Raw genomic sequence first — 223,666 nt, forward strand, 5'->3', positions numbered from 1 at the left:
CCCCACGTTTTGCGTCACAGGGCATTTCCCTGAATGTTTTCATTAAAATCTTTGCATATTTGATGTCATCTTCTCAGAGGGCATAGGACTGGCATATGTAGAAAAAAGTCCCTTGGGAATCATTGCCCTAATGATAAAGTTAGCACTGTGGAGCTATCCACTAATCCTGGTTTTCTGAAAAGTCCTAGATATTAAACTTAGACTAGGCTCAGCGACAACATAATGTGAAAATAGGTAAAGTTGACTGTTGGAGTGCCTGGGTGGCTCAGTTGATTAAGCATCTACCTGTGGCTCAGGTCATGATCCCATGGTCCTGGGATCAAGTCCCAGCCTGCTGAGCAGGGAGCCTGCTCTTCCCTCTCCTTCTGCCCCTCCCCCATCTTGTTCTCTCTCTCTCTCTCTCTCTCCCCCTCTCTCTCAAAGAAGTAAATAAAAGATTTTTTTTTATTTTATTTTTTAAGATTTTATTTATTTACTTGAGAGAGAGACAGTGAGAGAGAGCATGAGCAAGGAGAAGGTCAGAGGGAGAAGCGGACTCCCCATGGAGCTGGAAGCCCGATGTGGGACTCGATCCTGTGACTCCGGGATCATGACCTGAGCCGAAGGCAGTCGTCCAACCAACTGAGCCACCCAGGCATCCCAAAATAAAAGATATTTTAAAAAATAACAAAGTCAACTGTTTACAAATGCCAGCTTTAACATTTACTACCTATATATCTTTGGGTGAGATATTTAAACTTTTCTGAGTTTCAGTTTTTCCCCTTCCCACTTAGGCTTGGTTTGAGCATTAAATTAGAACGTAAAAGCACTCAACACAGTACATGGCAGTGGTGCTTAATCAGGAATGGTAGTAATTAATAGCTTAGAGATATAATTCATTTATTTATTCATTTATTTGGCAAACATTGGAGTCCTTGATGCAGATCAGGCAGAACGTTTCCTACTGGCATTGCATTAATGAATGTGACAGTCCCTGTTCTTAAGCTTTATAGACTGATAGGAGAAGTGGACATGTGAACAGATAAATTCTATATAATGTGATAGAGAAAGTTACAGGCATTCCAGTTACCAAGAAAGTGTGTAAATAGGAATAAAGAATCATCAGTTTCCAGAGTAAAGAGATTTTATGGTTCCTTCTTTCCAGTTGTGCCAGTCACTGGGTAAGGTGCCATGGGATTAATACATCAAATGAGATAGGTCCTGTCCTCTAGAAGTTTTCTGTCAAGTGAGGAACTGCAAAGCAGTCAGGGAGGGGCTGCTTGTTGAGACAGGTAAACATTGCATTAATACCCTAGGTTTTTTTGGTTGTGGGTTTTTGTAGTATTTTTTGTTTTTTCTTTTTTTGGTTTTTTGGTTTTTAAGTAGGGTCCACACCCAACATGGGGCTTGAACTCATAACCCTGAGATCAAGAGTTGCATGCTCTCCTGAATGAGTCAGCCAGGTACCCCCTCATGCCCTAGTTTGTTGCATTTTCCATTTCTCAACTTGTAGCTTCCATATACCTACCATTCACCATGTTGTTTATAGCAAAATTGACATCTTACTCACAGTCTTGGTCTTAATTTCTGCCATTATCCTGGGTCATTTCAGCATATAGAACCTCTTTGTTCTAGCCTTACAGTATTTTACCTCCAGTCAAGAGACCTTCACCCTCACTCACTCTAGTAACCCACAAGGCCTTGCCCTAGATCATTCCATCACCCAGAATAGCTCTTCCAATGAAACCTTTACCTCTAAAGCCTTTCTGTCTTTTGCCACAGCCTTCCCTTCCTTCCTCTCTCATTCCATGACTTTCCTTGTGATCTTGTTCAGATCTCTAATCTGCCAACATGTCTTCATGCAGGCCCCTAGACTGCCCACTATCCCTTCATAGCCTGCATTCCATAGTTATAATGTTGTCCCAACCAGTGTCACCAGCACTCAAAATCTGCTCACCCTTTTGATCTTCCATCCCACTTTCTCTTCTCTGTCCACATGAGAATCAACCCAATTACTGGCCTTCTCTACTCCTACTCCCAAGCTGTTGAGTACTGATAGAGAAAATAAATTAGCTGCAAACTGGGCAAGATACTCTTGGCAAACCTTCAATGCACCTACCCTCTCTCCTTTTCCCTTTATGACAGCTCATTCCCTGCTCTCCTGGAATACTCTAATATCTTCTCTTCTGTTCTCAGCAGTTGATCCTGCCTTTTCCTCCGAAGACTTAAACATCTAAGTAGACATCTCTCTCAGCATCTTGCCCTCCTGTCCACTCTCCTTCATGATTTAGGTTTCCGTCCTCCCTCTAAACTCTGAATCCCAATTGTGCAGCATTTTAGGAACATCCCTCTACCTCCATCTCTGATTGTCAATCTCCTTCTCCTTTCTCACAGCATTTAAACATACTCCAGCCCCTCTCATCTTTAAAACCCTTTCTGCAGCTTTGAGTTCCCTTCAAACTCCACCTTATTTTTAGAAAATCTCTCCTGGGGCACCTGGGCAGCTCTGTTGGTTAAGCCTCTGACTCCTCATTTCTGCTCAGGTCTGATCTCATGGCTCATGAGACTGAGCCCCACAGCGGGCTCGAAGCTCAGCATGGAGTCAGCTCAAAGATTGTCTCCCTCTGCCCCTCCCCCCACTTGTGCTCTCTCTTTCTCTCTCTAAAATAAATAAATAATTTTTTTTAAACCTCTCCTTGGATAATGGTATTAAGGATCATTGTTATGATGAACACTGGATGTTATATGTTAGTGATGAATCACTAAATTCTTCTCCTGAAAACAGTATTACACTATATGTTAACTAACTAGAATTTAAATAAAATTCTGAAAATAAAACAACTATGCTTAATAAAAATAAAAATAATTTAAAAATAAATTAAAAATCTCTCCTTTCAGGGTGCCTGACTGGCTTGGATGGTGGAGCATGGGACTCTTGATCTCAGGGTGTGAGTTCAAGCCCCACCTTAGGCACAGAGATTACCAAAAAAAAAAAAAGAGAGAGAGAGAGAGAGAGAGAGAGAGGGAGAAATTTTAAACTTCTTTGCCCCACTTCTTACTACGCTACAATCTGGCCCACATACACCATTACAGAAATCACACTTGCCTAGAGTGCCGATTACATCTTTGTCATTAAATCCAAAACCCTTATTTTATTTAACTCCCTAAAAATTTGATGCCCTTGATTACATTTTTTTTCTATCTTGGCTGTAGTCAAATTTTCCCTTTTCTCTTTCATGTTCTCTTCCTCCACCTCTGCCCTAAATCCCCAGTCAGCAGGCTTTCTTCCTAACTTGCAGATAATTAACCTGGGTAATTTTATCCACGTATATGGCTCCGGTTATATCTACATTTAATGCCTCCTAAATATAAATATTCAGTCAATATACTTGTATCCAAATGTCTTTTTTTAATTTAATTTTTTAAAGATTTTTATTTATTTATTTGACAGAGAGAGAGATCACAAGTAGGTGGAGAGACAGGAAGAGAGAGAGGGGAAGCAAGCTCCCTGCTGAGCAGAGAGCCCGGTGTGGGACTCTATCCCAGGACCAAGATCATGACCAGAGCCGAAGGCAGAGACTTAACCCACTGAGCCACCTAGGCAGCCCATAAATTTAATATTTTTTTAAGTAAGCTCTATGCCTACTACGGGGCGTGAATTTACCACTTCAAGATCAAGAGTTGCATACTCCACCAACTACATTTACAAGGCACCCCTGCTTGTATCCAAATATCTATTAGAAATTTCTGCCTGAGTCTTTAATATGGGACTACTAGCACCTGAAACCAGAATCTCTTTCTCCAAGAATATTCACTTATCTTGTAGTCTCTCTTCTGCAACAAATAGCAAAATTGCATATCAAAGACAGAAATCTAGAAGTAATTTTTTTCTGTTATTCAATCATACATTCAAATATTTACGAGTACCTACTTTGTGCCAAGAACTCTTCCTCTTTGATATCTAAATCTACCTCTCTGTCTATCTAGCTATCTGTCCATCTGTCTATCTATCTTTCCATTGTCCCTCCCAATGTCTTAGTTCAGGCCCTCATCATTTCTCCCGTGGAAGAGGCTCCCGAATGGTTTGCCTAAGATCAAAGTTAGCATGCAACTGAAACCAAATATAGCTGAAGAAGGAAGTTACTGGAAGGCAGCAAAGTATCAGACCTGGAAAACAAGCAGAAACTGGGGCAGCTCCAAAGAGCCATGAAGAAGGACACACAACTGTGATCTTTTTTTTTTTTTTAAAGATTTTATTTATTTATTTGACAGAGAGAGATCGCAAGTAGACAGAGAGGCAGGCAGAGAGAGAGAGAGAGAGAGGAGGAAGCAGGCTCCCTGCTGAGCAGAGAGCCCGATGCGGGACTCGATCCCAGGACCCCGAGATCATGACCTGAGCCGAAGGCAGCGGCTTAACCCACTGAGCCACTCAGGCGCCCACAACTGTGATCTTTAAGCAGAAATAATCTGGAGAGAGCATCCCTGTCGATCCACCATTAACTGCTAATGAATGTATCTTTACCTCATTTACTGAAATCCCTCGGGGAAACAATCAACTGATTGACACTAGTACATATACCTAGCTGGCTGCTAAGGGCCAGGGAGAGAGATTCCACCCCTTTAGGGAGAGGAAGGCTTTGCTTCTTGCCAAAATAAATACAATATGGAATTCCCCAAATCTTGGGGTGGGTGGGGGGGGGAGGAATGCTTCAAGGGCTTACCCATCTCTGAGCTCCGGCTTTCTTCTTCTGGAATGCATGGTCTCCAGCTATCTCTCCCATTCTCTGAAAGAGCTTAGAATTCATTTCCTCAGGGGAACTCCCATGACCACTCTCTTCCCACCCCACTCTGAGTTAGATGAGCTTTGTGCATCCACTTTGCCCCCTTTATATACCTCTGTCATGGTACTTTTCTGTTTATTTGACTCTTTACCTCCCTCTCCCAAGTTATGGACTCTTTAAAATCAGCAACCATTTCTTACTTGGTGAGATCCAAGGATCTAGCCAAGAATCCAGTCCAAGAGAAAAAACCAGCTGGAGTAATAAGCCTTAGTGGATTGTATTAGAAAGCCCCAGGTCACCGAAAAGTGAAAAGAGAGAGAAGAGAAGACAGAGTGCCAGTGACAAATGACCTATTTTGAATTTGCCTAGAACTGAAAAAGCTCATCAATATATGTTAAATAATATTCCTAATGATTTCCTAGCATCTTACATAACAGTGATTTCCCCTGACCTTAACATTAGGTTTTGGGTTTCTGTCTAAATTTAGGTTTGGAGCAACCCTTTCCTTGCTTTTGGTTCCAACTCAAATGCTGCCTCTTCTATAAAGCCTTTACTGATTTTCCAAACAGATTTATTCTTCACTCCTTGAGGGCAAGGACCAAGTCTATCTTGTTAATCTAATTCTATTCCTAGGACCTGACAAAGCACCTGGCACAGAGTAGGTAATGAGTATTTATTTGACTGATAATCACTATGGGAAGTGAAACAAAGGAATAGGGAAGTTATAAACTTCAAAATTCTTTAGTGGTACCTGGTTTGGTTCATAGTTACTGCCTGTCTCTTGTTATGCTAACTGGAAGTCTTAACTGATTGCTACATACACACTCTACTATTCCTGACTTATTCTGCTACTGCTCTCCCTACCCCCTATCTATTAACCCTAACCCCACAGCTGTAATGATCCTGTTTTTATCAAAATGTTATAAATTACTCCCAGAATAGTGATGTGAAGAGTTTTGTGGACACACACCCCAGCGAAACAAACATAACTGGTAAAAAGGTTTTTTTTTTTTTTTAAAAAAAAAAAAGCATTTAAATTCTCTAGAAATTGCCCTAAGGGCATATAGTAAGTGAAGAAACATTTATTCAAGAAAATCTACTAAAATTTAGCAAGAACAGAGTCTGTAGCACTCAAGCCACTGCACATTCCTAACCTCACCCTCCCACCTAACTCAAGTGACAGAAGCTATACTCCACAAGACAGCATCACCAAGAAGGTGAGGCTCACCCCCGTTTCTATCTAGGGATATCTCCTAGGAAAGGGCAGGCCACTAACATTCCTCATCCCCGACATATCCATGTTGCCTAGGCTAATTTCCAGGTGAGTTTCATTGAGAGGTGAAGACACCCTTCTTCCAGCCCCTCCCTCTTGTATGTTAGAGGTTCCACCTAAAAAAAGACAGTCCAAGCAGACCAGAGGCTACCACCCCAATACAGCACTTTGCTTGTAAAGATGACTGGCTTTATTTTAAACCAGTGTGGGGAAGTTCAAGCTTAAGGGAGGTCTTGAAAATCATGGTGGTGGGTCATTAAGAAGATCCTGGTAGATCCAAGAGATCAATGAACAACATCAAAGGCAAGCTAGTTTATTAGTGAGAACTAGGGAAAGAAACCAGCTAAGAAGACCCTTTCTAGGATCTGAACAAACCTCAAAGGCTAGCCTCAAAAATGAACCCTGCAAGGGCACCTGGGTGGCTCAACGGGAAGAGCATGTGATTCTTGATCTTGGGATCATGAATTTGAGCCCTATGTGGCATGTAGCAATTACCTAAATAAATAAAACTTAAAAAAGAAAATTAACCCTGCAGAGGAGTAAAAATTAAATTGAACTTCATGAAAATTAAAAACTTCTGTGCTCCAAAGGTTTCCATCAAGAAACTGAAAAGACAATCCATAGAATTGGAGAATATATTTTCAAACCATATTATCTGATAAGGGACTTGGATCTAGAATATAGATAGAGTGTACTAGTTTCCTGGGTTTGCCATACCAAGTACAATGGACTGGCTTATTTCCACAACGACAACAACAAAAAATGTATCGTGTCCCAGTTCTGGAGGCTAGAAGTCTGAGATCAAAGTGTCAGCAGGATTGGTTTCTTCTGGGTGCTGTGAGGGAGAATATGTTCTGTGCCTCTCATCTAGCTTCTAGTGTTTCCTGGTGTTTCTTAGCTTCTGCTGTATCATCCTGATCTCTGCCTTCATCTTCATATGATTATCTACCTGTGTGCATATCTGTCTCCAGGCTTCCCCCATTCGTAGGATACCAGTCATATTGGATTAGGGCCCATCTGAAGACTTCATTTTAACTTGGTTAGATCTGTAAAGACCCTATCTCCATAAAGTCACATTCTGAGGCACTGGGGATTAAGACTTCATATCTTTGGAGGGAAGGGAGGACACAATTCAATTCATAATGTACAGAGAACACTTAGAGCTAAAACTAAATATAAAGTAGGGGAGGGGCACCTGGTTGGCTCAGTTGGTACAGTGTGTGATTCTTGATCTTGGGGTCGTGAGTTCAAGTCCCACTTTGGGAATAGAGTTTCCTTAAAAAAAAAATAAAATAAATAAAGAATAAAATGCAGGGGCACCTGGCTGGCTCAGTTAGTAGAGCATGCAACTCTTGATCTCATGGTCATGAATTTGAACCCCACATTGGGCATGGAGCTTACTTATACAAAATTAAATTAAATTAAAAATAAAGTAAAATAAAATAACCTAGTTCAAAAATAGGCAAAAGATTTGAGTAGACATTTCTCCAAAGAAGTTATACAAATAGCCAACAAGCACATGAAAAGATGCTCAATATCACTCATTATCAGGGAAATGAACATCAAAAGCACCATGACATAGCACTTCATGCTCACTAGAATGACTATAATCAAAAAGATAAGTTCTAGGGCACCTGGGTGGCTCAGTTGGTTAAGCAACTGCCTTAGGCTCAGGCCATGGTCCTGGAGTCCCGGGATCAAGTCCCGAATGGGGCTCCCTGCTTGGCAGGGAGTCTGCTTCTCTCCTCCTGACTTTCCCTCGCTTATGCTCTCTCTCTCTCTCTCTCTCTCTCTCTCTCTCATTCTCTTCCTCTCAAGTAAATGAATAAAATTTTTCTAAAAAACCTTAATAAAAGATAAGCTCTAAAACTTTTAGTTTAAAGAAATTGAATTTTGAAAAAAGGCAAATAATGACAAATGTTGGCGAGGATGGGGAAAAAATGAAATCTTCACATGGCAGCTGCTGAATATTTAAAAGGATTTTGCTCCTTTAGAAAATAGTCTGGCAGGTCCTCAAAAACTTAAACACAGAGTTACCATATGACCCAGCAATTCCACTCCTAGGTATATAACCAGAGAACTGAAAACTAGTATGTCCACACAAGAACTTAAATACCAATGTTGGTAACAGTGTTATTTATAACAGCCAAAAGCTAGAAACAACTCAAGAGTCTGTCAACTGATGGATGGACAAATACAAAGTAACATATCCATACTATGGAATTTTAGTCAGCAATAAAGAGAAAAGAAGCACCATGCTACAGCATAGCTGAATTTTTAAGACATTACACTAAGCAAAAGAAGCCAATCATAAAAGGCTACCTATTGTGAGATTCCATTCGTGTGAAACATCTGAAATGGACAAATCTACAGAAACAGAGGTAGGTTGGTGGTTGCCTGGAGTTGGGGTGCTGGGGGAAAATGGACAGTGCTGAAGGCCATGCAGTTTGTTTTGGGTGATATGTTTTAAAACTGCTGATGGTGATGGTTGCACAGTTCCATGGATATATTAAAGACCACTGAATTACGCACTTTAAATGGGTTAATTATGTGGTGTTTGCATTATATCTCAATAAAGCTGTTAGACTCGAAAATTCAGGTAAACTTTTTCCTTCAAGAAGTTCATCCTAGGGGCGCCTGGGTGGCTCAGTGGGTTAAGCCTCTGCCTTCAGCTCAGGTCATGATCTCAGGGTCCTGGGATCAAGCCCTGCATCCAGCTCTCTGCTCAGCAGGAAGCCTGCTTCCTCCTCTCTCTCTCTGCCTGCCTCTCTGCCTACTTGTGATCACTCTCTCTCTCTGTCAAATAAATAAATACAATTTTAAATAAATAAAAAATTAAAAATTAGAAAAATTAAAAAAAAAAATTTCATCCTACCCAAAGTTGCTATCAGAACTGGAGTTGACAGTGAGAAAGAACAAAGAATCTTCATTGTTTTTATGCTTGAAGACTAGAGACTTTGCCCAGCACGGACAGGGAGCCAGATCTATGAATAGATCATTACAATGCTATGCGTGAAGCTGTCATAGAGAAACAATAGGTATAGTTCAGCAAGCATAATTGTTGTTGTTTTTTTTAAAGCCAAATGGTCCTAGGTTTGAACCCCAGCTCTACTACTACTAAACTCTACTTCCTCTATAAATTGTGGGCAATAATGATGAGCCAAGATACTCCTGAAGGAATCAAAGGAAATATTGTCATCGAACCATCTATCACAATGTCTAGGATAAAGCCATGCCCAGCGGTGCTTCTCATACTTCTTTTTGCACAGGAATCATTTGGGGATCCTGTTAAATTATAGATCCTGATCCAAGAGATCTGGGGTGAAGCCTGAGAGTCTGCATTTCTAACAAGCTCCTAGCTGATGTCTCTAGTATTAGTGGAGGACCACATTTTAAGTAACAAGACTACAAAGTACCCTATGCATGAAGTGCCAAGGAATATAGAGGAGGAAGCAGCAAATTAATTCTTTGGAGCTGGACTTTCCTTGAAAAATTGGTAAGGGAGTTTGCCAGAAATGAGAAGGATGACATGCATTCCAGGCAGAGGGAAGAGAATGAGTCAAGACCTTGAGTTTCCATAGAAGTGGAAAGTGACTTTGACAATAACTTCAGGAATGTAGGGAGGAGTAGCGAGAAACTGGAAAGTTAGACTGTAAATGATCTTAAACCTGATGTTAATGAGTTTTAATTTTAGCCTAGGCTGGTGGTTCTCAAAGTATAGTCCCTGATCAGCATCACCCCCAAATTTGTTAGAAATGCTATTTTAGGAGTGCCTGGGTGGCTCAGTCCTTAAGTATCAGCCTTCAGCTCAGGTCATGATCTGAGGGTCCTGGGGTCAAACCCTATACTGGGCTCCCTGCACAGTGAGAAGTCTGCTTCTCCCTCTCCCACTCCCCCTGGTTGTGTTTCCTTTCTCCCTGTCTCTCTCTCTCTCTCTCTCTCTGTCAAATAAATAAATAAATAAATAAATAAATAAATAAACATCTTTTTAAAAAAGGAAAGAAAGAAACACACATTTTAGGGGGCTCCTGTCTGGCTCAGTCATTAGAACATGCTACTCTTGATTTCAAGGTTGTGAGTTCAAACCCCACGCATGGAGCTTACTTAAAAAAAAAAAATGCACATTTTAGGACCCACTAAATCAAAAACATGGGAGGAGGGCCCAGGAATCTGTTTGAACAAGTCCTTCAAGTAATGCAGATGCTAAAACTTGAGAATCTCTGGCCCTAGACAATGGGGGTGGGGCACTGGGAGGCATTGTAAAGGGCAGAGGTGGTCAAATTCCTGTTGGAGGAAGTTGGCCTGCCAGCTGAGAGGCATTAGACAGGGAGATCTGGAAGGCAACACAACCAGTTAGGAGGTGCGTGAATCCAGGTGTGAGAAAGTGGGCGCCTAGCACACGGCAATGGCTGAGGGAGGAGAGAAGAGAGGGTTGACCTAAGAATTAAGAAGGTGGACTCAGTAACACCTGGAGACCAATTAATTGGATGACACTTGTGAGGGTTAATGCAGAGTAGAAGATTCCAAAGTTTCTATCTTAGATAACTTAGTGGATGGTGAAACTACTAACCAAAATAGGTGAGAAAGGAAGAAAAGTAAATTGTGGATGGGAGAAAAATGAGTTTAACTGTGGATAGCCTGAATGTGCTTCAGGGCCATGCAAGGAAAAATGTCTTAAAGGTACTTGAAAATAATGGTCTAGGTTCAGGATAGAGGCTAAAGTCATGGTCTAGATTGGAAACTCATTGGTATGTAAGGGGCAGTTCAAGCTGTACGCATGGAGAAAATTATTCAATAAATGAAAACAGAACAATGGCAGAAAACATAGAAACCTCAGTATCTAGGCATTGGGAGAGAAAGAGGAGGCTGAGACAGAGACTGAGAAAGAACTATTAGAGAAGTTGAGGAAAATCAGGAAAGGAACATATTGAAGAAATCTCATGTGTCATACAGGAATGTCCTTGGCTAGAAATAATAGAAAACCTGGCTACAAGTTGTTCAAACAAAGGATAATTTTCTTACATAGCAAGTTGGCAGTCTAGACCTGGTACAGAGGCTCAATACCATCATTAAGGACCCAGACTGTTGCTTTCTTTCTGAGCCACTTTTAAGGTGTTGGCTTATAACCTTATAGCTGAAAGATGGCTGCTGGACCTTCAGGAATCACATCCAAATTCAAGGGGACAGGGGGGCAAAGGCAGGACTAGCTGCAACTCTCTTCCATCTTTGGGAGTTCTTTTCATTTGTTGAATTGTGGTTTCATCTTGGATACAGAGTCACATGGTTACTCCTGGCTGCAGGGGAGAGTAAGAAATTGAGTGTTCAGCTGTCCAGCTTCTATAGAAGGAGGCACAGGAGAACAGGTCGAGGATGGATATGAAGTCTGCCAAGTTGTTGTGCAAGAGAGTTCATGGTGCCTGGGTGGCTCAGTCAATTGGGTGTCTGCCTTCAGCTTGGGTCGTGATCTTAGGGTCCCGGAATTGAAACCCTGCATTGGGCTTTCTGCTCAGCAGGGAGTCTGCTTCTCCCTTCCACTCTCCCTCTGTGCTTTCCCCCCTCTCTCTCTTTGTAGCAAATAAATAAATAAAATCTTAAAAAAAAAAAAAAAAAAGGAAAGAGTTCAAGAAGGAGAGGGACAAGGTGACCCAGGAGGAGAGGCACAGCTTTTTCCACCTTTGTTGTTGCATAAATAAATATTTTATGCAAAATATTAATGTCAACACTGGGATGCCTGGGTGGCCCAGTTGATTAAGTGCCTGACTTTTGATCTCAACTCAGGTCTTGATCTCAGGGTTGTGAGTTCAACACTCCATGCTGGGTGTGGAGCATACTTAAAAAAAAAAAAAAAAGTCAACATTGTACAGCATACCGTATACAGTATACAGTTAAGAGTAACAGAAAAGTTTTCCCATCTATTATACTCAATTTTATGGGGTTTTGTTCTGTTGCTTTGTTTTTTTACTTTGAAACAGACAACCTGGGGGTGCCTGGGTGGCTCAGTCATTAAGCTTCTGCCTTTGGGTCAGGTCATCATCCCAGGATGATGGATTGAGCCCCACATCAGGCTAACTGCTCAGCAGGAAGCCAGTTTCTCTCCCTCTCCCACTCCCCCGCTTGTGTTCCCTCTCTCATTGTGTCTCTCTCTGTCACACAAATTAATAAAATCTTAAAAAAACAAAACAAAACAAAACAGACAACATGCATTTGGAGCCATGAAAACCCAAATTCATTCTGTACACAAAATCTGACGGCTCAGATTCTCCACTTGGTCTTATCTACAGTGAATACAATATAAAACAGCAAGGAAAATTCCCTGTCAGATTCTCCTCCTTTTGTTCCCTTTATAATGTGAACAGTTATTTTCTAGGCACATTTATGACTGTTCTGACATTATCTGTTTCTCAGCTGGGGAACACCAAATCTGGATGAATTTACTCTGGATATATGAACAAGGTATTTTATAAGCATGAAAGAAACATAACGGTCACACGAAGTATAAAAGTTTGGAGATGTTTGGAGAATAAATGTTATTACCCATGTGGTTCAAATCAGTGCCAAGGTCAATTTGTAGAAGACTGTTCTTACCAACTAAAATCCCCTGCTCACTTGCACTGGAGGAACTGAGATCTGATTGCAGGGGCAACATCAAAAATCTGCCATTGTGAAGGCAGATTAAGTCTTCCAACATCAGGGTCAACAGGTTAGCACTCTCCCCAGCAATTGATTTTTGAAACCTGATATATGCAATGTTCTTTGCTTTGGCTCAGTTGAGGCCACGGGAGGCCTCTTATTATATTTGGGAATGAGGGCTATTTACAGTCAGGATTATATCTCTTGACTAAGGGCATTTAGGGGCATTTCTAGAACAGATGGATCATAAAATAGGAAGCCAGGAAAACATCATGATAAAAACTATCAGAGGACCATACAAGTCAATACCATCAAGGAAATTAAAGGATATTAAAAATTCTGTCAACAAATAAGCTCAGCACTTACTTATCTTTATTCAAAACCAAAAAGTAATGAAAATATCTCAGTACTGTATTAACTGAAAACCTAAAGCTAATTAAAGATATAAGAAAATGGCATTTCTCTACACCAACAACAAGACAGAAGAAAGAGAAATTAAGGAGTCAATCCCATTTACAATTGCACCCAAAACTATAAGATACCTAGGAATAAACCTAACCAAAGAGACTAAGAATCTATACACAGAAAACTATAAAGTACTCATGAAAGAAATTGAGGAAGACACAAAGAAATGGAAAAATGTTCCATGCTCCTGGATTGGAAGAATAAATATTGTGAAAATGTCTATGCTACCTAAAGCAATCTACACATTTAATGCAATTCCTATCAAAGTACCATCCATTTTTTTCAAAGAAATGGAACAAATAATCCTAAAATTTATATGGAACCAGAAAAGACCGTGAATAGCCAAAGGAATATTGAAAAAGAAAGCCAAAGTCAGTGGCATCACAATTCCGGACTTCAAGCTCTACTACAAAGCTGTCATCATCAAGACAGCATGGTACTGGCACAAAAACAGACACATAGATCAATGGGACAGAATAGAGAGCCCAGAAATAGACCCTCAACTCTATGGTCAACTAATCTTCGACAAAGCAGGAAAGAATGTCCAATGGAAAAAAGACAGCCTCTTCAGTAAGTGGTGTTGGGAAAATTGGATAGCCACATGCAGAAAAATGAAATTGGATCATTTCCTTATACCACACATGAAAATAGACTCAAAATGGATGAAGGACCTCAATGTGAGAAAGGAATCCATCAAAATCCTTGAGGAGAACACAGGCAGCAACTTCTTCGACCTCAGCCACAGCAACATCTTCCTAGGAACATCGCCAAAGGCAAGGGAAGCAAGGGCAAAAATGAACTATTGGGATTTCATCAAGATCAAAAGCTTTTGCACAGCAAAGGAAACAGTTAACAAAACCAAAAGACAACTGATAGAATGGGAGAAGATATTTGCAAATGACATATCAGATAAAGGGCTAGTGTCCAGAATCTATAAAGAACTTAGCAAACTCAACACCCAAAGAACAAATAATCCAATCAAGAAATGGGCAGAAGACATGAACAGACATTTCTGCAAAGAAGACATCCAGATGGCCAACAGACACATGAAAAAGTGCTCCATATCACTCGGCATCAGGGAAATACAAATCAAAACCACAACGAGATACCACCTCACACCAGTCAGAATGGCTAAAATTAACAAGTCAGGAAATGACAGGTGCTGGCGAGGATGCGGAGAAAGGGGAACCCTCCTACACTGTTGGTGGGAATGAAAGCTGGTGCAACCACTCTGGAAAACAGCATGGAGGTTCCTCAAAATGTTGAAAATAGAACTACCCTATGACCCAGCAATTGCACTGCTGGGTATTTATCCTAAAGATACAAACGTAGTGATCCGAAGGGGCACATGCACCTGAATGTTTATAGCAGCAATGTCTACAATAGCCAAACTATGGAAAGAACCTAGATGTCCATCAACAGACGAATGGATAAAGAAGATGTGGTATATATACACAATGGAATACTATGCAGCCATCAAAAGAAATGAAATCTTGCCATTTGCGACGACGTGGATGGAACTAGAGGGTATGATGCTTAGCGAAATAAGTCAATCGGAGAAAGACAACTATCATATGATCTCCCTGATATGAGGGAGAGGAGATGCAACATGGGGGTTAAGGGGGTAGGAGAAGAGTAAATGAAGCAAGATGGGATTGGGAGGGAGATAAACCATAAGTGACTCTTAATCTCACAAAACAAACTGAGGGTTGCTGGGGGGAGGGGGATTGGGGGCGTGGGGTTATTATGGACATTGGGGAGGGTATGTGCTATGGTGAGTGCTATGAAGTGTGTAAACCTGGCGATTCACAGACCTGTACCCCTGGGGGAAAAATATATGTTTATAAAAAATAAAATTAAAAAAAAAGATAAGAAAATGTAACCAAATTAAAACCAGAAGTCTTCAGGCTTTAAAAATTCATGCTTTAAAAACTTGACCCGGAAGTTTAAGTAGAACTACTTTGCACATTCACCTTTTTGCATTGCCTAGGTTCCACCAGAATGAACTCATATTGGTTGGTTGGAAATTTTATACTTATTTTACCTTACTTTTACAAGTAATTTTCAGACATTTTTAGCCTATGCTCAGAGATTCCTTTCCTTTCCTTTCCTTTCCTTTCCTTTCCTTTCCTTTCCTTTCCTTTCCTTTCCTTTCCTTTCCCCTTTCCTTTCCATTTTCCTTTCCCCTTTTCCTCCCCCTCTCCCTTTCTTTTTCTTCCTCCTTCCCTCCCTCCCTCCGCCCTTCCTTCCTTCCTTCCTTCCTTCCTTCCTTCCTTCTCTCTCTCTCTCTTTCTTTTTTTCAGAGACTTATTTTCTTAAAAATCAGCTTCATTGAGGGGTGCCTGGCTGGCTCCATGAAAAGAGGATACAACTCTTAAGCTCAGGGGTTTGTGAGTTCAAGTGTCTCACTGGGTGTAGAGATTGCTAAAAAATCAAATAACCTTAAAAACAAAACAAAACACTACAACTTCATTAAGATACAAATTTTTGCAATGAACATTTGCATACAAATTTTGTGCAGACATATGCTTTCTTTTTTTTCAGGATTTGCCTAGGAGTGTAACTGCTGGGTCATAGGGTAACTCTGTGTTGAACATTTTGAGGAACTGCCAAGCTGTTTGCCAAAGTGGCTACGCCCTTTCACACTCCCATCAGCAATGTATGAGAATTCCAATTTCTCCACATCCAGAGGCTTTAGTTTTCTAAGAAGTAAACACAGAGGACCCCACCAGTTCCAGTCCCTGAAAGTTTCCTTCCAGGGCAAATAAATATTCCTTTTTTTGTTTGTTTGGTTTTTTTTTGCAAGAATGAAAACATGTCTTGCATCATCTTCCCCATTCCCAGAGCTTGGATTCTGTGGCGACTGCACAGTCCATGCAGGCTAGAAGCACTAGTAGAAGGTGCCTGGCTGGCTCAGTCAGTGGAACAACTGACACTTGATCCTGGTCTTGTGAGTTTGAGCTCCATGTTGGGTCTAGAGATTACTTAAAAATAAAATTTAAAAAAAAAAGGCACTATAGCTGGCTGCTTTTGGGTTATGATGGGATCCAGTAAGATCTACAAAGGTGGATATAGTTTTGTCAAAATCAAATAAGCCAAACAGACATTTGGTTTCTTGTTTGGACCTGGTTGGAAATAACCGTTTATTTTTTTAAATTACTTTTTAAAGTTTTTTAAACTCCTTTTTAAAAGGTTTTATTGGGGCACCTGGGTGGCTCAGTGGGTTAAAGCCTCTACCCTCGGCTCGGGTCATGATCCCAGGATCCTGGGATCGAGCCCCGCATCGGGCTCTCTGCTCAGCAGGGAGCCTGCTTCCTCCTCTCTCTCTGTCTGACTCTCTGCCTACTTGTCATCTGTCTGTCAAATAAATAAAATCTATAAAAAAAAGATTTTATTTATTTGAGAGAGATAGAGAGAGAAGAAAGAACAAGTAGAGAGGAAAGGGAGAAGTAGGCTCCTGCTCACAGGGAGCCTGGAGCTGAGAGCCTGATGTAGGACTTGAACCCAAGACCCCAGGATCACGACCTGTGCCAAAGGCAGATATTTAACCGACTGAACCACCCAGGCACCCCTAAAGGTTTTTTATTCTTGCAGTAATCTCTATACCCAGTGTGGGGCTTGAACTCACAACCCCGAGACCAAGAGTCACCCACTCCACCGACTGAGCCAGCCAGACACCCCAGTTATTTTTTATTTTTAACTGCATGAGTGTAATTCCCAGGCACTAACTACAGTTTGCTTGGGGTTGTAAATACATGAGATCTCATTTAAGAAATTGAATTAGTATTGCAACTTGATAAGGGAACGTCATTACCTTAAGGGCTCTGGGGTCCCACTCATGTTAATCTTAGGAAGTGTGGGTGGTCTTCCTAGGGAATAGGCCAGGACACCTGAATCTCTGGGTCAGAGTTTGGCAACAATTTTCCATTTAAGCCAGTTTCTGCCTCGGGCAGAACTTTGAGTTTGCCATCCTTCTCAGGCTTTTCTTGTTTGCCTGATTGCTGCTTTCAGTCTGCCAGCAGGGTCTCTCACCACTGGAGCCCTGCAAGGAGCTGTTTGGCACATCTCCCCGACTGACGCCCCTCCAACTACAGGCTGCTTTTCCTGGGTCAGTGTCACCACTCCTGGAACCTTCTTGACTAATGTTAATTACAGTTGATTTTTTTTCCTTTCATTAATATTGTACACTTAACTTTGTATCAGCCTCTTTCCTCCAGCACATTTCCTCCAGCACATTTACTAAGGAAGACACTGGCAAGCAATCTAGACCCCCATCCTGGGGGGTGCTTGGGTGGTGCAGTTGGTTGAGCATCTGACTCTTGATTTTGGCACAGGTCATGATCCCAGGGTCCTGGGATCAAGCCCCACATTAGGTTCTGCCCTCAGTGGCAGTTCAGTGCCCTGAACCTCCTTCCATGCTCTCTTTGTCTTGAAAATAAATAAATAAGTCTTTAAATAATTCATTCCCCTTTTGCACTTGAGAGGCTATAAGTGATTACGTAAACTATATTTTTTCCCCAAGAGCTGACACTAAGTTTAAGCATATTGTCAAAATCTCCCTGACCTCAGTCTATGGAGATCAACTTTATTTAAATAAAACTGTTCCAAATTTAAAAGTTACCTAACATTTTAGTTGCCTTAGCTCTATCATTTTAATATTATATACTTGGGAATAAGAGATCACCTCAGAAGTATGATTGTCTCAGAAGCATGGAAACATGGGGTGCCTGGGTGGCTCAGCAGGTTAAAGGCTCTGCCTTCAGCTCAGGTCATGATTCCAGGGTCGGGATCAAGCCCCACATCGGGATCTCTGCTTGCCGGGGAGCCTGCTTCCTCCTCTCTCTCTCTCGGCCTGCCTCTCTGCTTACTTGTGATTTCTGTCTGTCAAATAAATAAATAAAATCTTAAAAAAAAAAAAAAAAGAAGCATGGAAACATAGTTAGGAAACATAGTTAATTGTTTCTCATACATATTTAACCTAAATATTAATCTGTTTTTACTAGTTTTATCTGATCAGATAATGTACAAACAGAAATTTCCCAAATAACTTTTAAATTCTTACCCATGGAAGTTAGACGTGTCAATACAATATATATATTTTTTTTTTTTAGAGAAAGAGAGAGTGCACATGAGCGGGGTGTGGGATGCAGCAGAGAGAGAATCTTGAGAATCTTAAGCAAGCTATAGGCCCCACATGCATCCCCACACAGGGCTCAACCTCCCAACCCTGAGATCACGACTTGAGCTGAAATCAAGTGTTGGATGCTCAACCAACTGAGCCACCCAGGCACCCCTCAGTTTAATATTTTTAATTTTCTACTTGGTATAGAGTAATAATTCTCTAATGTCGAAAAACAGCATCTGGAGTAAAACAATAGATGGCAACTGCCTTCTGTATAGAATGCCCCCCATCCCATGCCGAGACACGGGGAGGGGGCAGGGCCATCCACTGCAGCCAATAGGGCTTCTCTAAATGGTATGCCTGGGGGGTGTGGTGGCTAACACCTTAATGCCACAGGGCCTGGCTGTGTGGCCACCTCCACCACTTCTTAGCGGTTGGACAAGTGACTCAAACTTTCTGTGCTTTCATTTTCTCTTCCACAAAGTAGAGAAGAAGGAAAAAGTTGTTATTTAGATTAAATTTGTGAAGTGCTTGGAACACTGCCGAATAGGTACCTGGTGTTACCCAATATCTAATTATAGCAAGGTGGGTCCAGGTTACCAGAGCTTCTGATTTTTCATAGAAGGAGAAATCCAGATTATTATGTGATATTTCTCAGTGTTTGGAGTGTTGGCTTTTTTTTAAAGATTTCATTTTATTTGAGAGAGCGAATGCATAAATTGGCAGGAGGAGGGGCAGAGGGAGTGGGAGAGAATCTCAAGCAGACTCCATGTCCAGCGTGGAGCCTGATGCAGAGCTCCATCTCATGGCCCTGAGATCCTGACCTAAGCCAAAACCAAAAGTGAATGCTTAGCCCACTGAGCCACCCAGGTGCCCCTGGGTGGAGTGTTGGCTTGTCTAAAGCAAGGTGTGATATCAGAGGCTGTGGCTATGCAACCTCTCTGAACTGTACTGTCATTCACTGCTATCTCGCCAGCTCCCACCAACTGCCTGCTCAAAGCATGTTGACAATGCCACCCACCAGGTTCCCCAGGGTCGTGTGGACAGATGCCTGTTTCAGCTCTTCTGATGGATGCCTCATACTTAAAATTGTCCCAAAGGGAATTTTCGATTCACTCAAGTCCCTACACACAAAATCTGTTCTTCCTTCAGGCTCTCCTCCCACCTTAGGAAATGGCACCACTCTTCCCCATTCACCAATGCCAGAAACCTGCAGGGGTGGGGGATGGCCTCAGTTCTTCTCCCACCCAATCTTCTCCTCCCAGGCCTACCTCCCCTGGTTGTGTGTTGTGCCGATGAATGCTGGCTGAGGAAGCCTGGGTAAGGAGGGGCCTGAAATCCAACCTCCAGTTGTGCAGGGCTGTGTCTGCTGGAAGGAAGGGGGCTTTGTCTATATGCATTTGACTTAGCAGGGTCAGGCTCCTCCCAGCTCATTACCAAGTCTCTTGTATTTTCTCCAGAATTCTTAAATCTGTCTACTTTACTCCATCTCTACTGTTCAGGGTAAGCTATCCTCATTTTTCATCCAGGAGAGTCAGATGGCTTTCCAACTGTCTAGCTGCTGCTTTGTCCACACACCCCTCCAGTCATTCCCCACCCATTCACCAAGATAAGCAATCTTTTTTAGAAGGGCAAATAATATACATGATACCCCTGCTTAAAGCCCTCTCATGACTTCCTGTTGTTCTTATGGCAAAGATCAAAGTCTTAACACCACCTCCTGTGTGATCTTGTTCCCACCCTCAGCCCCAGCCGCTCTGCTCTTTCCTTCTCGCCTTAGGTATTATCATGCCCCAATGGTTTCTATTGCCTTCAGGTTTCACTTAATGTGTTTCTTGGGAGGTCTTTTCCACCTGTATATTAAATGAGCTCCCCTGTACTGGGCTGTCTTTACTTTGCCCAGTTCCTTAATAGAGCTTATCTCTGCTATGGAAATGTGCACACTTTGTGCATATGTGTAAGAATCTGTAGCCATGTTATACTTCATTAAATGGCGCAAACTTTTTCAGAGGCTCTCACTGCTATCAGGGGCTGGGCTAAACTTAAGCTTGACAATTAAAGTTATCTGGTCTTGAAAGGTCTCATTTGGGGTAAACATTCAGTCAGTTTCAAGTTTCAGTCCTGCTAGAACTTTCCCTTCCCCACCTTGGCTTCCCAAGATGGCCTGTGGGATCAAAGGGAAACTTCCAGACAGTGGCCAGAGGGGTCCCAGACCTGTGTGCACAGCTGTGAGATGTAGTCTGGGTCCTCACTGGCTTCTGCTCCCTAGTCACTCTGGTCACCACAGCCCTGCTGGCATCAGCTGCAAAGGTTGTTGCCTGGCAAACTGATGATCTGTTCCTTTAGCACCTTGATATTCAGATGTCTGAATCTCACTCACTCCCATCCCTCTATCCCTACTACTCTCACCAGCTGACCTGGGAGCACTTTAGCTCTTGCTGGGGGCTTCTGCTCTGTTCATCCTTGGGGTCTTACTCACATTCTCCAGCCATCCCCTGCCAATCAGTCCACCACTACCCCTGGTTTAGGATCACCTGGTCTCTGGCACAATATCCATTGTCTCAATCATGGCTCTCAGCCATGCTACTTTGCCTGGCAGGGAGCATACAGAGAGGTCTGGGTTTCTGGCACACCATCTGTAAGTTGAGGACAACGAGCAGCAGCAGCCTCTCTCTCCCCAAGTCACTCTCTGCATCTGAGCCCTGCTTAATGTGACCTATCTGCCAGAATTGGGAAGCCAACCAAGCTGGACTAGAAGAAGTGGGTTTCTAGCCCCACCCCTATGCCCAGTTAGCCAGACACTTCTATGTGGTATCTACATGTGGTGTCCGATTGGATTGGGGATCACCAAATGTGGGCTGATGATCAGGTGGTATGGGCAGTGAAAGGATTCACCTGAGGCAGAACAAAGGCACTAGAAGTTTATTGAAAACACTGCAACGCAGCAGCAGGTGGGACAGCAAAGAAGAGGCTCTCTTCCATGAGGCAATGGGAGGGGGCTGTTTTTAAAGGGGGATGGTGAGGAGGTATGGCCATGTATGGAATTTTCCCTTTTTTGGTACTGTGCCTGGTTGTAAGGAGCCCACTGGTTAGTTAGGGCCTATGAATATTTTGAGCTGAGTTGCCTGATGGGTCTGTGTGTACTCAGCCAAGTGGTTGCTATGGGCCCTTCATTCCATTGCTCAAGCCTGTTTGCCTTAAAGCAATCTCTACCTCAGGGTTAGTTGTCAAAAGCAGGAGAACACTGACACACTCATGCTGATCTCTTATCCTCCCTCTTTCTCCATGAAATTTATTTTTTTACCTCTCCAGTTCCTATTCTGTCTTTGGGTCTTAGCTTCAGGATCAGGGAGGACTTTCCTGGCCTTTCAGATCACATTGTTTATAAATTTCACAAGGACAGGAACTGTTTTGTTCTTTTCTGATCCCTAGTGTGTTACACAGTGCCTGGCACACAGTGCCAGAACAAAGAATAGAAACGCAATAAAAATTTGCTGAATAAATATTATTTATCTGTCTTTACCTGTAATATACCTTAAGATCAGGGGGCCAGGGGTGATGTATTACAAACCCTTGATAATTCCCTTATCATGCAGAGCTTTGGAGTCAATTCCTGGCCCTACTCTTCATTCATTCAACAAAAACTTTTTTTTTAAAGATTATTTATTTATTATTGAGAGAGAGAGAGAGAATGCAGGTGTGTGTCTAGGGCGGGGGAGCATAGGGAGAGGGGGAGAGAGAATCTCAAGCAGATTCCTTGCTGTGCAGAGCCTGAGGACAGGTTCCATCCCACCACTGTGAGATCAAGACCCGAGTGGAAACCAAGAGTAGGAGGCTCAATCGACTGTGCCACCTAGGTGCCCCCAACAAATGCTTTTTGAGTGCACCCTGTGCAGTGTATGGGGCTTGCTGTTGGAGATAAAGGAGTAAATTCTTTAAAACATTTTTATTAGACATTGAATATATCCCAAAATTTGATAACATTTGTAAAGCATACAAAGTTATAAAGTGAACTCTCTCTAAACCTACTACTCAGCTCCAGTGGTTAATCTTTTTTTTTTTTTTAAGATTTTATTTATTTGTCATAGAGAGAGAGCATGGGATGCACAAGCAGGAGAAGCAACATGCAGAGGGGGAACCAGACTCCCCTCTGAGCCCTGTGTGGGGCTCCATGTGGGTCTTGATTGTAAGACTCTGAGATCACCAGCTGAGCCAAAGGCAGATACTTAACTGGCTGAGCCACCCAAGCATTCTGGTAAATCTTTACATAGTGAGTTGAAAAGAGTGAAGGGTGACAGAAACAGATCACTGGAGATCTACAGCAGTAGCTGTATTGTAGGAAGAAAGAAAGGAAAAGGTGGGCTCAAAAGATACTTAGGAGCAGGGCGCCTGGGTGGCTCAGTTGGTTAACCATCTGCCTTCGGCTCAGGTCATGATCCCAGGGTCTTCAGATGGAGTCCTGAGCAGGCTCCCTGCTCAGCAGGAGTCTGCTTCTCCCTCTGTCCCTCCCTGGCTCATTCATTCTCAATCTCTCTCTATCTCTCTCTCAAAAAATAAATAAAAATCTTAAATATATATATACTTAGGAGGTAAATTGGATATGATGGATTGCCATTCACTAGCTGTATAAACTAGTTAAGTCCCAACCTTTCGGAGCCTCAGTTTCTGCATCTGTATAACAGGTTAGTAATAACTATTGTTTTATGTATCCCTAGCACCTAACACAAAGCTTGGCTCACGATGATAAACACACAAATTTTAACTACTGTTATTACTGTAGAAGCTTCATATTTGCCGGCAGAAGGAATATTCTGTCAAACTTGAGGCTGGAACTCGCCATTTCTACTGAGGAAATGATAAAGAACGGTGCCTTTGCCAGAACGGACATCCATACTCCCCAGGCAGTGCGGCAGCACAGGCCGGGATCAGAGTCTGGGCCACCGCCAACCCCAGCTCCCGCCTGGCGCGCGCCCCAGCACCGCTGGAGCCCTGGCCCCGCCCACATCCCTGCAAGTCCCGCCCCTGGGGCCGCGCGCGCCACCGCGGCCGCCGCGCGCGTCCCGCCCCGCCCCTGCTGCTGACGTGCGGGGCCGAAAGGGACGGGCGGGCTTGGCAGAGTCGTGTGCTTCCGCGGGCTCCGGGGTCGCTCGGGCCTCGTGGTGGGGCGGCTCCGCGGGGCTTCGCCTGCTCCCGCACCTCCCTCGTGACCTCTCGCTGCGCCCAGCGGGTCCTGCGCTTCAGCTGGAGACCGGAGAAGGGGTGAGTGTTGGCGGGAGCGGGATCGGACGGGCCGGGCGCGCGCTCCGCTCTCCGGGGCATTGTCTGGGCGGGGGCGGCGCGGGCACGTGCGCTCCCCTCCCCCACCCAGCCGGCCGCGCGGCCCCGGCGGAGCAGAGGGAGGGAGCCGGTGAATGCAGAGAGCTGAGGACCGGGAGGGGGAGGCTGGTTCCGGGGTGAGTGTGTCTGTCGGGGGAGTCTCCGAAGCGGGAGCCTGGAATCTGGGTGTGTTGGAGGGTCCTTCTAAGGGGCGCAGCGCTCCCTGAGGGGATGGGGGGGTCCCTTGAACCCCAATGGCTGGAGCTGTCAGGATGTTAAGCTTGGTGGCCTGGGATGGGATTGGAGACGAGATTTGGCTCCAACACAGGCAAGTTGTGGGTTTACTGACAAGAACCGTGGAATCTTCCTCCAACCTGTCGCCATCCGTACTGTCTTCCTCCCTCGCGAAGGATGAGTGGGATTTAGAAAGGTTGAAGGATATTCCAGGGATATGCCGGAGTTAAAGACCCAGAGGTGTGACACGGTGCGGGGTTAGAGTAGAAAGCTTGGGAAAGTGAGTACTTGGAAGAAAGGCTGGTTTGGTGGGTTGTGGCCAGATTGCAGAAGACAGTGAATGAGGTTTATATCGTAACCTTTTTTTCTATCATGAGTGTAATTAGGTTAAAAAATAGAAAGTAGAAGAGGAAAATAACATAATCTCACAGCCCTTGACACCTCATTTTTAGATTGTTTATATGTGTTTGCTAGAATTTTCATCAACGCTTATAATAGTTACAGAGTTTACCTACAGTTTTCATTCTCTTTTTTCCTTAGGGTGTAAAAATGCGATGTAATATACAGTATTCAGCAATATCCTTTCTTCTTAATAAGCAAGTAGCATGTATTCATCATAGAAAAATTAAAAAATATAGACAAGCAAAATAAGGAGGAGTATTCATAGTTTTACTGCCTGGAGAAATTGTGTGTTTTTGGTGTGTATGTTCTTTCAAATATAGGAGCAGCTAATGCCCTGATTAGGAATTTAGTTTTCACAGGAATCCTTTGAAGGTTTTAAGAAGGCAGGTAGCATAATCTCACTGTTGTGTGGAGGAAGAGGGCAAGAGTGGGAGCTGGGAGATCAGTTAGGATGCTGTTTGCAATACCGTGGGCTAGGTCCATGGCAGCAGAGATGAAGTACAAAGATTTAAAAATACTTTGGAGGTACAATGAATAAGACTTGGGAGTGGGTTAGTGAGGGGATGGGAGAATTCTTTGCCATATATATATATATATATATATATATATATATATATATATAAATAATTTATTTATTTTAGAGAAAGAGAGACTGAGTGAGCAGAGAGGGGTGCAGAGGGGGAGAGAGAGAGAGAGAGAGAGAATCTCCAGCAGACTCCTTCCAGCAGACTCCTGCTGAGCAAAGAGCTGAAGTGGGGCTCCATCTCATGGCCCTGAGATCGTGACCTGAGCTGAAATCAAGAGTTGGGTGTTTAACCAACTCAGCCACTCAGGCACCCCTTAATATGTTTTTTTAAATTAAAGCCACTCAGGCACCCCTTAATATATTTTTTTAAATTAAGCTTTGTGCTCAACATGGGGCTCGAACTCACGACCCTGCAATCAGAAGTTTCATGTTTTATTGACTGAGCCAGCCAGATGCCTTGAGAATTCTTTGCATTTTGGTATTTGTTTTGAGCTACTATGAGTAGATTTTGACATTTACGGAGAGGAAGAAGAATGGAAGAGAAATTTGAGGTGGGAAAAATTAGTTCTTTTTGGGTATAGTAAATGTGAGATGCCTATCAGTTATGAAATTGGTATATTGAGGAGGCAGTTGGATGTACAGGTTTGGAACTCATGGAAGCGATAACCAAGATCTGTTAGATAAAAATTTGGAGTTCATTACATATTGAAAGGTATGGGACTGTATGAGTTCATCAAGGGAAAAAGTATAGATAGAGAGGTGAAAATTGGTACTTTGAGGTCAGTACTGGAGGAAGATTGAACATAGGACAGGAGAAACAGCCAGTTGAGGTAGGGAAAAAAACCAGAAGACTGGTGTCATGGAAGCCAGGAAAAATAAGTTCATAGAGGATAGAGAATTGGCCCATCCATGCTTCTGAGAAGTTTGGTGAGATATTCAATTGGATTTGGAGGTTGTTAGTTTTGTCATTGTATTACTATTATTATTATTTTTGAAGATTTTAAAATTTTTAAGTAATCTCTACTCCCAGCGTGGGGTTTGAACTCTCAACCCAGGGATCAAGAGTCACACCTGCCATCAGCTGAGCCAGCCAGGCACCCCTGGTTTTTTATAGTATCCAGAGTTCTAGAAGTGGGAGGTGGAAACCAGATTGGAATAATTGATTGGGGCTTGAGGAAGTGAAGATGATGAGTGCAGAATAGAAAAACCTAGACCTTTTTTTGAGATGCCTTATTTCCATTTGCTCTAAAACTAAATTTGGTAGGATAAAAAATGTTGTCTTGTTTAATTTTTCATTCCTGATTACTAGTGTGTTTGAACACTTTTTCCACATATATTGGCCATTGGTAAATTTCTCTTTCTCTCCTGTGTATATCTTCTTGTGTTTATCACTTCTGGGGATTGATTGTCAAGATATTGTCAAGATATTTAGATATTGGAAACATGTAGTTTGACATAGAGCTTGTAGAATTTCCCCCTTAAGTATTTTTCTGTTCTGGGAATAAATGAGGTTATTACATATGCATGGTTAATAACGGAAAAGCCATATTTAACATTTAGCTCCTACATATGCTCCCCCCCAATTATAGTAAGATACACATAAAATTTACCACCTTAACCATTTTTAAGTGTGCAGTTCAGTGGTCTTAGATACATTTGTAACAGTGTGCAACCATACCACCATCCATCTACATCACTCTTTTCATCTTATAAAACTGAAAATCTATACCCATTAAATAGTAACTCCCTATTCCCCCTTTCTCCTAGTCCTTGGCAGCCACCATTCTGTCTCTGTGACTGATTTTGACTATATTAAGTATCTCATATAAAGAGAATCACACAGTATTTGTGTTTTTCTGACAGGCTTACTTCACTTAGTATAATATTTTCAAGGTTCACCCATGTTGTAGCATGTGTCAGAATTTTCTTTAAAAAAAATTTTTTTTTTAAGTTTTTATTTTAATCCCAGTTAACATACAGTGTTTTATTAGTTTCAGGGGAATGATATAGTGATTCAACACTTCTGTATATTATTACCCTCTCATCACAAGTGTACTCACCTGTTTCACCCATCCCCCGCACCTCCCCTCTGGTAGGTATCCGTTTGTTCTCTGTAATTAAGAGTCTGTTTCTTGGTTTGTCTCTTTTCCTCTTTGCTCATTTGTTTCTTAAATTCTACGTATGAGTGAAATCATATGGTATTTGTCTTTCTCTGACTTATTTCACTTATAGCATCATACTCTTTGGCTTCATCCATGTGGTTGCAAATGGCAAGATTTCATTCTTGTAAATGGATGAATAATATTCCATTGTGTATATATTCCACATCTTCTTTATCCATTCATTAATCAGTGGACACTTGGGCTGCTTCTGTATCTTGGCAATTATAAATATTGCTGCTGTAAACATAGGGGCACATGTATCCCTTTGAATTAGTGTTTCTGTATTCTTTGAGTAAAGAACTTTCCTTTCTAAGTCTGAATAATATTCCAGTGTATGTGTACGTATCACATTTGTTTACCCATTCATCTGATGATGAACACCTGGGTTGTTTCCATCTTCTAGCTATTGTGAATAATGCTGCCAAGAACATGGGTGTACAGGGGCGCCTAGGTGGCTCAGTGGGTTAAGCCTCTGCCTTCGGCTCAGGTCATGATCTCAGGGTCCTGGGGTCGAGCCCCACATCGGGCTCTGGGCTCAGCAGAGAGTCTGCTTCCCCCTCCCTCTCTGCCTGCCTCTCTGCCTACTTGTGATCTCTCTCTCTGTCAAATAAATAAATAAAGTCTTAAAAAAAAAAAAAAAGAACATGGGTGTACAGATACCTCTTCAAGTCCCTGCTTTTAGTTCTTTCAGTATGTATGTAGCCAGAAGTAGAATTCTTAGATCATACAGCAATTCTATTTTTAGTTTTTTGAGGAACTGCCACACTGTCTTCCATAGTGGCTTGCATGTATATTCCCAACATTGTACAAGGGTTCTAGTTTCTTCACATCCTCGCCAATACTTGTTTTCTGGTTCGTTCTTTCTCTTTCTTTCTTTTGATAGTCATCCTAATGGGTGTGAGGTGATAATCTCACTGTGGTTTTGATTTGTACTTCCCTAATATTAGTGATGTTGAGCATCTTTTCAAGTGCTTATTTGGTCATTTCTGTATCATTGGAGAAATGTTTATTCCAAATCTTTTGCCTACTTTGAGTCACGTTTTTTATTGCTGTTTCAGGAGTTCTCTCTGTATATTCTGGATAGGAATCCCTTATTGGATATATGATCTGTAAACATTTTCTCCTTTGACTTGCCTTTTTACTCTGTTGATAGTGTCTTTGATGCACAAAATTGAAAAATTTTCATGAAATCCAATTTATTTTTTATGACATGTGACTTTGGGGTCATATCTAAGAAATCTTTGCAAATCCAATGTTGTGAAGCTTTTAAGAGTTTTATTATTTTAAGTTTACATTTAATTCTTCGATCGTTTTGAGTTAATTTTTGAATATGTTGTTAGGTAAGTGTCTGACTTCATTCTTTTGCATATAGATATTCAATTTTTCTAGCGCCATTTGTTGAAAAGACTGTCCTTTCTCAATTGAATGGCCTTGGCGCCCTTATAAAAAATCATTTGACCATAGATGCAAAGCCTTATTTCTGGGCTTTCTGTTCTGTTCCATTGGTCTGTATATTTCTCCTTATGGCAGTACCACACTGTTTTGATTACTGTAGCTTCTAGTACGTTGTGAGTCCTTCAGCTTTGTACTTTTTCATGATTGTTTTTGTCAGGGTCCCTTGATACTCCATATGAATTTTGGAATGGGTTTTTCTATTTTTATCAAAAAATGTCATTGAGATTGTGATAGAGATTGTATCAGATTTATGGGTGGCTTTGGGTAGTACTGACTTTTAAACAGTATTTTCCAGTCTGTAAACATGTGTTTCCATTTAGTTACGTTGATTTTAATTTCTTTCAGCAGTGTTTTGTAGTTTTTGTTGTATAACTCTTTCACCTCTTCGGCTAAGTTAATTCCTAAGTACAATTGACCCTTGAACCACATGGGTTTGAATTGTGTGTATCCATTTATATGTGGAGGTTTTTTTTGATACAGTGCTATAAATGTGTTTTTCTCTTCATGGTTTTCTTAATATTTTTCTAGCTTATTTTATTGTAAGAATACATATATAATACATATAGCATACAAAATATTTGTTAATTGTTTATGTTGTTGGTAAAGCTTCTGGTCAATAGTAGGCTATTAGTAGTTAAATTTTGGGGGAGTCAGAAGTTATACATAGATTTTTGACTGAATGGGCATTGGTGCCCCCAATCCCTGCATTGTTGGGAGGTCAACTATGTTTTATTCATTTTGGTGCTATTATAAATGGACTTAGTTTTGTAATTTCCTTTTCAGATTTTTCACTGTGTTTAGAAATGCAGCAGAATTTTGTGTGTTGACTGAGTATCCTGCTACTTGGCTGACTTCATTTATTCTAAAAGGTTTTTTTGTGGAATTTTTAGGGTTTTCCACATATAAGATCATATCCCTCCATATTAAAATGCCTTTTTTGCATTCATTGGATACACTATAATTTGCTGTAGACTGCTTCCAGTCTTGTATTAGAAAGTATAGAGGAAGAGGAGAACTGACATTTAAATTATAGATCTGTGAGTGTAGTCCACATATGACAGTAAATTAAGAGCAGTTTCTTAGGATAGAGTCTCAGAAAGAGGATTCTCATTTAACCAGACATTTTTGTGTGAATTTTTATTGCCAATCCTTAAATTCACTCCCATCTTCCTGCCTTTAATCCTGCTCCCTCTTTTATCCTGTTTCTCTGTTGCTGCCGAATAGAGGGTAAGGTCAGAGCTTTTTCCCTCATAGAAAACAAGACTTAGGAAGCAAATTGTTTCTATAACATCTGTTTTGTAAGTTAGAAAAAAAGTTTTTAAAGACTGCAGTGTACTTCATGGATGAGTTGGAATTTGATTTGATTCTTAAAAGATGAATAGCATTTCAGTAAGCAAGAGAGAAGATAGAGGTGAAATATGAATCCATTGAAAAGTAATTGTGTTCAGGCATGTGAGCTTTGATGACTGCAGACAAAGAGAGGTAGAACTTGTTGTCCAGCCAAGGATTGTTTATCCTGTTTACCTGAAGAATGAGCTATAAGAATGGTGTGTGTGGGGAGACCTGTTATGTGTTGGTAGTAAAGGCTGAAGGTAAGGAGAATGCTAAAGGGGGCTTCAGCTTGATTTATATGTTTTTTCGTTTAGTTAATGGATACATTGGTGATTGTTATCTATTTTGTTTCTTAAAAATTAGTTTCTTAAAAATTAATTTGGGTGGTGCAGTGGGTTAAGCATCTGACTCTTGGTTTTGGCTCGGGTCATGATCTCAGGGTCCTGGGATCCAGCCATGCATGGGGCTCCATGATTAGCATGGAGACTGAGATCCCTCTCCCTCTACCCCTACCACTTGTGCTGTCTCTCTCTCTAAAATAAAGAAATAAAATCTTAAAAAAATTAGTTAGAGAGCATGTGTACCTTTAAAAAAAAAGGATTTATGTATTTATTAGAGTACAAGAGCATGGGTGCATGTGTGAGCAGTGGGGAGGTGGAGGGGGAGAGAGAAACCCAAGCTGACTCCATGCTGAGTGTGGAGCCTGATGGAAGGCTGCATCCCAAGACCTGGAGATCACGATCTCAGCAGAAACCTAGAGTCAGACGCCCAACTGACTGTATCACCCAGGTGCCCCTAGTGTATGTATGCTTTATGCTTTTTTTTTTTTTTTAAAGATTTATTGGGGCACCTGGGTAGCTCAGTTGTTTAAGTGTCTGCCTTTAGCTCAGGTCATGACCCCGTAGTCCCAGGATTGAGCCCCATGTTGGGCTCCCTGCTCAGCAGAGAGCCGCTTCTACCCCTGCTCCTCACCCTGCGTGTGCTCGTGCTTTCTCTCAAATAAATAAAATCTTTTTAAAAAATTATTTTAAAGAGAGAGCATGTGATCACAAGTTTAGGGACAAGGTAGAAGGAGAGGGAGAGAGTCTCAAGCAAGACTCTGTGTTGAGTGTGGACCTGTGGTGGGGCCTCATCTCATGACCCTGCGATCACCATCCCACCTGAAACCAAGAGTGGGACCCTCAACCATCTGTGCCACCTAGGCACTCCGAGAATGTGTATACTTTTTATAATTGAGATATAATTCATGTAATATAAATTCATCATTTTAAAATGTATAATTCAATGTTTCTTAGTGTATTTACAAGATTATGCAACCATTTCTACCATCTAATTCCAAAACATTTCCATCATCTGAGAAAGAAACCCCATACCTATCAGCGGTCAGTTCTGGTTCCCCCTTCTCCCCTGGCATCCACTGTTTGTGTCTATGGTTTTGCCCATTTCTATACATTTCATGTAAACAGGATCATATAACATGTGGCCTTTAGTATCTGTCTTCTTTCACTTAGCATGCTGTATTCAGGTGTAGCATGTATCAGTACCTAATTTTTTTTTTTTAAGATTTTATTTATTTATTTGACAGACAGAGATCACAAGTAGGCAGAGAGGCAGGCAGGGAGAGAGGAGGAAGCAGGGTCCCTGCTGAGCAGCGAGCCCGATGTGGGGCTTGATCCCAGGACCCAGGAATCATGACCCCAGCCGAAGGCAGAGGCTTTAATCCACTGAGCCACCCAGGCCCCCCACAGTACCTAATTATTTTTATTGCTTAATAATATTCTGTATGGGGGCACCTGGATGGCTCAGATGGTTTGGCGTCTGCCTTCAGCTGAGGTCATGATCTCTGGTCCTGGGATTGACCCCCATATCAGGCTCCTGGCTGCTTCTCCCTCCCCCTCTGCCTCTTCCCCTTCTTATGCTCTCTCTCAAATGAATAAATAAAATCTTAAAAAAATAAATTCTGTATGAACATACCACATTTTGTCTTGTCATCAGTTGGTAGATATTTGGGGTGTTTATACTTTTTCAGTATTGTGAATAATGCTGTTATGAACATTTACATGTAAGTTTTTATGCATACATGTCTTTTCAGTTCTCTAGGATATATACCTAGGAATGAAATTGCTAGGTCATATAGTAAATCTGTTTAACTTTTTTTTTTAAAGTTTGGTTTTTTGGGTTTTTTTAGTAATCTCTACCCCCAGCATGGTGCTCAAATTCACAACCCTGATAACAAGAGTCACAAGCTCTTTCTGCTGAGCCAGGCAGGCACCCCGATTCTGCTTTACATTTTAAGGAGCCGCCAGACTTTTCCACAGCAACTGCACCATTTTTACACTTTCATGAACAATGTATGAGGTTTCCCATTGTGTAGGTTTCATATTTTTTTTGGCAGACTATTGAGTACTTGTGTGTGTCTGTGTGTATGTGTGTTGTTTTTAAAGATTTTAGTTGTTTATTAGAGAGCCCCAGTGTGCTGGGAAAAAGGGGGAGAATAGCAGAAGGGGAGGGAGAGGGAAAAGAGAGAGAAGGAGTGAGAGAATCTCTGGCAAACTCCATGGTGAGCGCAGAGCCAGCGCTGGGCTGGATCACAGGACCTTGATCTCACTACCACTACCAGAGCTGAAACCAAGAGTTGGGTGCTCAGCTGCTGAGCCACCAAGGCACCCCAGTTGTGTGTGTTTTTATAATTTTTTTAAAAGATTTTATTTGTTTGAGAGAGAGAAAGAGCAGAAGCAGGGGAAGCAGCAGGCAGAGAGAGGAAGAGAAGCAGGTTGTCCACTGAGTAGGGAGCCGGAGGCGGAACTTGATTTCAGGACTCTGGGATCATGACCTGAGCCAAGCAGACACTTAACGACTGAGCCACCCAGGCGCCCTGTGTATGTTTCTACGTATGTCATTGAGGTACAATTGGCATCCACAAACTGCACAGTGTGCGATTTGGGAAGTTTCAACAGATTTTTACACCTATGAAACCATCACCACAATCAAGATAGTAAACATATGTATCATCCCATGAATTTTTCTTAGGCCCTTTCCCCTCTTCCTGTCATTGTCCCTTCCCCTGGCAACCAGTGATGAGCTTTCTGTCACTGTAGACAAGTTTGCTTTTTTTTTTTTTTTAAAGATTTTATTTATTTATTTGACAGAGATCACAAGTAGGCAGAGAGGCAGGCAGAGAGAGAGGAGGAAGCAGGCTCCCCGCTGAGCAGAGAGCCCAATACCGGGCTTGATCCCAGGACCCTGGGATCATGACCTGAGCCGAAAGCAGAGGCTTTAACCCACTGAGCCACCCAGGTGCCCCACAAGTTTGCTTTTTATATAAGTGGAATGACTCTAGTATGTACTTTTTCTTAAACTGGCTTCTTTGACTCAGCGTCATTTTGAGATTAACTCCTGTTGCTCCATGTATTAGTTCATTCCCTTTTATTGGTGAATAATACTCTGTTGTACAGATATATCACAATTTGTTTATCCATTCACCTGTTAAAGGACATTTGGATTGTTTCCAGTTTTTGACTCCTGAAAATAAAGCTGTGAACATGTGCTTGCAAGTTTTTGTATGGTCATAGGCTTTTATTTCTCTTGGGTAAGTATCTAGGAGTGGAATGGCTGGGTCATGTGGTAGAGTATCCTTTATAAGAAACTGCCAAACTGTTTTCCAAAGTGGTACTCAAGGTGGTTGTAGCACTTCACATTTCCAACAGCAACGTATGAATGTTCCAGTTGGTCCACGCCCTCTGGCTGTGTTCTTTTGAACATTTAGTGAAGAAGAAAACAGACATAAAGACCTCTTTATAGGGACGCCTGGGTGGCTCAGTTGGTTGGACGACTGCCTTCGGCTCAGGTCATGACCCCGGAGTCCCGGGATCGAGTCCCGCATCGGGCTCCCAGCTCCACGGGGAGTCTGCTTCTCTCTGACCTTCTCCTCGCTCATGCTCTCTCTCACTGTGTCTCTCTCAAATAAATAAATAAAATATTTAAAAAAAAAAGACCTTTATAGGAATCCCCTGCTTTCTGAAAGTTTACGTTATGCTGCTTTGGTTTTACAAAGAAAGATGGTCATAGCTTTTTTCACAAAAGCAGAAATCCTCTTCTGATTTCTTCCAGTTGGGGAAAACGAGTACTGATGTAGGTTTTTGAAAAAGTGAGGTAGTATAATGTGAACTTTCATAAAGTGGGGGATACACGTTTCAGTTTAGGAAAGTTTTCATAGGAATGCTGCACTTCCATAGCAGGGTAAAACTGTAATCCATCTCCCAGATTAGTCCTTTTGGCATTTTCCTCCCTAAAGTAATGCATGAACAGGTTTGGAAAGTTCAAATGTTGTAGTTTAGGAATAACATAAGCAAAATCACTACCCTGGGCAGGGGCAACTATTGTTAATCATTTTTTTTTTTTTAAGATTTTATTTATTTATTTGACAGAGATCACAAGTAGGCAGAGAGGCAGGCAGAGAGAGAAAGGAAGGGAAGCAGGCTCTCTGCTGAGCAGAGAGCCCGATGTGGGGCTCGATCCCAGGACCCTGAGATCACGACCTGAGCCAAAGGCAGAGGCTTAACCCACTGAGCCACCCAGGCGCCCCTATTGTTAATCATTTTTTAATATTTTCTTCTGTGAAAACCTACACAGATATGTATCAACATTTTTAAAAAATCTTTTTTCTTCCCTAGTTTGCACAGAAGGGATCAAAACATACATATTATTCTGAACCTTGCTTTTTTTCATTTCACAGTCTATTTTTGGAGTTTCTTCCGTATTGGCACATTCTTTCTCATGGCTGCGTTTCAGTCTTACAGTCAATGTTGCTTTAAGAAAACATGAATTTGCTCCAATGCAATTAAAACATCAGGGAACTATTTGAGTATAATGTGAATTTCACATTTGATTGTGTGATTTCTTCTGCAAGACATGCTAGGTGAATTCAGAAAACTGTACTTTGCTGAAGGGACTCCACAGCTGTATGCAGGCACACGCCTTGCAGATATCTTCTTGTGACCTCACCTTACTTCTCTGTGTGAGCCACATCTGGTGCTGCAACTTTCTGTTGATTTCAGATTACCTCGTTCTACCACTTCACAGTAATGCACAAGCCTTTCAGTGCCCACTTCCACAAGCAAACTTGAGGCCTTTTTCAGGATGAAGTACCATATTTATTGTAGCGTTTATGTATTTTGCAACCCTTTGATGTGTAAAACTATGCTACTGGTTTTATTAGATTCCCTTTTTTATGTCGCTCATGGCATTTTGGAATGTTGTGTCCTTAACTCCATTTTCCCCTTGCTTTGTGGTTTTTATTATACAGTTTTATGGTGATTTTTAGGAATGTGTATGTCACATTGTAATGGAACTGATTTATTCCATAGTATGAATGTACATCATTTCTTTAAGTTTTTGTTTTTTTATTTTCTAGATTTTATTATTTGAGAGGAAGAACAATCATTAAGGAGGGGCAGAGAGAAGAGAAGCAGACTCCTCACTGAGCAGTTAGTCTTTTGCGGGCTGGATCCTAGGACCTGGAGGTCGTGACCTGAGCTGAAGGCAGACACTTAACTGACTGAGCCACCTGGGTGCCCCTCTTTGTTTAAGTTTTATTTTTAAAACATCATATATACTAAATAGCATATATAAGCAAGTCTTTTTTTTAAGGTTTTATTTATTTGAGAGAGAGGAAGAGCATGGAGGAGAGAGCACAGTTGGGGGGGAGGGGCAGAAGGGAGAGGAAGAAGCAGACCCCCCCTCCAACATGGGGCCTTATCATAGGATCCTGGGATCATGATCTGAGCTACCTAGACTCCCCACAAAGTAAAAGAATAATAATAATAATAAAATAGTAAAAACCTGTTTAGCTACCACTAAGTCTAAGAAATAGGAAATTGCTTATACTTTTAAGTGTCTTTAAGTACTCCCCTCACTGATCATTTTATATTTTTTGAATATCTGAAATATTTTATGATAAAATCAAATTTAAAAGTATTACTAATCTGGGGCACCTGGGTGGCTCAGTTGTTAAGCATCTGCCTTCAGCTCAGGTCATGATCCCTGGGTCCTGGGACTGAGCCCCGCATTGGGCTCCCTGCTTGGTGGGAAGCCTGCTTCTCCCTCTCCCGCTCTCCCTGCTTGTGTTCCCTCTCTCATTCTCTCTCTCTCTCTCTCTCTCTCTGTCAAATAAATAAATAAATAATTTTTTAAAGATTTTATTTATTTACTTGACAGAAAGAGATCACAAGTAGTCAAAGAGGCAGGCAGAGAGGTTGGGGGGGGGGGGGGGAAGCAGGCTCCTTGATGAGCTGAGAGCCTGTTATGGGGCGTGATCCCAGGACCTTGAGATCATGACCTGAGCCAAAAGCAGATGCTCAACTGATTGAGCGATCTAGGTGTTCCAAAGTTAATCATTTTTTCTAAAGAGTTAATTTTTTTAAGTAATTTTTACACCCAGTGTGGGACTTGAACCTACAACCCCGAGATCAAGAGTTGCACCCTGCACCCGCCTCTGAGTCTTGGTTTCATTTCAGGTCATGATCTCAAGGTTGTGAGGTTGAGTTGGGCTCTCTGCTGAGCATGGAATCTGCTTAAGGGTCTCTCCTGTCCCTAACCCCTACCCCTGCATGCTCTCGCTCTTGCTAAATAAATAAATCTTTGGGGGGAATAAAAAGAGCTCTGCACTCTACTAACTGAGCCAGCCAGACACCCCATCATTGTTATTTTTTTATAATGACTTTAAAAAAATTTATTGGATTGAAAGGGAAGGTATTATGCTAAGCAAAATAAGTCAGAGGAAGACAATTGTCATTTGATGTCACTCATACATGGAATTTAAGAAATAAAACAGAGGAGCATAGGGGAAGGGAGGAAAAAATAAAACAAGATCAAGTCAGAGAAGGGGACAAACCATAAGAGATTCTTAATCGTGGGAAACAAACAGAGTTGCTGGAGGGGAGGGGTTGTTGGGAGATGGGGTAACTGGGTGATGGACATTAAGGAGGGCATGTGATGTAATGAGCACTGGATGTTACATAAGACTGATGAATCACTGAACTCTACCTCTGAAACTAATAATACTCTATATGTTTAATTAATTGAATTTAAATTTAAAAAGGGAAAAATTTATATTAAGTAATCTCTGCACCCAGCGTGGGGCTCAAATTCATGACCCTGAGATCAGGAGTCACAGGCTCCTCTGCCTAAGCCAGCCAGGTGCCCCTATTATGACTTTGAGGTCTAATTCACATACTGTAAAAATCATTCTTTTAAAGTACAAAACTTGGTGTTTTTGTTTTTGTTTTAGTAGATTCACAAAGTTGTGCAACTATCACTATATCTAATTCTAGACAGTTTTTATTAATAGGTAGTTTTTTAGACCAGGGAGTGTTGATTTAAGGAACAGCCAATTTTCTAAAAAATGTTTCATGTTTTGGCACCTGGGTGGCTCAGTTGGTTGGGCTTTCAGCTCTTGATTTTGGCTTAGGTACTGATCTCGGGGGTTGTGGGCTTGAGGCCTGCCTGGGTCTGGCTCACAAGCTGGGTGTGGAGGCTGCTTGGGATACTCTCTTCCTCTGGCCCTCCCTCTCTTGAAAGAAAGAAAAGAAAAAGGTCTCATGTTTTAAGGTACTTATATCCTTTTTAGAATCTCAGCTTCACATTGAAAAGCATGAGATTTATCCCCATAGAAATTTGTTGTCCATTTGAAAGCTCCAGTGAAAAATCCCTACTTAGTGAAGTGTACAAGATTTGGTTCAATTTATATATTCTCTGTGACTATGTCCAAGAATTTGACACAATCTTGATCTGGTCCAGTTTCTTCCTGTCCTTTCAACCTGGATTTGTAGACAAGCTTTGTTTTCTTTTGCTTCTCTTGGAAAAAAAAACTTATATGGCTTCACAGTTGAAACAATAGGGTTGTCATATGAATCAGAACTGTCATTTCAGACAATTCCAGTCAGTGATCTTTGTCTGAAAGTGCCACCAGGGAAATTACTGGAAGCTTATATGACCTCTTTCTTTCTCTTTTTTCTTTTTTTCAAGTTTATTTATTTATTCAAGCAATCTGTATCCAGCATGGGGCTTGAACCCAAGACCCTGAGATCAAGAGTTGCATGCTCCTCCAACTGAGCCAGGCGGGTGCCTGTGTATGTTCTTCCTTCTGTCAGCTTAAGAATTTGCCTTCAATATCTCAAAACCCTTGAACATTTCAAATAGTTCATTCTGTCCAGAGAGAATATATATTAAGTGGAGAGGTGGGAGAGGGTGGTAAAGGAAGAGTAAAACGTACCTAAGGCCAGCTCTCTCCAGTTTTTGCACTAATAGATCCAAGCGGTGGCATGAATAATTCAGAATAGCTGTTTTATTCTAAACTCTTCTACGTGTTGCTTTGCAGACTGGAGACAAAGTACTGACCTGAATGGATCCTGGGGCTGACCTTATATAGCAACTTGCATGGTCTTAAGCAATTTCATGTGTAATAGGAAAGTAGGTATTTTTTACCTGGAAATATGTAATACTTAAATAAGAACACAATCTTTTTTTTTTTTTTTTTTTTTTTTTAAGAGAGAGAGAAAATGGCAGGGGGAGGAGCAGAGGGAGAGAATCCTCAAGCAGACTCCCCACTGAGCACAGAGCCCAAGGTGGGACTTGATTTTTGACCTGAGCCAAAACCAAGAGTTGGATCCTTAACTGACTAAGCCATCCAGGCACCCCCAATAACACAATTTTTTTTTTTTAGCTCAGCTGTCTAGCTTTTCTGTTGTGCTCAGTTCTTTATATGTCCATACTGGCAATAGCCTGTATCAGACGCTGACTACTGACCTCTGGTTAACTACCCACCATTCTGGTCCAGTGTAAAATTGTGACTATTTTTACTTAAAAGACTTACCTTTTTTTCTATACCAGGTGAGTTGAAGAAGTAGTGATTATGTTGACCAAGAAATGAGAGTATATTCAGGTGGCTTCATATATAAAATCTGGCTTAGAATAATTAGGATACAGAGTTTTTGTTAGTACCAACTTAAAATCAGAACAGAATCTTCTCCCTTTTAGATTTCCCTTGATATGAATCTTTCATATAATACCATACTTAAGATGCTTGTATTGTGAAAAAAAGGCTTGATTTGGGGGACAGAATTACCTGTGTATATTTTCAGTTACCTGGGTCAATGGGAGATGACAGTTCTATGACTAATCTTCAAATAGAAGAAAAAACTTAAATTGACATTTTTTTTAAAAAGTTTATTTTTTTAGTAACCTCTGCACTCAGTGTGGGGCTCAAAGTCACAACCCTGAGATCAAGATTCACATGACTCTTTCAGCTGAGCCAGCTGGCACCCCATCTTTTGATAATTTTTTTTTTTTTGAAAAGACTTCTTTATGCCAAATGATTTTTCTCAGTGTAATATTAAAATGGATATTTTTTCTTATAGTACATATTGTGCAGTCTTTGGGAAGCCTTGGCTGGTGTTGGGGTAAAAGCTGCTATTTTAAATTTCCAATATGTAGTTTATGAAATGGATGGTATATATTCGGATTACTGAAAGTTAGTTGTGTTAATATATTCCTGAAGTTTCAACATTAGACAAGTGCAGTGCAAGTCACCTTGCTTCTAGATCTCCCATTGCTGAATAAAAGCTTCTAGTTAGTTTTCTATTTTTCTAATGCCCTTCTGGATTGGGGGCACCTGGGTGGCTCAGTTGGTTGAACAAGTCTGACCTCGGCTCAGATCATGATCTCAATGTCTTGGGATCTAGCCCCATGTGGGCTCTGTACTCAATGGGGTGTCTTCTTCTCCCTTTCCTTCTCACTCTGTCCCTCCCCCTGCTCATTCTCTCTCTCACACTCAAATAAATAAATAAAATCTTAGAAAAAAATAGCCTACTGGATTGGATTTGTATCTGTATTCACAACCGGTTTGTCATTTTTCTCTTCTGATGCCTTTGACCATATCTTCATAGGTTTAGAAATACTGTTCTCTTTGTTGATAAATTTAAAATAGTCTTATTTTAATTTTCTCTTTGAGCCATGAGTTATTTAGAAAAGCATTTTGTTTTTCATATCATAGTGAGTTCTTGTTAATGATTTCTTGTTTAATTTCATTAGGATCAGAGAATATGGCTATAACATTTCTGTGTGTTTTTTTAGTAATTGTGACTTCATATTCCATCTTATGATTTAATTTTTTAAAGATTTTATTTATTTGACAGAGAGAGAGCAAGAGAGCACAAGCAGGGGAAGCAGCAGAGGGAAAGGGAAAAACAGGCTTACCACTGAGCAGGAAGCCCAATGCCAGGCTTGATTGATCCTTGGACACTGGGATCATGACCTGAGCTGAAGGCAGATGCTTAACCCTCTGAGACACCCAGGTGCCCTGATTTCATTTTAATGACTTTTTGTAGATACTTTAAACAGAGTGTTTTCTGTTGCATTCAGAGTTGTATATAGCTGTATTAAAAAAAAAAAAAAAAAATTGTTATTTTTTTTTTTAAGTAGGCTCCACACCCCATGTGGGGTATGAACTAATAACCCGGAGTTCAAGAGTTGGCCGTGCACTGCCTGAGCCAGCCAGGTGCCCCTGTATGTGCTGTTAAATCTTGGCTTATAAATTGTATTATCTATACGATCTGTATTTTTATCTGTTGTTTTCTTGATCTTTTAAATTTCTGAGAGACATATATTCAGATTCTCCTGTAATGATTGTGATTTCTGTAAATTTTCCTTGTATTTCTGGTTTGTATGTTTTTGACTTATTTGATATCTGGTTTATGGCATATCTTTGTGACTGTATCCTTTAATAGTAACATAACATTTATTAATTTTTTTTTCATTAAATTATCCTCTTTGTTATTAATTATGCCATGCCAGCTGTCTTTTCATCTGCATGTGTCTGTATGTAATAACTTCACACATCCCAGAGCACCTGGGTGGCTCATGAGGCTCCTGGCTGGCTCAGCCCTTTAAGCTTCTGGCTCTTGATTTCAGCTCTGGTCTTGGTCTCAGGGTCATGAGTTCAAGCCCTGTGTTGGACTCCACTGTGCAATCTACTTAAAAAAAAAAAAAAATTAAAAACCCACAAACTTTGACCATCCCTTTATTTTAAACATTCAGCTATAATGCCTTTGAAAATAATATCAAATAGATCTATAAGTATTAGGAGTGATAAAAGTTACCATAAGTTAGTAGTTGTGTTCCCTGTGGTTATTTATATTTTGGCATGAATTTAAGTTATCCCTTCATTTATTTATTCAACAAATAATTTACTGAGAGCTTCCAGGAACTTTGGAGGGGAAGATAGGGAATGCTATGTTGGATAATATGAATAAGGAAGGCCTTCTTTGATAAGGTAGACATTTGAGCTGGGATCTAGTAAAGCTAATCTGGGGAAAGAACATTCCAAGTAGAGGAAACCTTAAGGCCAAAAACCCTAAGCAGGGGCACCTGGCTGGCTCAGTTGATAGAGCATATGACTCTTGATCTTGGGGTTGTAAGTTCAAGCCCCATGTTGGGCGTAGAGCTTACTTAAGCAAACAAAAACCCTAAGGAAAGATTGGGGTGTATTTGAAGAATAAAAAAACCCATGTGTCTGGATCTTAATTAAGGATGCTGAAGGAGGCAGGGCCCAATTCATGGAAGATCTTGTAGGACATGTTAAGGAGTGTGGTTTTATTCTTCAGTGTTACGGGAAGCCATGGGCAGATTTTGAGCAGGGAATAACATGATTTGATAAATATCTTTGTAGTTCTTATGCAAATTGAAGTATAATTTACATTCAGTAAAATGTACAGGTTTTAGGTGTACGGTTGAATAAGTTTTCAAATAGCCTATGTGAAATGTACCTTTACAATAAAAAATTTTCTCTCACCCCAGAAAGTTCCCTTATTCTTCTTCCCAGTCTGTTCTCATCACCAGCACCTGAACTACAGTTCTTTTTCCTTTTACCATAGATTAATTTGTCTGTTCTAGAACTTCATATAAATGGAATAATTCATGTGTGTACTCTTGTGTCTGGCTTCCTTTGCTTACCAGGATGAGGTTTTGGTTTTCGTTATTTTCTTTTTAAACATTTATTTATTTTAGAGAGGGAGGGAGAAAAAGAGAGCGCTGCATGTGCACGAGTTGGGGGAGGAGTACAGGGAGAGGGCCAAGCCGACTCCATGCTGAACATAGAGCTGGACAGTTGTGGGGCTCAACGTGACCCCAAGATCACGACCTGAGCTGAAACCAAGAGTGGGGCTCTTAACTGGCTAAGCCACCCAGGTACCCTTCTAATTGTATTTTTAATTACACAATTTCCTTTTAAAATTACTTTTTTCTTGATGTTTATTTCAAAGTATAGAACATTATAAGGTTTTGTTTTGCTTTTGGACTTCAACTTTTTTCAAGAACTCTGACTTGTTTGTGTTACTTGAATGGGTATGGTAGGGTAATTTTGCTTTCTTACATTGTATATAGGGTAAAATGTACTTTTTGAGTTTAAATTGACAATATTTACTTTTTTTTTCTTCTTTCTTCTTTCTTTTCTTTTCTTTTAACGTGAGCTCTACACCCAGTATGGGGCTTGAACTGACAACCCTAGGATCATGAATCACATGCCTTACTGACTAAGCCAGCCAGGTGCTCCGACAATCAATCAATCTTTCTTTCTTTCTTTTTTGTTTTAATCCAAAATGTGTTTGTTGGCATGGTTTCCCCCTCATCTTGATTCAAGATGCTTTTAGTGCTGCTTCTGTCTGAAGGAGCATCCTTCCGTAAGCCTTGTTTTTCTCCTGTAGGCTGGCAAAGGACAGTGGAGCAGCTAACACACAAAACTACTGCTTGTGCATGGCTGAACTGATGATTTCGTAGCATTCTGGGGACGCCACACAGTTGTGAAGTAGGAGTTGGGGCTCTGCAGCGGGCGCTTCTCGTGTTTCCTCTTCTCTTCTGGAGACCAGTGGAAGAGGTCCTTCATGAGGGGATGTTTTTACACATAGAAAGGTCATCACTATCGGAAAGCTGTTTACTTTTTATATATACATACAGATATATGTGTGTGTGTATACATACATACACATACATATTTATTTTTTTATTGAATTTTAAAATTTTTTTATAAACATATAATGTATTTTTATCCCCAGGGTACAGGTCTGTGAATCGCCAGGTTTACACACTTCACAGCACTCACCATAACACATACCTTCCTCAGTGTCCATAACCCCACCCTCCTCTCCCGGCCCCCCTCCCCCCAGCAACCCTTAGTTTGTTTTGTGAGATTAAGAGTCACTTATGGTTTGTCTCCCTCCCAGTCCCATCTTGTTTCATTTATTCTTCTTCTACTCCCCAAACCCCCCACGTTGCATCTCCACTTCCTCATATCAGGGAGATCATATGATAGTTGTCTTTCTCTGATTGACTTATTTTGCTAAGCATAATACCCTCGAGTTCCATCCACGTTGTTGCAAATGGCAAAATTTGATTTCTTTTGATGGCTGCATAGTATTCCATTGTGTATATATGCCACATCTTTTTTATTCATCTGTTGATGGACATCTAGGTTCTTTCCATAGTTTGGCTGTTGTGGACATTGCTGCTATAAACATTCGGGTGCACGTGCCCCTTCTGATCACTACGTTTGTATCTTTAGGGTAAATACCCAGTAGTACAATTGCTGGGTCATAAGGTAGCTCTATTTTCAACTTTTTGAGGAACCTCCATGCTGTTTCCCAGAGTCGTTGCACCAGCTTTCATTCCCACCAACAGTGTAGGAGGGTTGCCCTTTCTCCGCATCCTCGCCAGCATCTGTCATTTCCTGACTTGTTAACTTTAGCCATTCTGACTGGTGTGAGGTGGTATCTCATTGTGGTTTTGATTTGTATTTCTCTGATGCCAAGTGATGTGGAGCACTTTTTCATGTGTCTGTTGGCCATCTGGATGTCTTCTTTGCAGAAATGTCTGTTCATGTCCTCTGCCCATTTCTCGATTGGATTATTTGTCCTTTGGGTGTTGAGTTTGCTAAGCTCTTTATAGATTTTGGATACTAGCCCTTTATCTGATATGTCATTTGCAAATATCTTCTCCCATTCTGTCAGTTGTCTTTTGGTTTTGTTAACTGTTTCCTTTGCTGTGCAAAAGCTTTTGATCTTGATGAAATCCCAATAGTTCATTTTTGCCCTTGCTTCCCTTGCCTTTGGCGATGTTCCCAGGAAGAAGTTGCTGCGGCTGAGGTCAAAGAGGTTGCTGCCTGTATTCTCCTCAAGGATTTTGATTGATTCCTTCTCACATTGAGGTCCTTCATCCATTTTGAGTCTATTTTCGTGTGTGGTGTAAGGAAATGGTCCAATTTCATTTTTCTGCATGTGGCTGTCCAATTTTCCCAACACCATTTGTTGAACAGACTGTCTTTTTTCCATTGGACATTCTTTCCTGCTTTATCAAAGATTAGTTGACCATAGAGTTGAGGGTCTATTTCTGGGCTCTCTATTCTGTCCCATTGATCTATGTGTCTGTTTTTGTGCCAGTACCATACTGTCTTGATGATGACAGCTTTGTAATAGAGCTTGAAGTCCGGAATTGTGATGCCACTGACTTTGGCTTTCTTTTTCAATATTCCTTTGGCTATTCACGGTCTTTTCTGGTTCCATATAAATTTTAGGATTATTTGTTCCATTTCTTTGAAAAAAATGGATGGGATTTTGATAGGGATTGCATTAAATGTGTAGATTGCTTTAGGTAGCATAGACATTTTCACAATATTTATTCTTCCAATCCAGGAGCATGGAACATTTTTCCATTTCCTTGTGTCTTCCTCAAATTCTTTCATGAGTACTTTATAGTTTTCTGTGTATAGATTCTTAGTCTCTTTGGTTAGGTTTATTCCTAGGTATCTTATGGTTTTGGGTGCAACTGTAAATGGGATTGACTCCTCAATTTCTCTTTCTTCTGTCTTGGTGGTGGTATAGAGAAATGCATCGGATTTCTGTGCCTTGATTTTATATCCTGACACTTTACTGAATTCCTGTATAAGTTCTAGCAGTTTTGGAGTGGAGCCTTTTGAGTTTTCCACATACAGTATCATATCTGTAAAAATTGATAGTTTGACTTCTTCTTTGCCGATTTGGATGCCTTTAATTTCTTTTTGTTGTCTGATTGCTGAGGATAGGACTTCTAGTACTATGTTGAATAGCAGTGGTGATAATGGACATCCCTGGCGTGTTCCTGACCTTAGCGGAAAAGCTTTCAGTTTTTCTCCATTGAGAATGATATTTGCGGTGGGTTTTTCATAGATGGCTTTGATGATATTGAGGTATGTACCCTCTATCCCTACACTTTGAAGAGTTTTGATCAGGAAGGGATGCTGTACTTTGTCAAATGCTTTTTCAGCATCTGTTGAGAGTATCATACGGTTCTTGTTCTTTCTTTTATTAATGTATTGTATCACATTGATTGATTTGCAGATGTTGAACCAACCTTGGAGCCCTGGAATAAATCCCACTTGGTCGTGGTGAATAATCTTTTTAATGTACTGTTGGATCATATTGGCTAGTATTTTGGTGAGAATTTTTGTATCTGTGTTGATCAAGGATATTGGTCTGTAATTCTCTTTTTTGATGGGATCCTTGTCTGGTTTGGGGATCAAGGTGATGCTGGCCTCATAAAATGAGATTGGAAGTTTTCCTTCCATTTCTATTTTTTGGAACAGTTTCAGGAGAACAGGTATTAATTCTTCTTTAAATGTTTGGTAGAATTCCCCTGGGAAGCCGTCTGGCCCTGGGCTTTTGTTTGTTTGGAGATTTTTTTTTTTTTTTTAAGATTTTATTTATTTATTTGACAGAGAGAGAGAGATCACAAGGAGGCAGAGAGGCAGGCAGAGAGAGAGAGGAGGAAGCAGGCTCCCTGCTGAGCAGAGATCCCGATGCGGGGCTCGATCCCAGGACCCTGAGATCATGACCTGAGCTGAAGGCAGAGGCTTTAACCCACTGAGCCACCCAGGCGCCCCTGTTTGGAGATTTTTGATGACTGTTTCAATCTCCTTACTGGTTATAGGTCTGTTCAGGTTTTCTGTTTCTTCCTGGTTCAGTTGTGGTAGTTTATATGTCTCCAGGAATGCATTCATTTCTTCCAGATTGTCAAATTTGTTGCCATAGAGTTATGTTCTTACAATTATTTGTATTTCATTGGTGTTGGTTGTGATCTCTCCTCTTTCATTCATGATTTTATTTATTTGGGTTCTTTCTCTTTTCTTTTTGATAAGTCTGGCCAGGGGTTTATCAATCTTATTAATTCTTTCAAAGAACCAGCTCCTAGTTTTGTTGATTTGTTCTGTTGTTTTTTTGGTTTCTATTTCATTGATTTCTGCTCTGATCTTTATGATTTCTCTTCTCCTGCTGGGCTTAGGCTTTCTTTGTTGTTCTTTCTCTAGCTCCTTTAGGTGTAGGGTTAGGTTGTGTATTTGAGACCTTTCTTGTTTCTTGAGAAAGGCTTGTACCGCTATATATTTTCCTATCAGGACCGCCTTTGCTGTGTCCCACAGATTTTGAACCGTTGTGTTTTCATTATCATTTGTTTCCATGAATTTTTTCAATTCTTCCTTAATTTCTTGGTTGACCCATTCATTCTTTAGAAGGATGCTGTTTAGTCTCCATTTATTTGGGTTCTTTCCAAATTTCCTCTTGTGATTGAGTTCTAGCTTCAGAACATTGTGGTCTGAAAATATGCAGGGAATGATCCCAATCTTTTGATACCGGTTGAGACCTGATTTGTGACCCAGGATGTGATCTATTCTGGAGAATGTTCCATGTGCACTAGAGAAGAATGTGTATTCTGTTGCTTTGGGATGAAATGTTCTGAATACATCTGTGATGTCCATCTGGTCCAGTGTGTCATTTAAGGCCTTTATTTCCTTGTTGATCTTTTGCTTGGATGATCTGTCCATTTCAGTGAGGGGAGTGTTAAAGTCCCCTACTATTATTGTATTATTGTCGATGTGTTTCTTTGATTTTGTTATTAATTGGTTTATATAGTTGGCTGCTCCCATGTTAGGGGCATAGATATTTAAAATTGTTAGATCTTCTTGTTGTACAGACCCTTTGAGTATTATATGGTGTCCTTCCTCATCTCTTGTTATAGTCTTTGGCTTAAAGTCTAATTGATCTGATATAAGGATTACCACCCCAGCCTTCTTCTGATGTCCATTAGCATGGTAAATTGTTTTCCACCCCCTCACTTTAAATCTGGGGGTGTCTTCGGGTCTAAAATGAGTTTCTTGTAGGTTGCATATTGATGGGTTTTGTTTTTTTATCCATTCTGATACCCTGTGTCTTTTGATTGGGGCATTTAGCCCATTAACATTCAGGGTAACTATTGAGAGATATGAGTTTAGAGCCATTGTATTGCCTGTAAGGTGACTGTTACTGTATATTATCTGTTCCTTTCTGATCTACTACTTTTAGGGTCTTTCTTTGCTTAGAGGACCCCTTTCAATATTTCCTGTAGAGCTGGTTTGGTGTTTGCAAATTCTTTCAGTTTTTGTTTGTCCTGGAAGCTTTTAATCTCTCCTATTTTCAATGATAGCCTAGCTGGATATAGTATTCTTGGCTGCATGTTTTTCTTGTTTAGCGCTCTGAATATATCATGCCAGCTCTTTCTGGCCTGCCAGGTCTCTGTGATAAGTCTGCTGCCAATCTAATATTTTTACCATTGTATGTTACAGACTTCTTTTCCCGGGCTGCTTTCAGGATTTTCTCTTTGTCGCTAAGACTTGTAAATTTTACTATTAGGTGACACGGTGTGGACCTATTCTTATTGATTTTGAGGGGGGTTCTTTGCACCTCCTGGATTTTGATGCTTGTTCCCTTTGCCATATTGGGGAAATTCTCTCCAATAATTCTCTCCAATATACCTTCTGCTCCCCTCTCTCTTTCTTCTTCTCCTGGAATCCCAATTATGCTAATGTTGTTTCGTCTTATGGTGTCACTTATCTCTCGAATTCTCCCCTCATGGTCCAGTATTTGTTTGTCTCTCTTTTGCTCAGCTTCTTTATTCTCTGTCATTTGGTCTTCTATATCACTAATTCTTTCTTCTGCCTCATTTATCCTAGCAGTAAGAGTCTCCTAGCAGTAACCTCATTAACAGGTTTTTTATTTCAACTTGGTTAGATTTTAGTTCTCTTATTTCTCCAGAAAGGGCTTTTATCTCTCCAGAGAGGGTTTCTCTAGTATCTTCCATGCCTTTTTCGAGCTCCGCTAGAACCTTGAGAATCGTCATTCTGAACTCTAGATCTGACATATTACCACTGTCCGTATTGATTAGGTCCCTAGGCTTTGATATTGCCTCTTGTTCTTTTTTTTTTTTGTGGTGAGTTTTTCCGCCTTGTCATTTTGTCCAGATAAGAATATATGAAGGAGCAAATAAAATACTAAAAGGGTGGCAAAGACCCCAGGAAAATGTGCTTTAGCCAAATCAGAAGAGACCCCAAATCATGGGGGGGAGAAAGGGGATAAAAAGAAGTTCAGAAAAAAAAAAATTTAAAAAAAAAAGAAAACAAATTTAAAAAAATATAAAAAAGAAAAAATATATATATTAGACTGGTGACTAGAACAGGGTCATCCACTTAATTTTGGGAGTATTTTGGTCTCTTAGAAGAAACTACCTCCCAAAATTTTAAAGAATGAAAAACACGTAATAAGGGTAAACACAATGAAGGGATGGAATATGCCTATAAAGATTAAAAACAAAAATTTTTTTTTAAAGTTTCTAAAAAAGGAGTTGATAAAGTAAGTTGGTTGGGAGAATACAGAAAAAGAAAGTGGAGAGATTTTGCTCGAACTGGAGACTAGAACAAGCCCGGAGCTAGATTTAGGGCATATTTTGATCTATTAGAAGAAGTTGTACTCCAAATTTTTTAGAAGAAAAAACACTGTGTGTATACAAAAACTAAAGTTAGATACAATGAAGGATAAAATATGACTCTAATAATGAAGGTTCAAAAAAGATTATTATTATTATTTTTTAATGAAAGGTATTGTTAAGATAAACTAGTTAAAAAACGTTAAAAGAGGAAAGGGTAAAAGTTAAAAAAATTTAGAAGAAGAAAATAAATAAAATTTTTAAAAAATTAAATTAACTGTAAGACTAAGGAATCATGGGGAGAAAGCCATGAATTCCATGCTTTGCTTTCTCCTCCTCTGGAATTCTGCTGTTCTCCTTGGTACCTGAACTTGGTCTTGGCTGAATTTCTTGTTGATCTTCTGGGGGAGGGGCCTGTTGTAATGATTCTCAAGTGTCTTTGCCCCAGGCGGAATTGCAGCGCCCTTATCAGGGGCCGGGCTAAGTAATCCGCTCACTTGGGTTCAGTTTCGGGAGCTTTTGTTCCCTGAAAGCTTTCTGTAGAGTTCCTGAGGACGGGAATGAAGAGGGCAGCCTCCCCGTCTCTGGCCCAGAGGAGCCGAGAGTTTGGGGCCCCACTCCTCAGTGCACCCTCAGAGAAAAGTGCCCAATCACTCCCGTCTCCCTGGCCTCTGGCTGCGCTCCAAGCTCACCCAGCCTGCGACCGGTTCAAGGTAACCCCGAGCTGAGAGCTCACTCCTCGGCTCTGTCTCTGTAGCCAGCTTCCCTGCTCTAATACCTGCGAGCTCTGTGACACTCAGACACCCCCGATCCTTCTGTGACCCCGCGGGACCTGGGGCCACGCTGACCCCGCGTGGGCTTCACCCCAGTTTAGCCTCTGGAGCGATGTCCCTCAATGGAGCAGAACTTTTAAACGTCCTGATTTTGTGCTCCGTTGTTCCGCCACTTGCTGGGAGCCGGCCTCTCCCACTGCGGTCTATCTGCCTGTCGCTTTGGATTCACCTGTCCGCCGGTCCTACCTTTCAGAAAGTGGTCGATTTTCTGTTTCTAGAATTGTTGCTGTTCTTCTCTTCTGTCTCCTGTTGGGTCTGTAGGTGTTCGCAATGGATTGATAATTTATCTAGCTGATCTCCTGCTACCTGATATAGTCTCAGCCTGCTACTTCTCCGCCATCTTGACTTCCCTATTTATTTATAAGTAACCTCCATGCCCAGTGTGGGGCTTGAACTCACAACTCCAAGATCAAGAGTCACACACTCCACTGACTGAACCAGCCAGGTGCCCCAAGCTGTTAATTTTTTATAATGAGCCTATTTAAATGACATAAATATTTTATTTTTTTAAATTATTGTTTTAAGATTTTATTTATTTATTTGAGAGAGAGAGAGAGAGAGCATGAGAAGGGAGGAGGTCAGAGTGAGAAGCAGACTCCGCGCTTAGCTGGGAGCCCGATCTGTCCTGGGACTCTGGGATCATGACCTGAGCTGACAGCAGTCGCTTAACCAGCTGAGCCACCCAGGTGCCCAGTGACCCAAGTATTTTAAATTAGAGGAATCAGCATTACATACATTTTTGAATGTGGAGGTGGTCCCATGATATGGAGAAAATCTTTTCTCACAAACTAATTATAAACAGTGACAGACTTTTTTCTTTAAGCAGTTCGCATTTACCATCTCTGTAATCTTTTGTTTCATTTGATTCAAAACCTAAAGAGGATTAATAGGACATTTTGTTTCAAAGTTGAATCTGACAATATCTAGCAACTGTTCCTATTTCCTTTTCATAAATCTCAAAGTCAGACAAGAATCTGAAACTTAACATGACCACGGGTCATTTGTTACACATTCCATTCTCTCACTCATTCCATCGTGATGAGAGCATGCCCCAGCAGTTGTTCCTAGCCTTAGCTGGTGGATACTTGAATGTGGCATGTGTATACTTTAGTATTGTTCTTGCTAGACAGAAGCAGACCCGAGTTATTAAAAAGTGACAGTATAGTTCTAAATCTTTTTTTTTTTTTTTAAGATTTTATTTATGTATTTGACAGAACACAAGTAGGGAGAGAGACAGGCAGAGAGAGGGGGAAGCAGGCTCCCTGCTGAGCAGAGAGCCCAATGCAGGGCTCCATCCAAGGACCCTGGGATCATGACCTGAACTGAAGGCAGAGGCTTTAACCCACTGGGCCACCCAGGCACCCCGGTCTATATCTTTCTAAACATGTTTATCAGAAGCTCAAATATATGCCCAGAGAAGACAGGAAAAGCTTTATTATAAGGGCTGCATGAATTACGAATGACCTTGGCAGTATAAATTAACTCATTGGTGGTTTCTTCCTTATCTACCCCAACCCTCCACAACCAAACTCTTCTCATTTTTCCCTTCTGTTTCCTTAGTTTTAGAGCAAAAAGAGCAAAGGAGAGTTTTTGTTCTATCTCTTAAATGAGGGTGAAATAAAATACTCTTTTCTTCAAAGATCCCCAGCCTTCCTGGAGAGGAGCTACTATTACTCTAGGGAAGTAGGAGGAGAATATTCAGATAACGAGGCCCATGGAATGGGTGAGTGAAGGTGATGCTGAACTCATTCATCTTTACAGATAATCTCATAAAACTCTGGAAAGCTATAGGAGACAGGGTGTCACCAAGAAATGGTGTTGCACAGAAACAGGTTTGAAGACCAGCTAGGATGTGTCTATATCTGTTTCTAGGTTTATCAGAGAATAGGATATATGTTTTTTTCCATCTGCATTAGAGTAGAATGAGGTTTGTTGATTTTTTTTTAAAGAATGTATTCTTTATCTAATGCCCCAAGATTTTTTCATGTTGTCTAAAACTAGTTGCAGACCAGATAGAGAAGGCAAGAACTTACTCTCACTTTTTAAAAAAAAATTATTTTTTATCTTATTTTTAGTAAGCGCTGCACCCAACGTGGGGCATAAATCATGACCCGAGGTCAAGAGTTGCATGCTCTACCAACTGAACCAGCCAGGTGTCCCATTATGCTCACTTTTTATAAGCTTTAGAAACAGCAAATAACAGTTGGATTCAGGGCCATTATAAAAGTAAAGACTCATTTATATTCTAAATTATAGCAGGTGTGTAATGATGGTGAAGAAACATTAAATGGCTTAATTCTGGATGTTTATAAGTGCTGGAGTTTTTAGAACATTTTGAGCTTATTACACAAAGTAGCAGTAACGGGAGAAAATGATCTCTTAGATCTAGGACTTAAATATATATCATTACATAATGGGTTCCTCTCCCAGCTAAATCTTGTGAGCCTCTCTCTGGGATGGGTAATAGAACTGGACTAAGCCAAGAAACTTTTCAAGTGTTAGTTCTTTTATAACTTTCAATAAAAAATATTTTTGAGTTATTTTTTAATTAATTTTATTTTAAAAATTTAATCACCTCAGTAAATACATATTGTATATTTTTGCCTTTTGATTAAGTAAATAACCATTAGTGGTAGAACAGAGGTTTGGAAATCAGGGAGCTCTTCTTGTCTTTTCTGTGTTGTAGATTAATGCTCTAAGGGACAACTCATAACTACCCTGAGGCTGTCTTCTTATCTGTAGACTGTATCAGTAGGCCCTCGATGCCCAGTAAAGGAGTCACTAGCCACAGGTGGTTATTGAGCCTTTGAAGTGTGGCTGGTCCAAATTGAGATGTGCTCTAACTGTAAAATACACACTGGATTTTAAAGACTTAGCACAGAGATAAGAATGTAAAATATTTTATTGCTAATTTGTTTATATTGACTACATTGTTGGAATGATAATATTTTGGGTACACTGGTTAAGTAAAAATACAATTAAAATTAATTTCATCCATTTCTTTTTCCTTTTTTTTTTTTTTTTTTAAAGTAATCTCTACACTCAGTGTGGAGCTCAGTCTCATGACGATCAAGAGTTGCATGCTCTACTGACTGAGCCAGCCAGGTGCCCCTTTTATTCCTTTTTTTAATGTGGCTGCTAGAGAATTTTAAATTCCATACATGGCTGGGGCGCCTGGGTGGCTCAGTGGGTTAAAGCCTCTGCCTTCGGCCCAGGTCATAATCCCGGGGTCCTGGGATCGAGCCCCACATCGGGCTCTCTGCTCAGCGGGGAGCCTATCCCCCCCCACCTACTTGTGATCTCTGTCAAATAAATAAATAAAATCTTAAAAAATATAAATTCCATACATGGCTCACATTATATGACTTTTGGGCAGTACTGGTTTGCACAGCATTTCCTAAGCTAACTCATGAAATATTACTAAGTGCTCAATGTAACACAGTTTGGAAGAGGAACAGTGTCCAGTAGAACTTTTTGCAATGATATAAGTGTTCTGTATCTGCTAGCCACTGATAGCTGTTGAGCACTTGAAATGTGTTTAGTTCTGAAATTAAAAAATTGAAATCTGGGATGCCTGGGTGGCTCAGTCGGTTAAGCTTCTGCCTTTGGCTCAGGTCATGATCCCAAGGTCCTGGAATCAAGTGCCACATTAGGCTTTCTGCTTGGTGGGGAGTCTGCTTCTCCATCTGCCCCTCCCCCTGCTTTTGTTCTCTTGTTTTAAAAGAAAAAAAGAAAAATTGAAATGTGGAAGAAAGGAACTGAATTTTGAATTAACTTTATTTTTTTATTTTTTTAATTTTTAACTAGCTTTAAATAACTACATATGAGTAGTTGCTAATGTATGGGTACTGTACTGATCTAGAAGATTTATGGGATTGTTTTATTTGAAGACCTGTACACGTAGGACTTACTATTTTGCAAACTTGCTTAATATGTCTGTGATTTGGGTTTATTATGAGTAATGAAAAGTGATCAGTAACAATAATATTTATTGAGTACCTGTTATGTAGCAGGCACTGTGTAAGGATCAGAAAGAGGACTTGTATGATAAATTATTTATTACGAGCTTAACTATATGTATTGCTCCTGTTTTGTATTATGAATTCCAAGATGCTATTTGGACTTTACCATGTTTTCATCAAAGTCTGGTTTCTTTCCTTAACTTATGAATGCCCTTCTGTGAAAGCCTGGCTCCTTTTGAAAAGTCTGAGCAATGTGCTACCTTATTATAGGATTTTCTCTTGAAAGGGAAACCTACATTTTCTGACAGATGATGATGGTTTGTTTTTGTTTTTAGTTAACTTAAAAAAATTTATGTATTTATCAGAGAGTATGTGCATGCAGTGGGTGGGGGGTGAATGATAGATGGAGAGGGAGAGAAAATCTCTAGCTGACTCTCTGTTGTGGGGGGAGCCCGACGCTTGTCTCAGTCTCACAACCCTGAGATCATAACCTGCGTCAACATCAAGTGTTGGACACTTAATCAACTGAGCCACCCAGGCGCCCCTGTTTTTAGTAAACTTTTGAAGTTAGTTATGCTTTTGACTTTAACAGGGATATATATATGTCTTAGATAGAGACTTAAGAGTTCAGTATTATGTAGTATTTATTCTCTTCATTTATATGTACACATACAGTTATAAGTACTAGCATCAAGCATGTTTGTTTATTTATTCATTTATTACTACTTCACAGTGAAGAACGAATGTCATCATGTCTGGACTCAAGCGAACGATCAAAGAAACCGATCCAGATTATGAGGACGTGTCTGTGGCCCTTCCAAATAAGCGTCATAAAGCAATTGAGAATTCAGGTACGAAGGAACCTGCTTTGAGAAATTATTTCTTTGTTGAGATGTGCTTCCTTATAAGATTTATAGGGATTAAGACAAAATGCATTTCCACTGTTTTGTATAATCTGAAGAGGGATTAGTTAAATGCTCTGTTAATAGCAATACACCGTGTGTACCAACAAAGACCAGAAGACAATCACATAGACAGTGAAAGTGTCAGTAGTGAGACTGGCTGAAAGTTTTAGCTATCATGGTATGTAGGGCATAACCATAAAGTCTTATAATATGCAGTATGGGTAGATGATAACGGGTGGCACATGAATTAAGGTTTTTTATTGCAGTAGTGCCATATTATTTTAATGTCTATTGGAAATACATGGTCTCATCAAACTCATAGTTTCATGACTACTGTTGCTTAGGATAAGGCTAAAATTATTTAAATATATTATTTAATTATGTGAATTAGATGTTTCATATGATTGTCAGATGTAGTGTAGGTAACTTAAAGGTTGTATATGAAGGACCTAAATTTGGAAGATTCTGATCTAGTTTAACCCTTGCACTTAGCTGCTAGTAGTTTAGGCTCAGAGGCGTGAAATTACTTGCCCAAGATCATATGATTAGTTGAAGAGCAAATTATCAACTATGTGTCTGTAGCTACTCAGAATATTTTAAGGTATCTCAGGAGAAGGTCCTGAATTTGGGTTTTTAAAACAAATTATTGCTGAAATTCACTGCTGTTTATTCAAATAATAAATCTATGTAAATTGACACGGCTGGGTACAGAAGGCATCCAAGTCATAGTGTTGTAGCTCCACAAAGATTAGTGCCCCTGGTGTTGAAGTAGTGAAAGAAAGTTTGTGGCTCCAAGTGCAGTCAAGTCCTATGTACCTCCCAAAAGTCTTTGTGGACCAAAAATTATCAAATTGAATTCCAAATAATGAAAACATTTCACTGCAACCTTTCTCCTCATTCAGTTATTTTATTTATAAGGAAATTATTTCCTTTCAGTAATAAGCCAAAGACTTGTGACATTTAGATCCATTACTCAAATGCATCAGATGGCATGACTTTTTTAATAAAAATAAGAAGAAAAACTGATTGTTTTAGTGAACATAATAATTTCACTTTAAAAATAAAGTATAATTTCCCAGGTACTTAGCCTAAGCAGGGATAGTTTTTCCTACTGAGGGATAATTTGCTATTCTTCCTCTTGGTGACCATTCTGTGCCTAATCCCAAACCATATTTTTATTTTTCAGAATTTTGCTTCTGAATACTTCCTTTTGCTTATATTATTTTGTTTTTATTTATTCCATGAAAGACGTAATTTAGAAGAGTTTCTCTCTAAGGAGCTTACGATAAAACAGCCTTCAGTGATCAAGGTGTCTGACTTCAGCCTCTTTTCCCTAAGAGTATCTGCTGGTTTGTACACACAAGGATATATATATATATATAAGGATGTATATAGTGATACTAGAAAATACTCTTTCACAATGACAAAAAGCAGTCATTTTCCTCCATGCAGACTATCCATAAGAATGCTCACTTATACCACTTATACCATTATTGGTTTGTAGTTGCCAGTTTAATGACATATTTTACAGGGAGAAAATTACATGGGTCATCAGAGGGTCCAAATTTTCTCTGTAATTTTTCATACACTCCAAAGCATGCATGAACATAATTTTTTTTTCATATTGTAGACATAGGCTCACTTTGTATAATTCCCAGGTTTTTTTTTTTTTCTTTTTTAAGGATTTTATTTTTAAGTAATCTCTACACCCAGTGTGGGACTTGAACTTACAACCCCAACATCAAGAGTCTCTTGCTGTACTGACTGAGCCAGCCAAATGCCCCCAAATTCCAGGGTTTTCAAGTAGTTCTTTGGCTCTTTTTTCCTCTTGTATCTGGATATTTTAAACTCTGAGTTGCATATTACTTTGAGTAATCATCATCTGAATTCTGTGACCTCTAGAGGCATTTTTTTAATCCTCCTTTTTTTAATTTCAAGTTTTTTTTTTTAAAGATTTGTTTGTTTGATAGAGCGTGCATGGGGAAGAGGCAGGGAGAGAGGGGAGAATCTCTAGCAGACACCATGACTTCAGGCTCTATCTCATGACCCTAAGATCATGATCTGAGCTAAAACTAAGAGTCACTCACCTGACTGTGCCACTCAGGTGACCCCTTGAATTTTTATTTAAATTCTAGTTATCATATAGTACGTTATTGCTTTCAAGAGTAGAGGCTTGTGGGGGTGCCTGGGTAGCTCAGTTGGTTAAGCGTCTGCCTTCGGGCTCAGATTGTGAGCCCAGGGTCCTGGGATCAAGCCCTGCATCGGGTTCCCTGCTCAGCAGGGAGCTTGCCTCTTCCTCTCCTCCCTGCCTGTGCTCTCTCTCACTATATTTTCTGTCCCTCTCTCAAATAAATAATAAATAAAATCTTAAAAAAAAAAGGGAGAGAGAGGCTTTTTTTTTTTTTTTTTTTTGAGAGAGAGATTGAGGGGCGGGGTGCAGAGAGAGTGAAAGAATCCCAAGCAGGCTCTACACCCAGGACAGAGCCTGTCGTGGAGCTTGATCTCATGACCCTGAAATCATGACTTGGGTGGAAATCAAGAGTTGGACACTTTGGCGTGCCTGGGTGGCTCGTGGGCTAAACCTCTGCCTTTGGCTCAGGTCATGATCTCAGGGTCCTTGGATCGAGCCCCGCATCAGGCTCGCTGCACAGTGGGGAGCCTGCCCCCCACCCCCGCGCCAGCCTGCCTCTTTGCCTACTTGTGATCTCTCTCTCTGTCGAATAAATAAATAAAGTCTTAAAAAGAAAAAAAAGAGCTGGACACTTAACTGACTGAGACACCAGGTGCCCCAGAGGCAGTTTTTTACTTTTGAGTTCTTTCTTTGCTCGTTCTTTTAGGTAGTTGTGATCAGGAACTTCTGAATTGCTTGCTAGATCCTTCTCTGTAGAAGGAAGTTCCCTGCCTTCTTTATGAGCTGCTCTTATGTCACAGACTATACCTCCCCTCTAGCTACCTCTTTATTTTCTTTGTCTTTGGGACTGTGGTTTTTCACAGGTCACCAAATATTTCTGTCAGAATCTTAATGGATTTCTTTTTGTTGTTCAGTAATTTTTATTTTGGTATAATTCCAAGCAGAAAAATTGCAAGGAATATTTTATGTCTTTTATCCAGATTAATTAGCCAGTTGTTTATGTTTTGCCTCATTTATCAGTCTTTTTCCCCACCCCCCCCACACACGTGCACGCACCCTCTCTCAGATACATACATCTGTGTATGAGGGGTATATGCACATCATTTTTTTAAATTGCAGGAAAATAAATTGGACACCTGTAAACACAGTGTTGTGTTTCTTAAGAAGATTTGTCTTATGTAATCGCAGCGTTATTATCAGAAGTAGGAAATGTTAACATTCGTCATTACATTATGTAGCGTTCAATCCATATTCGGGTGTTACCAGTTTTGCAGTATTGTATTTTATAACCGTTTCCCTCTTTAGGCTCCAGTCCAGGATCACATAGTGCATTTTGTTGTCGTACCTTTTAATCTCTTTTAATCTCCTCAACCTTTCTGCCTTCCTTGACTCTAATGTTTGAATCAGGTAAGCCAGTTATTTTGTAGAATGTCCTTCAGTTTGGGTTTGTTTGATGTTCCCTGTAATTAGATTTAGCATTTTTGGCCAGAATGCCTTAGAGTGATGTAGACTTCTCAATGCGTTATGTCAGTTTGCCGCCATGTTAGTGATGTTAACTTTTCATCATTGGTTAAAGTGACAGCCACTAGGTTTCTCCATGTAGGAATTACTGTTTCCTGGGTTTCTTCTTTTGCATACTGACTTAGATCATGATAGTCACTGAGTAATTAGACCTTGGATTATTTTATGTTCATTATGCAGCTCGAGATGCTGCTGTGCAGAAGATCGAGACTATTATCAAGGAACAATTTGCACTTGAAATGAAGAATAAGGAACATGAAATTGAAGTCATTGACCAGGTATAATGGTGATAAATAATTTTTTTTAAAAAAAGCTGTTGCAAAAAAATCTGTTGATAGAATCATGATTTTTCCCCTTTGCTGTTCTTTTATTTATTTAAAGATTTATTTATTAGAGAGTGCATGAGCAGTGGGGAGGGGCAGAGGAAGTGGGAGAAGCATACTCCCCACTGAGTCAGGAGCCTGATGCACATGCGGGACTCAATCCCAGGACCCTGAGCATGCTCTGAGCCATGCAGGTGCCCCCCCCCACCTTACTGTTCTTTTAAAAAGTGTTCTCATTTTGGAAAAAAAGTTCTCTATATATATTTTGCCCCTATAAATGAAATGCAGAAATACATAATGAAAAAAATTACTTGAAATTCCATCCCCCCCAAAAATTCCTTTTTGCTCTTGTACATACTATTTTTGCAGACATTTCTCAATGAGTAGGCATACATACACATAAATATACATACTAACATGTCTGCATACTCTTTTAAAATTGGCTTTTTTCGAAATTCCTTTAAAAAATCTTTTGCAGTGTGACAGGTAGAGATGGTCATTTTTATTTGCCTTTCTTCGATTATTAGAGAATTGAGCTTTTGATCATTTGTATTCTTATTTTATGAATTTTTTGTAGTATATTTCATCTGTGATTTCTGTTTTTTAAAGTAACAAGTTGACATTTGTTTTTAGCGACTGATTGAGGCAAGAAGGATGATGGATAAACTTCGTGCTTGCATTGTTGCAAACTACTATGCTTCTGCAGGACTTCTAAAAGTTTCTGAGGTAAGTCTTCCTCATCTGCAGTCATTTCTGGCTATCCATATTTGGTGTGTGAAGGGGAAATTAGTGTTGTATGAAATTCCTGCCTTTGAAATGTTTCTTATATTGACCTTTGGAACTCAAGAAGCCTATCTTACCTTCCTGGGAAAACACATAAACTGTGAATAATCCTAAGTATCATTTTTCCCTTTATTTTTATTTTTTTTATTTAGAGAGAGCATGAGCGAGGGGTGGAGGAGGGATAGAGGGAGAGAGAAAATCTCAAGCAGGCTGCACACCCAGTGCAGAGCCCGACACAGGGGTCCGTCTCATGACCCTGAGATCATGGCCTGAGCTGAAATCAGGAGTCATATACTTAACCGACAACTTAGCCACCAGGCACCCTAACATTTTTCACTTTATATTAAATCCTTCTCCAGCTAATATTTAACACTGTTCCTAGGCTTTGTTAGGTACAAAGTTGAGTGAGACTGTATTCTAACTTCCCTTATTCTTCCTTTGGTTGTGATCAGCTTTGAAGTGAGTTTTAGATAGACTGATTTTCCTAATGAATAGCAATTTGTAGTTTCAGTATTCAGGAAGCCCTGATTTTTTTCCCCTCACTTCCTATGAAAAATCTCAAATCCACAGAAGAGATTAAATAAGCACCTGTTTTTGCATCATATTCACCATCTTAACATTTTGTCATCTTTGTTTTATCTATCTTACTTTTCTGTAAAACATTTGAAAATAAGTTCCAGGCGTCACCCTTAAATCATGCATTTCCTAAAGGATATTCTTGTATGACTTCCTGATATTATTTGATAATCAGTCCATATTCAGATTTTCCCATTCATCCCCAAAATATCTTTTAAAGCTGTTTTTTGATGTAGGATCTAATCAGAGTTCAGGGGCTACATTTGGTTGTTTGGTTTCTCTAGACTTATTTTATCTAAAATAGTTAACCTTTTCTCCCCATGATATTGACTTATTTAAAGAGATCAGGACATTTATCCTACATTTTGTGTTTGTTTTTTTTCCTCTTGGGTTATTCCTTCATTCCGTTTTTCTGCAAACTGATAGTTGGGTCTAAAGATTTTATTAAAGTTAGAACTTTTTGGCAATGATACTTCATAAGTGATACTAGATACCTCATATATCACAAACTGTTTGGAATATTAAGTTTTTATCACTTTGGTAATGTGATTGCCACTGGATTACTCCATTTATTAAGGAATAGGGATAGGATTGAAACTGAAACAGAAGTGTTTCTTCTTGTTTGATATATATATTTTTAAAATATTTTATTTATTTATTTGACAGAGATCACAAGTAGGCAGAGAGGCAGGCAGAGAGAGAGGAGGAAGCAGGCTCCCCTCGGAGCAGAGAGCCTGATGTGGGGCTCGATCCCAGGACCCTGGGATCATGACCTGAGCTGAAGGCAGAGGCTTAACCCACTGAGCCACCCAGGCGCCCTTGTTTGATATTTTGATAATTTCCTATAACTTTTATTCATTTTTCATTTTCAAATTTCCTAAGTTTTCTCACTTAGAATTAGATAATTCTCTTGGATAGTACTGGCTCAATGAGAGTGGTAGCAGGCCTGGGGGAACGTACAATGCCATACTGGTTTGCATTGTCCCCCATGGTTTTTACAGGTGAAATGTACCATATTTTGGCTTTCATGTCATCCTGTGTTCCTCAAGGGTACCTGGCCTTGGTCATACTCCCGATGTTGTCTTAGAAATCTGGAGCATTATTTGAATTTCATCTCAGATGTTAGGTAGTTATTTCTTCTACCGCAGGAGTTTCCCTAATACATACTAGAGTCTGAGCTATTTTTTAGAGCTATCATAACAAATTTCCACTAGCTTCATGGCTTAAAACAAGAGGAATTTAGTATCTCATGATTCTGGAGGCTAACAGTCCAAAATCAAGGTGTTGCTAGACCGTGTTCTCTCTGAAGGCTCTAGGAAAGAATCCTTCCTCACCTTCTCCTACCTTCTGGCAGTTGCTGGCAAACCTTGGCATTCCTTAGTTTGTGGCTACATCACTCCATTTTCTGCCCCTATCTTCACATGGATGTTTTACCTGTTACGTGTCTTCACAATTTCTCTCTCCACATTTCCCTTCTATTAGGTAAGCCCTAATCCCGTATGACATTATCAACTTGATTACATTTGCAAAGACCCTGTTTCTAAATAAAGTCACATTCACAGGTTCGGAGTGGACATGAATTTTTGGGAGACACTCTTCAAAACAGGGCAGATTTTACTGTCCTCTGTTACATGGTTTGCTATTGGATCCAACAAGATGGACATTATAAGCTAGTTATCTGTGTGACATGGGACTTGTAGGTACTCTATTTGAAGAGATTGTTGTCTATTTAATGTTTTGTTGTTGTTGTTTTTAAAATTTGTTTATTATTAGAGAGAGTGTGTGAGTGAGGGAATGATGGGGATGGGGAGCAGAGGGAGAGAGAAACTTCAGCAGACTGCCTGCTGAGTGGGGAGCCTGACATGGGGCTTAATCTCCTGACCCTGAGATCACAACCTGAGCTGAAACAAAGAGTTTGTTGCTTAACCAACTGTGCCACCCAGGCAGCACCTCCCCGCCTTTTTATAAACCATTAGCAGTTCTGTGTTATTTGGTAGTCTAGAAGTGCACTGATTATTTTTTCCTGTTATATTCTGATTAGAATTAATTGAAAGATATTTAGGTGTATTTTTGTCTATTATGATCTGCCATTTGTTTTTCATTTGCTGTAACAAAATACATCACAGCTCTAAAAAATAGCCCTTATTATTTTGTTTAAGTTTATTTATTTATTTATTTATTTTAAAAGATTTTATTTACTTATTTGCCAGATAGAGATCACAAGTAGGCAGAGAGTCAGGCAGAGAGAGAGGAGGAAGCAGGCTCTCCGCTGAGCAGAGAGCCCGATGCAGGGCTCGATCCCAGGACCCTGGGATCATGACCTGAGCTGAAGGCAGAGGCTTTAATCCACTGAGCCACCCAGGTGCCCCAAAATACCCTTTATTATTGAGATGCAATAATTTTGTTGCTCTGAAATACTAGCCTCTGGCTCTTTTCTTATTGCTAAATTATGTTCCTTGCACAGCTTTTAAAAGCTGGGCTTCCTAGGAATCGTAGAGTGTATCCCATTATAACAGAATACACTGTATTTTGTATCCAAATAACAAGAAACACAGAAATACTCCAGGCCTCAGTACTGGACTTACGACAAACTTTACATGTAAGTATGAATCATTTTAAAGCATTCTATACTACATTTTACTCCTACTTGGGAGCCATTTTACATATACTTTTTTTATATCTTTTTATATTTTATAGGAACATCGTATGTAGAGCAGTTGATGTGTTTGTATTAAAGGCAGTGTGAGGCTTATTTTTTTTTTTTAAGATTTTTTTTTTTTTTTTTTTGACAGAGATCACAAGTAGGCAGAGAGGCAGGCAGAGAGGGGCGGGGAAGCAGGCTCCCTGCTGAGCAGAGAGCCTGATGTGGGGCTTGATCCCAGGACCCTGAAATTCTGACCTGAGCCGAAGGCAGAGGCTTAACCCACTGAGCCACCCAGGTGCCCCAAGGCTTGTTTTTTATTTTAAGTCAAATCTTATTTTTTTTTTAAGATTTTATTTACTTATTTGACAGAGATCACAAGTAGTCAGAGAGGCAGGAAGGGGGGGGGGACCCAATGTGGGCCTCGATCGCAGGACCCTTAGATGATGAGCTGAGCCTAAGGCAGAGGCTTAACCACTGAGCCACCCAGGCGCCCTAAAGTCAAATCTTATTTCCCATATGTTACCTTGTATTTACCTCTATTTTTCATTTAGTTTCAGAGAACTTGCATCTTTAGCTTTTAGTGTTAGGACCTTCACATAATAATCACTTTCTAGCTTTTGTTGGCTCAGACCACATTAAGGAGCTTGGACTTCATTTTATGGGTGTGGGCAGATTTTGAAGGATTTTAAGCATGTTCCCTAAATAGATGAGGATTTGGCAAGATTAAATTTACCTACTTTTGGTAGGTTTGATTAAAAGTTTGTTTTGTTTGCTTTCATTTTTGCAGGGATCAAAGACATGTGATACGATGGTTTTTAATCATCCTGCTATCAAGAAATTTTTGGAGTCACCATCTAGGTCTTCCTCTCCTGCCAATCAGAGATCAGAGACACCATCAGCCAATCATTCAGAAAGTGATTCTTTATCTCAACATAATGACTTCTTATCTGACAAAGACAATAACAGCAATATGGATATAGAAGAAAGACTCTCAAACAACATGGAACAGAGACCGAGCCGAAATACTGGAAGGGTATAATTTGATGGGTGGGAGGGAGAAGAGAAGGAAACTAGTATTTTTAAAGTATATACGTGTTATTCCATTTCACCTTCATAGAAACTCTAGGAAATAGGTTAATTATATCCCTTTTGGAGATGGGGCAACTGAGTCTCAAAGAGTTTACAGTTATATTTATCCAAAAGTATCAGAACTGAGAATTAAACTGAATTAAGCTGAGAATTAAACTGAATCAGAACTGGACATGGGGGGCACCTGGGTGGCTCAGTGGGTTAAAGCCTCTGCCTTCGGCTCAGGTCATGATCCCAGGGTCCTGGGATCGAGCCCCATATCGGGTTCCCTCCTCGTGGGGAGTCTGCTTCCTCCTCTCTCTCTGCCTGCCTCTCTGCCTATTTGTGATCTCTGTCAAATAAATAAATAAAATATTAAAAAAAAAAAAAAAAAGAACTGGATATGGCACAATCCTAGGTGCCATCCACATTGATAAGAGAGAAACCTTGAAGAATTGGCAATTCTGTGACCTTGTCCAGGGTCTTTCCAGCCTGTCATGTTTGTTCTCTCTCCATCATTTTTGTGAAACTTAAATGCTTTTATAAATTAATTTATAACTGGGGGAAACTTGACAAATAATAAATAGAATTGAAAACCATTTATTCCTCTTTGATCCTGCCAATTCCTTATTTGAGTTCCCATCTCAAGCTGCTCTGAACTTCTTGGTATATAATATTTGGCTATAGAGCCCTTATTGGATGATTTTTCTCAGTCAGGTGTTCTGTGATAGAGGAGATATCCAGGTTGCTTTTTGCATATTCAGACATCAAGAATTTGATTTATTGTTTTTTAAAGAGTTTATTTAGGGGCGCCTGGGTGGCTCAGTGGATTAAAGCCTCTGCCTTCAGCTTGGGTCATGATCCCAGAGTCCTGGGATCAAGCCCTGCATCGGGCTCTCGGCTCAGCAGGGAACCTGCTTCCCCCTCTCTCTGTCTGCCTCTCTTCCTACTTGTGACCTCTTATAAATACATAAATAAATAAAATCTTTAAAAAAATATAGTTTATTTATATATTTTACAGAGATCACAAGTAGGCAGAGAGGCAGGCAGAGAGAGAGGGGGAAGCAGATTCTCTGCTGAGCCCAGAGCCCGATGTGGGGCTTGATCCCAGGACCCTGAGATCATGACCTGAGCCTAATGCAGAGGCTTAACCCACTGAGCCACTCAAGCGCCCCAAGAAATTGATTTATTTTTGATAAAAATTAAATTTAAAAAATTTTCTGGTTACAAATTCATGTGTTCATTGTTGAAAATTTAAACTATAAGAAAATAAAAAAGTTATTCATAATTCCACCACCCAAAAATGAAAACTTTTTTTTTTTTTAAGATTTTATTTATTTATTCGACAGACAGAGATCACAAGTAGGCAGAGAGGCAGGCAGAGAGAGAGGAAGGGAAGCAGGCTCCCCGCTGAGCAGAGAGCCCAGTGCGGGGCTTGATCCCACGACCCTGGGATCATGACCTGAGCCGAAGATAGAAGCTTTAACCCACTGAGCCACCCAGGTGCCCCAAAATGAAAACTCTTAATGTTTGGATTTATTTGTTTATTACCAGTATTCTAATTGGACAAGTACTGCATTTTTTTTTTTTTGTGGGTTTTTGTGTTTTGTTTTCTTAAGATTCTGTTTTCTTTTCTTTTTTTTTTTTTTAAGATTTTATTTATTTTTTGTCAGAGAGAGAAAGAACAAGCAGGCAGAATGGCAGGCAGAGGCAGAGAGAAGCAGGCTCCCTGCTGAGCAAGGAGCCCTATGTGGCACTTGATCCCAGGACCCTGGGATCATGACTTGAGCCAAAGGCAGCCGCTTAACTGACTGAGCCACCCAGGTGTCCCAAGATTTTATTTTTAAGTAATATCTGCACCCAACATGGGGCTGAAATTTATAGCCCCAAGATCAAAAGGTCGCATGTTCTACCAGATAACCCAGCCAGGCACCCATTTGGGTTTTTTGTTTTTTTGTTTTTCTTTTTTTTTTTTTTAATTAAAAAGAATTTAGGCAATACTGGTTATAGGAGTTAGAAACTTACCATCTTGTATGTAATATACATGCTCATATTTATGTAACATACGTTTAGTACTTACTGTATACTAGGCACTTCTTTCGGAACTGTACAAAACAAGTATGTGAGATTATCCTTATTTTTAAATTTTTTTAGAGAAAGTGGTGTGGGGGTTGCAGAGGGAGAGGGAGAGAGAGAATCTTAAGGACGCTCTATACTCAGTATGGAGTCCAGCTCAGGGCTCAATCCCAGGACCCTGAGATCATGACCTGAGCTGAAATCAAGAGTCGGATGCTTAACCAACTGAGCCACCCAGGCACCCTAGGTTTTTAAAAAATTTTTAAGTAACCTCTATACCCAAGATGGGGCTCAAACTCACAGTCCAGAGATCAACCATCACATGCTCCACTGAGTGAGTCAGCCAGGTGCTCCTGTTATCCTTATTTTATAGATGAGGAAATTGAGACAGAGAAGAAGTTAAGTAATTACACAAAACTTCACATCTAGTCAATGGAAGAGCCAAGATTTAAACCCTGGCAGTCTATCTGCATAGTCAAACTTTAGTCATTTGTCTATGTTACTTCTCACTGAAAAATTTTTAATAAATACAGAAGGTTGAAAAGAAAGTAAATTCCATTGACCCCTCTCCCCATTCCCATTTCCCAGAGGTAACCATTGTAATAGTTTCTTGTATATCCTTCCATATCCTATTTGCATATACAGCACAAGGGTGTCTGTGAAAAACAGATACATACACATGGAGTTACAGTGAACAAATATTTTTTGCAAACAAATGCAAAAGATACAGTAAAATTACTTTTATGCTCTGAGAGGTACCACAAAACCAGAGAATTTTGTAATGAATAAAAAAAAATCTGAGTTGCTCCAATCATACCATGATTTTGTGGTTTCTGCCCATTGGATATTGTCCAAATTGAAAGTGAAAATTGATTATGATTTCTTTCAGGACACCGCTAGTATTACTGCCTCTCATAAAACAGAGCAGCGGAATGCTGATCTCACAGGAGATGAGACTTCACGACTTTTTGTAAAGAAAACAATAGTAGTGGGCAATGTGTCCAAGTGAGTATCCAGTTGAATTCTTTCACTTTCAGTTATCCATTTATGTTAATATTCTGGCATACTTTTATTATTGTAGTATTACTGTAGGATGAGGCCTTAAGGATTTTTTTCCCTTAAACTCTTAGTTGTTTTAAAAGTAAACTTGAGGTCCAGAGACTTGAAACTGCCTCAGTATGTCTGCTAATCTTTGACATAGAATAAAATTGTGCTTGGTAAACATTTCTGAGACATGAGCTTTTATATAAATGGCATATATTTTTTTTAAGATTTTATTTTTAAGTAATCCCTGTATCCAAAGTGGGGCTGGAACTCACAACCCTAAAATCAAGAGTTGCACACTCCACAGGCTGAGCCAGCCAGGTGCCCCACTTACAAATGGTATATTTTATCAAGCATATTATTTTGGATAAGTTATAAGAACTTTAAACTTTCTGACCTAGGTCTATCCTTGGCGGCCTTAGCTAATTGCTAAAAAATGTTTGTTGTCCAAATTGAAATGTTTTAAATTTTTAACAGAAAGTTACAGAGCATGTCTTGAAGACAGAATTTCTCCAGGCTGAAGGACTAGCTCTTTAACAATATGATTTCATGGTGTCTTGTGGGAGTGCTGTCCTTTTGCCAACTATTTAGAAATGGATAAAGACATAAATCCTCAAATAGCATAAGAATGTTATTTTCTCACAAAGTCTTTACCTTTCTTTTCCCTCATTAGGTGTATTTTCTCTATGCTCTCTTGTCATCTTTTTCATATTATATCGTCATTTCCTATTTCTGTGTATTTTTCCCAAATCACACTGGAATTTCTTTAGGGTAGAAAGTATGTCTTGTTTGTTTTATATCATACAGTAGTTGGTATTCATTAAATATTTGATTGTTGAATAAGTTGATAGATTTATGAAAATTGTAATTATACTCAGTTATTGAAAATAAAGGATTCAGGCAGACGGTAATTATTTGGGAGGAAAAATCAGGTTGGGGGGAAATCTTCCAACCCCCAGTTAATGGACCACAAATTAAAAACTTTAAAAAAAGAACATTTTAAAACTTTGGGATAATAAAAGCAAAGATTTCTAATCGTCTGTGTGATAGTTTTAAAATGGAAGCATAAAATATGATTAAGGCAGTTAGATTTCTATTTATAGATTATTATAGAATTAGCATGCATTTAGCTAGACTCTGAGACCATGTGAAGTGTTAAGAGTTGGCATCTTAACAATAATGCAAGACCGGTCAGCTCAGAAAGTCCAAAACTGGAAACGTAGATGGACCCACCAGAAGACCGGGGAGAAATCATCATTGACATTTTCGAACAATTACACTTAATTTGTAGGTGTTTGGGTTTTTTCAAGACCAGCTACAACTAAAATAATGGTTCATCATGAACCAGCTGATCCACCTAGGGAACCCTAGACATTGAGATTTAAACTTAAAAAGTAGTTTAAGAGGAGGGGCGCCCGGGTGGCTCAGTGTGTTGGGCCTCTGCCTTCAGCTCAGGTCATGATCTCAGGGTCCTGGGATCGAGCCCTGCATTGGTCTCTCTGCGCGGCAGGAAGCCCTGCCTACTTATGATCTCTCTCTCTCTCTCTCTCTCTGTCAAATAAATAAATAAATAAAATCTTTAAAAAAAAAAAAGAAAAAGTAAGAGGAAGATAGGGAAATTGAATGAAAAAAAGGGGGAGGATCCCTGATTCCAAAAGAAGGCAAGCAGGGACAGGGGAAGGGATGTGAAAAAGAGAAAGAACAAGACAAATAATATAAAATAACTTAGTAACAAATCTAAATTTATCAATAATCATAAAAATTGCCTAGGGATTTAGTTAGCTATTTAAAAGATAGAAATTGGGCGCCTGAGTGTCTCAGTTGTTAAGCAGCTGCCTTCGGCTCGGGTCATGATCCCAATGTCCTGGGATCGAGTCCTGCATCAGGCTCCTTGCTCAGCGGGGAGTCTGCTTCTCCCTCTCCCACTCCACCTGCTTGTGTTCCCGCTCAAAATACTTGTATGAATGTAAAAGATCTGAACTTCAGTTAATAAAGTTGATCTAATATATACATATAGACTAGTACATGTAATAGTTGAAGCATTTTTTAAAAAGATATTATTTATTTGAAAGAGTAAGAGCAAGAGCAAGTGGGGGGAGGGGCAGAGGGAGAGGCTGAAGCAGATTCTGTGCTGAGTGCAGAGCCCAGCGTGGGACCCATGACACAGAGATCATGACCTGAGTTGGATGCTTAACTGACTGAGCCTCCCAGGTGCCCCTAGTTAAACATTTTTAAGCACTTAAGGAACGTTTATGAAAATGGACTATACAATAGGCCATAAAGTAAGCTTCAAGGACTACACACTACTTTTTTTTTTTTTTTAAAGATTTTATTGTTAAGCCATCTCTGCACCCAGCTTGGAGCTTGAACCCACAACCCCGAGATAAGAGTCACATGCTCCACTGATTCAGCAAGCCAGGTGCTCGCAGACTACGTTTTGGTTTTGTTTTGTTTTTTGAAGATTTATTTATTTATTTGACAGAGTGCACTTGAGTGCGTGAGGGAGGGCAGAGGGAAAGAGAATCTCAAGCCAACTTTGCGCTAAGCATGGAGCCTGACCTGAGACCAGGAATCAAAACCAAAAAAGCTGGAAGCTCAACTGATGGTATGACCCAGGTCCCCCCAACCAGACTACTTTTTTGACTGTTGTTACAGTATAGTTAATTGGTAAAGTAGGAAAACTAGGAAACTTCTTTTTTTTTTAAAGATTTTATTTATTTGAGAGAGACAGAGAGGGTACAAGTTGGGGGTTGGGCAGAGGGAGAGGGAGAAGCAGACAATGTGGGGCTCATTTCCAGGATCCTGAGATCATGACCAAAACTAAGGTCAGACACTTAAAGAACTACCCAGGTGCCCCTAGAAAACTTTATGTCTAGAAATTCAAACTACTTCTGAACAACACATAAGTCAATGAAAAATCACATTTAAATATCCAAAATAAATAATAAAAATTTGTCGGATAACACTAAAGGGATATTTAAAAGGAAATATTTACAGTAGAAGAAAATGGGGTAGAAGAAAAGTTTAAAATTAGTGAACTAAACATCTCATTTAGACAAAATAATGCAGTAGGAGAAGCAAAGAAATTAGGGGAAAAAGTATACACAAACCTAGTGAAACTAAGGAGAAGAGAAAGAAGACAAAAATATTAGAAATGAAAAAGGGCATAGCTACAGATGCTGTACTATTAAAGAGATAAATAATGAACACCCGGGGCACCGGGGTGGCTCAGTGGGTTAAGCCTCTGCCTTCGGCTCAGGTCATGATCTCAGGGTCCTAGGATCGAGCCCCACATCGGGCTTTCTGCTCAGCAGGGAGCCTGCTCTCCCCCGCCGCCCCCGCCTGCCTCTCTGCCTACTTATGATCTCTGTCAAATAAATAAAATCTTTAAAAAAAAAATAATGAATACCTTTATGCCAATGGAAAATTTAGGTGAAATGGCGAGTTCCTAGAAAAATACAACTTAGGACTTAGGAAAAACCTTGAAGAGTCTTTGAACTACTAAGTTTAATTACTGATTTTAAAACATTGCCATCACAAAAGCAAACCAAACTACTAGGCTTAGATTGCTTTACAGGCTGAGTGAACATATAATTTCAGTTGTTTACGAAATCTTCTGGGGAGGGAAGTCTGGCTGGCTTAGTTAGTAGAGATTCTTGATCTGGGGGTCATGAGTTTGAGCCCCACATTGGGAGTGTAGAGATTACTTAAAATAAAAAAAAAAGTAACCAAAACCCCCAGATCTTCTGGGGAAAAAGAAACAACTCTTGTCAGTTTATGTTATGAGAGTAGCCTTTTTTAATAAGGCCAAATAGTTTGTAAGAAAAGGAAAACTAGGATATTCACAGTTAAGAATATAGGTGCAGAAATACTGAACAAAATCATTAGGAAACAGAATTCATTAAATACAGAAATGATAATACTTCATGATCAAGACATGCAAGTTTGGATTAACATTAGAAATCAATATAATTTGGCCCACTGCATTAGTAAGGGTAAGCATAGACATAGGTAAACATAGAGGGCCATGACCGTATTTTCCAACAGAATGTGATAAGGAGGCCTCATGAAATAAAGGGAGAGCTAAAGATACTAGTTTTACTATGGTCAGGACTGAAGGGAATGGTTTGTTTTTGCTTTTAAAATGTGAGAGACCAGTTGTAACCTTCCTGGCAGCAATGGGTAAGAACCAGAAGAGTTCAGGGTTCTAACACCCTGAAAGCTGAGTGAAATCAACACAAAGGCTAGAGCATCCCTAACCCAGTAATATGCCAGTTTATTTCTATCTCATGTATCAGCTTGGAAAAGCAAGGTTGATTTCTTTTTTTTTAATTGCATGGTGGTAATCAGAAAATAAACTTTAAGGGAATGTTCCTTAGACCAGGAAAAAAAAAAAAGTTTAAAAGAAAAAGATTAACTGCAAAGACTCACTTTGCTTGGTTAGGTGATAGAGCTGTTAAATATTGGTGGGATTCAATTTTTTAAGAAAAAGCTTTTTTAGGGGAGTGGGGATATAACCTTCCAGTTATGGAATGAAGAAGTCATGGGGATGAAAGGTCCAGTATAGGGAATATTATAGTCACTGGTACTGTAGTAGCATATGGGAACAGATAGGGTGAGCATAGCATAATGTATTGTTGAATCATTGTATTGTACACCTGAAACTAATGTAACATTGTATCAACTGTACTTCAGTTAAAAAAAAAAATTCAGCCTTATTGACAAAAGATTTAAAGTGTATATTATGATTTGATGCATGTATGCATTTTGAAGGGATTCCTGCCATCAAGTTAATTTAACAACACATCCCTCATCAACTCACTTTCTTTTTTCAGATTTTTATATATTTTTTTTTTAATTTGACAGAGATCACAAGTAGGCAGAGAGGCAGGCAGAGAGAGAGGAAAGCAGGCTTCCTGCCGAGCAGAGAGCCCGACGCGAGGCTCGATCCCAGGACCCTGGGATCATGACCTGAGCCGAAGGCAGAGGCTTTAACCCACTGAGCCACCCAGGCGCCCCTCTTTTTTCAGATTTTTTTTTAAGGATTTTTTTTTTTTAAGATTTTTAAATTTTATTTATTTGACAGACAGAGATCACAAGTAGGCAGAGAGGCAGGCAGAGAGAGAGAGAGAGGAGGAAGCAGGCTCCCTGCTGAGCAGAGAGCCCAGTGTGGGGCTCAGTCCCAGGACCGTGGGATCATGACCTGAGCCGAAGGCAGAGGCTTCAACCCACTGAGCCACCCAGGGGCCCCTCAGATTTTATTTTTAAATAATCTCTACACCAAGTGTGGGCCTTGAACTCACAACCCTGAGATCAAGAGTCTTAAGCTCCATCTATTGAGCCAGCCAGGCACCCTCTCGTGTGTGTGTGTGTGTGTGTGAACATTTAAGTTCTATTTTCTCAGCGAATTTTATTCCCTATATTAGTCACCAATTATACATTAGATCCTTAGACCTTATCATCTCAAAGCTGAAAGTTTATACCCTTTTACCAACTTCTCTCTGTTTCCCCTACCTCCAGCCTCTGGTAACTTTTTCTGCTGTGTTTCTATGAGTTTGATTTTTTTTTTAACATTTCGTATATAAGTGATACCATGTAGTATTTGTCTTTCTCTGTCTGGCCTATTCCACTTAGCATAATGCCCTCTGTGATCATCCATGTTCTCACCAAAGCCAGAATTGCCTTCTTATAGCTGAAGAATGGTCCATTATCCACACACACAGACACACACACACACACACACACACACACTCATTTGACCTTTGAGGAATCTTGAGCAATTCGAGGGTAGGGGCACCAACCTCCTGCACAGTTAAAAATCCATGTATAAGGGCATGTGGGTGGCTCAGTTGGTTAAGCATCCAACTCTTTTTTTTAGATTTATTTATTTAAGAGATAGGGGAGGGGGAAGGGCAGAGAGAGAGGGAGAGAGAGAATACTCAAGCAGACTCCCCACTGAGCATGGAGCCCGATGCAGGGCTCAATCCCAGGACCCCAAGATCATGACCTGAGCTGAGATCAAAAGACAGACACTTGGGGTGCCTGGGTGGCTCAGTGGGTCAAAGCCTCTGCTTTCATTTCAGGTCATGATCTTGGGGTCCTGGGATCAATCCCCACATTGGGCTCTCTGCTCAGCAGGGAGCCTGCTTCCCCCCACCCTTGCCTCTCTGCCTACTTGTGATCCCTGTTTATCAAATAAATAAAATCTTAAAAAAAAAAACAAGAAAAAAAAAAAACACTTAACCGCCTGAGCCACCCAGGCACCCCAGCATCCAACTCGTGATTTTGGCTCAGGTCATGATCTCAAAGATGCTAGTTTGAGCCCCTGAGCATTGAGCATGGAGCCTGCTTAAGATTTTCTCCCTTTGTGGCTCCCCTCATCCCCCATTCACTTGTGCACTCATTCTCTTTCTTAAATTAAAAAAAAAAAAAATCCATGTGTAACTTTTGACTCCCTAGAACCTTAACTACTAATAGCCTAGTATTGACTGAAAGCCTTACCAATAACATTAACAGTTGATTAATACATACTTTTTATGTCACATGTATTATATAACGTATTCTTAAAATAAAGTAAGCTAGAGAAAAGAAAATATTACTAAGAAAATCATAATGGGGGCTCCTGCTGGCTTAGTCTGTAGAACATGCTACATTTGATCTCAGGATTGTGAGGTCAAGCCCCACACTGGGTGTAGAGCTTACTTAAAAAACAACAACAACAACAAACAAACAAAAAACCAGAAAAAAGAAAAAATCCTAAGGAAAAGAAAATACATTTACGGTATTATAAAATAATTACACATAAGTGGATCTGCACAGTTCAATCCCATGATGTGCAAGGGTCAGCTGTATATGTATGTATATATATCTTGATCCATTCATGCCTTTATTCATTTATCTGTTATGGACGTATAGGTTTCCATATTTTGGCTATTATAAATAATGCTGCTGTGAGCATGGGAGTGCAGATAGCACTTTGACAACCCATTTTTGTTTCCTTTGCATATGTACACAGCAGTGGGCTAGTTCTGTTTTTAATTTTTTAGGAACATCTTGTTTTCCATAGTAGTTGCACCAATTTATGTCCTCATTATGTTCTCATTGCCTTTGCATTTGGTGTCAAATCCAAAAAATCATTTCCCAGACCGATGTCATGGAGCTTACTTATGTTTTCTTCTAGGAGTTTTCTGGTTTCAAGTCATTCATGTGTTTTGAGTTGATTTTTGTGTGTGGTGTAGGATAAGTGTCTATTTTCATTCTTTTGCACATAGCTCTCCAGTTTTCCCAACACCATTTAGGAGACCATCCTTTTCCTATTGTATATCTTAGCTCCTTTGTCATAAATTAATTGATCATATATGCGTGGGTTTATTTCTGTGCTGTCTTCTGTTCTGTTGATCTGTGCGTCTGTTTTTATGGCAATACCATACTGTTTTATTACCGTAGCTTTGTAATATAGTTTGGAATCAGGAAGTATGATGCCTCCTGTTTTGTTTTGTTTTGTTTTCCCTAAAAAAAGAGGTTCTTTGGAAGACTTTTATGATTCCACACAGATTTTTTTTTTTTAAAGATTACTTATTTATTTGACAGAGAGAGAGATCACAAGTAGGCAGAGCAGCAGGCATAGAGAGAGGGAGAAGCAGGCTCCCCACTGAGCAGAGAGCCCAATGCAGGGCTCGATCCCAGGACCCTGGGACCATGACCTGAGCCGAAGGCAGAGGCTTAACCCTCTGAGCCACCCAGGCGCCCCTCCACACAGATTTTATGATTGTTTTTTCTTCTATGAAAAATGCTATTAGGATTTTGATAAGGATTAAACTAAATCTATAAATTGATTTGGGTAGTATGGCCATTTTAATAATAATAATTCTTCTAGTCCATGAGCTTGGAATATCTTTTTATTTATTTGTGTCTTCTGCAGTTTCTTTCATCAGTACCTTAGAGTTTTCAGTGTGCCAGTCTTCCACTTCCTTAGTTAAATTTATTCCTAAATATGTTACTATTTTTGGTGCAGTTATAAATGGGATTATTTTCTTGATTTTCTTTCTGATAGTTGTTAGTGTTAGAAACACAATTGATTTTTTATGTCGACTTTATATCATGCACCTTTACTGAATTTGTTTATTAGTTTTATCTTATTTTCATTTATTTATTTTTTAAAGATTTTATTTGTTTGAGAGAAAGTGGGGGGAGGGGGGCGAAGGGGGAGGCAAGGGACAAGCAGACCCCCTGCTGAGAGCAGAGCCCGATGCAGAGCTTGATTTCAGGACCATGAGATCATGACCTGAGCCGAAATCGAGAGTCAGACACTTAACCAATTGAGCCACCCAAACACTCCTGTTTATTAGTTTTAACTGTTTTGGGGTGGAGTCTTTAGGATTTTCTGTATATAATATCACATTATGTTCAAATAGAGACAGTGTTCTTCTTCCTTTGCAATTTGGCTAGAATTTCCAGTACTATGTTGAATAAAAGTGGAGACAGTGAGTATCCTTGTCTTGTTCTTGATCTTAGAGGAAAAGCTTTTAGTTTTTCACCATTATGTTAGCTGTAGGCTTGTCATATATGGCCTTTATTATTTTGAAGTGTACCACCTCTATACCCAGTTTGTTGAGAGTTGTTATCAAGAATAGATGTTAAATTGCGTCAAGTATTTTTTCTGCATCTGTTGAAATGATCATACGATTTTTATCTTTCACTTTATTAGTGTATATCATACTGATTAATTTGCAGATATTGAACCATCCTTGCATCCCTGGTAACTACCACTTGGTCATCATGTGTGATCCTTTTTTAATGTACTGTTGAATTCTATTCGCTAATATTTTGTTGGGGATTTTTACATGTATATTTTTCAGGGATATTGGCTTGTAATTTTCTTATAGTGTTATTGTCTGGCTTTGGGGTCAGGGTAATGCTAGCTTTGTAAAATGAGCTTTTAAGTGTTCCCTCGTATTTTTTGGAAAAGTTTGAGGAAGATTTGTATCAATTCTTCACATATTTAGTAGAAACCATCCTTTACGCCATCTGATCCTGGAATTTCCTTAGTTGGGAGGTCTTTGATTACTAATTCAGTCTCCTTACTAGTAGTTGTTCTGTTCACATTTTCTGTCTTCATGAGTCAGTCATGATAGTATGTTTCTAGGAACTTAACCATTTCTTCTAGGTTGTTCACTTTGTTGGCATATAATTTTTCATAGTTTTTTTCTTAAACATTTTACTTATCTATTTTTAAGATTTTATTTTATTTTAATTTTTTAAAAAGATTTTATTTATTTATTTGACAGATAGAGATCACAAGCAGGCAGAGAGAGAGAGGAAGAAGCAGGCTCCCTGCTGAGCAGAGAGCCCGAAGCGGGGCTCGATCCCAGGACCCTGGGATCATGACCCGCGCCAAAGGCAGAGGCTTTAACCCACTGAGCCACCCAGGCACCCCTAAGATTTTATTTTTAAGTAATCTCTGCACCCAGCATGGTACTCAAACTCACAACCCTGAGATAAAGAATCACATGCTCTACTGAGTCAGCCGCGTGCCCCTATAATTGTTCATAGTTTTATGATCCTTTGTATTTGTGTGATGTTAGTTGTAATGTGTCCTCTTTTTAAAATAATTTTATTATTTGGGTCCTTCTCTTTTTTTCCTTGTTAAGTCAAGGCAGAGGTTTGTCTGTTTTATCTTTTTAACAAAACAGCTCTTTAGTCTTTAATCTTTTCTCTTGTCTTTTTGTCTCTACTTTCACTTTCATCTTTGTTATTTCCTTTTCTCTACCAATTTTGGGCTTAGTTCTTTTTCTAGTCCCTTGTGGTGTAAAGTTAGATTGAAATTTTTCTTAATATAGGCATTTATTGCTCTGAATTTCCTCCATAAAACCTTTTGCTTCATCCCTTAAGTTTTGGTATGTTGTATTTCCATTTTCACGTATCTTTTTTTCATTTTCACTTGTCATAAGATTTTTTTAATTTCTCTTTGATTTCATCTTTGACTCATTGGTTGTTTAGTAGTGTGTTGCTTGATCTTCACATATTTGTGAATTCCCAGTTGTTTTCTTGTAACTGATTTTTAATTTTGTTTTAAGTAGGAGTTAATTGTTTTGTTAGGGTTTGAAGGAAAAAAGAATTAAAGTTACTTTCTTTTTTCTCCTTTAGGTACATACCTCCTGATAAGAGAGAAGAAAATGACCAGTCAACCCACAAGTGGATGGTATATGTCCGAGGGTCTCGTAGAGAACCCAGCATTAATCATTTCGTCAAGAAAGTTTGGTTCTTTCTTCATCCCAGCTATAAGCCAAATGACCTTGTGGAGGTTAGGTAAGCACAGTTGAGTTATTTAATTTAAAAAGTACAGCTTTACTGAAATGGAAGAAGAGTGATTTAACTTGAGAACATTCCCTTTAATTATTATATTATTAATAATTTACTTAGCTTTGGCTTTTAGTCACAATAGAGTTTTTTTAAAATAATTTTTTAATCTTTTTATAAACATATAATGTATTTTTATCCCCAGGGGTACAGGTCTGTGAATTGCCAGGTTTACACATTTCACAGTACTCACCATAGCACATACCCTCCCCAATGTCCATAACCCCACCACCCTCTTCCTACCCCCCTCCCCCCCGCATCACAATAGAGTTTTAACTGTGGTTCCCTCTTGCAGATTATTGTCTCCCTGAAAAGGCAGTATCTCCTGTCAGAATTATATTAATGGAGTTTTCTCCCCCTGGAAAGAACTGAATTTTTATAGATACAGATAAATATAAAAGTGTTCCTATTTTTTATAAATATCAGAATATAGTAGAATTAAACATAGGATTCTAACATTACAGAAATATTCAATTTTGGAAGTTCCCCATGATCTCATCCTCTCAGAAGTAACCCCAGTGATATTTTTCCTACATATATTTACCTAGTATAGTTGCTGTTTGTTGTTGTTGGTATTATTATTTCACAAAGATGGAATTATTATATATATATGCTATTCCGAAATTTGTTTCATTTAGGTGTATTCTTTTTTTTAATTATTTATTTTAAAGAGAGAGTGGGAGCGTGTGTGACTGGGGTGGGGGGCAAAGGGAGAGGGAGAGAGAGAATCCCTAAGCAGACTCCCCACTGAGCATGGAACTCAAAGCAGAGTTTAACTCCAAGACCCTGAGACCATAACCTGAGCCAAAATCAAGAGTCAGATGCTTAACCAACTGAGCCACTCAGGGACCCCTATTTTATTTATTTATTTGAGAGAAAGAAAGATCATGTGTGCATGATAGTGGGGGAAGGGGCAGAAGGAGAGCATCTCAAGCAGACCCCACACCGAACTTGGAGCTCAATGCAGGACTCTGTCTCATGACGAATGAGGTCATGACCTTTGCCATCCAGGCGCCCCTTATGTGTATTCTTTATATCTTTATATGAGGTTACATATCACATACACATTCATTGTGTGATTGTATTGTAGAAGTGGTTTTGGTTTATTATCAGTGAAATTTCCTATATCCTCAGCTCTCTTCAGAATGTTCCCTCTACTCCTGACTCAAATAAAACATGGCTATCTTCTGAGAACACTGCTTCTGAAGGGCAGTTTTTTTCCCTCTCATACCATGTGCCATTGGGTTGGGGGTGGAGGGTGGTGGGTGGGTGTGTCTTCCTTGCACATATTTGTGGCTTCTAGACCTTCTTTTTCCTTTTTCTGTCTAAAAACCTTCAGCTCTTTTGGAGCATTGTATGATCCTTCTTGTTGCAGACATCTACTAATTTCCCAGTTACTTCCCTCTTTCCAAAACAGTTTTAGCATCTGTTGTCCTAATGTTTCCTCTTGATGTCATTCTTAAGGACTTTGACATGGATGTAGACAACTCACCGAGAACTCTAATTTCTCAGTTCACTGATTTCCTCACTTTTATTATGAGGTTATTATGGTAATGATACACCGTGAAATCTAAGCTAAGGAGAGAAGGAAATTATATAAAGAGAAGAGAGAGGTAATGAAAATTGGTGTGGGTAATAAGTGGAATTCCCAGTGGGTCAGAGGATAGTTGGATTAGGGATGGAGCTGGAAAGATGGGAATTGATAGGTGGTCAGAAAGTGACATACTAGGAAATAGGATTTTTTTATCTTATTGTGGATGACAGTTGTCCCAATATCAATTTATCTGTTGATCCATCTTTTTCTTGTATTCAATGTACACTAAAGTTCCATATAAGTATGGATCAAATGCTAGGCTCTCTTAATATTTGTTTATGTACCAGTATTATACTATTTAAATTGTTTGCTTTATAGCATTTTCTCTTTGGTAGGGTTATTCCCTTGATGATTATTACTATTATTTTAAGAATCTTTTCTTGGCCATTCCTGACCATACATGTTGTTCCAGATTACTTTAGAATCCAAGTGTCAAGTTATGGATTAAAATTACATTGAATTAATGATTTTCACATATTTTATGAAATTGAATCTTTCTATCTCCTGCCTACCCTAGGGAATGAATCAGTATAGTGGTTTTCAATGCAAATCAGATTTTTTTTCCTTTCAGTGTTCATAAAACTTACTTCATTGTCTTGACAGTTTTCACTGGGTAGAACCTCAGAAAATTGTTTGACACATTGTTTTATTCTAATAGTAAAGTTTAATTGATAAAAGGGCAATTTCATTTTTAGGCTCTCAAACATGAGTGTTGAAAAAACCATGTCTTTAGCCCAGTATTCTGTGGTTTTTTGTTCTTGGTCATTGATACATTTCACCTGATGTGAAGAATCCAGAAATAAAGAAGTCTTTTTGGGGCTGGCAGTCCTATTTCTGTGTGAAATACGTGTATCTCTTTGAAGTTTAACATTTCCGTAGGTGATGTCTGTTGGTAAGTCTTAGATTCCTTTTTTGCTTCCAAAAATAGAGTTAGGGGGAAATTTCCTGTTAAAAGCATTGTTCCTTTTTCCTGGCCTTTATGCTGTTTGTCTGTCTTCTCTGGCAGCAGTCTTTCCTGTTCATTCACTAGAGTTTAACCAAAGTACAGAAACTGAGGAACACAGCTGATTTGCCATATCCATTTTAAGAGAAATCCAACATACAAATAGTATAATTGATGCATATTGCAGAATGAATTTAGGCTCTCTACTTCACTGGAATTTAATGACCAGAAATGTCATCGGTAGAGCTGTAATTCTTCTTTTAAAGTTCAACAGGCCTCTAGGCTCCGCTGTGTCCATTTAAAACTGCTGTCTCAGGTAGACCTTCTCATTTGACCCCAAGCCTCTGTCTGAAACTATCCCAGCATCTTGGTTACTTCTCTTACTAACTCAGCCAGTGTTGAGCTGGTTTCTCCTGTCCAGGGTGCTCTGGTTTGCTTTGCTTTGTTTTCTCTCTGGTTGATAACATAGCTATTGCTTTTTCTTCCTTCCAGGCCACTTTCACACTCAGAGATTTTTCCTGTGTTGAGCCCTTCTGGTAGCTTCCTGCTCTGTTCTTGGTAATTCAGATCTGTTAGGTTTCTCTCAGGTTGTGTTCTTGGACTTTGTCTTTACTGAATTCATGTCTCTTCTTAGTTTTGCAAAAACACATCCCGCTGAATGTTCCTTTCTCCCTGCCATCTTGGCATCTTCTCTCATTTTAGTGATTCCAAGCCTCTGATTCATAATGAACATTTTCATTTTAAAGCATTCTCTCTCCCCTTTAACTTAAACCATATTATTTTTGAGTACATGACGTTCTCTCAGTTAAATTTAAAATGTTTTTATTATGGAAAATTCCAAACATACTTCGAAGTAGAGTATCTTGAACCCTCCTATATCAAACATCATTAACAATTTGCTTGTCTTTTTTTCCATCAACTTTCCTTTTTCTTCCCTTCACAAATTATGTTTTGACTGAAAATTCTCCAGTCCAGTTAGCATTCACACACATTCCTCCTCTATCCACTAAAATCGTCATCACTGTGTGGGGAAGATCATATGGTGAACATATGTTTTTTTAAGTCCTGTTAGCAGATAGTTCCAAATAAATTGTCACTTTCAGATTGAGCATTTGTGATTTATTCTGTTTTTGCCAGAGTGAGGGAATAAATATGGGTGTCTGGGGTAGGGAACATATACCTCACAGCCTGTGTCTATCAAGTAGTCAAGGATTCTGGCTTCTAATATGTAACAGCCATCAAATCACCTTAGTTCCCTGCCTGTGAAAATGAGGACATTGGATTATATACTACATGTCTCTTAGCCCTAAGTGTTCAGTAACTGAAAGCTTAATGTAGGTTTGAGTTGAATTTTTCTTTTCAGCATTTCAGTAAAATTCAGCATTTATTGATTGAGCTTCAAATGAGAAAATGTAAATTATTGTCAGAGGCTGTGAATCTCTAACTTACCCAGTATGAGAAAACATTTCCTCTCTAGAGCTTAATGTGTTAATGTATGCTTTTCCCTAGAGAGCCTCCTTTTCACCTGACCAGAAGAGGCTGGGGTGAGTTTCCTGTCAGAGTTCAAGTTCATTTTAAGGACAGCCAGAACAAGCGGATAGATATCATACATAATCTGAAGGTAACAACGTGTTGCTCCCCAGAAATGAAGTACCTCTTTTTACCTGGTTACTTAAAGCCATTGGTTAGGACTCCTGAGAGAAGTGGCCAAGGACAGTGGAAGCAGGATTAATGTTTTTGATTGTGTTATACAGGCTACTGCAACACCCCTTTGTTCTCTGAAGGTTGGCGGAAGGGTTGTATTATAGCAGAATGTATATTCTTTAAAAAGATGAACTGGCCAGATTATCAGAAGACTTGAATCTCTGATCAGAGCTCACTGTTACTGTGTTACCTGGGACTAAGTGACTGAACTCTTAAAAACAAAATATGTTTACTTTTCTGTAAAATGGTGCAAATTATACACCTCATCTGTTTATCTTATAAGGATATGGGTATGTTTATCTTGTAAGGATAAAGACAGAAGTGAACATGTTTTAGGAAATTGAAAGTACTGTACAAAGTTGTCATTCTTTTGATTTGTATTTTAAGAAATTTTTCATTGACATAGTCTCGTGGTTTATTATGCAGGCATTATAATTTATATTTTATGAAGTGTTTTCTATACATAGGGAAAAAGTACCAATCATAGTAAATGAAAAGTACAGAGTACCAAACTTCATATAGTATGAAGTTAACTGTGATTTATTGGAGTAATTGAAGTAATGACATTGTGGGCAATTTCTCCTTCCCTTATTGTCTGTTGCTTTTTTTTTTTTTTCTTCTAATTTTGTATAGTAAACATGTTCAATTTTTATAATTGAAAGACCATTTTTAAAATGTTTTCCTAGTCCCTTTCTATATAGCCTCTTGTAGATTTTCTCTGTATAAGCTATATTTCTAATATTAAACTTATCCCCAAAACACCCTTATTTTGTGGTTTACCACATTGTTCCCATTAGTGGCTCACAAAATTGAACTAAATGAATCTCAGTACATCTGCAGAATTCCCATTTTGTTCGCTTTGTTGTGCCAATACAACCTTTTCAACCTTAAGGCTGAAATTTGCCCTCCATTGGTGATAGATAGCACCGTTTAACTTTGTGTTGAAGTTATTTTTTTAGAGATTACTCTAAGATTAGATTGCTTTATGACCTCAGAAAAAAACTGGAACAAAATAAAGAATATGCAGCCACTTTGTTCAGAGGGGCAGGATATGGTCGCACTTAATTAGAGGAAGGTCTAAAATAGTTTGCTTTCCTTTTATCTTATTTTAAGCACTGCACATACCATCTTCTATCACACTACACCCAGCCCTAATTTCTAAAATAAAAGGAATTTTTTACATAGCTCTCATACTATTATATTGTCTGTATCACTTAGAGTTGCTGGTGGAAGATTGAGACATAATTTTTTTATGTTTTTAAACATTTTTGAACATTTTAAACATTTTTAAAGTTTTATTTATTTAAGCAATTTCTTCACCCAATGTGGGGCTTGAACTCATGATCCTGAGATCAAGAACCACATGCTCTACTAACTGAGCCCTCCAGGTGCCCCTGTTAAATACTGTTTTAAAAATGACATTATTTAAATTTTCTTACCAGCTTTTCTGGAAAACTTTTACTGTTTGTTATATATTGATTGGCCTTGAGGCCTTAAATGCCTATGTTATACTTACGTGATTTTTGTTTGTACTGGAATATTCTTTGGCCTGTTATTTCTGTGTTAATTCTCAGAGCCATCTTGGATTCTTGCCTCTTTGTTCTAAATATTTGTTCAGTTGCTGATTATTATTCTTTCTTCATCATCTTTCTTATTCTTTGCCCTTCCCTCTCTTGCCTAGGCCATTTTTCTACTATCTCCTAATTAGCTTCTTTCATTCTAATCTGTCTCCTTTACCCTCAGTGCTTTCTGTATACCACCATCCAGTTAGTATTCCTGAAATAGGAGAACCATTATGCTCTTCCTCTCTGAGAAACCTTCACTGAATTCCCTTTACTCAAGTTCAGACTTCCTGCCTACTGTTCCGGGCTTTTCACATTTTGACTCAATATACTTCCCCTAGGTTATCTTACACTAATATCCTGCATGGATATACTACTCCAGCTAGGTCAGTTATTCATGCCCCAGAAGTGCCTCGGGCCTTCTTCTCTTGTGTCTTTTTTTTTTTTTTTTAAATGCTCTTGCCCTCTCTAGAATGCCTGTTTGAATTCTTTCCATTCTTCAAGTTCAAGTTCCTATGTACTTTCCCTGACTAAGCCCATAGTGACCTCTCAGTATACTGAAATGCTGAAATACTTACTCTATATTTGATATTTTGTAATGACATTAAATACTAAATACTCAAGTGTTGGAAGTATGTACTATTTAAAGTTTCCAGAATATATGAAATTCCCACATCCTGCATTCCTGATTAGCCGTCACCCCAGAGCACAGTAATTCCCCAAACAAATCATTTATCTGTTTGGTAAATAAACTTTTGGAAGGTTCTTTCATAAATTTAACTAAAACTGTGCTTTTTTTTTTTTTTTTTAAACCTTGATCTTATTTGTGTTCATTGATTTCTGGAGTAGCACAGGACAGGACTTTGTTTTGTTTTATAAGAACCCTAAGAATGTTTGGCAGCCTTCATGTCTCTCCTTAAATCATCTCCAGGCAGACCTGTTCTTGTAAAATTCCTTGTGTATTGTGCTTTCTAGTTTCTCTTGCCATTTTGATAACAGTGCTATTTTATCAATGTCTCAAAGTGCGGTCCCAAGAATGAAACATAAGCCAGTGCGCATTATGGAGAGACTATTATTTCCATGCTCTGAAAAATATGAAAATGGATGTAGCCTAAAATTAATAGGCATACTGTTGGCTAAGATTTAAGTATTAAAACTAGATCTCTTCCATGGAACTAGGATGAATCCACCCTGCATTGTCTTTCTGTTTTGAAACTAGATCACATAACTGAGTTGTCATGTCTGTGTAGGCTGCTAAAGAACTCAGCCAGACTTGAAATCTACTTTTTGCGAGTCTTAGAGTTTTCTGTTCGCTGATTAGTAAGTCATCTTTCCTTTTTATCCAACTTAATAGTTTTCCTCGTTGATCTTACTGTGTGATGTTTATTTTTTTTTAAAAAGATTTATTTATTTTTGAGAGAGGGAGAGGGAGTATGAGCTGGTGGGGAAAGGGGAGAGGGAGAGAGAATCTCAACAGACGTCCTACTGAGCAGGGAGCCAGACTCAGGCTTGATCTCAAGACCCTGAGATGGTGACCTGAGCTGAAACCAAGAGCTGAAACCATTGCTTAACCAGCTGAGCCACCCAGGTGCACCTGTGCAACGTTTATACTGATAAGGTCCACAGATCCTTTTTTTTTTTTTTTTAAGAATGCTTTATTGCTTCAAGCAAAGCAAAAATGCTGTCAAATAACAAATTGTTCATGTTAGACAAAAACTTTTTCTGATTTTCATTTTATTTTTATTGAAATATAGTTGACGGATAGTGTTTTATTAGCTACAGGTATACAACATAGTGATTTAACAATTCTATACATTACTCAGTGCTCAGCTCTATAAGTGTACTCACCATACAAAGTTACTACATTGTTATCAACTGTATTCCCTACGCTGTACTTTTCATCCCTGTGACTTACTAATTATATAACTGGAAGTTTGTACCTCTTGATCCCCTTCACTTATTTTGCCTAACACCCTACCCCTGTTGTTTTTGGCAACTACCAGTTCTATGTGTTTATAGAACTGTTTCTGGGTGTTGTTTGTTTATTCATTTTTTTTTTTAGATTCTACAAAAGATAATTTGTCTCTTTCTAACTGAATTCACTTAGCACAATAGCCTCTAGGTCCATCCATGTTCTTGCAAATGGCAAGATTTCATTCTTTTTTTGGCTGAGTAATATTCTATATTTGTGTATAGATCTTTTTTTTTAGTGCTGGAATATAAATAAAATATTGCAATAAGAACTTAGCCTCTTTGTAAATGTAAATTTTGTTTATATTATTAACATTCCTTTCTTTCCTCTAAAATAAATCACTCATGATGCTAATACATTGGAAGTGATTATTAGCATTGCCTATATTGCTTAAGTTTTCATTTATTTTTTTTCAAAAGAGTTTAGTTAATATACTTTAAATATATAATTTTGTCATCTATATGTGTATTTTTATAGCCAATCTCTTTACTTATTTATTTTTAAAAGATTTTATTTATTTGAGAAAGAGCGAACAAGAGCAGGGAGAGGGAGAAACAGGCTCCCCACTGGGCAGGGAGCCCAATGTGGGACTCAATTCCAAGACCCTGAAATCATGACTAGAGCCAAAGACAGAGGCTCAACTGACTGAGCCACTGTCCCTTTTTTTAGAAATGATTTTTAAACATTTTTTACTTACTGGTTTTTGTTTTGTTATTTTGTTTTATGAGGGAGAGAGAGAATCTTAAGCAGGCTACATGCCCAGCTCAGAGCCCAACTTGGGGCTTGATCTCACAATGCTGAGATTATGACCTGAGCCAAAATCCAGAGTCAGGAGTTTAACCAACTGAACCACTCAGGTACCCCTAAAAAAAACGATTTTGTTTTTTAAGTAATTTCTCCACCCAACATGGGGCTCACACCTATAAACCCAAGATCAAAAGTCACATGTTCTAGTGACTGAGCCAGCCAGGCACCCCCATAGCCTATTTTTAAAAATATTTTTTACATCATCTTTGTAAACATCCAAGTGGCTTGTAATACTTTACAAATGATGGTTCAAGATTTACTTGAGGGGTGCCTATGTGGCCCAGTTGGTTAAGTGTCTTGCCTTCAGCACAGATCACGCAGGTCATGATCTCAGGGTCCTGAGATCAAGCCCCACATCAGGCTCTCTGCTCAGTGGGAAGTCTGCCTCTCAGAACCCTCTTTGCTCTCCCTTTCTCTCTATCTCTCTCTCGAATAAATAAATAAAATCTTTTAAAAAAATGATTTACTTAAACATTTCTCTATTACTGGAGGGTCACATTTTCAGTTTATGGTTATAGATAATGCTGTAGTAAATATCTTTTTGTGTAAAACTTCCTCCATTTTTAGATTGTCCTTGGAATGTTTTTAGAAGTATATAGTTTATATTAAAAGTACAATACCTGTATGTTTGAAATTGTTTTTATTAATTTTACTCATTCTACCCCAATTAAGAGGGTTTTTATTGAACTGATGATAATTTATATTATGGAAAAGTAGATTCTATGTTATGAAGACTTGTGATGAAAGGGGTTTTAGATAAGATTATATCCTAAGATTTATAAGTAAGCTCAGTGAAACTTTACACTCTTCTTTTGTCTTTTCAATAGCTGGATAGAACTTACACTGGCTTGCAGACTCTTGGAGCAGAGACGGTAGGTTTTTTCCTACGGTACTATTTGAGAATAAGGTAAAATGGAAATTGATCTTCATTTGTAATTAGGAAAAAAAGTGAGTGCTTAATTTCTTAAAAAGTTTATCTTCCCCTATTTAATTTTAAAAAATGACAAAATGCACACAGAATTTACCCTTTTAACAATTTTTAATTGTACAGTAAGAGTAAGTTTTAAATATATTCACATTTTTGTGCAGCTATTGCTGTCATCCCCCACACTATTCTTCATCTTGGAAAATTGAAATGAAGCCTATTTACAGTAACTTCCAGTCTCCTCTCCCTTCAGCCCCTGGAAGCCTCCCTTCTACTTTCTGTCCTGTGGCTTTTTGACTACTCTAAGTACCATATAACTGGAATTATACAGTATTTTTTTTTTCTTATGATTGGTTTATTTTACTTAACATAATGTTCTTAAGGTTCATCCATGTTGTAGCATACATCAGAACTTCCTAAAAAAAAGGCTGAATAATAGTCCATTGTGTATATGTGCCATATTTTGCTTATTTATCTGTTAATGAGGACTTGAGTTGTTTACATCTTTTGGCTATTGTGAATAATCCTGCAAGAACATGGATGTATAGGTATCTGTTTGAGTCTGTGTTTTCAGTTCTTTGGGGTATATACACAAGAAAGTGGAATTGCTGGATCATAATAGTACCTCTTTTTTTTTTTTTTTCTTTTAAGTAGAAAAAAGTTCAAGCTTGGGGCTTGAACCTACAACCCCAAAATCAAGAGTTACACGCTCTACCACCTAAGCCAGCCAGGTGCCCCATGGTAGCTCTAATTTTAATTTCTGAGGGACTGCCACACTATTTCCACAGCAGTTGCACCATTTTACATTCCTACAAACAGTGCACAAGAGTTCCAGTTCTCCACATCTTTGTCAACTCTTATTGTTTTCTTTTTTTTTTTTTTTGATAGTAGCCAAACTGATGAGGGTAAGGTGGTATTTCGTTGTGGTTTTGGTTTGCATTTCTCTAATAATTATTGATGTTGAGTATCTTTCATGTGTTTATTGGGTGTTTGTGAATCTTCTTTGGAGAAATGTCTGGTCAGACAGATCCTTTGCCCATTGTGAATCATGTGTTTGGGTTTTTGTTGTTGAGTTTTAGGAGTTCTCTTTACATTCTTGATATCATCTCTTTTCAGATCATTTGTGGATTGCCTTTTCACTCTGCTGATAATGTCCTTTGATACACACAAGTTTTTAATTTTTATGTAGTCCACTTACCAATTTTTCCTCTGGCTGCCTATGCTTTTAGTGTCATATCCAAGAAATCATTGCCAAATTCACTGTCATGAAGCTTTGCCCTATATTTCCTTCTAAGAGTTTTATTGTTTTTAGGTCTTATGTTTGGGTCTTTGATCCATTCTGAGTTAATTTTTATAAATGGTGTGAGGGTAAAGATCCACCTTCTTTCTAATGCATGTGGATACCCAGTTTTCCAGCACCATTTGTTGAAAAGACTGCCTTTCCCTGGGGTCTTGGCAACCTTGTCAAAAATAATTTGACCATATACATGAGGGGGGATTTTATTCCAGTGGTCTGTATGTCTTCTTGATGCCAGTACCACACTATTTGGATTACTATAGTTTTGTAATCATCAATTTTGAAGTCAGGAAATGGGACCTCCAACTTTGTTTTCCTTCCCCATACTCCTCCCACCTTTTTTCTTTTGTATTCATGATAAATCAGCAGTAGCCATTGTAGTGAGAATTAGCTAGTTAAACCTTATTCTGTTTAGAGAAGTGTGCTATGTTGTATCAAAAGACATTTATTGAGCATATACCATATACTAGACACTGGTCCTGGTATTGGGGATACAGAGATAAATAAGATAGTTACTGCTTTTAAGGAGTTATCTTCTTGGTTGTGTTGAAAATGGGGAGAAGGTATATAGTAAACAAAAGCAAATGAGATAATTTCACTTAAAATACATGCTATAAAGAAGAGAGTAGCTGGGGGACAAGGGGTTTGCTTTAGCTAGGTTGGTTAGAGAAGAAATCTCTGAGAAGGTGACATTGATTGAGACCTAATGATGAGAAAGAGACAGTTATGCAGAGATTGGGAGGGGGTGGAATATAGTGTTCGAAGGCATAGAAACAGCAAATGGAAAGGTCCTGATTACATGATTGGTTTCACTGAGTTATCTATCTGTTAAACCAAACTAGATTACATTCTGGGATAAATCCTTAAGTTCTTTTTTTTTTTAATTTTTATTTATTTATTTGAGAGAGAGAGAGAGACCACAAGTAGGCAGGGAGGCAGGCAGAGAGAGAGGGGGAAGCAGGCTCCCCGCTGAGCAGAGAGCCCGATGCGGGGCTCGATCCCAGGACCCCGAGATCACAACCCGAGCCGAAGGCAGAGGCCCAACCCACTGAGCCACCCAGGCGCCCCTAAATCCTTTAGTTCTTAGATTGAAATTGCCTTTGCAGTTTAATTAGAAATCATTTGTCACATCTCTTAGAGTATCACATTCTTGGACAGGTTTGGGGGTTTCTGTGACATTGTTGATGGATTCATGAGCCCCATTGTTGCCTGATTGTATAGGTAGTGGATGTTGAGCTCCACCGACACTCTCTTGGAGAAGACTCCATTTATCCTCAGTCCTCCGAGTCGGACATCTCTGATGCCCCACCATCTTTGCCTTTGACCATTCCAGCCCCAGTGAAAGCTTCCTCACCGATAAAGCAGTCACATGAGCCAGTACCTGATACATGTGTGGAGAAAGGTAATATATTTTTCCTTGTATAGAAATGAATTTTTCCTTGTACAGAGGAGTCGCTCTCTGGGGCATTCCTTTCTCTCATTTGCATAATGTGATTTTGAACTGCTGCCTGTAGAGCTGTAAGAGTGTATGGAAAATAAATTTTCCATAAGTATGCATGCTGCCTCTACTATAAGTCCAATTATGAAAATAGACAAATCTTTATTCTTATCAGAAAAAATTTTTTCATGAAGTTCTACTGGTATTTTATAGAATATTAAACTCACAAAAGGCATTAAATGTTTATTTTTTTGATGATTGTAACAGTTTCTTCTGATATGTTACAGGAAGACTTTTTGGTTTTGGTACCTAGTTGTGTGAACAAGAAATTGAATGTAAAGTATCTAATCTTATTTAAAATACAGAATAACAGCTGACACCGCAGAAATACAAAGGACTATAAGACTACTATGAAAAATTATATACCAACAAATTGGGCAACCTAGACAAGATGGATAAATTCCTAAAAACATATACCCTTCCAAAACTGAATCAGGAAGAAATAGAAATTTGAACAGACCAATTACCAGCAATGAAATTGAATCAGTACACAAAACTCCTGGGGCGCTTGGGTGGCTCAGTTGGTTGAGCACCCGACTCTTGGTTTCAGCTTAAGTTGTGATTTCAGGATTGTTGGATCAAGCCCCACATAGGGCACTGCGCTCGGCAGGGAGTCTGCTTGAGATTCTCTCTCCCTCTCCCCCATCCCCTGCTTGCATGCATGCATACTCGCAATCTCTCTCTCTCTTTTTCTCTCTCTAGAATAAATAAATAAACCCCAAAACAAGAAAACCTCCCAACAAACAAAAGCCCAGGACCAGATGGCTTCACAGGTGGAATTCTACCAAACATTTAAAGGAGAGTTTATACCTCTTCTTCTCAGATTATTCTAAAAAAATAGAAGAGGAACAAAAGCTTCCTAATTCATTCTGTGAGGCTAGTGTTACCCTGATATTGAAACCAGATAAAGATACTACCCAAAAAAAAGAGAACTATCGGCAATATCTCTGATGAATGTAGATGCAGAAATCTCAACAAAATAGTAGCTAACTGAATCCAACAATAAATTTAAAAAAATCACTCACCATGATCAAATGGGATTTATTTCTGGGATGCAAGGATGGTTCAGTATTCAAAAATCAATCCGCGTGATAGGTCACATCAATAACAGAATGTATAAAAGCCATATGATCATTTCAATAGATACAGAAAAAGCATTTGACAAAGTACACCATTCCTGATAAAAACCTTCAACAAAGTAGGTTTAAAGGAATGTACCTTGACATGATAAAGGCTATAATATATGAAAAACTCACAGCTAACATCATAGTCAGTTTCCCTAAGGTCAAGAACAAGACAAGGATATCCACTCTTACCACTTTATCAACGTAGTACTGGAAGGCCCAACCTTAACAATTAGACAAGAAAAAGAAATGAAAAGCATCCAGATTGGTAAGGAAGAAGTAAAACTGTCACGATACTATATATAGAAAATTCTGAAGACTCCACCAAAAAACTAGTAGTATTGATAAATGAATTTAGTAAGGTCACAGGATACAGAATCAATGTATAGAAATCTGTTGCATTTCTATACACTAATAATGAAGCAGCAGAAAGAGAAATTAAATAATTGCATTTACAGTTGCACCAAAAAGAATAAAATACTTAGGAATAAACTTAATGAAGGAAGTGAAAGACTTATACTCTGAAAACTATAAAACACTTGTGAAAGAAATTGAAGGTGAGACAAACAAATGGAAAGATATTCCATACTCATGGGTTGGAAGAACAAATATTGTTAACGTGTCTAGGCTGCTCGAAGCAATCTATAGATTTAATGCAGTCCATACCAAAATAACAACAGCATTTTTCACAGACTAGAACAAATGATCTTAAAATTTGTATGGAATTACAGAAGACCTTAAGGGGCACCAGGTGGTACAGTCGTTTTAGCATCCAGTTCTTGGTTTCAGGTCAGGTCATAGTCTCAGAGTTGTGGGATCAAACCCTGCATTGGGCACTATGCTCAGCAGTCTCCTTGGGATTCTTTCTTCCTCTCTTTCTGTCCCTCCTATTCTCCGTCTCTCTAAAATAAATAAGATAAATCTTTTTTTTTTTAAGACGACTTTATCTATCTATCTATCTGTTTATTTTAGAGAGAGCATGTATGAATGCTAGTTGGGGGAGAAAGGCAGAGGGAAAGAGAGAATCTCAAGCAGACTCCTTGCTGAGCACAGAGCCCGATGTGGAGCTCAATCCCATAATGCTGAGATCATGACCTGAGCCAAAATCAAGAGTCAGACACTTAACCGACTGAGCCATCCAGGCATCCATAAATAAGATAAATCTTAAAAAAAAAAAAAAAAAAAAAAAATCCTAAATAACCAGTCTTAAAAAAAGAATAAAACTGAAAGTATCACAATCCCAGATTTCAAGATATACTACAAAGCTGGAGTAATCGAAATAGTATGGTACTGGTACAAAAAAAGACACATAGATCAATGGAACAGAATAGAAAACCCCAAAAGAAACCCATGCTTATATGGTCAATTAATCTTTGACAGGGGAGGCAAGAATATACAATGGGAAAAAGACCATCTGTTCAACAAATGGTGTTGTGGAAACAGAACAGCAACATGCAAAAGTATGAAACTGGGCCACTTTCTTAACACCATACACAAAAATAAACTCACGAGTTAAGGATCTAAATGTGAAATCTGAACCATAAAAATCCTAGAAGAGATTCCAGGCAATAATTTCTGTGACATCGACAGTAGCAACACTTCTCTAGATATGTCTCCCAAGGCAAAGGAAACAAAAACAAAAATAAACTCTTGGGCTTACATCAAAATAAAAAGCTTCTGCACAGCAAAATAAATGAAACTAAGAGACAGCCTACTGAATAGGGGAAAATATTTGCAAATGACATGTCCAAAATACACAAAGAACTTCTACAACTCAACACCAAAAAACCAAATAATCCAGTTAAAAAATAAGCGGAAGGGGCGCCTGGGTGGCTCAGTGGGTTAAAGCCTCTGCCTTTGCTCAGGTCATGATCTTGGGGTCCTGGGATCGAACCCCAAATCGGGCTCTCTGCTCAGTGGGGAGCCTGCTTCCTGCCTCTCTCTGCCTGCCTCTCTGCCTACTTGTGATCTCTGTCTGTCAAATAAATAAACAAAATCTTAAAAAAAAAAAAAATAGGCAGAAGACATGAACAGACATTTCTCCAAAGAGGACACACAGATGGCAACAGACACATGAAAAGTTATTCAGCATCACCCATTATCAGGGAAATGCAAATCAAAACCACAATGAGAGATCACCTCACACCTGTCAGAATGGCTAGAATCAGAAACACAAGAAAGAGCAAGTGCTGGTGAGGATGTGGAGAAAAGGGAACCCTCGTGGACTGTGGGTGGGAATGCAAAGTGGTGCAGCCACTGTGGAACACAGATGCCTCAAAAAATGAAAAACATAAGTATTATATATATGATACAGTCATTCCACTACTGGGTATTTACCCAAGGAATACAAAAAACATGAATTCGAAAAGATACACTCACCCCTATGTTTATTGCAGCATTATTTACAACAGCCAGATTATGGAAGCAGTCCAAGTGACAGATGAATGGATAGAAAAGAGGTGGTACCTTTGTAAACTGGAATATTACTCAGCCATAAAAAGAATGAATCTTGCCATTTGCAGTGGCATGGATTGATCTAGAGAGTATAATTCTAAGTGAAATAAATCAGAAAGACAAATACCATATGATTTTACTCATATGTGGAGTTTACAAAACTAACAAAAAAAAGACACCAAAAAAAAAAGAAAAAGAAAAAAAAACCAAAAACAGACTCTTAACTATAGAGAATAAACTGATGGTTAGCAAAGCAGAGGTGGGCGAGGGAGTGGGTGAAATAGGTGAAGGAGATTATGAATACACTTGTGATGAGCATTGAATAATGTATACAGTTGCTGAATCACTATATTATATACCTGAACTTACATAATACTGTACGTTAACTGTATTGGAATTAAGAATGCAATATAAGAGGTGCTTGGGTGGCTCAGTCCGTTAAGCATCCCACTTTTGATCTCTGCTCAGGTCTTGATCTCAGGGTCCTGGGATTGAATTCTTCGTTAGGCTCCTCGCTCAGTTCAGCCTACTTTGAAAAAAGAAAGGAAGAAAGAAAGAAAAACAGCAAAACCAAAAAACTAGTATAAGATTCATTGTCAGGGTGCCTGGGGGTCTCAGTCAGTTAAGCATCCTGCTCTTGAGTTCCATTCCGGTCATGATCTTAAGAGTCCTAGGATTGAGTCTGCGTAAGCTTCTCTCTCTCCCTCTCCTGCCCCTCCCCCCTCAAAATTAATTTAAAGATTAATTTAATTAAAATAATTTAAGGTTAATCAAAGGTATTTTGACTATGGCATTTTTTCATTTAGTAAGGATTTAAGTGTATGATTTAATAATTTCTCTGACCTATACGTGTAAGGTATAAAACTGGTTCTAAATGGTGTCAGTTTAATCTCCAAACCTACATTTTTATTTATATTTGTTTATTTATTTTATGAGAGAGAGAGGAGGGACAGGCAGAGGGGAAGAGAGAGAGAATCTTAAGCAGGCTCCACATTCAGTGTAGATAGAGCCCAGTGTGGGGCTCAGTCTCACAACTCTGAGGTCATGACCTGAGCCGAAATCAGCAATCGGACACTTAAGTAATTGAGTCACCAGGTGCCCCCTAAGCCTACATTTTAATGTGATGTTAATATTTTAGTCCTTTTACAAATTTCAGTTTTATTCCTCTTTAAATTTCAGTTGCATCTTCATGGGCATTTAATAAAATAGAACATTATTAGATTAAGTGAATGCTTCAAGTTATTCTTTTCAATTTAAATAGCTTTCTAATTCAGAACATAATACACTTGTATACTTTTTATATTGTATGTGCTTTATAGTTAATATGTTTTCTAATTTTTTGAAAGAAACATTTTAATAAAATGATTCTAAACTGATAATTTACATTTCATCTAATTATGTGTATAGAAGGGTTTATAAATACTGTTAATTGTATGTATTTTGCTGGGAAGTGGTTTAAATGGTTGTTGAAATGAGAAGGGATTTTTATTGTTTCATTCTTTAACCACAGTGGAAAGGTTTTATTATGTCTAAGTGATTCATGACTTACATTTGCCTGTTTCATTTCAAATAGGCTTCCCAACCAGTACCGAAGCTGAGAGACACACTACTTTTTATTCTTTGCCATCTTCATTGGAACGAACACCCACCAAAATGACGACATCCCAGAAAGTTACTTTTTGTTCTCATGGCAATTCAGCTTTTCAGCCAATAGCATCAAGCTGCAAAATTGTGCCACAAAGTCAGGCTCCTAATCCTGAGTCACCCGGAAAATCCTTCCAACCCATCACCATGAGCTGCAAGATTGTTTCAGGTATACAGATGATGTATGTCAAGTTGATGGGTATAAAAATTGTTGTAATAGCATTGTGGCTTTTTAAAAATTCTCTCAAGTGAGGTGTTTGTTTATTTGATAAGTAATGACTATTGATTAGCAAAGCTGTCAACAAAGGGAAAACAAAAGTCATTTCATATGCAAACAGTTTTTGAATAAGAAATGAAATTCAAAAAGGTCAACTTTTCATGTTCAAAAAGTGGTGGAGGTAAAATGTTTACTAGGATGTATGGTTGAAACTATGGTAGGAATTAAGTTTTTGAATTATCTATGGAAACCAGAGTGACTAGTAATTAAAAAAAAACTTAGAGCAGGCCTTTTGGAGTGGAGTTAAAGTTTGAAAGGTGGGACTTGGTTTGGAATTGAAATGTCTTTTATACTCTGCACAGTAGATAGAAAAATAGTCATTCGCATTATCAGTAGGTAATTCTGAGCCTTCATTTTCACTGAGATTGAATTATCTACTGTCTCATGACGGTTTCACATTTATGTTAGGTAGACTTCAGGTAGGAATACACTTTATGGTGTAGGTTACATCACTTCAGAAAAGACTTGCAAGAAAGTCAGTAGAAATACCTAGGCAGCGGGAGGCCTGTATGTATGAAGGTGGAGAAAAGGAGTCTTCAGCGCTAAAAATACACAACTAAGCAGAAATATGATCCCAGTCTTTGAAATTGATGAAAGGTGAGGAACGTGTAAATTTACCTCCCAGTTAGAAGCATTTTGGAACTTGCTGTTTCAGAGGCGGAATAGGCTGAGCATACAAATTGGTTACAAGTTTAGAGAAATTCATGGATGACAGATTTGATTGACAAAAAAACCATTGAGGATGTTGAATGGTACATGGGTAATCTTTGTGAGTGTTCTGTGGGAACAGGAATCTCTGGATTGTAGCTGACTTGGTATTGACAGACTTCTGTTTAGGGTGGGTGAATTCCATGTTTTCAAGTAGGAAATTAGTTGTAAATCAAGACTCCTGGTTTGTAAGTCTAGCTGTTCACTTACTAATTTCCTATAATTTTAGTGTCTTGCAGTATAACCATTATTATAACAATTGGCCCAAGTTGTGAAGAGTTGGGTTATCTAGGGATTCAGCAGTTCCACGCTATTATGTAAAGCTCTGCTTTTTTAACTTTAATGTGCCCATGGGATGGGTATGTGTGTGGGGGAATCTTGGAAAGTACAGATTTATATTTAGTAGGTCTGGGGGAGCACCTCAGAATCTGTTTCTCAGAAGCTGCCTGCTGATGCTGGTGGAGGGATGAGTCCCTGCCTCAGCTACGCCGCTGCTGTTGCTCAGTACCTGAAACATAGAGTCCCATTCTCTTTTCCCCATTTGTCACCTTTGTCCTCCATTGTCTTCAGTGTTTTCTTAGATGGGTTGAGTATATGTCTTTAGTTTATTTCATTTCTCTTTTTTATTAATAAAGGTTCCCCCATATCAACTCCAAGTCCATCACCGCTGCCTCGAACCCCGACTTCCACTCCAGTCCATGTGAAGCAAGGCGCTGCCAGCTCTGTCATTAATAACCCTTATGTTATCCTGGATAAGCCGGGGCAGGTTATTGGAGCCACCACTCCCACTACAGGTAGGCATTTCATCGATATTTGTGCGATCTGAAAGGTTTGATCTTTCGTAAAGTCGAAATCCTAGCGTGACTTAGTAGCCATCTAATGGGAGAATGAAGTATTTGTTTGTAAACAAGAGAAGGAACTCTAGAGTAGTAAAGCCAGTGCTGTTTCTCTGCGAGAAGATGTACTATATGTAAAAGTTCTATTTTTTAGGAATTTACTTAAATTTTGTTTTTAATTTCTAAAGATTAAAAGAGAACTAGAATTAATGTTCCTTAAAAAAAAAAAAGTTGATTTTGTTTTCGTTTAGAAGACATTCTTTTTGGGCCTGCAAGCAAATGTGGTTATTTTCCAAAATAAGCTTCAGAAAAAGAATACCTTTGTGGCCCACATATGTTTCTCACCAGTCAAACTAAAAAGTGGTCTTTACTTTTCTGTGAATAAGATAAATTGTGTGTGTGGGAGAGAAATTGAACTCTGCAGTTTAAAAAAGGGACCTCTGATAGAAAGAATAAGAACTGGATTTATTGTATGTGTCACCATAATTTCCTATAGCTACAGAGTGCTTTTCAAGTTTTTTCCAAGTATTTGCACTAACATTTTATGTATTTGTTTCATTTAAACTATTTGAACACATGCTTCTAAATGTAAACTTTTCTATAGCTCTCACTTTTAATTAAGAGAAATAGTGAGAGAAAAGAGAAGTGACTATAAGGTCATAAGACTGATTTTTTTTTTTTTAATATAATTGATCTTAGCGCATGAATATATGCTGGATCTTTCTAAGTAGTTTTTTTTTGAAAAGTTAGGTCCTTTAACAGTGATTATAATTGTGGAACTCCTTTTTAAAAAAGCTGCTTTCAGAAATTACTTAATAGCCTTTTGAATAAATTCAGGGATGTCAAATTGGTATCCTTTGAGGATGGTTAGTTATAGGAATTAGCCAGTCTTTGCAGGGACGTTTGATAAATGGAGCAGGTGATCAAATACCATTTTTGGTCTTGACTTATTTTTTACTACAGGTAGTGGGACTTGCTTTTATGTCACTAGCACTTTGGAATAGGTACAACCTCCTGGTGAGAATATTTTGAAGGAGCTAGCATTCAGTTAGATTCATTCATGTGGTACATCATTATGTAACCAATACCCTTATGTTCTGGTGTCTGTCTCTGTGTACAGGTAGTGTGTAATGTCTGTGTACTTATTCTTCTGCATGTCCTTACTAGCTTCTTGTCTGTTTTTAGGTTAGTGAGGTGGTCAGCTTCATAGGAGGAATCCTTAAGTATGTTTTCAATAATTTCAGGGTTGTGAGTTTTCAACACTTAAAAATGAAAAATAGTGGGGTATAGGGGTAAGGTGGTGGAAAATGCTTTTAAATTCCATTTTGTAAATTTTACTTTATACTTTATTTTAAAATCTGCTTTGCTTATCAGGAAGTCCTACAAACAAGCTCTCTACTGCCTCCCAGGCCTCCCAAGGAACAGGTTCCCCTATTCCTAAAATTCATGGAAGTAGTTTTGTAACATCTACTGTCAAGGTAACACTCTTATTGCATTATTGCACTTTTCTAGTTTGTAAAGACAGTAAGTTCAAGCCCAGCAAGAATTTGTCAGTTGATAATGCACATTTCATTAAGTAGAATCTTAAAGCTAATAAGCATCTTGAAGATCATCTACTCCAGACTCCCCTATCTTACTGTTGATTTTTTCCTAGTATGGAAAATGTTTCTCAACACTTCATCAGTTGGATAGTCGGTATCTATTTGAAAACTTACTATGATGACGACGCAGCTATTTATAGGAGTGGGGGGAGGTCAGCTTTGTTAAAGACTTTTCCTTATAAAAATATTCATTGAGCAGCATTCTTCTTTTCTTCCTATATTTGTGCCAATAAGGAGTAAATACATATTTTTTTCTATTTGTCAGCCATGTAGTTACTTGAAAATAATTATTTCTTTCTTCTTTTTCTTTCTTTCTTCCCCCCACCCCCTTCAGGGTAAAGAAACCTGTAAAATTAGAACTTCAAATATGATCTGACTTGTTCAGCTAAGAGTGCTAGGTATCTGCTCACTGTTTGGCAGAGACAGCCCCTGCTATTTTGGTTAGTTAGTTACTTGTCATTGTCATGGCTCCCTAGAGCCTTTGAGGTATAAACTGGTGTGTGAAAACTGAGAATTCAGAGGTCATCTCCTCCATGACAAGTGTTAACACATTCTTACATATAGGTACTTAACAGTGATGATATTGAATAGTTTTCTGTTCTAAGGTGAGGTTTTTCTCCCGGGCGCAATGCTGCCTGTGAGCACTGTGTTACATGAATGCCTAAATTGTAATAATTGCCTTGAAGGTCTTCATTCTCTGCCAGTCAGTTTTTAATGTTTGTTGATCTTTTCATTACATGGTTAAGCAGTATTAACTTTGTTGCTTGTCCCTAATTTATGGTTAATTGCCTCTGAGATTTACATTTTGTATTTGAGAACTAGAGACAAATATCAGTAATTTTGAGTGTTTACCTTTGTTTTGTTGGTTTTGCCTTCATTGTTTAAGTTCTTTCTGTTGTTTTGTTTTTTAAATCCCTATTGAAAAATTCCCTCTGTGTTGGGTATTTATTTGGAGTAAAGACAACAAATCAAGTTGTGTGAATATTACTGAAAGGGTGTATATACTGAAACACTGTACCTCTTTATTTATTTAGTGCCTATGCTCTCGGGGTAGAAAAGAAATAAAATAAGCCTTTAGCGGCTTACCATCAGGCAGGGGACTGGACATGCAAACCAATGAATCAGGCAAATGCTAGAGGTTTATCGTAGTTTTTCCAGCATATACCAGGGCCCAGATGAGGAGGTTCTTGTCAGGTTATAGCCTTTCTTTGCATTTGGTTTCTAAAAACAATAATTAAATGCAAGGGTCGGGGCTTGGAAAACTCCACAAAGAGTTTTGAGCTTTTGGGGTTTTGTTTTGTTTTGTTTTTCTGGAGAGTGTCACAGGTTTATATTAAATAAAAGGATCTAGAATATTTGAAGTCAGTTATTTTATCCTAATTATACAATGTGTATTTTTACATACACAGCAGGAGGATTCTTTGTTTGCATCTATGCCACCTCTTTGCCCTATTGGGAGTCACCCTAAGGTTCAGAGTCCTAAACCTCTAACTGGAGGACTTGGAGCTTTCACAAAAGTGAGTATTTATTAGGGCATTATCCCACAAGTCAGTATGGTTTTGTTACATAATTGTTTTTGTGGCATGTTGGAGTTGACACTACTCTACAACATGTAACGCTTTAGTATGTCCTAATTCTAAGACCAGATTCTTTTTTCTTTTTTTTTTTTAAAGATTTTATTTATTTGACAGAGAGAGAAACAGTGAGAGAGGGAACTCACGCATGGGGAGTGGGAGAGGGAGCAGGCAGGCTTCCCACTGAGCAGGGAGCCTGATTCGGGGCTTGATCCTGGGACCCTGGGATCATGACCTGAGCTGAAGGCAGGTGCTTAACTGACTGAGCCACCCAGGCACTCCCTAAGACCAGATTCTAAGACTTATGCAACATGCTGCCATGTATTCAGTTGTGCCCACAGGGCAGCTCTTGGTATCCAGCAAGGTGGTAACTCCTGAGAGTACAAACTGTGTGTGTGTTTCTTTCTGCTGCCATTTGCCATCAAAATCTAGAACAAATGGACTAGGTCAAGTTTGCAGAAGCACAGGATCAAATCCTACTTTTGGTCCCTTTGATAGCTATTATGGGCTGTATTTAAGCAGTATTTCTACCCTTATGGTGGAGTCATTTTTTTTTAATAGACCAGGCTTCATTAATTCATTAATTCCTGCAAGCAGAATAGCTTCAGATACTAGTGGCTTTTCTTATGGGATGGTTATTCAGCGTCATTATCATGTTTGTTGCCAGGTAATCATCAAACAGGAACCTGGTGAAGCCTCTCACGTGCCTGCAACAGGAGCTGCCAGCCAGTCACCACTCCCTCAGTATGTGACAGTGAAAGGGGGTCACATGATTGCTGTGTCCCCTCAAAAACAGGTCCTAACTGCTGGAGAAGGGACTTCCCAGTCACCAAAGATTCAGCCCTCCAAGGTCTGTGTTGGGTAGGGTTGGGGAGGTTAATAATAATGTCAGTGAATGTTATTTGCCTGAGTAACAGGCAGGTGCTGACAGAATTCAGATGACAGGGTTGCTGATCCCAGAAAATCCTGTAGATGGAAGCTGTGTTGGAAAAGCAAGTTAGTCAGTGTCAAACCTGTCTGCTCTTGCAGTAAGCATTGACAAGAGCAGGAGCTGTGTTATGGAGGGCCCATGAATAGTCAAAGAGGCATAGGGATGCTATGTTATCTCTCTGGCAGTGAAGATGGTAGACTTCATGGACACAATTTCCAGTTGATGCAGGTGTAAAATGGGTAGCTGACAGGACCAGGGTCAGCTGTTCTACTTGTTTCTGGTAGGTGAGTGCTGTAGTTTTTACCTCTGATGTTCAGGCTGTGGCCTCTGTTTACTGATTCTTGACTCTTCAGAGAATTTATTTGCTTTATAATTTGAAAGTGGGGGGAACTAATATATCAAGACAACTGTAAAATGGCATATAGGCCCATGTTTTCCTGCATTGGTTGTGCTTATGAGTGCCTGTCTGTGTCCTGTTCTCATTTACATGCTATCTAATCCTCATGATACGCTCAACCCCATTTTACAAATGAGGAAACTGTCCTGTGAGGGGGTCAGGCAACTTCTTGAGAGCACTTTAGCTAATAAGTGACACAGGATTTGAACCCAGGTCTTCTGACTCCAAAGTCTCCCATTGTAGAGCTAATTAAAATTTGTGAGCCATTTTCTGGAACCTAAGCATGCTTTTAGAACATATAGAGTTAAATTATCTCATTTTAGGAGGCAGATATATTCTAAAGCTATCAAGAATATTATGAAAAATATTTGTTTTTCAACTTGAAAGACAGCCTGTCTAGGGATAGATGAATTGCTTAGAGAAGAGTACTTTATTTATTTATTTTATTTTTTAAAGATTTTATTTATTTATTTATTTATTTATTTATTTATCAGGGGGAGAGAGAGAGAGCACAAGTAGGCAGAGGGGCAGGCAGAGAGAGAGAGGAGGAAGCAGGCTCCCCTCTGAGCAGGGAGCCTGATGCAGGGCTTGATCCCAGGACCCTGGGATCATGACCCGAGCGGAAGGCAGAGGCTTAACCCACTGAGCCACCCAGGTGCCCCCCGCCCCCAGAGGAATACTATAAAATAGAAAAATGGTTTTAGGTATTTTGGTTTAGGCTAGATAGCTGCACATAGATTGTAATAAAAATGCATATGTTACAGTTCTAAAGTCTGAATGGTTCTAAAATCTGTAAGAATCCACTAACCACTTTCCCAAACTTAACCTGGTCATGACTCATCTGATGATTAAAAATACATAGATACTAAGACCCTGTCTCATACTTTCTGAATCAGAATCTTCTTGGGGGCCTTGGGAATCTGGATTTTTATCAAGCTCTCTTGCTCACTTGGATGATTTGGCAAATTTAAGAACCACTAAGCTATATCATCAAATTTGACTTTGGGGCTTCCCTAGCCCAAATCACTAGAACAGGTACCCCAGCTGCTTCCTAATGCACTCACTATTGTTTTGGCCTTAGGAATAAGCCATTGTCAAATCTTTTCCTGAATCAGTTACTGTTATCTAGACTTCCTACTCAGACACATTGTGATTCTTCAGAATCTGTTTTGCTTCACCAAAGATACATGGACTCACTCATTTAGGGTTTTTTTTTTTTTTAAAGATTTTGTTTATTTATTTGACAGACAGAGATCACAAGTATGCAGAGAGGCAGGCAGAAGGGGGGAGGAGAGCAGGCTCCCCGGCTGAGCAGAGAGCCCGATGCGGGGCTCTATCCCAGGACCCTGGGATCATGACCTGAGCCCAAGGCAGAGGAGGCTTAACCCACTGAGCCATCCAGGCGCCCCTCATTTATGTTTTTGAGCCAAAATAGCGTTGCTGTTTATGCCCAGAAGCTCTGGATAAGTTAGTTTCACTGTTTTACACTTTGCATTTTGCAAATCCACCCCTCTGTAATGCTGAGCAACTGTATTGGCTTTCTTGTCATATTGCCACCTACCTCATGGAGTTATTAGACTAAGAAAAAGTGGATAATTTTGTGCTGAAATGCTCTGAATAAAGTTTAAGGGCGCCTGAAAAGAAAAGCCACAGAAGAGGGTGAAAGAAATGTACAGAAGCAGAAGAGCATGAGAAAAGACATACCCTGTTTATCCAGGAAATTTAGTACAAACTTTGGAGTCCAGATAAGGAGCTGTCTGCAAGTACAGACTGTCCCTGGTTATTGCCGAAGTGCATTCCTAGAAACTATGCCAGAAAATAGAAGGGTGAACAAAACGATACTGTTTTACCTTCCATTCAACTTTGGCTTACCTTTTTCCTGAAAGTAAAGAGGGGTGCTGCTTTTGCCATGAAACGGGACATCTGAGCATTTAGTGGGTTCATGTGAGAAGGAAGCAGTGTGGCATAGTAAAAAGAGTGCAGACTTTGGAATGAGAGCTTGTTACAGATCTCAGCTACTCATTACTTGTGCGACCTGGGCGGGTTTGTACTTCTGAGCCTTGTGTTTTTCCATCTAGTAAAAGGGAATAATACCCTGTGTCTTTCAGACCAGTAGGATTAGTAATCATTGTGTATGGGGCGCCTGGGTGGCTCAGTCGGGATCCCAGTCTCCGGAGATAAGAGTCCTGCATCCTGCATGGTCCTGCATCAGGCTCCCTGCCCAGCAGGAAGTCTGCTTCTCCCTCTGCCCCTCCCCCTACTTGTGTCTGTGCATTCTCTCTCTCTCTCTGCTAAATGAATAAATAAAATCTTTTTTAAAAAAAATCATTGTATGGGAAGGACTTATCACAGAGCCACTCACTAAGTGATAGAGCTAAATGTGACTAAGGACAAGTCCTGTGTAAATATGCAGCAGTACCATGATCATTTTCATTGAGTACTAAATTGTAATTGGCTAAATTTTTCAGTGTCTGGAGGAAAAATTACACACATATAATCCTCCTTTTCTGTTTGTTAAAGTAAATTTTGACTTGCAAAAGTCTGGACAGGGCACAAACAAAAACACTGAATCAAAGCGTGAGTCAAAGGGAAGTATTTAAAACAATAGAGAACAGAGGGTGTCTGTTTTGTGAAACTAGAAGAAAATTAGGAATGCAGAGAGAGGTGATGTGGAGTGGGAAGAGTTCAGGTTCTAGGCTAAAATATTGTCTTGTTAAGAAAAGAAAAACTAATTTGGGGTTGTAGTGTCCTACTTAAAAGTCTTCCTTATGCTGTCCATAGACAGCTGTGCGTAGGGTTTTCCCCAGTAGATGCCAGACTTCCTCCTCCCTTTTTTCAGACAGGAGGTGGGGTTAGTCTTGTGAGTGGTACGCTGTGCTGGATAAGCTCTGCTAATGAAAACTGCCCTCCTGTGGCCAGTTTGGGATACTACATTTTACTTAGCTTGTGGAGAGATTAAATATGTCATATTCTGGAAATTTTGAAGCAGGTGAGTGAGGGTAGAGCTTGGTACAAGGTAGAAAAAAGCAAGTTAAGATGCATGAAATTTTGGAAAAGAAAATAGGTCCAATCCATATGTATTTTCCTTTAAGTTTTTTTTGCTTTCTTTGTTGGCTTAGGAACATGAAAATAAATTGTATAATATAGCTTATATAATGAATTATTAAGTTTAATATATTTAGAAAACATGAAGACTCTTATCTCAAAAAATAATTTGACTACTATAATAGAGAAATCCAAAGCCCATAAAACTTAAATAAGTTTTTTTTTTTCTTTTTCTCACACATAAAAGACCAGTAGGCTGTTCTAGTATGTTGGCTTCACAGTCATCAAGAATCTAGACTCCATTTTGTTCTGCCATTCTCGAAATTTGGTTCTTAGCTTATGGGTTACGATAGCTATTTCATTTCATGCCACCGTGTTCACATTTCTGGCCAGCAGGAAGACAGAAAGGGGGTGTGAGGAGGCATAACCCAAAAGTTGCACTCATCACTTCTCTTCCTATCCTTCTAGCCAGAAATGAGATGACCAGCACTAGGCTGAGAAATGTTCTATGTGGCCATGTCCCTATTTGAAAACTGGGGGCTCTCTTACTGTGAGAGAGAAAACAAATGGATATCAGGGTTCAACTGGCACCTTCTGTCATTACCCAAAAATGTTTTTCTACATTAAGAAACTTTTTTCCATAAGTACATAGAAAAGTGTTTGTTTTGACAGAGAGAGAGAGAGCAGAGGGGTGGGGAGGGGGAGACTGAGAGAGAATCTTCAGTAGGCTCCACACCCAGGAGGGAGCCTGATGCAGGGCAAAGTTCTTGATTAGTAAGAGTTTCTCTGCCACTCTGGCCACAGCAACACTCCATGTTGCCTGCGGAGTAAGGCTCATACAGTCAAAATAGATTTGGATCATCCTAAGGGATTGTTTTAACCAAGCCAGAGAGTGGGAGGATTTCTTTTCCACTCTAAGTTAACTTGCTTTTTACCCCCATTGGTTCTTTGAGTCTTTTTTTTTTCTTTCTTTCTCTCCTTCCTTAAACTTACGTAAAAGTAAGAGGCTATTATAATGAACCCTATATGCCCATTACATGGTTTCAGTAATTATCAGCATTTTGCTAATCTTACTTCTCTTCCTAGGATATTTTAAAGCAGATACTGGATGTTACATACTTTAATTTCTATTTGACTAAATGAATCTAGGAATGAAGGTCCACTGCCCTAGCCAACTGTGGATCCATTTGGTGCTCTCCATCCTTTGCATCTCTACGTAACCTCATGGATTACTGTTGTTTGGTTAATAATAACAAGTGTCTTGGGCTGCAGCAGCTGTCGTTTACTGTGTACATCATATCTTTTGAGATAAATATCATCCATATTTGATACATGAGGTGTTTAAGGCTAAAGCTCAGAAACATTAAATAACTTATCCAGCTACCAACCAGTGGAACAAAACTGGGAAACCAAGTCTGACTGCTTACAAAATCCTGCGCTCTTTCTTCTTTGTTACACTGTAATTTATAACAGTTGATTAGGAGACCATTTTCTTTACATCAACTGTAGCATCCAAGTACACGCAAATGTATTTTACTGTATTTACATCTTTGCAAAGAAACCATGTATGATTTAGTAGTTATTTAACTGGAAAGTTGCATTCATCAGTTGCATATGTTTTGTCATTTTGTTCTATTTCTTAGGTAATCGTATTATAATTATTATCATTGCTAATCCTGTTATTTTTTTTAAGATTTTATTTATTTATTTGACAGAGAGAAGTCACAAGTAGGTAGAGAGGCAGGCAGAGAGAGAGGGGGAAGCAGGTTCCCCACTGAGCAGAGAGCCCGATGTGGGGCTCGATCCCAGGACCCTGAGATCATGACCTGAGCCAAAGACAGAGGCTTAACCCACTGAGCCACCTAGGTGCCCCAATCCTGTTATTTTTAATTTAGAAATACTATAAAGTAAAATACAGAGAATAATATAATCAATGCCCATATATCTTTCACCCAAAATTAACATGTCTGTATTTATTTCATCTCATATTTTCCCCCAAATAAAACACAACAAAGTTGAAGTCTACTTTGTTCTTCCCAAAAGCAACACTATCATGAATTTGGATGTGTAGCTTTCCAATTCATACTTTTATTGCATAAATCCACAGCCGTAAATAACATGTAATGTTGTGTGTTTTGAAGATTTACATGAAAGATATTTATACTCATATTTTTCTGCATCTCCCCTTTCAGTATTTGTACTGTCAGAGTTTGTCTATGCTAATATATGTAGTTCTAGTTCATTCATTTTTACTAATGTGTGCTAGTCCACTGTCTGTATTATACCAGTGTATGCATTCCTCTACCTGTAGGCATTAAGCATGTTGTTCCATGTTGTAGGCATTAAGTTTGCTGACAATTTTCTGTAATTATAAAAATGCTACCTTGGGCCTTCTGGACATGTTCCCTTGAGCACATGTCTCGGGTTTCTCTAGGACATGTTTCTAAAAAAGGAATTGTTACAACATGGGATATGTGAATTTTCAGTGTCAGTAGATATGTGGTACCTCTCTAGAGTGGCTGTACAGATTACTTTTCTTTTTTTTTTTTTTTAAAGATTTTATTTATTTATTTGACAGACAGAGATCACAAGTAGGCAGAGAGAGAGAGGATGAAGCAGGATCCCTGCTGAGCAGAGAACCTGATGTGGGGCTCGATGCCAGGACCCTGGGGTCATGACCTGAGCCAAAAGCAGAGGCTTTAGCCCAATGAGCCACCTAGGCGCCCCCAGATTACTTTTCTTTAGCAGTGAACAAATGTTCCTGTTTCCCCATACCCTCCAGCCATTTCTTGGTGTTACCAGCCTTCTAAATTTTTTTCTCCACTCTGATGGGTGAAAAGTACTGATACTTTATCATTTTCACTTTTAGAAGGTAGATCTTTTGGTATTCTTTTAATCTTATAAAAGTCTTTTCATCTAGTTTCTGGTGAGAAGTTCTTTTTATGAAATAACTGAGCGCAGTGGGAAACACTCTCCCAGTTTGCCATTAATTAAATTGTTTCTTCTAATTTAACATCCTACTATTGACTTTTAAAAGAGTTCTATAGTATTTTCTTATTTGAAAGGGATCTCTTTATAATACCTTCAGAACCAGATATTTCCAGCTTGCATAATTTGGGTATTGGAGTCTTTTTTAAGATTCCTTTTTAAAGATTGTATTTAATAGAGCGCGAGAGGGTCAGAGGGAGAAGCAGACATCCCGCTGAGCAGGGAGCCTGATGTGGGGCTGGATCCCAGGACCCTGGAACCATGACCCAAACTAAAGGCAGACGCTTAATCGACTGAGCCACCCAGGTGTGCCCCTACCCCCCTTTTTAAAAAGATTTATTGAATTATTTTAGAGCACACATGCACGTGCACCTAGTGGGGGAGGAGCAGAAGGAGAGGAAGAGAAGCAGACTTCCAACTAAGCACAGAGCCCACGTGGCCTGCACCCATGACCCTGAGATCATGACCTCATCCAAAATCAGGAATTGGCCACTTAACTGACCGAGCCACCCAGGCACTCCTAGACTTCTTTTTTAACCAAATATTTACCTTTAAGGAAAGGAAAAATTAGAATTATATAGAAAAAGATAATTTTTCTTAAAAATTCGTTGGAAGAAGGGCCACATGTTTTACTATTTAACAAATGACGTGAATCATTAGAACTTCCAGAGATGAAGAAATAGGCGTTTCAGATGGGGTAAGACAGGAGTGGTTACTGAAAGAGGTGATCTTTAAAAGAATGGTGAGTAGTGGAGTTTCTAGTTCATATATGGAAATGTTTATTGCACAGTTTTTCTTTCTTTCTTTCTTTCTTTTTTTTTTTTTTTTTAAGATTTTATTTATCTGGGGCGCCTGGGTGGCTCAGTGGGTTAAGCCTCTGCCTTCAGCTCAGGTCATGATCCCAGAGTCCTGGGATTGAGCCCCACATCGGGCTCTCTGTTCAGCAGGGAGCCTGCTTCCTCCTCTCTGTGCCTGCCTCTCTGCCTACTTGTGATCTCTGTCTGTCAAATAAATAAATAAAATCTTTGAAAAAAAAAAAAAAGATTTTATTTATCTATTTGGGAGAGAACATGCATAAACAGAGAGGGGTAAAGGGAGAGGGAGAAGCAAACTCCCCGCTGAGTGGGAACCCTACACGGGCTCTATCCCAGGACCCTGAGATCATGACCTGAGCCGAAGACAGAGGCTTAACCCACTAAGCCACCCAGGCGCCCCTATTGTAGTTTTTCTTAATGTGAAGTTTAAAATTACCTCGATATCCACACAGTAGTGAATGTTTGCATAAATTATGGTATATCTGTTCTAAAATATTTGGCCATCTAAAAATATTTTTGAAAAATAGTAACATTGGAAAATGCTTGTAATATGATGTTAAATTTAAAAATTATAAAATTCGGGGTGCCTGGGTGGCTCAGTGGGTTAAAGCCTCTGCCTTCGGCTCAGGTCATGATCCCAGAGTCCTGGGATTGAGCCCCACATCGGGCTCTCTGCTCAGCAGGGAGCCTGCTTCCTCCTCTCTCTGACTGCCTCTCTGCCTACTTGTAATCTCTGTCTGTCAAATAAATAAATAACATCTAAAAAAAAATTTTTTTTTTAAATTATAGAACTCTACATGTAATCCTAATCTGTGTTTTAAAATGTACATTAAAAAATTGGAAGCAAACATATTAAAAATATTAAGTTATTTCTGGGGGTGCTTGCTTAGCTCAGTTGGGTAGAGCATGCAACTCCTGATCTTGGGGTCATGAGTTCAAACCCCACCTTGGGGATGGAGTTTACTTAAATAAATAAAGTGAAAGAATAAGAGGTTATTTCTGGATAAGTAGAATTTTTATCTTTGTATTTCTGTACTTTCTAAGTTTTTTATTTAAAAAAAAACATATAAAATAAGTTCTAGATAGTAGCTGGGGCTAAGACAAAAACTATAGCCTTCCACTGTAATAATATCTAAAATGTAATAAATATCATTGTTCACATCTATCCTTGGCATTCCTAGACGATTAAATTAGACTCCATATGTTATACCTAGGGCTTTGCTTTGATCTTTGCTACAACAGAGTGACTGTTCTGTTCTAAGAGCCCTTGAAAGAACTGAGAAGCAGCACTGGTGTATTCTTCTCTGTCTTCAACAGGTTGTTGGGGTGCCAGTTGGGTCGTCTTTACCTTCAACAGTGAAACAGGCTGTGGCAATCAGTGGTGGCCAAATCCTTGTAGCCAAGGCCAGCTCTTCTGTTGCCAAAGCAGTTGGTCCAAAGCAAGTTGTGACACAAGGAGTTGCCAAAGCAATTGTGAGTGGAGGTGGAGGAACCATTGTTGCTCAGCCAGTGCAAGCCTTAACCAAGGCTCAGGTCACTGCTGCCGGCCCTCAGAAGACTGGATCCCAGGGTTCAGGTAACTGATGCTCTTTGGGGGTCCTTTCAGCTGCAGCTGTTTCTAGACTGTTCTTTGCTAGTAGTTTATTTAGTTCTAAGAAAACCTGTTAGGTTGATGCTATAACCAGTATATAAAAACATGTTAACCTTTTTCAGGTAAGATTTTACATAGAGGTCTGTAAGTGGTTTATTTTAAGGGGTGTGTGAGTGTGTGTGTTAGCAAGAGAAATAAAAATAGAGGGTATTTCTTGCTAACTGCTTTCAGGTCTGAAGGATAATTTTCATTTGACCGTATCTCTACTTTGGATTGTATTCAGACTTAAAATCGGGGTGGTCATTTGTCAGCAGCATTTTGAGATACTTGACTAGTGTATTCTCTACTAAATAGGTTTAAACACCTTGCATGTGTTTGAAGCCTTGATGTGTTGTTTCTCTGAGGGCATGAAAAAAATATACCTAAGACATTATACATTTACCAATTTTTGAGGGTCATGATAAAGCTAAAGAGTTGTTGCAGTGAGTCAGAAGGACAGAAGGCAGTGGATGTCTGAGTCATTATCTTGTACACCTGCTACTCATGCTATTTGTTAATTGTTCTTGAAAAAAATTTTAAAAGAAAATGTAGAAACCAAGTAATAAATGGAAAGAATAACCAGAATCAACTTTATATAAAAAAATAAAATAGATTCAGAAGGAAAAAGAAAAAGAAGGTAATGGATGTCCAGAATAAAAGATTTCAGAGGTGATGAATTGGTGATGACAGAGTCCATTTGTGGCATTAAAAATGAGTGCTTCAGATGGGTTGGAAGAAGTGATCTCTGGATTTTAGAAAATGAAGTGCCTGAGAAGCAGGAGAATTAAACAAGTCACTTACCGTGCTCTCACTGAGGATGACCATCGTTGGCATTCGAGCAAGACTGAGCCAGGATTCAGTCCTCAGCGAGTGAGGGGAGGTTGCTGGGAGTTCAGTAAATGAGAAGAGAGAAGGGTGAGGTTAAGGTGGTAGAGCCAGGCATGAGCCTCACAGGAACCAGCAGGTTTTCTTCCGGAATGAGGGGTGGTGATGGTCTGGAAGCCCCACTGGAGAGCACAAAGGTGCCTCCCCTAGTCGTGGCCCTCACACATTGAGGTGAGATTAAAAAAACAGCGTTAAGCTAAGGGGGCTGCTGGGGAAGTCCTTTGTCTTCAGAGGACTCCGTGTTTAATTACCACAAAAAGAGATAATGTTCAAAGAGGTCGAGGGTCTAGAGGGTATCATGACCAGAGCAGGAATTCCTGGGGGTGAAAGAGCTGGGTGGGGGAGGAGGAAGCGCTGAGGAGGTGGTTTCAGATCAGGACTGCAGAGCAGTGTGGGCTGGACTCTGGGTGCTGGCGACTGACCAGAGAGGTTTGCTCGTCAGTGTACAAATGTACAGTGGTGTGAGGTGGGGTGAGTTGTGGCAGTAGTAGAGAGGGCTGGCTCTCAGATTTTAGTCAGTCCCTACTGTTCTGGGGCGACTTCCAGGGCACTTGCTTTCCCAGGCTTGCGCTATAAAGTGGTCATGAGAAAGAGGACTCGGGCCGCAGGCTGGGGGTCTCTGAGAGTCCTTTGCCTGCGGTGACTCACGTCAGTGTGTAGGCTTCATTTCATGGAGATTTGAATTCAAAGTCGCTGCAGACATTTTGATGTGTACGTTTTCACTGAAGAGTCACATTTAGAGGTTTACAGCCGTGTGCATGAAAAGTAAATTCTAAGAGAGAAACAATATGAGATTTTAAAAAGGTGAACGATCATTTCATAGTATACGTGCTATACAGCTATACACAGTATAGTTGTTGACTGTGGCGTTTTTTTAGTTCTTAGAAAGTGAGAGAGGTTAGAAGTCTTATTTCAAATCTGTAGATTCATTCATTACTAAAAATTAATTAAAGGGGCATTAAACAGATTTCAGGGGGAACTATGTATTCATCTACAAATGAGGTTATTATTTCTTTGATTGTCTAAGCCATAGTACTTTTGAGAATAAAAAGAGTCACTGTTCATAATGATTAGGACATAGGTGTGGAAATGGGACACAGGTGTAAACTGGAACTGTTCTGGGCAAACTGGGACATATGGTCGTCCTATTTATGTACAAATATGTATGTACAAATACAAATTTCCTTTGTAATTTATAGCAAGCTCTTCTTATACATAAGTTATTTTTTAATTAGCAAGATATTTAAGAATATCAGCCTTTTAAGTATTATGTATCTAGGAAAATATTATGTATCTAGGAAAACTGTACAGTTTATGATTTGTGTTTTTTAAATAAGTATTATTCTGCATTTTTAATTTTAATAGTAGCATTGCCCTCAGTTCTAATTTGTCTTACTCACTGTTTTCTCCTCTTAATTTTTTTTTTCTTTTTTCCCTTTACCATTTTAGTAATGGCAACATTGCAGCTACCAGCCACTAATTTGGCCAACTTGGCAAATTTGCCTCCTGGCACTAAACTCTACCTTACAACAAACAGCAAGAACCCTTCAGGAAAAGGGAAACTGCTGCTGATCCCTCAAGGAGCCATCCTGCGAGCTACCAACAATGCTAGTCAGTCCGTCATTAAATCATTTGGTTCTTGGGTCTCTGGGTATGTTCATCTCTTCCACCCGAGGGCACCTCTTACCTGTTTCAGGACGTGTTTCCCTAGCTCTCTGTGGTGGTATGATGGTAGTATGTGCCTACGTGGATTTAAAACTTACACATAACTTAACTAGAAGTGGGTCTAAGTAATCATAGTCCTAGGAGGCAACACTGTTATGTTTTTCATTATAGCAATTGGGTTCAGAGTCTGGGGTCAGAACAAATCACACGAGAGTGGGATGGCTCCTGAGCCTGCGCTGGGAGAAAGCTGTCCGTGTGAACTATAAACGAGAGAGTTCTTTTCAGTGGTATCTAAAAACTTGGGATACCCAGGGAGACGGTAGCTGGAAGCCTGTGTCATTTATTTTGGAGGGGATAGGAGTAGGAGTGGAAATAAGTGTCTCTGCCTGCTGTTACTCAGATGTGCACCTTAAGTTTGCCAGGTTTGGAAATGGAAAGAGACATACAGGGTCAGCCTTAGTGTATAAGCCTCAAAACCCCAAGGAAATTAGGTGGTTTATCTAGACTTAACAAACTTTTGCTTTGACCTATACAGAAAAACAATTTGGATAGTGTTGGAAAGGAAAGGGTAAAGGGAATTATTTCACTCTGAATCAGAAGTATAATTGGTATAGCAATTAAGTTCACTAGAAACAAGCTGCCATTGCCAAATGTAGCCTGTGAGCGAGTCACCATGTTGTTTACTGACTGTAATGGGTGATTTCTGTTCTCTCACCCTGGAATTGCTCCGTCCTCCCTAAGCAGTGGTATTAAAAGTGAGATGTGTAAGAAAAGGACAATGTGAGGATTCTGTAGTTCACCCAGAGAGGCACCTAGGTTTTAGTTTATATACATTATGTCACCAAAAGGGAAATAAAGAGGATCCAAAGGCTTTAAAATGGAATTTAAAAGGAGGTGAGGATGAGGCTCTGGGGCCATTATCAGTATGAGGAAAACACTTTTTTTTTTTAGGACAGAAGGAGGCAGAAAAGAGAGCACTATGAAATTACAACAAATTCCAACAGTGTCACTGAAATTGAATGAAAGGCCAGAACGTTGAGAAGCGCTTTTCTGAGCGTGTAGTCTATACTTGGTTAGAAAGTGTCAGTATCAGACTCTTCCTTGTCTCCCACAACAAAGTCAGAAGTCTTGTTAAAAGCCAAGTTCTTCACTGTACAGATTGCTGAACTAGTCAGCTGTCCTTCAGTTGAAATGAAATCCATTTCAGTCCTTAATTCTAGGGCATTCTCCTTACCCTTCTCACAGAATAGGTATATTACCAGAAAAAGCCGGGAGAAAATAGGAACGGGAAGGAATCTTGCTGTAAAGGAAATGTCTCTCTGGGCTCATCTGTTTTCTCTGGTAAGCCTCTTACTATTTCTTATGATGTTGCTGTCATTTTGTTGTATTTTCAGACCTCCAGTCTGGCTCAGCTGCAGGAAGCGGCGGCGGTGGGGGAGGTGGTGGCAGTGGTGGTGGCACAGGAGGGACCCAGAGCCCTGCTGGCCCAGGAGGGATCTCCCAGCACCTGACTTACACATCTTACATCCTGAAGCAGACTCCTCAGGTCGGAACATTTGTGACTAGTATCTTTCAAATCATTTCGTTATTTAACAATGGCCTTTAGTTATAGTGGATTTATCTTTACATCTCTGGAATCAGGAGTCAGTACTAACATTTTAGTCACGTTATAAATCTGTATTATTCGGGGCTTGTTTTGTTTTGAGAGAAGGGGACATGGAGATTTAGAAAGACTTAAGTAACTTTTCCAAGATCTCTCTGCTAAGCCAGTCCTTGAATTTGGACTTAAACCTAGAGCTTTCTGACTCAAAGATTGTTGCCTCCTAAATCTGTGAGGTAATTAATAGTGTTAATAGGCAGTTGAAAATTTTCTGTTGGATAAGAGTAAGCAAAAAGATACCATCAGGTTTTGGCATTTGGAGTTAGGCTGGATTCATGATTAGGAACAAATTTCTACCTTCTTTCCCCTTGCTCCTTTTAGTCTTGACTCCTTTCTAAGGAAGGTCGTGGAGTTTTGGTCTAGATGTTCGTATTGAGAAGGATGGGTAGTTATCAGCCTGAATAACTCAAATTTAAGGACTAGGTTGTAGAGCTTGCATTTCCAGCGGCCTCCTCTGTAACTCCTGTGCCAAGTTTCAGAAGTGGGGATAGCTATTGCTGGTGACATCGAGAACAGAGCTGGTCTTTTCAGTTATTTTGGCTGAGTTGCAAAATTGAAGTGGGGGCATTGTAGCTTGTATCATGGGACCTTGTGATTTAAAGAGGGCAAGTCATTTGAACTTCACAAATTACTGAGTAGTTCTTTATTTGTTTCTAACTTAGGGTACATTTTTAGTTGGTCAGCCATCACCCCAGACATCTGGAAAACAGCTGACTACTGGGTCAGTGGTCCAAGGAACACTGGGAGTCAGCACATCTTCTGCACAAGGACAACAAACATTAAAAGTCATCTCTGGACAAAAAACCACTTTGTTTACCCAGGTAAATATTCATATTCCCCAAATACAGGCTGGTGATGGCGTTTATTTAAATGTTTACAGCTTATCTCTTTCCACAAAGAAATTAAGGTTGCATGAAAAAATGAACAATAAAATAGAATAGAAAAATAAGGATAAAATCTTGAGATTTGGGGAAATTTAGGTAGAATGAGAAGATAAGGCCAGAGAGTTCTTAGATATGCAAACAGTTATGTCCTGTATAATATTTGCCAAAGCAAATCAAAGCATGATCAGTTATAAAATTCACACTATTTGTGAGAGGCGGAAAAAAAAAAAAAAAACCCTTACATAATATTTCCTTAAAAGAAATAAAATTTTCTTAATACCTCATTCTAAAAATTTCTCTGGGGGAACTTCATATATAGGCGATTCTAAATGTGTAATAGGTGATGACAGCCACAATATCCTTATACACTTGACCCTTGCTCAATGCGGTTTTGGGGCGCCAACCTCTCACGCAGTGGAAAATTCACATATAACTGGACTTCCCCACTGTTAATAGCCTACCATTGACCGGGAGCCTTACCGAAAACATGGTCGATTAACCCACATTTTGTACATTGTATGTATTATATACTCTCTTCTGACAATCAAATAAGCTAGAGAAAAGAAAATGTTACTAAAAAGTCATTTTTTTTTAAGGAGCACCTGGGTGGCTTAGTCTTTAAACGTCTGCCTTTGGCTCAGGTCATGATCCTAGGGTCCTGGGATGAGCCCCACATTGGGCTCCCCGCTCGTTGGGAAGCCTGCTTCTCCCTCTCCCACTCCCCCTGCCTGTGTTCCCTCTCTTGCTGTCATTTTCTCTGTCAAGTAAATAAATATAATCTTAAAAAAAAATCCTAAGGAAGAAGGAATATTTACAGAACTATACTGTATTTATTAAAACAAACAAACAAACAAACCCACTGGGGCACCTACCTGACAGCCTTAGTCAGTAGAGTATCTGACTCTTGATATCAGGGTTGTGAGTTCAAGTCCCACGTTGGGCAGGGAGCCTTCTTAAAATAACAGTTTAAAAAACCCCACATATAAGTGGACATGTGTAGCTCAAAGCCCTATTGTTCAAGGGCTAGTTGTAAAAAAAAGTAAATGCTGGGGGCGCCTGGGTGGCTCAGTGGGTTAAAGCCTCTGCCTTTGGCTCAGGTCATGATCTCAGGTGCTGGGACCAAGCCCCGTGTTTGACTCTCTGCTCAGCAGGGAACATGCTTCCCCCTCTCTTTCTGCCTGCCTCTCTGCCTACTTGTGATTTCTGTCTGTCAAATAAATAAATAAAATCTTAAAAAAACAAAAAAAGTAAATGCTGTAGGGGTTTTGGTACCTGTTTCTATAGTTTTTTTAGTATAAGCCAAAGAATAATGACAGGGAATTTTAGCTGGGTGAGGGATGTCATAATTACCTGCCAGAGAATCTATAGCTAAATCTCAGAAATTTACCAAATGAAGCAAACAAGGTATGGAAGGATGTAGGCAGTAAGATACCATTTATCAAAAAAATAGTGCATTTCCTCTGTGTCTAAATCAGTAGCTCTCAAAGCATGGAATGTGGATATTGCATTTTTGTTAAATGTTTTTTCTGTGTTTGTTGAGAAGATCGTATCTTTTTTCTTTTTTTGTTAACATGGTGAATTACATTAATTTTTACGATGTTAAACCAATGGGTGCCTGTCTGGCTCAGCTGGTGGAGCATGTGTCTCTTGATCTCCGGGTCATGAGTTCGAGCCCTACATTGGGCATAGAGATTACTTAAAAAACATGAAAGTTTTTAAAAAGTGTTAAACTAGCCCTGTAGCCCTTTTTGACATGTTATCTTGTTTAAAGGTATTGTTGGATTTCATTTCATAAAATTTTGTTTAGAATTTCTGTAAGGTTATTGGTCCATGGTTCTCTTCATAATTCTTGTCTGGTTTTGATAGTAGAGTGATGCTGACCTCCTAAAATGAGTTTGGAACTTTTCTCTCCTATTCACATTTTTGCGAAGATTTTATGTAGATTTGGTATTGTTTCTTGACTGCCTTGAGTACACCAGTGAAGCCATAATGGCCTGGAGTCTTGTTAATTAGAATAATTAAATCAATTCAATTTATTTACTAGATACAGGACTACTCAGGTTATTTGTTTCATCTTGAGGGAGGTTTGATAAGTTACAGCTTCAAGGAAATGTGTCCATTTCATCTAAGTGGTTGAATTTACTAGAATAAAATCGTTCATAATTTTCCTTTATTATCCTTCTAATGTCTGTAAAATATGTGGATGGCCCCTTTTTATATCCTTTTCTTTTCTCTTTTCTTTTCTTTTCTTTCCTTTTCCTTTTCCTTTTCCTTTTCCTTTTCCTTTTCCTTTTCTTTCTTTTTAGAGCAAGAGTGCCTGAGTGGGGATTGGGGGTTTGTGGGGAGAGGCAGAGGAAGAGAGAGCATCTTAAGCAGGCTCCACACCCAGCATGGGGCCGGCCCGCTGCGGGGCTTGATCTCACAACCCTGAGATCATGACCTGCGCTGAAATCAAGAGTCAGATGCAGGGGCGCCTGGGTGGCTCAGTGGGTTAAGCCTCTGCCTTCAGCTCAGGTTATGATCCCAAGGTCCTGGGATCGAGCCCCGCATCGGGCTCTCTGCTCGGCAGGGAGCCTGCTTCCCCCTCTCTCTCTGCCTGCCTCTCTGCCTACTTGTGATCTCTGTCTGTCAAATAAATAAATAAAATCTTATTAAAAAAAAAAAGTCAGATGCATAACCAACTGAGCCACCCAGGCACCCCTCCCTTTCATTCTTGATTATGATAGTTATGCATCTTCCCCTTTTTTTTCTTGATCACTGATCTTTTCATATTTCTAATGTTTGGTTTCTTTGAGTACTAATTTCCCTTTGGTCAGGTATGCTTAGTATTTAAACAGATATGAGGTCCCAGAATTCTTCAGGCAGTTCTTTAAAATCTTAGCTTATTTTTTCTTACCTGCTTATGGTTGCAGCCAGTGTAGTGACATTCTCCCTGTTTGGCTACAGCAGAACAATTATCGTTGCTTTTTAATAAGTATTATTTACATAGAGCAGTGCACAGATCTTAAGTGTACTGTTCAGTGAGTGTTGACCAATGTGTAAACTCATGCAAGCACTATCCCAGTCAAGATACAGAACATTTCCATCACTCTAAAATGTACCCTCATTTCCCTTTCAGTCATCATTTTTCTATTTCTGTCACCATAGATGAGCTAATCTCTGTTTCTGAACTTCATGTCAGTAAAACTATATAGTATATAGTCTTTCATGTCCATTTTCTGTTGTTCTAACATGTTTTTGAGATTTATTCATATGTGTATCAGTAGTTTATTCTTTCTTATTCTTTTTTTTTTAAGATTTTATTTATTTATTTGACAGAGAGATCACAAGTAGGCAGAGAGGCAGGCAGAGAGAGATGGTGGGGGGGAAGCAGGCTCCCTGCTGAGCGGAGAGCCCAATGCGGGACTCAATCCCAGGACCCTGAGATCATGACCTTAGCTGAAGGCAGAGGCTTAACCTGCTGAGCCACCCAGGTGCTCCTATTCTTTCTTATTCTTAAGTAGTATTTTCTTGTATGACTTTTAGTCTGCTGTTGATAGACACTTGGATTATTTCTGTTTTTTTATTATGAGCCATACTGCTACGAACATTCTTGTATAGCTCTTTTGTGCAGTAGAATAGCTAGGTCCTAGGGTAAGTATATGTGTATAAGAGAGTTTATAAGAAACTGACAAATGGTTTGCAAAGTGGTTGTACCATTTGACTCTCCCATAAGTAACATGAGAGAGTTCCAGTTGTCCTATATCCTCAACAACACGGAGGACCTTCTTCCTTTACATTTTTAGCCATTTTTGTGAGTATGAAGTGATACCTCATTGTGGTTTTAATTTGCATCAGACTCCAATGCAAATAAGTTATGCCTGGCTACTGCTTCTAGATTGTAGTCATGTCTCCTCCTGTTACTAACTGTGTGGTCCTGGTAAAACTACTGACCTTAATCTCTTCATCTGTAAAATGAGACTAGAACCTACCCTCTGAAGTTTATGACAAGGTTGAATGACGTAAGGTACATAAAAATGCTTTCTGCCATCCTGACACAAAGTAGCTCCTCAAGGACTGAAGAATGGTCTCTTCTTGTGGAGTATATTAATTTGGGCATTAAGCAATCATTTGGGCCAGGGGGTCTGCATACTATGCCAGAGGCTTCCTGTTTTTATAAATAATTTATTGGCACACAGCCACACTCTTTTCATGCTGTAACAGTAGAGCTGAGGAGTTGAAACAAAGACCATATGGCCCGCAGTGCTCTCCACGCTTATGCCATTTACAGGAAAAACTTGCTGAGCCTTGATTTAACCCAGTAAAACTGTAGTTTGTTGAATGGTACTACATTTGTTGAGTGGTAGTAAAAATCTGAGCCTGAACCAGCCTAGAGCACTTAATGTACCCATTTAAATCTGGCCCATCTTTTTTAGATTTTCATGTTTAAAGGTTACATGTACATTTAAGAGCAAATTCTGGTAACACATGACCTGGTATCTCTGCAGTCACTGCCGCCAGATAGTGACTTGCAAATGCATTCCTTTACTTACTCTGCATTAGAGCTAAAGGAATGTCTGTACGTAAAAAGTCAAACTTGAGAGCTTACTGGAAAGGTGCCCAGACACCTGTATGTGATTAGCAAGACCTTCTTGGATATGCTCTGATTCATGGGCCCGGCCTAGGTAAGGAATAAACGGTGCCTGTGAACCAGGGCAACTTTATTACTTCAACCCATTTTGTTTCTGCAGGCAGCCCCTGGGGGACAAGCATCGCTAATGAAAATATCTGATAGCACACTGAAGTCTGTGCCAGCCACCTCGCAACTCTCAAAGCCTGGAACCACCATGCTCAGAGTGGCAGGAGGGGTGATCACAACAGCCACTTCCCCAGCTGTGGCCCTCTCAGCAAACGGTCCTGCCCAGCCGGTGAGGATTAGCATGACAGTAGAAAACCGTTATGCAACATCAAAGTAGTAAAAACGTAAGATACTTAGCAGATATACCAGTGGGTCATATTTATATTTTTTAAAAACTTGAAATACAGTTCACATGCCATGAAATTCTCCATTTTCAAGTGTGCAGTTCCTGTGGTTTTTATTATATTCTCAAGGTTGTGCAGTCGTCATCACTATCCGTTTTAGAATGTTTAATCACTCCTCAAGCGCACTCCATATGCAATAGCCTTCACTCCCTGTTCACCCTCTTCCCACTCCCCCCAACCCCCCGATACTAGACAACCACTGATCTTTCTTGTGTCTGGCTTCTTTCTCATATTTTCAGGGTTCATCCACGTTGTACCATGTCTTAGTACTACTTTATACGTGAATAGTCAATATCCAATTTTATGGCCATATCACATTCTGTTTATATATTTATTAGTTTATGGACATATGGATGGTTTCTACCTTTTGACTGTGATGAATAATGCTACTGTGAACATTTATGTTCAAGTTTTTGTATAATCATATGTTTTGGGGGTCTTTTTGCTATATACATAGGGATTCCTGGTCATATCATAAGCTGTTTAACATTTTGAGGAACTGCCAGTTTTTCCAAATAGCTGCACCATTTTAGACTCCTGCCAGCAATGTATGAGGGCCCCAGTTTTTCCACATCCTTGCTGATGCTCGTTCTTGTACATTTTTTCTTGTTGTTACAGCCATTCTGGTGGGTGTGAAATGGTATCTCATTGTGGTTTTGATTTGCATTTCTGTGATGGCTTATGATATTGAGCATCTTTGCATGTACTTATTGTCCATTTCTGTATCTTCCTGGGAGAATTCTCTTTAGAACCTCTGCTCATGAGTTAGTTGGATTATTCTTTTTTATTACTGAGTTTTAAGTGTTCTTTAGATATTCTAAATATGAGTCTCTTATGAGATTTGCAAAAATTTTCTCCCACTCTGTGGGACATCTTTTCACTTTCTTGAGGGTACTCTTTGAAAACCACAAAATTTTTAAATTTTGATGAAGTCCAGTTTATTTTCCTTTTTTTTTTTTTAAGATTTTATTTATTTATTTGACAGAGATCAGAAGTAGATGGAGAGGCAGGCAGGGGAGGGGGAAGCAGGCTCCCTGCTGAGCAGAGAGCCCGACGTGGGACTCGATCCCAGGGACCTGAGATCATGACCTGAGCCAAAGGCAGCAGCTTAACCACTGAGCCACCCAGGCGCCCCAGTTTATTTTCCTTTTATTGCTTATGCTGTTGGTATAGCTAAGAAGCCATTGCTTAATCCAAAGTCACAAAATTTAAGACAGTATTTTCTTCGAAGAGTTTTATAGTTTTAGCTCTTATATGTAGGTCTTTGATCATTTTGAGTTAATTTTTACATGGTGTGAGGTAGGGGCCAAACTTCATTCTTTTGTATATAGATAGCCAATTGGCCCAGCAACAGTTGGTCTCTTTCCCCGTTGAATTGTCTTGGCACCTCAAGTTCTTTTTCCAGGTTTTATCTCCTACTACTTTTCATATGCTTAGTCATATCACTCTTACTTTGTAGTTCCTTGAACATATCGTGTTCTTTCATGCTTCTCTTTCTATCTACTATCTTCTGCCAACTTCTGCCAAGAAACATTCCTTTGTCTCCCCCTTTCCTTGTCTTGAATTTTGAGGATTCTCCTAAAGCGCCATGTTTGTACATGAAGTTTTCCCAGTGCTCTCTGCTTCCCATCCCTAGACAGAAACAGTAATTTTCCTCTCCATTTTAATAGTACCTTGTACCGGTGCCTACTATAGCACTCATCATAGTTTGGTAAACCTGTCCCCCTTGAGGGCTTTTATCTCTGGGCCCTAGCATTTATAAATTTTTTTTTTTTAAACTTTATTCATTTGACAGACAGAGATCACAAGTAGGCAGAGAAGGAGGCAGAGAGAGGGAGGGGGAAGCAGGCTCCCCGCCGAGCAGAGAGCCCGATGCAGGACTCGATCCCAGGACCCCAAGGTCATGACCCGAGCCGAAGGCAGGGGCTTAACCCACTGAGCCACCCAGGCACCCCTGGGCCCTAGCATTTAATGTCATGCCTGCCATGTGGTAGATGTTAGTGGGATGAATGAAACAAATGTTAAGACATTATAGTGAGTTTTTAATAAAACTCATTTTATTCCACTTTTATATTCTGAGTTTATGTTCTCCTCTTTTTGGTGTTGAAATATCCTTTTATAAAGTGATGTAATAGGTGGTGAGGGTTTTTGGTTTTTGTTGTTGTTTTTAATATCGTAGCCATTAAAAATTTAAAAACTTTTCTGGTCCATAAACTCTGAAAGTGTTGGAAACACCAAACAAGAGAGGCAATGGTATTTAATTAAATGACATGGCATTTAACAGTTAGTTAAAAATAATAGCTAATAGATAATATTTTTGAATATACTACATGGCAGTCATTGTTCTAAGTAAGTTACACTGCTTTCTTCTTAATTTCTACTATTTTTGGCCCTGTGTGTGAGCAGTCAGAAGGAACAACTCCCAATTCATCGTCTGCTATCGGTTCTGTAATGAAAACTTCTGGGCAGCAAGCAGTGTGTGTGAGCCAGACCCCCATGCCAACCTGCAAGGCTGCAGCTCCCTCCGTCATCAGCGCCACATCCCTGGTGCCCACGCCAAACCCCATCTCCGGGAAGGCCACCGTGTCAGGTCAGTTGTATCATAAGGACATTCTTGCTCTCTGCCTTCTTTGGGCTAGAACATTTTTTGGAAGGTCTTCAATGATATTTTGTATAGTAAGTTGTTAAAAATAATTAACTCAGCAATATTTTCCATATAGCTGCTTTTTTGATAATTTATTCCTAAAATCTACACATAAATCCTTAAGTCTGAAATGGTTTGTGGATGGAATAATAATTTTTAAATGCTATAATAAGATTTTAGCCATCCAGAGCTCTGTGGAGTATTTTTTTTTTTTTTTTTTTTTAAAGATTTTATTTATTTATTTGACAGACAGAGATCACAAGTAGACAGAGAGGCAGGCAGAGAGAGAGAGAGGGAAGCAGGCTCCCTGCTGAGCAGAGAGCCCGATGCGGGACCCGATCCCAGGACCCTGAGATCATGACCTGAGCCGAAGGCAGCAGCTTAACCCACTGAGCCACCCAGGCGCCCTCTGTGGAGTATTTTAACTGCTTTCATCACGTAACTTTGTGGAGAACTGAAAATTTACTCTCCTTACATTATCATTTTCTTTTTTATTATGATCAGTTTTGAATGGAAAACATTATAAAACATATTTTCATAAACAGTATATAAAATATAAGTTAGCCTTGATGACTCCAAGTTGTGATTTTTAACATTAGTTGTTATGTTGGGCAGTGTTAGAGTGACATGGGTACAGTCTGGCAAGATGGCTGCTCTTTGGGCCCACCCCAAATGGCCCCAGAAGAAATGTGCCTTTCACTTCGTTGGTTAACATACAGCACAAATCCTGGAGCCAAATTGCCTTAGTTGAAAAACTTGGTTCAGTTTCCTTGGCTGTAAAATAAGGTTGATAATAATACTGACATACGGTTGAGAGGATTAAATGAATCCATATGTAAGTGCTTAGACTGCTGTCCGACATGTAGTAGCCATTATATAAATAATCGCCGCTATTAGAGAGTTTAGTATCCTTGTCTGCATTTCCTTGAACTCTAAAATCCAAAAAAGCTGTGAAGACCAAAGGTGTTTTTTTGCCTCTTTGTTTGCGTAACTAATTTTAGTGTGAAATCTGACCTCTGTTGGACAGGCTGTTTATATGACTGACTATGAATATTTGTGTTTTGCCACAAAAATACTAATGTGCTTGAGGGCAGATACTCCTGTAAAGTACAATAAAAATGTCACAGCAGTGTCACACTGTTAGGAATGTTTCTGAACACTATTAGATTCTGTGTGACCTTGTTATAGATCGATAACAGCTTACCCGCTGGCACTAATCGACACACAAAAACATACATTAACACACACATACACGACAGTACCTTAGTGCCTTTGGATAAAAGATTGTGAGTATTGTTATTCTTATTGCTATTATTACTACATTTCATACGTGTCCCCAAGCCCCCATATCTTTTTTTTTGGGTAGTTCAATACCAGAGATAAAGGCTGGTAGTTTTTCCCATACTTCCACCTACCAGTTACCATCAAGCAAGTTCTAGTATAGGGAGGGCTGTTCTCTGCTAACAGAATGTTTGCAGGCACTGTGTTGGGACTGGAGTAGAAATTGTAGAAATAAAGGATCACTTTATGAGAAATAAATGCCCTCTCCTTTTCTTTTTTTAGAGAGCTCGAATGAGGGTTAGAGTGAGGGGCAGAGGGAGAGAGAGACTCTCCAGCAGACTCCCCACTGAGCATGAAGCCTGGTGCAGGCTTAATCCCACCACCCTGAGATCATGACCTGATCCAAAATCAAGAGCCAGGTGCTTAACCTACTGCACCACCCAGATACTCCTGCCTTCCCCTTTTCTAATTAAGTTTTTAACATGAAGTAAATGAAGTCTCCTGGCTTTAAGTTCTCATTTCCTGAGATGCTGCTGATGAAACTTTCTGTATATAATGTTTTCACAGAAGAGCCAAACTATTTTCCGCTGCCCGTTAATTTTTTTGTGTATATGTCAGCTCTGTTTTTACTGCGGTATAACCATTAATTTTTTAATTTAATTTTTTGTGTGTGCATTATGGAGTATTTTGAACAAGGTCACTGTTGTGACTGGAGCAGAATGAGCAAGGGAAAGAGTCCTGGGACATAAAGTCAGAGTGATAGAGGCCAAATCACATAGGGCCTTTGGAGGTCATGTCAAGAACTTTGACTTTTACTCCAAGGGAAGCCATTAGAAGATTTAAAACAAAGGTGTAACATGATCTGCCTTACCTTTCCACAGAATCACTGGCTGTAGCATTTAGACTAAACTCTGGGGCACAAGGTAGAAGCAGAGAGCAAACCAAGAAGTGGACACTAAACAAGAAAATTCGGTGGTGTATCAGGGAGTCCTGGCAATATCAAACTAAAAGAAGTACCAGAAAGAAAACAGAAGATAGTGGGAAGGAAATGATCCAAGAAAGGAAACAGTTTATCTCAGAATTGAAGAGACAAACTTCCAAGCTCAAAAGGCACGGTGTCTGGCACAGCGAATGAAAGATTGCTCACATGGAGGCACTGTTTGTTCATGAAATCAAGACACCAGGGACAAGGAGAGGATCTGACAAGCCGTCAGAAGAAGAAACAGGAAAGTTCAGAAATTACATTATCATTGGGCTTCTCAGCAGTGCTGGAAGCCATGAGGCTACTCTTCAAAATTCTAGGGGAAAATGACTTGTAGCCGAGTATTCTGTTGCCAGCCAGGTCATTCCTGAGAGTGAGAGTAGAAATATTTTCAGACAGGCACAGTTCTAACTCTCTCCTATGCTCCCTGTCTCAAGGCATTACTAAAATATGTATTTTTTACCAGAGTGAAGAGGTGTAGAGCAAGAAAGAGGAAGAAACGAGATCCAGTATAGAAGGAAGGCAAAGGGAATTCCCAGGATAATGGTGAAGGATGTCCCAGGATGGCCACGGGTCCGCAGGCCTGGAAGACCCAGTGGAGCAGATCAGAGAGCTAGGCAAAGTTCTCTCTTAGAAAGAGTTGAACTAGAAGTTACCTAGGAGAGCTGACCATACGGAGAATTATATAAGAGGGGAGGTGGTTTATAGCAGTTTTGAAGAAAGTGGGAAGACTTGGTAAGATGTTGAAGGAGAACTAAGAACTAAAAAAAGAGCAAATATTATCTCCAGAGAACAAAATGGAATCTCAGCGTAGTGGTGTTCTTTGGATCAGTAGAGAACACTACTGGTGGTGAGGGGTGGAAGTGCCTTAAAATGCCTGCGTCTACCCAGATAGCAAGGCTGTGTGTGCCATCAAAATTAAGGCCTACAGTAGACAGTCTTTTAAAGTTACTGAGCTAAATATTAAAAGAAGGAGCCAACAGGGTTGAAAGTGGATGCTGCTGAGGAACTACATGAAGACGGGGAGAGGTGGAGGAAAGAATGACTGTATTTAATTCAAAGCCTTTTTAGCACTTTATTTTCAACTGATAAGCCTATAATATTTTGATAAAAATAAGGATTTTAAAAATATGAAAAACCGGGTCATAGTTGTCTTCTCTGAGGGCACGTCTCAGTAAGAACTTACCACCAGACCGATTTGACATTCATCTATTCCAAAGAAAGATTCTCTTTTTTAAGACTTTGTTTCAGAAAGCATTTGTTTCCTTTCCTTTTGCTCATACCCTCTGCTTTCCAGTGCCTTAAAGTATCTTGAGCCTCGAATCCTGTAGTTTTTCTTTTCTTTTTTTTAAGAGAGATAAAGCGAACATGTGAGCGATTGGGGAGGGGGGCGTGGGGCCTGGCGCAGGGCTGGATCTCACCACCCTGAGATCATGACTGAGCAAAATCAAGAGTCCAATGCTTAACCGACTGAGCCACGCAGGTGCCCCCTGGATGCTGGTTTTTTTTTTTAAATAAAAAATAAATTAAAAAAAAAAGATTTTATTTATTTATTTGACACAGAGAAACACATCAAGAGAGATAACACAAGCAGGGGGAGTGGGAGAGGGAGACGCAGGCTTCCCGCTGAGCAGGGAGCCTGATGTGGGGCTCGATCCCAGGACCCTGGGATCATGACCTGAGCAGAAGACAGACACCTAACTGACTGAGCCCACCCAGGCACCCCCAGAGAAGGTTTTTAAGTAGGAAATGACAGTTCTCCAAATCAGTATATAAAATTTTACATCCAATTTGTACCTGTCACAGCTGTATACAGAACAAAGAAATTGTCATAGAAAACAAACATGGGAGAGAACTATCTTAAAATGTTAATGCTGTTGTCTCCACAGCTGGACTATAAGTGAGATTGTGGGGCAAAACTCAGTCCTCACTGTCACGTCATTTTTTTCATTGTGAAATCTGCCACGCCCATGCCTCATGCTTCCAGCTTTCTGTTCGTTGAAGGGGTAAATGCCCTAAGACCTTCCTCCTGTGAGAACACGTGAATGCTCAAGAGGGCAGGACTTCAAGAAAGCATCTGATCTTCAGCTTGGCCTTATCTTCCAACTTGTTTTAGGATTGCTAAAGATTCACTCCAGTCAATCCAATCCCCAGCAGGCTGTCCTGACGATCCCCAGCCAGCTCAAGCCACTCAGTGTAAATACATCCGGAGGGGTACAGACTATCCTGATGCCTGTGAATAAAGGTAAGTCCATCACCCGGGGGTGTGCTGGCCTCCATGGCTGGGGGACGGAGGGCCATATTCTGCCGGCGGCCCCTCCCCATGCGGCCTGGGCCCTTTGACCATCTGTTCTCCTCGGCCTTTTGAACTCTGGAGCACCGACTCTCACCCTGAATGTGAACCCCAGATGATGCATTGGTTTCTAAGTAGCTCCCCACTTCTAAAGTTCAGTAGAGGGGTAGTATTTTAAGGATTTGTGAGAGTTCCAGGCTGATTGGATTTTTATTGTCTTAGTGACAAGCCCCCATTTCCACAGTTGAAGATCATAGCTCACTTAGCCTTGTGTTGTCAGTAAACAGCTTTGACCTTGTCAAATCACTATATTCAGTAAGGACCTTTTTAACGTTGTACTGAAACTGTTTCTGTGCCATTCTTCTAAAATGAGGCCATCACCTGGGAGTGATAATTTTTATATTTCTTACAGCCTCTCTCTCTTTTTTTTAACTTGTTAGTGGTTCAGTCATTTTCTGCCAACAAATCCCCTGCCATTCTGCCTGTAGCTGCCCCAACTCCGATTATCCCCAGCTCTGCTTCAGCAGCTGTTACAAAAGGTAGGTAGTTTCTCATGGTATTTTTACCTGGAAGTTTTGTGTAAGACATTTTTATAATCTGGGTCCCTTGAATTTCAGCCTCTGTGAATCAGTCACGTCAGAAATACTTACCGAGTATTTCTAGTTTATATAGTAGATTGGACACTGAGGGAAACAGGGACGGACAGAGCATCATCTCCCCTTTAAGAACTTGAAGAGAGTAGTAGTAGACAGCAAGCGTGATCGATAAATGCGGGATAAGTGATCTGGAAAGTGAATGCTGCAGTCTTTCAGTCTCGGATGTCTAGCCAGGGGCGGGGGGTGTGCAGGGTGGAGGACTTCATATGCAATATGGAATGTGGGTTACAGCCTGGACTTGAGAAGAGGGAAGCACTGTGAGGGAGCAGGAGAGTGCTGCCACATGGAGAAGCAATAGAGACACTCAGAGGGCTTATTCGGGGAAGTAAACCAGTTAAGGGGACTCATCTGGGGAGGTATAGTTGTGGTAAAGGAACTTCAGAGGGGCCAGGTGTTGGCAGGCGGGCCAGGGGGACATTTTGAGTACTAAGTAGACTGAGCCAGTGTGGTGGGTTAGGTCTGTAACATCTAGAATACCGAGAGCTACCACGTGCTAAGAGCCTCAGGTGTACCAGGCACCACGCTAGCTGCTTTATACAGATCACTGATTCTCACAGGACTTCCAGATAGTTAGTAGGCCCATTTTGCAGATGAGGAAGCTGAAGTTTGGAGATATTAAATATCTCCTTCCCAAACCTTGAAAGTTAAAAAGCAGTGCAGTCAGACTTTGAAGTACATCTGCTTTTCAGGCATGCCAGATCTTCCACAGTAGTCTTGAGAAAAGGTGGATTTGTAACTTACGCCATGAGCAAGTAAAATGGATTTGCCGATTACGGTCTCCTGCCTTTTTTAAAAATAAAATTAGTTGGCACCCAGCCATTCCCATTTATTTACATATGATCTGTGGGTGCTCTTTCATGGCCGAGTTTGTAAGTACCAGTCAAGGTCATAGGACCAATAGAGCCTAAAATATTTACTGATTGGTTCTTTATAAGAAAAGTTTGCCAACATCTGATCAGAAGATACTGACAAAAGAACTGGTATCAGCCTGGACCAGCATTTCTCCTCAATAACAGTTAGGTTTCGTAGGCCTTCCTCATACAGATTCGGATTCAGTTGATTTTGGGCCGGGGTCAGAGCATCTCTGTTTTTATTTTAATTGTGCTAAAATCTTGTGTATTGAAATGCAGAGGTCCTAAGCATACCATTTGATGAACTTCTTTATAAACCCATGTAACCGGGGCGCCTGGGTGGCTCAGTGGGTTAAGCCGCTGCCTTCGGCTCAGGTCATGATCTCGGGGTCCTGGGATCGAGCCCCGCATCGGGCTCTCTGCTCAGCAGGGAGCCTGCTTCCTCCTCTCTCTCTGCCTGCCTCTCTGCCTGCTTGTGATCTCTCTCTGTCAAATAAATAAATAAAATCTTAAAAAAAAAAAAAAATAAAATAAACCCATGTAACCCATTTTCCATTTCAAGATACAGAGATTTTCATTACCTTGTGCCCCTTCCAGTCAGTTCCCAACCGCCACAGGCAGCCGCTGTTCTGATTTCCCTTACTACAGAACAGTTGCGCCAATTTTTTTAACTTTATACGAGTGGAAGCACATGCATGTCTGGTTGTATTTATTCACTGTAATGTTTTGGAGATTCATACGTATTGTACCTGAATAGTATTCCACATGGTAGGGGTACACTTGAATTTGTTTATCATTTCTCCTGTTGGTGGACTTTAGGGTTGTTTCCACTTTAGGGCTGTGTGCACAATTCTGTGAGACCATATTCTCTAGTAGAATAGCTCTGTCAACCTGAAAATGCTAATTATATAATTCTGTAGTTGTTTGAGGGCTGGATTAATGTGAGTGTACTTGTACCTACAGAGCTGGAGGACGTGAACTTTTTCTAAGTACTTCCTTCTGATACTTGAAGTCTTGGAATCACTAGGGATTGAGGGAATATATAGTGCTAACAGTGAAATTAGCAGGGTCATTCACTACAAGTCAATATCTACATGTAAAAAGTTAATTTTTTATAGAGAAATGAAACGCTAACAACCTACTATACAGTTCTGAAAGTGAAAAGACCTAAATAAATGGGAGGATATACCTTATTGTTATAAATACAGTTGACCCTTTAAACAACACAGATTTGAGCTGTGCAGGTCCACTTAACACAGATTTGTTTCAATACGGTACAGTACTTAAGAGAAAATATATTTTCTCTTCTTTATGATTTTCTTAATATTTTCTTTTCTCTAACTTTATTGTAAGAATACAGTATATATTACATATAACATACAAATTATGTGTTAATTAACCATTTATGTTATCATTAAGGCTTCCAATCAGTAGTACACTATTAATAGTTAAGTTTTTGAAGAGTCAAAAAGTTTAGGGATGGGTTTTCGACTGCAGAGATTTGGTACCCCTAACCCTCCAAGTTGTTTAAGGCTCAACTGTAATTTATTATAAATATAAATTATATTAATTTTCAGAAAGACCTGATGTGTTATCAGTTCTCCCCCCAAAAATGTCATGCAGAATCAATATAGTCCCAGCCAAAATGCCTGCAGTGTTGGTGTGTGTGTGTATGTGTGTGTAGAAATAGGCTAAGTCTAATATGTATGTGGAAATGCAAAGGCCCAGAATAGCTGAGGCACTTTTGAAGAACAAAAAGGTAGGGGACTTGGACCACCAGATACACATACTATAATGTCACAGTATTGAGATAGTGTTATATTCAAGAGTAGACAGAATAATGGAATAGAAAAGAAAGCCCCGAAATAGACACACATTTATGGTCACTTGATTTGTGATGTTCAGTAGGGAAAGGGTGTCCATTTCCATTAGTAGTGCTGGGTTAATTAGATATATCCATTTAGGAAAACAATGAACCTTACACCATAAGCAAAAATTATTTTGAGTTGTGGTGCCTGGGAGGCTCAGTGGGTTAAGTCTCTGCCTTTGGCTCAGGTCATGATCTCAGGGTCCTGGGATCGAGCCCCGCATTGGGCTCTCTGCTCAGTGGGGAGCCTGCTTCCTCCTCTCTATCTCTGCCTGCCTCTCTGCCTGCTTGTGGTCTCTATCTGTCAAATGAATAAATAAAATATTTTTAAAAATTTAATTTGAGTTGGCTTATGAACTTATGTGAAAGCTTAAATAGTAAAGCTTTCTAGAAGAGAAGATAAGAATGTCTTCATGACTTTGGGCACAGATGTTTTAAGAGCAAAAAATGTGAACAGACCCTGCACAGGAGAGGGTATCCAGATAGCTCGTAAAGATGTGAAAAGTTGTACAAACTCATTAGTTATCAAGGAAATGCAAATAAAAGGCATAGTGAGATGATGCTGTTAGAGCACCAAAATTCGAAACACTGGCCATATCGAGTTTTGGCAAGGATGCAAAGCAGCTGGAACTCACCTGCACTGCTGGTGGCACTATAAATTGATACATTCACTTAGGAAAGCAGTTTGGCATTGCCTAATAAAGCTAAACGTACATCTGCTCTCAGTTCCAGCAAATACACTTCCAAGAAGTATGCACGTACGTCCATCCATCAAAAGACATACGCAAGAACGGCCATTGCATTGTTGTTTTTAATAGCTAAAAAATGCTGATGGACAGGATTATGTACAGTATGATTCCAGTTATGTGAAGTTCAAAGTGGATGAAAGGTGGTTGTCTTTGGCGGGCAGGAACCACCAGAAGTGTAGGGAGCCTGGTTGAGGACTAGGAATACGCCATCTGTTTTTTGTTTTTGTTTTTGTTTTTTTTGGGTTTTTTGTTTTTTTTTGAGGTTTATTTAAGTAAGCTCTGTACCCCTTATGGCATGACCCCAAGATCCAGAGTCCCATGCTCTTCTGACTGAGCCAACCAGGTGCCCCAAAATACTCTATATCTGATTGGAATGGTGTCCGTGGGCGTGTACCCAGGCAGCTGAGCCATACACTTGGTATTTGTGCATTTATGCAAGTTTATGCATCAGTAAAAAGGGGAGAGATGGAGCATATCTCATTTGTAGACCCTTGTTATGTAGGAAAGTACTGAGGATGTTGAGTACAGAAAGGACTCGACAAAGGTCATGTGCTGACATGCAGGGTGAGTTTTAAGGGGAAGAGACTGAAGGCAGGGAAGCTGATGCAGACGTAGAAGGTGTGTGGTCATGTGCTTTTGATCCCAGAAGACTGCGGAAGTACAGGGAGGCACGTGCACCTGAGACACTGCTATCTTCCATCAGTAAATTTGGTAAGATTCAAGCCTGCTGTGTTTGGCTTGGCTGTTTCCAAGCACAGTATATCTGATTTTTGCTTTCTGTCTTATGTGTCAGAACACTAAGATAATGCCGAAAGTTGACGAACTTAGCTGGAGAGATGATATCCAAAAGGATACTAGAACTTAGAACGGGCCAGCATTGTATTTTAACGTGGCAGTGTGTGTGTGTGCGGTTTAGTGAGGGGGCTATCGCATAGCAGTGTGCTTGGCCCTTGAAGAAATATATAAAAAGCCACTTTATTGCCCTGCCTTGTCACGAGCCTGGAGTCACTCCCCCTGAGACCCGAGGTAACAGTTCTTCCCTTGTCTGCTGATCCTGTGACGCTGGGCACCATCTCAGTCCCCCGGCTGTGTCCCTACAGCAGCTGGTGTGGCAGTTTCCTCACTGAGTCTCCGTGGAAGAGCTTTTGTTTCTGCCAGCACGTGTCCTTCCGTCATTGAAGGCTGACAGCTCTTTTTTGTTGCTCTTCTTTTGTAGTAAAGACCGAACCAGAAGTGCCTGGGCCAGGCTGCCTCTCCCAGGAGGGTCAGACAGCTGTGAAAACAGAAGAAAGTTCTGAGCTGGGAAACTATGTCATCAAGTGATTATTTCATTCCTTTCTAATGGAGTTGTGCATTTGGTGTTTTACGGGGTACTTTTTGAAACCCATGCCTGTGAGAGCTGAGTTTATGTAGAGTTGTGTCTGTATAGAAGTTAGCGCTTTGGAGGGTGGAAGCCCTCTGCCCACGTGCAGTGAGCAGGTGTTCACTCTTAATGCACGGCCGGGGAGTCTTCACTGAACTCTTCCATATCACCTAGGGGCAGCCATGGACTTGTTGCCTCCAAAGCCTCAGGTCGGCCAGATCTCCCTCTAGCGGAGCTTGACGGCATGTGCTTTCTTTGCTGAATCCTTGGGCATGAAATTTCTCATGGTGTAATTCTTGGGTGTGTATACATTTTACACCTGAGTTTCCACACACCCGCCTGATCGTAAACAGATGCCTCTTCATGGGCTGTACATACTCTTCTGAAAGTACTTCATGAGATTTTCTAATTTCCAAATTGGGAACCCACCTCTGATCATGTATTTTGAAGTAAGTCAAATTATTGGGGATGGTGGAAACTTAAGCCACTTTCACATGATTGGTGACAGCATGAGCTGGAATAATCCTAAGAATAGGCATTTGTATATAGTAATGTCCTGCCCTACTGGCAGTCAGCTGCAAAAAGGTATGTGGCTAGTTAATTTTAAAATACAGATAAAATGATATTTGTATAATTTTATTTCTGGGGTCTCATCTAGTTTATGTTTAGAATGTTATCTGTGGAAGGAAAGACATCCCCAATATAATTAGTTAATTTTAATTCCCTTTGAAAGAAGGGAATATATACATGACTTCGTGTGTGTGTGTGTGTGTGTGTGTGTGAATATATACATGACTTCGTGTGTGTGTGTATGGCTAGAAGCTGTTGTATTTTCTACCTTACTATTCTTTTTTTTTTAATCCCTCTCAGGATAGACCATTTAGAAACTATCCAGCAACTCTTAACAGCAGTAGTAAAGAAGATCCCCTTAGTCACTGCAAAAAGTAAGACCATTATCTGAATATATGGATGCATTTTTAAAGCTGTGAACAACTGGGATATTGAGTCACCTTGAATCATCTTACATTATAAAGTAATATGGATGTGGTAGTTACCTTAGGTGGTTTGGGTTCTAACTATAGTTCATTTGCAGGATCTTAGAATTCACAATATCTTGGTCAACCAGTTGGTCTTTTATTGTATGTAAATTATAAGTCTGTTGTGTATATAATTAAAACTGCATTAGTTTTTAATGTTTTTAATAAGGAAAGAAATAAGCATTTGCCTACAATGTGCCAGACTCTGCAGGCTCTGTACTTTTACTGTCTCTCGTGGGATAGGCGGTATCACCTCCCATTTTTACAGATGAGAAAACTGAGGACAAGCGAGGTTAAGTAACTTGCTCAAGATCACTAGCTGTGGGTGCTGAGGAAGAATACTAACCTGGGTCTGTTTGACTCCAGAGCCATTAATCTTCTGTCACCCACTGTCCCTCACTTTGTTGAAGTGCACGATTATGCAGGCTTCTAGCAGTGAAGTCTGCTGTCACTGCCCCTTATCAGCAAGACTGAAACAAACACTTGCTTCTTAGCCGCAGTTGTTCTGACAGAACCAGCTGCCTTTAGGGGGCAGGTAGCCTGTTGATACTTAGGTGTGTCCACTCAAGCAAGATGACTGCAGACATTTACAGGCAAGGGAGGAAGCAGAGTATCCTATTACATTCATGGGATTATGAAAACAATAGGCCATGTACAGCCTGCCCTGCTTATTTTTTTTCTAACAGCAAAGAAATTACCTCTTTTCCCTTGGTTCTTGAAGCCTGGGGGTCATTCTGAGGTAGTTCAAAGTACACATTCAGGGACATTTTCCTAGCCCTACAGGAAAAATTTTTTAAATCTCTGTGTTTTAAAATGTTAGATACAAAGAGAATATTAGAGCTGGAAAGCAGGTCAGAAACCTTTCCCAACAGTCATTTTACAGGTTGGAAAACTGAGGCCCAGAGAGGTGCCGTGAGTTGCCCGACACTACTCAGTGAGTTAGGGCTGGATCTCACATCTGCTCCTGCTGGCGCACGCCATGTGCACTGTGCCCAAGGGGTAGGCAGGCTTCTGCCATGAAGCCGGTTCCCCAGAGGCCCCGTTGTTTGCATACACACGGATAAATAAGATGCCTTCCCTTTTAGGCAGAAGGCCTCTGTGTTAGGCTGCAGGAGAGCTTGGCAAGGTATGGAACACAGGTCCCGTAAACAGGTCTAGAGAAACTTCAGGACATACCTCTAGCGAAAAAGATTTGACTGCAGCCTAAGTTTATTCAGAGTGTGCTGGATATGTGCGTTCTAGGTGAGGACGCCAGCTGTTTTTCTGCGAAGTCTGTGGAGCAGTATTACGGCTGGAACATTGGGAAAAGGAGAGCTGCCGAGGTAATCCCAGTTGTTCTGTGGGCTTCCCAGAGCCTGGGGAGACGGTAACCAGAACATACGTGCATTCTGGCTGCTTCCATAAACCTCGTCTGACAGAAGAGTGATAAAATTTACAGCGCATTTTGTTAAATATTTAATGGTAGAATTTTTTCCTCCATTTAAAATCTCAGTTTTCAAATACTTGTAGCTGCTAGCCTCTAATAGGGCTACTTATTTCTGCATTGATAAAAATTTCTAAACATCTTTTATGATTTTCTTTCACTATATGAAAATGAAACCAAGTATTTGTTGAGTACTTACAATGTGGCTGCTACGGTCCTCGGTGGTGGGGCTCTAGGAGAAAGTAGCACAGCCTAAGGCGTATGCTTAGGAAGCTGTGAGAAGGTTAGTGTGATGGGTTTGGAGAATTTCAGTGGGGAGAGGGAAGCTGGAAACCAAAGGTAGAGACCAGGTGGAAAACCTTTTAGGCCACACCTAGGAGTTTCAGTGTTATTTCATGAACATCAGGTAGAAGTTCCTTTGCTTCTTTTTAAAACTTCTTAAAAACACAATCAGATTAAAAAAAAAAAAAACAATTCTAACAAGTTAAGTTAGCATGGTCATTTACAGTTGGGTGATTTATTTGAACACACTGTGAAGTTTGAAATTGATTATGATTCAAAAAAATTTTGTTTTTAAGTGGCAAAGAGCGATGACCATGCGAAAAGTCTTACAAGAAATCCTAGAGAAGAATCCAAGATTTCACCACCTGACTCCCCTTAAAACCAAGCACATCGCTCACTGGTGTCGCTGCCACGGCTACACCCCACCCGATCCCGAGACCTTGAGGAGCGACGGCGACTCTATTGAGGACGTGCTGACCCAGATCGACAGCGAGCCAGGTATGCCTTCAGTGGGGCTCCCTGGGCCTGTCAGTAGCCTGAGAGGTGGTTTCATGGAACAGGCGCTCAACTTTTCTGCTTCCAAGGTTCTTGGGCTGGGCCGCTTAAGCCCTGGAGGCCTTGAGGAACAGGGGCCTTGGCTCACCTGTAGCTGTGTGTTCTGTCTCCCTCTGGTCCCAGTACAGACCCTACAGAACTATTTGTGCCCGAGTGTCCCCAGCATTGGGCCTCAGCCAGGAATATTCCAGCCTGTGGCATATGACAGACACATACTGTTTGTTTCAGGGTCCCTCTCCTTAGCATCATTTCTTCTTTGAAGACTTTGCTATTCCCCCTCCTTTCCTCCAGATGGAACTGACTTCTCCTTCCTTTGTGACCTTTTGACCCCTCATAGACCGGTCTACCCAATCTCCTCGAAGATGTAGGCGCTGTCTTATGTGTTACTTTATCTCCAGACCTCGCTAGGACATACCCAGTGCTGGAGACAAAAATGGAAACCACTAATTAGTACTGCAGATGAGATGAATTGTTTTATGGTAAACAGACAAACATTTGTGCTCTGTGGGGGTGGGAGCAGGGCACAAAGGATACGTAGGGAGAATATTTTTGAGTTTCACCTTAAAGAATAAGAAGGGTTGTTTTCTCCTCCCAACCCTACTTTTCTAGAAAAGCAGGAGCTCTACCTCCCAGTTTGAGAGAGCCTGGAACACAGGTAGTGTGTGTGTGAAGGAGAGGGGGTTCTTAAGACTTAGCACAAGTTCCATTTCCTCCATGAAGCTTTCCTGAGAGCCCTAATGCAGGATGACCTCTCCTTTCTCTGAAATCCAGCAACACTAATTCCAGAACCTTACTGGTTTGTCAGAAATAAGTATCTAAGTTCTTCGGAGGACAGAAGGCATGTTGGTCATCTCCTTGCTTCACTGGCAGCATATGGGAAGCACAGCACGTCACACACACCAGGCGTTCTGTTACAGTGACTGGTGAATTTGTAAGGGCCAGTCAGTGAAACAGAAGAAGCCAGAAGCTGGATGCCCCACCACCAGCCTGCCTGGGTATCCTAAGCCCATCTTGTACCTGGTGTGGACCTCACTTCCTCATCCGTAAGGTGAAAGGATGTGCTGGAAGGTTCTGAGGTCTCCTCCGGCTTTGTACTCTGTGTTAGACGTTGTGTACATCAGCATCTTACAGACGACGCTCAGTGTGTACTATGTGTTAACGTACTAGCCTCTGAGCAGTGAGAGGGGCTCAGCTGGGTGATATTTTCCTTGCTGTGCACTTTAAGATTTTCCAGTCTTAAATAATATGAAAATGGGTTAGTCGTTAGTATCTGGGGCTTTAGGGAATGGTCTAGATTTTGGTGGTGTGAGTCCAAATTACGTACTGTTTTGTCTTAGATCACAGTTGCATCACGTATATAGGTAACACGAGTCACCTGTCTCTGTGCTTGTCTGTCTCATAAATTCCTAGTTCTCACAGTTACAGATCCACAGCATTCAAGAACTGGAAAGAAGGTCAGCTCCCTTGATACTGACCCTTCTTCTCTGGGTCTCGGACTGCTGGTCTTATGGAGATGGTAGGTCCTTCCCTGTGGCCAGCACAGCTGTCCTAAGACTGACCCCCTCTCATTTAGAGTGCCCGTCGTCATTCTCCTCTGCCGACAACCTCTGCCGGAAACTGGAGGACCTGCAGCAGTTTCAGAAAAGAGAGCCAGAGAATGAAGAGGAGGTGGACATCCTCAGCCTCCCGGAGCCGGTAAAGATCAGCATCAAAAAAGAACAGGAAGAGAAGCAGGAAGAAATGAAGTTCTACCTACCACCAACCCTGGGGTCGGAATTTATCGGTGACATCACCCAGAAGGTAGGGGTTGTGGCCTCTGCTGTTTCTTGGTCACGAGCCAGACCTTCAGTCTTGTACATGGATGCCAGACTTGCCTGGTGAAGTAAAGGTGTGAATTTCTTCTGCCTGTTGAACTTGGGGTGTGCTCTCTGGGCATCCCCCTCCGCCCCCCCCCACATCAGGGCAAGAAAACGAACTCCACGTGAAGAGGTTGCTTGCTGGCCATGGAATTGAAGCAGAGGCAGCTAGGTATAAGATAGTTTTTTCTTTTTTCTTTTTTTTTTTTTTAAGATTTTATTCATTTATTTGACAGAGATCACTAGTAGGCAGAGAGGCAGGCAGAGAGAGAAGAAGCAGGCTCCCCGCCGAGCAGAGAGCCCGATGCGTGGCTCGATCCCAGGACCCTGGGATTAGGACCTGAGCCGAAGGCAGAGGCTTTAACCCACTGAGCCACCCAGGTGCCCCGGGATAGTTTTTTACTTTTGTCTTTGGTATTTGCCTTCGTGGAAGCACCGCTCCTTCCTGAGGCACATGTCCTAATACTTGAGAGGCCGAGCCTTCCCTGACATTTTTCTAGCTCCCAGGGGCCCTGCCTGTGGTATGGGTGTGCGCACACGCTACCCTGTGGTGCGGGAGAGAATCCCCTCTTGGCCTCTAGCAGAGCTCAGCAGTGCGGCAGCCTCTGCCCACCTGTACCCGGTACAGCTGCTTGGGACCCCGAGTGGAGGCGGTGTTTGTTTCATTTAGACAAGAAAATGCAAGATGGGGCGAGCACAGGTGCCAGCTGTGTATTCATCACCTTTTGCAAACAGCCCCTGAAGTCTGATTCTAGGCTTCCCAGTGGGTTGATTCCACTATCAGGATTCCTGGCAAATCCTGGCCATGTTCTTCATTTGGGGGTAAAAGCAGGACTCTAGTAGCATGTTTAACAGCCACTGAGAAACAGGACCGTGTATTCTCCCAGGTGTTACATTTTGTGTTACTCCTGCCAAGTTTTGTCCAGAGTGCTCGTAGAGTTACTCTTTCAGCTGGCCAGCTCTTTGGATATCTGAGAAGTGTGCTCGTTTGGAGAGAGGTGGTTTCCAGTGTAGAGGTAGGAACAAACGGCTTTTCCGCTTTTCCAGATCGGGATCACCCTGCAGCCCGTGGCACTTCACAAGAACGTGTACGCATCGGTGGTGGAGGACATGATTTTAAAGGTGGGTGCCAGCTGCAGCAAGCCCCTGAGCAGCTGCTGCCCGGGGCTGGGGCACTGAGGTGCCAGTGGGCAGGATAGCCTGGGTCCCGGGATGTTTTGAGTAAGGGATGGGGCAGAAATGGAACAGAGATCATAAGTTTTAGGATTTTTTATCTTAATCGGGCTTCATGTTTTTTCTGATTTTTTTTTTAAGATTTTATTTATTTATTTGACAGAGATCACAAGTAGGTTGGGGGGGGAGCAGGCTCCCCGCTGAGCAGAGAGCCCGATGCGGGGCTTGATCCCAGGACCCTGAGACCATCACCTGAACTGAAGGCAGAGACTTAACCCACTGAGCCACCCAGGTGCCCCCATGTTTTCTGATTTTTAAGATTTTTTTTTTTTAATTTATTTGACAGATCACAAGTAGAGAGGCAGGCAGAGAGAGACAGGAGGAGGAGGCAGGCTCCCTGCTGAGCAGAGAGCCCGATGCGGGACTCGATCCTAGGACCCTGAGATCATGACCTGAGCCAAAGGCAGAGGCTTTAACCACTGAGCCACCCAGGCGCCCCCATGTTTTCTGATTTTTAAAAGAACTAAATAATGGGTCTTCTGAGTGTGAAAGCATCTACGAGCTTCTGTGCTGATGTCACTGGAATGATACTTTTTAGTGCCTTCTGAAGCAATCTGAGATGAGTGCTCTCGCTGCTTTAGGACGTGACAGAAGCAAAGCCTTGGGTTTTCTCCACGTGTCACAACAACAGAGAAACAGCCACAATTGTCCCAACCCTGGGCAAGAGGATGACAAACTAGCTTCCTTACCCACCCTGATGTAGCCCCGCAGCTACTTTTCTGGTCAGACCCCTCTCCCAGCAGGGATAACTCGCAAATAACCCTCACTGGTTTTCCTTTTTTTTTTGGATAGAAATAACCCAGATTTTCTTTTAAGCTTTTATGTATTTAAGGGAGAGCACAAGCAGGCTGGGGGAGGGGCAGAGGGACAAGCAACTTGGTGCTGAGCTGGGAGCCCAAGAGCGGCTTGAGCCTAGGTTTTTGGGCTCATGACCTGAGCCAAAAGCAGATGCCCAGCCGACTGAGCCACCTTAGTGCCCTCCTCAACCTGTTTTCCTTAAAAACAGTGTCTGATTAATGAACGTTTCCCCCCCGTTCATAATTTCTCAGAATCTTGGGCTTTATTTTTGTAACCTAATATTTGTGGTCTATTATTTGGACCTTTAGTTTTTCCTTAAGGAGTTTTGATCCTTAGATACATTTGTTTGCAAAGTTTTGTATATGGGATGAGGTCAGATGTGTCCCTCCTCACCAGCAGGCACGTGGCCATTTTTAAGAGTAATCCTGTCTTCTGTCATAGGCCACGGAGCAGCTGGTGAACGACATCCTGAGACAGGCTTTGGCGGTTGGATACCGGACAGCATCTCACAACAGGTACCGAGATCTCTTTCGTCAGTGGTACTAGGGTTACAGATACTGCCTGACAGTTTAGTTGCCCGTGAAGAGGTTTTCTGCCTCATCCAGTTGGAGATGAAGGTGTCACTGTTTGGGACGCTCTCGGAACCAGACAGACTTAGGGGTCTGCTTGGTCATTTCGAGACTCTTGTGATTGTGAAAGCTCAGCTTTCAGAGCTCAGAGGTCTGTATCTTCCTAGTGTCACTCCTTCAGACACGCGGTTCATTAGGACTCTGTTCCACTACTGGGAGGAACAAATGCCAGTTCTTTGTAAAGAAAAGATAATATTGACTGTGATGTGTTAGATGTGGGGGTTAGACATCATATACGCTACCTGATTTGTTTTTCATGGGAGAATTCTGCCCCCTTTTTAGAAGTCAGGAAAACAGGCTCTGAATGTTCACGTTCCCTGGCTTTCCCAGCACTCACGCGGTGGGCCTCATTGGCCCTAAAGCTCACCCGCTCACCACTGCTTTGCTGCCCCCTTATTATTACTGGTCGGGACACTGAGTTTTGCTTTTTTCTTAGGCCCTAGAGCATGGCAGATAGCCCTTCTGTTGTTCCACATCCAGGCATTCCTTTCCAGGGAAACAAGTATTTTATCCTTCAGGCCTGTCCTAAATTTGTAAAACTGTATCAGAAGCATCTGAGGACATAAAGAGGCCTACATCAGAGGACTATTAGGTCAGACTTCACAGGATTAGAATACATCGGGCAGTGCAGAAGACCTCTTTAAGAAAGAAGGAAGGAGAAACAGGAGTTCGGGAATGTTCCTTGTCGTGTGTGAAGCCCAAGAGTGTGGACTGAGTGCTTTCTGTGGCTCTGCTCGCCTCCGTCGTCCAGCTAGGGTGCCTGGGACGCTCTTGATAAAAACATTTATCCCCCTGGCCTGGCTCGGCTCCGTATCCCATGCCCCCCACAGACGGAACCGTGGTCCCGCAGTTCTGCAGCCCTTTGACTCAGCTCAGTCGGCTCAGACAGAACGACGAAAACTTCATTCTGTTTTGCTGTCCACTTTACTTCCTTCCTCTTTTCTCAATCCTCAGAGGCTTTTTCTTCATTGTTCAACCAATGCCTGGGACTGGGAAGTCTGATTTGAGCCCCAGATTGGGCTGGCTGTGAAGAGGTCAGGACAGTCTTTACTAAAACTAAAGAAACTAATGGGAAAGAGAGCGAGCAAGAACATGCACCTGGCCTCCCCCGTGCCAGGAGGCCCTAAATCGTGCCTCAGTTCTGTCCCCCTTCTGGGAGGGTGGGGTGAGGGGTGGAGGCCCTTTTGATAAATTGATTAGAAAATTGCACCTAATATGCTTTGTTTTTGGACAGGATTCCCAAAGAAATTACAGTGAGTAACATTCACCAGGCCATTTGCAACATTCCTTTTCTGGACTTTCTCACAAATAAACACATGGGAATATTGAATGAAGACCAGTGAGTGGAATGAAGATGCCCTTAGAAAAGCAGGATTTGCAGATGTATCCGAAGCTTCGAACTGCGACGACTCTTCTCTTTGGGGAAGGAGGTAATTGTCTTTGTGCCTCGAAATATTATGGCTGCCAAACCATTGCCTCCACTTAAATCACTGTAACACCGGAGTATTCGGTCCCAGATCAGATCCCTTTAGGACAGAAGTTTCTGAGTCTAGAATGAAGCTGTGAGGGGATGTGTGCTCTGTCAGCTCGCATTTGCTCGCTCTCTGGAAAAGCTTTGGGACAGAGTCTCCAAGCTGGGCCAGGCCACGTGCAGCAGGTCCTTCTCTGGGTGTCAAGGGGCACCTTGGGCCACGCTGGTGGTCCACCTATTCTGGGGCTACAGGCAGCTCCTGCAGTTACCCTGGTAACCTCTGGAGCCAGGCGGGGCTTCTGCCCTCATCCGGTGACTTACAGGACCCCATCAGCCTTAGGGGGCAATAACGCCTTGCAGAAGTCAGCAGAGCCTGGGAACCCACACGCTGTGCAGAAGTGTTCCCTTGGAGCACAGGGACATTACTGCAGCCAAGGTCAGCACCGTCAAGGGGTAGGCAGATCCCAGCAAATGTCCGGGTAAGGTCTGACTGTGACCAAGCAGCTCTCCCTGGGTCAGTAATAGAGAACACCCGCCAACCCCAGGCACCCGGCCGACCTGGACCAGCTTTGTGTCAGGTAGAGCTGGTTCCACAGCATTCATAGGGTATGTGGGTCACCCCGTGGTGAGGGACCAGTGGGGAGCAGCCCCTGGGCCAGGCCTGAGGGAATGGGGAGTCCTGTCAGTGGACTTAGGGCCTTGTTCTTTTCCACTTGGCTTTTCCAAAGAAAAGCGTTTCAAGGAAACACTGAGTGCCTTAGAGAGAAATGACTGCCGAAGCCACGAGACAGGAATGTCAGTGCTCAGAAGCAGTGAGAATAGATTGTGCCCAGATGCAGAGCCCTCTTGGCAGGAGAAGTGAACGGGAGGAGGAGGGTCCACAGGGCCTGCGTGATACTCAGTTGCATTACAGATACTCTGTCCTAACATAGTCTGTGTTGAAGGAAAGGAGAGAATTTATTCTGTGAGGAATCTGCTCAAAGGAAATTTGAAGTTTGTGAATCAAACTTACCCAGTCAACATAACTGAAGTTTCCATGAGTTGTGTAGACGTTTGGGTCAGGAACAGAAGGCAGGGAGGTGACCAAGAGATCTGCCCTTCTCTGTTCAGCATCCAAGGATTGCAGGTGCACAAGGAAACCTGTTCAGTAAGGCATCAGGAATGCTGGGGCTCGGTAAAAAAGTTTAGTGCATAAAGGCTCAGATACTCTATACATTAACCACTGCAAGCGAGGCCAGTGGACAGATGCATAAATTTATTCAGCAGCGGACTGTGACAGTTTTACAGGATGGAGGATTTGATCCCAATGAGAACAGATCGATTTATTACAGGTATAAAAGCCTAAAGTAATTATCTTTTTGCAAAAGAAATACTAAATCATTTAACAGTTCCCATATGTGTTAATGTTTCAGATGTATTTGTATCATAACATGTAACATAATTGTGTAACAAAATCTACAATAAACCTTTTAGTATTTGTGTTGGGTTTTTCTGAGTTCGAAGCACTACACTTTGGTGGGTGGTTCTTCCACGAGGTCCTAAGGAGCCGGGAGCGGGCAGAGGTACAGGTATTTGTGTTTACATTAATTCTGCCACTTCTTCCCAAGAATTTGCAGCTGTGCAAGATAAAGGATTACAGTTACATAAAAGTCTGGGGGAAAAATTTAGAAGATGCACACGGACCCAGAAATAAGGATTTCTGACAGCTTGGGGCAAAGGAAAACTACCTAATGGACCTCGGCGCCTCCTCAAAGCCAAGGCAAGGAGGGAAACCGTTCCTGTTGTCTAAGGAATAAGCACACTGCTCTGTCTGGAAAGCTGGAACTGGTCTCTGCTGAGGTCTGGAAGAAGTTACTCCGGGGACACAGCCCTGCTGTGACCATCTGCTAGCAGAATGGCTAAAAAAAAATAACCAAAAATGCAGAAACATTTCAGAAATGACCACTTTTTACATCCACCCTTAACAAGACAAAGGGCTTTGAAAGCTTTGGTTCTTCAAAGGCAGGAAGTTCTGCAGGGCAGAGGGATTGGGATTCCAGATCCGTAGTTTTCCTGGGACCAGACTTCGCCTCAGCCTTTAGGGAATCAAAATGTCCAGAGGGAGAATAGGGGTGTTGCTTGGGCTCCTTTCCTGAATGTTGATCTCAGCCACGGTTTTGACTGGAGCCCCAGGACAGAGACTCATGTCCCAGGCAGTTCCTCAGCTGGGGACTCGCTCTTACTGACAGAAGCCTGTGTGAACAGCGTTGGCAGACCTGACCCCACTAAAGGGGACATTCCCCCGTCTGCCCAGGTGGGCTGTAGGGTCAAGGTTTTTCAAAAGCTCCTTTTTAGAAATTTGGCTGAAAATCCTGGTGTTAGTACAGGTATGAAAGTATTCTCATTTGTACTGGGTTTTTCTGAGTTTCGAAGCACCATGGAGCACAAGGCGGGACCTTGGTCTCAGCGGCTGTGGGGGAGGACTTCAGGGGCACCACTCTGCTTGGGTGTCACGGTGCATCCTCAGGGCAAGTTCTGGCAGCTGCTGGCAGTGCTAACACTGGTTATGGAATCACTGATACTGAATGCTTGCTTCTGGCTGAAATTAGCTGACAGATTGAACTTTTTATTTTTAAAAACATTACTCTTTACAGAATACAAAATGCTTATTATATAGAAACTTTAGCAAATATAGTAAGGTGTAAAAAATTTAGTTACCCGTAATTCCCCTTCCCAAAGATAACCACCATTAGTATTTGCTGCATTTTCCTCTGTTGTATGTATGTGTATGATGTATGTGATCAGTACCACTCACCCAAGACTACTGTCTCAGTTGCTTTGGGAAGCCTAATGGGATGTTCGGCCTTACTAAGACCTAGAGTGGGTGGAAGTTCCTTCTTCAGAACCCGAGTCTTCTAATAATGAAGCCTAGTAAAGAGGATTATCGAGTTAGGGGTTTGGTGAAAAGCTATCTGTTCTGGTGCATTCCAAAAAGGTTCCTGGGCATGCAGTCTGCCTTCAGAGGCAGGCCACGTGAGGCAGGGCTGCTCCCACTGCTGTGGTGCCAAGGCTGCCAAGAAAGGCAGGCCTGTGGGATCCGGCTGAGGTACAGCCTTTCGGTCTGGTCTGCAGGCTGTCAGGGAGAGAAGGGGGACGCAAGCAGGGTCTAGGGAGAAGGACTGTGTCAGTGGCTTCAGATGGGCCAAACCTGCAAGGGAGAATAGAGCCAGCTCCCTGAGAAGGAGGGGGGCCTGGGCAGGAAAGGACAATTGTCATGTCTGCACAATTGTCATGTTTGTGCTTTGCTGGCCATTCACTGTACTAATAAATACGCTGCCCATAAACAAACTCCTACTAGCAAGGTAGGGGTGTTCTCCTTACTCTGCAGATAAGGAAATGGAAGCTGCTCACAGTGAGTAGAGAATTCAGGAGTTAGCCCAAGACTAGCTTCAAAGAGGGTCTTTTCATCCTAACCTCGGGATTGCGGAGGGTGGTCCACATGAAAGAGGGGAGGTTGGTGTGTCCTGTGAATACCACGTAAGACACCACTGTGGATGGCAGTCCAAACGGAGAGACCTTGGGATTTGTCAGCCTTCAAGGGACAACCAGTAATAGCCACGATACGCCGAAGTCCGAGAGGATGATAAAGACGTATGAGAAGGCGCTCCAGGTTTATAATTAAAGAAATAAGCTAACAAGAAATTGTAACAGTACATTTTTGCATTTTAGTAAAATCTGAGATTGTACGGTTAATCTGTTCATTTCCCACAGAATGCACAGCAGCAGGCAGTCTCTTTTCTCTTAGAAACGTCTAACATGCAAACCAATGAAGTCGGAAATAATAGAACCCTTTGTGTAAGCATATGGTTTTGGTTCTGCCTTTAAAATGATTCAGAGCATTTCCTTTGCTGCACTAAGAGCAAGGCTGTGCCAGCCAGAGCCAGCCCTCCCTCTGAGGGACCAGCCCCGCTCCAAGTCCTCCGAGGGGCTGGGAAACGGGAGGTCCGCAGCTGTGTGGGGGCTGGAGAGGGAGGAAGACCCACAGGGAAATCCTGGAGTTTCCTTACCAAGAACTGTCCTTAGCCTGTGCCTCTAATCTCCAAGAGCGGACAGAAATGCCTTCGAATGTTTGACCACTGGCTGTGCAAACGGCCAGGCTCGCTCGGCGTGGCCACATGGGCTGGGACTTACCGGCAAAGGAGGCAGCTTTCCAAAGCCGACAGCTGCCTCCTCACAGTGAGCTCCCCCAACTGTAAGTGAGAGAGCAGGGTGGGAGTCATCTAGGTGTAGATAACATGTTAAAGTCTTTCAGAGAAGGAGGCTAATGCCACTTCGTCCCAAAAAATGCTCCCAGTTCTTTGCCAGTATGTATGGTGTTCCCTTCTAGTCGTCAACTGTAAGGGAAAAAACTGGAATTAGTAATAAAATGTGGGGCTCAGAAACCTACAAGGTCAAGGACATTCATTCAGCACTTCAAGCACTCCTCAGAAGAAGCCTTTTGTTAAAACATAAGGGTCATCTGGGCCCTAAATTACATCTTTGAAATTGAAACCCTGTGATTGATACTCTGTTCCTTTGGGAAATGACATTCTAGTTACTCAGCATCACAGTGAGTCACATGCAGGTAATAACCCAAGATCTCTTCAACCTGAATGTGTGGCCATTTGTAGGCATCTCCAAGGACAGTCCCCTTGGGTTACCATAGGTCACAAAGTTCTCATGCAGCCTGGGAAAACAACTAAGTGGACTGGTTCTTTCAAGCACCTGTTATGTCTGTGTTCCTCAGCCCGCACAGACCAATTCTGTTTACAACAGAATTGATCCTTAAGTTCCTCAGATTTAAAAACTGAAGGGAGGCCAAAAGAGGCAATTAAAAGATCTGAAGCTTTCTGCACACTTCTCAAGGAAAAAGAGGATGATTGAGGCCCAAAGCTGAGCTGGGTGCTACCGTGTCCATCCGTGCCAGGCCCACAGCCCAGTGGCAGCCGGGAGGAGTGGTGCGCACAGTAAGAAATAGGGGTCTTCCCCTCACACAGCAGAGGGGCCATCCCAGGATCTCACCCAGTCCCTGAGTGGCCGAGGACAGCCCCATCTTGGTGCCAGTGTGGCCAGTCACACATTGAGGATCCGGGGAGCTGAAGCCTGAAAGATGGCTGATGGGTTAGGGGTGAACTTCTTCTTCCCCTCAGGGGCCTGAAAAATGAAATGTGGCCCCATATCAGTATGCCTTTCCCTCCACTTTCCTTCCCCACCACCTCCCATTCCAGCTCCAAGAAGAAAATTTCTGCCTCTTGTCATCCCAAGAGTTGAGACTGCTGACCTAAAGGGTCTGTGTGGGAAACATGCACGGGGCAGGTCACTGCATTAGGTCAAATATGGCACCTGGACCTTTTGTTCTGCTCCCTGAAGCCTCCTTTGGGTGGAATCAGGAAGCTGAACAGTCCCAACCTCCCATCCATCTTCTAACACAAATGCCAAGGACATGGAAGGCTCATTGTTACTGCTCAGCAATCAAGGGTAAGATTGGGATTTAGGAGGGAAAGGGACACCCTGCTCGCCAGGAAGTCGCTCTAGGGAGATGCCCCCCCTTGGCCAGCAACAAAGGACCACTGTGGCTCTCTGCTGAAGGATGACTAAGTGCTCAGACACTACTGTCCTTGGCCCTAATGCCATTTTGCATCATCAAAATCCAACTCCTCGTCCCTAACCTGGAAAGGGGGCCTCTGTTCCCACACCCCCTGCAGCTGGGAGCCCAGCCCTTTGCCCTGCTGCACCCATTTCAGGCTGACCTGGAAGCCACCCCCGGGGCGGCTGTCCCATCCAGAGCTGTGGGTTGTGATGACTGTGGCGGGTCTTGCCTTTGTGGATCTTGGCGGCTTCACTCCGGTCCAGGCCTGGAACTCCTGTCTGGAATAGAGGACACGGTTACCACCTGGCTCAGGATCAGTCAGCCCTCCCGACTCTTCAGGGGCCGCTGCCATTGTCCTGTGCTGCTTGGAATGTCCTGGCCATTCTCCACTGCTAAATTGGATCCAGATGTGAGCACCTGGGATGTGCTGGGCATCGGAAACCAAGTCCCAGCCCTTCCTTCAGTGCTCCCTCTTTAGTCTCCAGGCAACTCTAAGGGGCCTGAGACACCCAGAACCAGTGCAGGTCGGTCACCTCCAGCCCAGGCCACTGGTGGCCCTTAAATCCATAGGAGGGAGGTGCTGGCCCAGACAGTGCCCGGCACAGCAAAGGTCTTCCATACCTGGTTACAACAGAAGGAAAAATAAGTTCAGTATTAGGTTTACTTTTTAATAACTGGTCTTATTAACTCCTACAAAACAGAACAGATTGTAGTGACTACCTCGAACAACCACAAGCTGGTCTGGCTTCTGCAGGACACTGTGCACACAGGCGCTCCTGCCTGGATGCAGAAGGGGAGGACCTGGGGGTGGCTGACTCCATAGATAGAAGTGACAAGGCTGGCACAAACCAGCTTCATGTTCTCGGAGTACATTTTTTTTTTAGTTCACGTATTTTTTTTTTTTAGAGGGGGAGGGGGCAGAGGGAGAGAGAATGTCAAGCAGACTCCCAGCCAAACTCCCTGCTGGGCAGGGCTTAATCTCATGACCCCCAGGTCATGACCTGAACTGAAATCAAGAGTCGGACACTTAACGGAGTCACCCAGCTGCCACTCAGAGTATGTGTTTTGACAAAGATTTAATTCCTTGGTTCTTTTGCACTGAGACCTATTTTAAATTCTCTCAACTCCTGTGCTAGACAGTGAGCCCAGCAGGCAGAGGCCTGCTGTGTCCATAGGAGCCCCTGGCCAAGACCGTGTTCTGCAGAAAAGTGTCCAGCTGGCCGGGGCAGCACCCACATGCGGGCCGGGTCCATTCTTATCTCCTCCTCCCGCAGCCCTGGCTGGGCTTCAGGCCCGAAGCCAACAGCACTGCCTTTTGTCCTTGGCAGCGGCACAGCTGGGCACCACGAGGACGGCCGCTGGGGCAGGGAGCGGCTGTGTCTGCCCGTGGTCAGTGCTCAGAAGTGCCAGGAGGTGAGCTGGGCCTGGGCCCTGTCAGATCACTTTTGCTTCTGAAGCTGCAAGGTTCCAAAGACCAGCTGCCCGAGCCATCTGCCATTCTGTTTCTCCTGGGGAAGCAGGTCCTCCCCTGGACGCTCCCTTCTGTCCCCAAACCGAGCTGAGCCTTGGGCCTGGCAGCCCAAGCCTGTCACCCCAGGGTGGCTGCAGGGGTCCCAGCACAGAAATGGATCAGAGCCAGGAGCTAGAGCAATGCCCCCTGGCTGCTCCTGGGCGGGGCTGGTGCTGGAGACCAGTGAGGGAAGACCTCAGCGGGGACGGAGATGGAACCTCAGACCTAGAAGCAGCAGGACCCTTTGATGGCCAGGGAGAGGAGAGCAGATTTATGGCTCTGGTGAAGAGGATATTAAAAACACAAGACAAGACAAGCCACATATGCCAGTGCCTCCCCTGACCAAGCATCCACCTGGTCTGGGCCTCAGCTGGACCCTGAAGGCTGCAGTCGCACTAAGAGCCAGGGGCCACCAGTGGCAATGCCGAGCGCCCTAGGTTCTCAAGGCTTCAAATGCCTTTTCTCTGAGCCTCAGCTTCCTCATGAAAAGGGCTACCAATCTCCGTGCAGGAGGCTATAATGAACCTTGGTGCTGGGCACTTCAGTGGTCTGCCCTGTGCCCCACCCAGGAAAGAAAGAGGTAGAGGACTGAGGAAGGAGGTCTTCCAGAGTGCATGGAACTAGATCCTGGGCCAAAGGTGCTGAATGGCACCTAGGGAATCCCAGAGGGGAGAGACCAGGGCTGGCTGCAAGAGCAAGATCCGCAGCACCCCTCTGGCCAAACAAATGAGGCCGGTCAGTTTTCTCAAGAGGATCAGGGGCTGGCGAGTGACCACGAGGACTCCGGTACCCTTGGGTTCCCTGATCTGTTCCTTTTCTTTGTGAATTTCTTCTAACAGTTCACTCAGATTACGTGGGTCTTACAAGGAGTCAGAGTGGTTTCCCACATCAAGTCCTAGAGCTGGGAGGTGAGGGGTCCCAGAGGTCAGCTGGCACGCTGTTGGGGGAGCCAAGTTCAGCAGTGGTCCTGGATCTAGGCCCGATTTACGGGTATGGGGACCCCAGGAGTCAAGCTCTGGCTGTTTTACAGAAGAGGACAGCATCAGAGAGGCCACATGACCCACCAAGTTATACCCCAGAAAACAAGAGCTCCGGTGAGTCCCAACTCCGTGCAGTAGCTTTCCATCACAGCAGGACCCAGCTCAAGAAACAAAGGGATGCAGAGACGGCAGCATCTCAGGGGTGAGATCTTAGGGAGATAATCTATGGGAAGTCCTGAGCCTGGTTTCTGGCACTTGGTAAGCAGAGAGTAACAACTTGTACCTTTAGTATCACTGGAGCTGGGAGGACCCAGCAAGATGTTCAAACCCACCATCTGCTCAACACAAGTGAGGGGCCACTTCTAAAAGCCCCGACTTCGCTCGAACATTACCAGTGAGGAGGAGCTCAGCACCCCGGAGGCCACTCACTCCATCATCAGTCTATTGGAATTATTAGAAAGCTCTTCCTTCCCTGAGCTGAAGCTGGCTCCCTGCAGGCTCTGCCCCTTCTCCTGCTCCCGACCTGGAATGTCAGTCATCTGAAGGTGCTGCACACCCAGGCCCTCGGGCCTCTCACCGTTCAGGCCTCTCCTGCTGGCTCACTGCAAGCACACAGCAGTCTGAACCCTCTGCAGCCTGGCAAGGCCTGAGCTGGGCTCAGTGTTGGCCCTGCCCTGACGTTCCCCTGTGCATTTCAGCAGTCAGCGTGAGTGGGTGTCGGTGAGCACAAGACCCATCTCACAACTACCTTTCCCCGTTAGGTTCCTGAAAAACTACATGCCCGTGAAGGAAACCCTGGGGAGATGGAATCTTCTACACGTCTTAAATAATTACTCTGTGGAAATCCCACCTTAATACAGTTGATTTTTTAAATAATAAAACCGAGGGGGAAAGTTCATACCTTTTTGCTCCTTTAATTCCACAGGTCGGAATTTCTAAAGAAACTGAAAGGAGCAAAGACGTTTAGCTATAAGGATGCTCATCACAACAATTTTTTTCTCTAAAAAAAAGTGGTGTTTTTTTTTTTTAAAGGTAGAACATATACATGTTTTTAAACAAACAAACAAACAAACAAACAAACAAACAGTTCTTGAAAGGGTGAGAAGTCAGTCAGTGCTCTTCTGCCCCTGGCAGCATCCCTTCCTCCCCGGCCCTCCCACCTCTCCCCAAAGGTTCCTGTGTTTCCACACATCCACCCAGAGATAACCTATTTGAGCAGATACGCATATATCATACTCCTTTTAAAAACACAAACAGACACACTGTTCTGCATTTTGGTTTTTTGGTATACACCCATCCAAGATCTTCCAGACCTTCCACTATCACTACATCCTAGGCCTCCCAGTAGCCCATCCTATGGTGGAATCATAATTAGCCAGCTGCATCAGGAGCAGAGGGGACTGTTTCCATCTTCTGCAGTACAGTGTTGCAACATACCTTAGATTCCTTAGTTCCCACCCCACATTCAAAGATACTTGCAAGGAAAACCGGAAATGAAGTACTGGATCAAAAGAAGTGTTTTTAATGGTCTCAAATTAGAAACATTCTAAATATTCAATGATGACAGATTAATAACTGGAATATATATCAATATATGGACAAATGTAAATCCTTTGGATAAAACATTGCATGTCTACTAAAATTCCTGTTGTAAAAATATATCTAGTAACACGAAATCCAAAATTGATGGGAAAATGTGTACAGTATTTAAACACAGAAGAATTACAAATGGGTATGAACTCAAAAGCTTAAGGATTAGAAAGAACTACCAGTTTGGGTGGGGTTAAAGGAATTTGTTGTAATTTCCCGGTTTTCTACAAGTTTTGTAATAAGACAAAGAATGCCCTGAGTTGTCCAGGGGCAGAGCTAAGGTGGGGGCAGGGTGGCCCCATAGATCTCAGTCACTCAGCGAGATTCCCTAGGGGGCCACCTACTGGGAGCCCTGTCTGGTCCTCACCAGCAATGCATCCACAGAGGGCACGGGGTGGAGGGAGCTCAGGCAGCTGACCCGCACATACCCTGCCTATGGCGAGACCCACTTGGTGGAAGTTAAAGCAGATTTTAACTCAGTTGACGGCAGGGCTTTCTGATAGGGCTGAGTGAGGGAGAGGATGGAGAGGAGTGAGGTGTGAGCAAGGTAGTGAGCTCCCTATCAGCAGAGGAGCTCGCTCATTCACTGGCATTGGGTGGGGGGGCTGTTAGGGAGCAGCGAAGGCGATACCTCGAAGTGCACTGGGACCTGGGACCAAAGGGGATGACCTCCGAGGTCGCCTACAGCTCTCCAAGTGGTGTGGGATGGGGGCTCCAGGTGCCTCTTCCCTCCCCCACCAAGGTGGTCCTCATGGTTCACAGCCTCCGTTTCCTCCTACCATGGGGTCCGGACTCGATGCACTCCCCTGCCCGAAGCCCCATACCTGTACGACGTGGTCACCACAGCCGAGTCCGCGTCGCCGATGGGGAGCACGTAGACACCCCGGCCAGGGGCCGTGGGGTGCTTGTTCCTGCGGCCGCCCACACCCGACCCACGCCCCTGCGGAGCATCCCTGGGCCCAGTGGGGCCCGTCCACACGCCGAAGTCCCGCTGGTACTGAGTGAGCGGCACGTCCCGGCCGGGGTCCCGGGTGCCTGCAGGAGACGGGCCCCTGCGGGAAGCCGCGCCGCCTGCACCGGGCTCCTCGCTCTCGAGGTCCGAGTAGCTGTGCAGGGTGAGCGGCACTGCCACGTCGGAGCGGTCCAGCTGGTTCCAGCGCCGCGCCAGGCAGCATAAGCGGCTGATGCAGGGCCACGCCATGCCGGCCCCGGTGCCCGCTGCTCGGCTCCCCGCGCTCCGGGCCGCACCGCCCCCGCCCGGCGTCCCCGCCCCCGCAGCCCTCCCCGCGCCGCCGCAGCGCCGCCCCCTGGCCTGGGGGAGGCCGGCCGTGGAGGGAGGAGGGCCCGGTGGGGCCTGGGTGCACACCGCCGAGGAGCACGGACCGGTGGGCGCAGAGGCGGGGAGGTGGGGATGGGAAGGCTGGGGATGGGCACCCCAAAACGCCTGCAGGCATTCACTAGTGTCCAGCTGGAAGGTTTCATCTTTTAATCCAAAGTTTCTTTAATACTATTTTCTAAATCGGAGCTGTTTCGCCAAGAGCGAGAGCCGGGTGGCAACAATGCGGTCACCCATGGTCCTGGGCCGGCATGGGCGCAGTCCGCCGCTGCCGGGCTCTTGGGGCTCGCAGAGCAGCCAGGGCTGCAGCATTTGTGCTAGGCTGCTCCGCGGGGACTCGCAGGAGGGTGCACAGAGCGGAGGTGCCGCGATGCGGGGATCACAGGGCAGACAGGGCGGGGGGGGGGGGGGGGGGGGGGGGGGGGGGCATGCTTCCAGAGGACACGTGCTTGAATCAGCCAGTGAGCCACTATTTGCCTTTACGACACTAAATTTGTAACAGCCAATCCAGTTTTCATTGAGAACTGGCATTAGCCCTCAACTGACCTTTCCCTGAGTTCTAAAATCCCTCATTTTAAAGCATGGCAACAGAAGACTTGGCGTTATAAAGCTGCCGTCTCTGGCCATTGTGCTGTAAACATTCCCTTCCCTCCTGTGCATGCACTCTTTTTTTATTGCAAAGTTTGGGTAATCCTCCAGGCTGGAGGTCAGTCTGTTTAATGCACGACAGGGCATCACAAACATCTCCCTGGCCACACTCAAAAGGCTTCCTGAGTATCCGACACACACCCTCAATGTGTACTGCAGACCACTGACTCATCACACGACGAAACAGCATTAATTAGCCAGAGCTCCATCTCCAGCACATACTTGGACCGTCTCCAGTCTGCATCTCAGAGCAGAAAACTGCAGTGGAGCCCTGACCAGTCAGGACACAGATTCCTCCCCCAAACCACCCCCTTTCAGCTTCCAGTCATAGTAAAGTGACAGACAGGTGCGGTGGCCAGGCCATGGTCCAGGAGGCAGCAGGAGAGGAGCACACTGGGAAGTCACTGTAAAGTTACATACCTGCTCTCCCTGGGCTGGACAAGCTTTCTGTGACCTCCATACTCCAGGGCCCTGGGATAGCCACTTGGGACATTGGAGAATAAATACTCCATCCTGCAGGGAAAAAGGAAAAAAAAGTGATAGCTCTTCCTTTTATTTCTTCATCATTCATTAAGCAACAAAGAGCACTTACTCTGTGCCTGGAATAATGCTGGGGGACCCCAGAGGTTCAGTGTAGTAGGCAACAAGAGAACTGGATAAAGCAAGTGAGGGAGGGCAGCTGGCCCCGCCACCTGTAATGAGGGAGGGTAGTTGGTTCAGGGTGGAAATGCAGGATAGGGGATTGGGAGGTTCAGCCAAAGGCATCAGAGGCTGGATCAGAGAGCCTCGGGAGCCACGAGTTTTTCATGGACGACAATACGGAATGACTGAAGTGTTTTCAGCACTCTGTGGCCATATGAAGACACACAAGGAAATTTTAGAGACCAGCTGGAGAATAGTCTCAACAGTCCAGGTTAGAGATGAGGGACTGAACTAAGGCACAGGCACTGGGAATGGAAGGGGCACTGGATTCTAGACATGGGAGGGGAAGAAATCTAGAATGGCTCCCAAGTTTCTGACTTCCAATTGGTGAGATCACTCCTTAAGCCAGGAGTGATACTTGAGAGGTCTATGCAGTGGGATCCCAGCACCTGAAACCATACCTGGAATACAGTAGATGCATGAACTAAGGACGGAAACAGTCCACAGGCCCAGAGCTCAGAAGACATCCTCATGAAGATAACTGAAGCGAGGGGAGGTAGAGTGAGACAAGACAGCTGCTTTCCTGGGGGTACCACACTTAACAGGCCAGTTCAGGAGGCACAGCCCAAGAGGCACATGAGCCAGGCAGAACATGGCCTTTGGGTGCTCAGGTGTCAGCAGAGAAGCCACAGTGAGAAAACACCCTAGTAGGCAAAGAGTAGGGACAACTGCCAAAGCTCTCGACTGCAAGGCTCATGCTTCCAGGGCTGGGCTCCCTTCACCAGGCCTCTCCCGGAGAGAATGGTATTTGCCTGTTGAAAGGCACTAGCACTGAGGGACGTTCTGGACAGAGAAGTGATTTAGGGACTTGACCTTCTAAAAGCTCCCTCCCTAACCATCACAAAGCAGGAAAACATGTCTTCACAGTCCGTGTCCCTAGTCTGCCCACAGCAACACATAAATTTCATTTTGGACTCCATACGAAATGTCCATGTGATCTCAGCCTCCCATCCCATCTCTGGGAAATGCTTCTTGCCTCATCTGTGTCTCACCGGGTTGTTAGTGTAGTATGTTCATAATGTCAAAGCACAGCAGTGTGACCCCGAGCAGTTCCCACACACAACTACCCTGGTTCCTTACTGGCAAAATGAGGGCTAGGACAAAAGAAACACACACACACACACACACACACTCACTCACTTTCTCTCTCTCTCCTGGAAGTGACATTAGGATAGAATCCTTTCTGCCTGGTAAGAATAATTGGTATTTCACTAGAGAAGAATCTGGGGGAAAAAGAATATGAACTGTCAAATCCTACACAAGTCCTCTGTGTGGGGACATGCTACCTTTCAGCTCAGCACTGTGAGGTGGGCACAACTCACTCCTTTCCATAAAGCCTGACCCCCTCCACGACAGCTGGCTGCACTCCCTCCAAGTGCAAGAACCGGTATTATCTCGAGGCCACCAAAGACAGAAAACTCTCCTATAAATCATCTCAACAAATACTATTAAATTCTCAAAATGCATTTCCTAGAAATAATTTTCAATCATGAGGGCAAGCACAAATTCAACCACAGGGAAGCTGTTCTGATGGCCACTCTGCTATTTCAGTATGATGCCTCAATTCAAAGAATGTACATTTTCAAATATAAGATGCAATTAGGCTCAGATTCAAGTCTGAATTTATCCAAGTTATTTCCTTCTAAGGCTTAAATTAGCTACAATTTTAATCTAGAAAACGAAGCCTAAAAATAGCTTTTTGTATATGCCACTCACTGCCAGAAAACATTACCTTTCTTAGGAAAACTTAGAAAGTACTACCTCTGTTATTTCAGTCATGACGGACAGAAGATTTTTTTGTTTTTAACCTGCCAACCAACCAAGGAAAGGGATAGGTGAGTAAGCAGAGATGCAAGAAGGCCAAAGTACAAAAACAAGCATCTGAGTCTCAGTCAGACCTTCCCTGCACAGTTCCACCGAGTTCACAGCTCCCGCTACATCCAATATAACAGCACGATTCCAGGGCAGCATCAGCGCTCTTCAAAAGGGACACACACCCTCTGTTTACAAACTAGAGATAGAAACCTTTATTTCACAACTTTGTCATAATTCACTTTCTAATAAGACATGTACTGGGGATAGAGTTTAAAATATTGGGAAAGCTCAGTGCTGGGTATCTTCCAGGCAGGAGCAAAGACGTGGTCACTCCAGGGCCGATGTGTCCTGGGACTCTTGGGGCAGCACAGGACACACGCACCAGTCTCATCCAATCCCAGTTTTACTTCGAGCCGCCTCCTTTTTTGGGGCTGTTAGTCCTCATTTCATGCCAAATTTTCACTAGAGGCTCCCTGTTCTTCCAAATGAGTTCATGACCATAAGTGATATACCATCTGGGAAAAAGAAAAACAAACCAAGTTCAACATTCAAACAGTATGACATACTAATGTTAACTACCATGATGATATCAAGTTGACATTTTAAAAAAATGAATGCCATGGTCATTTACTATCTTGCTTATTAAATACCTGATTAATTTATTTGCTATAGAGCAATGATTCACCTTTAATATGGAGTATGTGAAAGGCCGAAGCAGGCCAGACCATGTATGACACATATTACTGTTGATTCACCACTGCAATTAAGCATCAATCCCCATGAAGACATGAGGAAACCAAGTCTCAGGGAAAGCAATTTGCTCAGGGGCTAAGAGCTTCTAAGCAGTCGGTCAAGAACTCACCTGAAGGTCAGACAGATTTTAAGCCTGGTCTCCCATCATTACATTAAATATAAGAAATGTCAGCATTCGAAGTCACTAATGATGGCTTCAATAGCTTTTTAAGATTTTATTTACTTGAGAGAGCGCAAGAGCACAGGTGGGGTGTGGGTAGAGGGTTCTCCCTCAGGCTCCCTGCTGAGCATGCCAGGTTGGGAGGGGTGGGGGGTGGGGTGTTGGGTTCCATCCCAGGATTCAGGACCCAGGATCTGAGCTAAAGGCAGACCTTAACCAAGTGAGCTAGCCAGATGCAACAGTTTAAATGCTTCTCATCACCTCCTACCTGGCTACACAAAGGATCATCTGTTGATCCAAATTCTCCCCATCTTTTTTTTTTTTTAAGGTTTTATTTATTTGACAGAGAGAGTGATCAGAAGTAGGCACAGAGGCAAGCAGAGAGAGGGGGAAGCAAGCTCCCCGCTGAGCAGAGAGCCTGATGCGGGCCCTGAGACCATGACCTGAGCCGAAGGCAGAGGCTTAACCCACTGAACCACCCAGGTGCCCCAACTCCCCATCTTTTAAAGTACAATTCCAATCCCCATTCTGTGCATTTAAAACTGCCTGAAAGCAGCCTGAAGCAATGAGCTGAGGAAGCTGAAGCACCAAGAGGTTTAGTAATTTACCCTGCCCCGGCTACGCAACTTGAGATCACCGGAAAGGACACCAGAACCTCATCTGACTCTGAAAGCTGTGCCCTCACCACTACTGCAGCATCCAGAGAGCACCTACTGGAAGTTGAGGAACACACAGCTGAGTGCCAATGAGCAGGGCCTGCCTTTAGAAGCCCAAAGGTCTATGTACTACAAGACTAGAAGCTCTACTTGAGAGGGGCACAGTTGTAGAGTAACTCAGGGGCACCTACCTCCTCCTCTCCTGAGCTACAGGAAGGCTGGGAGGGCTTCCTGGAGGAGGTGGGATTCATTTGGAATGGCTGTTATTGAAAGCTGCATGACTGACACCTTTATTTTTGCTCTGGTTTGCCCAAACAGATTTCATGTTCCCTGAGGCAGAGACCAGACTCTGTTAATCTCTGCATCTCCCCAGACACCTGACTGGAAAAATGCTCTATTTAAATGGCTCAGATTTGTATCAAAATATCAGTTTAATGTTTCAATTTTTTAATGTTCTGAATGTTTATTATAAAGTACTGAAATCTTTTTAAAGTACTTGAATTTTAATACTCACTAAATATAGTTAAAAGTAGTCATAATTAAAATGTTGAAAAATAGAGTAATCAGTAAATTTAGAGAAAGAAAAGACATTTTTAAAAACATGCAATTAAAAGCCATGCTACAAAATTCTTTTGGGCTTAGTCAAATTTTATGGTGAACTCAGAATAAGAGAAAAAGGATCACTTAAGATTCGAATGCAATCGTAAAACTCCTGCAAGAAATGAATCACTTGTTAGGAGCTCTCCATTAATAAAGGTCTTCCCAAGACACTCTGTAACCCTCTCATTTCAAGTGGAGAGTCAAATACTTGAATATTACAGGTAAACTGTTCTGATTATACTTGGAAGTTCAAATATAATTGGTCATTTGGCTAAATTAAAAGAAGGAAAACACTTTAGGGGCGCCTGGGTGGCTCGGTGGGTTAAAGCCTCTGCCTTCGGCTCAGGTTGTGGTCCCAGGGTCCTGGGATCCAGCCCCGCGTCAGGCTCTCTGCTCAGCAGGGAGTGTGCTTCCTCCTCTCTCCCTGCCTGCCTCTCTGCCTCCTTGTGATCTCTGTCTGTCAAATAAATAAATAAAATCTTAAAATAAATAAATAAAATAAAATAAAAGAAGGAAAACACTTTAAAGTCATCAATTTCTGTTTTGATTTGGTGTTTTGGGTTTGTTCAGCAGCAGCCGCACAGCCCAGTGCTCACTCTGAAACTCAGCTCTGCAAGGACTAGCTGTGTGACTTCCAACAGCTGCCTTCTTTAAAGCAGTTTCTGGGATGCCTGTGTGGCTGGCTCAATCAGTTAAGCATCTGCTCTCAGCTCAGTTCATGATCTCGGAGTCCTGGGATCGAACCCCAAGTTGGGCTCCCTGCTCAGTGGGGAGTCTGTTTCTTCTTCCTCTGACCCTCCTTCCCATTCATGCGCTCTCTCTCAAAAAAATAAAATCTTTGAAAAAATTAAATAAAATAAAGCAGTTCCTTCCCATAAAATGAATACCCCACAGGGTTTAAGAGTATTAAATCAGCCCTTAGCTTGGGCACACAGCAAATACTCAATACATGTTAGTGCTTATTATTGCAAAAGTACAAGGTGAGGGACACAGAGTCAAGGAAATATGCAGGAGGATACTAAAGGAATCTTTACCATCAGTATGATTTTCTAAATATTTAGCTTTACTAACTGAATTAAAGATGTTGGAAAAGATGCATTCTGGATGTGACTGCGATCTAGTAAATGAAAGGAGCTGAAATTAGAAACCGCAAAGAGAAGGGATTCCTCTGCCTTTCAGATCCTGTTCTTTAAAATACATTTGACCCAATTATTTTCAGAATGGAAAAGGTCATCTAATTATAGTTCAGAAGAATAAAAACCTGCTGGGGAGAAGATCCTTTAAGTATAAATGGGAGGATCCAGAGAGATAAATTTAGAGTTCATAAAACAGAACCGTTTTTCCTAAGTCTTTATGTTTCTCACATTGTAATATCAGGTCAGTTTCTACTATTTATAATGTGCTGCTGTTAAAGCCAGAACTCACATATGCGATTCTTTAATCATCACTGAAAATTATAAATGGCATAATGGCATTTAGTTCCACCGCCTACTGGGCAAAACTGCTCCACTTAGAATAGATTTTTCTTTTCTTTTTTTTTTTTTTAATTAAAAAGCTTAAGTTTTCCATTGTCATAAAAAAAAAAAGTAAAAACCAAGTAAATGCCACAAAAAGCAACATTTATGCAGGAAAAAAACAGTCCATCAGGGGATCTAGTACGTGACTCTGCTGAAGGGACTCTCCTGGTCAGACGGGCTCCAGGAGTCCTGAGGTTCTGTGATAGTCGCTCCAGCGCCACTATGTTTTAGGCAAAATTCCATCGTGTAACACCCAAATGGAAGATCTTGTGAACACTGTGCTATTATACTCGATATGGTGTGATGGAGGTGGAAGGGACTTTGGATCTGGGTTTAAATCTTTGCTCTGCTCCTAGCTATCCGACCTGGGGAAGATCACTTTTGAGCCTGTTTCCCATCAGAAAAATGAAAGTAGTAAGAGTAGAATGGAAACCACTAGCTCAGAGCCTGCCACCTAACAGATGCCCAGTAAACACAGGTTAGGATCCCCAGCCTCTACTTGTTCAGACAGCACCACACACCTGGACATCTGGCCAGGCAGCGTCCACTTTGTGTCTGCCCAGCACTGGTGACAGGGAGGTGAGTGGTGGCAGGAGAGGAGGCCTGAGAGTGCGGAAAGGAGAAAACAGCGCACACTGGGGGTGGGGAACAGTATCCCAAGAGGGGGTAGGAATCCTGACAGCTCCTGAGTTGGGATGAATGGAGATCAAGGGTAGGTCAAAGGCACAATAGCTCCACCAACAACTAGGCTGGGCCAAGACTTTAATTCTTCTCCTACCTCATGTGGTGAAGTCAGGCAAGGCTAAAGCAAACTGTGTGCAAGTTTTCTCACCCTCCCACCCTCACCTGCCCCTGCTTCCATCCCAGAGTTAACTGCCTTCCTCTGCCTTCCTAAGGTGGGCAGGGGGGAGAGGACCCAAGAAGGCAGTGTAGCAATCAGTTATACTCATACTTACATTCCAAAGAGAGCTCCCCCAAGATGTGCTGCATGATCAAAAAATTTCCATCCCAGGATCATTCCAGCTGTATCCATGGCAATAATGGCTTTTAGGGCCTAAAAGCCAGCAAAAGAGAACAGAACTGGTACAACTTTGATTCCTCCAGCATTGACATTTCTAATTTAAGGGCAAGAATTCTGTCAATGTAAAAATATCACCACTGTCCCCAGCACTTCACTTCATAAAAATACTCACATTCCCTGCCGTGAATGTGAACATTGGAAGGAAGATAATGGCAAGCCTCCCTTCTGGGATCTTCGTGCAGACAGCAGCAAGGACGGTCATGATTGCGCCTGACTGCAAATGAACACACATGAACATGTGAGAATCTCAATGTGCAGCTGTTTAGTGACTATAATATCTAAAGTAGCAATACTTTTTATATTTATTTATATATTATTTGTATTATTTATTTTATATTTATATTTATAAGCCACACATTTCTAGGGTGAGCACAAAGTTTAAAAGCTTTTAGTTATTAACACAGAAAATATCAGGCAAAGGGGCTGCAAGTCCACTGCATGGTGACCACCTAGAAAGAACAAGATGTGGGACCTTGGTGGCTCAGTGGGTTAAGCCTCTGCCTTCGGCTCAGGTCATGATCTCAGGGTCTTGGGTCAGAGCCCGCTTCCCCCTCTCTCTCTGCCTGCCTCTCTGCCTACTTGTGATCTCTCTGTCAAATAAATAAATAAAATCTTTAAAAAAAAAAAAAAAAAAAGAACAAAATGTGTAACAACCAGCATGTGAGCGCTTAATGAACTTCAGGGATTTCACTGAATAACTAAAAATAAATTCTCAAATTTCCACAAAGCCAATTCACCCAGAGTGTGACATGAATTTGCCCAAAGAAACCCACATACATGAATTTCTTCCAAATACAATGCTTTTTCTATGAGACTGATGTGCTGCCTACTGCACTAAGGAGGCACCATAATGCTTTTTCTAAAAAACAAATACACACGTGAAATTTGCACCCTACTTCATAATAAAACTAAACATTTTAAAACTTCTGCACAAATGCTCTGCCTCAGGAAAGCATGCCATGTCTGTCTCATGGTTCTGCATGACCCACCCATCACAGTATCCTCCCAGGGACACACATATATCTGCCTGCCTAAGAAGCACTTCTCCCAACGACCTCATATTAGAGAATAAAGATCTAAATGTCAGTGTGCCTGGCTGGCTCAGTCGGTAAAGCACACAACTCTTGATCTCAGGGTTGGGAGTTCAAACCCCATGTTGGGCCTAGAGTTTACTAGAAAAACAACAACAAATAAAAAACAAAACCCTAAATGTTACAACCTTATGATCAATAAGTCAACCAATTCTTGTTATAGCTGAAATTCTTATTGTAGTTGAAATTATAATGGCTGTATTTTTAAAAATCATGTGTTTTTCCAGGTTGCCACATAACCTTTGTAACTTAAATGTACAACGGCTATGAAGTATCTCCTGGATAAATAATGCTAATTAAACTCTTTATGTTAGACATGTGCCCACTTCGTCTAAATGGTAGAATACTTGAGAAATTAGATCATAATCCTTAGTTCACATTAAATCTCACGATAATCATCATTCATCTAAATACTTGAGCCCTACTTTATGCCAGGCACGATGCTAGATGGTGGGAGTACAGAGGGAAAACCAGCAGTCCCTTCCTTAATGGAGCTTAGGGGTCAGAAGTAAAAACAACAAAACATGATCAGCTATTCTGGGGAAGCAGGGCATACTACGCCAGCACATGGAAGGGACAGCTGATGTAAGCTCAGGGCTCCTAAATGGCATCAAGTTTTGCACGGAAGGATCACCAGGCACTGGCCCATCTTTTAGAAAGGGGGGAGATGAAAAGAGTGTTCCAGGCAGAAAACCAGCTTGCACCAAGGCTGGAGATCAGAAGTATAGTGAGAGGGAGAAATGCAAAGAAGCTGAGTGCAGCTGGGGCCTAGGGGGAGGGCAAAGGGAAGTCAGCACTTTAACTTCATTCATCTTCTGCCAAAGTTCTCAGTTCTAGTCACTTATTAAAATAATAAAAGTCTGAGGCATCTATCTGGCTCAATTGGTAGAGCATTTGACTCAATCTTAGGGTTGAGTTCAAGCCCCACAGTAGATGTAGAGATTACTTAAAAATCCTTAAAAAAAAAAAAAAAATATATATATATATATGTGTGTGTGTGTGTGTGTGTGTGTATTATATGTATATATATATTATATATGTATAATAATAATAATAATAATAAAACCTCCATGAGGAACATTCTACAAAACATATTCCCACATTCTTCTAAAGTATCAAGATTATGAAAGACAAAGACTGAGAAACCATCAGACTATACGATACTAAAAAGGCATCATAATTAAATGCAAGGTAGTATCCTGGAAAAAAAAAAAAGAACATCATAGGAAAATTGGAAATCCAGATATAGTCTGCAGGGGTTTTTTTTGGGTTTTGTTTCAGATTTTATTTATTTAGTTGAGAGAAAGAGACACAGCGAGAGAGGGAAAAACAAGCAGGGGGAGTCAGAGAGGGAGAAGCAGGCTTCCCAAAAAGCAGGGAGCCTGAAGTGGGGCTCGATCCCAGGACCCTGGGATCATGACCTGAGCTGAAGGCAGATGCTTAATGACTGAGGCCACCCAGGCACCCCTATGGTCTGCAGTTAAACAATGTTCTACCAATACTAATGTTTTAGTTTGGCAAGTTATGGTTATAGAAGATGCTAACATAGGGAAAGCTATTGAGACCTACACCTTTACAACCATCACAGCAAAAACTGATTCAAGCCAGAATAATAAATGGATGCTTCACATTTCAGGGAGGTGACAAATGAGACCCTGATACTTAGATAAATCCCAAAGCATCTTCTCACAAATTACATATTGATTTTAAAAGGTAAAGGAAAATAGTAACTTTACAGTAGAGAAGCAGGATAACAACCAGTCAAAAAAAGGACATTAAGGGGCAAATGGGCATTAGGTGCTTCCATTTGGGGTTATCTGAGGACATAACACCACTCGTGTAGCATTCCAACCAAAACACACAATCAGCATCTTATCATGAGGAACCAGACAAACCCAATTGATGGACATTCTAATAAATATCTGACCTGTACTGTTCAAAACTTAATGACATGGGGAAAAAAGGGCTGCCCAAAAGCAACAAGCAGAACTACATCAAACACGAAAGCTTCTGCACAGCAAGAGGAAACCATCAATAAAATGAAAAGACAACCTTCCAAGTGGAGAAAATATTTGCAAATTATATCTGATAAGGGATTAATTTCTGAAATATATAAAGAACTCATATAACTCAATAGCAAAAAAACATGAACCAATTTAAAACTGGCAGAAGATCTGCAGACATTTTCCCAAAACAGACATTCAGATGGCCAGTCGACACATGAAGAGGTGCTCAACATCAGTAATCAGGGAAATGCTAATCAAAATCACAGTGAGCTATCACCTCACACCTGTCAGAATGGCTATTATCAAAAAAGAAAACAAGTGTTGGCAAGGATGTGGAGAAAAAGGAACCCTCATGCACCACTGATGGGACTGTAAATTGGTACAACCACTATGGAAAACCGCATGGAAGTTCCTAAAAAAAATTAAAACCAAAGGGACACCTGGGTAGCTCAGTCAGTTGGGCATTAGACTCTTGATTTCTACTCAGGGCATAATCTCCAGGTTGGGAGATCAAGCCCCATGTCAGGCTCCCTGCTTAGCACAGTCTGCTCTAAGATACTCTCTCTCCCCCCCTCCTTTTGCCCCTCCCCTCATTTGTGCACTCTTTCTCTCAATAAATAAATTAAATCTTTAAAAAAATATTTTAAAAATTAAAAACAGAATTATCATATGACCCAGTAATTTTACTTCTGTGTATTTATCCAAAGACACTAACTCAAAAAGGTATATGCACCCCCGTGTTCATACTAGAGTTATTTACAACAGCTAAGTTAGGGAAATAACCTGTGTCTATTGATAGATGATCAGATAAAATGTGGTGTACAAACACACACACGAGTATTATTCAGACATTAAAAAGGAAATCTTGGGGTGCCTGGGTGGCTCAGTCAGTTGGGCATCTAACTCATGACTTTGGCTTGGGTCATGATCTCAGGGTTTTAAGATTGAGCCCCGTGTTGGGCTCGGGGCTCAGCAGGGAAGCTGCCTGGGATTCTCTCACTCTCCCTCTGCTCTGCCCCATCCCCACCCCCGCTTGTGCACACTCTCTCTAAGATAATAAATAAAATCTTAAATGAATGAGTGAATGAATGAAGGAAGAAAATCTTGCCATTTGTGACAACATGGATTGACCTTAAGGGCATGCCAAGTGAAATAAGGCAGAGAAAGGCAAATACTGGATGATTTCACTTATGTACGGAATCTTAAAAAACAACAACAACAACAACAACAAAAACAAATAAGAAACAAGACCATGTATGGAAAGAACAGATTGGTGGCTGCCAGAGTCAGGAATGGGGAGGGCCAAAATGGGTGAAGGAGGACAAAAGGTACAAGCTTTCAATTATAAAATATGTAATTCATGGGGATGTAACGTACAGCACAGCAACCACAGTTACTAATACTGTGTAGCATATTTGAAAGTTGCTGAGAGAATAGATCTTAAAAGTTCTTATCACAAGGAAAAAAAAAGTATAACAATAATTGGTAATAGGCTTAACTATGTTAACTAGACTTATTGTGGTGATCATTCTGCAATATATACAAATGTCAGGGGCGCCTGGGTGGCTCAGTGGGTTAAGCCTCTGCCTTCTGCTCAGGTCATGATCTCAGGGTCCTGGGATTGAGCCCTACATCGGGCTCTCTGCTCGGTGGGGAGCCTGCTTCCCCCTCTCTCTGCCTGCCTCTCTGCCTGCTTGTGATCTCTATCAAATAAATAAATAAAATCTTAAAAAATACATATATATATATATATATATATATATATACTTTTATATACATATACAAATGTCAAATCATTATGCTATACACCAAAACTAGTATGTTATGGAAACCAAAGCTCAGTTGGAAAAAAAAAAGTTGCAGAAGATGTTCCAGCTTTTAGGAGACCATAAATAAGACACAACCACTAAATGTAGTACATGATTTCAGAGGGGGAAAAATAGCTACAAAAGACATTATTGGGACAAACTGGAATATGTTCTATAAATGAAGTTATATTGTATCAACATTAAATTTCCTGAATTTGATAACCGAACTATGGAAAGATACAAGAATATTCATATTCTTAGAAATATACACTGAAGTATTTAGGGGTAAAAGGACATGATATATGCAACCTATTTGCAAATAGTTCAGAAAAAACAATATGTATATATAGAGAAAATGGTAAGTGAAATGTGGCAAAATATGAAAAGCTGGTGACTGTGGTTCAAGAGTCTTTTGCAGTTCTTTCAAAGTGAAACACAACTTAAATGTAAAATGTAAAATAAAAACCTTTGAAAAAAAATAGGAGAAAACCTCTGACTGTAAGCTAAGCCAACATTTTATAGTTATGAAACCAAAAAGCATGATCCTTAAGAAAAAAAAATTAGTAAATCAGACTACACATAAACTAAAAAATAGCAGTCTTCAAATGACACTGTGGAGAAAAGGCAAGATACAAGCTAAAAGAGAATACTGGTATATCTCAAATCTGATACAGGACTTGTATACAGAATTCAAAACATATAAAGATCAGGCAAAATATTTGAACACTTCAGAGAAGATATATGGATAGCAAATAAGCACATGAAAAACTGATCAACATCATTAATCATTAAAGAAATAAAAATTAAAACCACACAGATATCACTATATACTGATTACAAATTAAAAAGACTGACCAAGGGTGCCTGGGTGGCTCAGTGGGTTAAGCCGCTGCCTTCGGCTCAGGTCATGATCTCAGGGTCCTGGGATCGAGTCCCGCATCGGGCTCTCTGCTCAGCAGGGAGCCTGCTTCCCTCTCTCTCTCTCTCTGCCTGCCTCTCCATCTACTTGTGATCTCTCTCTGTCAAATAAATAAATAAAATCTTAAAAAAAAAAAAATTTAAAAAAAAAAAAAAAAAGACTGACCAAGTGTTGGTGAAGATCTGAAGAAACTGAAAATATCACACACTGCTGGTGGGAAAGTAAAATACTATAACCACTCTGGAAGACTATTTGGAAGTTCCTCAAAAGTTAAATACTTATTTGCCATATGATCTGGCCATTCCACTCCTAGGTATCAGCACAAGAGAAATAAAAGCACACATCCACACGAAGTTACACACAAAGGTTCACAGCAGCTTTTCTGCAACAGCTAAAACTAGAAACAACCCAAATGTCCACCATGTGAATGGATATACATATTCTGGCATATTCATACAACGGAACATTTGCCACCCATTCAAAGAAGAAACTGATACACAGAACTTCATGGATGAATTTCAAAATAACCACAGAGTAATGGAAGCCAGAACAGTAACAAAAAGGAGTACATGCCGGATGATTCCATGAACATTAAACTGTAGAAAATAAGCACAAATGAAACTATCATGACAGAAAGGAGAGGAGTTATTGCCCAACAATGCGGGGAGAAGGAGAAGAAGGGGCTACCAAGGAACACCAGGAAACTTTCAGGGATGATGAATACGTTCATTATCCTGATTCTGGCATTGGCTCCATGGGTGTCCACATGCCTGAGCTTACCCATATATAAACTTTAAACACGTGCAGACTTTTGTACATCAATTCTATCTCATTAAACCCAAGTTGCTTTTTTTTCTTTTTTTCAAAGACTTAGGAGTCCTTTGTACTGCAAGTTTTCTGTAAGATTTAATTTCTAAATAGGATATTTTAAAAAAGACACCTAACAGTGATTTTTATAAAAGATGCTTCTATAGTTGACTGTAATTGATTACCCCTATAAATAAAAGGACATTTTCTTTAAAAAAAAAAAAAAAAAAAAAAGACTATTTGAGAGAGTGAGTGAGCAAGCATTAAAGTGGAGAGGGTCAGAGGGAGAAGCACACTCCCCGCTGAGCTGGGAGCCCAACTTGGGGCTTGATCCTGGGACTCTAGGATCAAGACCTGAGCCAAAGGCAGATGCGTAATCAGCTGAGCCACCCAGGTGTCCCAGGTCCTACATTTTCATACTAAAAACACTATTTCTGAAAAATAGCATCTACTTCTCTCAACCACCACTTCTACAAAGGGCTGCTTCAAAACATAAGGTTATTTGACATTCCAGTAATTATTAATACTTTAAAGTGTTAGCAGTCCCAGGATCCCAGAAATCCCAACTCTCTAATACATAGTTGCCAGCTGACCCAAACAGGGAAACTAGCTCAAGCTGCCTTCCCAGGAATGGGCTGGGGTAACCGCAGGATGGAAGAACGGTACGAATGTCCCCAAAGACCTAAGTGGAAGTTAAGTGGGCAAAAAAATCCCCAGTGCTCAGGCTGAAAAAAATGCGAACAACAAGCAAACAAACCTCCACCGCCTACTAAAGGCACGGTGAGTGTTGGTGGAGCCTGCAATTACACAGCGGAGGTTAGGAGCCGGAATTCTATCTTCCATATTTAAGATCAACTGTCTGCTCTTGAATACTGGCCAAACTGGCTTCTAACACAAGTCTAGCACACAAGGTTTTTCTAAAATCCTGACTTCCCTTAACAGGGAGATCACGGATTGTGTCGAAATACACACATGCATACAAACGGCCTCCATCATTTGTTCGCTTTTCCCTGGTTCCGTAGTCCAGGATCTAAATGGGTCACAGCAAATTCCAAGGCTATCAGAACCATCGCAGAAGACTGTTGGCATATTTCCCCACAACACTTGCTGGGTCATGGTGCAACATGTTATGCTGGACATATTTATATTTATTCTGAAAGATCTGTTCTGCCTGGAACTTCCACATCTGCCTCCAAAATCTGTAAGCACATACTGTTATTAAGCAGACTAGGTGTTAATGTCATTAAGTATTGGAAAATTAGGGTGAACAGTGGCTCATCACCTTCCAGGCTTTACAGCCTATGAGCAACTCTAGTATGTTAGGTTTATTTTTAAACGAACTTAAAAATGTCAACTCAACAAAACCCAAAATCATTGAAACCTTATTTTCCCAGAGGAAAAAAAACAATAAAATTATACACTTCTCCAAATGAGGCCAAGAGAATTTGATAACCTGATATAAAAGAACATTAAAGTTGTTAGGTGGCTCTAGATTGTATCTCCATAGATGATTATGTTCTCCAACTAAAGTCCTCATTACAGGTATTTTAATATGAAAGAAAATTCTCTTTACTGGGCATTTCTACATAAAGCCAGTTTCTGATTGTATCTTATTGTACTTATTATAAGTTAAAGATGGAGAGCAGTTCCATTGTCCTTCTAGAACTTTCTCAAAGTGACTTTTACCTACACAAACACAATCATTTATGTGTCTAAATCTCAACTTGCTTTTTTGACAAATGCTTGGGACTACCCCCAAGCAAAGATTCTTTATTTTTACCTTTTCTAGTCAGAGGCTTTTAAGACTATAATGAAAATGGACCCTTTCTCCTCAGAAAAATTTCACATTCCTATATATCTTAGATGCAATTTCAGGGAGTCAAACCCAATTCGTGTAGACTCTAGACATCTGCCTCCACGGTTAGAGATGAAGAGCTTTTATTCTCCACCAGTAATTTATGTACACTGGTTATGTACTTGGAATCAATATGTGCATATTATTTTTTGCTTCATAAGTAAATTTTCATAATTCTTTAAGATTTTATTTATCTGACAGAGAGAGAGACAGTGAGAGAGGGAACACAAGCAGGGGGAGTGGGAGATGGAGAAGCAGGCTTCCTGCTGAGCAGGGAGCCCGATGCAGGGCTTGATTCTAGGACACTAGGATCATGATGGACCTGAGCCGAAGGCAGACGCTTAACGACTGAGTCACCCAGGAGCCCCTCATAATTCTTTACATAATCTTCATATAATTGTTCACATGTGTGATTTTTTCGCACTATGAATTTTAAATGAATTTGCTCTAAGGGGCTTTGTGTTTCCACAAGCTAATGAGTACTGCTAAAAACCCTGGCATTACATAGGAAACAAATGTAAGAAGACTCTAAAAGGCTGAGAGAGGAAAGGAACCCTGGCTGGAACCCTAAGGAATGACACAGTGATGAGTCCCCTGGGTTTTCCTTTGACCTCATGTAACTCAGACTTGGCTCTGGAGAAGCTCTTCACCTGGAAATACCAAAGAACTCAGACAAAATGGGTCCATCCCCACACCCTAAAATGCTGTGGCCAAAGATCAAAAAAAGGTTGCTTAGCAAGACAATCAACTTTTAGATAACAACCACTCTACTCCAGCCAAATACAAAAGAACAAGCTATGGCCCAATCCCCATCAACAAAGGCTGAGCAGAAAGCCTAGGCTTCTACTCTTGCAGAGGGCAAGTCAGCATCCCAACACTGTTGATAGGGTAGTCAGTGGAGGCCATGCAGGCAGCAGTAACAAGGCACCCTGTTCCTCCTAGCCGGGAGAGGTGTACAAAGGAGGCTGAATTCCCAGGCCTGCCCTTTAATAACAAGAGCCCTCATACCCTAGGTGTCAAAGGAGGCTGAGTAGGAAACCTGGAACTCCACACCTCATCAGACAATAATGGTCAACATACCCCTTCCCCTCATCAGAGCAGTGTCAGGGGGCAGCCTGATAAACAGTAGATTTAAATAAAATTCAAAGTCTCATAATATCTAAAATGTTCAGGTTTCATTTAAAAAAATCACTCACCATACCAAGAACCACAAAAATCTCAACTTGAATGAGAAAGGACAATAGACCCCAACAAGATGGATATTAAAATTGGCTGACAAACAGTTTTTTTTTTTTTTTTAAGATTTTATTTACTTGAGAGAGAAAGCATGTGGGAGCATGCAAGCAGCAGGGTGGGACAGGGGGAGAGGATCTCAAGACTCCCCGCTGAGCACAGAGCCCACCCAAGGCTTCATCCCATGGCCCATGAGATCATGACCTGAGCCAAAATGAAGAGTCAGATGCCCAACTGACTGAGCCACTCGGGGCCCTGTCTGACAGGCATTTTAAAACAGCAATTATAAAAATGCTTTAATAAGCAATTACAAACATGCTTGAAACGAGTGAAAAATAGCACAGAAATAGAAAAGCTCAAAGAAACAGAAGACACAATGAACAATGTAAACTTTAGAACTGAAAAACACAGTGCCCTAATTAAAAACACTCAATAAATGGGCTGAGGCAGAAAGGAAAGGACAAAGAAAATAATCGTAAATCTGAAACAGAATAGCAATTACCTAGTCTAGACAACAGAAAGACAAGACTGAGAAAAAAAACAAATTTCAGGGACCCATGATATTATAAGTGATCTAATGTCCTGTTATCAGAGTTCCAGAGGAGGGAGAAAGGGTGAGGCTGAAAAAGTATTTCAAGTAGTAATGGCTGAAAGTTTCCCAAAAGACATAAACTCTAGATTCAAGAAGCTAAACAAACCTCAAACAAGATCAACACAAAGATATCCATGACAAGACAGGGTCAAACTTCTGAAAACTCAAGAAAAAGAAAAAAATCTTCAAAGAGACCACAACACCTTCCCTATAGGCAAAAAGCTATTTGAACAACACAGGATTTTTCTTCAGACTATGGAGGCCAAAAAGAAGTGGCACAACATTTTTCAGGTGCCAAAAGAAATGTCAGCCTGGAATTTTTTATCCAGTGAAAATATCCTTCAAAAAGGAAGGGCCAGACATTCTCAAAGAATAACCTAAGAGAATTTATCACTAGCAGACTTACTGAAAGAATGGCTAAAGAAAATTCCTTCAATAAAAAGAAAATGATAGATGGAAGAAATCTTAAAACATCATGGCAGAAGAACAATAGAAAAAGAGCTGGAATTCAAACCCAGTCTAATTCCATAGCATGTGCCTAACTCTTTTCATCTTGAACTTCAGTTTATCTGTAAAATGAGAGTAATACTTGTCTGAAGGCACATCAAAATGCCCTCCCAGGGGCACCTGGGTGGCTGAGTTAGTTGGGCACACAGCTCTTGATTTCAGCTCAGGTCACGGTCTTGGGGTCATGGGATCAAGCCCCCAAGTCTGGCTCTGCACTCATACAAAGTTTGCTTGAGGATTCTATCTTTCCCTCTTCCCCTCCCCCACTCTCGCTCTTTCTCTTTCCAAAGTAAATAATATTATAAAAAAAAAAAAAAAAAAAAAAGCCCTCCCAGATACCCTCAATTACTGAGAAATGTCTCTGCACTCCCAGGATACCCAAAGTCCTCTAGAGAACACTCAGGGGGTGCCTGGGTGGCTCAGTGAGTTAAAGCCTCTGCCTTCAGCTCAGGTCATGATCCCAGGGTCCTGGAATCAAGCCCCGCATTCCGCATTCCGGGTCTCTGCTCAGCGGGGAGCCTGCTTTCTCCTTTCTCTCTGCCTGCCTCTCTGCCTACTTGTGATCTCTGTCAAATAAATAAATAAAATCTTAAAAAACAACAACAAAAAAAGAACACTCGGCCTTTTTAGTGTGTATTGTGTATGTATACAATGTTTTTTTCCCAATTAAAGTCAAAGTCCTTTTCTGTTTTAACCCAGTTGTCTTCGTTGCCTTCATGTAACAGGTGCTTAGTTGGTTAATGAGGTAAAGGGTAGGGTGTGAAATATGTAAATTGTACTGGCACCAAATTTTATATATAAAACATTCCATGAAGGCAAAAAGAGGTGCTTAAGAAATCAAGTAGGTGATAGGACAAGATACAGGTCTCAGGAAATTAAGTACACACAAATCTGAGGAACACACACATTATGGATGATAACATTAGAATACTTTTTCTAAAAATGAACCTTCAAGAAGTTTCTTCAAATATGAAACCCCTATTTGAATGTATTTAAGTGATTTGCATTTAAATATGTACAAAATGAATCTGTAGTCTTTAGAGAAATGTTATGCAAAGATTTCCATGTGCCTAGAAATCTGCCATTAAACTCAAAAGAAAACACATTTGTGCTTTTTTTGTGTTTTTGTTTTTAAGCATCCAGAACATAACTCCTAAAGACAGGAACTGCGAACATCCTGCTCACCGGCTATATCCCCAGTCTCTAGTATAATGCCTACTAGTCTAATCTGTGTAGCAGACACTCAAATAGGGACTAAACAGAAGGACAGAATACCAGAATCAAATCTGTAATTATTTTCAATTTTCCAGTGCTAGATTAGGCTCTTTGGTTTCTGGGGACACCCACTGTTCTGACTACTCTACTTGATTCATACTCTTCCAGTTTCATACTCTTCCAGTAAGTATATATAAATGACCAACAGTCAAAAACTAGCCTGAAGTTTATAAGGCTCTACAGATGTATGAATTCTAAATTAGATACAGATTAGTATTAATGTAATTAGTATTGTTTCAAATGTTAATTTCCTGGCTTTGATAATTGTACCGTGGTTCTGTACCTAACAGTAGGGTAAAGGGTACATAGAAGTCATTGTGATAATTATGTGATTTTTCTGTAAATCTAATATTATGTCAAAATGAATAAAAACTAAATTAAGAAAATTTACATTAGAAATACTTACTGCACCAAGTGATGGTCCATATCTTCCTGTGGCAACTTTACACACATAACTGACAAAATTGGAAATAACACCTGGGAAATAAGTCACATTTTGATAATTTTAGTGAGGTATAAAAGTAGTTTCCATTTCTGATGCCCACCTCACAGAGACTAAGTGACGGATTTCTACCTAGGTCAGTACAAGGTGCAAGCATGAATACCTACACTATCACTTCAGATATTTATAAAAAAAAAAAAAAAGTCTGACCAACTGCACAACTTACTCAATGACATAGGGTCATTCACTTTACTTCTCAGTTCTCACTTTTCCCATCTATAACATGAAGGAGACTAGTTCCAAACCCACCAACTGTCTGGGAATCCTCTGGGCTGCACTCCAAACACTAAATCAGATTCTCTGGAGTGGGACCAGGGAATCTATATTTTACTCGGCTTGCCAAATAACTCTGCTGCAGATCTAGACTAGATGATCTTTTACAAGTCCCTGTAGCTCCAATGTCATCTAAGATGAATGTGGCTCATTTTTTAAAACTTCCTAGAGAGCAGGAATTAGCAGCACCTGAAACAGACCTGTTTGTACCTACAACAATACAACTAGTACATGGGGAAAGAACTATACACTTCTGTACAGGCCAAAGATGTTGCTCAGTTTCTAGTACTGAGGGACCAGATGCATGGATATTTGAATAAAACTGATTAACCACCCATCCTGGGCCTTGTGGTAGATGCTTCTATTTAACCCTTTCCACAACCCCATGTCACGAGAGAGTAAGTATCAATATCTTCAGAGAGTGTATAGTCTTTTCTGCAACATCAGATGGCAAGTAGCAGAAACAGGATCTAATAAAACTAGGTCTTCTGACCTCAAGCTCTCAAGTTTTTTCACACTACAGTACGATTTCCAGATAAACTTTTTATTTTTTAAAAAGATTTTATTTTTCTGTGAGAGAGTGAGAGAGACAGCATGGGGGTGGGGAGAGGCGCAGAGTGGGCAAGGGAAGCAGACTCCAGAATCATGACCTAAGCTGAAGGCAGACACTTAACAGACTGAGCCACCCAGATGCCCCAATATACTGTTTTTAAATGAATGGACTTCAGGGGTGCCTGGTTGGCTCAGCCAGAAGAACATGTCACTCTTGATCTCAGGGCTGTGAGTTCAAGCTCCATGTTGTGTACAGAGAGTATTAAAAAAACAAAACAAAACAAACCTTAAATTATTTTTAATTAAAAAAATAAATGAAGGTATTTCAGAAATGAATTTTTATGCTGTGTGTTTTTTAATTAAGTATATTTTGCAAACAGGTAAAATTTAACTGACCACTTGTCAGTTTAGTAGCATCTAGGAACCTAGACTCCAGTACTACCATTTCCCAATTGAAATAAGGAAATGATGTTATTATCTCCAGGACTGACTGGAGTGGTTCAAACTAAGATACATGCTTGCAGCAAAGAGAGAATAAACTCATTCTTGACAGTTTAATTATTACAAAGTTCTGATCTAAAGCTTTCTGGAAAGTGAACACACTGTGGTAAATGAGCTTAAAGTTATTTGACAAAGATCCAGATGATTGAGACAGCCAGGGAGTCTGGGAAGCACCTATTTATAAAATGGTGGACCTGAGCTAAAGAAACCAAGGCCTAATGAGATAAAATGACATTCTTAAATTCTACACTAAACCTTAACTCCTGTCTATCCTGACTTGAAACTAAACATACCTAAATAATCTAAGAAGAAACCAGCAAAATGAGAAGCAGAAAAGATAACCCTGCTGACCTGTGATATCCTTCTCTATATAGTTTGTACAATTCTCTATACACAACCTTCATGTGTAGAATATGGCTATAATGATTCCCTTCCTTCCTACTCCAGGTAGGTAAAAGGCTTATACGCTGAAAGATCCCCAGATGAAAACTTTTTACCTGCAGATAAGTAAACTGCCATGAACTGCTCTTGACCCAGAATGTTCACTATGCTGGAGGAGAAGCTCCACAAAACATACATATTTGCAGCCATGTGAAACAAGGAGAAATGACTGAATGTTGACAGCAACATTGGAGAACAAAGGACCTCTATAAGAGGAAAAAAACAAAAAAAGTCTGGTAATCACAGGACACACAGCCATGACCTAAAAACGATCTGTTTTAGATTTTTTTCATTACTATTATGAAAAACTCAAAATAAGAAACAAAAATAGAGCCAATTAAAAAGTTTAAATAAGATGGTTTACCATAGTATTTTTCAAGGTGGTAAAAACTTATCTTAAATTTCTTCTATTTAGTAAGTACCCAATAAAAATTCTCAGTTCAATGAAAGCAACTTTTCCTTATGGCAAAAATTACCTAGAAAAAGAATTAGTAAGCTATTTTTACTACAGATATGAAGTTGTGTAATAGTATCCTCCCAAGAGCAAACTTGTAGTGATCATAGATCTTGTGTCATTAAAAAATACGTATCTATTATGTACAAGATGCATTTTAAGTACCTGGGACATAAGACTAAAAGAGATGAGGTCCCTTTCCTCAAGGAACTTACAGTCTATCTTCTGGATTTTGCTTATAATTGTTGACAAGTAACTCATCCTTTTTATAGCATTTCAATTAACATAAAACCTATTTCTTTCATACTACCTCTACCTCAAAATAAAGTCATGAGTAGACTTACTTGAGGCTGGGTTGGATGTGAAATATCTGATCATTGTCCGCTGTAGAGAAGGTACTCTCCATAAACAGAATACAAAAACATTTGCCGCTATGATACCTACAAAATGAAAATATATAACTTAGGGACTTTAAAAATAGGAACAAAGAAAGTCTGAAAGTCCACCTGAATAAGATTTTCTACCACAATTATTTAAGAATATTATATACTTGGTGGGGGGTAAGGGAGAGCAAGTTAAGGAAAGTAAGTGAAATCAATGTTTTCAAGTATCAAACTACACGCACTGGTACAGTTGGAAAATTCCTAGGAAACTGCAAATGCCCTAGAAGCTGACTTCCTTCACTCAGATCCGTATTTTTACCTCTACAGAAAGGTTTACTCTTCTCAATAAACAACAATCAGGTATATAATTATTGTTTGAAAATGGCCAAGCCAGAGACAGGTAATGTACAGCATTAGGTTCTTCGGCCAGGACCAGAAAAGCTCTATAATATAACAAGCTTCTTTTTCCACAGGGAATAATATACTTCTTAAACTTATAGAAATATCTATGTATCATCTGGATAAATGAAGATCCACTTGTCTGAGAAAAATACTTGTCAGATAAGAATTCAGGAATAATCTGGAAGAATTTTCCAACTGCTATTGAAACTGTTTACATGTGGGAGTTGGGTGACCATTTCATTTTTCTGCAAGAACTAAGTTGCTAGAACTACCACTAAATTGAATAGGTTTATTATTTAATGATAGAATTAACTATTCCGTTACATTTTTGTGAAAAATCAAGTTTTTCTTAAAAACTACAAACTTTAAAAAAGATATTAATTTTAAGGCACAACTCCTTGCCCATGTACTAGGCACTCATCTACTTGAATTAAAGGAATTTAAACATTTACTCATTCCCCCAGTTTCTTTCAGCAACAGGCAGCTAGCTCTTTCACCTTCTTCAGTGACAGTAAGCACTGATTCCAGTAACAGCCTGGTAAGAGGATTTATTTTAGAAGATATTCATTGTATGATCCCCACCAACTGCTACATCTTATAGTTACCTTTGGCTTTCTGTGTTTGCTCACTCTGTAAGGCTCTCAGCTGTACCTCAGCATTACTAGTCTCTCCAGGTTTTGCTCTCCCATTTGACCATTAGGTAGGAAAGGAAGCTACCATTTTTCACAGATTCACAGATTCTCTCCATTTTAGTATCTGTAATCAGGATGCATCTTACAACTGGTGGTCGTCACAACACTTTCAAAGATGGTGAGGACAGTACTCATGAAAGGATGCGGAAAAGAGGTCAAAAGCAAGGCAAGTAAGAGGACTATGTATACCTCCCAATGAGGAACCTGAAACCCTGGGCAGGGAGGGTAGGCAAAGGAAGGGTGGAGCCTCCTCAGATGGAGCAACAGACCTCAGAAGGTTTATCCTAAGGAAGTGAGCAGTGATTAGTGTTGCTTGGGTTTTCTTAGCTTCTTGTGGAAGAGTTACACATCTTTATTATCCAGAGAATTCTCTGAGGTCTAGGCTCCTGTACACAGTGACTGGTATCTTGGCATAAAGAAGCCCTGAGGATAGCCTGGCCCCAGGCTTCCATGATCACAAAAGATAATCAGGGCTAAACAGTTAGCTCCAATTGTGGTATAATGCGAAGAAAGCAAGATGGGGTTCCCGATCCTGCCTGCTAGGCTGGAAAATGGCAACAACTACCCTATGTGTTCCGCAAGCTACTTTCTGAAACCAGTGACAACACACACTTCTGGAAACTGCAAGCACCACAGCACTGCACAGAAGTAGAGTGTGTCTCTGGCTGAAGAGATTACAACTAGGGAAAAGACTTACAAAAGGGTAAGATAACCAAAGATATCAAGGTTAACAGTAATCAAAGAGTTATCATCGCCAAGCATTCAACCCAAATGTTAAGAGGCCTTTTTTGGTAAAACATGACAGGATATTGGCACTGGAACACATTGTAGTTAAACCCCTCACTTCATAAACCTGTGGTCTACAATTAAGAATCCCATCAGTGAACAACTAAACTACATACCCAAACTATGCACACAAATCATTGTAATATGCTCACAAATTAAAAAGAAATTACAAAAGTAAAATGCAGTTATTTTCCTCCATGCATATCCTATTTTGAAGGTCAATTATAGATGAGAAAACTTGGGCTCTAAAAGATACAAATTTTCAGAGCCAAATTCAGTGGCCAAGCCAGAATTCCTAATCTAGGGCTCTTTCTACTATACACAAAGACATGGATAGCCAACAGGATTTCTTTTGACCTTGGTCACTCTAGGACTTCAGACCAGACAAAGGGCTCTTTATCTTGGAAACAGCATGGTTGGTCCCCAGAAGCCAGTGACCAGGAGAGGATATGTGGTAATCCTAGGCCAGAAGCAGCACTGTACATTATCTAAAGAAATGGGTAAAGGAGCCCCGCAGAACTGACTCTGTCTTACTTATACTATAACCAAGGCAAGAAGCCTAACCCCCTTCAGCCTCAGTTTCCTCTTCTATAAAATAGGGGTAATAAAATCTACTATAAAAGAGTTGAGTGCTGATTAAATGAGAAAACATAATTAAATGCAGCAGTCACACAGTGAAAACCCATAAATGAAAGGGAATGGCCTTTTCTAAAGTAGAAAGTGGATGTGCCACTTAGTTGCTTTGTGGTCTACATCTCATCCCCTTCACTTTAGTTACCTCATTTGTAAAATGGGGATTTTATATATATCTTATATATCTTCCTGTATCTTATAAAAGTTGTAGTGAGGCTTTAAAAAAAATACTACATGCACCTAGTGTGCAGAAACTCAAATAATGGTTCCTTCCTCCTCCTTTTCCTTTGAGAAGTAGAACTGCTTAAGGCCTTTGCCTGTATCTCCATTTAGAAGGAGTGTTACTCTCCTCCTGACCCAGTAAAACTCTTGGACAAGTCTGACACTGCTGATTTAGGAAGTTTGCTGCTGCCTCAACACCTACCTTTACCAAAAGGGATGCAATGGATTATATTAGTGACCATAATGAAATAAGGACCTTGAAAAATTCTCTCCTTCACAAAGCAATGAAAAAATTGGCAAAAACTGTCAGAATCAACTTTTTCAGAACTCTGGAAACTAACTAAAGGCTTACAGCAACTCAGCATTTAAGAAAAATGGTGAATCTCTATAGGAACAGCAAATTTGGGGCATTTTAACTTGCCCTGGTTCCATCCCTTACTTTCCAGCTACAAGTTGAAGCTGTAAGCTATGAAAACAATCCACATTTCCCATGGAGCCTCAAAACCATGAGAGGTAGCACAGGAAATTGGAACTCTTTCAAAGCCTCATTCCCAGAAATTGTTACTGTCTGACCTATCTGGTAATAGTTCCCTGCAAGACCCCACTTGCAAGGCTGTCTATCTTTGACTTGATTGGATCCTCAAGTGCAAAATTCCTTTTCCCAGGGGGCATTTGCCAAAAACGATTACAGGCAGGTGTTTTAAGTTCATGGCTGCCTAAGGTGGTGGATAATATTTGGAATAAACAAAAGACCAAAAATCTTAAAAGGAAAAGTGAGGAATGAAATGTCCACCGGAGCTTATACCTCAATATATTCCTGGGATCTTGTACACCATAAGCGTAACAAGAAAAAATAAGACTTTAAGACAATATTTGTTACGAGACACAAAGGACACTATGTAACGATAAAAGATGTAACATCTTCTTGATATATCATTATAGCTATTATAAACATACATGCTCCTAACAACAGAATCCCAAAATATATAAAGCAAAAATTAAACAAAAGGGAAAAATTAACAGTTCAACAGTAATACCTGGAGACTTCAATACCTTATTTGCAATAACAGATTAGATGATGAGCAAGGAAACAAGTCTTGAAGAACACTATAAACCAACTAGGCCTGACAGACATCTATAAAACGCTCAACAGGTTCACCTGGATGGCTCAGTTGCTTAAGTGTCTGACTCTTGATCTAAGCTCAGGTCTTGATCTCAGGATGGTGAGTTCAAGCCCCATGTTGGACTCCACACTGGGGGTGAAGCTTACTTTAAAAAAAACAAACAAACAAGAAAATACATTCTTGGGACACCAGCTGGCTCAGTCAGTAAAGCATGTGACTCTTGATCTTGGGTTTGTGGGTTTGAGCACCACACTGTGTGTGGAGATTACTCAAAAATAAAACCTTAAGTGGCCCCTGGGTGGCTTAGCTGGTTAAGCATCTCCCTTCAGCTCAGGTCATGATCTCTGGGTCCTGGGAGCAAGCCCCACGTTGGGCGGGGAGTCGCTACTCCCCCTCCCCCAACTTGTGCTTCCTATCTCAAGTGAATAAATAAAATCTTAAAAAAAAAAAAAAAAAATGGAGGGGGGCTGGGTGGGTCAGTCGTTAAGTGTCTGCTTTCCACTTGGGTCATGATCCCAGGGTCTTGGGATCGAGCCCCACATCCACGGAGCCTGCTTCTCCCTCTCCTCATGCTCTCTCTCTCACTCCCTCTCAAATAAATCTTAAAAAGAAACCAAAATCTCAAGAAAAACCACAGACAATAGATTCCTTTCAAGCGCACATGTAACATTATCCAGGACAGACCATTTGTTCAGGCACAAAGCAAGTCTCAAAAATTTTTAAAACCCTGAAATTATACAAAGTATGTTCTCTGACCACAATGGAATGAAATTACAAATCAATAATACATTGGAAGAAGTCATAAATATGTGGAAATTAACACACTCCTAAATAACCAGTGGGACAAAGTAGAAATCATGAGGGAAATTAGGAAGTACTTTGAAATCAATGAAAACAAAAATGTAACATAGCTGCTATGGACTGAATTATTTTCCACTAAGATTGGTATGTTTAAGCCCTAAAGTGATGGTTTTGGGGGATGGAGTCTTTGGGAGGTAATTAGATTTAGATGCCGTCATGAGGGTGGGGCCTCTATGATGGGATCGGCTTCTGTATAAGCCAGATACCAAAGAGCTTGCTCTTGCTCTCTCCCCCTGCCATATGACACAGCAAGGTGGCGGAGGAGAGAAGAATTCTCACAAAAATCCAACCATGATGGCCCCTTGATCTTAGACTTCTACCAAAATTTTTTAAGATTTTACTTACTTATTTATTTATTTATTTGATAGAGACACAGCAAGAAAGGGAATACAAGCAGGGGGGGGGGGGGGGGGAGAAGCAGGCCCCCCACTGAGCAAGAAGCCCGATGTGGGGCTTGATCCCAGGACTCTGGGATCATGACCTGAGCCAAAGGCAGACGCTTAACAACTGAGCCACCTAGGCGCCCCCACCCTTCCAAATAAGAAAATAATTTTCTGTTGCTTAAGCTACCCAGTCTATGGCATTTTGTTATGACAACCTAAGCTGCTAAAACAATACTAAAATTTACAGAGCACAGCAAAAGTAGGCCATGAATGCTACATTAATAAAGAATTCAAATCAATAATCTAACCTTTCACCTTGAGAAACTAGGAAAATAAAAAAAGCAAATCTAGGGACGCCCAGGTGGCTCAGTGGGTTAAAGCCTACCTTTGGCTCAGGTCATGATCCCAGGCTCCTGGGATCAAGCCCCACGCTGGGCTCTCCGCTCAGCAGGGAGCCTGCTTCCCTTCCCCTCTCTCTGCCTGCCTCTCTGGCTACTTGTGATCTCTGTATCTCTGTCAAATAAATAAATAAAATCTTAAAAAAAAAAAAAAAAGCAAATGCAAATAAATGCAAAGCAAGCAGAAAGTTTGGATGAATGAAGGTATAGGGAAAAAAAAAAAAAAATCAATGAAACCAAAAGTTGGTTATTTGAAATGACCAACAAAACTGACAAACCTTTAGGGAGAATGACCAGAAAAACTCCTCAAGTTACTAAAACTAGGAATGAAAGCAGAATGTTACTACTGACCTTTACAGAAACAAAAAGGATTATAAGGGAATACTATCAACAATTGTCTACAACAAAGGAGAACTTAGATGAAATTGATGAATTCCTAGAAAGACACAAACTACTGAAACTGACTGAAGAAACAGAAACTCTGAATAGGCCTATAAGATATAGAAATTGAATTTGTAACAATAATGAAAAACAGAAACAAAAACCTTCTCACAAAGAAAAGCCTAGGACTAGACAGCTTTACCGGTTTATTACTTTCCTAGGGCTGCTATAATAAATTACCACACACTTAGTGACTTAAAACCACATTAATGTATTCTCTTAAAGTTCTGGAGGCTTGAAGTCTGAAATCAAGTTGTTGCTAGGTCATGCTTCTTTCTAAAGACTCTAAGGAAGACTCCTTTCTTCCCTCTTCCTAGCTTCTGGTGGCTCTTGACTATTCTTGGCCATTATTTAAGCTTATTGCTACATCACTCCAATCTCTGCCTCAATCTCTTCCCATGACCTTCTTTTCTGTAAGTCTTTTTGTCTTCTCTTGTTGTAAGGACACAAATAATTGGATTTAGGGCCCATCTTAAATTTAGTATGCTCTCACTATAACTCAATGTATGATCTCAATGTAACTTACAGTTAATCTGCAAAGATCCTATTTCAAATAAAGTAACACTGAATTTCTGGGTAGACATGAATTTTTGTGAGGACACTATTAAATTTATTACAACTGGCAAATTCTAGCAAAGATAAATGGGAATTAACACCAAACCTTTTCAAATGCTTCCAAAAAAGAGAAGAGGAAAAAACATTTCTCAACTCATTCATGCAGCCAGTATTACCTTCATATCGAAACCAAAGACATCACAAGAAAACCACCAATATCTTTTATGAACATGAATAGAAAAATTCCTAAGAAAATACCAGCAAACCAAATCTAGCAGCATATAAAGAGGATTACAAACCATGACCAAGTACAATTTATCCCAAGAATGCAAAACTGATTCAACATGACAGTCACTGTAACAGCCCCTTATGAACACAGATCGAAAGCCCTCAGGAAATACTACCAAACCAAACCTAGTAGCACATAAAAAGGATTATAAATCATAAACAAGTGGAATTTATCTCAAGAATGCAAAATTGGTTCAACATATAACCAATGTAATATTCCATATTGGAAGACTCACTATTCCCAATCTGAAAACTTACAACACAAAGCTATGGTAATCAAGACAGTCCAGCATAACAATAGACATACAGATCAATGGAACAGAACTGAGAATCCAGAGTACATCCATGCATTTATGGTCAACTGTTTTTTTTTTTACTGTGGTCCCAAGACAAATCAATAGGGAAAGAATGGTCTTCTCAACAAATGGTGCTGGGACAAGTGGATACCCATCCACAAAAGAATGAATCTGGATCCCTATCTCAAACCAATTACAAACATTAACTCAAAATGAACCAAAGGCCTAAACCTAAGAGCTAAAACTACAATATGCTCTTAAGAAAACTCAGGTACAAATTCTTGTGATGCTGAATTAGACCACTATTTTCTTGACGTGATTGTTAAAGCACAAAATAAAAAAATACATGAAATGGATGTCATCAACATTAAAAATATTTGTCATAGCACAAAGTGTAAAGTTGTCAAATGCCTGTTGTATACCTAAAACTAATGTAATATTGTGTCAACTGTATTTTGAGTAAAAAGAAATAAAACTTAGAAACATTGTGCTTCAAAAAACATCACTTAACAAAGTGATGACAACTCAAGAGAATAAGAAAAAATACTGCAAATCATATATTTAATAAGGATCTAGGATCCAGAATATATAAAGAACTCTTACAACTCAATAAAAAGACAACTCAAAAAAACAAGCAAAGTATGTAAACAGACATTTCTCCAAATAAGAATGAATGGACAGGGGTCCCTGGGTGGCTCAGTTACTTAAGCATCCAGACTCTTGATTTTGGCTCCGGTCATGATCGCAGAGTTATGAAACTGAGCCTCACATCAGACTCCATGGAGCCTGCTTAAGATTCTCTCCCTCCCTCCAACCTCCCCTCCTGCTCCCTCAAAAAGAAATGAATGGACAATTGCCACAAAAAGATGCTTAGCATTTCTAGTCACTAAGGAAATGCAGGTCAAAACCATGACATACCACTCGACACATATTAGGATGGCTTTAAAAAAAAAATAGGAAATCAGAACTGGCAAGAATATGATGGAGAAACTGAAACTCTTGTGCCTTGCTGGTAAGAATGTAAAATGGTACAGCCACTCTAAAAAAGTTTCGCAGTTCCTCAAAAATTAAACATTGATTATTGTTTGATCCAACAATTCCACCTCTAATTATATACCCAAAGATCTGAAAGAAGGGACTCAAAATAGAGACTTGTACATGAATGTGCATAGGAGCATAATTCATAATAGCCAAAGATTGAAACAACCCAAATACCCACTGACAGATAGATGAACAAAATGTGTACACACATAATGCAAAATGATTAAGCCTTAAAAAAAAAAAAGAAAAGAAATTCCGATACATGCTAAAATATGTACAATACCTTAAAAACAGTATGCTAAGCAAAGAAGCCAAACACAAAAAAATGTATTTTATAATTCCACTTATATGAGGTATAGGCAAATTCAAAGATAGAAACAGAATAGTGTCACCAGGGGTTAAGGGGAAAGGGAAATGGGAAATTATTTAATGGATATAGTGTCTCTATTTGGGATGAAAAAAATTTTGGAAATGGATGGTGGTAATGGCTGCACAACATTGTGAATGTACTTCATGCCACTAAATTGTACACTTAACAGCTAAAATGATAAATTTTATGTTTTGTATATTTTACCACAATAAAATACCAAAAAATATGTAGTCACTGATAATATTAGAAAAAAAAAGGGGGGCAGGCAATAAATGGAATCGTCCTACAGTTCTTGGGGGAACGTAAAACGTTGTAGCGACTTTAGAAAACAATCTGGCAATTCTTCAAAAAGAAAACATGGGGAAAAGTAGATATCCACATGCAAAAGAATGAACTTGGGACTCTTACACCATACACAAAAACTAACTAAAAATGGATTAAAGACCTAAATGTGAACACAAAAGCTATAAAACTTCTAGAAGAAAACATTGGGGAAAAGCCTCGTAACACCAAACCTGGTAACAATTTCTTTGCTATGACACCAAAAGCATAGGCAACACAAGCAAAAATAGACAAATGGGACATCAAACCTAAAAACTTTCGTCCAGGGACACCTTAGTGGCTCAGCTGGTCGAGTGTCCAATTCTTGATTTTGGCTCAGGTCATGATTTTGGCTCAGGTCATATGGGGCTCCTTGCTGAACATGCAGCCTGCTTGGGATTCTCTCTCTCTCTCTCCCTCTGTCCCTCGACTCTCCCCGCCCTGCCCTGCCCCACTTTCTCTGGAAAAAAAATTAATCAAAAATCAAAAACCAAAAAGTAAAACCAAACCCACAATAAATTTTTGTCCAAAGTACACAATCAACACAGTGAAAAGGCAATCTACAGAATGAGAGAAAATATTTGCAAATCATTTACCTGATAAAGGGTTAATATCTAGAATATATATTAAAAAAAAACCCTCCTACAATCAACAAAAAAGTAAAATAACCTGATTAAAATAGGCAAAAGACTGGAACATTTATCTAAAAACAGTCAAAGGCCAACAAGCGTATGAAGAGATGTGCAACATCACTAACCATGAGAGAAATGCAAATCAGAACCACAATGTGTCACCACACACCCATTAGGATGGCTACTATCAAAAAAACAGATAAGCAAGTAACAGGTGCTGCCAAAGATGTGGAGAAATTAGAACTCTTGTTCTTGTGCACTGCTGGTGGGACTGTAAAATGTGCAACCACAGGGAGTCTGCCTGGCTCACTCGGCAGAGCATGTGATTCTTGATTCGGGGTTGTAAATTCGAGCCCCATGTCAGATGTAGAGATTACTTAAAAGTAAAATCTTTAAAAATAAAATGGTACAACTGCTATGGAAAACAGTATTGGAAATTCCTCACAAAATTAAAAATAGAGGGGCGCCTGGGTGGCTCAGTGGGTTAAAGCCTCTGCCTTCGGCTCAGGTCATGATCCCAAGGTCCTGGGATCGAGCCCTGCATTGGGCTCTCTGCTCAGCAGGGAGCCTGCTTCCTCCTCTCTCTCTGCCTGCCTCTCTGCCTACTTGTGATCTCTGTCAAATAAATAAAATCTTAAAAAAAAAAAATTAAAAATAGAACTACCACATAATCCAGCAATCCCACTTTTGGGTATATATCCAAAAGGACTGAAAGCAGGACCTCAGAGCTATTTGCATATCCATGTTCATAGCAGCACTATTCACAATATCCAAGACATAGAAGCAACTCAAGTGTGTCTGTCGATGAATGAATGCATGAACAAATATGGTATATACACACAATGAAATAAATTATTTAGCCTCAAAAAGGAAGGAACTCTTATCACAAGCTACAACATGGATGAACCTTGAGGACATTATGCTAAGTGAAATAAGCCAGTCAAAAAAGGTAAGTACTGTTTGATTCCACTTAAATGAGGTTTACAGTCAAGTTTACAGAAACAAAGTGGCATGGTGGTTACTAGAGGCTGAAGGGGAGGAGGAAAAGTAAAAAAAGACTTTCAGTTTTACAAGACAAAAAAGTTCTATGTTTCATAACATTGTAAACATACTTAACACTACTGAACTGTACTCTTAAAAATAGTTAACATGGTACCTTTTACATTTTTACCACAATTTTAAAAAGTTAAACATGAGTACCACGTGACCCAATGATTCCATTTGAGGCATATATTAGTAAAAGAAATGAAAACATGTCTACATGAAAATGTACATTTAAAAGCCCACTGCATTATCATAACAGCCAAAAAATGAAAATAACTCAAATGTCCATCAAGAGATGAGTAAACAAAACAGGATATATCCACATAATGGAATATTATCTGACCATAAAAAGAAATGAAGTACTGACACATGCCCCAACATAGATCAACCCTGAAAACATGACACTAAGTGGACACAAAAGGCCACATAGGTGATTCCATTTACATGAAATGTACAGAACAGGCAAATCCATAAAGAAAGAAAACATAACAGGCTGCTTAGGGCTGAAGTGAGGACGGGAATGGGGAATGAATGTTAATAGGTATGGAGTTTCTTTTTGCGATAAAGAAAATGTTCTGGGATTAGATGACAGTTGTACAATCCTATGAATTCAGTAAAAACCACTGAACTGCATTCTTTTAAAAGGCAAATTTTAAGATCTGTGAATAATATCTTGATTGAAAGAAATATACCACAATTTAGAAATCACTGCTTGGTTCAGTAATCTCAGTCTATTTTCCTTAGCCCAAGGAAGGTAAGACTACCTCTTTTTCTCTTTTTCTGAAAAAGGACCCACAATCCCACCTGGAGTCCAGTAGCTAAGTACAGAATACCCTCTGCTCATGTGGTGGGCCAGCTCACCCCCTCCCACAGCTTTTCTACCTGAAGGAAACTATACCTGGCCAGTCCAGACACTGACCAGTATATACATACATGACAACCAAAGAACTGAGCTCAAGTGGTCCCCTACCTCAGGTTCCCTGAGAACCAGGACTATAGGCACAGGATCACCCTCATACAGGGTTGGCCTCAGAGAGTGACTACAATTTCTTTTCCTGGGCAGTATCAACAAAACTAGTTAAGCACTGGTCCCACAGCTTCCTGGAGTCAAGAAGAAATCCAGAAAGACCATCCACATTAAATCCTCCAACTGGAATGCAGACAGTTAGAAATGATAAGGACAGATGGAAAGAATGGGACAAATTCACAGTAAAGGAGATGAAGACCTTTACAAACAAATCACAGAAGGAGTTATTTCTCTGCATCTTCCCTGTAGATGAGAATATGTAACCTCCTGTGTGAGCAACTTTTAGAAATAAATATTTCTAAATTTTTATTTTATTTCTAAATTTTTATTTATTTTATTTCTAAAAATTTAGAATTAAATGACTTAAATGACTTATACTTAAAGGATATTTAAATTGGTATACAACTTATTTTAAGACTTCACAACACATAAAATTTTAAATGTATATACCCTGACCCAACAAGTTTATTTCCAGTAACTCATCTTAAAAAACATGCTTGCAAAGGGTGCAAATATCTCTCTATAACCATATTCACTCCAGTATTATTTATAGAAGACTACAACCAACCTAAATACCCATTAAGAGAAGATTTGCTACATAGTATTCATTGGCATGAACTACTACAATGCTATCAAAAAGAATATTCTGAGCCGAGGGTGCTGGTAATTTCCATTGCTTGCTCTGGGTTCTAATTACATGGATGTGTTCAGTTTGTGAAAACTGTACATCTGACATGTGCAATATACCTCAATAAAACAGAACAGACCTACTTGTATCGATACAATGTCCTCTAAAATATTAAGAGAATAAAAAAAAATTCAGGTGCAAAGAAGCATCAATGCCTATATACAAACACTTTGGAAGAACACACAAGTGTAACTAAAAGGGCAGCAGTTATTATGGGGAAGTCTCCAGTTAGAGACTTTTCACTGTTCATAGTCTTTAACATGATTTTAACCTGTTACAATGCACATTTATTCATTTTACAATGACAAAGACTAACCTAAGTAGACGAAAAGGGCTCCTTTTCATCCCTGAGTGCCAGCCTGCTGTCTTGGGACAAGTCACTACAATTTGGGCTTTCAATATAAACACCCAGATACCGTGGGCTGGGAGCAGGCAGTGTGGTTCACCAGAAAGGTAATTTAATGGTGATATGCTATAGTAGAAAGTGAAAAGATAGAACAAGAAGTATATTAAGAATGGAGTTTGGAAAAAAAAAAAAAAGTTTATTCCCCATCACTACTCTTTCTAGCTGTGTTAGCTCAGACAAGTTATTCAACCTCTTTGAGCCTCAGTTACCCCATCTGAACAATCAGAATACCACTAACAGGGCTCTTACAATTAAGATTAATAATAAGAATAATAGCATGCATGTAAAGTACCTACCCTAGTACGTGAACCTTAACTGGCACTCAAACATTAGTTTTGTGTTTCTTTACCCAGAAATAACTTCTGAAACCTAGGAAGTCAAGAATTTCACGAACAGTGGCAAATTAAAAGGTTAAGATTAGCTAGATCCAGTGAGCACTGCCTCACCAGAAACTTCAGGAACAGGAAAGCAGACCTTAATCCAGTAGGTACAGCTCAAAAATCTTTGAAAGGTAAAAGGGTAAAGAAAACTGAAACTAGGGGCACCTGGCAGGTTCAGTTGGTAGACTATGAAACCTTGATGTCTGGTTTGTGAGTTCAAGCCCCGCATGGAGTGTAGAGGCTACTTAAAAATAAAATCTTAAGAAATAATAAATAAAAAATAAACTTTAGAGGTTGGAACAGAAGGGGCAAGGCCCTAGGGTGCAGTGGTGACTAACTTTGGAGCTGATAACAGATATGGACTAGTAGAGAAAAATGGGGCAATGTTTTCTTAAATTTCTCTTCCCATCCCCTCCTTCATCAAATACAATATTTTGGCAGGTTCTTCTCTCTCTGTTTTACCTGAATCCCAAAATAGTAAAGTCAGCATTCTGCTGAGCTAACAGGAAAACCTTGCAGGTATATCACAGGCATACCTGAAAGCTAGAAAGGTAAGGGAAATACTCTCCTTGGGGCTTGGCCAGGGACCTCCAGTAGAGGCTTAAAACTCTTGCAGATTAAGGCAACAGAACACGAGACTAGCTGAAGTGTAAAACACCAGGCATAAGTTTTAACTTGAAGAATGCTTCTGGATGCTCCCACAAATACCAAGTGAACATATAAAAAATATTTTTCAAATCTATGTTAAGCTTAGGGAGCTATTTCTGTGTAATAATGAAGATTAATACCAGGAAAAAAAAATCCCAAACCAACCAAAGGGGGCTGGGGGAGATCAAGGCCAGTTCTCTAGAACCTGTGAAAAAGTGATTCCCAGGGGCAGCAACTCCTCAGCCTTTAGAAATCACTTAGATAATCTTACAATAAGGATTTAGCATAACTGTTCATGTTTCTGTGGTTCAAAAGCACTTTACACTCAAGTTGCTAGTTAGATCAAAATGTCCGTCTCTCCCTATTGATATGTCCTTTGTGCCAAATAACTGATTTGACTAAGAGAAAAGCAAAAGGCTAGGGGAAAGAAATCGGATTTTCAGTGGTGTCCAAATACCACCTTCTTTGAATAAGCTATTTACTGGGATGAGAAATGTTTTAAATTCTGATCCCAGGTTTCTTCAAATATTTAATGCCATAAAAATCTTCACCATCTTCAAAGAACACTAGGTATCAACTAATTATGAGATACTTTGAAAATATCAAAATTTGGCTACCCTAAGGTTAATTTTGGTTACGTTCAGAAAACAAGCAAATAAACCAAAACCTCCCTGTTAATCCCAATGAAAACAGATGTGCTGTTATAGTGCTATCTTTGAAGGCATCATATTTATTAAGACCTTACTGACTAATCAATTCTACAGTATGGCAATATACCTTTGAAAACCTCAATCCTTTGATTCAAGAGCCCATTCAATAATCATTTACTTAACAGATTTTAATCGAGTGCCTTTAGTGTGTGCAAGACACATGCTAGTTGCTATAACAAAATGAAAACTCTCATTGTCCTCAAGGACATTGCATGTACAATTACATAAGGCAGGTTGTGTTATAAATGATTAAAAAGTGTGGGCCACCTGGAGGGTTTGGTTGGTTAAGTGTCTGACTCTTGATTTCAGCTCAGGTCATGATCTTGGGGTCCTGGGATCAAGCCCCAGGTCAGGGGTTGTGGGGGTAGGGGTGGGTGTCTGCACTCAGCAGGAGTCTGCTTTAAGGATTTTCTCCCTTTCCCTCTGCTCCTCCCTCAACTCACACATGAGCACTCTCTAAAACAAACAATCTTTTTTTAAGATTTTATTTATTTCTGTATCTGAGAGAGAGTGAGAGAATGAGAGAGCACGAGCAGGAAGAGTGGCAAAGGGAGAAGCAGGCTCTCCATGAGCAGGGAGCTCATGTAGGCCGATCCCAGGACCCTGACCTGAGATGAAGAATGATGTTTAGCCAACAGAGACATCCAGGTGCCCCTAAAATAAATAATATCTTAAAAAATAAAAAATAAATGATCACAAAGCACAATGAGTTCAGAAAAATCAAAGCACTTATGTTACTGGCAAGACCCCCTGACCCACTGAACTCAGGAAACTCCCAGAAGCTTCTGCCTGTCACTTTCATCTTTTAAAAACTAATGAACTACTGTGACAGAAAAACATTTGAGGAGGAACACTATGCAGATGAATCAGCAAGTGCCTGTTACCTCCGCTTCATTATAATAAAATCTTTCACCCTTCTGGATATTCATCCCAAGCCATGATAAAAGGAGCCTGTTTACCCCTGTTTAGGGAGTCATGGATTTGTAAATTATTCCGCATGGTATCCTTATTTGTCAAATAAAGATAACTGTGAGGCAACTCCACCTAGTGTAGTCTCTACCTATAGCTCACACAGGAACAAGCTCACTTTGGCCTGGTTACACTTCCTGCAGGAAGCAATGTCCAAACCATAAGCCTGAAGACCAGTTCAAGTTCCAACACGGAGACAGAAAAAGCAAACCTTCCAGACAAAGGAAGGAGCCCAAAGGAGAAAAGATAAGCACCTTTTCTCCTCTTAGGTAGGTAAAGAAGATTAAGAGTACCATTAAGTCTAACCATATTTAAGAAAAAGCAGTATTTTGCTATTATTTCTCTAGAAGATTTTTTTCCTATCTGCACAATTGTTAGACTTTCAAATCCATTTCCCCAAATTTCTCAAATAACTAAGTCCATAAAATATTGTACAACTGTTACCTTGAAGAGCCAGATTTATCTTTCTGAAAAAATTTACAAAGAACAAAAATTAAATTATCATGGTGACATGCATGGCATGCTTACATTGATTTAATAAATGAAGACTTTGAAAACAGCATGGTGCAGTAAAGAGAAGATTAGCTTTAGAATGAGACAGACCTGGGTTTCGAAACTTAGCTCTACTACTTACTAGCAGTGTGACCTCTGAAAAGTTCCTTCTCTGAAAGCCAGTTTCCTTATTGGTAAAAAGGGAGAGAACTACCCGGTAAGCAACCCTGTGAGGTAGGGAGAGAATGTGTATAAAGCATTCTGCATAAAGAATCAATGTCCCCTTTAATTTCTTTAATAGGATAAGTAATTACTCAACCTGTTTCACAAGCTAGGATTCTACAACAAAGATAGATTATTTGATCAGTAACATACTAGATCGAAATTAGAAAATAAGTGACTCACTGCATCACGTACACCTTTAAGCCACAATACTTTTTATACTACTACATTAGCCTGAAGGTACAGAGACTGTCGTCTAAACCACTGTCGTCTAAACAAAAGCCGTTGACTGTGACATACTGTACCTTTTGGTTTGATTTCTCTTCCCTTGAATGGCTAAAACGTGTAAGCTAACACAAACCTGTCACAGTCCGCTGGCCATCACTTAGGTTATTCCACCACTTGTTAATCTAAAACAGAAGGAAAATTGCCTATCACCGTATGGTAAACACTTTCAGGGTAGGAATATGAAAAAACGGAGAGAAAATGCTTTGTGCATAAAAAGATTTCTCACGTGCAAAAATTACCAGTACACACAGACTTAACAAGTATGTGGTAAAATGGACACACACGGGCTTTACTCTATATTCTCCATAGAGTCACTGTTTAGCTCTGTGACCTCAGACAACTTACTTCTAAACTTCAGTTTTCTGATCTATAAAATGGAGACAGTAGATACGGAGCAATATTGTTGTGAGGAATATTAATAACAAAGCACCCAGCACACTATCAGAGATATACAGGTATCAAGCTTACGTGATTTATTCACCAGGTCCAATCTAGTTTGAAAATTCTAACCAAAATATTTTCTAAAATGACCTTTTAAGGTATAATAACTTGAAGTTCAGAAAAAGAGAGAAGCCTAATCTTTCAGAGACACACACTGAAATATGCCTAGGATTTGCTTTATAGTGGCAGGGCAGAAAAGGAAACAAAGGGGACTAAATGAAACAAAGTTGGCCCAGTGTCAATAATCACTGAAGGTGGATGACAGGCGTTCATTATATTTTTCTGTTTAGTTTTATATTTGTTTGAAATTTCTCCATGATTAAAGTCTTAAAATAAAAAATATATTCTAATTATGATATTAAACCACACTTTGGATACTAATACAGAAATCCAAGGTTAAAAAAAAGTTACAGACCCATATATAATCATGCCATTTTTACATTTATAATTTGTGTATGAGCTTTCAGACCTTACTCCCCATACATGTAGCAATATGGGAGGGGTTCCCAGGGCTTTCACTTCCCATGTTATATTTAGATATTGTTTTTTCTTTAACGGGCATGGATTTTATATTTTATAACCTATCATTTCACTATAAACCAATCCATCTTTGGATAAAGATTATGTCTTTTGCTTGTATCACTTTTCGCCATTCTAGGGAACCATGTGAACCATCAAAACTATAACATAGGGCACCTGGGTGCCTCGGTTGGTTACGCATCCAGCTCTTGGTTTCAGCTCAGGTCATGGTCTCAAGGTGGTGAAACTGAGCTCCACACTCAGGGTAGAATCTACTTGACATTCTCTGCCTCTCCCTCTCCACCTGCCCTCCCCTGCTCAAGCACATGTATGTACTTGCACGTGCACGCACGCACTCTGTCTCGTTCAAGCTCTCCAAAATAAAATCTTCCAAAAAAAAAAAAAAAAACTTTATAATATAGACATGCTGGAAACCTGTAGCTTTCTAAAGAATCCAGGATTATGGAACAGATCAGTGTTACTATCTTCTCAAACACGCGGTGCTGAATAAATCACTGTTAGCTATTGTCACTTTCACCTGCAAATAATTATACCCATTGTCCTTCTGACACAAAGCCTCTCTAAAACAGGTAAGGTTCAGGCTTTCTGCATACGTCTATGGGGAAAATGAAGAATGAATACTTCTTTATGCTTCGAAGAACTTTGAATTATCAGTAGGAGAAAATTAAGAGGTCAGCAACCTTCTCTCAAGTACAGACGCATGTGTCATCAAAAAACAAGAGCAACGGGCGCCTGGGTGGCTCAGTGGGTTAAGCCGCTGCCTTCGGCTCAGGTCATGATCTCAGGTTCCTGGGATCGAGTCCCGCATCGGGCTCTCTGCTCAGCAGGGAGCCTGCTTCTCTCTCTCTCTCTCTCTCTCTCTCTCTGCCTGCCTGCCTCTCCATCTACTTGTGATCTCTCTGTCAAATAAATAAATAAAATCTTTAAAAAAAAAAAAAAACCAAGAGCAACAAAACAAACCCAAAACAAAAGTGCATGAAAACCAAATGAACCACATATTAACTTAGGGCCTCAATGCTCAGTAAGTATTGTCAAGTGAAATAAATATGTTTTATCTTAAAGGCAGTGCTGGTAAAAAATCAGTTAAGAAACTGAAAGAGGGTCACCAGCTTGCATGTAAAATTATGGAAAGGTCTATATTTGTACCTTTTTCTTGCATCCTCATTCCCTGGGCAGTTAGAAATACTCCACAGTGGGTATTTATCAGAGGTATATAAACATGTCACAGAGAGGCTTTTTAAAATCCACATAATATCTCTACACCTAAGGCACAGATGCTTTGAAAAACTGCCTGTGATTCTACTACATACTCTAAAATATTCCAGCAAGGTAATGCAGAACAGTAGCCCTTAAACTTTAGTATAGCTGAGACCCCTAACTCATTAATTTTTAGCAACTATCCACAGTGATTTTTGATACATGTGGGTAGAGGGACAAACTTCCTAGAACAGCATCAAGTACAATACTGCCAGATATACAAAGCGTGGATACTCATTTCAATGAAATGACTCTAAAGAAGAAGATTAAGTACGGTAACTTTGTATCTACTGATCTAAATGTTATCAATCACTAACACTTCACAAATAACCAGACTTCAAAACTTGCGCTCAACTAGAACAAAGAAAGCCATGTTTATCTTTACCTCCTTTCTGATGTCTCCTTCCTTTTGTGGTCTTATGCTATCCAGCCAATCAGCTTTTATACCATCAAAGTAACTCTGGACCCTGGATTTCAGTGATTCATACTGCCAAATAGCAGCTGATCCAAATGCACAGCCTGTAAACTATACAAAATTAATATATCACAAAATAAATTCAAGAGAGAAAGATCAACACATAGTTCCAAGGACAGTATTTCATTTTCATTGCTTCTTACAAAACCAAGAGAAGGAACAGGAACATCAGGCATAGTGAAACCTTATTGGGTGAAGAGAATACTTAACTATTTATTAACTTTACTATACCCTGGGGCCTGTTTACAGCTAGGAATTTCAAATAAAATTCAAAATATCGCATGAAATGTTATCTCAAATAAGAGGTCCATAAGTTTCTTCTCCAGGGCATACATAAGTGAACCAGATTCTAACAGCAATTATTAGAGGCACCTGGGTGGGTCAATAGGTTAAGCTTCTGATTCTTGATTTCCGCTCAAGTCATGATCTCAGGGTGGTGAGCTCAAGCTCTATGACTGGATCCATGCTTGGTGTGAAGGCTGCTTAAGATTCTCTCCCTCCACACCCCCAACTCACGCAAGCGCATTTGCGCTCTAAAAACTAACAATAATAATAGCAATTATTAAATTCATGTTCTCCCGTCATCATTTATGACCCCAGACACCACCCGGATCCTTTAAGTTCCCCTCTTTAAGGGAGCCCAAATAAGACAAACAGTATTTCACTACTATAGCAGCAGCAAGGTAGGTAACTCCTAGTTACATAAGCACTTACCCCAACAGTAAAAAACAAGGGCTTTACAAGGGTCCTTATAGGATAGGGAGAAGGATAAAAGACTGTTTCTTCTACGGGAGGAATCAAAGCACTTCTCTTGTATGCTTCACTACTTGTTCCTGTGTCTGATCTTCGAGGTTCAACCTTCCTGGGTGCTTTTCTGAATCCACATTTTTGCTGAATAAAAAAGTTAAACCTTTAAGGGGAAAATAAGAGATTAGCAACAGCTGCATTTTGCAAACATCAACCTCCATAAGCCTCACTCTTTGGCCTGCATCATCAACATCTCCGTTTATTCTCACCCTGTAGCCCCAAAGAAGCCAACATGCCTACTCTGAGCTAGGATTCTAAGTCAAAACACAGAACTGTGCCCTTCCGGAAAAGGAGATGGAGACACACAAACTATGGGAACTTTAAAGGGAACCTGTTAGGGCTGTTAACTGTGTATCAATCAGAAAAATCATTTGAATGATTCCTCTATACACAGTATGCAGTCTGGTAAAAAGCTGGAGAACTCCAAGTTGTCAGTTTGAATCTGCACAAAATGGTTTTGTTATTTTGTTTGAAGTATGGTCAATTTCCAGAACAAACATTTAAATATAAGTATTATCAAACATTCAAATGTAAGTATCATCCTTAAGGGCACTCCAAATTCAAACAATCGCTTTCTTTTATAGAAGTACTATCATTCTAAGTTGATGGATTTTCCCTACTTCTCCCCATTTTTTTTTCACTCAGTTCTAGGGACACCCACCAAATGTTTTGTAAAGGGTTTTGTTGCTTTAAGCCCTCACAGCCATACCTTAAAACATTTGACACTACTGATCACACTTACCAGCCCTACCTAGTTCCTATAAGATTGCATTCCCTATTCTTCAAATTCACTTTCCTGATGGCTTCTCCTCTTTTCACCTATCCCTTAGTGACAGATATCCTCAAAGGCTCCAATAGTTCCTTTACATGTTCTCTATTCAAACTCAACCCATATAAATTCATGAAGAATTTTTTTTTTTAACATTTCCCCTACACTGAAAAAGCAGAGGCCCTTTCCTGTTTGTTCTCATCGTACTCTAAACATACCATCTTCCTATACTCAAAGCTCCTTGAAAACAGAAATCAGGTCTTCCAACACTTTAGCTGAATAAAAGAATAAATGTATTTCTGTGGCCTATATGACTTCTAAGTAAATGATTCAAATATATTTCTTTAGTCCTAACCTCAATCTTCTGGTCTTGTATTTCAAACTATATATTGAGTATTTCCATTTGGATATGCTCTCAATTACTTTAAAACCAATATATTCAAAAGGAAACTCCTCCTCTGTAACAGCTCCATTTTCTGACTTCCTCATTCTTTCAGAGGGACAACAGTATTATCAATCACTGAGGTTAAAAACCTAGATGTCATTTTGTTCTCACCTTTATTCTTTTCCATCCAATTAAAAGCCAACTCTGTCAAATACAATTTTTTTTTTCATTCCTAGTTCCTCACTTCATGCCTGTTTAACTGCAAGCATTTTACCATGTTGCATGTTGTTCTTTTATCACTTTTCCCCAAACATTCAATGGTCCCTCAAATGCCTTCTCAGAGTGTCAAAAATCTCTCCCAAATTCCCATTCAACTCAGCTCATGCCTTCCGACCTGGAATACTCTACTTTCTCCTAACATACCTCATTGCTTCCAATATTGCCTCACTCCAATTCACTCCCTTGCTTTAAACCCCACAATGATTCTTCATCCTCCCAGCAATGCTCAGCAATGCTACTCTCTTGGTACATCCCTTTGTTAACACTCTTGTGCCCCTGAGAATTCATTTCTCTCCTCCCAGGAAGCCTTCATCAACCAGGGTGGGTGTCTCCTTTATACTCGCAGAGTTCCAAAGCATCCTGCATAGACTTTTCGACTTAGGTCTATTATTGCCTGTACCACAACCGTTAAATTACTTTTGGATTCACTGTATCTCTATCACCAAGCCCAGCCCCTAATAAAGAAAAGGTCAATAATTATCTGTCAGAAAAAAGAAGGGGGTCAAGAATGACTTAGTTCTATTTTGAATAACTGAAAGGAAGGTGGTACTATTCGCCAGGACAAGGGAGCTCAGAAACACCAGAATAGGAAACTGTAAGATAAGACATGAAGAATTCCATCTTGGGCAGTATTTCAAAAGCTTGTGGTCATGGCAGCTCTTATTTCTAGTAGCTAAAAACCAGAACTGTAATTCCTGTCAAAAGGGGAAAGGACAAACTGTGGTATATTCATACAATGGAGTACTACTCAGCAAAGAAACTACTGATCACACATCATGGAGGAAACTCAAAAACACTGTTGAGCAAAACAACATTTCTCTTTAGGTGGTGGTTCCATTCCATCCATGGCTATGAACTTAATACTTACACAAAATAAAGTATTGCTAGCATTTGTAGGATACCCAGGTGGTGTCTAGTAGGCATCTGGAGAAAACTGAAACTCAGAAAAATGGCATAGTGACTATTATTACTATTACTTGCCTAGTATGCTCTTTCTTCAACAGAGTCCACTCCACAGTTTCACTTCTCAGAAGTCACATGCTGAGGATGGGTTATGGCGATAAAGTAATTTGCCTTGAAACTTTAATAATCCATAATTTATACTTCCAAATAAGTGCTACTCCTTTCAAGTAAATCTATTTTGAAAAGTGATGCACTTATTCAAAAAAGCCAATGTTGCTTTGAATAACTCTGAACTCCCTTCGTGGCTCTCTTACTAGTATCAAGAATATTTAAGGGACGCCTGGGTGGCTCAGTTGGTTAAGCAGCTGCCTTCGGCTCAGGTCATGATCCCAGCATCCTGGGATCGAGTCCCACACTGGGCTCCTTGCTCAGCGGGGAGCCTGCTTCTCCCTCTGCCTCTGCCTGCCACTCTGTCTGCCTGTGCTCACTCTCTCTGACAAATAACTAAATAAAATCTTATAAAAAAATTTAAGAATATCCTTTGCCAAATACAGTTAAACAGCTAACCCCAAATCTGTATTTCTTTTTCTCTTGCCTTTTTCTACAGAGGCTAGAAAGGTTAGTATCTTCACTTTTCCAGCCTCCTTTAAGGCATAGGGTGGCCATATTACAGAGTTCTGACAAAATGAGAGACTTAAGAATTTTTATGTACCTCTGGGAAAGATTTATCTATAAAAACGGACATTTCAGCAATGTCATACCTCTGCCCCTTCTTTTTGCCTTCAATAAGGAATGTAATGCCTAGATTTCTTCAGGCAGTTACCCAGAATGCCAAGAGAAAGGTTAAGGGATTCAAACACTAACCTTGATAATTTTGAGCTGAGCAAAGACAGTAGCCACTTACCTCCACCATATTATGCTAACTATCCCCCCTCACTTACTTAACCAGTAAATTTACTTACAGCCAAATGCATCACTATTAACATCTTTAAAGTGGCAAATGTTAATCCTTTATAATTGGATTTAATTTTTATTTATTTATTTTGGGGGGGATTTAATTTTTATTAAACAATTCAAGATAACATAGAGCTGGGTTAGTAAATAAAGTACTACCACCACTTTGGGGCCAAAAAACAAAGGTGTGACATAAAGTAACAGGAATATGTTCCCTTTATTATTTTTTTTAAGATTTTATTCATTTGTCAGAGACAGAGAGAGGGCGCAAGTGCACAAGCAGGGGGAGCAGCAGGCAGAGGGAAAGGGAGAAGCAGACAAGTGGACCCTGGGACCATGACCCAAGCTGAAGACAGATGTTGAACCGACTGAGCACCCAGGTATCCTGAATATGTTCCCTTTAAAGATCACAATTTGTAACTAAGTGTTGTTTTCTGGCTTTTCTTTTCTTATTAGACCGAGAAATGTGAAAGATGAGACTATTTTATATTGCCAATAGTGTAGTAATAGAAGACAAGTATTCACTCAGCTCAAATAAAGATTACTTCTTCTACAGTTCATCACCGCATTTAAAATTCTGAAGTGCAATGTTTGAAAAGGAACATAAACACACCAGCAATCTGGGAATCTAAACTTGAAGCAAAGCCAGACCTTTTTCCTAGAATAGTATTTACCTTAGAAATACGTGTGGGGCCAAGGACACTGAGAATATATTACACAAGTTAGCCTGGGGTTAAGGTCAGATGCAGAATACATATATTAAGAACATATACACATAAAAAGGGGCGCCTGGGTGGCTCAGTGGGTTAAAGCCTCTGCCTTCGGCTTAGGTCATGGTCCCAGGGTCCTGGGATCGAGCCCCACATTGGGCTCTCTGCTCAGCAGGGAGCCTGCTTCCTCCTCTCTCTCTCTGCCTGCCTCTCTGCCTACTTGAGATCTCTCTCTCTGCCTGCCTCTCTGCCTACTTGAGATCTCTGTCAAATAAATAAAATCTTTAAAAAAAAAATATATATATATATACACATAAAAAAAAAGAATATATACACCTATCGGGGAATTACGGTTGGACACACAAAACTTGTTTGACAGAACTAAGTACAATGTATTGGTTCACCAAACACCTATTTCTATTAACTAGCACACATTCATATGCCACAGGGGCCGGAAAGCTAAAAACTTCATTTCCCAGGTATCCTTTTGGTCATTGTTACACTGGTTCAATACCTGAAGTCGGAATTGAGTTTAGTAAGAAGACAAGACATAATGCATTGATTTGATTTGCAAGCGAAAATAATGGTGAAGGCAGCATAGTACTTACTCTGGTCAGCAGATCCTGATTTGACAGAAGCTTCCCCAGTTGTCTCATGTATTATTGCAAACCACCCCAAAACTTAACTGTCCTGAGACCAAAATTATTTCTCAAGACTTTTTAAGTTAGCCACCCTCAACTGGGCAGTCCTTCCTGTCTCCCCTAGAATCACTCACGCAATCCGTCATTTGGGTGTTCGACTGTAGATGGGCAGTCAAAGCTGGCTTCACTCCCACACCAGGAGCTTGGACTGGTCGTCAGTCAGCCCGAATGGCCTCTCAGTAATCAACAGGTTAGGAGGGGCTTCTATCATGGTAGTGGGAGTAGTATTCCAAGAGGGAAAAAAGTAGAAGCTGCAAGGCCTCTCAAGGCCCAGACTCTGGACCTTGCACATTATTTCTGCCACTTGCTAATGATCAAAGCAAATCACAAGACCAACCCAGCTTCAGGGAACAGGGAAATCAACAACTCTGGAGGAGAGTAGCTGTGAATTATTACAACCATGTATTTTTTTTTATTTTTTTAAAGATTTTATTTATTTATTTGACACAGAGATCAGAAGTAGGCAGAGAGGTAGGCAGAGAGAGGAGGAAGCAGGCTCCCTGATGAGCAGAAAGTCCAATGCGGAGCTCGATCCCAGGACCCTGAGATCATGACCTGAGCCGAAGGCAGAGGCTTTAACCCACTGAGCCACCCAGGCGCCCCACGACCATGTATTTTAATCTACCACATCAGTTGCAGCAGAGACAGTTACGACCATGAAAGCTTAGACTTAGAACAGTAGTGCTCAATCCTGGTTCCTGAAGAGCAGCAGAACATGACACTTTGCCATAAGGACTATCTTGGGCTGAGGGCCAATGAGAAGCAGATATAATTAAAACTCTCTGCTCTGCCCCCATCTGCCTAAAAACAGGATATAAATTTGTGAGGGTATACCCACTACCCTCTACCAGGAAAAAGAGAATCATGAGACAACTCTAGACCCTTATGTGCTCAGAGAAGGCACCAGGAAAAATCTACTAAGTGCCCTAATACCCATTAGTTCCCTGATATACTGCCTCCTCAGTTTGCTGCCCTAGGAACAAAGTCCTTTTCCTTTCTCTTGTCATTTCTCTAAAACTTTGCTGTTCTTTCTTTAAAATGCAATATAAGCCCAAATTCTAACCATCCCTGTACTACTCACTAGGGAGTACTGCCATGTGTATGTGCAATGGACATATTCATAAGCTGGTTTTTTTCTTGCTAATCTATCTTTTCTCAGTCTAATTTACAGAGCCAAGGAACCTAAGATTGGTAGAGGGAAAACAGCTTTTGTTTCCCTGTACTACATATTAGAAGTGCCTAGTGAGCTCTTAAAAATGTTGTGCTATGGCTCCACTTCTTAGCAATTAGAGTCTCCAGAGGTGGGACAAAGGCATCAGTATTTTAAAAAGCTACCCAGGTGATTTTCATATTCACCCAGGGTTGATCTACCTCAGGTTTAAGGAAAACTTTAGTATACATACAAATCACCTGGAGATCTTGTTGATATCAGATTCTAAATCACTAAGTCTGGGGTGGGGAAAATATGAGATTCTGCATTTCTAAACAAACTCACAAACTGACAAACTTCTGCCTGCAGGGTGGTTTGGGCCTGCCAGCTACGATTGGTTTTTGAATTTTTAAAGAGTGATATAAAGTAGAAGAGTATGTGACAGAGACCATATGTGGCCCTGTCATTTTCTATCTGGCCTTTCACAAAATAAGTTTGCCACTCCCGTCCTAGATAATGCCTAAACTGCTAGTTCACAATCCACTTTCAATAGCAAGGAGCAAGAACCTAATCCCTAACAAAATTTCTACTTAAATTCGAATAGTTATTTACAGTGTAATCCTATCTGACCAGGACTAACAAGAATTCAGATTTGTAACAAAGAATTCGAACACAAAAGTTTCATCATAGAGGACAATAGTGAGAGTTTCTCACTGACTCCCAGCATCCAGGTCCTTTCCCCTCTCCCCTGATAGTACGCTGGAATTTCCAGCCATTTGGTTGGGAGAGGCACACCAAGCTCCTGACTGGCTTTAGCCAATCTACAGACTCCACTCTCTGACAACTTCAAGGGATTCAAGGATGGACATGTATCCCAATCAGGCCAATCTGGTCCAGTGAATTTCAAGATTTTGTCTGTAATACTGGAAAACTTTTTCTGCTGGATGTGAACCTAGAAGTATATAGCCCCAAGAACTTCTGACAGCCATCTTACGACAAGGAGAGCATGTTGAGAGAATAAAGCCAATGTTTGGGAAGCAGAGCCAAGCCCTGGAGAAAAATGGAATCCTGGTGACAATCTAAAACACCAAATCTTGCCTCATTAGAAGCCAGTGCTACTTCTGGACTTTTTTTTTTTTTAAGATTTTATTTATTTGACAGAGAGAGATCACAAGCAGGCAGAGAGGCAGGCAGAGAAAGAAGGGGAAGCAGGCTCCCCACCGAGCAGAGAGCCCAACACGGGGCTCTATCCCAGGACCCTGAGATCATGACCTCAGCCGAAGGCAGAGGCTTTAACCCACTGAGCCACCCAAGCACGCTGACTTCTGGACTTTTTAACTGCATAAACTGATAAATTTTCCTAATTTGCTTAGGAATTTGGTTGGAGTTGGGTTTTCAGTTACTACAAAAATGCTTTTAGATGAAGTACTTCATCATACCTTATAGGACAAGGTACATTCTGACCTTATGGAGCTTTTGTTTTACATTTCTTAAAATGCAAAAACATGGAAAAGCATGATAAATGTTTCTAATTCCAAATGTTTGAGACCATATTTACAAGCTTAGGCTCTTTAGCTCTACTCATTCATATTGGTGCAAAAGATGGAAAAATAAATGACTTAGGGGCACTTGGATGGCTCCGTCGGTTAAGTATCTGCTTTCAGCTCAGGTCACGATTCTGGAATCCTGGGATCAAGCCCCGTGTAAGGCTCCCAGGGCTCAGCAAGCAATCTGCTTCTCCCTCTACCCTTTATCCCACTCGCTCTCTCTCTCTCTCAAATACATACATAAAAATCTAAAAAAAAAGACTTAATGAATCACTTACCTGAAATAAGTTCAGAAAACAAAGACAAACAACATGATAAAATGGATGGTACAGAGAGTGGAATGGGAGGAGAGGGTCATTAGAAGTATATACCAACTCATGAAGGCAGACCTGCCTTTTAGCTCTGCTGCTTTAGTCCTTCCACCAATAACCAGTCATTTGTGAAAGCAGTCTAATGTGCTCAAAGTGGGAAGATCTCATCAATACCTGACTTACCACTAGTCATATAATTGTTACAGTTCAGTTTTTTTTTTTAAGATTTTATTAATTTATTTGACAGACAGAGATCAAGTAGGCAGAGAGGCAGGTAGAGAGAGAGGAGGAAGCAGGCTCCCCGCTGAGCAGAGAGCCTGATGCAGGACTCGATCCCAGGACCCTGAGATCATGACCTGAGCCGAAGGCAGAGGCTTTAACCTACTGAGCCACCCGGGTGCCCTATGGTTCAGTTTTTTAACATGATCCCCTAACTTTTATTTTATTTTATTTTATTTTTTTTTTTTTTTAAGATTTTATTTATTGTCAGAGAGAGAGCGAGCACAGGCAGACAGAATGGCAGGCAGAGGCAGAGGGAGAAGCAGGCTCCCCGCCGAGCAAGGAGCCCGATGTGGGACTCGATCCCAGGACGCTGGGATCATGACCTGAGCCAAAGGCAGCTGCTTAACCAACTGAGCCACCCAGGCGTCCCAACATGATCCCCTAACTTTTAAACAGAAGAAGTCAAACCTATGTATTAATTGGTTTAATGGTTAGTAAAAACATAGTTTTGTGAATTTTTAACAGTGCAACTTAGATATATGTACAAGTCAGCACTAATGTCTATGTTTCTAAAGATTTTTATGAAGTAGAAATGGCCTACTGTTCAAATGGAGATAACGTATGTCCAAGTATACACACAATAGATTCATTCCACTTTAAAAGAAAATAAATATATTTAGGGGAGTGGGGAATTCTACATAAACATTTGCATGACAAAATTTTCTTAAAACCCATCTGGAGTCAATAAATGGTAAATTAAACAGGGAAAATAGCTGAACCACCAACTACTCTCTTAGTTCCATACAACTGAAATTATACAGGCTTCTTTTAAGTCTAAACCATTTCTTAGAAGTGCTGCCAGAAATTTGACAATGGTAAAGTTTCTGAAGAGCCTGAGATTTTTTCCTTTGTCTGTAGAGAGACAGATAGTTAATATTTTAGTTTTTATGAAGAAAACATATGTCACATACTGTTTTGTTTTACACCCCTTTAAAAACGTAGAAACCATTTTTAGCTGGTGGGCTGCACTGGGCCTGCCACAGTTTACAGAACTCATATCATTACCTGTATGGCAAATTCTCAGCCATGCTTCAGGCCTATCACATCAGAAACACAAGGCTTGGGCCCAGAACTCTGCTTTTTAACTCTGCTTCTTATCTCTAACTTCATTCTTCTGTATACTAATCTTAGAACCACAGGAAGTCAAAGCAGACCAAATAAAGTTACATACAAGGTAACTCATTCTTCCTATTAAGTGCTTATTTCCAGAGGTGAGCAGGTATATACTCTATTTCAGGTTTACCTACATTCTCTTGAAACGCATATTTTTCTATGCAACCACAAAAATGTCATTTTCGAACTTTACAAATAAACAGAAAACGTTAAAAAAAAATAGGGGCTAATTGTCAACATCACACCATTTTTTTTTTTTTTTTCCAAATGGTCTCCAATTTATACTGGAGGCTCTTCATTAATCAAGTTATATTTCCTTTGCTTTCCCTTCCTAACACATATTTTTAATATTACCATACCTGTTGCTTCCTGATAGCCATATTCATACCTCCTCCCCCTCGACCATGCAATTTTGGCTGGGATTTGGAATAAATTCTGCAATCTGGACAGCTGAACTCTATCACTACTTCCACCTGACCTCCTCATTCTCCATCTCCCCAGGAGTTTAAGATTAGCGAAGCTCCAAGTTAAGGTGTATGAAGTTAAGATACAATGTATGCAAGTTTTCACAAATCCCTAATCCAATTCCCCTGGGAGTGCTTGCAAGCACTACAGGTTCTTCGACTCCCCCCCCCCCACCCACCCACCAACTTCTGACTTGACAGAACTAGGCAGGGACCTGGGAAATATAGTCTACAAACACTCCTGGTGATTCTTAAAATTAAGCAATAGCTCCACCATATTGGAGCCTCTGTTATTTGCCACTGGCTAGCCCCTCTGTTGAACATTCTACCTTAACTTGCTACCATCAATCAGATGGGATTTCAGGCATCTGGAACCAACTCAGAAAACTGGGAAGGCTGCAACTCTGGATTAAAGAACAGGAACAAATTTCAAGTAAAAAACACATCAAACTCTTGGACAGCTGAGGGACTTTATTCCTCTTCAGAACGGACTTAAAAGCAGCAAATACTGATGAAGCATACTCTTCATACAGCTTCTACTTGGGAAAACCAGTACTGTAGTTTTCTTTCCAAATCATCTGGAAACTAAATATTCCAAGCTCTCCATTCTTCAACAGAAAAGCCTCTCTATGACTGTGAAGAGGGCAAATGCCCTTTGACTCCGTCTTCCCTTAGTTCTCTAAACGCTGAAGAAAGTAACTTGTAGCAGAACACAGGTTTATAAAGGCTGATAGCGAATCGGTTCTGCCACTGTATTATCTGTGTAACTGCTTCACTTGAAAAAATGGGTTCAATACCTTCTTCGCGGGATTATGAGGCGTGGCACGCAGCCCTCAGAGACTACTTCCCCTTCCCCTCACGTCCTTCCCGATGGGAAAGGGGTAGACGGCGCGGGCTCACGGAAAGCTGCGCCGGGGTCGGTCACTGGGCACCCCGGCTGGGGGCACGGTGGCACGGCGAGAAGCGAGGGCTGGCGAGGCGAGAGGGAAGAGTGGGACAGAGAGAGGAAGAGATGGGTGAGGTCAAGACAGCCCCACAGGCCTACGTGGCCTGCGCCCCCGAGGATGCTCGGCCGAAGCTGAGGGTCCGAGGGGAAAGCAGCCCGGAGCGGCGGTCATTACCTGCGTCCGAGCAGTCGCGGCGGGACCACAGCCGCAGTGAGCTCCTCGCGGCTGCGGCCGCCCGCCGGCTGAGCCCACGCCTGGCCACAGCCCCAGCCTCTCTGCGCCCAGCCTCGCCACGCCATCTTCCCAACCTCTGCCCCACCATGGCCCGACCTTACCAACCCCTGCCGCGGAACCACTTCCGGGGCAAGGTGGGGGGGTGGGAACAAAAAAATTTTAAAAAGACCATAGAGCTCCAGGTGCAGCCTAGAGCGCCCCCACGCCGCACCGAGCCGAACTCGACGCACCGAAGGGCTGCGCGGGCGCCGCTGGGTTCTCCCGGCCGGGCGAGCCTGCACGCGGGGCTGGCGCGTGACAACACCTGGGCCTCCACCCAGTTTGCGGATGAGGTCCAGAGGAAAAAGAGAAGGGAAAACTAGCATTTATTGAGTAACGCCACGTATCGGGCACTTAACCTAAGTGAGTGCCCTTTTTCTTTTCTTTTTCTTTCTTTCTTTTTTTAAAATATATTTTTATTTGTTTATTTGACAAGAGAGAGGGAACACAAGCAGGGGGAGTGGGAGAGGGGGAAGCAGATTTCCTGCCGAGCAGGAAGTCCTATGCCGGAGCTCAGTCATGACCCCAGACCCTTAATGACTGAGCTACCCCGGCCTCCCCTAAGTTTCTGCTTTTAACCCTCACCAAACACTGGAGGCGGATAGTATCACCACTGTCTTACAGAGGCTCAGGCTTCCCAAAGGAGGAACCATCATTGCATCATTGTACCTATGTTATTTTTCTTTTTCCTGCATCTCACCGTTTCATGTTATTATTTTTTTAGAAAGAGAGAAAACGCTTGTGGAGGTTTGGGGGGAGAGGGAGAGAGAAAATCCCAAGCCAGCTCCAGGCCCAGGGCAGAGCCCCTTCCCGGCGCTGGGTTTCAGGACCCTGAAATCACGACCTGAACCCAAATCAAGAGTGCCATGCTTAACGGACTGAACCACCTAGGTGACCCTCACCATTTCATGTTATGACACACTTAAGAGGATGTACCTCTGATCTTTGGGAAAAGATCCAAAAAGTCCAGACCTGAAACAAAAATCTATTCTAGATGAAATACAAACTTCATGATTCAGCCCTTGCCTACCTGGTGGGCAGCCTTATTTCCTGCCACTCCAACCCACCCTCTGACCCTAGCTGCAGCCAAACTGTAGGATATGCAGTTTCTTAAAGGCATCTGCTTTTCTGAGTGCATTTACCATTCTCACTGAAACAACCTTTTCCCTTCCTTCCCTACTCAGCCTACCTAATCAACTTGCCCTTCAGACCAACCTCAACTGTCCTCTTTTCTGGGAGGCTGTAGGACAGGAAAACGTTTTCCTCAACTGTCTTGGGGATCCCTAGCCAGGTCTGAGAATTATACTGACAAAGATTAGCAGGGAAAAAAAGCATACAAATATTTTTTTAGAGATTTATTTATTTATTTATTTATTTGGGAGAGAGAGAAGAATCTCAAGCAGGCTCCCCACTGAGGGCAGAGCCTGATGTAGGGCTCCACCTTGCAACCCTGAGATCATGACCTGACCCAAAATCGAGAGTCAAACACAGAACCGACCGAGCCACCCTGGTGTCCTGGAAGAGCATATAAATATTATTTTATTTTTACGTATATGTGGGAGTCTTCACAAGAGAACGAATATCTGAAGAAGAGACCAAAGAAGGAAGGTTTTGTATCTTTTAGACAAACAATAATTTGTGAAGAATTGACAGAGTGGTTCAGGTTAGGGTTAGTCCAGCTAGGGCTAGGTAGTCTTTATCTCCCTTAATGAGAAAGATAAGGATTAATTTAACAACTTTGCAGATTCCTCTGGTGCCTGGTCTTTGGTCTTTGGCCTGTTGAGAGTCTGTCTCTAGGAAAGGAACTATTTCCTGCCTTTAGGATTTACTGCCTCTTAATTGCCTTCAGTTCAAAATAATTTTTCTGTCAAAGAAGCATATTTTGAGTGGCATATTCTGGTTTCCTTCAGGGCCTTTCTTAGACTCCAGTCTGATTTAGATGACTTCCATTTGTGCTTTTATAGTGCTTTATGCTTATCACTATAGTAGTACTGTATTCATCCCATAAATATTTATGAAGCACCTTTAGTATACCAGGCAATGTACTAGGATGTATTTTGGATGACACTATCTCTGACCTCACATAGATCCTGCTTTACTGGGGGAAAAGGGAGCAAGTAAAAAAACAGGCAATTATAACACATTGTGAGAAGTGCTATGAGCCAAGAAACAGAAGGCTCTGTCGGAATTTAGAAGAGGGGGAAATACCACAGTTGAGGGATGGGGAAAGGGAGACAGGGGAGACGGCTTCCCAGAGAAACTAATGGAGGTGACCAAAAGAAGAAAAGGGGTGAAATGTTCTAGGCAGAGAGAACAGTATTTGTGATGTCTTTCAGGGCATACCTTTTTGAGAAACTAAATTAAATTCACTTTGGCTATGCCATAGGTGTCAAGTCTGGGATTTCATTTTACCCCATTGACAAGCTAATGAGTTTGGCTGCTGGCAGAAAACAGGAGACTCCTGAGTAGAGACCAAAGACTATTACCCACAGCTGAGCATTATGTTTGCAAGGGTTCCCCCTTTCTCTCCAGCTCCCACGGTGGCAATGTATGGGCCAGATGGAGGCTTACTGATACTCTGACACTTTGATTCCTATAAATTCAGATAATAACATCTACCTTGTCACTTTGAAGATTAAATTACTTTGTATATTTCAAGAGCCAGTTGCTCATGGTTGACACTCAGTGCATAGTAGCTATTGTCGTATTATTATGAGATAATAATTAGAAATTATGTAGAAGCCTGTCCACAGGAGAAGGCTTCTTCACGTCATCATCATTTTTATTTTATGATCATAAACAAATGTACAATGTGCTTATATGGGTGTATGGGAGAAAGAGATTCCCAACAACGTGTACTGAGCATTTACGTGCCAGGCTCTGTGCTGAGCATTGCACACAACAATCCTAAGGGGAAAATTCCTATTGGCATCCCATTTGACAGGCCAGGAAACCAAGGCACACAGAAGTTGGGTTATTAAGAGCAATACTGTGATTTCAACCAAGGTTCAAGCCCATGTGAGAGAAACCTTCCTGGAGGAGCTGGCCTTTGAATGGAGTAACAAGCAGGAAGCCAGGCAGGATGAAAGACAGACAGGAGCCTGGATGATCATAGGAGTGGGAGTTAGAGGGTGTTGTGAGCTCCAGATAGAGGCTCTGAGGTGTATTTTTCAACACCATCAAGCAATCAACTCAATTCCAAAACTTTCTACCTGGAGATGGTGTCAGATTCCATAGGTTAAGGGCTCAGTCTTACAAGACTGTCCCCATGCCCCGCTCCAGATGTCAGTCACAAGTTCAGGCCATTACCTGTGCTTCTGACCAACTGGCTATAGATCAGAGGTTTCCACAACTCTCTGACTGAGTTCAATTAATTTGCTAGAGTAGCTCACAGAACTTTCAGAGAAACATTTACTTATTTTTACCAGTTTATTATAAAAGATGGTATGAAGGATACAGACAAAAGGAGTATGCAGGGTGAGATCTGCATAGGAACTTCTGTCCTCATGGAACTGGGATGTGCCACGCTTCCAGAAAATGGATGTATTCACTAACCTGGAAACTCACCAAATCTCATAGTTGGAGTTTTTATAGAGCTAATCTGCAGCCTTCGCCACCTCCCCCCTTCCCAGAGGCCTGGTGGGTAAGGCTGAAAATTCCAACCCTCTGTTCTCTTGGTCTTTCTGGTGGCCAGCCCCATCCTGACGCTGTCTAGGGCCCCTCACCTCATCACCTCATTAGAATAAACTCAAAAGATCTTCTTATGAGTGGCAAAAGACACTCCTGTCACTCGGGAGATTCCAAGGGTTTGAGAAGCTTTTTGCCAGGAACAAAACCAAATATATTTCTTGTACCAGAGGAACTGACAGAAGCTTAGGAAAGGGAGGCAGAAAGCATTTGGATAAGGGCTGCTGTGTTTTCTCCACCCTTTAGCGTGCCTGGGCCACAAACAAGTGCCAGTCTTTCTGGGGCACAACTTGCTCAGGAGCAACCCGCCTGGACTCTCCAGGCCATACGTATGATTCCACACAGAAAGTGAGTTGTCTGTGAGAGAGTTTCAAGATTTCAAAAGCCTAGAGGAACTGGTAAGCTTGCCTGCAAAAAGGCTAGAAGCTAATTAACACATCAAGAATTCCCATCCTAATGGGACTTCTCCCAGCTCGGTGCAAGAGCAGTATTGGTATCCTGCTAACTGAAATGTTGATAATTTCGAATGTGTATCTTTTAAATAACTCAAAGCAGAATGAGACATGCTTTTCTTAGGGACGTCTGGCTGGCTCAGTTGGTAGAGCATGTGACTTTTGATCTTGGGGTCCTGAGTTCGAGTCCTGTGAGTTTGAGCCCCACGTCGGGTGTGGAACCTACTTAAAAAAAAATAAAATATTTTTTAAAAGGACATGCTTTTCTTAGAAGTCCAACCTCTACCCTGCAATTGCACTACTGGGTATTTACCCCAAAGATACAGATGTAGTGAAAAGAAGGGCCATCTGTACCCCAATGTTTATAGCAGCAATGACCACGGTTGCCAAACTGTGGAAAGAACCAAGATGCCCTTCAACGGATGAATGGATAAGGAAGATATGGTCCATATACACTATGGAGTATTATGCCTCCATCAGAAAGGATGAATGCCCAACTTTTGTAGCAACATGGACAGGACTGGAAGAGATTATGCTGAGTGAAATAAGTCAAGCAGAGAGAGTCAATTATATGGTTTCACTTATTTGTGGAGCACAACAAATAGCGTGGAGGACATGGGGAGTTGGGAGAAGGCATTTGGGGGAAATTGGAAGGGGAGGTGAACAATGAGAGACTATGGACTCTGAAAAACAATCTGAAGGGTTTGAAGAGGTGGGGGGGTGGGAAGTTGGGGGAACCAGGTGGTGGGTATTAGAGAGGGCACGGATTGCATGGAGCACTGGGTGTGGTACAAAAACAATGAATACTGTTATGCTGAAAATAAAAAAAAATGATAAAAGAAGTCCAACCTCTTGAGATGTGACATATATACAATAAAATTCACCCCTTTAGGTGTATAGTTCTATGATTTTTGACAAACATACTCAACTGTATAGCCATCACCAGTTATCAGACAGAACATTTCCGTCACCCCAGAAAGTTCCCTTGTGTCCCTTCATAGTCAATCCATAACCCTACTCCCAGACCCTTGCAACCACTTGCCTGTTTATATCCCTGTAATTTTGCCTTCTCAAGAATACCATAGAAATTGAATCATATAGTATGTCTTGGTGTTAATATATATTTTCATTTCTGTTGGGTAAATACCCAGGAGTGGGATGGCTGGGTTGTATGGTGTCATGTTTAAATGTGTAAGAGATTGCCAACCTGTTTTCCAGTGTGGTTGTACCATTCATTCCCACCAGCAGAGTATGCGGCTTTCAGTTGCTCTGCACCTTTCTAGTACTTGGGATTGTCAGGGTTTTGTTTTAGCCATTCTAAAAGGTGTGCAGTGACCTCTCATTTTGATTTTGACTTAATATAAGTCAATCTTTTTAAAATAAATGAGCCTTGTCTGGAGACACAATATATCAAAACTTGGGGATCTTGGCTGGGGGCTAGGGGTCAGGGAGAGTAAAGGGAGTGCTTGGTAGATAATTTGTTGAGAATAGTTGCTTTGGCTGCTGGTTTTGCCTGGTAACAGTGAAGGGAAGATATTCCTGTGCTGTCTGCAGCAGCCTGCACTTCTTCCTTTTGGTCAGGAGAGGGCAGGAGAGGGCAGAAAATAAACTGCCCAGTTTGGGGCTTATTTATTAGGCGCCAGCATCAGTATTATTCACACGCAGTATTATATTGACAGTTTTTCTCAAATGTCTTTCCCTCTGAGCCTATTTCGCTGCTACCATATGAGGCTTGACTCCCCAAGTTAATCTGGTGAAATTACTCAATTCCAAACGTTAAGCAACCCTTTAAAATCCTTTCCTGCCAAAGTATAACTAACCTAAGAACTGAGCCACAGAAAATCAGCTACTGTTGTAGAATCCTTGTGAAGTCTCCTCCCTAACGTCACTGCACAGAACCTGTATTAGGGGGACCCATGAGCAGCCTAGCTGGGGGAAACCTGTTCTTCTACAACTTTGGTGGTGCTGTGAGTCTGAGGAAGGACTTTGTGAGGGACAGGTCTCCAGAACCTCTCTCCCCTCTAAAACCTGGGCTGGAGCAACTCAGATGGAGCACTGCACAGATCTTCTGGGGCTGGGGCTGCTAAGTACCCCAAATTATTGTAGTCTGAGCTCCAGGCTCCCCTCTGGCAGTTGGAACGAAAAGGTCCCGAGGGGGGCGTGACAAACATCAGGAAGAACTCCATCCAAGCCAGCTGGTCCCCTGGGTCCACTCGATGCTCTGGAAGCAGAGGAAAAGGTTAGATGGTGGCAGCTGTCTCTGTGCCAGTCTCATCACACCCTCCACCTACCATCCATAACCCAATGTTTTGCCTGGTATCTGTAGAAAATGGCAGGAAAGCCTCATTGACCAGGAAGTTTTCATCCTTGTCCAACAAGTGGCCTGGGTTGAAATGTTGGGGGTTCTCCCAACACTCAGGATTGAGGCACAGAGGCCAGAATGAGCAAGATGATGGTGCCCTGCAAAGAGAAGCTGGTGTGGCTCCAAGATCCTCAGGTGACCCAGCACCTAGCCCTGACAGCGGGCTGAAGTGAGTTCTGAGAACACCCAGTGTGCTGGTGACAGTGGCCCAGGGGCAGTTGGCCTCCAGAAGAATCCGCAGGCAGCACTCCCTGGGTTCCTTTTGTCCAGGCTCACATCAGCAAAGTTGCTGAGCATTACACTTTCGGTGCTAAGGGCCACCCACCTTCATCCTGAAGACCCCCAGCCCAGGTCTAGAGACACAGCTGCTGCCACTTATGGAGAAGGCCAGCAGCTGTTAGGCATGACCAAAGAGGAGCAGGTTCTGCACAGGGCAACATATACAGCGGGCTGGGGGTTGGTAAGGCAAGGAAAAATGGAATGATAGAGAAATACTGAGTAATGAGGCAGAGAGAAGGGAAGGAGACAAAAAAACTTCCCTTTTTGGGACTGTGGGGAGGAGAGCATGAACCCTAACCAGCCTAGCCCCAACCCTAACCCTCTTTAGGACTGGGAAGAGGAAAATTTGAACTCCAGTGCTAGCCCTCACTCTAACCTCAATGAAGTCAGGAATTAGAAGGAGAATCATCCTGATTAAGTGGGAACAGAAAGGAGCCAAAGGCCCTGTACAGTGCGGGGACTCATTACCATGTAGCCTTGGGCTAACAGGAAGGTCAAAGTGGAACCGGGGTAGAGTCGGCTATGGACCCAGGACTGGGACACTCAACTGCAAGGGTTCTGAGGAAGCCTTCATACCTCACAGGTCATTTAACAAACACCACAGAATTAAATCGACTACTCCTGTGGGGACGAGAGGACTGGCAACAGGATTCTTGGTTTTGAGAAAGGTATCTTGGAATTGAAAACAAGAGCAAAAAACTTGGCAGGGTTTGAAGCCCGCTTCCTGAACAGAAACAAAGAATGCAGAAATTCAGCTGATGTAAATACTGCCAGAAGGCACTTTCCTTTTCTTTCTTTCTTTCTTTCTTTTTTTTTTTTTTTTTTAAGTAATCTGTGTGGAGCTTGAATTTACAACACTGCGATCAAGAATCCCATGTTCTACCAACTGAGCCGGCAAGCTGCCCCTTCCTGGCTGTTTTTAGTTGCAAGTTTTGAGTTGCAAGCTCAAGGAGGGGCCTTATCTTAGCCATCTGGACCAACAGTCACCCAGAGCCCATCCTTCTGCGGCTTTAAGGGGAGGGCTTGGGAGGCACACGTTCTTGCTACTGCATGAGTAAGCTATAGATTTTTATATCCTGATTATAATCCTGGGAGTGTCCCCTGTTTTCCCTACTTGGAACAAAGGAAACTGTGCATTACGACACCCATTAATAATCATCTTCAGATGCAGAGGACCTTGAGCAAGATGCTCTTTACCCTCCAGAATTATTTATTTCCTGTTCTGGATGACATTCCAGATTCCTTGCAAAGTGACCGTCTGGTCTTAGTGCATGCAACAGCCTCAGAGGATAGCCTCTCCGGTATGCAAAAAGGGCAACCCTCCCTCTCTCCCAAATTACAGAGCCATCTGCCTGCTGGGTGCCCCCTGGGGAACTCTGCCAGCTTCTTCCCAGGAAATGGCAGTTTGGAGTTCACAATGAAATAGAATGAGAAGACAGGCTTGGAGTGCCATCGCTGTGTTAGGGGTTGTTGCTGTCCTTACTCTCACTCAACCTGATGGAATGGTAAGGAATGGTTTAGGAATACCTGTAACATTTACTGAACTGCTGGAAAGCTTTGATTGCTCTTTCAGGAGACATCTCTCACCCAAGTTGCAATAGCGCAGTATATACTCCAGGCTATTAATGGCCTCCTGGAGCTCTCATCACAGAACAATCTTTAGTATCAAATTGGCAGAAATGTGCTTTTTTTTTTCCTTTTTAGATCTTATTTATTTATTTGAGAGAGAGAGAGAGAGCAAGTAAGAGAGAGCATGAGAGGATAGAAGGTCAGAGGGAGAAGCAGACTCCTTGTGGAGCTGGGAGCCTGATGCAGGACTCAATCCCAGAATTCCAGGATCATGACCTGAGCTGAAGGCAGTCGCTCAACTGACTGAGCCACCCAGGTGCCCAGAAATGCGCTCTTAATAAGGAAATTGATCCCAAATGGCATAAAACAGAACTGAACTCTGATTCCCTCCTTTAAAAAATTATTTTACCTGACAGAGAAAGAGACAGCAAAAGGGGGGACACAAGCAGGAGGAATGGGAGAGGGAGAAGGAGTCTCACAGCTGAGCAGGGAGCCCAATGCAGGGCTCGATCCCAGGACTCTGGGATCAGGACCCAAGCCAAAGGCAGACGTTTAACTGACTGAACCACAAAGGTGCCCCTTATTTCCTCCTTTTTTTTTTTTTTTAAGGTTTATTTATTTATTTTATTTTATTATTATTTTTTTTTTTTTTAGATTTTATTTATTTATTTGACAGACAGAGATCACAAGTAGGCAGAGAGGCAGGTGGGGGGGGGGGAAGTGGGCTCCCTGCAGAGCAGAGAGCCCGATGCAGGGCTCAATCCTAGGACCCTGAGATCATGACCTGAGCCAAAGGCAGAGGCTTTAGCCCACTGAGCCACCCAGGCACCCCATTAAGATTTATCTATTTAGTTTAGAGAGGAAGAGGAAGGGGGGTGCAGGGGGAGGGAGAGAGAATCCTCAAAGAGACTCCCCACTGAGCGTAGAGCCTGACAAGGGCCTGGATCCCAGGACCCTGAGATCATGACCTGAGCCAAAATCAAGAGTCGGAGGCTCAACCAACTGAACCACCCAGGTGCCCCAGATTCCCTCCTTTTTAACTTGACCTAACCTGACACAGCTTTTAGACCATCAGGGCCCAGGGCCTCTTGCCATGCCAACAGCAAGATGAGCCGATGCCATGGTCTGTGGTCTTGTACTCACATTCTAGTAGACATTTGCCAAACTTGCTGAACTTGTTGGCCAGTTACTGCCAAGAATAGTTCAGTAGTAGCCAGTCTGGCAGACCAGTGGACAATGCAAAACATCTCTGTTCAACGTGTCAGCTCAGTTACTTCCCTAGAAAGGCATTTTTGGAGCAACAGGAATGACAGCGAACATGGTGGAAAGAGCAAAAACTTTGGAATGAGAGGGACATGAATTTGAAACTCAAGTCAGTTACTGTGTGTTTGGGGTACTTACTTGAGCTCTCTAACCTGGTTCCCTATCTTTTAAAACAAGAGTAACAGTAACAGCAACTTCTAAAGGACAGCATTGCTAAGAAGAAGAAACCTGTGAGAGCCCTAGGAGGGCTCAGTCAGTTAAACCTCCGACTCTTGGTTTTGGCTCAGGCCACAATCTCAGGGTCCTGGGATGGAGCTCTGCCTTGGGCTCTGTGCTCAGTGGGTAGACTGCTTGGGATTTTCTCTCTACCTCTCCCTCTGCCCCCACTCTCAAATAAAAAATCTTTAAAAAGAAGAAGAAGAAGGATGAGGAGGAGAAGGTGGAGGAGAAGGAAGAGGAAAAAGAGGAGGAGGAGGAGGAGAGGGAGAAGAAGGAGGAGAAGGACATAGAGGCCAAAAAAGAAAGCAGAAGATGAGCTGAAAACCCAGTTTTGCTGACTCCCGGTACAGTGCTCGTCTCACTGCATGAGGAGCGTGGGGATCAGGCATCTAGTATACTCAACCAAAACTTAAAAAAAAAAAATTAGTCAACATTGATTGAGAGCTGACTATTTTCAAGGGGAAGGGAAAAGTCTCCTGCCCTCCGGAATTCTCAACAGCCATTCATCTCTGGCTTGGATTTCAAACTCCACTCAACACAACAGAAGCCCTCCAACTGATGGGATCCACCTGCCCTAGAAGTGGATTAGGGTAGCAGCTGTTCCTTGTGTCTGCCCGTTCCCCCCATCTCCCATCCCAAATGGCTTTTTTTTTTTTTAAAGATTTTATTTAGTTATTTGACGGAGAGAGAGAGAGACATCACAAGTAGGCAGGGAGGCAGGCAGAGAGAGAGGGGGAAGCAGGCTCCCCGCTGAGCAGAGAGCCGGATATGGGGCTTGATCCCAGAACCCTGAGACCATGACCTGAGCCGAAGGCAGAGGCTTTAACCCGCTGAGCCACCCAGGTACCCCAAATCGCTTTTCAGAAAATTCCTTCCATCCACACATAGTGCTCCCCCGGGCAGGGTTCTCTTAGTTTTCCTTGTGGTGTGACATTCATGGGGCAGTGTGTTTCTACTGCCTCAGAATCCTCTTCTGGGCAGAAGTAGGCTCTGTACAGTCTTTACCTTCAATTTTTGCAATCCCCCAACAATCTTGCATTTGACAGGTGGGGAAACTGAAGCTCAAGGCCACAGAACTAGTGAGTGGCAGGACCAATGTCTGATGCCACTTCCTGCCTTCTAGTGGCCCTGGACTGAGAGGGAGGCTCATCTGCCTACCTCATCAGGGCCTCCAATTGAGGACGGAATTACCACCTAGAGCAGTGTCTCTGGGGGCAGCTGAAAGCTTAGCTGCCACAGGTTTCCTCGGATGGGAAGGCGAAGGATCCAGGAGGACGTGCCCTTTCCAAGAAAAGGTGCCAAGTCTCCAGAGCAGGAAGGCAACATGAGTAAAGCCAGCCCACTGAGCAGAGGCTCCATGATGGGCCTGCACCCCCCACACCCCTCTGCTTCCCGGTCCTAGGGCTCCCAGTGGAATACAGCCTGTTCCTTAGTCCCCTCTGGCCACTCTCCTTACTCACCCAGCACTCTCAGGCAGCGTCATGGACGGACACAAGTTCCCGGAGTCTTTCCCAATGGAGTAAATCCATTTGGCCATGCCAGTCACACCCAGGCCCTGCTGCTCAGCCTGGGACAGGTGGGGATACCTTCACTCCCCCAGCGGCCACCTCTGGCCCATGGAGCTCGACCCTCATCGGGCTCCTTTCAGCCTCTGCCTGGGAGTCTCAGCGGACTCCGTGGGTCAGCTCAGCAAGGGATGGGGGGCAGCCCCTGGAGTGTTGTTGTCTCCCCTCGGGATAGGCTACTCCTGCTCAGTATGACAAAACCTGAGCTCATGCTTCTGCTCTCTTCTGACCTCCCTGGAGGCCTCACCAGCATCCCAGTCACCATCCTCCACCCACTGCCAAGCTCGGGGCAGGCTCAGACTCTTCATTTGTCCGGGGTCCCCACATTTGTTGGTAGTCAAGTTCTGTAGCCTTTGTTTTTGTTTCAGTCGACCCAGAGCCAGACTGCTGGGTCGAGACCCTAGCTCTTCTCTTACGAGGTGAGTGACCACAGGCAAGTCATTCAGCCTCCACTTGCCTCGGTTTTCTCATCCGGACAACTGAGAAAGCCTCCTAACCCACAGAACTCTACCCATCCCGGCGCTGGCAGGTGGGCTCAAGTTGAGTCAACGGAGGAGAATTTAATAAAGAGGTCATTTAGATGTGTGGGCAGTGATTAGGGGAACCACAAAGCACAGTGCCGTGCTCAAGGCTAGCCGCAGTGGAGAGCCTCTTCCTCTCAAGGCTTGAAGAGTCAAGGAACATTGCTGAGTACACAGTTTCAGTGTGGGCAGATGGGAAAGTTCTGGAGATGGCTGCCGGTGATGGTTGCACACCAAGGTGAACATACTTAATGCCACTTGAACTGTACCCATAAGTGATGGGGTCTGTGATCAAAGGAGCGAGACAGATACAATGCGAAGGTCAAGCAAAGCTTTATTTTGCTGGGGCCGTCTCTTACGGAGAGAGCGATGACCCCCAGCTTCACAGACTAGCTTTTATAGAGCAAAGGCCATGTGATTGAGCCTGGCCAATGAGATTGTCTCCACCTGACCTGGCCCTTCCTTGTATTTGGGCTCTGTTATCAGGGACTGGTCGACCATATTTTACTGGTTTCCCAGACTTGCTCTTAAGTAAGTTCCTGGGATGGGGGGTGGGGCAGGGTCAGTTTAAGTTTTACTGGACAAACAACAAAATGGCTATTTAACCGAGATGGAGTCACTCTGGCTAAGTAGGCCCCTACAATAAGAATTTAAAATGGTTAATTTTGTGTTGTGTATATTTTATGACTTTTTTAAAAGAAAGTTAAAGCACAGGGGTGTTGGAGGAAACTTCCCCGAGCTGGGTGGAGAGGGTCATGGGCAAAAGCTCTGGCCTTTGGTAGTGGGATGCAGCGGGGTTGATGGCAATTCTGCAGGGATGAGTATCCCTTCCTCACTCTCCTTCCCTCTCTGAGCTCTGTCAGTGCCTCCTACCGGTCACATCCAGTTAGCAGCCGGAGGGTAAGAGATCCCATTCTACAATGGTGCAGTTCCTTTGGAAACAGTTCCTCAAATGGCTAATCATAGGGTTAACATATGACCCAGCAATTCCACTGCTGGCTACACAATGACAAGAAATGAGAATATGTGTTTACACAGAAACCTGTACACATATGTTTATAGCAGCATTATTCATAACGTCCAAAAAGTGGAAACAACCCAAGTGTCTATCAGCTGATGAGTGGAGAAATTAAATATGGGGTAATCATACAGTGGAATATTATTTGGCAACAAAAAAAGAAGGAAGTACTGATACACGCGACAGCATGGACAAACCTGAAAACATGAGGCTAAGTGAAGAAGCCAAACACAAAGAACATATTGCATGATTCCATTTGCATGAAATGTCCAGCATAGGCAAAGCTATGGAGGCAGAAAGGAAATAGGGGGATTAGAGGACATTCCATGGAAGAGTCATGGGTAATGGTCTGTGCTTGTAACAGTATTTGTTACTGCTGCCATTCCCACAACACTGCTTCCTGTTTGTTAGAAGCTGCCTTCCACTCTTCAACAAATCACGTTCCTTCTTCCTCATAACGTTGTTTCAGAAACTTCTCCCCTCCGAGAGCTTCTCTAGTCAACCCCATCCATCCCTCACCACTTCCTCCCAACATGCCAGCCCTCTCCCACAGCAGTCCTTGCCTTTTATTCCTTGGCTCTGTTGTCTACATTTTGTGTCTATGCCTTCTTTTCCACGATATGACAAGCTCCTAAAACTGAGCACCAAGCCTCCCTTTCTTCTGGTTTCTCCAGATGTGTCACCCAATTGCTCAGTCCTGAGTTGCCAGTGAGCGATGTGGGCTCACTGACAGGACTTGGTGGCCCCCAGGATCCAATCCCATAGTGCACAACCTTCCTCTGTGTGAGCACACCGAGCTTCTACATGGGGCTCCTTTCGCATATACCCAGACTCTTTGACCACTTCCTCTCCCCACTGCTGTGTGAGCTACTCGAGTGACCATTCTCAACAGAAATATGTAACCTAGAATACCGTTCATGTCTTCAATTTAATTCAGATGGTTTGGCAGGTTGGTACATGTGGATGGTAGTTTTGGGGGTGCTGGTGGTTGTGAGGGTTTTGTCGAGGTGTTAGCACAGATGAAAGTAGTTGGGCAGTGGCCGTGATGGTGACTGTTTTTGGAGATGGCAGTAGCATAGAAAGAGGGGTCTGTTGTCTGCCTTGTGACCTCGCTGACCACATTCCTTTTGGCTTCAGCTCTTGTCTCAGTATCTTGGCCACGAATATTGTCCAGAGCCTCCTCAAAATCAGCTATAGCATCTGAGGCCTTTTCTTTGAGTTGCAGAAATACATTACCCTAGTGGGAAACTTGCCTGCTCAACGCTCCCCGGTGTGTTAAGCTTTAACCTTGCCCTCTTCCCTCTCCTGCTCAAAGTCCCACTGTCTAGCTGCTGAGGGTGGGATGTGGTTCCTAAACCAGATACATCCAGCACACAGGGCCAGATGGCCACTGGATTCCAGGGATGGCAGATCCAGGGACACAGATCTGGAATGGAAGCCCCAGCAGGGTACCAACCCTTTCTTCACTGCTTAGCCAAGGCCCTTGGTATCAGACTGTGAGGTGTGGGCTCCCGAGTGAGATGGTGGAGGTGGGCCACAAGGTCCCCACTTAAAGGAAAGCCCCCACGCAGGGTATGTCTGACCCTCTGGCAAGTAGCCCACCCTCAAGGGGCACCTTACCAGGCGGTCTCTGTGAGTCTAGCCATCACCACCACCCAAGCCATGGGTCTGTCTGTTTTCTCTCTCAAACTCTAGGCCAAGGATGGATAAAACACAGACCCTCTCCTGGTCCTCTAGGAACTACTCAAGTCAATAAGATGTCTTGGCTAAGCACCTTGCCCACATGAGGTATTTTCTCATCAAATTTCTAAACCAGGTCTCTCTATGACACTGTGAATAAAGTTACTGCTTCCACTTTACAGAGGAAAGACCAACTCACCCAACTCACCCAAGGACGATGAGTTGGTCTAATAATCCAGGTCTTCTGTTGCTACATTCAGTTTTTTCACTCCACAGCTACCTCCCAGCTAGGACAGGCCAGCATACTCAAAAAGAAGTTTGCTAAAGCCTAAAACAGGTGTGAGACACTCAGTTAGTTCTGCTTCCAGAGGTTCTGATGAAGCTGTAGAAGCCTCCTGTGCAAGGCCTTGCCTTGCCCCAGGAGTACCTTTGCATCCTGCCTGATGCTGTACCCAGAAACCCCTTCTTCAAAGCTGAAATGCCCTTTCCTCTCCTCCTCCCTTTTCTGCCCACAGGCCCCTTACCAGACCCCCTTCTGTGGCCCTTGAAGAAACAGTATATAAGGACAACATATCCCAGCCTCCGCCCAGGGGGCTTTGCCCCAGGCAGGAGCCATTTCCCGTACCACACTGCCCCCCACTATAGATCTCTCAGCTCCCTCCCAGTAAATGGGGCTCAGGGTCTTTTTCCTACCGCTAGATCTACCCTGTGCCAAATCCAAGCTCAGCGTCTGAAGGATGTTCCATCCCACCCCCACATTTCTACCCACTATGAACGGGATAGAAGGTAAGTATCAGGAGATATAGAAATCCCTAGAGATGGATGAAATAAGAGGTGTGGCAGGAGAGGTCCCCAAACTTATCTTCATACACCTAAACAAAGAGGGGCTATTCTTTCTTAGGTTTGTGTTTAACTTGCACATGTGCCCAGTGTCTCCTGGGAGTGACTGCAAGTAAAACGAGGTGACCTGACTGCCTCTGGATGGTTAGGGAAAGTCCCAAGGGACTGTAGCTGTTACTAGTGAGGGTTGGGGTCCCTAACCAAGGGAGGGCTTAAAGACTCAGACACCATATCCAGGGGACCGGGCGAAGGCCAGTGCTAGAGGACATGGCACTATTGGCACTTTCATTACTCACTGTGCCTTCTTTCACTCTTCCAAGTATCCCAGGTTGACTGCCCCCCATAAACACTGTACAGCTGCTGACTCTGGTCTCCAGGCTTTGTAGAAGGGGAAATGATGATGTGACATCTGACAGTTTGCAGTGAACTTGGCGTCTAGAATTCTGCTGAGTGTTCAGTGAGTTTCCCACAGAGAGCTGCTTTCTTTCAACCTCAGCTTTTGGGGGGGTGGGGTGGGGCAGCACTATTCAAGACTTAGCTGAGTAGCATGATACTTACTAAGCACCTACTGTACCTGAAACATAATATTTAAGCCAGGAATGACTAGGTATACAATGATTTAATGCCTTTATGAAGTTTATATTCATGGGCAGAAATACAAGAAAATAATCAGTTACAATATGCAAAGAAAAAGGAAATAAAAAGAAGAAAATTTAAAAATAATAAAAACAAGTAAGCAAAGGGTTATAGGAACCTAGAGGAATCTGAAGAGAAAGGCTTGTAGAAGAAATAATAGTTGACCTGAGTTTAAAAAAAAAGTTTTATGTATTTATTTACTTACTTACTTAAAGTGCACTCTATGCCCAATGTGGGGCTTGAACTCATGACCCCAAGGTCGAGTCTCATGCTCTACTAGCTGAGCCAGTCAGCCAGTACTTGGCTTTTTTAAACAAGAGAGGATTGGGGCTCCTGGGTGGTACCGTCGGTTAGGCATCTGACTCTTCATTTCAGTCCAGGTCTTGAGATCAAGCTCTGTCTCAGGCTCTGCTTGGTGATTGCTTGAGATTCCCCCCCTCCCTCTCCCTCTGCCCTCCCCTGCTCTCAAACAAACAGAGAGAACCAATGGATTCCAGGCTAATATTCAAGACTTAAAGGTTTCACGGTGGCCTGTTTTTAGGAACACTGAGTAGAAATGGAGGGTTGGAACCAAAGAATGGACACCCTGAATGCTAAGCTAAAGAACATGGGCTGTTATAGGCAACTGTCCCCTGAAGATTTTTGGTGGAAAGCCTTTGACCAGCTTGTACTTTGGGTGAGCATTTCGACAGGAGCATGTACAATGGTCTGGAGAAGGACCATAAGGGCAGGGTTACGAGCTGTAGCTACAATATGAGAAAAAGAAGGGGGTGGGCCTTGATGAGGGCAGAGAGAGAAGGCGGTGGTGGTGATGTGTAGGACACATTTATCTAGAAGGGTCAGGAGAGCTGAACTAATGCCAGGGTTCTAGTCTGGAAGACTACGGAGGCCATGGGATTGCTCACTCAGATAAGGAGCACTGTTCAGCTTTTGAGAGGCTGTCCGAGGCACTTAGAAGATGCCAGTGGAGGCGCGGGGCACTAAGGAGACAGGCCAGGCCTGTGCCTGTAGGAGTGAAAGATCCACGGGGGAGAGCAAAGGCCAGGGGCAGAAGGCCTCTGTTTAAGGTGCAAAGCAGGGTAAGAAAGGTGAGGGAGACCAAGAGATAGGACCCTGTTACCTTCTTGGAAGGTAAATCCAGGGAATGAAAAAAATGGGCTGTTTACCTTAGTGCTTAGTCCAACAGAACAGCCTGCAATGATGGGAATGTTCCATTCCTGCTCCCTCCAGGACCGTAGCCACGGGTCACATGCACCCACCAAGCACTTGTCATGTGACAAGGACAAACTGCGTTTTAACTTCAGAGTCAGCCCCCCGAACTTTTAAGACAGTAGTTTACAAAAATGGCTAGATGTAAGATAGGATTTCCGTGGATGGTTGGCAGAAGCAACACAAATAGTTTAAAGGCGTTCTTGGCTTCATTTGACACAGTATCTTGAGAAACTTTAGAATGAGTGCCTTTGGAATGGTACTTAATTCTCAATGAGTTCACCTGAATGAACTGGCTGAAAGGGCAACTGCATTGTTTGAATTGCTGAGAATTCTCAACAAACTGCTCATCTGAATTCTATTTCACCACAACGGCCCACCTCCTTCCAGCCGGTCACCCTTCCCACCCTCACCTCTTAGCAGCACAGGATCTCCGTCTGGAGACCGCGCCCAGGGA

At 41.2% G+C, this 223,666-nt stretch overlaps 3 protein-coding genes across 10 annotated transcripts; 1 reads left to right on the plus strand and 2 right to left on the minus strand.

Annotated features, from left to right (window-relative positions):
* Positions 1–51,023: 51,023 nt before the first annotated feature.
* YEATS2 (YEATS domain containing 2) lies at positions 51,024–141,439 on the plus strand. 4 transcript variants are annotated; one of them, XM_032875467.1, is made up of 31 exons: positions 51,025–51,046; positions 54,019–54,136; positions 58,023–58,120; positions 58,799–58,891; positions 62,956–63,201; positions 66,202–66,317; positions 76,503–76,664; positions 80,762–80,873; positions 86,125–86,169; positions 88,741–88,921; positions 94,169–94,408; positions 95,860–96,018; positions 97,435–97,538; positions 99,071–99,178; positions 99,903–100,085; positions 108,729–108,987; positions 111,376–111,537; positions 112,986–113,137; positions 113,914–114,072; positions 118,866–119,042; positions 121,564–121,747; positions 126,181–126,309; positions 126,798–126,896; positions 131,697–131,799; positions 132,714–132,787; positions 134,123–134,202; positions 134,882–135,083; positions 136,714–136,940; positions 138,044–138,118; positions 139,469–139,542; positions 140,891–141,439. In XM_032875467.1, the coding sequence occupies exons 2-31, from the start codon at positions 54,037–54,039 to the stop codon at positions 140,997–140,999; spliced, it is 4,212 nt and encodes a 1,403-aa protein (XP_032731358.1). In that variant the 5' UTR covers positions 51,025–51,046; positions 54,019–54,036; the 3' UTR covers positions 141,000–141,439. The 4 variants fall into 4 exon arrangements, 3 of the variants coding, with proteins under 3 accessions (XP_032731360.1, XP_032731358.1, XP_032731361.1); XR_004384797.1 differs by lacking the exons at positions 138,044–138,118; positions 139,469–139,542; positions 140,891–141,439 and adding an exon at positions 135,946–136,188 and having other exon boundaries at positions 51,024–51,046; positions 136,714–136,796; XM_032875469.1 differs by lacking the exons at positions 134,123–134,202; positions 136,714–136,940; positions 138,044–138,118; positions 139,469–139,542; positions 140,891–141,439 and having other exon boundaries at positions 51,024–51,046; positions 134,882–135,077.
* Positions 141,440–142,362: 923 nt separating this feature from the next.
* Positions 142,363–152,078, minus strand: MAP6D1 (MAP6 domain containing 1). 4 transcript variants are annotated; one of them, XR_004384798.1, is made up of 4 exons: positions 151,640–152,078; positions 146,896–147,013; positions 145,298–146,299; positions 142,363–143,025 (listed from the first exon to the last, which is right to left on the minus strand). XR_004384798.1 is itself a non-coding variant. In XM_032875473.1 (3 exons), the coding sequence occupies exons 1-3, from the start codon at positions 152,014–152,016 to the stop codon at positions 146,219–146,221; spliced, it is 576 nt and encodes a 191-aa protein (XP_032731364.1). In that variant the 5' UTR covers positions 152,017–152,078; the 3' UTR covers positions 143,914–146,218. The 4 variants fall into 4 exon arrangements, 1 of the variants encoding a protein (XP_032731364.1); XR_004384799.1 differs by lacking the exon at positions 142,363–143,025 and having other exon boundaries at positions 143,914–145,500; positions 146,168–146,299; XR_004384800.1 differs by lacking the exon at positions 142,363–143,025 and having other exon boundaries at positions 143,914–145,500; positions 145,871–146,299.
* A 3,422-nt stretch (positions 152,079–155,500) lies between these two features.
* On the minus strand, positions 155,501–205,979 carry PARL (presenilin associated rhomboid like). 2 transcript variants are annotated; one of them, XM_032875471.1, is made up of 10 exons: positions 205,811–205,979; positions 195,029–195,224; positions 194,225–194,365; positions 191,675–191,723; positions 175,244–175,339; positions 174,502–174,651; positions 172,583–172,653; positions 160,196–160,297; positions 159,959–160,056; positions 155,501–155,831 (listed from the first exon to the last, which is right to left on the minus strand). In XM_032875471.1, the coding sequence occupies exons 1-10, from the start codon at positions 205,933–205,935 to the stop codon at positions 155,720–155,722; spliced, it is 1,140 nt and encodes a 379-aa protein (XP_032731362.1). In that variant the 5' UTR covers positions 205,936–205,979; the 3' UTR covers positions 155,501–155,719. The 2 variants fall into 2 exon arrangements, with proteins under 2 accessions (XP_032731362.1, XP_032731363.1); XM_032875472.1 differs by lacking the exon at positions 174,502–174,651.
* Between the last annotated feature and the right edge of the window lie 17,687 nt (positions 205,980–223,666).

The sequence above is a fragment of the Lontra canadensis genome, unplaced genomic scaffold (genome assembly GCF_010015895.1).
Source record: "Lontra canadensis isolate GAN:19392208 unplaced genomic scaffold, GSC_riverotter_1.0 scaffold56, whole genome shotgun sequence".
Taxonomy (NCBI): domain Eukaryota; kingdom Metazoa; phylum Chordata; class Mammalia; order Carnivora; family Mustelidae; genus Lontra; species Lontra canadensis.

What these genes read in the sequence shown, in the direction of transcription:
- YEATS2 (XM_032875467.1), top strand. Translation starts at nt 54,037, where the DNA reads ATGTCTGGACTCAAGCGAACGATCAAAGAAACCGATCCAGATTATGAG. An exon ending in ATATCATACATAATCTGAAG is followed by an intron (nt 80,874 to 86,124) that starts GTAACAACGTGT and finishes TCTTTTCAATAG; the next exon opens with CTGGATAGAACTTACACTGG. An exon ending in GACTGGATCCCAGGGTTCAG is followed by an intron (nt 108,988 to 111,375) that starts GTAACTGATGCT and finishes TTACCATTTTAG; the next exon opens with TAATGGCAACATTGCAGCTA.
- MAP6D1 (XM_032875473.1), bottom strand. Translation starts at nt 152,016, where the DNA reads ATGGCGTGGCCCTGCATCAGCCGCTTATGCTGCCTGGCGCGGCGCTGG. An exon ending in GTGGTGACCACGTCGTACAG is followed by an intron (nt 147,014 to 151,639) that starts GTATGGGGCTTC and finishes CCTCTATTCCAG; the next exon opens with ACAGGAGTTCCAGGCCTGGA. An exon ending in GCCCCGGGGGTGGCTTCCAG is followed by an intron (nt 146,300 to 146,895) that starts GTCAGCCTGAAA and finishes TTCATTTTTCAG; the next exon opens with GCCCCTGAGGGGAAGAAGAA.
- PARL (XM_032875471.1), bottom strand. Translation starts at nt 205,935, where the DNA reads ATGGCGTGGCGAGGCTGGGCGCAGAGAGGCTGGGGCTGTGGCCAGGCG. An exon ending in CCTTGTTTTTTACTGTTGGG is followed by an intron (nt 194,366 to 195,028) that starts GTAAGTGCTTAT and finishes AATTTTGTATAG; the next exon opens with TTTACAGGCTGTGCATTTGG. An exon ending in GGGGGAGCTCTCTTTGGAAT is followed by an intron (nt 155,832 to 159,958) that starts GTAAGTATGAGT and finishes TCTTTTTCCCAG; the next exon opens with ATGGTATATCACTTATGGTC.